The sequence below is a fragment of the Rissa tridactyla genome, chromosome 1 (genome assembly GCF_028500815.1).
Source record: "Rissa tridactyla isolate bRisTri1 chromosome 1, bRisTri1.patW.cur.20221130, whole genome shotgun sequence".
In the NCBI taxonomy this organism is placed as follows: domain Eukaryota; kingdom Metazoa; phylum Chordata; class Aves; order Charadriiformes; family Laridae; genus Rissa; species Rissa tridactyla.
Genome location: NC_071466.1, coordinates 204,621,386 through 204,887,920, shown reverse-complemented (window position 1 = coordinate 204,887,920; position 266,535 = coordinate 204,621,386). Strand labels below are relative to the sequence as shown.

At 42.8% G+C, this 266,535-nt stretch overlaps 1 protein-coding gene across 1 annotated transcript; it reads left to right on the top strand.

Moving 5' to 3' along the window:
* The first annotated feature begins 62,414 nt into the window (after nucleotides 1–62,414).
* Nucleotides 62,415–244,893, top strand: LHFPL3 (LHFPL tetraspan subfamily member 3). The gene is made up of 3 exons (XM_054203149.1): nucleotides 62,415–62,883; nucleotides 243,060–243,296; nucleotides 244,661–244,893. The coding sequence occupies exons 1-3, from the start codon at nucleotides 62,415–62,417 to the stop codon at nucleotides 244,891–244,893; spliced, it is 939 nt and encodes a 312-aa protein (XP_054059124.1).
* Nucleotides 244,894–266,535: the final 21,642 nt, after the last annotated feature.

Here is a 266,535-nt window from a genome sequence, read left to right as displayed (position 1 = left end):
ATGATTTCTTTTTAACAGTCAGGTTTTTATATATATACATGTGCATTCACAATCATCATAGCTTGGCTTGAACAGAATTTCAGATCTATAGTTATATATTGTAAATTAATGGACCAAAACCATCCTGAATGGAATTAGGAAAAGAGAAGCAGAAAAAGATGTAACCGATTCTGATTTATGGTTATATATACCAATTTGTGTACAGTCATATTTTTAAAATGGTTTGTTATTTATCACAGTTTTGCCAAAGCATAATAATAATATAAAATTATATTTAATGTTTACTGGGCTTGTATATATTTGGGCAAAACCTGTAGTTTTATTAATTCAGTCCACTTTTTTTGCTTGTTAAAAAATCTTAATTTGAAATAATAGGTATGTTTTAAAGTGTCGTGTCAATGCCTATGCTCCCAGCAGAGTGAAATACTTTTTTTCTAGCTGTTGAAACCATGGAATCTGTTGGGGCAGATTACTCTGCCTACAGATAGGCCGTGTTTCAGAAAAAAACAAATATAATAACTTCAAGGAGTCTCAGAAAGCCCACATTTGTATAGCCTATGTGGGAGTTGAAATGAAATACTTTGAAAGCAATTCTTAGAATTTGAATTCAGAATTTGCGCCTTCTATCTGAAATTTGGCTTTGAGTTGAGCAAGAATCCTAAAATGAGAGATTAGTCTTTTAACAAGTATTCGCTTTAGCGATTCTGTGGGAGCGTTGATGGTTCCAGCTGCAGTCCCTCCCAGGGTCACTTCAGCACAACGTAAATCCCTATTGCCTCAAAGAGGGGAGTCTCACTCTCCCTGTTCCGCCCCTACTTCCACTCATTTTCTGGCCGTAGGATTTGGGTGGTTATGAAGAGAGCTAGCTCAGTGAACCAGTCCAGCTGAAATTAAACCAAACCAAAAAATAGTTACATCAGTAATTGCAGCCTTGCTTCCAAAAGCCTGCTTATTAACTGGCTGGGACCACCACTACTGTCTCATTTAGCTCCTAGCCTGGAATTCAAACAAAATACCCGGTAATAATTCTGTTTATTAATCCAAAGTGGCACCGTTATTATCATGAGGTAGAAACCGAAAAAATGTATCTGCATAGCTTTTACAATTTAAAGTTATTAAGAATATCTGTATTGATTGGAACGGTGGGACTATAATGCTATGTTTTTGCGGGGCTGACCTGATGTGAGTAATACAGAATCCTGGACCCTTAAACCTGCAGATGAAAAACTGTTACAGAAGACTGTTGAACAGTTCTGTCCAGTTTGTCAGGCTTATCAGTGTCCATATATTCCTACAGGAAGCCTCTACTTCCCAGTAAAACGGCTTAAATTTAAGAAGCGTGATTTTTGATTTTTCATTCAGGAGGTCAAATCTCTTAAGTAGCAGTTGCTAGAGACAGGAGTCGTGGCTAGGTATCTAGCTGGTTACGTGTAGCATAATAATTTTGTTTTGGTTTACATCTCTCACTGACCACAATTTTCACTGATGTTACTGAATATGCATTTCTGCACAGCTTTAAATGATTTCTTAATTTATACTAAGCTGTCACATGTCTTTTTATCTTTTTCTGACTATGAGTTGCACACATATCAAATATATTCAAAATGAGAACGCAAACAGTAAACTGAGGTTTGAAACTTGCATATAACAGAGCAGGAGAGAATCCTTTCTCATTCTGTTTATGGTCAGATATCTTATATTAATACTTTTTTGTTTGTCAAACTGATTTTCAGTACAAGTAGTGATTAATTTTCATTTAAGTTTTCTTATCCATAGCTCCTGTTCAGCAACAATCTTTTAAGTATAGAATATGCACTCATTTCATTCAAATCACTGTGATTCCTCATTCCTTAAATTTACAAACGTGCCCAAGCGAGTTACAGGATTAGATTCTGTAATTTATGTATATAGTTCTAGATATACATATCTATATCTATAGAACTGTATAGAACACATACATATTCTATGTAGGTTCTGTATGTATGTAGAACTATAGAGAGAGAATTATGTATATAGAATATGTGCAGTATTTCATCTTCTATTTCTCTCAGTCTTTCCAAGATACATTTTACCAGAGATGCCATTGTGCAGGATGCTATTGCGACTGCATCTGGATTATTACTTCGCACTCTCTTCCTATTCAAAAAAGTCGATTCAAGCTGACAGAGGTGCAGAAAAGGGCTCTGACAAAGACCAGGGAGATAAGAAATTATTGCTCTGGAAAGATGTTGTCTTGAAAGCATCATTGAGGTGGTTTAAGAAATTACTGCAACCACGTTTCCTGCCTTGTTGGACGATACAGTTCTCTCGGCCGAGCCAGTGGAAAGGATGGTGTCATCATCTACCTCTACACAAGTCATCCATTTAACTTAAATTCCCAGGTAGACGTTATTTAAAATATAAACTGGGTGATTTTTCTTCAAAGTGGATGATGAGATCTCAAGTGCACACTGTGGTAGATGAACTAAGCTTAAATAATGAAAGAGAAAAGATACCTGCAATAACATCTAAACTGGTTTCAGCTTTATCTGCTAATGGCTGACACATCCTAAATACGGATGGGATTTGAGCCTTGTTGAAGAACAGACACCAAAGGGTTGAGGAGCTGCTTAATTTAAAGGACACCATTGTAACAGAGCAAATAAATATTTAAAGTACAATACTGCAGTAAGGAGGAACACAAACTTCAGTAAAATACACTAATAAAAGCAATCTCCTTAATGTTTATCCAGATGGAAACCTGCCGTTCCAATTAGTATTAAAAATGCATAATTAAATACATACTAAAAGAACATTTGAAGGGCAAAGGTATGTTAAACCAGACAACTTTGGTCTGTCTGAAGTACACCTACCTCGCTGCAGGCCATTCTGGGGAAAGTAGTTGTGTGCACCAGCCGTAGAACAGTGGTCAAGTGCATAATGAAGTGGTTTGAACACATTTTAAATGCCCACCAGAAGCCTAACGTTTTTTACTTAATGTCAATTGAAGTCATATAGATAAATCTCTGTGCAAGCCCACATTGCACGTGTAACCGCAAGAAGTTATTAGGTGTCTTCAGGGTATCAGCTCACCTCCTCATTCTCCTGATACCAAAACAAGGAAGATCAGGGGTAGTTAGGCTTTGTAAAGAGAAGACTTGGACCAAAGGATTCTGAGTTACATCAAGGAGAAAGACCCTGGAGACAGCTCTGTGGGCTGACAAGACAACTCTGCAAGAGTGCAATATATTCCCTTCATGTCTTTTGCTGTGTCCCACTCAGCCCCTGTGTCAGTGCCAGGGGGTAGCACCAGTGGTGGGCAGGGGTTCTCTTCCACGGGCACTTAGCAGTAGAATCAGAAACCAAGGCTCTGATCCATAATTTCTCATTAAGTTTGCTAAAGATAGACAAAGATGAATGTTTAACAATCTAATCGTTAGTGATTATAATCACCGACAGTGGATTTTCAAGCAATTAGTAGTAATTAAGCTCTCATTTGTAACTCATTAATATGAAAAACAGTAATTCTATGGATGAAATACTCCCATAGTGTCTAATGCAGAGGATTTTGCAGACAGAAATATATGATGAACCATCTAGAGTTTGAGATCTCCAAATGAGATTTGATAAATATATCACCATAACCAAATACTGCTAAAATTTCATCTGGTTGCTCAGACAGATCTGTTGCATAGTATCATAACAGTTTCCTTTTAGAGTTTAGGCTCCAAGGGGAGCAGTCTTTTAAAGGTGAAGGAGAGAAAATAAATATCTTTCCTCAAGCTGCCAATAAACAAAGTCAGTTCATACTGGGGATAGTTTAATTTTCATTTACATTTCCATTAATTCTAGGCACTGTTTATTTTCCAATTTATTTTGCTGGGAAAATGATGTCCTAGCACCAACATCCTCAGTTAAATCAGTGTATTAATTAGTATGTGTATTTCTCTAGGAAGGTATGCAGCAGATTGCAGTAATGTACATAGTCCTCATAGAGAACACTTTGCCAAGAACATATCATTCTTGCATACAAAACTGGTGAGGTTTTGTAAGTTACATTATAGTCGTTATAAATGTAAGGACTCCTTATAAATCAGGAGGACCAAGGGAGATGGATGTCACTATATGTACATAATCAAACCCTTTTATTTATCATTATATATTCAGATTGTGAAAGTCATACCAAAGTGATGCCACTTCTAGCCAAAGTTAGTTCTACTTGGAGATTCTTGGTTTACTTGCCTAGATACCTGAACATAGACTGAATTAATTAGGCATCTGAGTTTGGACTTAATGACTTTCCATAATAGGCATTTGTGTGTGCGCTACAGAAAAATGAGCTTTCGTTTGTGAGACCGCATCTGATGTGTTAGTAACTTATAATTGCTTTTTCAGAATTCAGTAAAAAGCATAGGTTTTAATAACATGCAAAATTTAAGCGAATCACCAGCAAGCATCTAGAGATTTCTCTAGTTGTGTGTTAAAAATCTTATATTCTTAATATTTATTCTCAGATGAATCGAGCTTTTATTTACATGTTTCAATATGCAAAACTACTTTCTGCTGGAATCAAACTGAAAATGAAATTGCTTGTGTACCTTTCTTTCTTGTCCCTGCAGGAGCCTGGATAGGGTCAGGACTGGGTGGAATTTTCAAATAGTGCTATTTGGTTTATCACAGGATAGTGACAGACTCAGAGGGAAGACACTGGAAAAAATACAGTCACTGTTAGCTGAAAAGACCTTTGCTATTCTGTGTCTGCCACTAAGCAGTGATGTGGCTACCTAAATATAGTATCTGTAGTTCAAAAAAGGAAATATTTGTCACAGCTAACCTGTGAAGGTGGAAGTCAGTCGTCTTGTTTCCGTATTTCCCCAATTCTGTTTTGTTATAATTTTCATTGCAAAGTTTCAAAAGACTAAGCATACTTCTGCATATTAACCAGTCATAAATTAAAGGGCTGTTCCATTTCATTACATTATTTGCAATGCTTTACTTTTCTTACTTCCTAAAATATCATAGTATGCAACTGCCCAGGGAAAATCACTGCACCAAAATCTGTGCTAGAGCACTTAGCAACACGCCCATTGGTGAAATGAGAGGTGAAGACACATTGCCCAGCAGTTTGGTGACAGGCTATACAATTTCCTAATACGGCTCGCCTCCTGATCCTGTTTTGTGTTGCATTACATGTGTGAGTGTCTCCGTCACCCCAGACATTCCCGCCAAATTCATTTTCATATCCACTTGCCAATTTCAAGTATATCTATAGGAGAATTTATGTCTATGGTACCAGCTATGTGGAAGTTTATTGAAAATAAGTAGGAGTGCCCCAGCTGAGGGAGACATTCCACTTTGAGTTTGTACACCATCATGCACCGGAGAAGCCTCAAAGCAAAACTGTATCTGAACTGATTGCCATGTTTGGAGGTAGTTCCCCTCTTAAGATGCTGAAATACCTTTTGCTCTGTGGCAGAAGTTAGAGTGGTAACCAGCATGAACAAGCCTTTCTGGTCTATGTAGCTCACTGATGGGACTTCCAAAGTTTCTGCTGTGAAATGCAGCAACGTTTGCCAGGTTTCTCTAAACATAGTCAACATGACTCCGTGCATGTTCTCCTACTAATCTGGTAGTGGAAACATTGATAAGGTACCACATCATTGTAAAGCAAAATCACCCATTCACAACTGATTAAGATCACTTCCACCATTGTTTTAATGTCTGAACTTGCTAGAAATGTAACATGTGAAAGCTGAACCACATGACAGAGGTGGGATCTGAGTATCATGTGAGGATATGCTTGATGTAGCCATAAAAAGGGGATGATGCAGCCAGTCAGTGTGATGCAGTTGAGTTCACAGTGCTGTTTTCTGGAACAGGAACAATGCCAGGGTGCTGTTTTATGTACAAAGGCAGGTTGTAAGCTGTTTGGTGGGGTCCTGAGCTCAGACAAAGCATTGGCCTACACCTGGGGGATGTGTGTTTTAACAGTGAAAACTTATTTTTCAGTTGTAGGCCAGTGTTTTCATTCTCCCTGTCATTCAACACAATGTAGCACTGTCTCATATATTAATCAAAGGCAATCATTATGCTACTCATATTTATACCATGAGCATATGAGTATATACATGTATGTGAGTATGTACACATATGTGTCTGTGTTAGGAGTGTGTTACAAAGGAATAGTTCTGCCCATTAATGCTTTTGATGATAGTGCAGAGTATTAAAATGGGATGCTGGCACTTCTAAAAAACATGTTTGGTAAAAATGTTTTATTTCATAAAGGAATTAACATTCTCTCACTCCTAAAACGTCCCATGGAAAAAGATGTGGCTATTCAGTGCACTGACAGCAGGGTAGGGCACCTTGATTAACAAGAAATTAAACTAAACATGCAGAACCAGGTTGGGAGAGTAGCTAATGACTAATGTTACTCTATATACGTTTCTGATGTGCAAAAATCTGTTACCCAGATTTCTCATGGCACATCTGAACCAAAACCATGACATCATCTGTGATGCAGGATTCATATTCCCAGGGAGCATAATCTGTTGGGAGAGTTTTCCTTTCCTTGAACTGGGCATATAACTGCTGAAACATTCAATGTGAGCCCGTTTTCTTTCATCTGGGCTTGGTATTATTTTAAAAGCAGTTGAGTCAGCTGCTGTTTCATAGTCACAGCAATATCATGCTCAGCTTCATTCCTGTGGGGTTTTCTTGCTAGCTTCTAGTAAATTATGAGACAGACCCCAATGCATTTTTGTCAATGTAGAATTGAAAATGAATTTAATCTTTAAATAGAAAATCAACTAAATATCGAGGCTGCTGCAGGAGGAAGCAGCAACTGAGTCATCACATTTGTGGACTAAACTTTAATATCACAATTTTAATCTATAAAAGTAAAAAAGCAGCTAAATTTCACCCTGGGCAGATAGACTGCTTACTAAGACTAGTAAGAAATCCTATCTACTTCTCAGCTTGAACTTTTTCTTCAGCTTATTTTCCAGGGCCCTGCAGCTGTTTCAGTCTTATGCCAACCTTTCAGCAAAATAAATTTGGCATTTAAATAAGTGCAGAGGAGAAAAATTCTGTGCTAACAATTTTTAATAATCCTAATTAATTATTGATTAGTGCTAATGACAGTAAGCAAAAAATTGATTTGCTGTTTGTACTGAGATGAAATAATTTACTAACACTAGCAGGGGTAATGTAATAATCTCCCATTTCTAGTTCACTATATTAATAAAAAGGTGTCTGTTTGTTAAGCTATAAGCAAAGGAATGCAAGGTAGTTTTAGGTAGTAGATCTTTCATTGCATTTATCACTAGTATGTTGTGGTTTCTTTCAACTGCAATAAATAATACATGATTTAGGGAAAAAACCTGTGCAAACCTTGGTAGATACAGATTTTTTTTCCTCACAATACCCTTTGGGTAGCAATAAATGACCATGTAGGGCTGACCTTGTTCTTCTTTGTGTCTTTCAGCTACTTTGTCAATATTTGTAACAATTTTAGTTTTTCTCAAAGCATTCTAGCACTTAACCTACACAAGCTATACTCAGCTTTTATCTAAAGAAAAACCTGTGCTGCCTTTGAGAATTTCTGTGCTTAGAAATGTTTTTTCTTATTTTTTACTTGCTACTATGGTCTTGTACTCAGGTATATCTTGTGCTTGTGAAATGCAGACAGGTGTTTTGGCTTGTTATTGGTTTAATAGTTAAAACTGAGTATTTAAAAATCGGTTCTGAAACTACATGCAATATTTCACTGATATCATACATTGAGCCTCATATTCCACCTTCAAGCTTCTGTTTGGTATTCCCCATCTGTAGCTCCAGCAGTTGTTTTGTCCTTAATTTACAGCTTTGTGTGAGAAGTTCATAATCAACAGGCTAGTTTTGATGACCCTCCCCTACCATTCCCCAGGATCTTCATATAATATTATTTCTTTCCAAAGTATGATCACATACTTCATTATTATGACCTATATATTTTGTTGCAGTCCGGGTTGCAGTCCAAAAGACTGGAGACAGACAGACTGGAGACAGATCAGGTTGATCACCAGAATAAGCCATAATCGGAGCATAGCAGAAGCCTAATTATTGGCATTTTTTTTTCCTTTTCCTTAGCATGTATCGTAGCAAAAGACAGTGTTAAGGAAGGAATTGGAAAGAGATGGCTCTACTGGTACTTAAGAAGATGTATAAAAACCTTTTTAAGTGTAGATTGTGTTGACTGGAAGGACAATGTTGGGTGACACCATGAGCTGATCAGAGGTGCAGGCAACATTTCCTGTTAAAGAGTGAGGGGAGGTGTGTGTGGTGATGGGCTATACATGCAAAAGTCCTGTGCTGAATAGAGACATCGTTTCAGAATCAAGAGATCCACAATGATGCTTGGGGTTACAAGTGATCAGCAGGATGCAGATGTTGCCCACAGAAAGTCAAGAAAGAGAGGGAGAGTCCAGGCACTTTAAGAACTCTGGTTTTAGACCCTTTCAGCTCAGCATGACTTTAGTCTCCAAGGACTGATGTGAGGGAGAAAGGCTGTGATTTTTACTTGTACAAAAGAGGACTGACTTGAAGAGGGAGAGAGAGTTAGTATTGCTGAGCTAAAATAGAGGTAGGAGCCAAATTTGCGTTCAGAAGAGAAGATGAGAAGATTTAAAAGAAAAATATGTCTGCTGATATGCTATCATGAAGAATTCTCTGAACTATGAGTAAAAACAGTTTTAATTTGAGGACATTTCAACTGATGAGTTGAAACTTCCAGAGTACAGTAACTGTTTTCTCTGTGAAACTAGTGAAGCTGCCAAACCCTGCCTTTGTGTCAATATGGATTCTGCTGATACCTCAGTTTTATTTGCTTACATGTCTCAAGACACTGCATGTGTTGAATTCTGTTTCATTCTGAAAAGATCAAAGGCAAAACGGTGTATCAGCTGCATCAATTATTTATGAATCAAGTCACGATATTGAATGTGTCTTGATCAAAATATGGCTATGGCTCAAAAGGGAATGCTGACCTCTACTCCAACTCAGCATAATTCAGAAACTGATATGTCAAAGCTGTTCATTTTTAAGTTGTCATTGTTACCAAGACTGCCATGGCATATAAAACCCAGCTGTATCAATGATTCTTGAATCCAGGCATGGAAGAAATGCCCAGCGCAGCAGACCTCAGGTATGCCCTGGTGGGTTGTCCTATATTCACAATACACTCCAGAAGCCTTATGTATTTCACACACTTGCTTAGTATGTTTTTGTTACTTCCAGTGGAAGTTAGTAATTAGAGATTTCATTGCAGCTTTTCCTGTCCCCATCCTCCTGATGTATAGCAGTGGCAGACATCCTACAGTCTGCTAAACCCATTACATATATTCTAATATGCAAATGACTGGCTGAATTAGGAATAGCACAACGGCCCAGAGATGAAGAGCATCTATGACAGCAGAGACCAGAGGGACTCTGGGAGTAGCAGCCAGGAATACTCTGAGGCAGAAAGTGGGAACTCACTGAGTGTGAATGCTGCGCAGAGTGCAGTGAAACAGGGCTGTGATGGAGAGTCCTGGAGGAGCAAGCATCAAATGAGAAATAAGAGCATGCAGGAGTTGCTGTGATAGGTATGGATATATCCCTGACATCTGGTAAAACAGTCTGTAACGCACTTTAACAAAAATATCTCCCAGAAACAGGGATGCTGGTTCTAGAGCAAAGGAGTGTCAAACCATCCAGCAAAATGCTGTTATTATATGATAAAGTATGCTAGTTTTCTTCTGGAGTTCAGGGAGAAATGAAACACGTAAGAATGGTCTAAATCTTGCCAACGTTTCCACAACAGGTATGAACAAAAGGTGTGATGTCCCATGTGTTTCTATAATTGAAGATATAACTCATTTTGGTGACAGCTCAGATAGTGGCAGTGAAACAGCCTTGACCTAGAAAATATTAAATCTGGAATAATCAAACAAGAGGTGCAAGTGTGATTCAGACAGATTTGGTGAGAGACATCTCAGTCATATTCACATGAGAAAGCTGTAGTATCTTTCTGAAAGGGGATAACATTGGGCCACGGGCTATCTGTCTCACCTTTATGGCCTGCAGTGTCAGATGTGGCCGGTGACTTGACGTCCCCAGCCCAAGGGTAGTACAGAGGATCGTCATCCCAGGTTGCTGTCTGTGCCCAGTGCCTGCATCTCTGGACTTGGTGAGCGCTGACACGTCTGAGAATCATCAAGGATTGAACCCTCACTGCAGAAGTTAGCTACCAAAGCCTTTGTACACCATCTGACAGGAGAAGGCTCACTTTCTGGGCTTCCTGAAGCAGATTTTCATGCTGTTACACCATCAGGCCAACAGGACATGAAATACACGGTAACTATTTTGCCAAAGCTTTAATTTTTCAAATTTACATCACAGTAAGTATCAATTCAGTTTATGAATAAGTCCAGCTCATCCATCTAAAGCGTAAACTAAAAAGCTGTAACTTAATAAAATGTTACTTTATATTTTTGATTAATTCTTTTAGCGTTTGAGAGCTGCCTTCAAACATTTAGTGAATTATGTTGAGTTTGATATAACTAATGTATACTTGCACATGGTAGCATTTATAAGAATAGATTTACAAATTTAATGGTAACCAAATCATATACGATTGCTTTTTCTAGCCTCCAGTGAGACTTGATCACATGGTCAATTATATGATTTTGGTTGTATTAGAATTTACAATATTCCTCTTTCTGAATCTCATTACAGTTATTTATACAGCACCTTTGATTTCAAGCACTGGCTTCTCAGAAAAGCAATAAAGCAAAATATGGAAGAAACCTTGGATTTTCATAACCACTTCCTTTAGGTGTTGTGTGAATCAGCAACAAATTATTTCCAGTAGGTATGTATTTGCTATAGATAAATTAACTCGATTAATGGAGTTTTAAAAGTTTCTATCATGCAGTTTCTTTTCAGATTTGCTACCCCCTCTCTGCTGATGGTCCTTCAAAATCTTTACACCTTCATGGCTAGTGCTGTGGTGTTACAGTCATGGTGATCATCCTGCCAGAACATGATCTGTCTACAAAGGAGGGAGCTTAAATCTTGATCTTGTTATACAGGATTTACAATTTTTTAATGAAAATTCAGAAGAATGCTGTGGCAATTTGCTAATCTTCTGTCAGTGATGTTGCTGTATTACATTGATTGAGGGGAGAAACAAACTCAGTTGTGCTAAATTACTGTGTGCTTTGGGATCACTAAATAATCATCATTGAATTAAAAAAAAAATTAAAATGGATTTGTAGCACTTTCCTGTGACATCCTAGAAGAACTGAATTCTGACAAATGTCTTAATACTCACCGGGTCCCTTAAATGTTTCACGTTGGGCACCTGAAATGTAAACATCCCAAGTGATCTCATCACTGTACCATATATGCAAAATGTGATTTACGATTTGATCTTTTGTGGCCTTTCTGATCTTAACCCAACATTTAAAAATAGTTGAAAGGCATGCCTGGCACATTTTGCCTACATTAGAGCCACTTCTCTATTTCTTACATTTAAAAAAGAACTGCCTTATATATTACTTGAATTACAAAACTGCATGCTGAGGCATTCCACCAAAAAATGGATAACTGGGGAGACCTTCTGGGAAGCACCAAGATGCAGATGACTCTTGTATTACAGCAATCAGTCCATTTCTTACCAGCCTTTTTCTTCAAAAACTGATTTTAAAACAAAGCTTTATCTCACAGCACTGAGAAGTCTGTGTTAAATACAAACAGCATGCAGACTGTAAATAAAGAGATTTCATAAGCCTGCACAGATTAGATGCTTGCAGCCACATAATGCTACCTGGCTTCATCATTTGCAATGCCACAAATGTATTAAAAGTAGCTGTTGAGTCCAGAAACTGCTTCTTTTTGCCCTTCCTGCCTGAGAACATGATGCTGTTATGGGGAAGGGAAGTTCCTACTAGTGCTGCAGCATCATGTAGAGCCGGACTGGTGCTGCAGCAGTGAAGATGAAGCTGCTTCGACTGCTGGCTCCATGGGCGACTGTGCTGAGGAGCCTGAGCCTTCTCCTGTCCTTCACAGTCACTGCATGAACAGCACTGGCTTAAAAGAACACACTTGACTCCAGGACAGTGAGAGATAAATCAGGAAATAAGAAAATTTGTTACAGATTGCAGGGATGATCCCACACTCTGCATGCAAAGTTATTGATGGAGGATGAACACATGCTGCAAGAAAGCCTCCTTGGAACATCTGGCACAATTATAAATAGCTGCGTATTCCCAGAAGATAGGAGAAGGTTAAAAAGAAAAAGAGGCTCTGCTTTGTGCCTGCTGCTGCTAGCCAAAATATACATTAGTATAGATCAGGAGGTAGGAGTGAAATTGTTAGCCAGCAGCTGGCCCAGGCGGAGTCCATTTCTTAGCAGTAGTTTTACCCTGAAACTCCCCAAGCATTGAGGAAGACATGGGGGAGCAAGCAGAAATAATTAGGCAATCTGTATGGCTAAGTAAAGATAAGTCCCAGCTGCTGACCCCTACTTCAGTGGTTTGCAGGACTTGGCAGTGCCTACGAGCTGCCAAAAATGTGTCAATGGAGAAGGAAAATGGGGTTATTCAAAACAGGTTTAAAGAGCATCCGAACATCCCTGTGCAGCACCCCCAGCTAAGCTGCATTTCAGGGCCCACAGACACACATTGCACATGGCCACCCGGAAACACCAGTCACAGAACAGGAAAATAAAATTTCCTCATGTTTGTAACATGTTTTCCCATTCTTCTGTGGTGGTGTCCTGTTTTTGGTTGGCCTGGCCACTGAATGAATGACAGATGCTCTCTTGAAACTCTCTCCCAAGTGAGAGAGGAATGAGAGAGAGAGAGGGACTTGTGAGTTGAAAAGAAACTAAACTACTTTAATGAAATATTAATAATAAAATAATAATAAGAGAAAGATAATAACATTAATAAGAAAATAATGAAGTATATACAATATATACAAAGCCATATCAAGCTCCCAGGATGATGATCACATCACTGGCAATGTCCCAGACTGGACTCGTCGATTGATGGGAACTGGATTCCAGATCTGGATTCAGGAACACACGTATCGGGGTCAAAGGCAGACAAACAGACAGAGTCCTCCTTGGTTGCCAGCCACCGAAGAAAGAGCCTCACCCTTTGATCCCTCAGCTTTTCTACTGAGCATGATGCCGATGGGATAGAATACCCCCTTGGTCAGTTTGTCCTGTCTGCTCCTCCCTGCAGATGCGACCCCTCTACACTTTTCCACTTCCGACCCTCCAACGGGGCAAATAACAAAGTTAGTGTCCTCGATTGTTACAGCAATAAGTATAAGAGGAGCCTCTCTGCTTACCATTCCTTGGCATTAACTATCAACATCAGGCCTTATCATGCTAGAAGCGGACACCGTATGAAAAATATCCCATTAATTTCAGAGAGTGCAGTTAGTTAGAAGAGACTTAACTGCAAAGTAAAATTACTTGACAGAAAATTGGTTCTGTTTTACCTCAAACCAGGACAGGTGGAGACTGGCAGTTTGGTCTTCGTGCCTTCCTTTGTAACCTCAGAGGCTTAAAAGCCTTTTGGAAACCAGCACATACTATTTCCTTAAGAACAATTCACAACTTCTAGGTGGTGTGGGATAGTGACTCCATCAAGCCTAACTGCTAACGCAAGGAACCTGTATCTACAGCTCCGGATCAGAAAAAGTGAAGGAACTTTGCTCAGCCTTTGTTAGACTGTTCTCCTAAATAAAGATGAATTTTATCACATAACTAGGCTTTCATTCAAGAAAGCATGTTTGCTTTCTAGTGCATCTCTAAAAAAATTCAGATGTATTGCTTTGGTATTAAATTCGTTTGGGTGCTCCCACTGTTACCCTGAAGCTATGATTCACCTCCAAAGCATTATATTGAAGCAGAAAGATATTTGCAAGTTGGTTCTCAGAATGGTAATATTTCACTTGAGTTGCATTTATGCAGGGAGAGGAAATAACCTCTCCAATGTTTTTATTGTATCATTTACATTGCAATCAGGTTCTCAGTAGCCTACCTAGCAGCTATTTGGCATTTCCAGGCCTGCACTGGAATGGGAGGCCACATGCCACATCTTTTGGTCATGACCAAAGCCCCACTCGCACCCAGCTCCCAAGCATTAAGCTCAGCCGGCTCATCCAAAGTGAGCTCACACTAACTGTAAGGACAGAAACAGATTTGGCTCCAGGCTCTGGGATGCTCTGCATCCTTTTTCTTCAAACTGCGGCTACGTTGCCTTCCAGTGGCCCCGTTCTGCTGACCGGAGCTCCAGCTGAGTGCAGGGGGTAACAATCTGCCTGCACTTTGAATGCTGCTCAGCCTGTTCAGGGGGCATAAGGGCTCTTTCTCGTTCCTTTTTCCTTGTCCTAAGGCTTCATCCTAGCAAAGCTGGCTACAGACTAGCAAACGAGCAAGTATATGCTTTATTTCAAGTAAATGGGTGTTACAGTGAAATGAACTAGATCTATTCACATACTTAAAGCGTATGCTTAAATGCCACCAGGATGCCTAAATCTTTGCAGAATTGAGCAACCTACACTAGAACAAACCTCTACTGGAAAAAAAATAAATCATCCTGAACTGATGTACATCACCCTGTATTTGAAGCACCGTGGTTTCAAATGCATTGTCAAAACCCCTGTGTAACTCTTATGCGTGTTTGATTTAATTACTGCAGGTGATAGCCTCAGGGAAAAACATCTGATTTTTCAATGTACTGTATCAGCTGCTAAACCTCGTGTGAAGGAAGCCAGCATGAAGTGTGTGCAGTACGAGAAAGACTAATGTTCACGCTTCTACCATATCACTTAGGCGGTAACTAATACCAGCCATTCCTGCAAAGGTAAGGGCTCTGAAAGAAGATCATACAGCTCCTTAATGATGGCAAAAACAGGAGCCTTAAATTTGGATTCCAGCCTATCTTCCTTAGAAATGCAGGTCTTTGTTAGAGTTGAAATGAGAGCTGGGGGGGCAGCCTGTTCTGGGGCAGACAAACAAGGGCTGTTTCACACTGCCTTTCCAAATCGTTGAACTCACCAGAGCTTGTTTTATTGTTTCCATTAGGTGTTAAAACTGTCTTTAAAAAGAATCTACTATCCTCTTTGGGTTTTGTAGTATGTATTCTATAAGAGACTAAAAACATTGATTAGCATCAGTGCCGTCTCCTCTCCTTCCATTCATCTGAGGACCTGCACTAGATTCCCCGTCTCCTCCTGTGTTTAGGCTGGAGGCTGCTCAGGGCTCCTGCCTTCCGCCTGGTTTGCCTCCTTTTACAATGGCTTAGAAGAAGAGGGGGCTATTTCCCAAGAGATCTGTTTAGCATTAATGTAAGAAGTATCTTTGAAAATTGTGTTGTTTTTATCATTCACAACAGTGCACTATGTGCCAAAATGGGTTTACTCATGTCCCCACATAGACTTGGACTGGCCACAGTCCAAGCAGGGTAATTAACAAAGCATTAGTTTGATGACAAAATACTTGCAGTTTTGTCCCTCTTCTTTGGGATTTCTCTGCCGCACAGGCATTTCTTTAGTTCCAGGATTTGTTGTCCGTGGCATGTCCAGCACATGCATTCCAGTCTCTGGAGAAACACACAAAGCACCGAGTGTCAGACACAATTAACATGAACTGAAAATGAGCAAGGTAAAAGGCAAGCCCAACCATTCTCATTTAATTACATGCCATGTTTCTTTCAGCAGCTGGTACGCCTGTCTCCTAGATTACATGGGCGTGCTGCTCACCAGGCATGGGGGAGGGAAACATATCTTGGAGCATACCTGGAAGCAAAATTTTTCATAGAATCATAGAATGGTTTAGGTTGGAGGGGACCTTAAAGATCATCTAGTTCCCACTCCCCTGCCATGGGCAGGGACACCTCCCACTAGACCAGGTTGCTCAAAGCCCCATCCAGCCTGGCCTTGAACACTTCCAGGGATGGGGAATCCACAACTTCTCTGGGCAACCTGTTCCAGTGTCTCACCACCCTCATAGTGAAATATTTCTTCCTAATATCTAATCTAAATCTACCCTCTTCTAGTTTGAAGCTATTACCCCTCGTCCTGTCACAGCACGCCCTTGTAAAAAGTCCCTCTTCGGCTTTCTTGTAGGCCCCTGTCAGATACAGGAAGGCTTCAAGTCTACCTTAAGAATGGGCAGTTATTAAAATAATATAAAGAGGTACTGGCGTCCCTTACAACCTGTGGACACCAAGTGCAGTTCTTTTCTCTTTGCTGAGAGCATGCTATTCCAGTGCACTGCATGGCCTTAAACGAGAGTGGGTCCTGGCCATGGGATGCCATAGCCTGGCTGCAACAGATTCCTAATTTCCTGCAGCTTCCTCCATTCCTACAGCTAATGGGCAAGCCATATGTATTAGTCAACATGCAGCGATTTAGCTGAGCTTCTGCATACGATAGCATGACTTGTCTGCTAAATAACTTCCCAAATTTTGTGTGATACGCTCAAATGGAGTAAGTTCCCTTGAAGGGTACCTGTGCTAAGGCAGCTGAAGGAGGGAGGATTTCTCCTATAGAACAAAGCTTGTGAAATCGACAGCGGTGTAAGAATGCCTCGCTAAGACATGCTATCAGATGGAAATGGGAGTAAAATAATTGAAGTATCCTGTACTTTCTAGATAGGCTCTCTAGCCATAAGTGCACTGACTGACTAATCCTTATTACAGCTTTAGCATTTCTTACTTTGAGTCTTCAATAAAGCACAAATGGCCAGGTGAGCTGCAGCAGAGCCAAGAATTGAGCACACGTGTTCCAGCTCTCAGGCTGTCTCGCTCAGCCACCGTCCTTGCCCACGTCAGCAGCAAAGGAGTTAACCAGGCGGTATCTGAGATGCATACTGGCCCGAAGGATCAAAACAAAGCTAATGGCAAGTGACAACCTGCTCTCCTGCAGCTCCAGCTGCAAAATCCCTATGGCAACTTAGCCGAAATGAAACTGTCTTCACCCACGCGTCTCTGCAATTGCGGGAAGCTCTCTCTGAGTGCCCAAAAAAGCAAGTGAGCCTGACAGCAGATAGGCTTTCATGTCACCACAGGGATAATATATATATCTTCAGCATTTTTTTACAGGGACCGTTGTATCCAGATCATCTCTGTAACAAAAACCGTGACCACTTTCCACTCCATTCCTAGCAAAAAAAAAAAAAAAATCCCCACAAAAAAACCCTGCAACGCTCAGCAGCATATAATTCCCCGATCTCTGCAACAGCCACAATTCAGCAATAACCTGGTCTTTTGAATACGTTGTTAGCACCATAGAGCAAAGAGCACTGAGAACATGAACAGAGTCTGAAACAGGTGAGTATAATGAGGACATGTTTATGGTCATTTTAAGTCCTCCTTAACCCAACCTCTATACTTGAATTTACAGAGAGTCCATGCTACAAGATTTTTGTTTCAACATTTGTGCATCATCAAATACTGCTGGAGGGGCCCTGACACACTTAGATTTTAAAAAGTCTAAAAAATCTGAAGAAACCTTCAGAAAACGTCAAAAAGCACTTAAGCAATTTAAGGTCCCCACTAGTAGCAGGGCTGCAGCAGTCTGGTTCATTGGTGCACCTGATGCAATAGCATTTTAACCTACAGTTGTTGATCCAGACAGTCTGGAACTAGATGTTTTGAGTCTCACCTTAATTTTCCGCTGAAGGACATACAAGAAACTCAGTACTTCCCCTATTTTATTTCACCTTACTGAACTTTCAGTCTAGTCAATGGGACAGGCAACTACTGGAGCGAGTCCGGCGTAGGGCAACCAAGATGATTGTGGGACTGGAGCACCTCCCTTATGAGGAAAGGCTGAAAGAGCTGGGACTCTTTAGCCTGGAGAAGAGAAGGTTGAGGGGGGACCTGATTAATGTTTACAAGTACCTAAAGGGTGGGTTTAAGGAGGACGGAGCCAGGCTCTTTTCAATGGTTCCCAGCGACAGGACAAGGGGCAATGGGCACAAGCTAGAACATAGGAAGTTCCGTTCAAATACACGGAAAAACTTCTTTACAGTGAGGGTGACAGAGCACTGGAACAGGCTGCCCAGGGAGGTTGTGGAGTCCCCTTCTCTGGAGATTTTCAAGACCCGCCTGGATGCAGCCCTGAGGGATGTGCTTTAGGCAACCCTGCTCTAGCAGGGGAGTTGGACTAGATGATCTCTAGAGGTCCCTTCCAACTCTGAAGATGCCGTGATTCTGTGATTCCGTAATGTCATCACACCCGTGTTTGCATGGCTCTTGGTGGCTTCGATTTGTATAGAGCTCTGGTTCACACTCACAGAGCACAGCCAGCAGCCAGGAAGGAAAAAACATTCTTGTATGTCAAAGAAGTAGGACCTTTGGGATCTTTTTTTCCTGTCTTGGATAGTAGGCCAGAATATGAAATTTGAGTTTCCCTGTAGCTCAGGCTGAAATATTCAGAAGTAACAGCTGCTGTTTTCTCTGTCTGAAGAAGAAAATGCTGTTCAGTCTTTCCTCAGTGCAGACATGCTGCTGACTGAATCTGCTTGTTTCTGAGACTGCTGAGAAGTTGAGACTCCATTGTCTAAGGCTTAAGAAAGCCTCTCTTGGGTTCAATAGACTTTGATTTGAAAAGGATTGTTTAAATGGGCGTCATATCTGTGATGATTTAAGAATATAAGCAAGACGGGCCTTTGAGAGGGTGGTGACATCTTATTAACCAGCAGAAAGTTGGGTAAAAAGGGTGTGCTTTTCCTCTTGCCTGAAGGACTTTCGTGCCTGAGAGCTCTTCTCTCTGTTTCCAGCGGCATCAGGCAGTCAAATGGAGAGGTAACCTCTCCGCACAAGCCTTGTCTCTATTGGTAAGAAATATCATCTCTCCCTGCATGTTCGTATGTGGAATTGCTATCACGGAATCACGGAATCACGGAATCTTCAGAGTTGGAAGGGACCTCTAGAGATCATCTAGTCCAACTCCCCTGCTAGAGCAGGATTGCCTAAAGCACATCTCTCAGGGCTGCATCCAGGCGGGTCTTGAAAATCTCCAGAGAAGGGGACTCCACAACCTCCCTGGGCAGCCTGTTCCAGTGCTCTGTCACCCTCACTGTAAAGAAGTTTTTCCGTGTATTTGAACGGAACTTCCTATGTTCTAGCTTGTGCCCATTGCCCCTTGTCCTGTCGCTGGGAACCATTGAAAAGAGCCTGGCTCCGTCCTCCTTAAACCCACCCTTTAGGTACTTGTAAGTTGTTTTTCTTCTCAGAACTCTTCTCACAGGGTGAGTCTCATTGTCTTGGAAAGCTTTAAATAGTAACACATTTCTTCATACTCAGGTTGCCTCCCTACAGATATTTACTACTTACAGGATGACGTACCCCAGAATTAAAGCAAACTGTCCTTCTTCTACAACCAATACTATAAAAACCAGGTATTTTTATTATTTTTCTCAGTGTGACCAAAGTCCTCGTAGAAGAAGCAGTGGGGTTTATCAGCTGGACTACGGACCCAGGTCAGGAAATCGGTCTCTGTTCCTTGCCTGCTGCTCAGTGGTTTTGCCATGTGTGGCAGGTGTGAATTTTGTAGTCCATCTCCAAGCAGAAGCTGCACAAGAGCACACAAAGAGGTGCCTGTGGATCCAGATCTCCTCTCACTTGTTGGCATGGGCATTTTAGGCTATCGGGAGATTGGAACAGGAATTTTTGCATCCAGCATCTTATTATAACAGCTCTTACAGTTAAACTGTGATCTTCTTTGGGGTGATCCTATGGAAATTATTAATTAGCATGCCACATTACTTAATATTTAAAAAACACTGTTGTCAGAGTCGTAGGGTACAAGTAGTCCAGGAAGTTCATTAGCATTCTTCACTGGATAAATCTGGAAATGCAGCGGTACATGCTAAATCATGAAAAGATGTTCAGGTGCCTTTCTCAGGGAAATGACTTCTCTTCCCCGGTGGGTTGTTGTGATTACTCGGAAACTGCATAATCTGAGATGGTGATGCCTGTCTCTTCTCCTGAATGATTAGAAACCTTTCCTGTCAGAAAATATTTAGAGTATAGTTTGTCTTCCATTGCTTTCAGTTCCCAAAGCAATTGCATCAGAAAGACTTAGAACTGGACCAGTGTGATTTTCTTTTAAACTGATGCAGTTTTATCACTATAAACCTACTATTGATGCATATTCTGGATGTGCGAGTACCTGTTCTGCCAGAATCATTATTTCCTCCATGATATTGAAAACTGTCTCCGCATGAAGAGGATGGTACTGCTGTACCTAAGTGAGTATGGACAACATCTTGTGAATTCCAGTTTTGGCAAGACCTAAGAAATAGATACAAGTTTAGTTTAGAGGCACCGCGGCTTCCCATTGTACTCTGCTCTTGGTTCTGATTTCTGTACCTGTTACTGCTTCAAGGGCAACAATTCTGGATTGTCTCCAACCCTCATACTCAGACGTTATGGAATATGCGTCCATAAAGTGAGAAATATTTTCTCCTTTAGTTATAGTGGTGGCTGGATTGGGTAACAGTGCGTGTTTGTAATTACATCATCTAAGTTTATTTGGCAAATTGTTTCCAAGGCATACATGCTCACACAGTACAGTACAATTCCCCTAAATATAAAGTGGAACACTAATTTATGAGCTAAATCATTGTATCTAGCAAAAGCATAAATATGCAACTAAAAGTCAAACAAAAACAATTCAAAGTCTTTCTTTTTAATTCCCCCTTATGTCCTCAGGGGAGAAAGCAGGAGACGGTAAAGCAAGAGCAGAGAACAGAAAGAGGGTATCTGGCAAGTGGGTCAGGCTCCTTAGAGAAAGACATGTTTTTAACAAATATCACCAGTGAATTTAAAAGACTTGAGGATGCAAGGGGAGAGTGAGAAAACCCGGAGTCTGGAGAGGAGGCTGCTGAATTGTCTAGTCTTGCCTCCTCTGGAACGGACCCATGGCAGTTTACTGGCATTGGACTTAGCCATGTTTCACAAAAACCTATCCTCTAGCAAGGCATCCAGCCCTGGTTCACGGTTTATAATTCACAGGGAAATAAGTTCACCTCTCCGGTAACAGAAATCAGAAGAGGGATTCTGGAAAGAACAGACTGAGATCAACAACTGGACTGGAGAGGCTGAATGGTTTTGTGAGATGGGTGCAGGACCGGGTGTGCCTGCCCCGCTCAGCTGTGACGCCTCTACAGTGCGGGGCTGGATTTTAATTTCCATTGAGTTTAGGAATCCAACTCCAAATTTCTAGTTTTTAGCAGTCAGTTTTAAAAAAAGAAAAAAGAAACTCAGTACCACCACTGGTTTCTTTTGGTTTTAGTGTGTTCAAGGGTATAAGCTACTCTTCTGTCTCAGGATATTGACATCATTTTGCACCTTTTTCCTTCTAATCTTATTACCTCTTACACAAGCAATACGCATTCCAGTGTAGAATACTGGGTTCTGTTGTGACTAGGACATAGAGACAAATAACTTTTAAAAATAATAAATACACATCCATAATCAATCTATTTCAGACAGCCGCAGCAAAGAAGTCAGTAACTATCTCTCTAGGAGTGGGAGACAGTCATTTGCTAGGCATTATGAATCATCTTAAGATAACTTTGAAACATAATAAAACTATAGTCCAGTTTTTAAGGCAATATACAGCATTCAGGTCTTTATTTCTTCCCATACATCAATGTCTTTCCCCTTCTCTCTCTTCTCTTTCAGGCCTCTGAAAAGATTAGTTGTGTTTCTATAGTAATCTGAAGAACTGAGTAACTCAAAAGGGGAACATCTTTCTGAAGTATTAAATGGCTTGTTCATCAGCAAGACACTATGCCCATGTTTTAAGACACAGCCCTAGTGTATCCTCAGCTATTCTCAAGCTTTCCCGTTGTTTCTCCAGTAACAACAGTTCAAGCTTTCAGGCCTCAGCACTTCGAGGAGCATTAGCCCCATGTTGCCCAGAAATACTTGCAAATATGCACAAAGACCTTGATATGTTCCCCCACAAGAAGAAGGAAGTCGTTTAGGAAAAAAAAAATATGTAATTTAGAAAGAAAAGGCTTGGCTTCTATTTAATCAGCTATTTGATACTGAAGGCAAGGGAGGATCATTTCCCCAGAGTGCAGAGGTCACCTGCCATTTGCTTCAATATTTGCAGGTATTTTGGTAGGGTTTGGGGAGGGTGATGGAGGTCTCTTTGATAAAAGGGTATTTCACGCGTGGCAAAGTCCGACCGACTGCTCTGAGCACGTCATTCTGAGCTTTCCATAGGGTCTCAGCCTCCCCTGCACTTGGCTGAATGCATTCAATTTGGGCTGATTTCAGCAGGTAGATGTCACAGATCGCTCATCAACATTGGGTACCGGGGGCACAAATGAAGGAGCTATGACAAAACCAGGCAGCACACTGCAGAAGCTGAGTTAATTGCTGATGGAGGTGGGGAAGACAGGAGAGTAATTTTGATATTTCCCTTCTAAATGTATATTTCAGAGCTACCTTTTGATAACTTTTGATTTCATTAAAGTGGCAAAAGAATAACAAAACAAAAAAAAGCAGGGGAAAGACTGAAAGTTAGAGCAAATTGAGACATCCTGAGGTATTTTGGGATAGCGATGGATGAGTACCCCGATAGCACTTCAGCTGTTGCAATTTTAGATGCTGGGTCAGTAACAAACACATGAAATGGATGCAACGTGCAGGGAGCATAAGTACATCACACAGACGGGAGGAGGGACCATGATTTTGCCTGCCCCTTCCCAGATCTCCAGTTTGTAGGTACCCCGGCTGCACTTCCAAGAAGCCAGCGGCACTTTTCAAGGCTGTTTCTGGTTTACAGGCTCGTGGCGCCAGGCTGGCAAGCCTTTCTTTGTCAGTATTTTTTCAGCAAACAGTTTCTTCTGTTTAGTAATTTCCCCCTTCTAACCAGGCTGCCTTCCTGGCTGCTCACATCAAGGTTGGTTTCTTGTTTTTTTCTCCTGGCATTTGTCTGCCAGGTTTGAGTCTCTGTCTGTTTGGTTTATGACTTCCCCCTTTTCCTTATCATCCCATTTGACAAGGTCCTGAATCTTACCAAAATGAAAATTATTATATCCACATATCCTTATCAGTCAGTGTAACTGATTCCCATCACTGCTTCCCATACTGGTTGTTGGTCAGGTTTGGGTCTCTGTGCCTTCCTGCTTGTGGCTTCCTCCTTTTCTTATCATGCCCTTTTGCATTGGGAAGATCCTTGACCAAACACCCTTCAGGGAGCAGACGCTCTCTCCTTCTGCATACCCTTACAGTAATAATTAGAATCTTGCTGAACAGTGAGGAGTGTGCTACCAGACAGCAAAGGGAACCGGTATAACGTCCAACATACTCTATACTAGTAGCAGAACTTTGAACTTGACACGAAATTTCACCAGAAGCCAGCACAGAGACTTTAAAATGGGAACATTATGTTGAAACAACTGAGTGCCCAAAAGGCTGTGAGCAGCTGCATCCTGTATCAGCTGCATTCGGGAGATAACACGGTTGGTAACTCCTGCAAACAAAGAATTGCAATAAGCCAGCCCTGAGAAGTCAAACCAATTCAAAATCCTCCCCTCTTAGGGAGGGACGCAGCCTGCTGATATTCCATAGGCAGCACAAAGATGGCCTGGTAATACAATGTGCACATATCTGTTGATCAGTCTGACAACAATACGAAAGCTTAACTCTGGGAGATGGATTTAAAAGTGCAAGAGGAGGTGAGTACCAGGATGGCAGTCGCATTCAGCGAATGCCTCCTACGTGAGTCTTGTCCAACTCAACAGTGATTGCTGTGTCCAAGGACTGACTTTCTTCTCTTATGTCTCCTTACAGCTTGGCCTAATACAGTTGCTGGCGTCTCTCTTGCCCTGTCCTGGGTTTGTCTCCCTGATGTTTGTGTCTTTTCTGTCTTTGTTACTCTTAACACAGAAAGCTCGAACGTGCCATCCACAGCCACTGGGACCCTGTCAGACGAGATATCCATTATGATTAAAAGTAAACCTAAACAGAAGCTGGTAGGGCATCCACAGCTGTAATCGTCAAACCAGATTTAACTGATAGTACTGAATGGTGCCAATATAGTCGAGAAAGTGAAGATTCAAACTCACCACTGTTTTCCCCCATGTACCGGTCAGTAGAGTTACAATAGCAAACATGGAGTGGGACAGGGAACAGTGAAGGAGAGGTTAAAACACCCTCTTCTCTTTGCATGAAAAAATGGAGACCCCGATCTGCCCAGCAGTGTCCCTACTCCCACAGACGCCTGTGTCCACCCCCACCATGAGCAACACAGGATGGCTTCTTCTCTCCACACTCCCTCCTTCAGAAAATCCTGCCTCTGTGGCATAAGGCAGCGTTAATTCTGTCTGCAGAAAGAGCAGAAATCCTGAACCTTTGCAGTTAACAGAGCAGTGTACAGCAAGGGCAAAGAGGCACCTGCTACCTTTGCACTAATCAACATTTCAAATATATCACATGCCTCAAATTAATTTCCAGCTAAAAAGCAATCATTTTTCAAGCACTTGATACAAACCATACATAAAAAACTAGACATAGCTTTGATTGATGATAATTTTTCTGATCAAAATTGTTATTTATGACAGTTTCAAATTTGATGAAATAAATTCATTTCAGTAAACTCCAATTTTTTTGTTGACAAAACTGAAGAGCATTCCCTTGGCAATTCCTCTGCCAAGTACCACAGAGATCCCACCTAACCTTGTGTTTGAGTATCGTCTCATCGGCACAGTCAGACCTAGGAAATGCCTCTGCTGCAGTCACCGAGGTGACTATATGGCACAGAAATGTTCACGTTAACTCGGCACTAGCGGGGATAGAGAGGACTGTGCAGTTGGTGGGACACCCCATAATAGGGTACAGTCAGGTAAGGTATCACGCAGCGCAGTGTAACTGTGCAGTTGGGCTCCTCCTTCCCTCAATCAAATCAAGCTTGATCCAGTCTTGGAACTAGCTCTGTCAGTCCTGTGACAGCCGCAGAGGGCTCAGAGAGGGCTAATTTAGGCTCATCAGTAGAAAATACTTGAGGTAAAGAGCTTCTCATTCCTCAGCCATTACCGCGAGAGAGCACGCACAGAACTGTTCATTTGAAATTGCCCTAAAAATGGGTGTTCATTACCTGAGAAAAGCCCTAATCTCAGCAAATGACCAAGAGACAGCACATGCGGTCGGTGTGTTCGGTCTGTTGTTGGCTGGCTCTAGATATGGTGCTCATGTGTTTGGAGCTCTTGCGGGTGGATCTACCAAAGAACCAGCCCAAGACCTCAAGTCAGCATCCAAGATCTGAGCATATCTCCTGGGCACTTAGGCGGGCTTCTTCAGTGGTCTGGTTGGACTTGAGCTTTCACCTTCCCATTGACCGCCTGGCAAGGAGGGAACACAAACTTGGGAATGGGATGCTTCTGCTTCCACCTTGAGATGCACTGCTGATCCTCTCTACGAGACCAGGGGGAAGGGTCCCATAGGAGCAGGCCAATAGAGGAGAGAGAATGGTCCTCTCAGACCTCCTGAAGGACACCTAAGTGACAGTCATTTAGTGAAGTGCCAGCTGCCTTCCTGGGCTGAGGAGCTGTCTGCAACCCAATACAACAGTCACAAACAGTTCACCATTAGATACAGGCATCCACCCCTCTGCCACGCTGCCTCTTCGGAGGCAATCCAAAGTAATTGCAAAGCTGTCTACCAGTCCCACGAAAGCAGGTAATAAGCAGTAAAAGACCTTTATGGGTTTAGGAGTCTGGCTGTGGTGTTACAGGAGGAATTCGCGTTGTTCCTCCAAGAGGAATAATCTCAAAATAGATTTGCTTAGCGCTAATGAGAAAGTACTGGTATTCAATCACATGTGGTTTCCATGCATGCTAAAAAGACATGCAGTCTCATTAATCCCCTTTAACTGTGAGCCCTTTTTCTTTCACTTTTAATGTTCTCAAGCCCAGGGAGTGCCAAGGGGAATACAGGACAGGCTGACTACAGAGGAGTTGTTTCCTCTGAAATCATGCTCATCTGTCTGTCAGGAATTCTTGAAACAACTGCAATAAATCCTGAATTTTTAATATGGTTCACAAGTTCAGAGACAGAAAAATCAGTGCTCAGACAGCTGGGATTGCGGTAGTTATCTACGATGTCAGGGTACACATGTTTCTGTAAAAGGAAATCAAACGGGAAACTGCATTGAAAAAAGAGTGATCAAATATGGTCAGAAGACAAAGAATGACTGCTGGAAAGCAAAAGAAGATGGGTCAGTAGAAATGGGTACGAAGGGGCCAGGAGAGAAAAATGAGCTCTGCCAGATTCCTTACTCTTCTACATTGTAGCCAAATATATGGGTCTATATTTGCCAACAGCACAAATGTAAAGTAATAGTACCCAAACAGTGTAACGTAGGCTGCTGCGTTAGCTCTCAAAAATCCAGACAGCCCAAATCCTTACAGAATTCTTGGTTGTAAACACAGCAAATGAGACATGTCTCCAGGGGAGCTACAGATTGCTTTGGATGTCCGTGCTGCCCACAGATCACTGCCTGGGAACCAGTGGTATGGGCTGAGATCTCCCTCACAGACCCCTCGGCCACAGGAGAGAGGCACGCAAGGTACGCGAGGAGGAATGGCTGCTGCACTGCACGCGTGTTTCTTGGCTGCAGTTGTGGCCCCGCGGAAGCTGGAGTGTCCAACACCACGCTTAGATCAACCTGGCAAAATATATGCAAGGATAAAGAGACAGAATTTGCATTAAGGGAAACGGATGAAGAGGCACTGACACGTGTGCACACTGAGAGATGCAGAAACGTCTTCAAGAGCTGCAGCAGGCTTGAGGCAGGAGTCACGTCAGGCTGGAGGGTGAAACATGAAAAGGAAGCACAAAGCTCAGCTGGAGTCTCCTTCTCTGGAGATATTCAAAACCCACCTGGACACATTCCTGTCCAACCTGCTCTAGGTGAACCGGCTTTGGCAGGGGGTTGGACTAGATGATCTCTGAAGGTCCCTTCCAACCCCTACCATTCTGTGATTCTGTGAAAATCGCAGGAAGAGGAAGGATATGGTTCACAAATGGCAACAGACCTTGTCTTGTCCTACCACAATGGGCAAGACACTGGGGTCTACCTTCGCCATGTCCAAGAGTGCCCAGTCCTGCAGCGAGAAGGCCAAAATGCTGTCAAGGAAAGATGGTCTGAAAATCAAGGAAAGACAAAAGACCACGCATTGCAAGCAGGTGAAATAGAGGTTCTCTCATGCCAACTTTGACAGTGTGGCCAGTAAAAGCCTGTGGTGAAAATACGGAAATCTCAGTAGGATTTATGTGTGTTCACATAGGGCTGATTGTCTATGGCCCCTCTAGAGCCAATGGCGGTCCAGTCAGTGTCATCAGTGGCAATTAATGTAGGGGGCTAATTAATCTGACAAGAAGTAAGCTTCTACTTTAGGATGAGATGAATCATTATGTCGACTTTATTGACTAGGTTTGTATTGACTGTAAAGGGACTCTGGGGTCATTTGCTGAGGTGTAGATGCCTGCAGTCTGGACATCTATATGAATCCAGCTGATTATCCCTAAATCAAAGAACAAGGAAAAGTCAGTGACAACAGCAAATTCTAGCCATTACATTCAACAGCATTCCAGGAAATAAATGTGATTTCCTGGATCAGTGAAAGTCAAATACACTCCTTCAGGTTTCCAGGAAATGTTTTCTGGGGTCTTTCTGAAGGCAACAGCATCGGTCAATTTTAGTGGTAAAAAGACCTTTTGAGATAGTCTTTCCACAAACAGCTGACAGTTTCAATTTCTGACCCAGTATGCTTGCTTATGTAAACAGCGTTTATGGATAGGCAGGGTTTTCTGATGCTTTTGGAGGACTCTAATGGGGTTAAGTATGTTGAGTTGGTCTACAGACGTTCTGCCTACAGGCAGCAACTTGAGACTAACTGGTGCCATGTTCTGGGCTGGCCAGCACAGACCTTTCTTGCTGTGTTGATGCATTGCCTAGTTGTTCTGCCTGGGCATGGTGACCTCTCTTCTTAGCTAACTCTGTAATTACACAATTTTGCAAACTTCTTGATATTGACCAAAACTCTGGTCTTACAGCTTGAGGGATCTCTTGAAAATGCAACATTGATTACTGCACTAAAAGGTTTCTCAGAAATGAGAGGTTGTGTACGGCGGAACAGCTTGGCCTTACGGAATAGAGGAAGATGCAAGATCATAAGACCTGCTAAGAGATCTTCAAAGCACAGAGGGGAAAACAGCTTCAGGCATTCAAATGCTGGTAACATGCATGCTACCGAGAGGGTCAAGATCTGAGCTGAGGTCACTTCCTTCCTCACATCAGAATATTTCTGCCAGTGAAGCCAGCTGGCTCTCTTCAGCTCTGGGCTAGAATAGGAGCTAGCAGTTTAGAGTTTTAAGGATGGTCAGGAAGCTTGGACTTTTGTTAGGTGATGAGTCCCAGGTAACACTGTGGGAATGTCTGGTTAACTGCTAACCCAAATATACACCAAGGCCAGACAGTGGTCAGAGAAGCCCAGACAGCCCAGCCCACGGGAATCAGCCCCTCCTAAGCCCATCACAGGTGAACGATTAAGCAATTGCCCCTGTTGCAGAACCCACTAAGGCTTTCAACAGAAGAATGTTGCTCTGAAGTGCCACGCAAACCAAAGGGGACTGTTGCTAAATGGACTTACTATGGGAAGTTGGAGTGCACTAGATATGATGGTCTTTAACAAACACCAACAATGCAAATGCATCTCCACAAGATCCTCACTCTGGAGAGGTGGTGCAGGGCACAGCTGCATCTTTGGCTGCCAGAGATTAATTAGGGCTTGGCTGGGTCAGCCTGAAGCTGGTGTGGGTGAGCTTGGTGAGCAAAACCTACATAAAACCTAGGAGAGATGGGGAGCCTAAGTCGGTTGTGTCTAGAAAGGGTAGGAGAGCTTGTTTTTTGTGGGTGCATGTAGACTTGACACTGTATTTAGACTTCTGTACATTGGGGATGTGGGTCCTTGATGTAATGTAGCAGATTGGTTAGCTGGTTTCACCCCACATGTGGGACATGTGAAGAGACAAAGACGGAAAATGAGGAAGAGGTATTGCCCCACTAACCATGGGGTGGAAGGCTGTAACCAGGTCTGCCTAGCAGTTTTCTCTTGGTGGGATCTACACTACTGTCTATGCCGTGCACACAGAAACCTGTCACGGGAAGGTCTCTCCGCCGTGTACAGACGCGCCGCCAACAACCGCCCCCCCCCAGCCCATTCATCTGCACACAGATCAATGCTCGCACTTTGCCTACAGATAGCTCACATCCATCACAGCAGTGACAGTACCTGTGGCATCAATAGCCCACGAAAAACAGAGGCAACTAGATGGCACAGGCTATTGCACAAAATAAAACATGAATGATGAGAAATACGGAATTGGTTGGTAGGGGCTAATATAGGGATGGCTTAAGTGATACTTTGTTTTTTGAGAGAAAGAAAAATGTATTATGCACATATAGAAATACGTTATGCACATATTAAGTTACTGTACAGAGCTCGTTGAGTGGTGCAGATAGAGCATCACTTCCAGAAGAACAACGGTCAAGGACTTACTACATTTTAAGAACAACAAAGCAATTCTTGCAATCCTTTTTGAATGTCATGGATTTTAGTGGGAGCTGAAACCAGTTTAGCTGTAAAAAAACAATTACCAACCCTCTCACAAGCATTGACTGTGGATCTGGGGAGAAGTCTTCTTCATGCCTGAAATGCCCATTTTTAATGTGAGAGGAGCTGGCAATGAGAGCTGTGAAGGAAGCTGTTTGGTGCTCCCAGCCAGGAGGATAGCTTGAGGATGGCTTCCATATGTAGTGTTGATTCACCCAGGATTTCCAGATGGCTGGTTGCCTGGAATGCCAGGTACCTGAAAACTGGTAGACTGCTGGTAAAATGGCAGATTTCTGTTGAAAACAGGAGTTTGACACCAAAGTGGAAGATGTGGCAAGTGTGTGTAAGGACAGGAATTTCTACAGCAGCAAAAGGACAGTTTATCTTTCTGAATAATTTCAGGAGAGTGGGAAAAGCTGGTTGCTTCACATAGAATATGTATGACCAAAGAATAATTAAAATATCAAACAAACAATCTTCTTTTATAAATCTCATGGCTTTCAAGGCCTATTTCTTGATTTTGGAGTTTTGAGTAGTGACTTCAGATCATCAGTGAAAATCTGGATCTTGACACTTGTCACCCTGAGGTAGAGCTCAGGTTGCGTTGAGCTCCCGTGCAATACACAGATGTCTCTCCCTGGTTGCAGGGGTCATTGAAACCATCAGCCCAAGAACAGCTTTCTTTGCAGCAGAGTGTACTTTATCTGTTTGTAAAAACACAAGGTGGACTTACAAAACCACTCCTCTACAACAACATCGGTGCACGTACAAGGAAGCAAACAGAATGGTGTAGAAGAAAAGCAATGGCTGGGCATTCAAAATGCAACCAACTTTTAACCGATTGCAAATGAATACAATTACGGCAACACTGTACAGGATGGGCTGTGGATTCTTTTTTGATTTGGTGGTCTTTCATTTAATAAGCTGAGAAACACTACTCTCAAACATGAATAAATGTCCATTGGTGCCACTTAATGCTGTTTTGATGGCTTCCACTCTCTATGAAGATGTCCAGCACGTACCTACCAAAGAAGTTCACCATGTTGGTTGCATGCAGAGAGCTCACGGCAAAGCACGTGCAGGGCACTAACTAAGCAAACCACTTGCCAGATGTGGCAAACTCCACAAGATTGTTGTGACTCATTTCTCTGCATCTGCTGGTCTGGAATCCCAACGGGTGAGAAAGTCACTGCTGTCACCACGAGTGAGTAAGGAACAAGTGTTATTGAGCTGCCTGACAGGAGACACAGGGAGGCAGCTGGAGGCTGCTCACAGCCAGCATCAGGGGTTTCAAAGCAGACTTGAACTGCAACCCATTTAGGCGGAGGTTTGACTAAGTATTATTATTTTATCAATTGGCTTTGTAAAATTTCTTTTATAGTCCTCCTCTCTTGAAGTTCTGTTTGTTTAAAATCAGTTTAAATTCAGCACTCAGAGGGGGTAAAGCCTCGGGTTTCCAGATGGAGGCTTGGATTGGAATTACTTTTGCTCATTTAAGAAAGAACCATGAAATGATGACACCCAGCTAACGTAGCCCTTTTTAATGCCAAATGCAGCTGGCAAAATGATTTTGTCTCTAAAAATACCATGGTTTTGTCCTTTGCCAGGCATTTGCAGTATTTTGCTGCCATTTACATAATACCTTTCTTTTTCTAACTAAGGCTATTAAAAATGACAAAAAAAAAATCTGTGAGACGTAGAATCTTAAGAGTCACCAAATCACCAAATAGTTGAGGTTGGCAAGGAGCCCTGGAGGCCATCCACTCCAACCTCCTATTCAAAGCAGGTTGCTCAGGGCTCTGTCCAGTCAGGTTTTGAATATCTCCAAGGTGGGAAACCCCACAACCTCTCTGGGCAACCTGTGCAAGTGCTCGGTTCACCTTCACCTATAAAATGGATATGGGGTTTTTCCAATATTGATATGTAATTTCCTGTGCCCATGGCCTTTTGTCCTGTCACTGGGCACCACTGAGAAGAGCGTGGCTCCATCTTCTTTGTTCTCCCCCATCAGTATTTAAACTCATTGATGAGATCGTCCTCAACCTCCTCTTCTCTAGGCTGAACAGTCCCAGCTCTCTCAGCCTTTCCTTGTAGGAGAGATACTCCAATCCCTTCATCATCTTTGTCTTCCTTCACCGGACTTGCTGCAGGATGTCGATGTCACTCTTGTACTGGGGAGGCCAGAACTGGACCCAGCACTCCAGCTGTGTCTCACCAACACTGAGCAGAGGAGAAGGACCACCTCCTGGACCTGCTGGCAATCTCTGCTTAATGCTGCCAGGAGGCTGGAGAGAATTGTGAGAGTCATAATGGGAAGATGAGGGTGCTTTGGGACACTGTGGCTCTGGATACACTAGTTTTGTTTATAAAACATTTTAACATCCACTATGGGGCACATTCATATAAACCTCAGAGCGCTCTCTCGTGATAACCCATATCCATGTCTAATCTTGAAGCGCAGTACTTGGACAGCTGATCGGGTTTGCTTATGCTGAAGTAATTTTACACACAATTAGCTGTCGGGAGACAGTAAGAGAGCTAGTTCTAATCCGGTTACTTCCTGTGGATAAGATCCAGGCATTTTCAGATGGTTCTTGACAGGGACATGGGGAAAATTTAAAAAAAAACTACGACAATTGATGTCAATGGCATAATAATTCTTGGTAGCAGCAGGAAACATTCAAATTGGTAAAAATAACTTTTTTTCCTTTTAAGACCACCGGTAGCAGGTATTTAGTGTGCTTTGGCTTTCCCTCAAAGGCTTCACAAATGCATCAAGCTGTTTCACCTACAGACTTGAAAGCAGGAAACAGACAGACTGTCATTAGCTGTTTGTATTTTTGAAGCTGTAGGCACTCAAGTGCCCCAGTGCCGGGGCCAGCGAGGCAGGTCCAGGTTGCTCTGCCACAAGCCAAAACTGGGTGAGCCCTCGTGTGCGTGGGATGGCTGCGTCCTCCCTCTTTCCCAAGTGGAGCAGGTGACTTGGATCTGCCTGAGCAAGCAGCATTACTTCGAGCCTAGGCTCCGAGATATAACCTTGGACACAGAGCACTGCCGTGGCAGGAGACCCAGCAGCGGCAGTCATGCTGATTTGGGTCCAGCTTATGAAAATGAAGAAAAGCAAGACCTCTTCTAGCACCGTTCATATTTCCAGTACAGCATCACAAACGGTGCCATCTGCCTTCTGTATCTGCGGTGTGATGGTGTCCCATGGGGAAGCTCTAGCAAGTACTTGGTTTCAGAGCATCTGAATTTGCTTCCAAGTTCGCTGAGTCCAGACTTCAGGTGCCCGATGCTGGAAGACTCTCAGTCTCGCCCAGAACATCAGCTGCATTACCTGGGCTGTTTTGCTAACTCACAGACATGAAACCGTCAAGTAACCCTATTGCAGTCACAACTTGCAGTCTCTTATGGCAATTAGCGTTGCTTTCAGTGTAAAATTCCTTCTAATTTTATATTTGGTTTCAAACTGTATGCATTTCCCATAGTGTCAGTGGTAGCCCAGTCTGATTGATTTCATATTTATGGTACAGAACAAATATCATAAACGTATGTGATAATTTTAGTAGAACCTGTGATAGGCTCTGTACTCATCTTCCATCTCCTCCCCACAATTTCTGAAACCCCATCCCAGCTCAAGCATCACATGAGCTTCCTTGCAGATTCCACGTTTGCCCTTTTCCACTAACTTTCTGCCTAATTTTATCCATGTGCAAACACCTTTCATTTGTGATCTCTCACCATTCTGGCTTGATCACTCTAACGTCACTCTGGAGAAAGTCTTTTCCCGGATCTGTATGGGCTTCTTGCTGGTCAGGGAGGTAGTTCTGAGAAGGTGCCAACACCTCTGCTCTCTGCCTCTTTGAGCCAAAAATTCCCACTGAGCACAGTTAATGTCCGTGTCTTTCTACAACTGCCAGATACACTCTGTCTGGATGTAAGTGGATTAGTCCGTGTCTACTCAGAGGAAATCTGCACATTGCCTTCCAACTTTTAACATCCAATTTTATTACTAATATTACAGAATTATCAATGTTGTTAATGATGTTTTTAGTATCTTTGCTCCCAGCACCGTGATTATCTCACACGCTGCAGTCACTCTCCTCAATATGACTATATGGGCCCTGTTTTGCACTTTAAAAAGGACATAACCGTCTTCCCCATGTTTCCAGTACTACTCTTAATGGATAATGAAGGGAGATGGGAATGAAGGAAAGAGAACAAAGGAGAAGAAATAAGACAGTAAGGAGTTAAAGACAGAGAGTCTGTTTGCTAGTTTGGAAAAGGGTTGAAGTCAGATGTTGAAGGAAGAATTAACAGAGAAATGGAGGTCACGAAGGGATGTGGTTTAGGCAATCCTGCTCTAGCAGGGGAGTTGGACTAGATGATCTCTAGAGGTCCCTTCCAACTCTGAAGATTCCGTGATTCCGTGATTCTGTGATTCCGTGAAGAGCAAAAGAAAGTAGTAAAAGTGGGTAAAGAGAGTGTTTGGTGGAACAAAAGATAAATTAGAGACCCGGCTACATCTTCCTTCTGGAGGAAGAAAGATACATCCCTAAGAAAGAGAGAGAGCAATAAAGCTTGCAGAAAGTCTGATGCCAAAAGGGGAAGGAGGGGCAGAACTCTTTGGGGGGGAAAAAGCAATCCAGAAGCCAGGGGTACCATCTGTGTTAGAGATGTAGCTGCTGTTAAAGGAGAGCTGTAGATTTTCTGTAACCTAAACATTTTTAGAAACACTATGGAAGAAAGGGGAAAAGCTACAGAAGAGAAGCAAAGGAGAAGTATTGGCCTGTTTGTCTTCAGTAAAACATCCTTCAATTAATTGTTTACAGGAAAGTTATTCATCCTCCTTGAGAAAAGGGCTGTGAAATATTTTGGAGGCTGTTCCTGACCTAGAGTCCATGTGTGTTGCTTTTGAACGCCAGGGACTGTGCTGGATCACATAGCCCCGTCCGCCTGTCCCCACGTCCTCTCTGCTCTGTGCTCCTGCTGACCTCCGCGCCGGGGGCTGCAGGTCACACTGCCCTCTCCACCTGGAAACACCAGTCGGCTCCTGGGTCTAAAGGTGAGGAAAAACATTTTAGGACACGTCTGGGTCATTTAATGCCAGGATCTGGTTAGTGAAATGATCAGGTGTGCAGACAGCTTACCTAATCCAATTGTACTGCTGACGTCCGCAGAGGTAATCCATCCGGAGTGCCACTTCCCTGGATAACGGCTGTAGCAGCCCGGCTCACCGAGACAAGTGTTTACAGGGAATCCCCCGGGACGAATGACTGTATCTTTGAGTCCCTGCCAGCTTTCACTCACATAAGGTAGAGCACATATGTCTCCTTAATTCAGAAGAAAATCTGATTTTGAAATTGCTGTGGCACCTGCCTCTCGAGCAAATGTGCACGTTGTGTACAAAGTGGTCTGTGCGTGCAGAATAAAAATCAGGGTCCACAGAAGCAGAACGCAACACCTGATCTCCCCATTTTGCAGCGGGTACCGACTTCATAAAGTATTGGCAGCTCGGAGGGAGCTCCTTGCTGCAGTTATAGCTGCAGTGTGTGGTACATAACCCTGCCATCTGCAGCTCATATATAGCATATAGTCACTTGTTTCAGTGCTGGAATAGGTTTTTGGTTTGGCTGCTTGCGGTCTTCTCCGAAGCAAAAGATGGAATGGAATTTCCAAAGATGAGCAAAATGCTTCAACTTACAGTGGATGGAAAAGCTTATCTAGGTGGTTGAGCTCAATGAATGCTACCAAAGATTCCTGGCACTGAGAGGTCTTCTGCTGCGGGAGCAGGTGCTATCGGCTGATAGGGGGATTGCAGCTGGAACACGGGCTTTATCTGCAGAAGCATGTTGACACTCAGTGGATCACACTGCCGTTTGTCTGTGTGCCCTGTCTCCGCTGTATCAGGGGATGAGGGACCAGCTCACCTGCCAAACAGAAGAGCTCCAAGAGGTGACCTGTGAAAACACCATCTCCAAGCAAGCCATCGTACTAGTGAGTTCAAGTTACCACTGCACCCTAACTAAATTATCCTGCACCTGCAGGACAGCAGGGGAAACCTTATATCCTTCCAGCTTCCTGATGTAGCACCGCATCCCGATGCATCCTATTCTGGGTACAAGAACTTCACTGTGAGACTTTTCTCAGGCTGGTCAAAGGACATTTCCACCAGTAAACAGGCATTCCTGGCACTATGTAATGCTCCAGATAGAAGTGCACCATTTTTCATCATTTATACAGTAATATGGTTGTTTTCCTATTACTCTGAAGTCCATACTAATGAGTCTAGTGCCACACTCAAATCTGCTTTTGTCCCTCAGGAAATTTTGGTCTTCTCTGAAAGTGACTGCTTCATCCAGTGGAGGTTTAAGTCTCCATTTCATTTGCATTAGCATGGTACAAAGCAGCTGCGGTGGATCAGAAAATTTAGTCTGTGTCTTAAAGTCTTTTTCTCATCTCCTCCCACCTGGACACATTGCTTATCGTAGTGTCTATTATCACCTCCACTTCTCATTACCACTTGCTGACACTGGCCAGTTTGAAATCTACAGGTGAGTCTGTTCCCTCTCCCGCAGTAACCTCACTGCGAGCTGGGATGGGTCCATTTCCCTGAGTTCAGCACCCAGAAAGGAACACTGTGTTTGGCAAGAGAAATCCCCACGGTCGCACCCTTGTCCCTTCCATCAACTTTCTAAATCATCTCTTCCCACATCTTAAGAAAAGTCTAACATTCTGGAGTCATCCTCATCCAGAAACTGGCCTTTGCCTTCCTCGTTTCTGCATTTTGCATGATTCCCCATTGATCTGCCTCCAAATAAACCACTTCTGCTGGTTCCTGGTTGGGCATCTGCACGTGCGCTCACTTTCTGCCTGGACTATTGCAAGCCCTATCGGTATAGTTTCAGGTCTATATTCCCCTCTTGAAAGACCTCTCTTGGCTTTCTCTCAGCTTCAGAAACCCCCTGATCATCCCAAAGTCCCTTAATGGGGCTAATGGGTGGTATCCGTGCCTATTGCTACACTTAGTCCCACTGATCCCCATGTTGTGGCTCTCCTTAGACCTCAGACCAGCCTGAGCCGTAACCTTGGACCTTCTTTCCCATCACAGGGTTCATTGCTGCTGTCACGCCAGCTACGAACGGGATCGTTTTGCAGGCTATTAGACACCTCCTTTATTGGCACATGACCTCTTTCAAAATTACAGCTCCAAAGTGCTCCAGTCCATTTTGCTTACAGCCTCGCAGGCTGTGCCCCACGCTGTGCCTTGCTCCTACCAAAGCGTTCCCTAGTTTATGGCCCCGTATCTCCTCTGATTTTATACTGCTACATTTTACAACGTTTTCCCTTGCTGCAATTATTGTGCTTCCTAAGGTTTTGTATGCAAGATGCCTTATAAAAATAAATCGAACCTCTGCTCTTTTTACTGTTTTCTAGCCACAGGGGAAAGTAATTCATTTGTTTGAGGAAAGGGGTGTGGAGAAGGCACCAGCACTAGGTCAAAACTCCTGAAACCTAAAACAGATTGTACTTCGCTGAAAGGCAGAGATCAAAATGTTTCTTCAAGCACTTTTCCAGACATATGGAGATTAAAGTTAGAAATAAAATTGGTTTGTATGTATTTCCCTTCAGCTTGTGCCACTTTATCAAAGACAGTAATTTTCAAAAATGTCTCAGTAATAAATCAGAAATAAAACTTTGGAGAAACCAATGAATCTTCACTTATTTTTCAAAGATGCTTTTAACTGCGTAGCATTCCACAGCTACGCATGATCTTTCTCTGCATGGTTATTTATTACTGCTTCACCTGCCTCACGTGCCTTTTAATAAACATATTAAAGTGTCAGCTAGATTCATTGCATCTCCAGTAAGAAGCAATCCTTCACTTAAAAACTGGTTTTGAAACATCCCAGAGCAATTATTCCTCAGTGAATCACAACAGACAGCTTGGTATTGTTAGAGAAAAAGTGCCTGAGGGTACTGCTCTTCCCTTTTCCCCAGGAAGCAGAACAGCAGCAAAGGCAGACGCATCCTCCCCACGCCGCACCTCTAACCCTTCTGCTCTGTATGTCTCCAGCCAAAGAAACTCTGCATTTACAGTGATGATCTCAAAACGTGTGAAAAAGCATTTCAAAGAGCAGTTGTATAAGAGTGCAGGAGACTACGAAGATAGTTAATAGCAAAAGCTACACAAATTTTTACTCCGAATCCTACAGCATTTATTTCTGGAAAAATAAATTATTTATGACATCTTTCCACACCAGTTCCTCATAATGTAATCCTTCTAGGAGGCATTACATCAGTGTTGCTCTCCTCTCTCACAGCAGGAATTGTGTGCAACTTCATTTGCAGTTTGTATTAATTACAGAAGATGGCAGTACTAAAAGTAATTATGATGCATGGCTGATTGGAAGACTACTTCATCTTTTCTTCCCTTCCCAGTTTGGCTTTGCAGAGGCCATAGCACACCAAAGCCAAACTGGGCTTCGAGGCAGAAAAATTACGACCTTTGGGACAAAGAGAAATTTCAATAACGATGGAAAAATTAAAAGGGTTGGGTTGTATTCAGTATGAATAGGAATGATTCCTTGTATTATTTAATTATGCTAAATATTATTAGAAATACTATTCCTAATAATGGAAAATACTATTTCTAATAGTTCTATATTTCCTTCAACTTTCTCCAGTGAAACATCGTGGGAGGGCTGCAGCATTCTGGAAATTACGAAGGTGAGATCGATCCGTAGACACTGGAGACTTTGTTCTACATGGAAAAGGTATGGGGGGATCATCCCACCATACCCAAAAGGTCTGGGATCATCCATGTTCATTTGAGGATCTGGGTACTCGGGAGGTGAAGTCCTCTCTTCCTCCCGCCACCTCATTCCCTTTTCTTTGTGGGGCACCGCGTACTTCAGACCAAGGGGCGGAGGAGAGGACATGTAAGTAGATGTCCTTGGGCTTCTGGGCGAACATCCCAGTAAGGATCCATGGACTCACCTTCATCTCCGCCCTTCTGGGAGCCGCTCAGGTGACTGGTGGATGCTGCAGAAGAGCACGCTGTGGCTGCGCTGGGTGGCTGCTCACTTCTGGGAACTAAAACTGGTTTTAAGGAGCCTTCCTAACCTGGAGCGTGGCCACAGCAGTGATGGGAATTCTTCAGAAGGGACAATTCTGAAGGTTACTGCCTGTAATATTACTAAATGCATTTTTCTTCTAATTATTTGCTTTCCTAAATCCACGTGAAATACAGGAGATGGTTTATTACTAGAGGATATTTTTCCTGTTAAATCATCTGTATAAAGGTAAACAAATAATTGACTTCTGGGGATCATAAGACCATTCTCGCAAGTAGCTGGAAAAATTGTTATCTGCATTTCTGTTCAGAACCTTTAAGATGCAAATTCTCCTGGAAGTGCACAAAGCTTCAGTAATGAGACTGATGCAAAACACTGTGAAAACCTGAACCACTAAAATCAGAGTTTAGACTCTTTTAATGTCCAAGGAATAAATTAGAGAGTTTGAACTGCTTATACAATTTCATTATTATTTGTGTCTGGACTTCATTATTTATTTTCTTCAATGCAGAGATCCCATTCTGAAGAGATAAAGACAAAAATCTAGTTTTACTACTCACTTCGGTGAGAGTTAATAACCTGGTGACTTCAAAAGGAACAGCACACAGCTCACCAAGCCTGAATTTGGTCCACATATTATAAAATGAAATATGCTTATGCAAAACAAAATCGCATAAAAGACTTAAAGGATGAAATCTAACAGTCCTGGAATCCGGAACAGAAGCAAAAAGCAAACAGAAAGAAAGTCAAACTCTGCTACCACAAGATTTCACTGGTTTTTTTTTAAAGTGTGTGTAAAATGATTTATTTCTTTATGTGGGTTGTTTCTTTACCTAAACCTCCCCAGTCTTCAGCGATAAGCCTGCTGCAAATAACACAACTGAGGGTGTGCAGATAATATTAAAAATGCTGGAGAAATGGAAAGGATTTACCTCTGAACAGATCTCAAGTTCTCCATTTAATTTTTGGTAATACTGCTTTTATTAAATTATTTCCCCTAACTTCAAAGTTAATTCCAAAAGGAATTGAGGATGGCAAAAACTACTTAAAGAACAAAGTGAGAAAGCCTACTTTACATTAACCTGCAAATGGAGACAGACAACAGAAGGAACAACCTTGAAGACCCACTTATGCGCATGCATTATACATAGACATAGCCCTCGCTTTGGCTCCATTCTCCCTATTGAATAACCTGGCTTCCAAGAACAAATATTATGAGAAATAAGTACAAAGAAGAGGAGAAGGGAGGGAATATGTCCACCGTTGGTGAGGCAGAGTCTCTTCTTTCTGAAATTGGCGCCTTTGTGCCATGTAGGTGCGAACTAGGAATTATAACTGGCTTAAAGTTAGTTTAATTAAATCCTGTGCCTGTCAATCTGTCTCCTCTTGAATAAATTAGATCATGATATTTTTAATCAAGGCAAAGCCAGAGCAGGTCAGCCCATGGGATCAGAAACCCCACTGTGCCGTGTACAACGTTGCCCGACTCTTGTCTCAACTAAGAATATTTGGAAAAGTATCTTGCCTGAGGGGCACCACAAAGCATCCAACCACCCTAACAGGATTCCAGATCTGCAAAATGAGGGTGAGATCATGATCAGTGAAGAGTAACTTGCAAGAAACTTTCCCTTTTCACCATCCCTTGCTCACAGCTGCCTTCAGTTGCAGTCCTCTTCTCTACCGCTGCCGGGCATGAATTCATGCTCCGTGATGCCGTGGGTCATTGCCATGATGCTGCAAAGGGCCTGCTTTATTAAGCACATCCTCCTCTTAGATTTCCACTGACGCAGCATTATTCTATCCTTCCAGCATAGAAGACACTTCTTTTTATACACCTACTGAGCATCAGATGAGTTCAAGGTACACCCTATGCATTTGTTCTAGCCGCCTGATTCTCTTACTAATACTGTTCAAACCAGGACCAGCTCTAGACCAGATCCTACCAGCCACTGCTTCTAGCTCTGTTAACTTTGGCCCCAAAGCTTCAGTGGCTGTTGGTCTCACACAGCCCTTGTACCCCTGACTATACTCGCACATGCCGTGTGCACCCCTGGCTAGGGTTTGGACTGGGAACTTGGCAGTGAATGATCAACAGGCCGTCAATCATTAATGCATCCAGTCTCCAGAGACACAGAGGAGGCGGGAGAAGTGAAGCTCCACAATGCGAGTTTAAAAAGCCTGATACAAAAGGTACGTGGGCTGCGGCAACACTTGGGGAGGTGCTGGTCTGCACACCTGGAGCGCTGATGTGGTGCAAGCACGCTGCCTGTCAGTCCTATTTCAACCAGTGGTAAAAGAAGAAAAAACTGTTAAGGAAAAAACTGTTGTGTTTCCTTATTAAAAAGTAGGTCACAGGTGTTACTCTGTGGATTGGGAAAATGTCATCAGCTCTGAATTTTTTGTATGATTTAGCCACTTTGAGGTGATATTCATCAAAGATGGTGACAGTAGTGGGAATATCACATATGAATGGTTTCCTTTATTATAGGCAGAAACAAGGACCTATAAAAAGTACATGGGAGTGATCAAGGATTTAACGGAGACATTAGGTAGCTCTCTCTTTCACTAGTAAGAGACCCAGCATGAAAAATAATTAACAGTGACATTCTTTTAGTGCCTTTTATTTAATTATCTCAGAGCACTTTGCGAAGCTGAGTCAAAAGCCAGAGAAGTTGAGCTGCTTCACGTTCAGCGTTACCGGGTCAGTCAGTCTGGGAAAATCAGGAACAGGCTCCCAGTAACTCTGATCCCTGAGGTCTGCTCCGAACCTATGGAGTTTGGATTCACAGGGTAAGTAGTGCAATATCAGTTAACAAAATCATTAACTATCAGGTGGACTTTTGCATATTCTGAGAAGAGAAAAAGGCCAGTCCTTCTTGCTTTTTCATAAACTGTTGATTATTCACAAGACCAGACAACTAATTCTACTTTGTTTGGATATGGTGATGTTACCATTCAGATACCAACAAGCCTCTCCTATAACTCATTTTGTACATTACCCTTTCATAATAATGCATTCCCTGTTTCATTCCTACTGAAAAATAGTCTTAACCCCAAACACCATCCACATTGACTTTATCGATCTAGTTCTTAACTTGAAAAAATTTCCACTATGTCCCCTTGAAGACTCTTTAATAAAAACAAACACAGCTCCTTTAACTTTTCGTTACAGGCTATTTTGCAGAGCCAGTGCAATCTTTGTTGACCTAGCCTGTACCCGCTCCAAGGTAATAATAACCCATTGATGTGTGCAGGGACTGATGTAGTGCTCAGTATTTGAAATAGTGCTTGACAAGTGTCTTGCACAGAAAAAGCATCGCCTTTTCGTAGTTTGCCTTTTATCGATACAACATTAGGTGTATTTTTCTTTCTGAGGCATTAGTTGGCATGAAAATTCCAGTTATGGTTTTCATACAAGCTCCCAATCTTATTTGATTGTTCCATTTACCACCTATTTCTTGGGCTGTTTCCTTGATCTTGCACTAATTATTTTACAGAATTCTGCACTGAATTTCCTTTACCATCTGCTGGTTTAATCAACCTAATGATCCGTGTCCTCTGGAAGCAGATTGCGTTATTCCTCATTATTTGCACTGCTTCTGACTTTACCACCATTTGCTCCATAGACTGAGGACTTGGCTCCAGTTCTTGGCTCTTGATGAGAGCAGTGACAGAACAACTTTAAGCAGATGTTAGATAAGGTTAGCTCCAGAGGTTTTAGTGTCACCTCCTAGCACAACTTACAGTAGCCTAAAAACTACCTGAAATGAGAGTGGGCACCATTGATCCCCACAGCTACAGTTACTTAAATCAAGGGATTCAACAAAATCGTGGGGGTTGGGGTTCCTTAGCCGTGCTCTAAATGGTGCCAGAGGAGACCATAACAGGGAGATAACACAAAAGCCCACTTAGTGCCTGTATGTTACCAAAGATTTCTCCTACCAAGACTGACTTAATGGCAATTTTATACTATCTTCAAAGTGTAAAGAAGCTGAAGTGCTGTCAAGATCAAGCCCTTGTTTTTAAATACTTCTTTTGACTGTTCTGATGTTGAGTGTATGAATGTAAGGGCCCTTAAACTGACTCAGAGTTACTCCAACTGTAACGCTGGTGAAGCACTAAATAATTGCTGAGGGTCAGAATGTCACTTTTTTTCCCCTGTTTTAAAAGTGTACAGCTCTAGATTAAACAGAAATAAGATGGAGTTTCAGCAATAACTGGTGTTTAAGCCCAGATCTGGGGTCTAACATAGCTACTCATCCTCACTACCACTTCTGTGGAGGCAGCTTCACCGAACACATTGACCGTCAGACTCCTGACTGAATTAGCAAACCTACTGAATAGGAAAAGTACTTTTTCTTACAAGCTGAAGGCTTCTCTGCTCAGGTACAGAAGTCACCAAAGGTATTCATAACGTCTTCAGAATCAAGAAAGTTTCTGGGGGGCTGATGTTACATCACTGGAATGAGTTGCTTTAGAAAAATACCTGGATATCCATCCAGAAAAAAAGATCAGAAAAGAGATACCTGCTTTAGTTTCTTTTGCAGCTACGAATATTAAAGGGTCTATATTCAGTTTCCTACAAATAGGTAGTGAAATACCCTAGAGTATTGGAAACATGGGGCCAAACACTAACCAAGACCTTTTATGGGAGACCCTCTGAGATGGCAGTTGGAGGTGAGACAATGTTCTCTAGGTGATATTAAATAGTGCAACTCATCCAAATGTAGGCAACTGAACTGAGCCCCTCAATACAGCTTCAGTGTATGTACCAAAGCCTTCCCCAGTGACCAGGAAGGGCAAAGCAACGGGGAGAAGGCACTCTGAACGGCAAATTGGTTATTTCTACAACAAATATGTCAGGTGTTATTTTTGCAAAAAGCTGGTCACGCTTCACGTACTGCCAGCCTATCCAGATATTATACAATTAATACTTTTTTATCAGCTGTGATTTATAAGATCTTTTAAAATGAAGAAAAATATATCCATTGCACATCCAACTGGCTGGGAGGGTAAAGCACAGATAAGAAATCAATGTTGCATAGAGGCTCTGCAGAGAGAGCACATCCTGGCCCCAGATGAGCCTGACGACGTTTGCATTCTCACGGTGAAGAAGAGCTAATCAAAGCTGTGACACGGTTAAGTTCCCCTAAATTAGAAGATAAGGAGGAAGGGGAACTGAAGTCCCCAGGAAATTATTTGATACTTCATTTGCGCTCAAGAGGCAACCCGACAACTGGCACTGTCACAGGGGGGACAGAAACGCAAGAGAGATGCTGATTCTTTAAGGTAATGCTGAAGGAGCAGAGCACTGCTGATTTGTTTCCTTGGCTTCTGTGCCCCAGAGAAATCTCACAATGACAAGTACACTGGAAGTTGCTTTTGTTATTTGTTGTTTCCTTTCCAGAACTTGGTTTGTAATCAGCAATTTAACCTTCGCTTTTCCACATAGCTTGTTTCATAACTGAACTTGCTGAGCTTCTGAAGTTGGGGTGAATCCAGCAAATTGGTAGCACATGAGAGTGAGAACCAAGGCACCACGGTGCTGAAGATTATTTAATACAAATAAATATAACAATATCATTCCAAATTCTCAGCTCCATATTAGCATGCATTCAAAATTAAAATGTGTTTGAAGGTGGCTGCATTCTTTGGGCACGAGTATGTGAACCCCAAGCCAGCCTCTTCTGCATTACAGAACAGGGTGGGAGCTGCCGGATCTACATAGTCCAGACCAGAAGATCTTAAATAAATTGCATTAGAGAGAACATTTGTCTAGAAAGACCTCTTCATTACCTGCAGGGATCCTGGCAGGCAGGAATCACAACAACAACTCTCAAATTCTGCCACTGCTTTTAAGAGCCTATATCTAGCTGGAATTTGTCTGAATTGGGTTTCGAGCCAATGAATCATCATCTGCTTTTGTCTAATGGTTAGAAGACATCTATTACCACGTTTCTGTTCTGAATGTATACGTGGGTTGATCGAGTTGTCTTGTCGCCTCATCTTTTCTAATCAAACAGATTTGGGATCCAGGGCTGTTCAAGTTAAAGTATGTCTTCTCCTTTCACTGCCGTTCCGACCTTTATGTGAACCATTTGTAATTAACTAATATCCTTCATTAACGAGGGTACCAGCATTACACATACCAGTTGCACCACTGCCAAATACTCTCACTTGATTTTCTTCTGCATGTGCATCCCAGAATCGCATCTATAGAGATGTTTTCCATCACTCATGTGATGTAGATTACGTATAACTTTAATTTGTAAAATAAAATGTTGTGTGGTACCAAATTAAGCATATGGAAATTAAGTAATACTGAGTAAATAGTATTAATAATATTTCTTTAAAAGCAAAGATGCAACTGCAAAATCTTCATTTTTTTCCTCAGATGTGTGTTGAAGGTTGGTCCAACTCCCATTAGAAGTTGTTATATGGACTTAATGCATTGTCTGTCTCAAGAACATCTAACCACTACATTATTATAATGTATAGTTCTCTGAGTGGGACTTTCAAAGACCATGGTCTCTGTAAAATTGATCTCTGGAAGTGATCCTAGGAAAATGGCTTTATGGAGAATTACTCTTTCTTTTGTTAGCATAATGCAGTTCATGCTGCTAGTCCTACAAATCTAATGTAGTGACATTACTCTTCATCTTTCATATTTAATACCCTCAAGGTTTTTATCCAGTTTTACCTTGGGTTGATATTTTGCATGGGTAAATAAAAAAAAAAAGAGCTCCTATTTCTTATTTGTCGGGACAGATATGAAATTTTATGGTGTCTATGGGAAGGAGATGCCACTCATTTAATTGTTGTCTCTGGTGTTAAGGCATATGACAAGAATAGGTAAGGAGTCAAATGCTCAGATGGTTTAGAGCTATAATGACTGAAACCACTCAAAAAATTGGTCCCATTCAAAATGCTAAATTAAAATACTAACCATTGTGTGTATATTTACCACACAGAAAGACAAAATGTTTAGAGACTGATCCAGCCTGTAAAAATGCATCCGTTGGACACTTTCAGTAGTATTTAAGAGACTGGTATTAATTATTATACTAAACAATTATTAGCCTGTTCAGTGATACAGTTGTCACATCCCACTCCCAGTAAAGAGGGAAGGTAAGTCACTTCAGATTTGTAAACTCTCGACGGCATGGACTAAGGTGAGCTAAATCTCAAGGTCCATAAAGAAACATTTATTAGCTTCCCAAAATGGTTAGTATAGGTCTTAACAAGTCCACGATAATTGGTTAGGTATATAACAAATTATGGCAAGTGGTGAGGTATGCATTGTGTTACTTAACAACAGGTATAGGACAACTTATGGCAAGCGGTACTTAAGGTCGTACTTAAGGTCGTTACTTAACAATTCTAACTGTTACTTAACAATTCTCAGAGAAAAGACAAACTGAGGGATAGAGAAAGGAAAAGATGGAGAAAAAGACAGAGATAAAGAGATCACCAATCCTGGTTCCAGCGTCTTTTTCCGGGAATCTTCCCAGGCATAATCTTCTTTCTTGGAAAAATCTTCCCAGGTACGGTCTTCTTTCTTGGGAAGAATCTTCCCAGGCACTATATTCTTCTATTGTTTCTTCTTTGTTCCCCCCTCGGGGCACTTATATTCCCCTTTTATGTTTGCTGAATTGGCATGGTCCACCCCCCTTGTCAAGGACAGCCTCGTCTCAGGTTTCTCCCTTCTCCCAGGTGATGTGTAGCATGATTTGGGTGGAGAGACGAGTGCCATAGTCATCCATGTTGAGCATGATCTCTATAATCTTCATTAGCATATGCAGGGTGTGCGCTTTCATATGCATTTCGTGGATAATGAAGCAAAGGTCACTTATCGGACACAATGGCCTTGAGAACTCAGAACTAGCAAGATCACCACACGAGTGGCAGAACTATCCTATCTTCACAAGACAGTTCTCCCACACTTTCAGGCGCCAGAAATGTTAGCCTTATCAGTTCTTTGAAGGCCAGGCCTCCATTATTTATTTCCTTGCGAGTGTTTGAGGCATTCCATTGAAGGCTTGGAGGGCCTTCTGCCCCTCGTCAGGGAATTTACAGCCCATCCCTTACAACAGTATCACGTTGAGATTGTGAAAAGCAGGTGGAAGGATTGAATGCGCAAGTCCTTCAGCAAGGAGAGGTAGTTCTGCGAGTGGTAGTGATGACAGCTCCTCCCCCCGCTCTCCCGGAGGGGTACCAACCCCTGGTGAGGTGCCAACTACCCCACGCTCATCTCAGGGCTTCCTGCACCCTCACAGGCTTGCAGACAGTCAAGGGAGGCACCTAAACACCACTCGCCAAGGATCAGAGTTACACCAGCTTCCCATGTCTGAGGGCTCTGGAAAAGCAGGGAAAATCCAAGCAGTGATGCACGTTTAAGGAGGCTGCAGAGAATGGACTGGTCTGCCTGGAAGCTGCTCCCTGCTTTTGCATCGATGAATCTTTTAAAACTTACAGTTGAGTTTGATCAAACATTTCAAAGTTCAGGGCAGTCACTGTGAATGTGACGGAATTGTACCTGAGTGGTCCTCAGAACCTAGTCTAATGTCCACGGTCATTTTGGCATTGGAAATTTGGTATTTGGCATTTGGCAATCAGAAGGAAATGTAGCCATTAAAGAAAAATTAAAAAAATCTCTTCCAGTCTATATTTGCTATAGTCTTGAATTTACTTCTGACTAGCAAACATGTTTATGTTTCACTTTCATGTAACATGTAAGAACTATGAACAGTCTCTTTATTTTGGTCATTCATCTAAGTATATCTTTGACCAGTTGAAGCAGGTATTTTCTCTTGGACTCTCACAAAGAAGGGATTTTTTTAGGTTTTACCTTGCTTTGATATGGTTATATATTAAAAATACAATAAAAAACCTACAACTTTTTTTCAGCAGTCACACTGCACAAAACACAAGTAAGGAGAAACAAGAGGAGGTTCAGCAACTTTCTCATGCAAGATGAAATATTTAAACATCATATCATTCAGGGAACAAGGACATACTTCACGCTGAGAACAGAGGATCTATCCCCTGCATTCCTGTAGGAAGTGTTTAAACCTTGGCTTGAGGGCCAAATAATATCGTACACCATCCATGTAAAAAAGCAAGGAAGAGACAGTTGACAAAAAGACTTTAAGGAAATCTCTCCGCAGGCAGATTTCTGTGTGAACTTCTCTGCTCTGCTCCTCCGGACAACAGCAAAAACAACAAGGGTGGGGAGAAAACTTTTTGCTCAGACACATTTTTCTTGGATTCGGGGATTCCTCTATGCAGAAGATCTATGTGCTCCTAAACCCAACTTCTGTGGGCATCACGAAATCTTTTTCCAGTCCTTTTTCTGTCCTGTGTACCTCTGTCATGGCCTTGAAGCTGACAGCACCTGAGCTGCTGAGTCCTGGAGCCACCAGAGCTCTGCAAGCACGAGCCACCCACATTTGGGCTTTTGGGTAAGGCAAATGACCAACATGCGATGTGGCAGCAGCTGTGTCTTAGGAGGCATAGGTAGGATGTTTAGCATGGTGAAGATTGGGATCCATCAGTGGAGGTTTGGGATTTCTGCTTTCTCCTGGAAGGTAAATGCTGGATAAATCACAACCCGATGAGGCCGGACTGTGGTCTGCTGATAACCACCAGACCATGGACTGTTTCTGAGGTGTCTGCAAAAAGTGACAGAGAAAAGTGAGTCTATTGTTGGTCTGTCAAAACTTGCTCTACCAGCTCTGTACCTTCCCTGGAAAATGTTTATGGGTCTGCAAGCTGGAAAAGTCCAGAGCTCTGTGCGTGGCTCTGCTCAGAGCAGGGTGGCTGTTCTGAGAAAACCTCCTCAGGAGTGTGCTTCATTCAGTGCAGGATTCCCCCAGCATGCGGCAATTCGAGAGCTGGAGGAGAAATGTGTGAAAGCAAGAAGGGAATCAGACTGTTCTCCAGGTGGCAAGGAAAACCTGACGTGTAACTACTGAGGAGTCAGGCAGGGTCAGAGGCACAGCTTGCTCCTTCTCCTGCGTACCGAAGGGATAGCTCAGGTTCTGCTTATCATGAGAAGCCTGCAGCCTCTCTGTCCTCCCCCAGTTTGCCAACTGCTCTTTCCCAGGATGGTGCCACTGTCACTTACTGGCTGCCACAAAGGCAGCACAGGATGTGCTGCGGTGACTCAGGGTGGGAAGTCACCAAGGTGCCTGTTGAGACCAACTGTGGCCCGAGGCGAGGACACCCACTCTTCAGGAAACAATTTTGCTGAGCATCCAGATGGTTGGGAGGAAGTTTGGTAGCAGGAAAAGGATACAGAGCAGAAAGTGCAGCCCTGGAAAAGAATAAAAATATCCTAGAAAAACGAGAAGCAAACATGCAGACAAGGCTACCAACCTAAAAAAAAACCCCAAAACCAGAAAAGCAAGCTCTGGCTCCCCTGCAGTGCACATCACTGAATACAGAAGAGAGGACAAAAGCTGCACGAAGGTGGTTGCAGCTTTGCAGCAGGTCTGACAGTCTGCCTGCAGCAATGGCCATCTCTGGTTGGCGGCTGCTGCCAGCCAGGCTCATCAGCCCCAAAGGCAGGGCCGGGGCTGAAAGCACAGCAGCCGCTCAGCACTGCTGCCCTTTGAACCAACTCAGAGGTGCCAGGATGTATTAGATAAACTTCTTCATCCAATTTAAGCAAAATAATTTATTCATAAATGTCTCACGAGAAAGGAAGGCATACCTTCTTCAATATTTTATGCAGCTGATGTGGTTTGCAAAGGATTTGTAACTTACGGGTTAGTAAACAACCTTTTTCAAACTCCTGCAGAAAAAGTGGGCAAATGGTTGTATTCAAACTCCTGCAGAGAAGATTGGGACCCCAGACACTGTCACATCTTCTCCTTTTAACAACCACACGGTATGTTTACAATTTTGCAGAAGGTACAGGAAAAGAATAAGAAGTTAGGAGATGTTTTTTCTAGAAATGCAATTATGCTGAAATGTGTTAAAAGATTATATCCATTTCAATTACATTTGAAAGAAAACATCCTAAAAATTCAAGGCTGATATGGAATTGTCCTGATCTTTAATTCCCTACAATTATATTTTCTATTGATATATTTAGATGTTCATATTATGTTTACTATTTTTCTTACTTCATTTTGTGCAAATGAGGCAGTTCAATAAGGTCATATCAGCAATTGTGAACTGTATTATTTTTGATTTCAAAATTTTCACTTTTGTTACCCCTAGGCACAAAAATCAATCCCATTGCCTATACTGGCCTTGGTGGTAGAGTAAACTGGGGATGCAGAGTGCAACACAAAGCATGGAAGGAGAACGTGGTAAGGTCAGGGGAAGATCATCCTGTGGGACTTCACAATTCCTTATTCCTTGTCGTGCTTCCAGCATCCCCGGGAGCAGGCTGAAGGAGACAAAAATCCAAGCGAGCTCTGTACAAAAGAAGCTGTCTACAAATAATTGTAAGTGATTTGTAGTGAGGTCTTTAATTCCAAGTCTGTCTGCTTTATAGAAGAGTTGGGATTTAATTATACTTGTTGCAAAGCTTTCCTGACATTCTTGAGATTACTGAGCACATACTTAAAGCAGTAAACTCTGGAAACCACTAATGTTAATTTTTCTTTATAGATCCTGGAAAAATGGAAATGCAATTTGAAACTGATGTGGCATTTTTTAATCATGCTAAGCGGATGGCCAGCAAATTGTGGGTCAGTCAATGTTACAATGATTCCTAGCACAAGAATGGGAAATGGGTTTTTGTCAGATTAGCGTGTCAGAGTGAGAATTCCACACAGCATTTAACCTCCTATTGTGTGACATTTTAATTTAAAAATTAACACTATCCAATATCAATATTGCAAGTACTAAGTGGATTAAAAAGTAACTGATATGTTTTATGGGGTATTTCTTAAAGAGAATGCTTAATGGAAGAAAGTATCTCAGAATAGCTCTGCAGTGATGAGTGCCTGGCCCAGTGCTGGTCTCTTTTTTCAGAAATAAAATAGGAACTGGCTAATAAAGTTTGTGAAAATTCACACACTGGCAGAATGGTAAATCACAATGAGAACTTACATAAAGAGATTCTGGTCCACTCTATAAACTGAACACATTGCAGGGGGGAAAAAACATCACCAACACAAAAAAAACAAACAAACAAAAAAAACCCCCTACTGCAGCCAATGACAAGATTCTCGCTGCCTTTGACAGAGATGGGGTTTTAACAGAGTCAGACAATGGTTAATGTGTCCACAAACACAGATTGCAGTTCTGCCTGCGAAGACTGGGCCATTGCATTAGGATAAACAGGATTGAAAATATTCATAGGTCACGACAGATGAGCCAGCTGAACAAAAGCGCCGATGATAACACTGCTGCTTGCAGGGCTGGCCCGGGCAGCAAGAACATTTTACACTCGCTGAAATGGAGTCCTTGGCCTGAGCAGGTCCAGGAGCATCGACCGTGTTACCAAACAGCTGAGTGGTCCTGGGCCAGATGCTTCACTTTATTTTTTGTTCATTCTCTACTTCCTAGTTAACGATGCTGTGGGCCAGCCTCTTCCATCTCAAAAGTCAAATGATTATTGATAAATTGGCAAAGGTTCAGAAATGAGATGGGGGAGTAATCCAAAAATCTGGGAAGTGCATATTACAGTGAAGCATCTCTGGCAACTTGGCTTTTTGAAAGAGTAAGAAGTAACTTGATCAAGGTCTTTTGTTATATATGTGTGAAGAAGATAGCATCTGATACGTTACAGTTCCGCCATCCATTAGACAAAGGTACAACAAAATCTAATACCTGAAAGCTGAATCTAGACAAGTAATTACCATTACATGATATCCTAAATCTTGTTTGGGGTCTTGTCACAGGCTGTTTCTGGACAAGTAAATCTGCAAAGCAGACCGAATATTTCCGTGCAGCATCTAGATTTCAAGACCCATGTTTAGCTTCTGACAAGTTACTGTCCTTAGCTCTGGAGCCCCCAGGCCAGGCACAGCAAGGAACGCTACAAAGGAAACAACCACTTTATTTTTCACTCAGAGTTGTTTTCATTTATGAGCTGCAACGCTTGAAATGGCCAGAGCCTGAAGGCAGCCTCCCTTTGCTGGGTCTTCCCACCCCAGGCACGCCAGACCTTTACATCTCCTTGGTCAGGGCATTTCCCATGACAGTGGCAGGGACAGAGATGCCGCAGGCTGAAAGCAAGGGCCACCTCTGGCTTCTGCCCACCGCAGACTTCTGCAAAGAGACATCCTGCGTGGCGCTGGGCTAAAAACCTCCATGGTACAGCAGGGAAGAGCTGCAAGATGCTCATGGCCCTTGACCGCTTCATCCTATCTTCTCCATCCCTGGTGGCTGGCAAGGACCAAGCCAGCACTGTCAGGTGGGGGCTTCAGCCCACGGTGACTTCTACAGGACTTTCGCAAGACCAAATGGGATTTGTAGTTTGACAAGGAGAGCTCCCAAACTGTGAGATGTTTTGCTAAATATATACCCTAAAGACCAACCACAAGTTTTTGTTGTGGAGTCAGGGCATTCTGGGTAAATTGTTACAACCTGTGTTTTGCAAATGAGTCTATCATATTCATTTCTCAAAGAGACACATAATGAATCAAAAATCAATTCACGTATTGAGACATCATTTTGAGCAATAGTACCAGGAAAAAAAAAAACCAAACCCAGAAGCGCTCTGTTTCAATATTTTCAAAATGAAATGGTCTTGGTTTTGTTATCTAACACTTCTTCATTCTAAAATTGATCTATGTTTAGCGTTAATAAATGGTAAAAATATGTGAAAAGCGAGTAATATATCTGACTGGATACTAGTTTTCCCTAATTTATTTTCAGTTTGGCCATCAAACTGAAAAATCAATTATTCTTACAACTCTATTTGGTATAAATAAGTGCCTCTCTTCCAACACATCTCTCTCCACAGTTTTCTCCTCTTTTATGGAGACTCTTACTTGGAATTGGGGTTTTCCCTATATGGTATCTTCTGACATGTTCATTCACAGAAATTCCTCTTAATTTTTTCTACTGTTACTGGTGATTATAAGTAGTTAGCCTCTACTGTAAGTTTCATTAACATGATGTTTATTGCCTCCTTCAGATAATGAAGCTATTAAATTAAAACTGTATCTAACAAGGATCCACTGGGTACGTGACTAAATATTGCTCCAATGTGGTTAAATGTTGGTTTTGATTATTTTCATTGTCTTTCAAAAGGTTTTCAGTACACATTGTAATGAGTCCATCCAAGCCACTTAGAGTATTTTGGGCAAGACACTACAAAATGCAGTATCATGTTCTTCAACAAAATCAGAATGCTACCGCCCTTCCCTCCTATTGCCATTTAACTGGCAAGAAATACGTTGGGTAAAACATATACTCTGTAAAATCCCATTGTTTACTGCTCATCGGTTTCATTAGCCTCTTCATTTTAGTGGCCATTTGCAGCTATTTTCCCCATTATTGTACGCACACTTATGCAAAGAGTGTGTAATATTGCCAATTTCCCACTGTGAAACTCCTGATACTTTTTTCAGAGCTATTAAAGTGTTGGCTCCACTCAACCGCTGTTTACCTCAGTACCACCATTAAGATGAAAAATTAGTTTAGAGACATTTTGGGGCCAAAGATCATTTTGGCAGTACACGTCAAGTAAACATTTATTCAAATTACAACCTGGGGCTAAAAACAAGGAGACATTCCAGAAATCTGTTAGCATCAGGAGAAAGACCAAGAGACTACAGAAAGTGTTATTTTACTTCTCAGTGGAAAGGGAAAATTTATAACAGATGACATAACAGACTGAAATTTGGTGGGGTTTGGTTTTTTGCTTCATCATGGATGTAAAATTTCATCATACGGTTAATGCCGCTAGCATCGTTATTAAGAGGTAGAACTGCAAGTGTGGAATAGGAATAGGAATAGGAATAGGAACAGGAACAGGAACACAAACAGGAACAGGAACACAAACAGGAACAGGAACAGGAATAGGAATAGGAATAGGAATAGGAATAGGAATAGGAATAGGAATAGGAATAGGTTAAAGACCATTTAGATGGGTTTGCTGATCAGGGGAGCCCTTGGAAATTACTGAGGGACCTGTAAATCTTACAGGCAAGAGGCTGAGCCAATATAATGGTAGGCATGGGGGATGAGAAGTTGTAGAATACTAGAAAGCCAAATATAGTGTCTGTGTTCAGAAAAGTATGAGGGAGGAGTATGAACATAGAGAACAGAACTGAAGGAGTTACAGATCAGTCTGCCAGCTTTAATTCCTAGAATAATATGGAAGTAAACAATGTTTTTTATGAATACATGGAAGATAAACCAGGGATGACTAACAGCTAAAATGGATTTATCAAGGAACAATCTTGTCAAATTTAATTTATTCTGTTCTATTACAGGATAACTCATCTTGTAGATAAAAACAAAGATATAGGTGTCCTATATCTTGACTTTTAAAGCTTTTAATGCCCTTTTCTGTATTATTTTCTTAGCTGGATGAGGAAAGGTTGTTAAGGTGAAGCTCCTGGAAGGTGAACGCATAGGTAGGTGGCAAGGAACACTTTAAAAGAGTGGCTACTCGTAGCTCACTGATGTATTGAATGTGTGTATCTTTAGCAGTTCCACAAGAGCCTGCCTTGGGTTTGGTGTTAGTCAATACTGTTATTAATGGCTTGAACGATGAAATAGGTTATATGCTTATTAAATCACTAGATTATGTTAACCTAAATGAGCTGCAAGCACTCTGGAGACTTAAGCAGTTAAGTAGATAAGCATGATGCTGTGCCCAGGTTAGTATAACCTGCTTGTCATCAGGGCTAATTAATCACATTAGCATCTTGCTAATGTGACCACACTGCTTGTGGTAGCTGTGATATCCCTGAACGGCACTGCATTATGCCACAGAGATACTCTGGAAGAGAGAAATTACATACTTTCTCCATTTAATCTCCTTCCCTAGTCTGCTCCAGGTCAAGATGCTGACTTACTGGCAGGTCACTTAGGTATGTTTAAACATTTTACCATAAATCCTCCTGGAAACACAGCAGACTTAGTTGTGCTGTGTTGTGTAATGCCAGGATGAATGCTCACTTTATGCTAGAATATCATCTTGTGCAGCATCAAAACCACTCTCTGCAGCCCCCAAGCTTCCCCTGCAGATTCCTCTAGCCAAGTATTGATCAGGCCCTGCGTGTTAGAAAGGTCTGCATAGTCCCTAATACCTACACTAGAACACTGGTAATTTTCCTGCTTTTCCTGAAAATATATGAGATTGCAGGAGGACTATGATTCTAGCAGATCAAGGCCAGAGGAGTTAATATCCCCTACTTTTGCCTTCCCGTAGTCTAGGTCTAAAATTAGAAACAAGCAGAAACACTATGCAGCATCCTAATTGGCTTGTCACTAGGGTAAAGTAACTGGCCAGCTTCTGACTTGCTGGAGATCGGAAGGTCCTTCCCTTGCTACATCCTCACTGGTTTGTTGTTTAACCACTGAGGAGGAAATATTTGGAAATAAGTGTAACATATTTAATTGGATTATAATGTTAATCTAATTAAAGTATCATTCTTTTATCCAGTGTGAGGTAAAATATTTTTAGTCACTCTCTACTGTGAAAAAAAATGCCTGCAAACATCGTAAGTCACATCCTGACTGCAGTAATATTACCTTGTTAAGGGCAGAGAAGGGACTTCAGCACTGGCAGGTACAATTTTTGAAAGCCTCATTAATGTTATGTTTAGCATCATATAGTCCTTATTCAATTGGCTGAATGTTGATGGTAGTAAAGCTGCAGCCACCTACATGATGCTTAGGGGTCTGGAAAGAAAATCTAAAATGCATCTTGTTGGCAGAAGAGTTTATGTACTTATCGTAAACTAGGCTGGTGTAGAGAAATACAAGTCCTTCTCCATGTGAATTCCAGTCTAGGAGACATATCTTAACTAAGCTTTTATTATATGAAAAGCATGTCTAGACACCAGCCTTAACTGTACAGCTATCTTTGAAGAGGTACAGTATATAGCCTGCAGCATGGTATTTCACAGAGACTTTTGTATTGAATCTACTGACCCTCTGGCAAACAGCTGCCACAGCAAGAGAGGTGAAATTTCCATCATTTCAGGAGGAGTCTCTGATGGTGTGTCTGAACGGCACAACACAGCAAGCCACCTGAAAGCTCTGTCTGGGTTAATTAGCAGCACTGACAAGCAGGCTATGCCAGTGAGGCAGAGCGCTGCACTGTGCGGTTGCTGTTGGGAGCGAGATGACTTGCTCAGAGAAGCCCTAGATAGCAAGACGCTGCACTGGGCCATGCAGAATGCCCTCGGCATGCTAAGATACCTTAGCAGGCCCTGGCAGCAAGCTTTTCTTGGTGGGCAGGGACAGGAAAGTTTAGAATCCAAGTTCCCAAGTGGCCCCTAAATTGTTTTATTTCAGACAGGGTATTTCAGAGTAGTTTTGCAAGTCCTCCAAGTTATATAGGCTGAGGGAAGGAAGCTGAAGCAGGTCTAAGCTGAGTTGTTTGTCAGAGCACACAAGATCTTTTCTTCTTCGCCATGGATCTCGATAACTATGTTCCCACTTTCCCTGTATTTACTTCATGTTTGTGTGCACTCCCCCCTGCTTTCCCCTTCAACAGCCACTGTTCATCCTGCTTTTTCGCAGATAAACATATCCTGGGTTATGAAGTCCAATCTTCTGCTGTCACTAGGAACCCGGCTACTTAGCCCATTTTCCATGTTTTTCTTTCTTTTAAAAGGTGGTGAGATCTTTTCTTCCTTTCAATCTTTGTTTCCACACACAACCCAGGTATTTCTCCCCTTCCTCAGATCCTTTCCCCCTTGCTACAGCCACTGCTCCTTGCCTGACCACCCCTCTCTCACCAGCTCCCTCTCTTGTCTACTGACGTGGACTTCTGTGATTTGCAGCCGACTACCTTGGTTGAGGGTAGACTTTGGAATATGTGACTTTTTCCTGATCATTGCACCCCATTCCCCAGTTCCTTGGGATATCTAGTCCTGCAGCCTGCTTGGGATGTGGCTCCAGCAGGGCCACGCTGTGCTTCCCGGCTCTGCCCTGCTTTGTGGGTGCCCTACAGGACACCCCCTCTGCTATCACCAACGAGAGCAGGACTAAGTTCAAGAGAAGTAGAGCAAACCTACTAAGTTACCCGCTTTCTAATTTTTAAGGTAGGCCTTAATTGGACCATTTCTGACTGAAACAGTGACAGCAACAGCAGTTTCACTGACACCGGTAACAGTAGTTCTAGCCAGCCCTTTGCTGTGCCTCTCCCACCGTTGTAAACACTGCAGAAATAGAAAGAAATGCCATTTCCCACTCCCTGGGAAGGAACATTTCACTAGTGCAGCCAGGCCCCTGGGGGAAAGGAAGCCAAAATGTGCAGAAACTCTAATAAAAAAGACATAATGTAAAAGTTAATGCTTTTTGATAGACAGCAAGAGCTCATCAGTGGCGAGGCTGTGGGTTGCCATGGCGACGGGGCTGCGCAGTGGGGCTGCCTGGGCTCCCTGCGCTCCCTCCATCGCCCAGGTGTCAGGCTGAAAGGGAATCACTCTGCTGCTCCGGGTAAACACAGCAGTGACTGTTTGCAGCCAGCTTCAGACACTGGGGGACAAGGGAAAAATTGATCCGGAGTGACGTATGTGTTAAGGTGTACCAGTGCTGGCACCCAGTTAAGCTGCAATCAAGCCCGAAGCACGCTTAGGTTATCTCAGTCATCAATGAAACGGCACAAAAATTCCTGCTTGTCCTTTAGTGTTGTTCCAGCTTCAGCTCCCACTGCGTGCAGGAAAGGGGGGAGCGCAGCAGAGACCTTCTGCTGTTTCAGCTTCTGCTTTGGGTGCCCCGCGCATCCTCGCACAGGGCTGGACACAAGATGGAGAGCCTCAAGATTACTACAACTTGCATTCCTCCTCTTCCAGCCTTAGGATTTAGGCCAGTCCAAATTAGATGGAGTTTGTTCTTTGGGCATATCCCTATCAGTTGTGTTAAAAAGGTTGTAATAGTTATATGTAGCTATTTAAGGGGGCTCAGAGTGAAGTTACCAGTTGTTGACAGGCATTGGTGAACATAGAATCATAGAATCATCTAGGTTGGAAGGGACCTTTCAGATCATCGAGTCCAACCATCAACCTAACACTGCCGAAACCATCACTAAACCATGTCCCTCAGCACCATGTCTACCTGTCTTTTAAATACCTCCAGGGATGGTGACTCAACCACTTCCCTGGGCAGCCTGTTCCGGTGTTTGATAACCCTTTTGGTGAAGAATTTTTCCTAATATCCATCCTAAACCCCTCTTGGTGTAACTTGAGACCATTTCCAATGAGTGATACCAAAGAAATCTGGGAGGAAAGTCCCAGAGAAGTGGAGCAGTTCATGTACTCTTATATGTAGCTACAGATATGAAAAGCCATCTGGCAGCTAGATCCAGCTGTGAAGGGGAAAGAAAAGCCTCTAAGGCAGAGCTGCATTTTAAGAGGGCTGGATAGAGGAAACTGGGAGGAGCAGGCGAGATGCCATCCTGCGCCTGAATGTGGGCATGTGTCTGGGTGGGCACGTTCTCCTGTGCGCAACAGCTTTTCCCAGTTCCTTCAGCTGCCACCCTAGCAGGATCCAGCCCCACAAAACTGATCATTTATTGTCAGACACCTTTACTGCTATTTATTCATTAACACAGAACTTCCTACTACCCCATTCCCTCCTCACAGGCTTCTTTCTTTTCTGTGTAAGTCCCCTCTCTTGCTAACTCTTCTCCAACCATGCATCCACTCCTTCTCCCTACTATCTTTCTCTTAGTTTCATACCACGTGAATGTCAATGAATTCCCAGATGTGCATTTCTTGCCAGGCGTCGCCCACAGCCCAGCAACTGCATTCATCTGTTGTTCTTACCCACCATAGCCAAGGGTTTCCCCGGCACAACACACAGCCCTTTTCCACAGCACTCCAAACAAAATGCGTAAGCAGTTCTCCACCACTGCAAATAACTGACTAGTTTCAGAGATAAATGCTGTGATTAGAAACATTGACCAAATAATAAGCTTTTGCTTTGAATGTTGTATAATGATCTATATATACAAAAAATGAGCACATTTGTGGTTAGAGAAAATGATCAATAGTGTGGTCCAGGCCAATTTGGGGCACAAGGTATACTTTTTAAGATTATATAAATTCTCTTTAAACTTGTCTATTTTTAACCACAGAGGCATACAAAAATGGTTTTAAAAACAGTATTATGGTTGTACAATTCAGTGCTGAACAGGATGTGCCAAAAAAGAGCTGCCTATGCCACTTGATTTACATCCCCTCTCTTCAGTGTCGCATGCTGACATGCTAATTGGTAAACAGGATCCTGCCTTATCAGGTGCGTGAGGCAGGATCTGCTGTCCAGAGAGATCAGGATGATGAGAATCCTGTTTCACTTGTTGAAGAAGCTTTTGCTGAAAATCCTGGCTTCAGACTCCAACTTTTCAGATGAGACTAGATGGCAGCCACAGGGCTGGGACCCAGTTAATTCCTAGGGAGAAAAATAGTGGAGGTACAACAGGTTGTTGGAGAGAAAGGGTAATCTTCTGAGGATTAAGATAATGAAAGCTGTGCTGAAGAGCTGGACACTATCCCTGCTCCTGCCACAGAGTTCTTGTGTGATGCCAGGCAAGATGCTTAAAACTTTTAATAGGTGAGCAGCAACTCAGCATGGCTCCTTCTGAGGCTTCATTTGCAGAACTGCTGCAACCAAAATCCATGGGATCTCTGCTTTGACAAATGAGGTCCCAGCTGCCTTTTAACTGTTCTGCCCAGAATATACCAACCTTCTAGCTCATAAAGACATGACATTTTCTAAGACCAGGAAGCACACAAATAATTGTGGTAAGAACAATAAAAAAGACTCCTAAGCCTGTCGTTGGGTATTCTGAAGAAAGTTCTGATACCAAAGAGTGAGACTAGAGGATTCAAAGCTCTAGACAGGGGCACAACCAGCGTGATTCAGGTGCTCCAAAAAATAGACATGTAGTACTACCTTCCCATTTTCGATGCACTAAAGGACTAGTGGGCATCACTTAAAGTCCATGTGAAACCTGTGCCCTTTTGGCGCCAGAGGCCAGAGAGGACATCCTAGGACAAGCAAACCAGCCATGCCTGGACACAGGCAATCGTCTCCTTTCCCACACTCTTGTACTCAGCTTGTCAGCAGAATCCTAGTTTCTTCCCCTGCTTCTGGCCTCTCCTTTTCTTGCCCAGACTGGTTCCCTCCTCCTCCATTTCCCTCCTACCCCAGTCTGACTCTCCTCCCGCAGCTTCTCCTCCAATCTCAGTATTTCTGCCTTCCCATTGCCCTTGGCCCATCTCTTCTGCAGAGCACCTCATCTCTCCTCTGGTGGCTTCTTCCCAGGTCCAAATCTCTTCCTCCTGCCATATCAATTCCAGGTTTCATCTTTCTTCTGTCCACATTCACAGGCCGTCTATTCCTAAACCTCCCATTTGGCCCCGACCCCTTCCCTATTACCTCCGTTCCTTTTGAGCTCTCAGAACTTCTTGCCCAACCCTCTCTTCAACCTCCATCCCTAAAATTGTTTGTCTCAGGCCACTTCAGGCCTCCTGCTGACTTCTAGGTCTGGCTTGTATTGTCATCACCTCCATACTCGATGGCCCCTTGGAGGACAGGAAAGGCAGATGACCTATGTTGAGCCCTGGGGTTCCAGCCTGGAGAAAACAGAGCCCACAAGGGAAAGACCATCACTCCTCCCACTGCTCAAGGCTGGAACAAGTTCAGTTCCTCTCTGAAGGTGGCATCTGAGCAGCCTGGTCAAGTGCAGCAACTGCAGTAGGTGCAAGATGAGGCAGCGGACCATATGTGGGCACCTCCATCAGCATTGGACAAAGCACCCTTGGTGGGAAGTGAATCTCCAGGAATTTTAGCTGTAGTTTGCACGCTTGGACCCACCCGCCTAAGAAAGTGAGGTAAGCGTGAGTATTTGGGGTCCACGCTGCCACTGCCACATGTGCCACCCCTCGCCCTCCCACAAGGGGAGTGCTCCGGCGTGCAGGGCAGTAACCATGTGACTGCACTGAGGCGGCTGCCCTTGTGCTCCCACCCCGCGGCAACAGCTTTCAAAACTCTCTGGCCCCGATGCGAGCACGGGGGCCTGAAAACCTGTTAGCCGGTGCTGCCCCTTCCCAGCCCCTCTGCGGCAAACTTGGGAAGGGCTGGCATGCTCGCTCCATCGCGCTGTGCCTGCTTTTTGGCAGTCCCAGGGCAGAGATCAAAACTTCGTCTGCAAGCAGATGAAAAATTCCTACCGAATGCCAGCAGTAATTTCCACGCGGGTCTCCCTCCTCCCAGGCGCTGATGAGCACTAATATTTAATTGAGTGCGGCCCTCTGCCGGCACAGAGCAGCAGCCTGCCGCGGCCGCTTGCTCTGTCGAGCATCCCTCTGCTCTGGCTGCGAGCGCATCCCGGGAGAGGACAACCCTCAGAGCGCTCTATATATGCGCCATCAATTACTGTTATTAACTCAGGCTCAACGCATAGGTCGGGGACTGCAAATCCAAGTGTCACTGCCATAGGAATGATTATTACCAGGTGCTAATTGCTCATTAATATATGCTAATCACTGCTGCACGCCAACATGACCAATGCACTGAGTGCCAGGCCAAAGTCACTGGACTGGAGCGGAGCTGCTCTTCCTCACCGGTGCCACCTCATTCACCATGGCCCCACGGGTGCTCTGTGTTCATGGGGCTAATCTCCTCCACTGTGGTGAGGAGCAGCCCCTCATTTCCCAGGTCCCCAGCCCCAAGACCTCGCCTGGCAGAGGTTTGATTTAGGTGGGAGACAAGCAGTGTCTCTGGGCTCCACCTGTGCCAGGGCAGGGGGCTGCTCCTCACCCCGCCACAGGGGATGTGGCAGTTACAGCCTCCGCCTGCAGACAGACGCGTTTTGTGAGGGAACGGATCACACAGGTTTTTAAAAGAAACCTGCACACAGGCTTTCAACTTTAAAATGCCTGAACATGTATCCCAGGGCAGGCAGCATAAGCAGCGCTGGCAGCAGCCCGGCCGGGAGCAGCGCCCCGGGCGAAAGGGCTGAGGGGAGGCCCCAGCTTCAGCGGCCCCGCCACTACCCACGGGGCTCGCCCTTCCCGCCCGCCGAAAGGCCGCCAGCGGCCCCTCGCCCGCTGCCCCGCCGCCGCCTCTCCTGAGGAACGGCGCCTCAGCCGTGCCCCCCCCTGCCCCCCCACCGGCGGGGCGCCGTGGCGCTTATTGGGCGTTGTGGCGGTTGGCGGGCGCTGTGGCGGTTATTGAGCGTTGTGAGGGTTATTGGGTATTGTGGCGGCTGGCGCCCGGCGCGGCGAGGAACCGCGGGCGGCGGGAGGGCGGTCTGCGGGGCGGGCGGTGCGCTGAGCCCCGATAGGCGGCGGCGGGCCATGTTGGTGCTGCCGCCGCCGCCGCCGCCGACACCGCTGCTGCTTCTGCTGGCGCGGGGCCGCTGAAGCCCGGCGGAGGGGCTCGCCGGCTCTCGCACGCAGCGGCGGCGGTGGAGCGCGTCGCGTCGAGCGGAGCGAGCGGGGAGGAGGAGGAGGAGAAGGAGGAGGAGAGGAGGAGGAGGAGGAGGAGGAGGAAGGGGAGGGGGGATCTTCTCGGCGAGGATGCCCGGAGCGGCTGCAGGGACGGCGGCGACAGGAGCAGGCTCGTCAGGAGCGGCAGCAGCGGGGATGCTCCCAGCTCAGGAGGCGGCCAAGATCTACCACACCAACTACGTGCGGAACTCGCGGGCCATCGGCGTGCTCTGGGCCATCTTCACCATCTGCTTTGCCATCGTCAACGTGGTGTGCTTCATCCAGCCGTACTGGATCGGGGACGGCGTGGACACCCCGCAGGCGGGCTACTTCGGGCTCTTCCACTACTGCATCGGCAACGGCTTCAGCCGGGAACTCACCTGCCGGGGCAGCTTCACGGACTTCTCCAGCCTGCCCTCGGGAGCCTTCAAAGCTGCCTCCTTCTTCATCGGGCTCTCGATGATGCTCATCATCGCCTGCATCGTCTGCTTCATCCTCTTCTTCTTCTGCAACACAGCCACCGTCTACAAGATCTGTGCCTGGATGCAGCTGACCTCGGGTGAGTGGGGGCAGCGGCCCCGGCCGTGGGGGGGCTCCGCGCCGCCCTGCCCGTCCCTACCCTCCCCGGCCCCGCGGAGGGGAACGGGCGGCTCTGGAGAAACTTGCGGCCGCCCGGGCCGGGAGGGGCTAAGGAGAGCGGCGGGGGCCCGGGGTGTCCCGCCGGGGGTGGTGGGGCTCGGGGGAGGGGGGGCCGGGACGCCTCAGTTGCGCTGCAGAGCGGTGCCGGTGTCTGCCCCGGGCCGCACCCCCCCGCCCACCTTGGTACCGGGCCCAGCCCTCAGCCCCTCGCACCCCTCCCGAGGAGCGGGGGTGCCCGGAGAAATTGTCCGGTTTCGGGCCGTCAACCGACCCATGAGCATCAAACAGCCCTAGGGAGGGTGGCGGGTGATGGCAGCTCCAGGCTGTCCTCCAGCGCTTAGTCTGTAGCTAAAGGTCAGCAGAAAATGGCAGTGGGGGCAGTGGGGATGCCTCGAGCAGGTGACTGTGGGTGAAGTCAACAGCCGGCCTGTTGAAGGTTAGTCCTGAGCTCAGGTTTCCACCTGGTCAAGACAGAGCCCACTTCAGTTTCGCGGGAGGGGATGGTGGGGTCTTCTGCTGGCCAACTGGAAGGGCAGCTGAGGTCATTGGATGTTAGATGCATGAGTTTTGGTTGGGGTCTGCTCCCCCTGTTCTCAAGGTTTATTTTCGTCTCTATGTTGGGAGTGTAAAGAAAAAAAAATCATTTCAGTTGCTGGTTTTGATTCAGAAGGTCTCCTGACTTCATTTGACTTTCCCCATCACATCCAGTGTCTCCCTGGGGAAAGCGTATGGTAAGAAGGAGGGAGAACACCAGGACATCCCTTCTTGCATTTCCAACACAGCTTTCCCTCGGAGTTAGTAGAGAACTGGTGATTTGCGTGCAGCTGGGAGGCAGAGGAGGAGAAAAGAATGGTCTCTAGAGTTGAGATAGTAATAAAATCAGTTTTAGTGAGATAGAAAAGATCAATTCTTCAATCTTTTGGAAAAAAAAAGAAGTCTAAAATCAAACCATACCTTTAATTTGTCCTCCTGATAAAACCCTGAAATTGTGACGTTTTGGCTTTGCAGGAATAAGCTGTTAGGGAAGCAGAGCAAATGTCCCCAAAATGGGCTCACAATCACTTTTTCAGTCCCCTTAATTGACCTACATTCATTTCATTTTCCAAGTAATAATTCTTCTGAGTTGTTTGCTGAGCAGCTCCAGCATTATTCGATTTGCCACCTAAACCATGAGGCTTAGTGGAAATTTCTGGTTTGTATGAAACAGCTTTATCCATTTCTCTTTGCGATGCTGTATTTATGTGTGTTATATATATTTTTATGCTGTTTCTGTCACTTAAGATTCTGTATGGTTTCTTTCTTTATCACCTGGGGACTGATCTGCAGTCGCTTGAGGTTGGTAGATTTTTCCCCAATTCCAGTGAAACAAGGTTTGCATTCATTATCTCTGCATTGATGCTGGTGGCTACTTTGTCTATTCGGTAACACGCATTCTGATATGGTGTTATTAATTGTACATAGTCATGTCACTTGGCTCCAGGCAGAGCAAACTGTTTCATCTTTGCATCACTGATGTTTCCTCTGCTCCATTAAGGACTTTTGCTTTCAGCTATCTCCTCTCCTTATGGCTCTGCTGGTAAAAGGTGGCATGAATATTCACTGGTTTGGTGCATCCTCAGCCTGTTTTGTTCATGTCTGGTATGCAGTAGGACAGCACAATTTCCAAATCCTTTACACTTTCCAACATCAGAGATAACAGTGTTTTATTTATATGGTTCCACTGCTTTATGCCAACGGAAGCTAGTCCAAGGTAGATAAAAATGAATCTGATTCCTTTACTGCATTTCTGCACAGGTGAATAGTAATGTTTAGAAACCACTGCATGCAGCTGATTTACAGGAGGCCAATCAGTCTATACCATGCTGCACGTGTGCAGGTGTGACACTGAAGACAGGTTTTCAGGCAAAATAACACAGAATTTTTGTTATCTCCAGTGCTGGTAGATACACTGTTGTCATTAAAAGGCAACAAAAGGAGTTCTATACCAGCAGAAGAATCACTTTTCAGACTGCTTACCTCCAAAATTAAAATAATAGGGGAATACATGTATAGCCAAATGCTTATCTGCCATCTCTCCCAGTTTTTATGTGGATGCCCTGGAAGAACTGGAACAATATGTTGGGTGTTGAAAGAGCCTGACTTTGTTGTTTGCTGAATGTTGTACCTTAATTCAGCATTTACCTGACTGTTCATTTCTGTATTACCTCAAAAAAGTTTCCCCAAAGGGGGAGAAAACTACCAGAAAACCTGTATTGGTTTGGGTTGCATCCTTTGAAGAAGGAAGCAATGGTGGTGGGACAGGAAGATAACTTAGAATAAAATGTGCAGGAGGAGAGTTATAATGAGTTCTGATAGGTTTTCTATGAACTATATGACCTGCTTCTGTTATTAGTTTACTGTTTTGAGGAGAGTATAAGTAATAGGCAATAATAAGCTTAAGATGCTTATCTCACAAATAACAATGTAGTAATGTCATCTACATATGCATATAGTTCTGCATAGTACAGGAACAAAATTGAACCTGAAGTAGTAAAAGAAAAAAGTATGTGAGTATAGCTTTGATTTTGCTTTCTATTATGTACCTTAGCAGTGTTAGCATTCAGTTAGATCATATAATGATACTTAAAATTGAAGTAATTTAAATCTTCGTAGAAGCAGTTTTTTCAACATGGGATCATGCTTGATTTAGGGTTGTGAAATAAAAGCTTAGGAACTTATTTCTTTAAAAGAAAGATTTTTATCACATTCTGTCCTGCATGAGTCATTATAAATTGTCAGCGTGATATAGCTCTTGTTTTGAAGAGGTGTTTGTTAAATAAGGAAAAGATAAACAATATCTTTGAAAACATGCATTTTCAACCCTTGTTACTGTCTAATCATGTCTATGACATGATTAAGCAGAAAAATCCTAGGAAAAGCTATTTCCTTTGTGTACGTGATGACAACATACTCCCTTACGATTTTGCCATGGCTTAGACTGCTTCTTTTGTTCCATGTACATAATGCTGTCAGGGAGTCTTGAGAGCCAGTGTTGGCAGCCTCATTCTCCAGCCCCTAGCCTCCCCTTACGCAGTTTCAAAATTAGATGTACAAACCCTTGCACGAGTTAATTTGAGCAGCTATTCACTTAGTGAAAGTGTTAGAAGTGAGGTATTACTGCTCTTTACTACCTTGCATCTAAAGTGTGCAAGGAGCCTCACAAATAGAGACATTTCTTGAGATGTATTCCTTTATAAGTTAAATAAATTAAACGCTTCAGTTCTGTCGTGATTTTTTTCATGACTGGACATTTGTCATTACTTTTTTTTTCTCTACTAGGACAAGTTACAGGAAGTAACTGCAAGTTACAGGAAAGAGAAAAGTAAACAAAGCAAAACAAGGGCATAGAGATGTCCCATGGACGAGTAGGATAAAACCAATATATATGTTTTTCAGGAGATGCTTAAGCCCATGCCCACAATAACAGGACAGCTGAACAAAACAACATCACGTTTACAGTGCCCCAAAACAAGGAGTTCCACTGCTTAATACATGTTGTGTGAAGATTCATTCGGGCGTTTTTGTGTTTGAAACCTTTTATCTCCCAATTCATTTGATCATCCCAGCTCATGTACTGGAAGAGGCTGTGAAGCAGGGGACCCCCAAACACCTTCCCTGTGCTGGTCCAGATTACACCTTTGCTGTATCCCCTCAGTTATGTGTTTCTGAGAGCTGATTAATCTCTGGCTTCTTAGTCATTCCTTAGTCGTTAGGTTGCACCAAGCCTGTGATCATCCTTACTGCCCTGCCCTCAGCCATTTCCAGTCTACCATATCCTTTCAGAGGCAGTGGGACCAGAACTGCAGGCAATATTCAAGACAGACAAACCAGCCATTTATACAGTGGCATAATAATATTCTCTCTTTCATTCTTTGTTCCTTTCCTAGTAATTCCTAATGCTCACTTTTCCAGTGTTAGTGAGCAGTGGGCTGATGTTTTCACAGAAGTACCCATTATAACCCCAAGATCTCAGTCCTGAAGCGGTAATAGTCACCTTGGAGCACATCATTTTGTGCAGTTAGGTTTTTTCCCCTCAAAGAAACAACTTCATATTTGTTTATCTACATTGACGTTAATTTGCCTTTTTATTGCCTAGTCACTCAGTATTGTAAAGTCTTTCTTCATAGTCGGCCCTTATCTTAGCTACCCTGAATGAATATCAGCAGCAAACTTTGTCATCTCACCATTTACCCTTTTTTCCAGCTCATTTATAAATAAGCAAGCAGCTCCCAAGTTCCAGCACAGATCCCTGCAGGACTCCACCATTGACCTCTCTCCGCTTGGAAAACCGACAGTATTCTCCTACCATCTGTTTCTAATTATTTATCCTTGCAAGGACATTTATTTTTATCCTCTGGGAGTTTAGGTTTTTTTAAGACTTATGAATGACAGATTTATCAAATGTCTTTTGGAAATCCAAGTGGACTTTGTTAATGAAAATTTCCATGGTACGCATTATTTTTTTACTTCTTTGGAGAACTCTAGTAGTTTTGTGAAAAATGATGTAATGTGTTGGTCCTACCTTACTTGCTTTCATCACACAAATATGCCGGGTTTGTGCACGTGCTGACATACTCTGTTGTCTTTCATAGTTCTCACCGATCTATGCGGCGTAGATAGCAGTCTTTCTGTGGTTTCGCAGGTTTTCCCAGTTTTTAAAACTGGTTTCATGTTACTCAATTGCCAGTTCTTTGGGGCCAAAGCACCAGTAAGAGAGAGGTTATTACATGCCTCAGTTAAAAGCTCATTTAAAAAAGGGAATTGTTTCAAAATGAAAAGGTGAAATTCTTCATTGCAGCTGTGTTGTTGTTTGCCTTTATACTTGAAATCAGTCTGCAGGACCAGGTGACTTTTATATAAGAGTCTTAAAAGGCTTGACCTTGATGCTCTTGGAGCCTTTGTTACTGCTGTTAGTCAGATCTTGGTATAGGGGTAAATTCCAGAAGGCTAGAAAAAATCCCAGTCTTGCACCAGTGAGTGTTTGAGCAGGGTGTCTAGTGGAGTCAGACATGGATCTTGTTTGTAGCTTCAGTATCCTTAACAATTAATTGGAAGATTCATATAGAGTTATGGCCGCTGAACTTTGCAGGTGCACAAAAATTATTTGTTTAATAAATTATAGTAAGGATACCTAATTCCATAGACTGATTTGGATGTCGCAATAACCTGGGCTTGCTTCAATAGCCTGTATTTTAATACACCAAATGCAGTGTAAGACTTCTGGGGATCAGAATGTAGGAGGTGTCCTACTGATGGGAGAATTATGGAAATTATATGTTATGGAAAACGGTTATTTAGAAGAGAAATCAGAGGCTGTGGTAGATGGGCATCAGCATGTGAGGTCTCACTGCAGTGCTGCACTTAAGAAGTCCAATGTGGTCCCTAAATGTGTATGCAAAAAATGGGACAGCTGTTGCCCACAGTGGTTCCCGTGCCCACTCTTTCCAGGTCAAACATCTGTCAGGACTCCCTTTCAAGTATAAAGTGGAAAGGGTTTCAGGACTGATTTAAATAAATGACAGAAGAAGAGCTAAAAGGATGAATTTTCTTGCTACTCAAAAGAAGATTAAAAATTGACAGATTATGGTGTATGTGGACCTACAGGGGGGGATTTCAATTCGTGCAGTGCTCCTTAACTTGACAAATGCTGTTTTTGGAAGCTGAAGTTACACAAATTTGCATTAGCCATGAGGGATATACATTTCTAACCTGTTAAGTTGCATTTGCTAATTATCTTTACAGTGGTTTCTTCTTCAGTTAAAGTCTTTACGTAAGATTGCGTGCCTCTTTGTAAGAGGCATGGCCTAATTCACCAGAAGCAAAGAACCTTAACCAACACTGCTGCCAGCTTTTGTTCCCACCATGTACCCCAGTGGTAAAGCAAGAGGCACATGGGAGGCCAAAGGGAGAGAGGAAAGCAAGTCCAGGAACATCGAGCAGGTTTTTGAACTGAGTTTCAGCATTGTTGCTGACTTTAATAAAAGCAATAACACCCACCACCCCACCCGCAGGGTGAGGCCACTGAGGTTATTTAGTGGTCTGTAAGTAGTAGTGGATGTCAGACCTTCGGGGAGAAAATTCTGAAAAATCAGGGACGCTGAGGGCTCTGACCATGGTAACATGAGGATTGCCTCTGTGGCTTGGGGAAATGAGGTGCTGGAGCTGTGCAGGCTGGCAGGGAGCAGGGAAAGAGCCGAGTGCTCTGCTTGCCAACAAATGGACTGTCTCATCAAGCCTATGAGGACATCTCCTAACTCAAGTGGGCCTGATGCATGTGTATCTTTTTCCCAGAGGAGAAGTCATGCTGCCAATCTGATTTTCTGTTCATTCAGCTCCAGAGGAAAGTTTCCCATTGGGCTTGATAGAGAACCTCAGTGCCTCCCACAGCCTTGGGCTGCGAGTGCCCCATGGTAGCCCCCACTCTGCTACTGTCAGCCTGGCTGTGATGAGTATTGCCTTACTGTCTTGGGAAGTGCTTGTGCCCCAGTGTGAGTTGGAAGGTTATAGGGTAGGTTGGAAAGATGAAGAGCTGAAGGTTTTATTGTGAATTGTGGGTGAAATCGGTGATGGGTTGTGCAGCCTTTTCAGTTTCATTACTTTGTTTGAAGTAAACATTTTCGTGTATTTCATTCTTTGGCTATAAAAACAAAGGTAAAAGGTGTATCCTATGAACAGTGAAAATGAGGGAGGAATGCTGTGCCCCAGTGTCCACTCTACAAGTAATTTCTTTCCCCAAATACCTGTGCCCACAACATCACAGGTTCTCTCCTGCATCCCGTCATCCCTTGCCTTCAGTAGCTAAACTGTCTGACTCCCCACAAGCTCTTCGTTTGTGTGGTTGGCAAGGACAGAGCACTTGTTATAGCTGGCAGAAAGCTATTTGTGTGTTGATTTGATGTCCTCAAGTTGCCACCTAGATTTGTTAAAGGATAAACTATCCCTGTCTTTCCACTGGTGGGAATTCGGGATCCTTTCTACTCTGCCCAGGGACCAGCTTTTTTTTTTAGTATCTTGAAAGCCTGTAGATCAGTCAAATTTGGTTGAAATTGGTCATCAGGCTCAAAATCACACAGACACGTCACCTGGCTAAATGTAGCACGTAAGAAGTGTATATCATTTATTTATGTGAGTGATTTGAGATTTTGATAGCAAAACTTGTTTTTTGAAGGATAAAGGTGTTTGGGGAATGGAGAAGAGACATTTTCTTTTGTTTTAGAGTGTAATAAAAATTTCAGCATCTTATAACTCTCCCAATTGCCTTTTATGAACATCCTGGGGGCTGTGGTCCACTGTTTGAAAAACACTACGATAACAGAATAGTAAGATATAAAAGGAAATGCATGAAGTTATCCAGGCAATTCCATTTCACTGAAGAAAAAAATGTATGGAAGGGAAAAAAGGAGGGGAGAAAGAAAATGGGAGAGAATTTAAAAGAGGAGACTATCAGCTATTGAAATGTGGGGAGCTGAGAACTTGAATACCATTGGGAAAGAGAAATGGGAGTGGGGTTTCAGAAAGCAGCCGGTGTTGGCGCAGCTCTATTTTCTTGCACCTGAAGGGGCTTCACTGGCATAGGATACAGCTGCTGCCGAGTTCTTTCAAAAAATCCTTCTAAAAGTTTTATCAAGAAAATGGCTATATGGGAAGATGAAACCAAGAAAGGGAGAAACACATGGGTATTATCAGCAGTAGAAGGCATGGAATAAAAGAAGGCTAGATTTCAAATACTAAGGTTATTTTACCTTTTGAGAAGTGAACCTTTTTAGTACTGTGGTATAAAAAGCATTAGCTTTGATCTTGCAAACATAAAGACAGCAAACATATCAGAACAGAAAATCTGTGGTGTGATCAGACAGTGTGGACTCAATATTTGAAAACTAACAAGATCCAGCTGTGAGGAATGGCAGGGTCATAGTAGTGAGGCATCACAAAGGACAAAATAAAAACATTTTTGCTCCGAAATGGTGAAATGAAAAAAAAGACATGAACAAGCCCAGAGCCTGAAAAGTCTGCAGAATTCGATAACATCGGTTGCTATCAGCATTGTTAAAAATGCAGTGGCAGCATGACAGAGTGAATAACTAGAATATGCATTACTGTGTGGAACAGTGTGCAAATCCCAATTACTAAGAGAGAATTATGGCTAGAATCCTTAAGAAGGGGAATATAATAGACTTGAAGATCTATCTGTTCTAAGAAAGATATTATCTGTCTTCACGTTGGCATTCAGAGATGCGGAAGACTTGAAACAAGCTGGCCTTAGAATGAGAAGGTCATATGTACTGGGGGAAAAGGTTCCTTTATTTTCTCCTTGAGCAGCCAAATGCAAATTTATGAATTTCATTGATTTTAAAAGGTAGCTGATGGCCTCTGTGGAGAGCCTCTTTGACACAAGCACATCATGTGCTATTTCAGAGAATATTATTCAATCAAGTAATTGAGACTGCATCAGAAGGAAAGAGCTACCGAATAAATGGTTTGAAATAAATTATTACAAACAGTTGATGAGTTGTCACACATTCCACTTTATTTTTCTGGTTAACTTTCAGAACAGAAAGGTTTATAGAGAAGAAAGCTAGACGTGCTGTACTTGCAAGGTTAAAGACAAATATTCTGAGTTGAGAGGTTTAGAAAACACTACTTGTGAAACCTTGGGAGGTTCTTTTGTTTACTGCTAGAAGTCAGAAGTCATGTGCCTTGCTTGTAGAAGTTCAGTGAATAAGGTGAATGGTCTCATGTGATTAACATGACCAGAATGTGTCTTGTGCTGCCATGCTGGACTGTACCTCTGCAACCTCCACCCTACAATACTTTATTTGTCGTTGTGAACTTTGTGTGCTGCAGAAGCGTGAATAAAATAGGACAAGGTCTCTTAAGATCAGGGAACATTTTAGCAGGGAGGGGGGGAGAACACACTAGCAGCAGCGTATTTTCCTGCTGTCTGACCTCCTGCCTCTTCCTCTGCAATAACAGGTTTCCTGAGTGATTGCAGAAAAGCGAATGCTCTTCAGCTCTTTGTAACATGGAGTCTCTTGGTGCGGGCAAGAGGAGTCTTGGAGAGGGTTGTTTTGCAACAGCCCAGGTGACAGTGTGTAGCTGTGAAACACCTACATAAATGATCCTGGGCTTCCTGGAGATTAACAGTCTTCAAAGTTAGGCTCAGACATTTCCATATCAAGTCATTTCCTCAGCTTGCTAGGGCTCAACAGAGAGATGCAGTGGCTGTGCCTGTACCTGCAAAATAAGCATGTCCAGAACCATCCTCTGGTGTAGTCAGCTGGCACACTGGCCAGTGTCCATACTATTACATTTTTTTACCTCCTAAAACTGGGTCACTGGACTCATACTGCCTGTTGGGAACCATTCCTGGCATGTCCTATCTTGCAAACTGTGCCCTGGCAATATTTTGGAAGATTGTTAGTTGGAACAGACTAATAACACTCCTGTGACACATGCTGTGGGACAATTCTAACAATTTAATAGTGTAGACAGTAGAAATGCTCCCTGGCACTGCTTAATTTATCCGTGTAGATATAAACAATATGTAGCAGAGTCTCAATATGTGGAGCTCAAGAATAATCTGTGCAGGAAAGTTAACGTGACATGGGATTTAGTCCTTTAATTTCAACCAATTTATAACCGCAACTCGGTGCCATAGTATTAATTTATGATTTTTTCTTTTAAAATTAACAATAAAAAAATCTGTGGATAAAAAATTTGCATGAAGTGTAGTTAGCTTCGAAACTAGACGTATTAGTGACTTTGAAAAAGAAAGATGTTTGCAACCTTTGTTAAGAGGAGGAAGCAATCAAAAATGTAGAACAAGCCACAAAAAAGTTTTTCGCCTAGGGATAGTGGGAGAATGTTACCTATGAGTCTAAAAATCATAAATGAATCTTCTCTCTGATGTAGGCTGCATTTCAAAATCAGATTTTCGCCAGGTATCTTCAGCTTGGCTAATACATCTTTGAACACTAAAAATTGAGTCTTTGCTTGAGAGACATTCAGTGTAGAGTTAATTCAAAGTTTTAAGATTAATTCAATGAAAGAATTATTATACTTTCCATGAAAATAAAATTATTCATCCTTATAGCTTTATGTTCCTCTAAAGACAGTTAATTATTATTTGGTTGCTGTGTCTTAGTATTTAGCCTTCCTATTACGGTGAAGTTATATTCGAACATCAGTAAAATAAAAAGCTTGAAATTGTAATCCATGGTCATTATACTAGAAAAATATAGTCCAAAATAGTCCAAACATGCTGATGGCTTACCAGCCACAATCGCTTGCGTTTAGTTCACGTCAGGCATTTGTATTTGATCAGATTCCTCAGTTATTATGGCATCATCAGCTGGCTCACCAACAGTCATTTCCAAGCTGACACTTTGCTGTTCGTCAGCCTTGAGGAGCGAGGCAATAGTGGTGGCACGGACTCAGTGGTGCAGAATGAAAGGCCCTGCAGCTGAGGACGGATAACAATGAGCGAAGGGAGGACCTGAGTGTATCTGTTCACCAGAGGATGGCAATGGCTTGTCAATGTAATGTGGCTGTGAAGAGGGCATACGTGATCCTGGTGTGTATTTCATGAAGTATTTCTAGCTGATTTAGGGCAATGTTGACATCATTACGTGATGCACTGTGATATTTCATGTGGGATTCTGGACACTAATGTCCAATTCTGACGGAGACAGCAATATCTGCAAAATGGAAAACCAGTGACCGGTGACTTTTTTTTTGCAGGGAGAAAACTAGGAAAGCTTGGTTAGTTTAATGTACAAAGAGGAAGGTTGAAAAGATGTCCATGACTGCTGTCTGAAAACACATGGAAGAGCTAAAAAACAAGAGGAAGGGAAAAGAACTGTTTAAGCCAGTGTTTTTCACTTTTATTTTATTTGATTTCCTAAACTTTTTCCAAAAATGATGCTACATGCCCTGCAGCATTGTTAGAGCAAATTACAGCCTGTTAGACCTACTTTGCTTCATGACACTTTAAAAAGCTTGGAAGTAGTTTATGAACTCCTCCTGAGTCCATGGACCGTAGAGTGAAAACTAATGGTTTTAAACTTGTGGCTAATGGTGGGACAAGAACAAATGGATATTATGTGGTTATAAATCACTTCAGTCTGGAAATTAAAAGAAGGTTTCTAACTGTTAGAACAGCAAGGTTCTGCAACAACTTTCTAAAGGGAAGAGATTTGGTAAAATACTGAGCTGTACACTGGAAACAGATATCTGAGTGTCAGAAAGAGATTACAGAATGCGGTGTTTGTAACAGCATGTTTTGTTCCGCTCTCTCTCATTCTTCAGAACTAGGTGAATGCTCTTTTCTATTCTACTCCCATTTGTTCTGTTTTTTAAACAGTATCCCTCCTATCATGGTGCCTCCCAGGATTAAAAATAGACAGTGACCAAGATCTGTAGATCTGTCATGTGGGGCTTCGTTCCTGCCTGGCATTCTGACCAAACAAGCATGGGTTTTCCTTAAATTCCCAGCAAAACTGTAAAACAGTGTCAACAACAGCTGCTGCAGTTATTTGCTTCACATTTTCTCTTTGCATTCAACATTTTTGTGTGACTTGGATATTTAATTTCCTTTAAGAAAATTTAATTTATGTCAGCTAAATACTGATGTTTAAAAGTGAAAGTAGTTGAAAAACAAATCTTTAAAATATTCTAAAATACCAAGGTTTCAGGAAAAAGTTTACAAATTATCAGTTCTGTGACTAACCTGAGATCTAATTTTTCTAAGGACAGCTCCTTGAGAAGTTGTCCCTCATTATCTCTCCATGACCTAATTATTTTGTGATGCCAAGCTGCTACGTAAACAATGTTCCTAAATCTTCCTTCCATGTAAAATCTCTTCATCTTGTTGTTATGCTACTGGATGCTTCATCTTTTGCATGAACAGGTTTGTGTCAAATGCGTTGGGTGTTGTAGCAAGAATGGGCTCATCAGGTGGTCTTTGCTCACGCAGGATGGGAAGCGGAGCAACACCAAGTTCCTTGTTCCGTCCTTGCTGCCTCCTTTCCTGCCTCCTGTGGCCATTTGAGAGGGAGAGAGAGGAGGGAGCACTTTGTCAATGGGATAAACAAGTGTTCAGTGCATCAAACAACTGTGCATAAAGGCACACCCTGAACTTCAAATGAAACACTTTTGATCTTGTACATTTCTGGGAAACCTATCGCATGCAGTATGCATACTTAAAAAGTCTGTTCGGGATTTTACAGCCTTAGGGACAGATCTGCAGATACAAGTTTCTGGATTTAAATTTAGCCTCACTGAATTCATCAAGTTTCTATGTGAACCTAAGACGGTATATTTTATAGCTGAGTGTTAAAACATATAACATAACATTTCATTTAGTTTTAATTATATGGTATGCTGGAGGAATTATGCTGAGCAAAAGTGAGGTTGTCTGGGAAATTGTAACTGCATTTTTGTTTCTTCCCAAGAGGCGTAATTTTTTTCCAAATCAAGTCTGAACCAAATATAAAGCACACTTCCACAGACAGCTCCATTTCGCTTCGCACTACCTCAGGTGGTGGGTAAGCATGGATACAACATCAGGGACATGCCAGAGAATGTGCAGTGGGATACCTGACTACAAACATCTGGCTTAGCCTGTCGGACTGCAGTAGGGTGGTATCACCATCGGCCTTGGCACACCTAGCCTGGCCCTGGCAAGGCCAGTTAAGTGTTTCTGGAGTGAATCCAGGAGTGTTCAGGGTCTTAGGATGTGATATCAGTCTGTGGAGGCCAAGCCATCAGGCAGTTGCCTACATCCAGGTGTCTGTGCTTAAAATGCCTCAAGGATCCTGTCTGAACTCTGCTTGCTTTTCCAGAAGGACACAGGTCTTATATAGGTTCTCTGTCATCTACACACAGATGTCTCAGAAATGGTAGAACAGCTCAAGTGGCATTAGGCACCAACATGCTGGCAATTGAACCAAATGCTAGCTTCTACTCTTAACCCCACTTTGATTTAGGTTTCTCAGTCTGGAGCTGAATCCCAGCCTCTGTGGTTATGAAGTTATGTGCCTGTTCTCAGGCACCTCATTAGCCCCAGATATGAGCTGTTCTGAACGGAGACACCATGCACGGCATCGCTGTTCTGTCATCTGGATAAGCCTTCAGAGATCCTGGAGTTGACTGAGTGCCTTTGCAGCCAGCTGAAACTGCTTGCTTTGGACAGTGGTCTGCAAGGAGGCCATTCATGGGGTTGACTGTAAGAGTGTTTTAGTTTTGGTCAGGAATGCATTTTTAAAGTTCGTCTTCTAGTTGTTCCAACTTGCTACAATTTGATTCACGTTGTGGAGCAGTCTTGGGATACGCAAACTGTGTTTCTTTCTGAATAAACTGAACCAGATGTCCTCCAAGAGTAGACCTGATCCATTTCTACCACTAACGTGTGTGCCTTCCACCAGACCAGACTAGGGCCATTCCAAAGTGAAACCTCTGAAACACACGCGTTGTAGATATTAGGTCCTAAGCGCTGTTTCACTTTTTAGATCCACTCAGTTGCAATACACAGCTTGCTAATGTAGACATAAGCTGTGCTTTCCTACATAGGATTTTATTAAATTAGGCTTGCTTGTGTCTTGGATTTGTAAAGCTGAGTTTAGGGATGATTAATCCAGTATTTTGTTCTAAATTTGCAAGATTCCGTCAATCACAGTTCCTTCTTAATGTGCCTTTGCCTGGGATTAAAATAAAGCTGCAGTGTCATAAATGCAGGTATCAGAAATATGATAAAGGAATTTGAATTACCTGATGCTGAAGGAGATTAGTGGGTAGTGTATGAAGAGCGGCAAAAATGGTATTGGCAATTGCTAAACAAAGCTGTTGTTACTTATTGCTTTCATTTATCATAGTACTAAAAGTCAGGTTCTAATCATTTAAGTAAATACCTCAGTTATGCTGAGCTTCAGTGATGCTTGTCAGAGAGGATTAAATGCAGGTAGTAACATGTACCTAACACAATTTTCTGAAAAGTTTTAATAGCCTAAAATGAAATTGCATTAGTATTTTTTATGTAAGTTCTGCAATGCCTTAGTTTTTGATGCTGCATCCTCAACAGACATTGTGATGGGTCATTAATTTGTATGTGGATTTAGCCAATTGAGAATAAGACCAAGGAAATTCATTGTAAATGAATGCTCATTATTTCGTTGTGTAAAAGAATGTATTTAACTTGTGGTTTCTCTTGAGTATGTTATGGTATTATTGTGCTGATCTAGAATCTGTTAGCGTCAGTGAAAAGCTGCCCGTTTGTTTCAACAGGCTCCATCAGCTGAGTAAAGGATTTAAGCTTTGGTGGATTGGAAGCACGTTTTAAATGCTTGGCTTCATTGAAATATGGAAAAAATAACCACCCATCTGAGGTTACTGATATCAATAAAATATTTCCTGTATACTGTTTTTTATTATTTGTACAAATACATATGTTATAATAATGGGGTAGCAATCCATACCAGAAAAGTAATGGGTTAACTTCAAAGGACCATTCAGCAATCCTGACTCGGACTGAGCAACCTTACTTTTGCAAATAATCCCATTGCGTCGATGCCATTCAGTATTAGAGGAGCTTTTAATTCTTATATTGTATGACATCATTATATTGAAATCTCACTGCACACGTGTAATGTGTTCAATGTCCTGCTGTACCATCAGATGAAACATAGTGTGACTCCACAAGAAGAGAAAATTTTTCTTTGTGATGTAAGCATAAAGCAAGCCTCGTGCAGTCAATTTTATACCAAGTTAAGTCTTTTAAAGAGGAATGGCTATAGGGTCATTTGGTACTTAACATACTGCTAGCATGGAGCCACATTAGGATGCAGTGACGGGCGGTAAGGTGGGAGTTAGTACATATTGTACTACTGCAGAGCTTAGTAAAAGTTAGCATGAGTGCAATGATTTCATTAGCTTATATCTAGTACACAAAATTGTCATGTGCTGTAAAATGTATGAACATATCATATAAAAAGGTCTACAGCAAGGATCGCGCTAGCAGCAGATTAGAGAGAGAGTTGTAATATTAAGTATAATATCACTCTTTAGAAAGTACAGTGTAAGTAAGTATGGGGTTAGTGCAGTGTGAGTCAGTCCCTCGAAGAACGACTAGCAGGATCCCTGTCTGTCAGTGTAACCAAAGACCATAGGAGTTGAAAGTAAAGTGTTTGCACAATTAAGATTATGAAGATAAACTGCCACCTAAGTAACAGACAGGTGGCTATTGGTAACATGCTTATATTTCTTACCCACCTAAATAATTTAAGTAATAATAAGCTTCCAGACTTCACAGTTGGACTTCACACACAAAACAATGTGAAACCTTACATTCACGTTACTGCCTTCTGTCCCTCCCTCCCTCCTTCCCTCCCTTTCCATCACTTTTTGTGTTCCCACAGAATTATGTCCCTACTGAGACTGCAAGCCCCCTGGAGCAGGGACTGGATTTGATTTGATGTTTGAACAGAGCCCAACATAAGCTGAATTCAGATTGTGGCCTCCAGCCTTGACTGCCGTGCAAATTGCAGTAAAAATAATAATTATTGTTTGAATTTTATTTGAGTGGTGCGAGTAGCATGAGCTTGAGAGCTGCCCAGTTGGCAACAATAGAAACTATGTACTGAACAGAGCCTGCTGTGCGACCTTGGGTAAGTCATTTCACCTTTCAGAGTTTTCCCAGCTGTAAAATGAGAGTGAGATAATTCTTTAAAAAATGCTATATGGGCATGGGCTGTTATTGCTGCAAAGAACTGATTGCATGCAGATTCTGGGTCTGCTTTGTGCAACGTGACCCCTTGCCCTTAGAAAAACTCAGAGATCTCTAGGCCATCTTAGTAGTAGTCAGTGTTAAAAAGGGAAAATGGTAATTACCTAGAATAGAAAAAAGCAAAATTAAACATATTTGTGGATGTACATCACTGTGAGCAACCATCTGTAGGATGATAAATAGTGGCAAACATATATAAACACCCTGGGTTGCCATTCCAAACAACATATTCTGTGTGTTTATCTCTGCATTAATGAGGTGCTCAGCTCGGTTTTGACATCTGTCACTCTGCAGTCATCGCAGTGCAGTTCTGAATTTGCAGAACAAAATTCATGGGTATTATTTTAGCCTTTCATTCCGTGCACTGGAAGTACGTGTGCTGCAATACATTTGGCCAAACCAGGGTTTTCCCTTGGATGACAAGACCAAAATGACTGGATAACGTAAGCAGATGGCACAGCTTGAAATGAATCAATTCAGGAACCCAAGCAAGTACTGAGGCCATGATCATCATGGGCAGGCTTGAGAAGACTGCTTTCATACAGGGAGGAATGACTGACAGATAAGCAAGGTTTAGCTGATCCTATTTATTTGGTCACTTCAGCATTCAGCAGAGTGTTACACTTCAGTTTTGACTTGCTTTTTCTTTCAGAAAAGAACTGCAGCATATCCAGATAGATAGTTCAAGGCTCATTTACTCACAGTGCCAGTGAGTGCCACCACAGTGATTCTCTTTTGAACTTACATGAGTGACAGATTGTTCAGACCACTGGTTTTCGGCATCCCCAGCATATTGGCATGCAGCAGGGTTTTCTGTTGGCAAGAATTGCTGCAGGGAACAGAAGTTGATACCCAAGGAGTTACCAAAGATATTCAAGCTGCATCCTGGGACCATGCAGATGAGTGCTCTTGCTTTAAGTTTCCACAAGATTTAGCATTCCACTTTTTCCTTCTTCCTATTTTCTGGTTGTTCAACTATCACTGCTTTGAGTGGATAGATGGTGGCATGCAGGAAAGACGTCATACAGAGAGAAAGGGATCTGTTTACGGAGTGACTTAGAGGAACAGCAGCCAACACTGATTTTCTGCAACTGGGTGGAGAGAGGCAACCTCACCTGGACCAGAAGGACCAAATTCTGGAGACTTTCAGTGCTCTCCGCTATTAATCAGAATTTAGTTTAAGTCTAGATAAAGAAGGAGGACTTTCTCCTTCTTCACTATTGGCTCCACTTGCTCAGTATTTTTCTTAGAAATATATTTGCCGTTTTTGAAAAACCTGTGCAACTGGGCTAATTCTGACGTAAGGCATGCTCATGAGAAAATGCAGGTAGAACAGAGTTACAGGAATGGGTAATTAAGCACCCTTTGCGCAGTCATGGTTGATGGCTGCCTAAGTGGCTTCCACTGTAACATTTTAAAAGCAAACAGGTAGTCATTTATGGTGCATTTCTGCAAGCTAGATTCCTGGTGCATGAAGAATAGAGAAAAACCTCCAAATTGTCTCTTAGAAATTCTCAAAGGCTGTTCATGCCACGTATGCTCTGGTTGTCACTTTACTTGCAGTTCTGACAGAAAAACTGATGTGAGCCTGGAAGTAAAGGGATAATAGTGAAACTCCAGGTAAATAATCCTTGCTATTGTACAAGTATATCTATTTCTTCTCTAATGCTAATACCCATCTGGGAAGAGTTTCCTTCCAAAAAGCACAAAAGCAATAAGCAGATAACAGTTTATACCCAAGGCTAGTAATCTGGCAAAGATCTGGATACTATTCCTGAGCTGTGAGTTTTAGTGCTACCTGCAGAGATGGTGGATGGATAATTTCAATCACAAACACTTAGAGAAGTCTGACGTGGGGCACTGTTCCAGGAAAGCAGTGCCAAGAAGGATAATTCTATTCTTCAATGAGTTTTTGGGTGGGACTTACCTTATGCACTGAGAACCCTTTATAGGTTATTTCTTGAACCACATTTTGTCGATGAAACTTCTGCTCCACAGCCAGGGAATGCTTCTGGCTGGGGAGGGAGAAATCCATATTTTTGGCAGCAAATTTTATGACATATTGGGTGATGTCATTAAGGGAACTGTTAGCAATCTGTCATTTAAGGAACAGCTTCGGCTAGTCCAACGTAAGGGAAGTGATTTAATTCTGTGTCTGCTTGGATTTCTCCTATATAATCACTAGAGGCCCAGGAGAATTAGGAGGCACAGCATGATGCTGTCCTGATTACTTTGCTGTCATCTCTAATTTATGGCCTAAAATGCATGAGAATAAAGTGTTCATGCCCAGAGGAGCTCACAAGGGCTTGTTATAGGGTGCTCCCCTGATTAATTTAGCTATGGTGACTGTACAGGGTACGCGCACATGCACAAGGAGTAACTGGGATGACTGTAGCATCTAGCTCAGGTGATGCAAACGTGGTTGCTGACAAATGGCAGGGGGAACAGAACTCTGCAGGAGTGTCCACGAAAGAGGTACATGAGGAAGTGCTCTTCCTGGTGGAGGTCTGCACATCTTGTAACCATCCCCTGAAGTTTATTGTGACTGTTACAGCTTTCTGTCAGCCTTCATTTCACCTCCAGGTGACTTGATCTTGTCTTCTGTGAGTTTTCCCGTGAGGCAGGGAGGTGAAGGTATGGACGTCCCACAGACAGGACAGCTTACTAGAAATGGAAGGAGAGCATGTTGCCTCTTGGAAAGCTCCTCAGCTCTTCAGTGCACTGTTCTGTTTCTGTTGATTATTTGTGTTTTATGTCAAACAACAGAACCACAGAAAATTGTCCCAAATTGTGGTTTGGACATGCTGCATAGCACGTTCAGCCTCCTGCTTTTACTATGAGACGCAGAAAGCTCGTTTGGGAGTACCACCATCAAGAACCGAGCTGGTCCTTCTCCCGATCCCTGCAGGGTGCAGAGCATGGTGCTGTGATGCTGGTGTGGGGACACAGGGTGATAGCTCCAGTTTGTTGCCAAAGGATGTGGAAAGCAGAAGTACAGGTTGCTTCAGAAAAGGATTAGGCAATTAAGAGAGAAGAGATCCAGTAATGGCTGTTGAATTTACTGGTCTGCATGTTAGTCTCTGATTCACCCTCTGGGGAGCAGACTGATGGGAGTAAGGAGAGTATGATGGGGGAAGAACACTTCATATTTGTCTTGCTTCTAAGTGTCTGATATTGTCTGCTGTCGGGAACGTCATTCCAGGCTAGATGAACCTTTAGCCCACCAAGTATATCCATGGTTGTGTATTAATTCCTCCTTTGCAAGTAGGTTTTACAGAGATTATTTGTTCTTTCTGTGAGCCATGGCATATTCCAGCATGAAGTGCCAGTCAGGATTGCCAGGCCATTAGCAACCTGGTTTGAATCTTGAAAGTGCTTCGAGAGACTTTTTCTTTTGATAAAATGAATTCACAGATCTACAGACTTTAAGGCCGGACAGGTCCATTAGTCACCTTTACTGGATAACACACACCATAGCGTTTTACCAAACTATTGCTGTACAGAGCCCAAGTATGCTAATATTTGTTCCTTTACTCGACTTGAAACTGTAATGAGATGCAGTGAGTGTTTGCTGCCAGAGTCAGGATCATTCTTTTCCCTTCCCGGGAGATGGCTACTGAGTTTATCTTCTTCAGATATCCTATGATTTAAAAAATACAATTGTGGCTGATTTAGTAAATGGTTTGTGCATAACATCTGTGAATGAAAAAGTGCCCTAAAGTAGGAACAGTATCTAATAATATGTAGTTAGCATTTATGTAGTGGCTTTCAACCGTTTCAAAATATTTTGTTCATACGGATAGGCATGGTTGTCACTCTCACAGTTTTCCCGGTCTCAGCAACTGAGGACAAAACGCTTTGCTGTCTGCCCATTCTCGTGTTGTACATCAGTAGCAGAGCCCAGAATAGAATCCAGCCTCCTCCTCTGCTCTGTCGTCATCTGGATCTAATCAAATTGGTACGATGCAGGCACAGCCTTTTATAGGGCCAGTGGTTCTAGTGGTTGAGCTTGAAAGGAGTGGAGGACCACAGCCTCAGCAACTCAACTTCTGAAATGCAACTGTTGTCCTCATAGTCTCTGGGAGGTGGTGGGAATGGTGTGGTGAGGATGAGAGGTCAGAGGTGGGAGTGGAGCACGCTGCAGTCATGAGAGCTGAAGATGTATTACATAGCAGGAAGCCGAATTGGCAACGATGTGAACTTGGATGCGACCGTTGATGATACTTGAATTCTTAGATCTGATTGTAAACTAACCATGAGTCAACTAACCATGAGTCAAGACCCTCTAAAATCAAAAGTCTGCATAAAAATACAACATCACAAAACCCAAACACTTTTGATAAGGACTAATTGTCATATAGAGTCATACACTTTCAGCTTCTCATTTCCAGAGTTTGGTCTACAAGTCTGAAGGTTAATGTGACATTCTTGTGTACTCCTAGATCTCCAAGAACCAGTTCTTTGATAAATCACAAGATACCTGAGATACTTGGTGAAATTCTGAGGATGAGCAGCACTGGGGACAAAGTGACAATTACCCTAGAAACTTCAGCTTGCGCTTCAGTGGTTAACAATTCCAAATGTACTTTTTTAGTGGGGAAGAGTTGTTTTTAACCTAAGTAGGAAAACTACTTACTGGAGGAAAAAATTGGAAATCTAGGTAAAATGACAGGGCTGGATGATGATCCTATTTAAAAAAAAAAAGGGGGGGTTATGTGGAGGACAGAAAAATGGCGGAAAGGGTAAACGTGTCTGCAAGAAAATTTATGACAGTGAAGTGCTAGCATGTAGGGGAGTGTTAGAAATTGGAAAAATACCTGCCTAGAAGAGATAAATTTGCCTGTGCAATGATTGTCTGTAAAAACAAAGTTTAGTACAAAAAATCAACTCTTGTAGGTTTTTTAAATAAATCTTAATTGTATAATTTCTAATAAGCTGCAAGGCTTACATCCTTATCATAAAATTCCTCTAAGCAGGAATTAAAAAAAAAGGCAGAATGAGATTTTCAGTTTCCAAATATAGTTTGCCAAGAGTGGAGGCTTTTTTTCTCCTCCTGATTGCAAGAGAAATCACTCTGCAGTGTTTTATTGAAGAACAAGTGGTATTGAGTAAAAGAATAATTGATAAGTGATTTTTCTCCCTTTCTATTCTCTAAGCTGGATTTTGTTGTGCTGTCTAGATGAAATATTCACGATGGCACTGACCCCTTTCTTGTGCAATTTGTCCAATGTTTGCTTGGAGATGTTCAGAAGTAGTGGAGCAGAAAATCCCTTGCTACAGCCAGCATTTGCTGGGGGTTACTCTTCACACTGGTGTTTGTTGAAGGAGATTCACTGGACAAAGTGATGAAATGGCTGTATGGTTTCAAGACTAGAAATCTTTCGTGAGTGTGATCCAGCCACACACCCTGCCCAAAGATGAAAAGCTGTGTTCTATTTTTATGAAAGCGGTAAAAATACAGTTGATGTTGAACAGTTCTTTGAAGCGTGCACATTTGAGCTTCAGGTTAATGAGAGACGTGAAGCTAGTGCTGCCCCTTTGCTTCTTTTTGATTCCTTGGAAGAGTATTTTTGGGGTCGACCAGGGCTCCCCATTTCCTGAAGCAGGCACGAGTATTTGCTGATGTGTCTATACTTGACCGTACTGACTTCGCGGTATTGCCGCTGTGAAGGGCATTCTTGAGCATGGGGCTTAAGTCTCAGTTAACTGAACTATCAAGATAAGTGTATATAGAAATATATATGTCTTGCAGAGTGACCAAGGGCTTTGTGTTCTCTCTTTTGATAATTGGCCAATTGTTCTAGAACTCAGACTTGGGAGCTCATCAGAGCAGTGACTCCTCCTGGTTTCTGAGAAACACATGCTTCTCTTTGGGTACTCAAGAGTCGTACTGCAAGGGAAACTGCAACCAGAACACTTAATTACTTATTAACTTCTCCTGCCTCCATAGCCTGTCTCCATTATCGTATTGTTGCCTTCTGCTCATTACAAACAGCTAACGATGGCTGACAGCAGAATAGGTGCAACCTCCAGCATGGACACACCCCTTGCCTGCTCTCTTCTGTGTGTTGGACGTGTTGCAATGGCCACCTGGCTCTAGCGCTGGTATTTTGGGAGATGGAAACAATGGCATTATCCATTCCAGGCTAAGCAGCTGTGTCAGAGACACAGGGAGGACAGCATCTCATGTCCTGCTTCCTTCCTGAACTACTCTTGTGTTCCCTAGATGCTCTCATGTTCTCCTGCTATTTTTATTTCTCTGTAAAATCATTCCCAAAAAGTCTCTTCACTCTTTTGACTCTCTTCTGACAATTGGCCAAAAGGATCTGTGGCAAATGCCTGAGAGGGTAGGTCTTGCTGAATTCAGCACCTGTTACAGGAACTTACTGCCTGTCAGGATAAAGAATGTTTCCTGAGGGGAAGGGTACCGCTTTGGTGATGGTGGAGGTCAGGGAAGCTTTCGTTCATAGCCTTGCATCTGCCGTGCGCTCCTCCTAGGACTGTAGGCAAGTAACATTCTGAATTTTATTTCTTGCAGTCAGCTGAGCAAAGGGGGTTTTATTCTGGCAATCTCTCAGTTGTGCCAGGTAGTGGGGAGGTTGTTGAGATAACCTGGATTAAGCAAAAATATGGATGGTATCAAACATGCAGATAAGGTGATATGAACACGTGCATGGAGGAAAAGTTGTTGGTTGCATGGTGGACCTAGTACACCATGTCCTAGGTGGACCTAGGACTAAGTACCTAGAGTGTGGTGCTGTGTGAACATAGCTGTACTGTTCCCTGTATGGGATGTTCATGGTGTGCAGCACAGAAGGTGTCCAGCTGGGGTCTGACGCCTGTTGTGCTTAGCCCTGTCCAGAAGGAGGTACAAAGAGACCACTGTGCCCAAAAGTTCCATGTTCAGAACAGGCAAGGCAGGAAGGGAAGCAGTGACAGAAAAAAGAAAGATGGCTTAAGTACGGTGTCCCAGACATCCAGGAGCACAGTCTCCATCTCTTGACTCGTGGTCCAGTCCCAGCCACTAAGCTCCGCTGCCCAAAAGTGGTCTTGGGAGGGCTCTTGGGGCTAATGTCCATGAATTGAGCTGAAGTGTTTCTAAAGAATGTCCTACCAGACTTCGCTGGGAGATATTACTGGTAATTACATATCATCTTGCTCCATGGTCCCCATTTCTAATTGCTTGGTCTCTTTCTCTACATCACTCTAGCACAGTTTGGCTCTGCGTCCAGTCCATCTCTGCTCCACTGTACTCATGCCCGCTAAAAGTTTGTATACAGAATAGCTGCCATAAATGTACAGTATCAGCTTTCCTAACCTGATTAACTTAGTATTTTTTTCATTATTTGATGATTACTATATCAAAAGGTCTGAGTGCCTTTATGGATGGATGACTAGAGAATATATTTTTGTGAAAAGAATGTCTTTTTTTAGTTAGGAAGCAATTCTGAAAATGCCTGAAAAATCCTTAATGATATTTATTCTACTCATCTGACCTAAAAATAGCTAAAGCAATTTGAGTAGGAATGAAAAATTGCTTGCATGTGGAGTTTCAGCTCTGAGTGGAAGGCAACCTACTCTCAGATCAAACAGTGAGGTAAAAGTCAGGATTTCCTAGTTTAGAATCACACTTCTGCAAAAGTACTCATGGCTTTCAGCACATCATACGGTTTCTCCTTCATTAGGTCAGTTATGCAGACTTACTACCAAAGTCTGCTGTAGAAACATGATACCTAACATTTCTAACAGTGCTTAGTAAATCGTGTTGTACTACTTTGTGGTTGGGATGCATTTGGATATAATCTGTAGCTTCATTTCATGTAGATCATGGCAGGTTGGTTGGACTTCCTTGGGAATTATTGTTGGAGAACAAGAGGTTAATATGTAACCTGCTAAAAGCCTCTTTGGGCCTCAGGAAGGAAAGCGTTTCTCACCACTGCTTTGCTTTCTGATCTGAGAGTGTTGGAGCACTTTGCAAATGTCCATGAGCTGAACCTCTTAACCCCAGCAGGAGAAGGGCAACTCTGCTGCTACTTAATGAGGAGAAAATTGAGATTCAGAGAAACGTACATGAACAGTTTAGATCAAGAGTCTAAGGCGGAAGATGCTGAGTTTCTGAGACTGGGTCAAGGTCACTTGGGAAAGATGTGATATGTCCAGGTCCGTAGCCTGTAGCTCTAGTGTCTTAATAACCAGATTACCCCTGCTATGACTGCCAAACATTCCTCTAAATGGAAAAGTTATAACTGCTTGAACCTGGGAAGTTTGACACTGCTAGGACACAGCAGTGATGCTCACATGAAAACGTGGCTTAGACGAACCAAAAATTCAAGTGCTGTATTTTCAATGAGATATTATTTAGTATTGGATGTCCTTTTCCATCAATTTGTTTCCATGACTTGTAAATGGAGATGAATCCAGATTTGTCTAAGGTCACAGCGCTGTGGTGCAGCTGATGATAATCTTAGTGTAAAACTACATAATGAAAAACCTGTTACTGTGAAATCTTTCAAATGACAGTGCTCTCGTGTGATGCAGGGCATCAGGGACCGCTGTGTGGTGGGGTCTGTAGGAGCCTGATGCCTGGGGGCTAAAAAAGCAGCACACTACCTGTCTGCAATGCCAGATGGACCTTACCTTTGCGTAGTGTAAGAGCCTGGAGAATAGCACAACATTGCAGTAATAAGGGAGAAGTACTACCTTCTTTTTGTGGCTAAGACACTGGGCACCGGTCTTCAAACTGCTCTGTGTGCTAGAATCTGGTCCAGAGAGTGAAGTGCCTTTTCTTTCATCTGGAAATTCCATCTTCATTGATTTTCACAGACTATAAGGACAAAGGGGACCACTTTGAACACCTAGTCTGACCTTCTGGTTAATGTGGCCCACAGGACTTCCCTGAATTAATTCAGGTTTGAATTAAAGAAGAAAAAGAAAAAAAAATAGAAACTGGATTCTCCTGACAGTCCATCAGATTCCTAACAAACTCATATTTCAGAACTTTAATTGTACTACATCCTCTGCAGTTACTATTTCTTTTCCAGTCTCTTTCTAGTTCAGGTCTGGATTGGAGAACACCATGAGTGTATGGTTTTTCCATTCCTACCAAAGGCTTCGCGTAGGCAGGGGGGCTGTAAGGAAGGACTTGTTGCAGAAACACTGGAGGACTGAGTAGGGGCAGGATGAATCTAGTTCATGCTGCTGCCATGTAGCTGAGAGGGTGTAAGGGAGCAAAGACATCCTGCACAACAGCCTGGGAGCAAAGGGCTGTGAGAAGAGAGAGGCTGGATGTGCTTACAGCAATATGAGCTGGAATTCCCATCCCTAAGACCTGGAGATGAAGAAGGAAGCTTGTCATCTTAAGATTATTTTGATAAGCTTTGAAGCTAGACAACAGATGAGATGGGTTAGGAAAAAGATACTCTGTGGTGCAGCACCTGCCAGACTTCTGACCAGAAAAGCCAAAACTCAGACCTCAGAACCTACCTACGGCTTCTGCCCTCTTGCTTTGTAGGAGGAATAAGCCAACAGCATCTGGACTGTCTGCAAAGTCGGAGGTCTGTTTCCCATTTCTGCTCTTCTCCATCCCTTCTTGGGGAAGCATGACTTAGCAGCCCTTCAGGGTCAGGGCTGCACTCAAGCCTGAAGCATGAAGTCAGGATGCCTGGCTTGGCTTGGCTTGGCTGCTGAAAGCAGAACATGCCTCTTGACAAGAAGCAGCAAGGATCAGACTGCACAAAAATCAGTGTGGTCTGGTCACTATGTGAAATAACTGTCTAGGGTAAGTATCTCAACGTCTGACTGTTGTTTGCAGTATGAACATACTTTAACTGCTATATGTGGGACAGGCGTTTTCCACTGATGTGTGCTTCCCAGCAGGAAAGGGGAATGGAAACCAAAGTTTTCATAGATGGAAGGATGCTGGGAGCTCCTGCTCTGCCATATCAGTCGTAACAAACTTTTCTCCTCTTATAGTTCTTATCCTGAAAACACAGCCTTTTTCTGCACCCTGTTCAGCTGCCAGAATTCTCCAGTCATCGCCCTGGTGCCAAGGCACTCACTCATCCTGCCCATGTATCAGATTCATCCTGCTTTCAGTGATGATGATCCGTGTCCTCATTCCTTTTTCCACCGTGGTCAGTGAGCTACCTCGCTGTCAGGTCTGTCCAGCTGAGATGCCAAAGAATGACTCCAACATTAATTGCTGGTATTTTATAAAAGTATCTTACTGTTCAGTGAGTAAGTGTTTTTCTGCAGTTAGCAGCATTTAAAAGTGATGCATAAAATGCTGTCTTCTAAGGAAGACCTGATTTCCAAGCAAAAAATTTGTTGTTTTTCCTGACTCCGTTTCCAATATATTAATTTCCTGTAAATCCCTAAAACGATGATAGGTCACGCAAAAAAGGCCACAGAATATTTACGTTAGGACATGCATATTATTTTCTTCCTGTTAAATTTTAGAAGTCTGTTTAAAGAAAAAGATGAATTTATTTAAAAAACACAGAGAGGCTCGTGGCTACCCAACTTCGCTGCAGTAGATAACAGAGCACTTGCAAATGGCACTGACACCTCGGGGCAGATGGCCAGGGGTTAGCAGTGTTGTGACAGAGCACATCTAACCTCTTAACTGACTATGCTCTCCGGTCTCCAGCCCTGCTAATTACCATGTAGCACAACTAAATAAATAATGCATGCTGAAGCCCTCCAAACTTGTAAATATGCGTGTTACACTATCATACAGACCTTCCGATTAATGGTGCTCTATAGAGTCCTATCTGCTTGAGTAGGCAAGTTGTTAGGGCATCTGTCCTGCTATTTGGTGAGAGACTCAGTAAGAGGTGATGCCTTTCAGCTTTTCTGCATTTCTAGATGCTTGCTAGTAATGCTGTGTGTCGCATCCCTAATCCATAATGATATGGCTGGGAGCTGTTGATTTACATGAATCGCTCACATTCTGGCTTTGGCCACTATCAGTTCACATTGTAAAAGGTTTGCAATTGCTTTATCCAATGATGAACAGCAATAAGGAGACATTTCTAGTGTCTGTTTATAGGATTTAGTGACAAGATTGGTTCAGAAGTAATGTGTGCAAAGGCATTTCCAAATCCATCAGAGGAAACATCCTGGGAAAAATTGGTTGTTTTCTGAGCTAACCTTATGGTGTAATTCCAAGATAATCCTTATAGTTGATTGGAAATTTTAACAAAAAGGTTTTACATTCAAAAATGCTGATTTGCAAAAACCAAAGCCACATATAGCACTGTGCCAGTTACAGCAACACTGAAGGTAATGGGAAAGGTGTCTCCCATCTAGAGCAGGAATTACCGAGGAGAATAGTCCAGAGTAGCCCTTGTCTGAGATGCCGAACACCCACTATCAAATCTTTACCTTGAACTGGAAAGCCTAGATGCCTGAGTCTTAGAAATTCCTCCCTGGCCAGGAGGATGCCCTGACAGTCATCCTGTTTGCTGTCCCAGGATGTCTCTCCCTTGTATGGAAACCTTCAGAAAGTTTTTGGTTGCATCGTGATGAGGAGTTTTGCAGAAAAGCCATTCCCTCTTCAGGGTAATAGCGCACACGCAAGACCATCCTGCAGCGCTAGAAGCTTGTGCAAACCATTGCTTCCCCCTGCGCCTGCAAAACAGAGTCACTCATGGCACCGCACAGGAGTCTGAGATGTTGTTTGCTGAACCACGGCGTGTGCTGTGCTGCTGGGGAGGCTGAGCCCAGTGCGGCAGGGCAGGGTCTGGGGCAGATCTCTGCCCCTCGGCTGTGCTCCCCCCGGCTGGGCTGCTGCCCCTGCACTGCAGGCAGGGAGCAATCCTGCCTCTCACTCACTGGTAAATTGGGAAAGGAGGAGAAATTTTCTTGCATGCACTTTCCCACTGTGCAGCTCGACAGAACCAGGTCTTAAGGCTATTGTTGTGTTTGCCCCTTATGGAGGGAATAACTAGGCCAAATAAATAAATGAAAAAGGCCAAAGGCTTTTTGTCAATGGTTGTTCTTTAATTGTGTTTGGATCCTTTTCCCTCCTGCCTTGTAACTTACAGGAAGCCCTTTAGTACCAGTTCTCATTAATAAATGAATGAGCCCTTATTAAAGACCATGCATTCCCATACACTTTTCCCAAATTTAATATCTGTCCTTCCTGGCCTCTCTAAGAATTCAAAATATTTCTTGGGGTGTTATTGTGGTGTATTACACTGCCTTTTTCTGTATGGGTATAATAATGAAAGCTTGCTATAACCCATATTTTGTCTGTCTAAAATCTCATTACCATCGCCTTCTGAAGGAAAAAAAGTTTGTAATGTGAGTACTTTCCTCACTGAAAATTAATTTCCTTGATCACAGAGAGAGTGTAACATTACCTGTAATTATATGACTAAGAGCTATAGCCTTTAGCCATTTTTGGAAGCTTTTCCATATCATAACATAGATGGTAATGTAATCAGATTAACTGTAAAGAGGAATGTTTTATCCTTTATCCTTTTGTGGCTGTGGATGTGTCATAAGGTCACATCCTTACTATTAGCATGTTTGGCCTGCATTTTTACGTAATTAATTCAGTCTTTATTACTCAAATTTGTATAGGTGATATTTTTGGTTTCAGTCAATGCTTTCCCATTTACATTAATACCTGTTATATTCCAGATAAAAATACTAGAATGAGTTTGCTGATATAATAGATGCAGTAAGGGTGGCTCTAAGGAGCTCCAAAGTGACAGCAACCCATTGGTGCATGAGTGCCTATGTTTGGGTTTAGGAATTTTTCTATTTTTTTTAATTTGTTACTACTGCATATGCTCGATAAATAGACCAGATGAATCACAGAATCACAGAATCACACAGAATCTTCATGGTTGGAAAGGACCCTTAAGATCATCGAGTCCAACCAAACAACCTACAATCTCTGCCGCTAGAGCATGCCCTGAAGTGCCACATCTAGACGTTTCTTAAACACCTCTAGGGATGGTGACTCAACCACCTCCCTGGGCAGGCTTTTCCAGTGCCTGACCACTCAGCAAAGTAATTCCTCCTAATATCTAATCTAAACCTCCCCTGCCACAACTTCAGACCATTTCCTCTGGTCCTGTCATTATTCACCTGTGAGAAGAGGCCAACACCCACCTCTCTACAACCTCCTTTCAGGTAGTTGTAGAGGGCAATGAGGTCTCCCCTCAGCCTCCTCTTCTCCAAGCTAAACATGCCCAGCTCCCTCAGCCTCTCCTCATATGACCTGGTCTCCAGACCCCTCACCAGCCTGGTAGCTCTCTTCTGGACACGCTCCAGCACTTCCATGTCCCTCTTGTACAGAGGGGCCCAGAAATGAACACAGCACTCGAGGTGAGGCCTCACCAGTGCCGAGTACAGAGGCACCATCACTTCCCTGCTCCTGCTGGCCACGCTATTCCTGATGCAAGCCAGAATGCTGTTGGCCCTTTTGGCCACCTGGGCACACTGCTGGCTCATGTTAAGCTGGCCGTCCACCAGCATCCCCAGGTCCTTTTCCACCAGGCAGCTCTCCAGCCACTCTTCCCCAAGCCTGTAGCGCTGCTTGGGGTTGTTGTGACCGAAATGCAGGACCCGGCACTTGGCCTTATTAAACCTCATACAGCTGGCCTTGGTCCATCGATCCAGCCTGTCCAGGTCCCTCTGGAGAGCCTTCCTACCGTCAAGCAGATCAATGCTCCCATCTAGTTTGGTGTCATCTGCAAACTTACTGAGGGTGCACTCAATCCCCTCATCCAGATCATTGATAAAGTTATTAAACAAAACCAGCCCCAAAACTGAGCCCTGAGGGACACCACTGGTGACCGACCGCCAAGAGGATTTCACCCCATTAATCACAACTCTCTGGGCACGGCCATCCAGCCAGTTTTTAACCCAGCGAAGAGTACACTTGTCTATGCCATGATTCACCAGCTTCTCCAGGAGAATGCTGTGGGGGACGGTGTCAAAGGCCTTACCAATGTCCAGATAGACAATGTCCACAGCCTTCCCTGCATCCAGAAGGCGGGTCACATGGTCATAGAAAGAGATCAGGTTGGTTAAGCAGGACCTCCCCTTCCTAAACCCATGCTGACTGGCCCTGATCCCTTGGCTGCCCTGCACTTGCCGTGAGAGCTCACTCAGGATGATCCTCTCCATGATCTTTCCTGGTACCGAGGTCAGGCTGACAGGCCTGTAGTTCCCCGGATCCTCCTTCCGATCCTTCTTGTAGATGGGCGTCACATTAGCCACCCTGCAGTCATCTGGCACCTGCCCTGTTGATCAGGATTGTTGATAAATGATGGAGAGAGGCTTGGTGAGCTCTCCCGCCGGCTCCCTGAGTGCTCTTGGGTGAATCCCATCTGGCCCCATAGACTTATGTATGTCTAGGTGCAGAAGCAGATCATTGACTACTTCCTCCTGGATTATGGGTGGGCTGTTCTGCTCTCCATCCTTATCTTCCAGCTCAGGAGGCTGAGCACCCTGGGGATAGCTGGTCTGACTATTGAAGATGGAGGCAAAAAAGGCATTAAGTATCTCAGCCTTCTCCTCATCATTGGTTGCAACATGCAGATGGAAGGCTTTAAAAGATGTACGGGAGCCTAACAATCCTTAGCAGTTCAGATCATTCTGTTTGGCTGAATACTGATACAGGAAATTGAACTGGAATACTCTCCCATTTCCCAGGCCATTTGAAAATGTGGTGAATTTGGTGTTCCTATGAGTGCTGGCCTGATTATGTGGCCCACATATTAAGCTAACTTTGATGCCGCTCAACCGGTAACTGTAGCACATCATCTGTCCCTGTGAAGGCAAGTCCTGAGCTTCTTAATGCAGTTCATCAATTCAGCTGACTAGTGACGACCTGTTGGGTTGTACCCTGCAGACCTTGCGAGGTTTGTCACGAGGCAGTGTTATAAAACCCAACCTGGCTGGTTCATTTCTTCTGTTTCAGTAACGCCAACAGTGTGCTAGGTACTGTCCGGGCAGTACCTACCCCAAGTAGTTTGCTTTCTTAAGTCAGCAGGCGGCAGATAAGGGAGAGGGATAGAATATATTTTCAAGTGTGTCTCTTTTAAAAATATTTTAATGGTTTCTTTATTTCATCGTCATTGCTCGACTATGTTTCTTGTATATGTTAGTGTAGAAATGAGTCTAAGGGGGGTTTCAAAGAGGAGATTGCACCCTTACAGAGCGTGCAGATAATCTGCTATATAGCCAAAGGATGGTACCTTAATCACAAGCATTATGCATAGGATTATTTTTAACTTTCCATAAAAATTTAGGACAGCATACCTCTAAGCCATTTGTATTGATGGAATAGGGCTAGCCATAACAGCAAAAACCATGTTACAGAAATGAATCACAAAAGTTTGCTTTTGCAAGTTTCTTTGCTGTCACTGATCCAGATCCAACAATCTGTCCGTGGGCCTCCATGTGCAGGGTGGGATTCTCTTTACAAGGTGGTCACGTTTATAACGTCTGTCCTCCATTGATTTCCTCTTTGTCTCACTATTAGTAAACGTTTATCAAGGGAAATAGTATCTGCAGTGAAAAATGATGAGATCCGACTTCATCTGTGTATGGAAAACCCTAAATCCAGCCTTTCTGGCGAACACAACCATTGTGAGTCTTTGCTTTGTGAGGGAAGAAGTATCACACTGAAGAGAAGACCTCATCGACTGCAAAACTCCTAGTGCTTAATTGAGCTCAGCTTTCCAGTGTCTTGCATTCACTCTTGGCCACAGTGTATTGCAAAACTTTTACCGTTGGGTTGAAATCTTTGACTAGTTTTGCATCTGGCTGTCTTAGAGGCTCTCTCTGCCATTAGCCTGCACTGCCTCTGCTGCAGGGAGTTGTTGAGAGCACGCAGGCAAAGGATGCTTGGTCCCAGCTTTGCTCATGAGCTGCTACTGCCTGTTGATAAGAAGCGTTGCCTCCCCAAGCCTTCACTTCTCTCTTGCCCTTTTCTGTCTTCTTCAGGCTGGGGGTCTGTTTGCTGTTTGGCTAAGCAACATCTAAGTCTATGAGACCAAAGTCTCAACAGGGACATTTGAATGTCACATATGTGACCATAAAAAGCCAAAATGCGCCAGTTTATTAATGTGTACATTTCTCTTGTAAATGCTGCAACTTTGTACTTCCTTGCTTGTAACTGTTCTTTTCCCCTTTTAATTATTTGTATCTTTTTATATCAAAACAATTTGAATCTATTTCTGTTGCAAGATGGTGCAGGGTAATGATAGGCATTTATGGGTTTCTTTGTTGAGCTGCAGAAAGTGTTTTAAAAGCCTTGTAGCTTTATTTTTCTCTTGGAATGTCATGCTACTTACAAACTAACATCTTCATCAAGGCTCACTTATGAAAGGACAATGCAACTTCCTGTGCTCATTGACAGTCCTTGGAGCTTATTTCACTCCCTGTTTTTTCTGGAGACTATTTGAAGTAGGTAAGATCACTGAAACCATGGTGAGACGTGAGAAGCTCCATATAAATTAGATGGCTGAAATAACAGTGATTGCTTTTAACTTGATTTCTCTTTTTCTCTGTTTGCAGGCAGATGGGAGGAAAGGTCTGTACTTGCAGTCATTTACATGATTGCCTACTTTATCCCTTGACCCGAGAACCTGAGTAGTGGTAGGTAGCATAAGTTCTAGTCAGGCAATGAGATGCCAAAGCGAACAAAAGATTTCTTAGTTTAACCCTTCCCTACTGCTTTTACTGAATACAGCTAATTTCTGTCACTTCCGTACAGAGACACTTTAAAGTTGAATAGTGATTAAAGGGGGCATTTTAATCTATCCAGCTTTCTTTGTGTGAAAGACCGGCATTTAACAGTTGATTTTATTAACAATTCAAATGTAACTGATGAGTTTTCTGTATATTGCGTCAGTCTTTGTGGCAAATAAACATTTCTGCAAACACTAAAGAGCTCAGAAGTTACACATGGTGTATGTTTATTACTCATCTGAAGTAATCTTTTCCACCTGTAAATGGTGGTGGGTGAGAGTCTTAGAAATGAAAACAAAAGTATTTGGTAAGATAAATTTGAGATGACAGAAACATTCTGGATTAAAAAATAAGATACAGAAGCAGAAAAATTCAGTGAAGAAAACTTGGAACAGGCTCTTCGGGAACAAGGAAGCTGGAAGAGAATTGGACAGGAAAATTCACAGGAAAATATCTATTTCCCAGAAATTTATGACAGGTGACGAAGTTGCTTATGCAAACAAGTGTGTTTGATTTCATGCCTAATGCATGAACAGAGCAAGGAATGATGGAAGCAGACTGAGTGACATCAGCCATAGCATCACCAAGCTGCTGCTCGAAGATGCTGATGACTGCAGAGATCACGCCAGTGAAACAAGGAGCCTGCAAGTCAGAAGGGAGCCCACCTGAGGACAGCCACACAACCCTACGGGCCACGGAGGGAGAAGTTCACTGATAAACATGCTTTCGGGTGTGTCCCAGATTGACTCTAACGCATGCCAGATCTGTGTGTAGGAGTAAAGGAGATTAGCTTTTCAGCTATAGAAAAGTAATTCAATGGTGGTTATCTTTTCCAGAAAGGTTTTTCAACAGGATTTGTTTTTCTAGCTGAGAAGCTAAAGGGCAGGTGTTTGGGGTTTTTTTTTGCCCCGGAGCTAGTGATTTGTTGACTGTCTTAAAGTAAGTTATCTAATAAAGGAAGCCACAGTTTAATTACTTGCTGCTTTTGAGGTATAAGATGTGATCTAATATTAGAAAGAAAAATACCATTCTAATACTTCATTACAGCCTTTAAAATTGCAACCGTAATTTCTGCTGCTAGGGCCAAATAACTTTCAGCTGCTGGGGTGAGATAACTTAATTACACACAGTTCATGACTTAGGTAATTTTATATAAAAACTATATACACAGATATGCTTGAGTTTTAAAAAATAATTAGAATAATCTGGAAGACAACAAACAAACTCGATGAATGTTTTAGATAATGAGTGCCTGTTATTTTCAATCTGAACATAATTCTAAAAGTCCTGGACCAAGTAAGTGTTAGACACATGGAACAGATACATATTTATGTAAATCATAATCTTTGTCGTGACCTTTTCAGTGTTCAGGTAAAGGTAAGTATCTTTGGTTTCATATCCAGGTACGTGTAACTATTTTTGGAAAACTTGTAGACATCTTGAGAATTTTTGTTAGGTACAATTTTCTGAAACCACACAAAAGGTCTTCAGAATTGACCATCTCTGGATACATAAGTACTCCGATGTTTGAGTAAAATGTTTGGAAGCAGAATTGACACCTCTCCCTCTTAAAGCCCGTGTTCTTTCGCTCATCAGAGTGGTCCATGAAGACATGGTGCAGTTTGCCACATTGCTAATTCCATTTATACAGTTACAAACACAATTAATTTCTAAAGATTTTGAAATACCTTGCAAACTGAATGTTCTCTTGCTGACACAGTAGATCTGAAACCCGGAACAGCAGAATCCATACAATGAGTGAAGTGGGGATAACCAGGGTCAGACGACCATCAGCAACCGCCAGACACTTGTGTGGTGAGGAGGCAGCTCCAAGGTCAGGCAGGGAAGTCTGACTGAGGATTGACATGGCACATGGACAGGCTCTCCGATCCCTTTAGCATAGCCCAGCAAGGGCCAAGAGGAGAGGTCTAAGCCCAAACAAAGCTCCTGAGGCAAGCCTTCTCGGATTCTTGACCAGCCCTTTCCAACAGCCGAGCTGTTTTCCCAGGAGTCGTACCCGCGGTCACATTGCTAGGCTGTGCGAGGGTGGACCTTAACAGAGCAGCTAAATGCCTGGGAGGAGGAGGGGGTGCTACAGAGTCCATTGGTGCACACAGGGCACCAACGCACAGAGCAGATCGTGCGGGTCTGCACGTCCCTATTCCTAAATCAATCAAACACAGCTGCAGCTTGCAAGCTAGGCTCCTCAGATAGCTCTCCTATCAGGTGACATCAAGTCTTGGGAGCCTTCAGGGTTGTGGTGGGGTTCTGGGATTAGGTTACCCTGCTTTCCTCTCTCCAAACCCGCACCAGTGCCCCCCCATTACAGCAGAGCAGCAGCTCTCCACTGGCCTGGCCCCGAGGCTGCGGCTCAAGGGGCATTTGCTGGTGCTCCCCGTCCCCAGAGGAGGCTCCTGCTAGCTGCACCACCTGGATCGCGATTTAAAAAAAAAAAAGGCAATTGATATTTATGATTGCTGCTGGTTTCCATTGAGAAAACTAGTGTAACCTTCAAATTCCTGCTGGTGTTTTTTGGGAAACTAATTGTTTCCAAAGTGCATTGTGTGCTGGTTGTTATTCACGTCAGATCGCCGTTCAGAGAGGTGTTACCTGTGTCTTCTCTGGAGCACGTTTGCTGAAATTCATCTGAGCTGATGCCTATCTCAAGGTACATGCTGGTCAGGAAGATAAAACTTCTCGGTTTGTGGATACATATTTCACAGTGGATTTGATCATGATTGTGAATACAGTTGCCACCCTTGTACTGAAAAGATCTAGCTGTCTGTCCAGCTGGCAGAAATGCTAAACCAGAAATCATATCCTTGGAAAATAACCTTGACTGTCATGGCTGAAAACTTACATTTAAGAAGCTGATGAATTCAATTGACGAGGACTTCTTTAAAGAGCATATATGCAGAACAGAGATTTTGTTCTTTTTTTTTCCAGGACATTGCAGTGGTAAAAGGTGAGTTTTCTCAGAAAATGAACAGACTGATTCAGGGTTCAGCAAAGAGCCAAGTGAATAACGAGGCATAACTCCTTCCCACTACTTTTCTAAGATGCTCTTCTTTATTAATTTGAAGGGAATCCAGGAACAAGGCCTGCTGATGGGCACTGAACACAGACACACCAGGGAAAGACTGGATCCTTGCATTTTTGTGAAGTTAAACCTTTTTTTTTTTTCCCCAAACAGGTGGACATAAGATATTGTGTTTAAGAATTCAAATTTTAAATATAAATAAAACTAAATTGTGTTGACTTAACAAGTCCTGGGTGAACTAGGGGAAGATGTAGTGAGATTTGAACACTGTAAAAATAACAAAACAAAAATTCCACGTCTTGGAGCAGTTCTTCAGAACCGGGAAAGAAAGGATGCTGACGAAATTACTAATATAAAAATGCTAGCCCTTGAGATCTGAGTACACAGGGAAAATCCAGGATCAAGTAGGTAATTTGCTGCAGTCTGTTTTGGAATGTCTCGCTGTTTCTCCACCTGAGCTCTCACTTTCATATTTCCTTATCACACACGTCCCAGTCAAGAGCAGGTCATCCAAATCCCTGTGTACACCCTTGCAGATAAGCTCATCTGGACACCCTTGCAGATAAGCACATCTGGGCTAGTTCTAGCCACTCTCTGCCCTCTGTCTGAAAGGCAAAACAGTGGCTAATTTTGCCACTTCCTGCAAAGTTTAATGCAGGCATCATAATTAAGGCTCTTCCTTTACTTTCCCTCATTGCCCATTGGGCCTAGAAAGGTGATACCATGAGTAACTTGCTGAACAGAAAGCAGAGAAATAGTTGAAAACACGAGAGGTGGAATTAATATGCTGACAGGTTCTGTCTGCCAGATGATTTCTTGTAGTGAACCCAAAACAGCCCAAACCACTGAAACCTCTGTAGGTACTTTCACTCCCTGCTTATTTCTCTTTGAGCGTCCAGAGAAGTGAGAGTTTCCTTTTCTGGATCTGACTGCAGGGCCAGGGGACGGCGTGGTTGTCACGCCGACCGTGGTACTTACTGGAAAAACTGAACCTAGCTAATACAGCTAACGGTGGGCATGGAGACAAAGCCTTGCTTTCAGCTAACGGCCTTTGTCCTTTGCAAAACCCTCTTGAATCACCATCTGAGCGTCCGTTGTTTGGTTTCTTTCATCAGAGGCTGTCCTCTCATAAAATTCCCTCTAGAAATCTTTAGTGGTTTTAGAATTATGAAATACATTCCTAGTGTTGAGAGAAGAGAGGAAGGGGTTGCACTTGTATTTTTTCTATTTCATATGCAGTCCTGAAATTGAAGCCCTTATGCATAGGAAGCATCTACCTACTCTGGCATCCATTCTTCCAGTCCCACTTCATCACCAGCGGATAAATCAGTAACATTTCCCTTTCTGCAGATTACAGGATGAGAGAAGACAGTAATATTTTTCCTGAGTAAGCTTGCTCCTCTGAGAAATCAGGTTTTGGGTTCGTACTTAGGGCAGCATTTGCAATCTGTCACTTCAACATGACTATCTTGACAAGGCATCAGCATTGCTTTCCGGTGCCTCTGTGAAGCTGCACCATTGCAGTGGTACAGTTTTTCAAACTATGCAGCAAATCACTCTTCAGGTTTGCAGAGTCTGTTGGAGGCGGTGTTGGGGTGGATGTTCTGTCTTGGTCAAAAACTGCCTCCTCTGCAGGTCAAGTGCAAACAATCTATGACTGTCACCGCTGTCAGGGGTTTGTTGCAGGTTGTACAATGATTTTCCTCCACAGAATGATTCGTTTGCCATAATCAGTTGCCATCCACTTCAACTTGGCACATTTCCCTGTCAATACTTTTCTGAATTGTTGCTAGTTCCCAAACTAATACTAGTTCATTCCATCCACTATGAGGAGAATAGGAAATATGAGTAAGCCACGACAGGGACAATCACAGGAGTCTTTGTAACTCCAAAAGTGGCAAATTAGCAGTCTGCTGATGCAGAATCTATTTCTTACCCAAACCAGAGAGTGTTTCACAATAATGATTATTTTTTTTTAAATCTATTAGAATAATAGAGAATTAGAGAAAAACTCTACATATCTGTGAACATTTGGAGAGCTGGGCAGTCCAGTGCACAGGCTTCTTTATGCTGATGGACATTTTTGTTTTGCTGATAACATAGACTGGTTTTAAATATTTCAATTCTTCCATAAACCTTTTTTAGCTGGCCTTAGGATATCATTTACAGATAACATAGGAGCTGAGAGGGGTGGACTATGTAGCGCTGCTTCTTTAAGACTGTCATACGGAGCAGATATGCTGCCCGAGCCAGGAGTGTCACTGAACGTTGCTGCAGTCTGTGTTCAGCTCTGAAAACCCTGTTTCCTCTATCCTTTCTGTCCACTTCACCTTGCCAAGACCCGTTTTTATATTTCACTGGGTTGAACCTGCTGCAGAGTTAGATTATCATCTGTCTATAATAACAGTTAAGAATAATTTCAAATTACTTTGATTTTCATAGTCTTATAGAATACTCCATGTTGGAAGGGACCTCAAAAGATTGTCTGTCTGACCTTTTGTAAGGTATCTTTTTTTTCCACTTCTGATCTAATTTTACCATATTTTTTCTTAAACAGAACTCCAGATGAGCGCAGAGACTGGTTAAACTCAGTTACGCATTTCCTCAGTGGACTAGCAATGCTTTTCCCTCTTGGGTATTGCTGTGTGGCAAGCTGGAAGGGGAATGGGTTGATATCCTCCAGTCATTCCCTTGCTGCCCTTCCACAGGCAAACTGAATGGGATTGGGAGAGGGATTCCTGGTTATTAACCAGAAGCATCTTAGACCTCTATGCTGGAAGAAGCCCTGTAGGTTATGTCTTAAGTGACATAGAGAAAGAGCTCTCAGCTCTTGGTGCATATCCTGGCTACATCTTAAACCCGTGCTGGGGTAGGACTCAACTGCCTTGCTTTCCAAGGGAAGGAAATAATGGCATGTAAGCCCTATAGTCTAGTCAGGCCCCTTATCTAGAAAGCTGATGGACCAGGACCTTTGGACATCACGTACGTTCTTTACGGTCAATATTTAGTCATAAAATCTCTTGAAGCTTAAGCTTCTCCTCTTTATTCCCCATGGTATTCCTTTACACCAGTCAGGGTGACTGGCTTGGGTTTTTTTCAGCTTTTCTTCCAGCTTTCATGATCTTGCATCATCTTCTTCACAGTAAAAATATTTCCCTGTCCTGTTGACCTAAAAGGCAGTAGCACCCCCAGACTCCCCAGCAGCCTATGTCCCAAAGCTGCTCTATCCCATCTTTTTTCCTCTGGAAGCTATCCTAGTACTGAATAACTACTACATGGGTTTTTCCCTTGAATGAAGAACAATTTGTTTGCTACCATCCAATTGTGTATAATTTGTTTCATCTGACCCACATCTCCTTTCTTTTTTCTCTTTTATACTTACAATACAAAATAACAACAATCTAGCTTATTCTCATATATATCAACTTTGGTGCCCTGTCTTCCTCCATTTAACCATCTGCTTCCTGAACAGAGTAGGGATTTTGGCCGTAAGCACATCTCTTTTCTTATGCTTAAACTATTCTTATTTTTCTAGCTATTTTTCCACTGTGTAGGCATTAGCTAAATGAGTTGCTATAATTCTTCTACTAGGTACCTGTTCCCTTTGTCTTAGAAACCACTTTTAGCTTGATTTTTTGTCTGCTAAATACCATGAATCTTTCTTTAACCTCAGGCAGACTAAACACAGAGCTGTGCTTACAGGGCTTGTAGCAGTGGTCTTTCTCACTAGTGCTGCCTTCCTGTTATGGGATGCTATTACAAGGAAATTTTGAATGTCCTCTCAAAGGCCTCTGTTTCCTGGTACTCACCAGTAAGTCCAAGCCCAGTTGGCAAAGTATGTGCTGATTCACTGGCACTTCAGCCTGTAAATTCTCAATAGTACTGGGCAAGTTTTCTGCATCCTTTAGCTTTCTTGGTTCTCCCTAGACCGTTCTGGTTTAGAGCATTTCTCCCTGTACTTAAAACAGTCTGGCTGGACCCTGCTCCTCTCACATATGGGAACTGGATCCGTAACTAACAGAAAGGGCAGGATCCCAGTCTGCGTCATTCAGTCTCTTCATAAGGCATAAATCCTTTGAGTAGCCCAAATGGGCATCCAGTGGCTCTCTTCCATTCTCCTCCCTTTCTCTATCCTTTGATTTCTTCCCAGAGCTGATGTTTGTGATGTATTTTCTAATGTTCTTGCTATAGCTCATGTCTGTGAGCAAATTCTAGATCAACCAAAGTCTTTTTCTGTATACAGGAGGAACTTCTAGTCTGCAGTAGATATACACAGATGCCTTTGGTTTGCTTACTATTCCAGTTGGGAATTTTTACCAGAGCTTTGCTCTTACTTGCATTGTCCAATGCAGCCATACCCTGAGGTTTTTTCTGTGGGATGTCCTCCCGCTTCTTCACCTTTATGGTTTCCCTTAAAGCATGGCCGTGCAGTCCCATCTACACACACACATGTGCGTGTGTGCACACACACATACCCCCCGTATATCCCTGCACCCCAAAATACTCAGCATTGTTGTTTCTTTCAGAACATTTGAATACTTGCTATGCACTGTGCCTAGATTTTAACTGGAACCTCTGTCATCTTTAATGATATGAATGGTAGTAGCTCTCTCTACTGATTTTAATGAATTTTAACATGATTTGAAAATACTTTTTTCTTTAATTTACTTGAGAGAGTCAAACCACATCCTGTTGTGACAGCTGCATTTGAAGCCTAAGTGTGAGTTTACAGGTGGTCAAAACATCCTCTCCCCAGGTCAAAGGGAAGAAGTATTTTACACTGAGAGTTGCAGTGAAAGTGGTAGAGTACCAAGGAGGTGGATGAAGGAGAGGTAAAGGTGTCTAAAGACACCATATTAGGCTCTGTAGATAATTTTTTCAGGAAGCAAAATAAGGCAGTGACTTGTCTACTGATTCAAAGATGATGAATATAAAGAAGTGGGTGGATAGATTTGTTTTAAAATGCAGAGGAAAAGTCAGTTTTACATCAGGATATAAATGAGAAGGTTTGGATATAAATGAGAAGGTTTGAATATAAATGAGATGGCACAGAAAATGACAAGATATAAGAAGAGGAAGCTTTTTGCCAACGAAGGTAGCGTGTTTTGTTCTCTTAGTCTGGAGACTTGAGATTCTGAAAGAACAAAAATGTAAATGAGCGCTTGGGGTTTAGTGATGGGTACAAACCACAGGCTGGAGTCTTGCTCAGGCTGGTGTAAAAACAGAGGTACTGAACTGAAATTAGAAAAGCTGCATTAATACAAAGCTGATGAAAGTGATAATCAGGCTCTGTATGAACAATCCGGCATTCATTGTGACAATCCGGGTTCATCCTGACAGCTGAAGGGTTTGTACTAGACAGGGATATTTCAGGTGGCAATGGAAGCAGTTCAGAAGAGACTGGTTTAGACTAGGAGATAATTTATCTAAACATTGTCATACATTTTCTGGCTTACACTAATTGCTGTAAACATTCCAGTAGTGAGTCAGTAAGTGACTGCCATGGCCAAGTTCATTATACAGAGATCTGGAACATCTGCTTGCACAGGCAAATTAGCACACACACACACACACATCCCCCCTGTTGGTCCTGCTGAGCTCCACAGAAGTGTTTGTCTGAAGAAGAGGCTGGGAAAAGCAATTTATTTTTTCCCCTCAAGTGTGATTTACCTTGTAGGATTTTCTATTTAAAAAAAACTGTTCTTTGAAATTCTTTGCCATCTTTTTTCTTTCAAATGTAGCTTATGTGGAAAGACTGGTGGTGGAAGGAAGATGGTATCAGGCATGATATGACAATGTGACTCATGCAAAATTCTGTTACACAAATAATCTATAATTAGGAATTCTGTTATTTCAAAGATTGTACTGAAAAATTGCAGCTTTTCTAAGGGAGGATTCTAATTCTTAGAACGTTTTATAGATTTTTTTGATTGCCAGAGAAATTCTGGACAGAAGCAAAAAGCAAACAGCATAAAGTATGTGAGGTCTTGATGTCTTGATTTCTGTGTTTGTGTTGGAAGTGTGGCTATGGACAGGATGAGTGGAGGTAAAAGTTATTCTCTCCAGCAAGAGAATATTCATTTTCCTTTGTTCCTGAAAAGGTTCTGTTGAGGAAATGGGAATAGAGCAGCCACTCATGAAATCTCTTGACCTTTTTTTTAATCTTTTCCTCGTCAGTGATGTTCCTTCTCAGTTGAAGGAGAAATAAGTATTGTACTGTTGTGTACAGATGTGACAGAGCAACCTGGAAGTCTACTTTTTGGGTAGGTTTACAGTCTACTGCAGCGTGGGTTAGTGAGACTTTAATGCACATGCATGAGATTGTCTTTGTATTTCCGTAGACATCAAGAGTTACTGCTCCACACGGAAATTATTTACCGCAGGTTGCTTTGGTAAATATTTACCCTGAGGTCAATAAATCCTGATATTCATCTCAGCAGAAGTCAATATCTACTTATTAGTATTCTTTTATAAAGAAAGATTATTTATAAGAATACAAAATAGCCAGGTGCAGGTGACAGACTGCTGATAAACATCTTGAAGATGTTAAATCAGAATTGTCATGCAATAGAGTGGTAAACTACTAATATCTAGAAGATAAAGTCTAGTTTTTAAAATATATCAACTACATTGAAAATGTATCAGAACACGGAACACACGTGCTTGCACCTCAGGCATCCGTGAAAAGAGGGAATTACTTAACCATTTATGTTTAACAAATAGAAAAAATGGAATAGATTTTGAAATTCAGCAAAATAGTAATATTTTGGATGGTCCATACATTCAGTGGTATTTATTACTGTGCATGCTTCATATAAAGTAACAGCTAGAGTAGCAAAGAGTCATAAGATCATTAAATATCTCAAATATGTGCTGTTTTCCCTCATAATGTGGCAAATACTGTGTCCACGGATAGTCAAGACTATTGTGCTTACAGCCAAGAGAAAAAAAGCCTAGAGAACTAAAAATGTCACCTAATGGAGCTTGATAGCATTTCTAGTAGACCTTTCATTGTTGAAGCTTTCTCAGAAGCAGGATAGAATTTCTAGTCAAAGCAAGGAGAAATAAAAAGGGGAGAAATAAAGAAAATAACCCTACATTTTGCTTTCTTTTCATCAATGGAGATCAATAAAATGCTTGGTTGTATGAATTTACACTCTCCCTCTCACTGTCCTTCAAAAAAATTACAGAAAATAAGGCAAATTTTATTTTGATGATTCTTATTTCTCCTTAATTCTACAGCACAATAGAAACGAGAAATATTTACAAAGCATCCAGATCCATCCTGGACAAACGGCTGCATGTTGTTTGAATTGGTAATGGTTGTATCCCAGGATACCTTTTATGTTTGTAGAGCACAAACATCTATAAAGGAAGTAATAATAGTATTTCATTGTATTATATCCATTTGTTGACTTTTTTGCAAGTCACAAGGGAAGAAAAATAAAGAAAATACCAGATTTTTAATGGTGCTATGCTTACTGAAGATAGGAATTCTCAAGAGAAGGGTCCAAAGTGGTAACCAAAGGAAACTACCTCATGATACCTTTAATAATGTAGGAAGGAGGAAAAAATCAGGTGGAAATAATTATTTACCTTTAAAAAGACCCATAAAGGTAGAAGATTCTTCACAAGAATAGAGGAATTGAAAGCAGTTCAAGTCACATAAATAAATGCAAAGGAAAAGCCTACTATATATTGACTGAAAAATGCAGCAAATAAAACTAACTGAGCCACATGTTGTGCAAAGAGTATCAAAGCTGATAAAATTCTAGCTTATCTACCGGGAAGAAGAAATCATGATGAAAAAAATTGTTAAATAATAACTGAAAGGAATGTGATAAGGCATTCTAGATCTATTTAAATCTGCCTTTTAGGGTTTCTTACAAATGTGTATCATGAAACAGAAAATCTACTGGAGGATTTAAAAACTAAAAGTTTTGAGTTCTATCCACCTCAAGAAAGTTGCAGTTGCATTAGAGAAGTCAGTACTTAAACAGAGACTGAAAGGGTTGTAAACAGTTTAAAATACGGGAAGAGCGCAGGACTTCTTCTATACAGTAACATTCTGTAAAAGTACAGACCTAATTACACCAGGTCTTTGTTAAAATTATGATAAAGATGCTCACCTAGAAACATGCACTGACTTACTATCAGATGACTCACAGGAAAATAATGCCACAGATGATAGGAATGTTTTTGTTATTACCAGTTTCTCAAAAATAATTTTTAAAACAAAAGAATTACGCTATGTGCTGGAGAGAATGGCCACTGGCCTTGTGACCGCAATGAGGCAACTTGGGTCTTAAGACACCTTCAAGGTAGACATCTACATCTGAAGCTTCCTTTATAGCTAAGTAAGAGAGAGAAGTTGCTTTTTTCTATTTTCAGGTGAGATAAATATCTACTCGGACACCTCAGAAGTGTCTGGTTTTTTCCATTGCTTCCTTTTGTTAATGTCTTTAAACAAAGTCTAGACAGCAAACTCAGAATGTACCTATTCACCACACTGAAGTTTACATTTGAGCAGGTGAATCCCCATCCGAATGCTTTAGACTGCAAACAGTTATTTCTTGTATACTGCAAACAGTTATTATCTTTTTAGATAATCTTTAATACATACTGACCTGTAACCCTATAACCGGATCATAAAAACCAGATCAGCCTACGCCTTATTCTTTTGATGCGGGGAGGGCCTTTGTCTTAGTTGATAGGCTGTTTTTAAACTTTAAATATTTCTGTCTGTGGCCCCTGATGTAACAGTACCTAAATGTTTTATACTCAGTTTGAGACCTAATTTTTCTAGCAAAGGACTAGTTTAAAGGGAAAAAGAGTAAAGGCTGTCTTTTAAAAACTTTTATTTGCCTAGTTAATAGAGTAACTAGTGTGGGGAAAAAAAAAAAGAGATCTTGCGTGTCTGCTAATGATCTGAAACTGAAGAGTATCACAAAATAACCTTATCCTTATACTGACATTTTACTTCATTTTAAGTAAGTTGTATCTTCTGTATCATCTCCTTTCTGGGACAATATTAGTTTTAGCCAAGTATTGATCTAAAAAGTATATATTTCTTAGAAATGTTATCGCTTATACTGATGAAGGAGAAAGTCAAAGTTTGAAAGTTTCATCTCATAGTACATAAGCCACTACAAAAACGGTCTTTTAAGTATATATGCATCTCATTTAACGACTGCTTACTGAGTATTCCTCCTTTTCTGAAGTGATCACAGGAGGGAAACCTACTGTCTAGAATAAAATATATATACCTTGGCTAGGCAGGTAACATACACTACATATGAATTATTTGCTTCATGTCTTACTCTTTTCTACGTGGCTTTGACAGCTCAACAATTTCTACCTGGAAAGTAGAAAAGAAGGTTGTGAGAAGGAGACTGCAAACTGAATTTAGGATTAATATCTTCTATTTTAAGAGTCATGGTTTCTGAAATAGAGTTTGAAGAATGCTTGTCTGTTTCCAAGAAAATAATTCTCCTTTTGCTAGCATTTAGCCAGGATTCATTTAAGACCGATCATCCTTTAAGGGTAGAGAAAATACACCACCTGGGGAGGAGAGAGCAGGCAGCTGGTTGGTGGTAAAACTTTTCCAGTCTCCCCATTCTGGCTCCTCAGTTTTTAGAAAACATCTTTTTGAGTCCTTGAGTTTTCACCGTAATTGGCTCACAGGGGTTGGGTTACAAAATGACTGGATAGATGGCAGGATGATAGGTGTGATTTACATGCCACAGCCTTTGTTTGAAGTAAATGGCCATATAAATTATGGCACCTGTATTCATCTCCGGTTAAAGGAGATAATACTGTTGTTTGTTGAGCTTATTATATTTGCTGTGTTGCTTTAATACAGGCGTATGCTGCAACAATCTGCTTAAACATTGCTTTTGAGTAGGTAGGAGCCTAAGGAAAGCTTTTTCTATGTTAAGAACCAAAATAGATGTGCTTATGCTGAGGCCTGAGGTGCTTGGGCACGGCGGCCACTGGAGAGGCTGTGGTGCCTTCAGTTAATGAGTAAATCAAGACACCTAACAATGTGTGAGGTTTCCAATTCTGCTTTTCTCTTATGGGTTTCCTGTGGATGGTTTTGGTCAAAATCCAGAATAAGTGGGGTTTATTTGGAATTGGACTTGAAATTTCATCCTGAAAAATTAAGAGGATCAGCCTCACAAAGCTTCTTCCTTGAGTTTGCTTCTGGTGGAGGTTTTGTGGGTTTGTGTCTGTGCACGCTGTGGAGCAAAATGAACTGCTGGCTGCACGATGGCCTCTGTTCACGCTGCAGCAGGCTTTCACACAACATTTTGGTTTATTCCCAGCTCAGTTCCTCCATGTTTCTAAATGTGTTTTTTACAGCTATTACAGCTGATTAAGCACTCTGCTAAGAACGTCAGCTCGGTTACCAATGAGAAACATTCAGCCATGAAGAACAGTGCGAGCACTTTCTTTTGGTAGTTTTTTCTACACCCAAGATCAGCCACAGCCATAAAAAAAGGAACAAACTTCTCAGACAAGCTCTTTCTGCAGTTGTGCAGCTTGTTGTCCTATTCTGATTAACACGGTACAACATTTAGGCTTGTACTTTGCTTAGTAAAAGTTGGTATATACCTCTGATGATCATGTGTCTCTGAAGTTTCTGGCGGAGGAAATGCAAACTGTTGCTTTCACTCTTTCAAGACTGACATTTGTGACGAGTTGAGCTACATCGGTCCCTGTTGACCTCCGCAGGAATGGAGGGTGCTGGGCTTCTGCCCATCTTGCACCCTGTGGGCAGGGTTGAGCTGAGCTGACGGGTCCGCGCTCACCCACCGGCCTCAAGCAGGACGAGTGAGTCCCCGTGGACTTCAGAGGCAACGCTGCAAACAGCAAATTTAGGTGGGATTAATTACCCTTTTTATAAGGAATACTTGATAGCATCCTGATCTGTACAGCTAGATGCAGGACTGTTGCTGAATATATTTTACTGTTGATGGACATTTAATATATTATTATGTTTAATGACTGCCATTATTTCTGTTAAAATGGTGCCGAGAAGCTCAAATTGAGCATCTATGCCTATCTTAGTTTTGGCATTTCCTATCTATGGTGTGCCTGACTTTGCAAGCCTAAATGTCTGTCTTGTATCTTGGGATAGTTAGCATTATACTTCAAAAGGGAATACACAAGAAAAAAGGATTCAACAGAAACTATTATCTTTAATTAAAGTAACAATTTAACTAATGAATAATTTTCCTGTAGCTTTGCTTGCATTAGTAATGCTGGTGGGCAAGGTTATTGGAGCATAATAGCAATATATGCATTGGAATTGCTAAAGAAAAATAGATGAGTCAGTTTCAGTAAAATGAAACAACTCTAGTAAAATAATTAGCATTTGTTGAAGGAAAAAGGAGAAAAATCAATATGGAAGAAAAATATTTACACCACCTATAAGGGACTGAAAAATGAAAGGAAAAGAAAAATCTTTAGAAAAATGCACTTTCAAGTGTCTTTGAGAAATGAATAAGAAACAAAGTAAACAGCCACTGAATGTTCAGAAATTCAATGTGGTGAAAGTGAAAATCTTTAGGAGTAATTAAGGTGGGTAAAATCTCCTTGCATTGCGAACAGTAGAAACAAAACCTTAATCACAGTAGGCGTCAAGCTTGGTAAGACAAAGACATCACTAACAGTGTCACAAGTAAATCAGTACTGGGCTGTGATCTTACTGTCACTTCACAGATCAAATTCGTAATTTTTTTAACTGAGAAATTTGTTTGCTTGGGGGCTGCACAATTCTGCTGAGTGTTTTTAGAGTGTTTTTACTCATGCAAAATAAGGAACATCTAGAAGCCTGGATGTAAAATAAAACTCAGTGGCATACATGAAAATATATCGGAGATACCTTAATAGGAATTTATCTTCACCCCCACAATGACCATTTTGATAAATTTGGGTATGCTGAAGTCAGGGATGGTCTTGAAAAACTCAGCTGATAATTGTGGGAATTTGGTTTTGGTTTTTGGTTGCTTTGTTTTTTTTTTAAGAGAGATATTGGGAAAAAAAATGTTTCATAGCAAATGTAATGCGTACAGCTCAGGGAATATGTTCCAAAGAAAATCTATTCAAGCGAGAAGCATCAAAGCGTTCAAGCAAGACCTTGAATGAGTTATTAAACAGTAAATAGTCTGGGAATGAAGGTAGAAAAATAGATATGAAAGGGAAGGCAGTGGATGTGATGAGCCTTCTGCAGAAGCTGTTTTTTCCCCTGGCCTGTAATTTAGTTGTGAATTTATTCTGCACTGCACATATTATTTATATCTTTTCTTTTCTCACCACCTTTTTATCTCATGATTTTGGGTTTGGAGTGACTTTAACGGGAGCAAGGAACAAGACTTAGCATAAAATAAAGATGTGATCCTGAAAGGCAGGCCAGGGTTTGGCCCCTGTGAGGATCAAGTCCTGAAATATTAAGGGTCGTAACAGTTACTGATTGCCTGCTGGAATTTCACCTAAATTATTGCCTTAAAATCCTCCACCTTTAAATGGAAAGTGTCATTTTCCCCCAAGTAAGCTATTTCTCTTTAGCCATTAATTGGAGAAAGAATACTGTGAGCCATCTGTTATTCTGCTCTATTTCTGCAGGTTACGGAGAAAATTTTAGTGATTTTTTTTTTCCCCAGTTCACTGATTTCTCTAGTGATACCATGTTTTGGGGTAATTATTTCAGCTGCTAAAGATCACTTAAAGTATAGGTTTGCTATAAATATACACATGCACAAAAAGCATAGCTTGCTTAGAGGGCAAGTAGAAAGTCTATTGATAAAAAGCATTTCATCCCCAGTTTATCAATATAAATCTGGCCAAGCCCTGTAATAACTCAAAGCTTTAAGATGGGCATTTATCAGCCTATTCAGCCTTGTTTAGGAGAGCAGTCTTTTTTCAAACAGCCTGGGAGCAGGGGTCAGAACTGAAGTCTCTTGTCTACAGCATCCCTTTCTATCCTTTCTCTCTTTGTGAATCTTGCAGGTTTTGTTCTTGGTAGCCCCTTTTCATCAGGACTTTGCAGCCTTTTGGACTTTGGGATTTGGAATCGTGTGTCTACAACAGGCGTCTTAAAACTTTGGGCATGGGTGAAAAAGACAGATGTTGGTTGAAAATCCTTTTCAACCGGAGAAAGAAACTTTTCCAGGAGAAAGAAAACAGAAAAAAAAAACCTTTTTTAAAGGAAATTTGTATCACCGTTAACATTTTTGCCTGATAAATAGATACATCCATAGAATGGTATGTTTTCAGGCTCCAAGAACGGCTAATCTAAACCCCTGGGTAACAGAGGCCACATGTTTTTCTGAAATGAGTTTAGGTTGAAATAGGAAATACCTTTCAGAGAAAAGTCCTGTAAAGTGTTTAGTTCCCAGTGATGTGACATTTATCACAGAATTGAAACGGTGTTCCAGTGGTAAATCATCCTCCCTATACAAAGTATACACCGTATACCTGAACAGATGGTCCTGTTGGAGCGAGTCCAGAGGAGGGCCATGAAGATGATCAGAGGGCTGGAGCACCTCTCCAATGAGGACAGTCTGAGAGAGTTGGGGTTGTTCAGCCTGGAGGAGAGAAGGATCCAGGGAGACCTTATTACAACCTTTCAGTACCTGAAGGGGGCCTACAGCAAAGACGGGGAGGGACTCTTCATCAGGGAGTGTAGCAATAGGATGAAGTGTAATGATTTTAAACTGAAAGAAGGTAGATTTAGATGAGATATCAGGAAGAAATTCTTTACTGTCAGGTGGTGAGACGCTGGAACAGGTTAACCAGAGGTTGTGGATGCCCCAGGCCTGGAAGTGTTCAAGACCAGGCTGGATGGGGCTTTGAGCAACCTGGTCTAGTGGGAGGTGTCCCTGCCCATGGCAGGGGGGTTGGAACTAGGTGATCTTTAAGGTCTCTTCCAACTCTAACCATTTTATGATTCTGTGATTCTATGACTCATTTTCCAGTTCTTGGGTCTGTTTTCCAGACTGGGGAACTGCAGAATTTGTGTTCAACATGGTGCATCTTGGGCTGTGAGCAGATACTTTTTGTACTTAAATATCTTGAACGCTTTGAGCCTTTTCACATGAACCATGTTTTCCAACTCTTTCATCATTCTTTTGGCTCTTTTCTGAACTCCCTCTGACTGCTTAACATTTGTCTTGAACTGTGAGCATCGAAGCTGGATGTGGTGTTGTAGGATTGAATGCTAAGGTAAAAGCCTGCTACCCCATTCAACATCTACATATTCAGGGATCCCATTTATTCCTTTAGCAGTACATCTTACTCAAATGCCTGTTCAGTTGAAAACCTCTCAGTACCCCCCAGCTCTTTTCAGATTTGTTTTTTCCAAGAATAGAGCCCCTTCTGTTAACAGCATGGTCTCCGTCTGGCTCTATGGGAGCTGATGTTGGTTATTCGTGCTGGTTCCCAAAGCAATCCAATCCCCTCTGTACGGCTGGCTCTGTCTCCTCATTATTCAGCCACTCCTCCAATCTCTGTCCCATGTGACAACTTTATTAGTAATGATTTTATGATTTCTTGCAGATCAGTGATAAAACATAAAGAAGAGTAGGGCTAAGAACTAATGGCTTTAGGATCCCACTGGAAACACACGTTCAAGAATGAATGATCAATTACTCAGGCTTTAATCCTTTTAATGTATGTCATGTTGATTTTTATATCATTCAGGTTAATCAAAACATCATGTGGTAAGCACCATCTAAAGTAGCTTTTAGAAGTCTATTATACCATCATGGTTACTTTCAGCAACTTGAAACTCCATAAAAAATCAAATTAGTTTGACAAAATCTGCTTGCTATAAGCCCGTGTTGATTGGCAGTAATTATATTAGCCATCTTTATTTCCTTATTAATCAAGTCCCTCTCAGCCATTTCATTATTTTCACTGGGATCGCTGTCAGACTGACAAGCCTTTAATTACCTGAGCTGCCTGTATACAACCTAGTGAAAATACTGGCACAACAGGATTTTTCTTATAGCTGTCTGTAAGTTTATGTCCTCCTGTATGAAGAACAATATTAAGGGCACAAGCCCCTCTTCTAAAATTCTTGGTCACATGTGGAGGAAATTATTTAAAATGTTGAAAAGACTAAGAAGGCGAACATATGGCTTTGTTGCTTACAGGATATATGCTCAGAGGATAGTAGAAATACATAGCAGAGTTCATATTGGATGAGCAAGTGAAAGTAATTAATAGATGTTAGCAATCGGCACTTTACAGGCAGGCAGAAAGATAGCTTGTGTCTTATATGGAAAACAATTTTCTGATTGCAGAGGGTTTTAACATTACCTCATTCATTTGGAAACAGGAGAGACGAAAAGTGGGAAAATGTTACATGAAAGTAGCATTTATAAGTTATTACTTTCTGAGCATTTCTCCACTTATCTCTGGGCCTGTCAATCAATATTTTTTTCTCAGTCAGTCAAAAATATAAAAAAAATTAGAAAATTGCCGAAGTTTTCTAGTAGAGAAACTTTACTAGAAGTCTTTGGTTATATATTCAATTTTTCAAATATCGAAGTCTCGCTCCAAATTAGAAGCTCTTTTTGCTCTCTGATAGAAGTAAAAAATGCAGCTTTAGTTACATTTATTCATAATTAATAGATACAGATTTCCAAACCTAATATCCTCAAGGAGATATCCCACTTTCTTCCCTTCCTACTCTCCTGACCGCACTGTCCTCCTCAGCTGGATGTTGTTAGCAGGGCTGTTGGAGTGGGGCACCCATCAGGATGGCGCAGGGCTTCAAAAGTCAGCATCCCATCTCTGTTCATGCTGGTTTGCTCTGGCAGGGGTACCAGGCAGTAGGCAGGTCCCAGACCAGCGCAGGGTGGCAGTTGCTTCATCTGAGCAGATGCAAATGCCAGCTCAAAGCTAGGAGCTCACCTGCTTTGCTGGAGACTACGACCCTACAGGAAAAATAGACAAAGGAGGGCAGGACCTTGGGGGATGTGTGCTGATCTTCTTGCAGACCCACAGAAATGAGGTTAAGAAGACGAAAAAGCTCTGCTGTTCTTCCCCCCGAGCTGTATAGCCCTTTACTGAAGACCTTCTCCATGGAAGTGCCCCTGCCAGGGCTGTCCTCGCCTGGCTGCCCAGTGCTCTGGCCAGGGGCAAGGACTGCAGCCACCTTCAACCTGCTGACACAGCACGAAGGGGAGGCCAGAGCAGAGCCAATGTAGGAAATCGGGGTTTTTTTCAGAGTCTTTGGTGAAATGTGTCCACCTGTGGGCTGGGGCCTGAACCCATGCAACATGAAAGCAAAGCTGGCTCTACTGATGGGGAGGAGACACAGAAGCAAACTACTGTGAGGCATTTTTCCCTCCTTTTGCTATTTCTGCAGGTTCTCCTTTGCAGATAGAGGGGTTAATCTTGGCCTTGATTCGTTTCCAAAAGAAACTGAATATCAATAAAACAGTTACCTGATTCCACTTTAAATGCCCATGGGAACACCACTGTTTCTGCTGCGTCTGGAAGCCCCGCTGCTGCCACAGGACATCTGCACGGTGGGACTACACGACCCAACGTTTTGCTGGGGGTGCCAAGCAGTTGGAAACCAGGTGGTGGAAAGGAAATCGGTTTTCTGAGACTGATCCACCTTTTACAATACCACCTGCTGCAATTAATGCAGTATTTTCTTAATACCCACAGTCTCGTGCAGTTTTAGGATGTTTGAGCCGGAGGAAGGTGCTGCTGAGGAGGTGGCTGCCTTCATGTTGCATGTTTGCATGTTGTTTTCCTTAGCTGATAGCAGGAATTTTGTTGTGCAACAATCTGCCAACCCATGTTGAATTTAGGGATTCATCGTGCCACCCTGTTCCGTGGTTGCACCGAGGTCTGCAGGTCTCCCAGCAGAAAAAAAAAATTACTCAGCCAAAGCCTGGGAGCGGACTAGTGTTAATTAATGGATCGATTATAATCTATGTGATAAGTGTGGCTTAATGCTCTGGCACTTACGGATGTGAAAATATTCATCATTTGATCCGTACCAGCAATAAAGATATTGAGCTATAAAAACCAAAGAAGGTGTGGTATTTTTTACTCTCAGGTTACTAAAACCTTATAGTATCCTTACTAAAAAGACGTCATTTTAAAACATCAGTCCTTGGTCTTGACCTTGCAGTTTATGTAAGCAGATTGCGGTGCTCCCCTCGAACGTCACCTTGCCCTGTGTTAGCTGTTGTGTGAACAAACTGTTGGTCAAAGTCAGAGGGGAAAAAAACCCTCTGAAAATCATATATTGAAAGTCTTATCTTGGCCTCAGGACATGGTGTTATCTTTGGGATGGGGGATCTTATTGGCGCTTCCTGGCCTGTATCACTGCCATTCACCTGCAGCAACTGTGACTTAACCATGACATTGAAGACTCCTTCTTGCTTAGGAAGAGGTTTTATCATGAGGATGCTGATTTACAGTGCAAGATCGTTGTGCTTTTCCTTGTGCTAAACATGGACATATGTATATTTTTAGATAATTTTATTTTAAAATGTTCATTCCTATATATAACCAAGTTTTAATCCCTAATTATTTCTTATGTTTTCTCATATAATGCCCATTATTTTTATCTTATAAATAAAATGTGCTCAGGGACAGACGTTTGCACAGATGGTATATTTTAATGGGCTTTGTACCAGTCTGGTAGTAGATACTGTTGCCCATGATAGTTAACTTTCAGTTTTGAAATTCAGAGGTAGTAGCATTTTACCACGGCTGGTCAGATACAGTGACATTGGAATCCTGTAAAGTTTATTATTATATTCACTGTTCTTTAAATTAGATTTATTGGTTATGCCATTTGGGGTTTTAGGTTACCTACTTGACATTTCCTTGTGAATAGCACAAAATGTGCTAATTTTTGTATTCATACAGTAAAATGTGCTGAGAATGTGGCAGGTTCTGTATAGCTGTATCTGAACACAGCATTTTTCTTTGTATTTCAAGTGAAGTCAGTGCTCGTGCAAAATACTATGTTAAGATCCATTGGTTGGGATTTCTAGTGCCATTCCCTGTATCCCCTGTTCTCCTCTGGCTCACAGGCTGGTACAGCTGGAGGAGTCAGTCGTGCACATCTAGAGTTTGCCCAGGGCTAAAGGAGGAGGGGAATGTTGCTGCTGTGTTCATATCCTCATTCCCCATAGGGTGTCAAGCAAGTATTTCTTCCACTCCATAAATATTCAAAAACAGAGGGAAACTCCTTATCTTTGAAATTATTTGTCAAGCTATCAAAATTCATATAGAGTGTATGAAGGATTTTTTACAGAAATTGTCTTCTGCATAATATATCCATCTAATTTCTTATCAGATCAGCCTTACCAGATCTTTCTACTGACTCAGGTTGTGGTGATCATGTAATCCTATGAAATGTTTACAAAAAACACAGTTTCAGTTTCTTGCAGAAAAATGTACAAAGTATATTATGTTTGATATAGGGACTGATCACTGTTCTAATAGAAGGAAATCAAATGTTGTCTTAATTGCCTATGACAATGGTTTATTTGACTTGATCAAATACTCTCTAGAACCAAATCCAGTCCATTTTACTGAATGCTTATTGCAAACGACTCCAATGAGGTTACCTGTGTAAACGATAGAACATGAAGGACTTGGCCCTAGATACCAGGAAGACCCAGCATAGTTCGATAGCCCTGAGTAATATCCATCTGACCCTCCATTTTTATTTCTTGTTTTATTTGATGTGTTTGGGGAGTGGGTGGCTTGTCATGGAGAGCAAAATTTCCCCGGCAGCGAGTGGGGTCTGACACCAGCCTCCAGGTCTGCAATGATTTCTTGCATTCATACATAAAAATGTCTGTTCCCACAAATGAAGTCAGAGCAATGGCTCCAGTGTCCTCACATTCGCTGGTGTGGAAACTGGGCTCATCATAGCATTCTCCAACTAATTTTTGTTGAAGAGCCCACACTTTTTTACCAAGATACCCAATAGTGTTAACACATTGTGAGGTCAGATGATCAATAAATTATTAATTTTTGCTTTCTTACCAACTTCTATAGGAGCCAACAGAATACTTTCCTGTAGGCCAGGTCTTGACAAGCTGTCTTTGATTCTGTTAAGAAAGGATGTTGGTCCTACCCACGGGAGACAGTTCTCCATTAACTTCTCCAACATGAGTCCTTCCCATGGGCTGCAGTTCTTAATGAACTGCTCCAGTGTGGGTCCCTTCCACAGGGTGCAGTCTTTCAGGAACAGACTGCTACAGCCTGGGTCCCCCATAGGGTCACAAGTCCTGCCAGCAAACCTGCTCCAGCATGAGCTCCTCTCTTGATGGGTCCACAGGTCCTGCCAGGAGCCTGCTCCAACACGAGCTCCTCTCTTGACGGGTCCACAGGTCCTTCCAGGGGCCTCTTCCAACACGGGCTCTCCACGGGGTCACAGCCTCCTTCAGGCATCCACCTGCTCCAGTGTGGGGTCCTCCATGGGCTGCAGGTGGATATCCGCTCCACCGTGGACCTCCATGGGCTGCAGGGGGACAGCCTGCCTCACCATGGTCTTCACCATGATCTGTGGGGGAATCTCTGCTCCGGCCTGGAGCACCTCCTCCCCCTCCTTCTTCACTGACCCTGGTGCCTGCAGGGCTGTTTCTCTCACATATTCTCACTCCTCTCTTCAGCTGCTGTTGAGCAGGTTCCCCCACCCCACCCCGGCCCCTTCCTTCTTGGATATGTTATCCCAGAGGTGTTACCACTGTCACTGATGGGCTCAACCTTGGCCAGTGGTGTGTCCATCTTGGAGCCGGTTGGCATTGGCTCTGTCAGACACTGGGTACGCTTCTAGCAGCTTCTCACAGAAGCCACCCCTGTAGTCCCCACCACTACCAAAACCACAGCAAACCCAATACAGTTGTGTATACCCATCATTGGCTCCAATGAGATCCTTTTTTGTCTTGTTTTTCCTTTGTTTCTTTGCCCTTTTTTCTGTTTCTTCTTGGACATACCTTCCACGATGCCCAGGGAGCCGATGTACTGGCCTGGTTTGTCAGGTCCAGTAAGTATTTAATCAGTGATCACCTTGGCTTGAAAAGGTTTATTTTTCCCGCGCAGGCTCTGTCTAGAGCTTTGTTTAGTTTTATTGATGAATTTCTATCCAATCTGAGTTTTTTTACCTGCTTTTGATATAGGATGGGGGGAGTCAGCAGTTGTATATTTGGAGTTATTTGGCCGGAGGGTAAAATCCTGTTAGTTTTTCTCAGCTGGTGAAGTTCAGGTGGATGAACTGCACGTGGATGAGGAGCAAGATTTCACTGTGAGCTTGCATATAGTATCGAAAATAACAAAAGTCCATCAGAGAAATCAGTCTTGATTATGTGAATGTTAAAACCTTACATGTGTTCCAGCAAATACTATTTAAAATTTAGGGACACCCTTGCCTAAATTGTGTCCTGTGGTCAGCCATCAAAAAGTGAATTACAGATACTTCGCAGCAGGATCACTCCTTTTTGGTGTACTATTGTTGACTTTAGAGCTTTTATGATAAAGAAAATTTTTCTCCCTTTTGATAAGTCTCCAGCTTTGTCTAACGGCCAGGCTCAGAAAATCACAAACTTGCCATTTCAGCTGCAGCATCACCCTGTAGAAATGTCTGGCAAAGCAAATGAAACCAGGATATGTTTTGTTTTCTTTGGTCAGAGCAGTGGGGCAGGGGGTCTCTCCCACTCTCCGGACGTGACCCCTCTGCCCTGGGGTCCTGGCATCCCCTGTGACTCTCGGCTTGCCTGGGTGGGACACGCAACTGCGCTCTTTCCCGCAGCATCTATCTAAATTTGGTTTGATTTATGACAGCAAGGAGTCCAGTATGATTAGTCCTGGTAGCATTAAGAAGAACTGAATCTATCATTTGGAAAACTATTGTCAATCTGTTGTGCAGAGAAGGTGTGTCTGTAGCAAACATTGTATTTCCAGCAAAGAAAAACCTTTGTGCTCCAGTGATGGTTGCCAAACTTCAGCTCCTCAGCAATCAAAGGGCATGGAAAAAAAAGTTCACTCTAATTTGTTAAGAAACTCTCTTCACTTTGTGGTTGCCACTACAAGCCAGAGGCTGCCTGTGTTCTCCATGGGCTGCCCTGGAGGGGGTTGTGTGTCAGAGGAGAAAGGGATGGAGAGGTACGACTTAGTGACCAGAGTCCTCAGGCATCTTCAAGCAAGCTGGTGGCACTGCACACCAGCTTCACTTCATGATGGACCCTGAAACACGGAGCGGTGCACCTCAGTGTGGCACACGGGACTGGTTCCTCCCTTTGCTACTGCTCACGGTATCAGCCATAGTTGCATCTAAGCTATGTGTAAAAGTAACGAAGGACTAAAGTCTGCTGTATTAACGTTGTGTTATGAGAGATGGGCATAGATGTTGAGGTTCTGGAAAACACCGCATAGGCAATTAGTATTTTTTTTTAACCTCCGGTTCACCTTCCTCCTTCTAAGCATTTAAGTCGTGCTGCCAATAGATCTAATTGAATGGAAACATGTGATGGAAATTAAACATTCAAAACACATGCTGGTCACAGCAAAATAACCATTATCCTTAATGGGAATTGTGTGTGCATATTAAGTGAGGGATTCACCGCTTTGCTTTTAATTCCATGTCATTTAGAATTACCAAATGAATAGGAGTGTGTGTATCTAGGCTTGTTTTCATCCCCCTGATGTACAAAAGATCAAATCCTAATTAAGGAGAAATAATTATCAGTCCATCCTCTCGCAGTTCTCCTTTCCGTGTTCCACTGAAATGGTTCTGAATACCTACAGATGGAGTCAAAGATTGGCGGTGGTTTATGGCCAAATTCTGATTTTTGTTCTTGCAGCAGGTCTGTGTCGTTCACTGGCGAGCTCGTAAAACAGTAAATATGATGGCTTCATAATTAGCCTGGTTTGTAAACAAGCACCACTATTTAGCTGATAGTGCAAAATGCTCCTCAACAGTGTTCATCAAACAAACACTTATTTGGGAATATCTTTTGAAAAACGTGTATTATTTATCTAGTGAGCTGAGATTTCTCATCAGACGGCAGCATGGAGCTAATTTGCTATTGTCTGGCTAGCTTGTGCCTTCAAACCACTGCTGGTGGTGAGGGGAAAACGGGGTCCCCGAGGGACAGCAGGTCGTTGGAGGGTGCACCTACAAGTACCGCATCCTCGTTAGGGCACCCCATTTGCACAGTGCAATGCTCCTGTCTATCCTGGAGCTTATCAGGCATGTCTGTCTGTACTGCAGTCCTTCCATCATTCAGTCCTCTTGCTTCTTGTCAGCATATGCCAATCCCACCCTGAAGCAAAGCCAAGAGATGCGGGTGCTTCTCCCTCCTCCAGGAATCTACTCACCTGTCTGGTGATCATGGAAGCAACCGTGGCATCTCATTCTGCCCTTGTTCACGTCCACGCCGTGGCACTGACATCAGTTGCCTGTACCACAGCATGTGCTGGAATCGATGATGCTTTACAGCAACTGCTCTGTCTCGCAGCTTTAGGAAGATCATGCCATAACAGGAGCTACAATGCACGAAGCGTCCCTTGTCTTGCAGTCACCGTACTGGACGGATACAAATTGTTCTGAAAAATAGCTTTAAAAATTGGATCCTCACTGTCAATGGTGTATGCCAGTTTTAACAAATGTTTGTGAGTGAGCTGGAAAGGATTTGGAAGATGTGTGCAACATGGGCACCTTTAAAGCATCAGGAGGGGTGCAGATGCCCCCTAATGCAGTCAGGATGACTGACTTTTTTCAGCTTGGACTGTGGCAGTGACATTTTGTTTACAAGATGCACGTCATTTATTGTTTTAAGAGAAAGGAGTGGGTCAGTTTACCTGGAAGAAGAGAGAAGTCAGAGCCGTGGGGGTGTTCTCAGAGCAACCGGCAGTTCGCTGTTTCAGACATACTTTCTCAAGAATATTTAGTACCAGTTGAGACTGTGCTGTATTTAAGAAGGGAGCCCACAGTGACCTGAAACCAGGGTAATTCAAGAGCGGCAGAGGGGGAGAAAGCTCTCATTGACCCAATGGCAGTTCATGGGAGAGAGGGTTCGGCTCCATTCGCACGTTGCAGTGGGAGGCGCAGGATTAGGAAAGGAGGTTTGGTTTTGTGCTTTATGAAATAAGCATATTTAAAATGGAAAGAAAAACTTGAAATGCCACAGACCATGAAATGAAAATTTCAGATGGTATTTCAGGGCAGAATTACGCATAGGATGCTGTGCAGGCTGGGGATCGTGCTGCAGTCCCAGGTCCTGCAGCCGGACACCTGCAGTGGTCACAGGCACTTCTGGGCTTCTCCAGCTAGCAAAGACATTTCTGCTTGTGCCGCTGGTTTAGTGATCAAGCCAAAGAATCCTATGAGCCTATCACCATGAAAGCAGGGGAGCACTACAATGCTTCTGAGTTGTGATTATTTAGGAAACTCTGAGAAGGCTGGAAACATGGCAACGGTGGGCACAGAAAAGCAGAGTCTGGAGCCAGCAGGTTAACGTGGTGCTGCCCGCTGCATTGGCTGACGTGGGGAGGTGAGCAGTGTGGGGCCCAGCAGGATTTCAGTCCTCATACCTGTTGACGGTTTTCTCTAGCTGTGCGTACGGCATGTTTTTGTGTTCAGTTAGCTAGCCAGGGCAAAGAGAGCATCTTACACCCATACACTTCAGCTGCCTTTAACTTATCTACTGTTGGAATGAGAGCAACTAAACAAGGTCTTTTAAAAAAAAGACTGTTGTCTGAAGGTTGTTCTTTTCTTGTGGGATCCCTTCAGCCTCAGTTTTCTTGTGCATTGTAATTAAAAGAGCCCTCTGGGAAAATTTGAAAGAGGTGGGGGCAAAATCTTACCAGAGCACATCGAAGGGTTTCCTCACAGCGAGAGTCATGCAAAGGCCGATCCCTAATGTCATGGAGCAGGGTACACATTTGCCACTGCACTAAAAGCTATCGCTAAAAGATTTTTTATAGCTTCATCTCCATAATATCCAACTGCCTCACAATCCTTATTCATCTTCATCCCCAGTTAGTGAAGAACAGAGCAGAGCAGATTCTATGTGGATGTAGTTGGAAAGATGTAGTAGACTGGAAGACTACTGTAGACTAAAGGTAGACTGCTGAAGGTATGATTTCTTTCGTTCTTTCTGCACATCATTTCTTTAGCCTGAGACCTCTATAAGGTCATCCGGAATGATCAGGCCATAGCAGGGAGTTGAATCCAGGCATACGGAGTCCTCAGTCAACCTCCAGATTATCATGCTGCCAAAGCAGGGCAGTTTAGAAATGCAAAGATAAATGGATGTTTGTGTGATCCTCCTTATCCCAGCTTGATACAGTGAATTTAGAAAAGATGGGGTTTGGGTGCAACCTTTGATTTCATAATGTTGTGATCAGCATATTCAGTACTTCTGATCCATGCTGGTAAGACAAGAGTGGTATTTCAGAGATGCAGAATGGCAGGCAAAGTTTGTTATTTTCAAGCTGTGTTTTATTCTTAATCAAAGCAAGGACAAATAGTCCATCAAAATTCCTGCCCTGCATCATCTGAGCAGAGGAACTGGAATGAATGATGTGCCAATGATGAATAGGCCTATTACCTTGTAAATTGTACTGCATAGTAGCTCTCATAACAACACGAGATGCTGATGCATTTTTTTGATTTGATGATTTAATGCCTATTATGTTATTCCAGTTCTCATTCTGGAGGCAATATGGACAGGAAGACATGTATCTGATAGATATATATTGAAGTTAAAGTTGAAAAGTTTGTTTCATATAACAGTGTGAAAAAGAACCATGCTTTATATTAGTAATAATAATAATAATAATAATAATATAATACAGTCTATGAGTTACACTTTTCTGGTACCAAATTTGGAAAATTTCAAATAAAGCTACTTGCTTCTATCACTGTAGGATATTGCCTAGTTACAGAGAGTGGAGAATTTTCAGTGTTATGAAGTCAGGATAAAAGTTGACAACTTAAGCTAAAGTTTTGCCATCCCTACGATGTTTAGATACCTTCAGTTTTGGGATTCCATTGTTGCAAACAGTTCTGGAAAGGAATGCTAAGTAATCCTTTCTATAGATAAATTAGTGACATTTCAGTCCACTTAGGTCACTTGGGTGTGAGGTGGAACCAGCTAATTTTCTGCATTTGACTAAATTGCCTAAAACAACTAAATTTGATTGTGTTCTTTCATCAGAAAGCCAAGGTTTCCACTCATACAGGAAAAAAACAACTATAAAACAATTTATTTATGCGATTCTTTTGGGTGCAAGTGATGTCTGCAAGAGGTAACATGGGAAAAGTCCCAGCAGATGCCAGGGCTTTTGGTTCAAGCACCAAAAGATGCTCCAAAGGGGCCTCCAGCCCCCATGGCTGCAGGCAGTTGTCACATGCAACTTCTTCCATATATGTGTCACCACCTGTCTTAAAAGTAGTTACCTTAGTGGCCTCACTGCTCGGTTCTTACGTTGATTAGAAGTGCCCTTCCTACTTCTGGTATAAATGTTAGCCATACACCTATACCTATTCATTTTCTTAGTGTCCTCTAGCTTAACCAGCTCTTTTTCCTCCCTGGTAATAAATATGCAAATTCTTACCCCACTACTATATTTATTCTGAATAATCATAATCTGCCCTCTATTGCCCTTTGCTATCCAAACAAACCATGTTCTTTTAGTCACTGCTTGTAAGTTAAACACGTAATCTTCCATAGCATCATGAATGCCACGTCTCTGTTCCCGCTCCACTTTGAGATCACCTTTCTTAAACATGGAAGCATGCCATATTTTCATATACAATACTAGGAAGGACATTCCACCATTTCTTTGTGCAAGGCTGTTACTGCTTTCCCATCTCTGTGGAAATGCTTCTGATATATTCTAGGATCTTTTGTGCCATTTCTGCCTCACGTTGGTGGTTTTCAGTGATTCTGTGACCAGCCGGTGGTTCTGAATGTCTAGAAGTGTCTGACTAGATATCAAGGTGTCTGTCCTCTACGATTTACAACCAATGACCTCTCTGCTTATACCAGAAATGCTCATTATTAGTCCCTAGGTGTATGGTCTTGCACTTTGCACAATTGATTTCCATCCATTTCTGTTAGTTCAGACCTCAAGGTCATCTGGTTGTTACTGTGTGCAATCCCAGTTCTCTTCTGAATTGCCAGAACTCCTCCTAAGTAGGTATCATCAGCAAATTATTACCACCTCTTGCTTTTGTTTACAGTCTTTAATGAGATTGATCCCCAAAATGAATCTTTGAGGAAATCCCCTGGTAACCCAGAAGTTCGCTCTCAGGTTTCATTGTGAAGGCACAACCGCGGTCTGCTTCAATTTATCTGCACCTTTTCAGACGTTGCCGGCTGGTTTGTGGTAGTGCCTGGTGAAGACCGGCTGCCCCTGCGTGGCTCCCCTCTCCATCCCTATCCATTTTTACACTGAGAGGGTTATCAAGCATTGGAACAGGCTGCCCAGGGAAGTGGTGGAACCATCATCCCTAGAGGTATTTAAAAGACAGGTAGACATGGTGCTGAGGGACGTGGTTTAGTGGTGGTTTTGGCAGTGTTAGGTTGATGGTTGGACTCAATGCTCTTAAAGATCCCTTCCAACCTAGACAATTCTATGATTCTATGGTGCTATGTTGGCATTCACAAAGTGATTTGGGAGGAGGCAATGGGGTACTCCACTCCAACCTGTCCACCTCCAGCTGGGGTTTGCAGGCACCTCCTTCTCTCTTCTGTTTTCCCCTCCAGACAATTTGTCCTTAGCATAAATACTTACACTCTGTGGTAATTTCAAATTCACTGTAAATATCAAGATTGACTTAAAGTCAACACATTTTGCCATAAATAGAGTGCATTTCGTGACAAGTACATAATTAACTTTTTCCTACTCGGAAATTCCTAGTTGGCTGCTTGCCAAATTAATTCAGTCACAATATGTGTTATTATTTAGGATGATACCAAGCAAATTACTAGTGTGTCAACTAATTGAAAGTGTTCAAATGTCAAAACTTCAGCAGCCTGCAGTTTCCATTTGGAGGCAGGTTAGAGTGGTGCTGCAGTAAATAAAAACAGGTCCTTTTTTCCCATAGTTTTTGTGTGAGGACCATTTATTACCTAGGATTGATGCCATCCTCAGAAGTTAGTACCTAAGTTTGTGACTGGGTAAAGCTCTTTGTTGGAGTAGCTGGTTTTGATGAAATTAGCTTCCGGGTGAGTTTAGCCTTTTTTTTACATACGTAGAGTGCTTTCAGCATGATGTGGTAAGCCACATGCTTTTGTGCAATAATGAATGCTATTACCAGGTGGCAAACGATTGACTTTTAGTTAATATACAAATACTAATTAAATTGGTATATCTTAATTTCATTATTTGAAAAGAATAGTTTGATCAGGCTAAACAGGCCCCATTCAGTGCTCGGCTGGGAACTACAGGGCTTTCCTTTCCCTGATTCCCTCCTGTACTTTGAACTCTGGCCCTGGCATTCCCAGCTCATGCAGCCATTCCAGCAGGGAAGCAAGGGCATGGAGGAGGCATCCAGCTGTATCGTCTTGCGTTTAGCGACTGGTGACCTTCAGCTACTGGAGAGATCCTGCTGTGTTGTGTTTTCCATGTAATCTCATCGGCAGCACGGCTGGTGCCTGGCGTGCTGCGGCATCCCTCCCCAGCAAGGCTCGGTGCCGTCTCATGCGCTGCTCGGGCAGGGTGGTGTCACCTTGGAGAAAAGGCTTGTTTCTCTCTCACCCCCTGGACGCAGGGGCTGCTGGCAGCGTGCTGCCCCACCACAACCTGCTTTTGGCACGGTGCAGGGAGGGATTTCACGTGTAAAGAAAACCTTTTAATGCTTAGACTTTCTGCAAGTGGGGCTTGCAGCAATCACTGTCCTTTAGTTTTCTCATCATCCTGGAGCATTAAAAGAAGGTAGTGATGAAAGTGGATTAAGATGGGTAATGCATTGTTGGTGTTGATGGGGCAGTTGCGGTGATCATTTTTTTGACTTTTGCACACGTTAAATCAGAGGGCAACAGAGAAGAAGTGTTATGCTCCAGTTACGCACCTGTATTTTCCGCCATTTCCCTCCTTCGCACTTCACCAGCCTGGGGTGTATTGACGTGGCCACGCTAACAGCCGGCACAGGAGACACCTTTCCTTCTCCTTCAGCTTCTGCTTCATAATTCTCCGTGTGCAGTGGCACCCGGAGTGCCTGGACTGTCTTCATGTGGGCTTGCTCTGTGCAGGCTGAGCCGCATCTCTGCCAGGCTGGAGGGGAGAAAGGTGCTCTGGGCCATACTACAAATAAGTGTCCCCCTGTCCCCCAACCCAGCCATTACCTGCCTGGGAACTGGAGGAAGGCAGGCGTTAGATAGCCATTAAACCCAGCGGGCAGCAAGAAATGAAGTTCATAGCCACAACGCGTATTATTTGCCAGTAGTCGTCACTTCGTGCAAACACCAGCAAATCAGCCAGAGAGCTCACATCATTTTCTTAGGAGCTTTGCTGTGTAGTTAGGAAGTCAGTAACGGCAAGACGTAGCAGAAATACTCTGGAAGACCTTAGAAAATGGGCAGAATCCAGGTTGGAGGGAGGAGTCTGAAGAGAGGTCTGATGAGTTGAGTGTCACTTACAAACCCACACCTTTAATGTGGGAGGGTGGTAAGTTCTGAGCAAAGTCTGGCACCACAAGGTATCCAGAGGAATCAGAAGTTGCTTAGACAAAGCAGCCTGAGCCTCGTCGCTGACATGGGGGCTGCACCCCGGCAGTGCAGGAGATGTCCCTGCAGGTTATCAGCTGGCTCTCGAGGAGAGGACCTGGCGTGCACTGGGGCTTTAGGTTTTCCTTGACCAGGAGGTATTTTCATGTGATATATCATCTGATTTTATATTTTAGGACCAGGAGGTATTTTCATGTGACATACTGTCTAACTTTATATTTTATCTGTAATACCACATGGGCATTATCTTTGGTTGAGTTAATCTAAATCTAAATAAACAGACTAAACAACTGAGACCATTATTTGACTGCAGTAATCTCTGCGTGCAGCAGCCGCCCATCAGAGTTGCAGTGCTGAACCTGGAGGCTTTGCGCTGTTCTGGAGGTATTTAAAAGACAGGTAGACATAGTGCTTAGAGATACATTTTAGTGATGGTTTTGTCAGAGTTACGTTAATGGTTGGACTAGATGATCTGAAAGGTCCCTTCCAGCCTCAGCAATTCTATGATTCTGTATTGCAAAGACGAACTGTTTAAAATCTCATCGGTTTAGATGAAGGAAAGAGCATCCCAAAGGGCTGGATGTTGGTCTCTGCTGCCTCAGTGAGGTTTCATGATTGCTCACTGTTCAACAGACCTGCTGTCTCTGGGCTCTGGATTTCACCCCAGAGCGAACCCATTGATTTCCACTAGCACAGGTGAGACTCGTGTCTACATCTGGGGTGAGTGACCACACAGGTGAGCGGAGCCTGTGCTGACGGGGGACGGCACTCCCCTCACCTTGAGTGCCCATGCACGGCGGGTTGTGCACCGCTGGGAAGACAGCAGGTCTGGCTGTTAGGGTTGGCAAAAGTAGGTGACACTGTATTTTCTACTAAAGAAGATGGCTTTCTGCAAAGCAGAGATCAGATGAACTGCATCCTCAACATGCGTATTTCTCCCCATTTACTGTATGGAGTCCTAGAGTGATTTACTCAGGTATGGAGTTGGGTGAGGTGAAAATATCACTGCTTGGTAACAGCGTTGTGGCTATGATAGAAATACCGTAACTGCCTTACGTCTCTCTTTTCAAGTATAAATGATGAATTTTTCAGGACAGAGTCCTTCTGTCAGGACCCCATGTACAACACCTTGCACAATGGGCCCCTGAGCTTATCTGAGGTCTCAAAAGGTCTCTGTACTATAGCTTCACCTGTTTTATCACTTCTCTATGAAAACTAATAGAAGTAAACTCGATGGTCAGTAGAAGCAATGATACATTACACATTTGCATTCTGTTAATGAACGTGTCAGTGTTTAGTCATAAAGAAGTTAGTTTAAAATGTTTAGCAAATGCTTTTTAAGCTAATGTACTGTAGTGGTCCCTTTTTAAGTTAGCCACCGTAGTATACATTAAATGTCAAGGTGCTCTGGACTGAACAAAACAATATGTCAACATTATGCAGCAGCTGAATGCTAGATGCATTTTAGATGCCCAGTGAAGGGAGAGAGATGCTGCATCACTGGGAATTCTTCCTGACTTTCAATCAAATAGCTGATCTGAAATGCCAAACACAAACTGCATTTCATTTAAAAATGCTGCTAGGTAGTCCTTGATTGAACACTTTGAACCTGATCAGAATCTAATTTGTTTTCGTATTACAAGAGACACTTATATTAGCACCTCTAGGAGATCAATAACAGATTTTAATGCATACTAATAAAAAAGGTCCTAATTCCAAATACAGATTTAAGTTTCACAAGAGCAACATAGTTCTTGCTAATCAAATATCTTTGTTGAACAAGAAGCAGTGAAATGGAGACAAACAGCTCGGAATTATACTAAAAAATGCCACAAAAGGAAACCACACTAATCTGTTTTTCACAGTTGTAAGTGCAATTAAATGGCAAATTTTAGGGGAAAACGCTTCCTCATGGGGGAATCCTGACTTCTTCCTGACAGTTAGTGTTGCTGCTCAGTGCACGCTGCAGTAAAAAGTTTCCCTTTATGACAATAAAAGCTGTCATCATCTGTAAAATTAAGAAAATAGGGAAGAAATAATGTCCATACATGATTGTTCATACTAGCAAGTAGAGTATTGACTGGCAGAATGATTTTGCTCAAAGGATTTGCCATGGCTGTATAAACTCCGTATTCAGCTAATTGATAATGAAGACAACCCTTCGTCTCGCTCTTCCATCGTACCCCAGCCAACGCTTCCTTGGCAGACTGGAGCCCTAGGAGTGCTGCTGCAATAATAACTGTACGTCAATTTAGTAATAATATGTTCATTCAAAATTCTATATGGATAGGATGCAATTTGATTTTTTAGGATTTATTCTTATTTTCTCCATTGCTCTGTTAATTACATTACTGGATTTGGTGAGCAAAAACTCAGCGTGTCTCCCAGATTTCAGCAGCCGATGCACAACTCAAGAAATTGATCTTGGCGGTTTTGTGTAGCACTGCGGGCGATTCATTGTGTGGGAGGTGAAGGAAGACTTTATTGATCCTGTAATGTCATTCCCCATACTTCTGTCCTCCCCCTGAACTGACCATTTCTTCTCCACTGCAGTCATCCACATGTTGCAGAGCCACACTCCTCTCACTGGTGTAGCACCGACCTCTCAAAGAAAGATGCTTCTGACCCCACTTACTGACCCACATCTGTTCTTTGGGACTTGTGTTCTGACTCCATGTTGTGGCCGGTTGAGGGTTTGGGGTTTTTTTTGCGTGCATACAGTCATACTCATTCGAAGTATCCAAGATTATTTTTGCTGGGCCTGCAGGACAAATTACACCTGTATAGTTTATCATAAAAAATATCAGACGTTAAGTTCTGAATCTGTTCACCAAAGCAAACAAAATATCCAGAATGCCTGGGATTATATTCATAATATGGCAAGGAGGAGACAGACTGTGTGAATATAAATCGGTATTTATATGTTGGAGCCCCTGCTTCTATAGTTCAGGCTTTTTCATTCTAGAGAAAGCTATAGTGATTTTCAATTAACAAGGCAAAATTGTTTTTGCAGTTACGTAATTGAAGCTCACAGCATGGTCATGTTTCCGTAGACCGGGGCGGTGGCGAGTGGAGCGCTTGTGTCTGAGCTGCACCAGGGAACTGGGGAGGGACAGTCGGCAGTAATTCAGAGATGCCCTCCAGGGCCTCCCTCCCACCGCTTGGAATTTGCTGCTGCAAACAAGGAGATGGGATGTGGGATGCCTTGGGTTTAAAATGCCCAATCATTTCCATTCAGAAGTAACAAAACGCCCTACCTAATGTTGTACCTAGAAAGCGAGTGTCCAGCATCATTGTTGTTATAACAAGGTCCTTATGTGAACACTCTCCTTCCCTAAGTAGACAACACCCTTTCCCTCTGCAGCTGGTACTGGAGGAAGGGGTGCTACCACCATTTTCAGGCGAAAGCTTGCTGCTCAACTCTTGGCTAGCTTTTGCATGGCATCACCATTGGTGGCCTGGACTCCACTGGCAGAGATGGCCGTGCTATCGCCAGAAATGGTCTTTGCAGCTGATAGCACCAAAATGAGCATAAGGTCCTCCAGGAAGGGAAGCTGCTTACACCTGAAAAAGAGAAAGAAAGGGTCCCTGGAGAAGATGTTCCTCGGGTCTAATTTGGTCTCTCTCCCCTCCATCTCTCTGTGCCCAACCTACCAGGCTGAAGTTACAGTCACCAGGGCTGAGCACAGCTCTTGCTCCTAGGCTGGATTGGCAGGCATGCCGGAGGATCTAACAAACCCATCCCTACTCCGGGGACAGCTGCTCCGGGGACAGGGTGGGCTACAGGCTGGGACTACCGCATGCAGCGCATCCAGCAGTAAAATGCATCAGGAAGTGGTTGTGGTTTGGTTGGCTCGTAGATTCATGGACATTTTATATCATCAAACATCTCACGTTTTGGTGTAACTGAAATGTGGGCTGCTTTTTTCATAGGATGAGTAGACATAGCAATGGACGGATTTCCCTAACCGCGGGTCATTGGCAGTGCTGCACTACAGTCACCCCTAAAGTTTCCACTTATCTCAAAAGAAGTTTGCTTGCCAAACTGTGTGTGGTATTTGCTACCGTGGGATTTGTTCTCCGTACAGGCACTTTTTGTCACTCTATCTCAAAAAGCAAAATAAACCAAAACAAGAACAGTAAACAAGCTAACCATGAAGCCTGCACACGCAACGGGATAGTCAGGATTTTGCTTGAGATAAGAGGCTGCTACAAATGGTTACTAAATCTGATAAGGAAGTGTTGCTGGTGGAGTGATATATTACTTAAGGCTAATTTTGCTTTGATTGAGGACTTCTTAACGTATTTACGGTATTTAAAATTATTTCTCTGCTGATTTTTTGTTGTTCAGGAATGCAGTGTCTTTTTTGCATCCATAGTTCACATGCATGAGCATTTCTCACTTAAACTCTTTTTCTTTACTGTTATTTGTTATATTGGAAATTCTCTTCTTTGACAAAAATAGATTTTGGTTATTGTTCATTCTGTAATAGCAAGGTTACTAATGCAAAAAGAAATCTAGATACAGTCCAGAAGTTTTTATTAACATTTTATTTGCTGACTTTAAATCTAGAAAGGTTATATCAAGTTTAAAGCATATTAGCATTTGTATTGAGCCCTAACTATTCCCTGATGACTTAAGAATTACAGTTTACTGCCTGTGAATACTTAATCTTGCTTACTAGGTTTTAAATTAGTAGAATAAATGCTGCTAAAAAGAAAAAAAAAATAATTCAAGCCATGTACATGGTGGAGGTTTTTCAAAACTATACTTTATGATTAAACCTGCCATAGTATTTGAAATAGATTTAGGACTCAAAGGACATACTTATGTTTCATGGAGAACTAAATATGGAATATAAATAATTCTAAATACAGTTCAGCCAAATATAAATCAGTAAGAGGGAGAAGAGGACAGCCCTAAATTATATCTCATTGCTTTTTGCTATATCCTCTACACAAAAAGAAGCCTCAAATTCTTAAATCTTCAATTATTTCAGGCATACGTGCTGTCTCAGTACCCTTAAACTAGGGTTGTCCATGTCCATTTCCAGCTTGGGAGCCTGAATTAATGGAAGACAGTGCCTGTCTTTCCCCGAGAGAGCATAGCTGTGGTGTTAGAGGTGCGTGTTTCACTCTGCTAGCAGTGTATCCTCGGGATGACTGTTACCATCTTGCTTCATCCAAGCTACCAAATAGGTTGCTTGAAACCCTACCAGCCTGTTACACACAAAGTCTTGCTAATGCTTTACATCACTTGATGTAAGGCCAAGAATTTAGTCTACTTAAACTCTTAAGAGCCTGATGAAATAATTATTATTACTCCAGTTACAATGACTGCAGTGAACACAAGTTCAAATTGTTGAAATTATATATACATAAAACTTTCTAATACCCATCCATTTCTCTGGTGTAATGCTCATCCTTCCATTGCTGTCCTGGATCCCACTGTTGATGACTTCAGTCTTGGGGTATAGAGTATCCTCAGCATCCCAAGTTGCATGATGTTGATGATTTCCTCCTAGAAGATTTCCTCCGACCCTCTTGGCGTCATTTTTGTCTTTATTAACACGTGCTGCAACTTGCCATTTCTTCACTGGCTTGCAAGTCCACAAATTCACTGTATCTTTTACATAGGGTGGATATTTGGCCTTTATTCTTCTTGTTACTCCTAAACCACGTTTTACTCAGCTCCCAGGCTGCAGCCCTTTGAAGACCAGTAATGCTCCACCGGTGAGCTCCTTACAGCCCTGGAGCCACTGGTATCCTTGCTGTTATGAATTTGTGATCATTTAGAGGGAATTTTAAAGAATGTTCTTACTTTTTTAGTGAGTTTTACTGAGGGTCTGCTGAGAAAAGTGATGAGGCTGCTTTGTTAGGCTGAGAGGGAGAAGTCCTAAAACCTGTACATTGTGAAACTTTAATTGTAAGTAATTCTTCTTGCAGTGCTTATCGGGTGAACTGTACATATTATATAATGTGGAACACCGCTCTAATCATAGCAGTGATTATTATGCAAAGCCTTTTTCCAAGGTAGGTCTTGAAATGCCCTAAGGACACAGCAGGGAAGCGTTGGGAAATTCAGGATGCATTTTCACACTTTTATTTTATTTTATTCCCTCACATTTCACACCACCCCATGCCAATCATTTGTTAATGAAGAACAGGGACAATGAATCTGAAACATCCAGAACTTTCTTCTTGTCATTTGTTCTTGAAATTGTACCTTACCTCTGAGATATACACTGAGGGAAGAACTCGCCATTCAGATGTTGCTCTGCTTTCAGTCAACCTTAGTAGATCAGATACAAAAAGAAGGTGACCCTGAAATGCAATGACCTTCTTGGCACTGCAATCTCAAATCAACAAACAGAGACGAAAATAATTAGGAACTCTTTTCAATACCATAAGACTGTAGTACGCAGTTTGCTTTTTTTTTTTTCCCAGGGAAAACATTGAAAATTATACAGCGATGCTCACACAGAAAAAGTAAGACTAACAAGGTGCAGGATAAGAACACCATTGCTTTCTATGACTAGGCTAGCATCTAAGTTTCACATAAATTGGACTGTTCCCCAGCATTGTCACTCTAAGTAGACTATTAACCCTGTACCAGAAGTGGAAGCCTCCGTCACGCCAGTGTGCAGTGAAACCCAGCACTGGTCACTGCAGACAGGCTGCAACTCAGGACAACACAGGTTCTGCTTCCAGCTGCCTCTGGGTACCCAGGAGGACCCCAGTTTATCCCCTCCACTCCCCGTTGCGTGCATTTAATTTTGCTGACTGCAGCAATTCCCAAATTTATACTTATTCTGAATTCTTCCATGGCGAGTGACTGTACCTTCGTACTGTAAGCGGGCCATTTATTCACTTGCCCAGTAATGCCACTGGCATAGCAATGGAGTTGGTTCTCTGGCCAGTTATTTATAGGAGTGGAAAGTTAGGTACGTGGGGAATGGACTGTCAGCCATTAACTCAATGTATTTCTTAGGGCACACGGTTGGTCAAAGTTCAAAATGTGTGACTTTTTTAATACTGGGGATTTTTTTAAAGCTTATCTCTACTTGTAGGATTGTTTTTCTCTTTTGTTTAGTTGCTGAGCTGTTGAAATGGTAGTATTCAGTCCTAAGGTGTTTCTCCAAATCACAGCTGTTGCGGCTTTCTGTTAAGTGAGGTCTTTGCCTGGAAGTGGTAAGTAAACGTTCATCTAAGCATGCAGTGGTTTATGGGTGAGTGTTGGAGAGCAGTGTAGATATCCAGTCTGCCTGAAGGTCCAGTCAGCCTGTGGTGCAGTCAAACTCCCACTTCTCATCTCCCAGGAAAGCTTTGCACCTCCTTCACGGTGGTTATGGTGATATAAAGCCTTAGCCCTCATGGGAAGGTGACAACTCAGGTCTCCTCCTCCTGGGCAAGCAGCTTAATCAGAGAGACAGGTTTTGTTTTGCTCCCTGTCTTTGCTCCATTTGGTTTCTGGGCACCTCCTGCCAAGTACTGGTATTTCCCCAGGGCAGAGCACCTCCTGCCTGTGGTCAGAGGAGGGAAAGAGCTGAGGACTTGAGTGCCATCACCCACACAGGTGGGTCTTCTGAATCCTGCATGGCCTGGAGTACTGTTGTCACCCCCATGATGCTTCAGGATGGGGAGGAGGTCAGGGATGTCCATAGCCCCACCAACATCAGCCACATTCATGGGGAGGTGTCTGAACGCCGAAGCTATACAGGGATCTCTCCATGCAGGGTGGGTCAGGTGCATCCAGAGAAGTTGTTTGCAGCCATCTTCTCCCAGGACTGGCATGGAAGGGTCGGGCTGTGGCTTCTGGTCACACTTAGGTCCAGAAGAGGCACCAAGCTGTGCAAATCTACCAGAAGAGCACTCACTGCAGGGAACAACTCCAAATTCAGACACCTCTCAGGGTTTGGCCTGATGTTGAGTATTGCATCCATGGGCCAAGGCACATAACTTCAACCAAAATCATCTGTACCCACCAAGTCTTTTATTGCTGTGGGCCCAATCCATAACAGGGCTTGAGCTTCCAGCTCTCACTGTAAACCCTGATGTCCCACTAACCCCTGTGAGGAAGGCAGGCTGCCCAGGCTGGCATTAGGAACCTGAATACTGTTGTGGTTTGTGGCCCTGGGGAGTTAGCTTCCTACTGGTAAAACAGCAACAGTTGTCCTCCCCTTCCCAGGCACACGTTGACACTGGCTGATTTCTGGAGCATGAACGTGGATCATGTTTCATCCACCTTCCCAATTCTAGATAGGGCAAAAATCCACTCCAATATTTAAAACCTAACTAAGCACATTTATCAACAAGACCATGGGCATATCCTTCTTCCTTTGTCATCATGGAAAATAAGTCTTTTAGGTTCCTCAACTCGTACTTTTGTATGTTTTAGTAGGTTGGGATTCTCCTTTTGTTTTAGCGTGGACATTTATTTTTGTGCTGTTTCTTTTAGCTGTGCATGCAGGGATGCTGTGGGATGGTAACCATAGTAACTGCAGAGCATAGAGGACGTAATTTCACCCCAAAAATGCATATTACCAGGTTTGTGTTTGCTGGAAGTGAATCGTCTCGTTCCCTGAACAATAAAAAGAAGTGAAAAGAACTTATTTATTTCACCGTGATTAAAAGAGAAACTCAGACAGTTAGCATACGGTGGGAGAAATATGCATTAGGTGCTGTTCTGGTATGTCCAAGAAGCCAGTATAGAGAGATAAGATCAAACATAAGTCTAAGCGTTATTTCCATACAATATTTAATAACAATAAAATAATGTAGTCTGAGGCTTTCTTGCCCACACTGGGTATTTCACCATCTTTGTGAATATTGTCAGGTGATCTCAGGGGTCTGGTGCAGGGGGTTTCACTGATACGATGCCAAAGCTGTGGTTCTTTGTACCTGTAACATCTACCATTACAGGTGATGAGCAACTTGCCCCTTACTCCAAAGCAGAAGCCCCAAATACAGCAGCGATGCAGTGTGGGGCTCAGCCCCTCATCTTTGGTGTCCAGCTTTGAACGCTCACCTATAGTAGGGGAGTGGGGGTCTCCCAGGGGTTGCCCCCAGGGGATGGAGCTCAGCACCTCAGGAAATCCTCCTGGGCACCGAGGCCCCAGGAAGTGGAAGATGAGGTTGGAGAGTTGGAGCTGGAGTTTATTTCACGTGATTTAAAACTGCTTGGGAGGACATAAGAGTATGAAGTAGTACTGGAAAAGCCACGAAGTGATTTTGCTGTAATGACATCCCCAGCCTGATAAAGTTGGCCTGTTGTGTCACAGGTCGGATGCGACGTTCTGCACACAGCCAAAACCTTTTTACTTACTTGACAGAGGTCCCAGTTTGACCCAGGATGTTACAGGATATTGCTGCAGAATGCTTTTTGCAAGAAATCTAGTGCTCTCCCTCCCACCCCCTTACTCCATGTGAACAGTCCTATTTCCCCTGTGCAGAAGTGTCCCAGAAGAGGCAATACGGACCCTATGACTGCAGTGGCTTCTGTTTCCAGCTACACACCACACTTGTGTATTTTAAGGACCAAACCAAAATCGTGACAGTATGTAGTAATGTGAATTACTGTCTTCCCCTTGATAGCACTTAGACAGATAGCTGCATTTATTGTTGAATAAAATCACATATTATAAAAGCACTTCAGTACTAAATAGTTCTAGGGATTTATTTTTATGTGCATTTGAAAAATTAATGCCTTGATGAATCACGCACCAATAAATAGTTTCTTTTCCTAGAAATACCTTTATTCAGGGGACTGCTAAGCCCAACCCTGAGGAACTTAAAAAATTACTACACTGCTTACAGTAATGAGATTATATTCATAATGCCAAATTTGTAATAACTTAAAAAATAAATTAGCCTTTGCTTTTGAACTGATATTTACTTTTCCTTCCTCTCAAAGGGAAACAAACTTTAAAATGAGAGAAGCTGAGTTTTACAGAGTAATGAGACTCCACAAGTCAGATATTAATGAAAAACAATAATGGCGAGAAGTGTTGACTTAATAAGAAAAGAAAAATGAAGCAGCTTAGTACTCCTTAGCTGGTCTAACACTGAAATTGGATTTACGTATTTATCTTTTTAGGAACTCCTCCCAGTATGACTTTCCACAGACTTTAGTATTAGAATTTTCATCATGTGGAAAGACTTGTTTCTCTCCATTATGCCCAAAAAATGTTACTTGGGCACAAACAAGCATTTTTGCCACAGTGGAGAAGAGGAACAAGCAAAGCAACAGACGTATAACAACAGGGGCCCTTCATGGCCACAGTTTTTTGCACTTCCACGTAGATAAGCAAGGACACCTACAACTCCCCAGTGAATCTTTCAGGGTTTTGCATGCTGCATTTCTTGCCTGCTTTGATCTCTGGTACACACTCCTCATGAAAATACTGGTATTTCCTCAGGTTTTGAGATAATTCTCTGTCATCCAACAGAAAAAGTGGGAGAATACTGCAACAGCTGCTGCAAATCAATAATAATAATAACAACAACAATATGAGTGGTTATTCACTTCATAAAACAATGACAATGAAAGTACTAAAATGAGCCTTTTGTCTTAAAGAAAAAGAAAAAAAAATCCCTTAGAAGACTTCCAGTGTACAGTAGAGAGTGAACAATGCAACAAAAATATTTAAGTGTAGCAATAGTTGATGAATAAATTGATTACAAGAAAAAATATGCTTTAAAGATTCATGAATAAATGCAGTTAACTGAATCACCATCACAATTAGCAAACCATGTCTGTGTGAAAAATATATTGTCAATTATATGTTTTGTAAGTGAAATCAGTACATGAGGCTGGCTCTTCTACAAAAAGGAAAGAGAATTAATTGGTGTTTGTAACTGAATTGAAGAATATACTTTGTTCTCTAGAAGAATTTGATTTCTTACCTCAAGCTTCAGACCTGTTCCCTTTCGAAAGGTTGAGAAAATATTTTTTCCAGCATTCACAGGATGCCTTTCCATGTCCCTTCCTCCCAGCAAAAAAAAAAAATAACAAAAACATCTAAAGTTCAAATGTTTAGAAAAATATTGCCCCAAGGTCTGAAACTAAATACAAGGAATTTCCTGCTGAAAGTGTTTATTCTCCCTACAAGACAGAGGCATTGACAAGTGTATTTATTTTAAAGGGAAGGTGCCCTAGCCTGTCTGCAACACAGCTTGGAAGAAAACGCTGATAACTCCAACGTCAGTAGCTGTGGACAGGGAGGCTTGTCAGTTAAAGCAGTTCCCATCTGAGGAGTAACACCACAGGAGTGACATCATAGGCATCCACCGTAGGTGGATGAGCAGGAGCATACCGGGTTGGATGTCAGATCTACTGCTGGGTTATGTGCTCCTCTTTCTCCAAGCCTGGCAATCAATGAGCAGGACCAACTCTAGCTTTGAAATCTCTGAGGAAGCTACTAAATAATCTGCTGATCTAGTTAATGGTGGCATTGGTTTCAGCAGCATTTGTCTCTTCCTAGATGGCATTGACCTGACGTGACCAAAACAGGAGCTGGCAGCTGGCTTGTATTTGTGTTGATTACCTTGACTGTCTACTGTACACACCTGCAATTTCTTGTACACATATGCGATTTCTCCTGGTAATTAGAAATATCCCAAAAGCTCCTTGATTTCCTGAGCTCTCCAAGCTCGCCCTCCCTGCCGGTTTAAGGCTTCATGTTCAATTTATTTTGGTTTGCAGTGTATCATTTGTGCTGATATGGTTTGACTTGGTTTTGACACTGTATTATTGTCTTCCCAGCCTTGCACTGCTGGCTGTATGAGTGCCTGATGATACTCAGTGGCATGCAAATAAACAGACAATTGCAGTTGGTACAAACATCCATTGTATTTCACAATGTGCAGGCTCCGTAGCTGATTTCCAAACCTAAACATGTGTAAGTGGTTTCAATAAGCTGTTTTCTGAAAATACCCATTACTGTCAATCCAGGCTACCTCATGGAAAATTTCCTGTTTAAATGTCTTTATCCTGTAGTTAGTGCTTGACTGGCCCACAGGTCTGAGCAGAGTCCTGCTTACCTGCTGGGGTCCTGCGTTGCTTTTTCAGCATTGCTCTCTCGTTTGGGTGCTTCCCCACAGCCCTAGCTCCCATCCCAACAGACGGAAAGCTCAAAAAACTTTCCATGTTATGTTTCATATGTTTCGACCCATTTATACTGCGAGAATAATCCCAGGTATCCTTCCTCCTATGTCCCAACTGTGTATTAGATGATAAGGACATCTGGTCAGTATTCAAGGATCACCTTCTCCGTGTCCAGGAGCAAAGTATACCGACAAAGAGGAAGGCAGGAAAGAATGCTAGGGGACCTGCCTGGATGAACAGGGAGCTCCTGGACACGCTGTCACACAAAAAGAATCTTTACAAGGAGTGGAAGAAAGGACAGCTGGAATGGGGGGCATATAAGGAAGTTGCCTGAGCAGCAAGAGACCTGGTTAGAAAAGCTAAAGCTCAGTTAGAATTACATCTAGCCAGGGAGATCAAGGGAAACAGCAAAAATTTCTCTGCCTCTGTGCAGTGTTGCCTTCAGGCTTAATGAAGGCTCTCCAGAAGGGCTAACCCAGCCCAAACCTTAGTCTGGCTGTCCCTGGAGGGAACTTTCTTCTACATGTCAGTTTTAGTTCCTCCAGCAATCTGCAGTTTGTTTGGGGGTTTCATACACTAAGTTAAAAAAAAAAAGAAAGCAGTGATGACAGAGCTGAGAGAACCGCGGAGTCAAGCGTGAGTGACCATTTAACACCAGTGGCCTTTCTCTACTCACTGCAAGTAGTTTTCACTCCCACAGCTACTCTTGTCCATGTTAACAGTATGTTGTGTAGATTAGAAGAAAGTCACTTTATTTCATGGTTGCTTTTGGGTCTTCATCAGATTATCTCCTTGATTATAAAGAAGTTCCAGGCATCTGGAAACAGGAGAGTTCCTACAGTGCTTCCCAGTCCCTCTCAGCATGACCAGGTGCTGGGTCAGTTGCAGGCGCCAGCAGGGAACAGGTCTCCAGAAATAGCAGCTAGATCAATCTGAAGGACGCCTCCATCCAAAGAGGAGTACCTTTGCAGTCTCTCTACAAGCTGCATTTAAATGAAAAGAACAGTGAAACCACAGTGTGGTAGTGTTAAAATGAAGGATAGTCGTGTACAGGCACACCACACTCCTGCACGCAGACATTCGTGTTTTCTGTTGACCTAAGTTGCAAACATGTCATGGTTTAGGCTGGGCTGGCCACTAAATGAACAACAGATGCTCTCTTCTGGATTACTTGAAAAGAAAATTGGTTCTGTTCTACCTCAAACCAGGACAAAACAGGAGAAGCAGGATTCACTTCCACTAGCTGTTTGTGTGGTCTTCACGGCAGGTTGGCAGAGGATGCTGTGTAGAGCGATCACATCCTGGGATATGAAATAACATAACATAATAACGGTGCTGTTTTCTAGTAGATTCCAGGAGTTTTTCCATGGCAAAAAGGGTAGAAGAGAATCTGACTCTTCTCCATGGAGGGTCCAGTTGTTTTAGAGAGCACTGCCAGAAAGCTGTAGTGTTTGGTGATAAGATTGAGGAAGCAAACTGTATGAAATTTCTGTGCTATCCACCAGAGCTACACGGTACAGCCCATCTTTACGCTAGTTTTATTCCTGGGTTTGGTGGCATTTAGCTAAATCTACTAATAAAACTTAATGGATCAAATTATCTATCGAAGTTTTACGTGCTGAGAGAGGTAGAAATAAGGCAGTTAAAAAACACAGTGACTGAAAGGTGGAGTCAAGTGGTTAAAGAGTTTTACAAACACCGAAGTTTCATTTTTCTGGAACACGTCATGAGAAAGTTCATCGTACAGGTCCTCTGGCCTGCAAATCCTGCAGCACTCCCTCTTCTCCCTCTACTCTTCTCTATTACGAGTATCTTTTTCATCTGCTCTAAGTAGGATCTTGGCCCGTGAAGCTCAGCTTATTGACCGCTTTCCTCCTTAGCTATCTATCCTGCGCTGTCTGCTCACGTGCAGGAGCTGATCTGCTCATCTGGTGATCAGTTCGAAGCAAATAAGACAGCTGACTGACACGTATGGCACTGATTGACTACCAATTGCCTATTTCTCAATAAGTCAAGGTGGAGAATGCATGGAGACAGGACAAAGAGATTTAACATAAAGACAAAATTCACCTTGAAGAAGCAATTAAACAAAACTGAAGAAGACTGAGGTTGGCCAGTTAGAGAGAAAGCACTCAGCTAAGAGAAAAACAGTCACAAGGAAAAATAAAAACTGGCATTGGCAACTGAAAGAATGATGAAAAATGGAATTGAAGTTTTGAATCCAAAGATGACAGTGGGAAGAAAAAAATGGCAGAACCACTGCCAGGTAGTCAAAAACATAAAAGAAGGATGGAGGAGAAAAAAGAAATTCTGGTTGCACAGAAGAAAACTGTAGCCTGGTTGAAAGCCTAAGCTACACCTAATTAATGTCCTAAATTAATTCACATGTAAAATAAACCGATGGGAACCAGAGTAACATATCCTTACACAGCAATTTGCATCAGCTTGCGTAAACTGATTTCAATATACAGCCAGTTAGGCTGTCTGATCAGTTTGAGCATTGAAGAGGACCAAGAGACCAGAAAGCAACAGATGAAATTGTCCTTAAACCTTCCTTCTGGTTCTGGACGTGATACTGAATCCACTTGTGCAGTTCAGAAGTGCAGTGAGACTGACAGTTTGCAGTGTGAAAGCAATCTTTCAACCAAATAGTTAATTTTAATATTTGCATTTTGAGGTAGTATGTTAAAATCTCCACTATGCTTCACCTTAAATTCCCATCTATGTGATAGAGTAGCAGAAAATGGGAAAACTCTTCTGCAGAAATCTCCAAGACTTGAATTTGAACACATTTCCATGCTCCTGCAGCCTATTCCCTCCCCTTCCAGGTGTTCCAGTCCCTCGCAGAAAATTTCAATAGTAATTACTGTCCTTATATCATTAACCACACTAAAGAAATACAGTTTAATACTCATCAAAGAAATACAGTTTAATATTAAATAGGTGTTAGTTCTAGAGAGGTCACCTTGAATAATGAAATCCCAAGCACAGTGGCAGTAACGCTAATCTTTGTTTTACAAATATTCCCCAAGGCCTTTTTCAGTAAAGGAGCAAAATGCTCTTCTGCAAACATCAGGTCTTCTTTAATTTCTTCCTTCATTTTCCCTTCCCTTTTTATAGCTACCATCTATTTTTTCTTTCCTAACTATGTGCTTAACCTAGTGGTGTTGGTTCGAACTCGTTATGATGGGCTTTCGGGGTTAAATTCAGCAATTACAGACCCTGCAGTGCCAGTAATGTCAGTTTGGCTATCTGAGCATACGTTTGTGTTTGTTTATGCTGAAAAGGTTAGGTTTTGAGGAAGGAAAATCACTGTTCGACTGCTCAGCAGCTCATTGATTCACTGAGAAACACAAAAGGTCATTTGATTTGTCCTTATGTGGGTGCAACTCTGCCCCTGCTTCTTGGGGAAGTGTTCTGCAGGGATCTTGGAAGAGGCAAGATCTTTCCTTCCCCATCCATGTGGAGTGTAGTGCTGGCTTTACGGAGATGCATTTTTTTGCAAAGGAGTATGGCTGTATAATACTGTTTGTATGCTAGAAAATCCGGAATGGCCTCCAGGACTGCATGGAAATGTGTTGCCTAAAACTTGGGACAGTATCCAAATCTTAAACTTCTTTTGAACATATTCATAGTCAGAAGGAATATCAAAAATGTAATGTGAGATTGCAGCCTCTGTTGCTAGGTCAGTTTTAAATATTGTCATCTAGAAAAGTAGGCATAATGGTTTGGGTACTTCAATTAGTATTCATATTGGATGGACTTTCTTACTTGATCATAAAGTCACAAATCAAAGCTTATGCATCGTTGCCTTTTGGGATATTGATCCATGTCCATGCAGGCAGCCTGGCAAAGCTTCTGTTAAATTAATGCAGGTCTCAAGAGTGACTGAGCAAAGGATTAATGTAGAAGACTGTTAATCAAATTAAGTGTTTCCTAAAATTCTGTAATACATTTTATGCACAAAGGAAACTTTGGTAAGAACTCGTTATTATAACAGAAATTATTTATTCTATTGTATTTCATAATACCAAATGGAAATTTGTTCTCTTCAGTGAAATCTGGTATTTAAACATTATAGCATGAAACCTGGAAAAAAGCTTGTATGAATAGTGACTTGCACAGGAAAAGAGGAGAAAATACGGAGAAAATGGTGAAATGGAGGTTCATGTCTTGTTTGGTCACTTGTATGTCATAAAGAGAAATTTATGGGCATGTGTCTTTATAGATTCTATAAAGCTGTCTTTTACCTTAATTTCCCAGCACTTTGAACAACTTCAGTGGTTGCTTTGTGCAAGGCAAGCAGGTTCTTGGCCTAAAAGAGTGGACTCTGGTCCGCATAAGTAGGGACAAGAGGGCTGAACCAGCAGCGCTCACCTGCGTGCAAAGCCCTTGCTACTGCTCCACGCGAGCACCTGAGCTGGGCAGGCGTGTGGAGGGGGCTGAAGCCACATTACAACACAGCTGTTCTGCACAGGCTTGAGTCCATGTGGTAGCCTCCATGATCCTGAATTGCACAGGTCATACCAAACAATGTCACCTAATCTGGTGAACCACGTTAGTCACATTTGGGAGAGTCAGTTCCACACTGCCACACTGGCAATAACCACAGGAGAGTTTGTCCATGGACCACAGGCTCAGCTGTAGCCCACCCCTACTAGTGGTCTGCCGTCTCCTGCTTATGAATCATTGGGATGCCCTTGTAGTGACAAATAGGACATCGTTCCTGGGCTGCAAAAGCAAAGGGACCCAATTATCACCCTGTGCTCAGTGTTCATGAGGCCCCATTTGTTATGCTGTGTCCAAGGTGGAGCTCCCCAGTGCAAGAAAGAGACGCTACAGTTGACAAACTGGAGTAAGTCCAGTGAAGGGCTGGCAAGGTGGTTAGGGGGCTGGAGCACATGCCATGTGAGGAGAGACTAAGGGAGCTGTGTTTCTTCAGGCTGGAGAAGAAAAGGCTAAGGGAGGTTGTAATTCCTGTCTTCAGCTACCTTCAGGAGGCTGTAGAAAGGGCTAGGTTTTTCTGAGGCACACAGAAAAAAGGAAGAACAGCAGTGGACACAATGTGCAGGAAGGGGAAATCCAAGAAGATGTAAGGAATTAATTCTTGACAGTCAGAGTGGTCAGATATTGGAGCAGGAGCCCAGAAAAGTTGTGGAGTCTCCGTCCATGGAGATGTATAAGATTTGGCTGTTCAAGGCCCTGAACAGTTTAATAAAGCTTCCAAGTGGTCCTGCTTTGAGTAGGTGATTGGACCAGATGACCTTCAGAGGTCCATCCCAACCTAAATTATCCTGTGATTCTATATTCCTGTTCCTCTTCAACTCTCCTGCTATGCTAGATGGAGAACTCTCCTGAACAGAGGCATGGACCAACTTCTGTCTTCCTTCACACAGGGATTTGCTATTTTTTCTGCCCCCCAAAAAATTATTTTGTATAACCACAAAGAAAAGGGCTGAATTTTTCTTTTAATGTGCGGGGTTGTGGAACAAAGGAGAGGTCCCTGTTGGTAGCATGTATCTGTAAATAAGCGAATAGCAATGTTATTGACCACTATACTCCTTAAGGTTTTCCACCAAAAATATACCCTTTCTGGTGCCAACTTATTAGCAAATAGTATCTTTTTAAGCCACTGAACAACATTAAAAAGGGCAAACTAGTTCTCATGGAGGCTGAATTTCATAGTGACTTCTTATGGCACATTTAGAAATCCTTTCTGTAATACCAGCAGCGTACAGTGAGACTGCCCTGTTGGGAAAGGGGTGATCCACATAGAGATTATCACATTTCTTACAGGAGACACACACCTGGCTCCCACTCTCACGCCCACCTCATGCCCAACCTGAATGCAAGCATCAAATGAGTGATGCCAAGGGCTTTGGCACCATCACAACTCTCTCTCATTAACAGCGGAGTCACACTCACCCCTGAGACGTGGGTCTCCAGAGTTGTCCTCTGGCTGTCTGACACCCTCACATGTTCTTGAGAGCACTCTGGATCACCTGGATCCCAATGAGATCTTCCAGTTCTGCCTCTCGCCTCTTGTATAATGTTAATGGACTATCGCTGATAATTACGTCCGGATTAACAGAGCTAATACTGCTCATCTGGTCTCGTTGGTGGGTGGATTAATTAAGTAGTGCCTGTAAAGAAATGCAAACATGAACGTACTGTTCAAGTTCTAAACATCTATGTTACCAAAATCCTAGGAGGAGTATAATGTTGCAGTGGGTCTGTGTGGGCAGAGGCTACCCTCACTGGCCAAAGGGACGTCTCAGATTTAGCACCACTTCTGACCTTACTGGGAGTTACGGATGTTCACTGCATACATGGGTGAGCTTCTCATGTGCGGCTCAACGTGTCACAACAGGTTCATCTGGTTTTTTTCTTTCTTCGCTCCTAATTTAAAACACTTACTCCAAGCCCTGCTTTGATCACTTGTATTCCCTGACTGTGCAAAATTACATTAGAGTTTAAGAAAAAAAATCAGATACGTGGAATCAGTATGCTCTTTGCATATAGGAAACCACTTATTAATTTTAAAGGCAGCCATTTGATATATGAAGAGTTCATAATATACGTGGTGAAGTTTACGTAATTTAACAATTACGTATATCTGGGTCTGCAGTTGACAAGCCTGATTTATTTGGGCTGATGAATTACAGGCTGCATTAAGTAATTGGAATGATTTAAGACTATTCTGCAGAAACACAGCTGAGAGACATTACAGTGGGTCTTTTTATTTTTAAAGCGTATATTTTAAGAGCTTAAATTGCTACCATAAACACTGTTTTAAACTTTAACCATACAAGTAGGTCCGTTTTCAAAGACAGTCGTTTATTTGTCTAGCAATAAACAATAATTTTTAATACTCAGTGTTGGTTTTCATTGACTCCCCAGCTCTTTGGCAGTGACATAATGCTGTTTAGTTGCTTTTGCTAAAAGACTACGTCGTTATCATTTGTGTTATTATGTGAGACAAAAATACTTCCTGTGTTTAAGAAAATAATGGTTTGAAGGTTGGAGAGAAGCCTGGGATTTATTTCAGTTTGAAAGTCCCTGTTTGTGGCAGAAGTCTATTGGGAGACTTTCCCCTTCCTGCGGGCTCCGGGTGGTTATGTGGAGGGATGGCGATCCTTCCGCTCCTGCAGCATCCCTAGGGAGATCGGGTTAAGTCTCCCCAGTTCTTGGGGCAGGTCTTCTCCCAGTCCCACACAAGAAGCCTCCAGGGGACAGCGTATGTCTGGATGTGGTTTCTGAGCACTATTTTAATGTCTGAGTGCTAGCATGAGATGTTTTTCTTTGATAAGTAAACCACCTAATAAATTGCATCCTGAATGTATGCAGTATTTCTTAAGGTCAAGTTACGCCACTCCCTAATAAAATACAATCAATAACCATTGCGAGAAGCCTGTAGGGTAGTGTATCATTTGTCTTGAAAACTTCTGCTCTGAATAAGAATTCTGACTTCACTTTTCAGTATAAATCGTGATCTCTCCTAGCTTCTGCCAGGGATACCATAAAATATGTCATTATATTAATCAAAGTTCCAGCATCCTAGCATCCAAACTATGAGTTACTGCTGTACTACAAATGCTCAAGAAAGAGTACCACATCTTATCCTAGCCTTGCTGAAAAGCGTAACATTTACCGTGTGATGGCAGAGAGGGCAGCAGACTTTGTAGAATGCTAATTAAGCCCTGTCTTTGGAGATTAGATTGATTTGATAAATACACTTTAACACTTATTTATGTCTTTATTACATGCCTATAAACTACCTATGACCCTTTTTAATGCTTTATAAATAAATTAATGGATTAATTGAATATTTCCCCTGTACTTTCCAAATAAAGTCATGAAACTATTGGAGTTCACCAAAAAGATTTACGGATCTTGCTGCATAATCTGGTACTTGATGTTATTATTTAAACTTTTTTTCAACACTTGAATAAATGTTCAAAGGAGTTTGGGGGCAAAATCAGAGTTGCAACTTTTGGAGCCAAAGCCTCCTCAGCCTTTGGAATAGACTGCTCCAGGATTTTCTGTGAGTGACTGACCTCACAAATTAAGTCTCAGCTTTTTACTTCATTTGCAGGGAATTATCTTATTTAATTTGTGCAAGGAGCAGCTGTGTTAAGCGTTTACATGGAAAGGATCAGAAAAACACAATAATGTGTCTCTGCATAAATATTTTTATGAACTGTGAGTAGACTACAGTAAAGATTAGGTAGGAAATATTTGGTTAATTCATTTATGTATTTATAAAGTTCTTTCAAGTGTTTGGAATGGATTACAGAGGGGTAATACAGTGTCAGGAAAAAGCCAACATCAATTTGACCAGAACAAATCATGTCAAAACAAAATAATTCCCTCCTAGGACAAAGGCAGGAGACTTTGTGGACAGAGGGAGAGCAAAGGATGTCACGTAAGACTTTCAGTGCCGTCTCGCACGGAGGTCTCAGAAGCAAGCTGGAGAAGGAAGTCTCCTCTAGGTGAAACTGTGGTAGGGCAGGTGAGCACTGGCTTCCACAGCCTCATTCACAGAATGAAATCCAAGGTTTAATTTCCAACAAGGAGCTCCACAAGGCTCTGACCTGAGCCTAAAACTGCCCAGTGCTTAACATCAGTTACATGAATGGGAAACTAAGGAGGGTGTTTATTAAATCTACATGTGACAAAGACTGCAGGGAGCTGGAGGGCAGGTTTAAAATTCAAAATGATCTTTCAGATTGGGAAAAAAGTTTGAAATATGTAGCATGCAACTCAGCAAGTTTTGGTTACTTTTTTCCCAGCCTCCCTCTCCTGTTGGCCACCGGCTCTAGCACTCACCATTGCCTGTGCGGCAAGTGCTGCACGGCCCGTTTCTCACCCTCCGGGCACAGTTGCCTCTTCAGGTCCACTTTCTAATTCAGTTCTCCCTGGTAGGGGGCCTGTCTGCTCAGACAAAAACTGCCTTGGCACTGGACCTGTCACTTGGCATTTGGTATCCAGACAGCGTGGCAAGTGTTGAGCTTGACTCTACAGGAGACTGACCAGAACAGGCTGAGCCCAAACGTTCAGCAGTCTGAAACAAAACCAACCCCAGCCACAGCTTCCCTTCCCGTACGTCTAATGTATGTCATATTGTATGTCATATTGTGCATTTCTCTCATGCACTTTTTAACTGGGTAACTGTGTTATCTACATGTAATGCATCCTGTTTCTTACCAATAGTCACACTAGCTGTTTGGCTCGTCCAGTTTGTCTTCATGTTTGAACATTCCTCAAAGTGCATGTCCCTCCATACTGTGCTATATGTTTCTGTGTAAACCTCTGCCAGTCTTGTCATAAGCTACACACATCCAGCTTGTCAGCACCTGATCTAGCTGCTCATCAGCTGCACTTGTGTGTTCCTCGCTACTCCGCTTGCACAACTACAGTAGTCTGCCTGCACATCATTCAAGCTCCATCGCATTTCTGTACACAGTGGCAGCCGCTCTTGCAAAGCTCTGAACATAGGTAGGATCCTGCCTTAACTGTGACTTCGTTGCACAAATACTCCAAAAATGCAGCAGCAGAGTCCTCTGGGTGGCAGAAAGTGATGCAAGAGATGCAGTGGTTGTCAAGCAGAACACAAGTCAGCAGTGTCATAGTTCTCCAAAGAAAAGCAACGAGCCGTGTGGGATGGAGAGCCATTATATGTATTAGACATTAAATAAATAAGGAAAGAAATGTTCCATTGAGAACTAGTGACAACTTAGCTGGAGTAATCAGTCCTGATTTGGGCACTGCACTTCCAGAAACAAGCGGATTAGGCTGGAGACCACAAAGGCAAACAATAAGAATAATCAGAGATTTAGAAAATGTGGCATAATAGAAAAGCTTGAGAGAAAACTAGTGTTTAGTCCAGAGAAGAGACACGTGATGGAAGCCATGTGTTGCTTCACACCAAAACTCTCCTGTCCACTTTTCTGCTGCCTCTCCTGGAAACGAGACTCTCCGTATCCCCTGTAAGCCAGAAAAGAAGCAATACACTTCCATGGAAAGGCATGGAGAATTAGTTTTCATTTTAAAATACTGAAGCTCTGGTAGAGTCTCCTGAGGAAGATTGTAGCATCTACATCACTGGACAATCCTGAGAACAAGTCAAGGATATCTGCATCTCAGGAATGGTTTTAAGTGTCATTGAGCCTAACTTGGATCAGGCAGAGATCAGCCCATCTCTCAAAGGCCTTTCCTTACACTCCACAGGAAAACAGGCCTTTATCCCAAGCAAAACACTGGCTGTGTTACCAACACTTAAGTTGTTGTCATATTTCTCCTTAGGCTCCTTTTCTTGGAGGAATGGTCCATCACAAAACTAACTTGCAGTTTTTAAAAAATGAACATTTTGTCATTTTTATTTTCAAGGTGGTGCTTAAAAAGTGAATGTAAGAAGTGCAATTATCAGTAGAAAATTAACATATTCAAATCTCATAATTTTCAACTTGATGTTATTATTTTTCATGGGACTTACTCATATTTTGAAATGTTTGGTGTTGGCAGGCTAGTAATAGTTCCCATTCACGCAAAAAATCCCTGCTCCCATTGAAAATTAGGGAGAGATCGGTGAGTAAGAACTGCTTGTGCGACTCGGGTCTTTGCGGAGTTAAATTCTTCTTTGCCAATTCATAAGAACTGTCATCCGTGGACCCCAAAGCAATTTAGAAACATTATTTAATGTTAAAAATCAACTTGGCTCAGGCCATAATTGAGTTCAAGCAGCTTTGTGGAGCTGGCTGCTTTTCAGTGGAGAAAAATAATCCCTTTGGAAAGCAATTGGGCTGAGTGTTTGTAGTATTTGGAGTGCTAAAAAAAACTTAGGGCAGATATTCTTAGATCCACACTGGCAACCATCTAAGCCAATTCACTGATTCAATGAACGCCGGGTAACCTTGTCAGGGCTTATTCCTACACTGAGAAGGAAAGGCTGGGGACAAACAAACTGTAGATGGTGTAAAATTTTCACTCACTTTTCTGGCTGTAGCTCTGGTGCAAAGTGCCCTGTGTTTCCATGTGTAGGAAGCACTCAGCAGTCCAGACAAAGTGGGCCCTAACACACTTCCCCTTGTTGCCACCTTCCTGCACCATCCAAACTACCCATGTTTGAATCTTTCCAATCCCATCATAAAGATTCATATGTTCAGACGTGGAGATATTCAATAGCAATTCGTCCAAGAGGATGGGTCATAGGATCGTTCAGGCTGGAAGGGACCTCAGGAGGTGTTTTATCCAACCTCCTGCTCCAAGCAGGATCACCTGTGGGGTCAGATGAGGTTGCTTAGAGCTTTATCCATTCAGGTCTGGAAAGCCTCCCACAGACTGTGTAGTTTCCCTGGGCGGCCTGCCCCACTGCTTGACATCCTCATGGCGAAAAAGCTTCTCTTTATATCCAGTCTGAACCTCTAATGTTTCATCTTATGCCTGTTGTCTCTTGTCCTCCTGCTTGTCCTTGTCCACTGTACGGAGTGGCTCTGTCTCATCAACAACCTCCTCATAGGTACTGGGTGGCTACTGTCAGGTCTGCGGGCAATGCTGTCTCTTCTCCAGCTGAACAAGCAAGGCCCAGATCCTCAGCTTCTCCTCACAGAGCATCTGCTCCGGTGTCAGCCCCTGCTGAATTCCAGTTTGTCTATGCTGTTCTTCTGTTGGGGAGCCTCAAACTGGACATTGTATTCCGGATGTGATCTGATAAGTGCTGAGTAGAGGGAGATAAACATTTGTTTTACCGGCTGTGCTCCTGTTAATTCAGCTCAGGATGCCGTTTGCCTTCTCTGCTGCCACTGGCTCGTGTGCAGCTTTCTGTCTGCCAGGACCTCACGGCCTTTCCCACAGAGATGCTCCCTGGCCAGTCAGTCCTCAACTTGTATCACTGCAAGTTTTTCTTCCTAGGTTCAGGACTTTGCATTTGTCCACGTTGAATTTGATAGGATTCATCTTAGCCCCTTTCTCTAGGCAGTTTGGGTCCCTCTGAGTGGCAGTTCTCCTTTTGACCATATTAACTGGTCCCCCAGTTTAGTGTCTGGAGCAAACCTGACCAAAGGGCACCCTGTTGCCTCCTTCAGGTCATTGGCAAAGATGTGAAACAGGTTATGTTCCAGGATAGACCCCTGTGGTGCCTCTCTTGTCACAGGTGTCCAGGTAGAGTGCAACCCATTAACCACTACCCTCTGAACCCCACCACCCAACCATTTAGTTTCCTATACAGTTGTCCATCCATCTTGTATCTATTTGGATACAAGAATATTGTGGGAGATGGTGTTGAAAGCCTTGCTGCAGTCAAGGTAAATGGCATCCATTGCTCTCTCCTTGTCCACAAGCCCAGTTATTTTGTCATAGATGGCCATCAGGTTGGTCAGGCATGATTTACCCTGGGTAAATCCATGCTGGTTGTTCCTAGTCACCACCTTTTTCTTCATGTGCACACAAATATGTTCCCAGAGGACCCACTTCATGATTTTCCAAAGGGGAGCTGACTGGCCTGTAGATCCCCACAATGACCTTTGCCTTTTTGAAAATGCGTGCAATCTGCTTTTCCCCAGTTGTTGGGAACCTCTGCTGATCTCTGCAGCCTTCCAAAGATGCATTACAAGGCATTGGCCAGCTGTGAGCTTCCTTGGGGGCAGCCCATAAAGTCCCAATGCAGTTGTGTGGGTCAAGTTTTTGAAGTAATCCTGGTTTCAACCCTCACCTACTGCTGATAGCAGCTCTCCTTCTTGAACCCTTTCACTATGCACAGACCTGGGAGACCTTATTGTTGAAGACTGAGGCACTGACTACCTCAGCCTTACCTCTGTTCACAGTCAGTTTATCATCAGAATTTGTATCAGAAATAGTTTCCCTCCATCAGCCTCTTGGTTTAGGAACTGAAGATGCTTCTGAGTATGGCTAGGTTGCTGGAATGCGTTACTGTCTCTCAGCAGATTATGGCTATTACAGGGGTTAGGAGGAAGCCTGACCGAGACCAGGAGCAGTCAGAGAAATTCATAGGCACTGCTGCATGTTCTAAAGATTTGGATGCTTTGGATCCAAATTTAAGAGGGCTGATGTGAATTATCCAAAGAATTTCAGAAGTTTGTCCTTCACTAGTGCTGTGGATTTTTATGATTTAGAAGCTGATGGGAAGGAGGAATGTTTGGTTGGTTGGTTTTTTCAATGCAAAATGATATATGAGGCTACGGTTCATGCATTTTGCTTCACCCCTCTGTAGAAGGAGAGGTTGACTCAAGCTTAGTAACAGAGAAATGGAGATAATTCAAACTCAGCAAGGAAGAATCTGTGGCTTGCATTAGTGTAACCATATAAAGCATATGAACTTGAGTATGTCACAAGTGTGCACATGGAGTCTGTATTGAGTATGCTGTGTAGTCCATACTCCTTTATCTGAGCTCTTAAACAGATCCAGAAGTTGCAGCATTTTTGTTTATGCATGGATAAAAAAATAGAGGCAGGAAAAATTGGAAGTAGGTGTTATCCCAAAATTTACTGTGCCAACATTACCTGGCATGTGCTGTCATGAAACAAATTGAATACAGAAAATGAACAAAGGGTCTGGAGGTGACTGACATGAAGCACAAGCAGGGCATCAAGCACTTGAAGACTGAGAAGAGCATTCCTGGGGAAAACCATGTGAAGAAATTATCTAATTCTTCTATAAGAAGAATTTACAAAGGAAAACGAGTTACACAGACAGGTGCAGATAACAAAGTGCTCTGGGAAGAGGGCGGTGTGAGCGCTGACACCCCACCAGAAAAATACCTAAACCAGGAGAATAGGTACAGCATGCCTTCTGACAGTGTCCTTTGCACTGACCAACAGTAAAATGATCCAGGAATATATACAAACTCAGCCCAAAATCCTACAAAATTACTAATAGCAGAAAGTCCCTAAATCAAAACAGCTAAAAGATGCTTTTGAAAATGCATTTACTACCTTCTGGGAGATAAAAGTAGCCAGGAATGTATTCTGAATGTCATTGCAAAAGCATGGGTATTTGGATTTCTGTATTACACCCATCACTGTTATGAGCTATCAGAAAAACAGGAAAGTCATCAGGGCTTCACGACAGTGCTTCTTTGAAATAAAATTATAGCGGTGCTTTTATAAGCCCTTCTGATTCTTGTGAAGCCTTTTGAGGCATAAATCTTGGCCCAGGGTTTAGTTGCCAGAAAGTCAGCACGCCTGGTCATGAGTGTTGTGTGGGTGTTGATGTGGGGGACATAACCCCAGAGCTTAGTAAGGCACCTTCACCCTGGTACCTCTTTGCATGTCAGGATTCAGCTTTTCCTATAAAAAACAGCTGTTTGCCAAAACCCTGGCTTAACTGTAGTCAAATGGCAAAACCCTCACTGATAATTATGAATCCATGATTTCATCCTCCAGTCCTCCCAAACTGAGTGACTGTCTGCCACACTGAAAATTTCCCCCCAAACATCCATCCCAGGCTGCCTTTTTTAGATTTCTTAAGCTATTATAAATGTTCTCTGCCTTTCCTGACATGCCTTCTGGCATTGAGTTGTTGTGGTCTGTGATTCCCATCATGCAGAAGTCGGAGAGTTTATTCTGACTACCTCAAAGATACATTTCTGCTTCAAGATCTGAAAAAAAACCTGTGTGAAACAGACATGTCACAGTTAGACCTGCTACAGTCCTCCCATTAGAAGCTCTTATGGGTCCAGGATTAAGCTCACCACAAACCTGACTTACTCTTACTTTTGTTCTGCAAAAAGCTACTTCCTTGCTGTGTTTAACCTTCTCGTATCTTTGTCAACTGTTCTCTCAGATCTATTAAAAGTGAAAGAACATTCCATAGCAGATTTTATTTGTTTGTCATTTAGCAGCAAGGAAACACTGCAGAGAGTAATCCTACCAGGGATTACAGAGTATTTTGACAAGTAGTAAGCGCTCAGATTCATCTAAAGCCTGTTCCTTCCCAGGCTGCTCAGTAATCCTGGTTTAGACAAGCTGAGTAATTAAGATGTTGCAGGAAAACAGAGTCCTCAAAAGGAAAGATACAGATGAATTTGTAAAGTTCAAGAGCAACTGGACCATGAGAGGCAGCAGAAACTGCGAAGAACAGTACAAGGCTTGAAGGAATACCATTTGAGGCAGACATTTCAAATGATTTGTTCTGAAAGAATTCAGAAATCCTAAACTTTTTATTAAAGCAACTAATCCTCCTCCACCCCAGCACTAAAATTCCGGGTGTTATATATGATAGCTTTTAAAGAAGAAACTACAGTTTATTCTCTACAAAATGCATGTTGTATAAAGGCTGGATAAAGAAACAGGTACCAGCAAAGTTGTTCTAAGAAAGTTATGTTGCGTTTATGTAGAAATTTGACAGTGGAAAACATGTATTTGAAGCTCTTTATCCCCAAGTTCTGGTTATGGTATTCAACCATTCTTGACACGTTTTGTAGTGGTTATTCCTCTACCCTTATTCTTCTTTTTACTGCCCTTCCCTATTTTTCAAAGAATCAGTGTAGTGCGTCATTATTGGTGTTGGGAATAAAAATGATGAAAATGGTAAAAATATTTCCAGAAATGTCTTTCTCTCTTAACATTTAAAAACTCCCAACAAACAAACTGAAAACACCAGATAACACTTAAAAGCTACCAATAGCTTCCACAGGCTTTCATTTGAGGACAGATCTTTTTTTCCTTTTTCCATTGCTGCCTATTGATAGTGTTTGATAACACAACACCAGTCGTCACTGATAGTGTATAACATACTGAAGAGCTGCCAGATACCTAGTACTGAGGTCCTGAGACCTAGTACTGAGGTTTGCTTTCCTACGAAGAATCACATTGTTTTTCCAGAGGGCATATGAAGTGGCATGCTAGTGCTCGGATTAATTCATCCGAAAACCATGGATATACCCCTGTTCCTAGTGAACTCTAGTATGATGTGGGTTCAGGAAACGGGCTGTGGTTCTGGGGGACAAACCCTCTGATAGGGATGGTGGTACACCTTGCCAGACCATTGGGTGGTCACTGCATGACCCAAGTGTAAGTGGCTCCAGTAGAAGTTGTCCTTGACAACCTTTGGGAGATCTGCTTGTCAAAGACAATTGGAGGAAAACCTCATGTGAAGGTACTAAAAATTATAAGGGTTATTTATTTTACAATAGGAGTCACAATAAAAAGGCATAAAATAGGAATAAGATCAATGAGTTGAAATGGCAAGTAGAAGGGCATAGTCAATGAACCTGAAGGAAGGGGATTCAAAAGAGAAACTAGGAAATATGTTATTGCACTGTAAGTAGTGAGAATTGACATTCCCATGCCATTAAGAATTACTGAAGCAAAGAATTTAGTAGGATCCAAAACCAGATTGTATGTTTATATGGATGAAACTTGGAATAGAAGGGCTTTACAAGTTAAGGCTAACAACAAACTTTTGGGAAACTGTAAATCCTCAAGATTCAGGACTTGTTTTCAGTGCCAAGAGGAAGGTTTCCCAGGAGAAAGATCACCTCATCACTATTTAATGTCAGGCCTTCTTGTAGGTCATCCCTAAACATCTGGTATTTAGCATTACTGGCAACAAGATTTAGATGAAGTGGGCAATAGTGTGATGTAATCCAGCAATTCGCATGAGGGGAAGGAGGCCCAAAAAGTATTTGGTCTTAGGCACATGATTTCATTTTCAGTTTCAAATTCCCCATGTGACTCACCTTGTCTAGCTAGAGGGATAGGCAAAAAAAAAAAATCCCACCAAAAAACCAAACCTCAATAGAGATAAGCAGAGGTTTTATTCAGTCTAACTTTATTCTTTAAAAATGCTTTGCAGCAGTGTAGCCATACCAACTTTACAAGCCAAACTGTGTTCACATAAAGCAGAAGGAAACTGTAATGGAAATAATGGTTTGCAGACAAATTCAGAACCATGGGAGAGGCAGAGCAAGCATTTATTGGGAAAACTATTCTGATCTTTGCATTATAATATTTTGCATCTTTGGCAAATGTGGCGGTGTGGACTATATGCAGTGCTGGTTTCTACAAAGGCCTCAGTCCTTGCCAGTCATCAAAGCCATTTTTAGTTTATATTCCAAATAACCGTGTACCTACCGTTTTCTAGTTGATGCATGTTAGGGCAAAGCTTTCTTTGTGAGTAAACCAGTTTTATCTGATCTACTTTTTACCTTTGCCTTTACCCTCTGCCTGAGCTAACATAAGAGATCTGGACATAATACAGTTTATTAACGTCTGCACCCACCATTTCCTTAATGCATCCTTTTAGCATAGGCTGGTGTCCTCTATAATTACCGGGTCTCACTTGTACAGCTTCTTCAGATCACTGGAGTCTCTCTCATATGCACATCATCTCCACGAGCTGGTTCCTTGTCGTCTCCCTTTGCTCTCTGTGGCCACTGCCCCTTCCCTGTCTGGCAAAAGCTGCTTTTCTCTTGCTTTGTGAGTGTCTTAAAGTAATAAGCTTTGCTACATGTAGATCCACAGTCGCATAAAACTCAGAAGCAGTTTACGGAGTTTAGGCAGAGTATCAGTACCTTGGTCCAAGAGCGTGAATGTCCTTGTCCCATCTCATCTTTTTGTGTGGGTCTGTCTGTTGACAGATGAATTCTTAATGCACAGGTTCCCTGGAGCCAGGAACATGCCCAAAATGGCTCCAGCCTTGGCAGCATTGAGTGATTTGGTGTGCATCTCATGAACAAAATGGGAGATACACAAAATCCGTGTGACTGAAGTGACTGCAGGGCTGTATCATACCTTCATGCGTACATCTGCTTCTACAGTTTCCCACGGGTCCCATTTGTCGTGGCTGTTTTTCTTCTGCGATAAGAGATGATGCTGCCATCCTTGAATCCAAACACTCAAACACTCAAGAATTTGCCAGAATTCGTAGCGTAGATTACTTAGTCCCAGATTTCTTATCAACAGGAGGGCAGGAGTGAGCCACCAACCACAGTCACTGCTGAAGCCATGTTGCTTTTCAGCAGTGAAATGAGAGTGGATTTGACCTAAGGGAGACCCACCACAGCCTGAAGGAGGGGATGCCTGCAATGCTCTCCGCAGGCTGCCGCTATGAAGCAATCCCTGGAAAAACAGCAGATTTCTGATGTGCTCAACCACCCAGGTCATATCGCTGGCTGAGAGCTGCTCGTGGTTGTCCCTTTCGAAGGCATGTTTAAGGACCCCACCTCCCTGCTCCTCAGCGTGAGGATCATGAAGGGCAAGTCTTCTAGACCTTTGAAACAGCATCCACACTGACCTGTGGGCAGGCCTAACACTTATTTCAAAATCTATTTTTATTTTAAGCTTTTAATTGGGTATTTCTGGCACAGTGAAGGCATATTCTTTACAGGGCTGATAACAGAAAATTCAGTCTCCCACCTTTCACACAAGAACATAATTCATCTTTGAAATTGTCTAGATTGGTTGCCAAAACTCAGAGGCCTGCCACTCATTAATTACTCTTGCAACATGAAAAAAGCACACGGCATTACAGTAATGCACATCACCACTCTTTAAAGGCTGAACTTTTGCAAGTGATAAATTTTAATCTTGGAAGAAACTTTTCCAATACCGAAAGAAGCAACTGTAATGAAGGATTTGGACCGGATCCAGAAAAGAAGGAGGTATCTAGCAATTAAGTGCTGCAGTGCCTACCATTTAGGGTTCCTGATCCTGGCAACTGGGTCCAAAACCCAGAGTCACGTATCTCCAGTTCCTCTGCAATGCCTTGCAGGAGACAGGAGGCACAAGGACATACATGCTTAACACTGTACAGTCTCAAAACATATTTCATCTGTCCCAAGGAGCCACTTCTCTGTGGAAAATGTCTTTGCTCTAAAGAGAAGAGGTTGAAAGGACCGTAATGTGGAACAGAGAACAATTTCTCTGCGAGAGGTGGAAATCAGGAAAGACAATGCTGCTTTCCCTCAAGCTCAGCACTACATTAATGGAGAAACCAATTTTTGATCCATTGTTTCAGATACTACCGTCAAATTTCCATGTAATGGCCTTGTCCTTTACCAGCTTCTTTGCGGGGACTTTGTTATATTAAGTCTCTATACAAAAAATCGCCCTGAATTCAGATCCAATTTAACGAGCGACGGCAACTCTGTGCAAGAGGTTTATTCTCCTCCTGGCAGGTATGATCTGTGCTCACAGGGCAGAGGATCATAGCTGGTACCTACTCCCTCTATTTTTTTAGAAACCTTTTTTGCTTTTATGAGGTTTTCTGCAGGTCTCAATCAATCCAGAATTTATCCCATCAAAACCAGTCTGAAATGTATATTTCTTCTAAGTGAATAGAAACCGAAGTTCCCGTGGGACTGTGAGGAGAGGTACACAGGAGTCAGGAAGAAAATGAAAGGGTGAAAAAAGGGCATAGCAGCAAATGGAAAATGTTAAGAAAATAAGGGGAACTGGGTAAATTGAAGAAGGACCTTGCAAAGGCAAAGGTACAAAGTCAATTTTGTAGGCACATTTAAGTTCCACATCACTGAATTACAATGAGACTTAGATGAAACTTTCCTCTTGATTTCCATCTTGCCGAGTGCCCCTAATGAAATGGTGTTCAGGCTTTGGGGGCCATTTGATCCTTGCAGGGAGTTTCTTGCTGTTTCCTGTAGCCACTCCGTCGGCTGTAGCATTACTGCCTGGAAACAGCCTGGGCTGTCTCTCCAGGAGAAATATGAAAAGGCTGTAACTTTGCGGGTAACTTTTCTATGTAGGCAAAGCATCCCAACAGCTGAAGCAAAACTAGAGACAGGTAGCTTTTTATCTTCGACGATGACTGTGGCATGGCACTACAGCAGTATTTAAGCCACCTGGCTGCCCACTGCACAAACCTGCTGGGCACTTGCTGCCATGGGGAGGCAAATAATTGAGGTTTAACACTAAAGGCAAGAGCTGGGAAAGAGTGAGCTGGCAGGGAGCACAGGACAGAAAAAGAGACAAGGTGGTGCTCCCCAAATAGTGATGGTATTTATGTTGGAGTATGCGGGTGATGTTAAGGGCCAGGTGAAGGAAGCCCGTGCCTTACAATTATTCTTTAATCTTGTTTTTTAAGGTTTGTCTGGTATTTCTGCAATATGAAACACCCTTTTGAATCTCTGTGTATGTGTTTGCTGCAGGAGTATGACAAAAAGACGGTGAAATTGGCAGCCCAGCGGGATCAGAAATATTCCAGGGTAAATCTAACACTTGAACAGCCCAGCTGCAATAAATTGATTTGTGCAGGTTGGAAATGGAAGGAAAACATTGTCCTCTTCAAGGCTTTTGGTAGGGGTTTTTTTCCATCTGTTCACTCATTCCTGTGACTTACACTTGTAGCTTAAGATATTTTTCCTTCCCAGAACTCTTTTTTTCACTTTTACTTTATATTTAACTGTGGTCAGGCTTTACCTCTGACCACAGACTTCAATATCGAAGCATTTTTCCAACAATAAAGCACTTTACAGGGTCGTTCTGAGGCTCAAATAATGTTCAGCTTTCTGGTAACATCCAGCTTAGTAGCTGCTACTGCGTTAGTACAGAAAAAAGAGTGGTATATTCTTAGAGGTGAAAAATGAAGTTTATCTGTCTAAAAAAAACTGAATAATACAGATATGGCCAACTGACATGTCGACAAAAAATGGACTTGAAAGCATACATAATTTCTCTTTAATACAAATGGATATAGCATACTTTGCAAGATTTTAGCTCCCAGTTGACTTTAGAAGTGCAAAGATCAGTTGCGTAACTTCAGAGATGCATTTAAGCCCGAAGGATGACAAGTATATTACAGCGTCTTAAATCACGAGAAAAGCTCTAGGCTGGCCTGGGACTTCTAAGTGCTTAGTCAGAAATTAAAGCTGTAAAGAGAAGCATCAAAATCCTCCTGCAGTCTCCAGAGGTCTGCTTTGCTCTCGCGCTGCCGTCCAGCCCAGGCGGGAGGGTTCCCAGCGGTGGGGGCAGCGAAGACAGCCCCACGGACATGCTTCAACAGTGAAATCTGTCCCCTTTGTGCCTAGCAAGGGTGAACGTGCCTCTTGCTGTCCTGTACCTTGGAGCTTTTGAAAGGTGGTTTTAAGGCCTCTGAGCTGTCTGCAGAGAATTAATCATGCTGTGGTTCTGGAGAGGACAAAAGTCAGCAACAGGGAGGTTTGTACTTAATGTAGGGTCATTCCCACCCTGCAGAGAGCTCAGCTTTGTAACATACCTAAAAAGATGCTCCCAGTGACCGGTAATTTCTACCCTAGTAAAACACTGTGTTTCTGCCACAGCTTATTATTATTTACTGGGTTTTCTGTTGTCCACAGGAGCCCTAATCACACGGTAGGACTGGACACTGCACAAACACCGAGCATAAAGGCAGCCAGGTATAATACAAGACAAGACAGCGGATGAATGCATTTAGAGGGGTACAAAAAGCAGTGAGATAATATAGTTCATCAAATGCCTTACTGCTGTCAAGTTAGATTTTTTTAAGACATCCCAATAAAAGCAAAGATTTGTCTTGCCTGGCTTGGGCTGAACTGGAGGTAGTTGTCTGAATTACCTGCTCCCTGTAATCCACGGAGAGAAATGGGCCAAATAACAGAATTATCTCTCTCTGGCTGGTGCTAAGCTGCTGTCCTGGTTCCGGTGGGGATAGGGTTAACTTTTCCTGGTATTCCATGCCATGTGAGCCACGCCCACCCTGAGCTGCCGGGGGAGGGGGCAGGAAGTTGCTGCTTAAAAGCGGGCTGGGGCGGCCCCGGTCCGGCTGGCGAGCGGCGAGCGGCGGGGGGAGCGGCGGTTCCGTAATCGCGTTTGTATATTCCCCTATCCGTGTTGTTGTTGTTGTTGTTGTTGTTGTTGTTGTTGTTGTTGTTGTTGTTTGCCTGTTCCCTTTGCTGTTCTGTTAAACTGCCTTTGTCTCAACCCAAGAGTCTTGCCTTTTCTTACGATTCTTCCTGTGTTTGGAAGGCACGAGCGAGCGACACGTGGTTCTTTGTTGCCATCTGAGGCTAAACCACGGCAGTCCTTTTGGCGCCCAACGTGGGGCTCGAAGGGTTGAGATAACGACAGAATCCAACTAGAACGTGGAAAAAACGGTTTTGGTTTTTTTTTGTATGCATTTATTTTATTAGGTAAGTAGTCACTGGTCATCATGTTGCTTGGTTTGTTCTCATGGCTGTGTTACATAAATTCCTATATGGCTTATGTACTCCCTGCGATGCTGTTTACCATGTCTGGAACAGGGATGAGGATTATCATTCTGCTGTCCTGTGCGATATCTGTTTATGATATGATAACATCACTGTTCAGACGGCTATTTTGGGGTGTTTATGCGGTTTTGCTGTCCTGTCTGTACATTGGACACCGTCTCTCAGAATTTGTTAATAATTTCCCCAGCCCTTTTGCCTCCCTTTTCTCCTTCGGGTCAGGTATGACAGCTTTTGAGAATTTTGAATATCCTTGGGATACTCAAACTAGCGTGTTCGTAGTGCTATGTCTCCTGAATACGTTCCAGGTCTTGTTTTGGGTTAAGCGACTATTTAAGACTACCACCCGGAGATCTGCTCCGAGGCTGGATAGTCAGGGGTGGCATGGCATGTGGGAGAGCATGGGCAGGTACCTAGAGAACTACTCACCTCCAATGGTCTGGGACTTCACCCCTGAACAATTACAGGACCCTAATAAAGTGGTAGAATATTTGACGGGAAAATGCTGTGGCTATTCTAGAGAGGCACAACTCACCGCGCTGTGCTGGGCCCTGGCCAGTATCTACCAGGCACTGCTCAGAATTATGCAGCACCCTCAAGGGGAAGAGATGGAAACCAGACCTGCGGCGGCCCCTGCGGCTGCTGCAGCCCCTGCTGCAGCCCCTGCGGCGGCCCCTGCGGCTGCTGCAGCCCCTGCGGCAGCCCCTGCGGCGGCCCCTGTGGCTGCTGCAGCCCCTGCGGCGGCCCCTGCGGCGGCCCCTGCGGCTGCTGCAGCCCCTGCGGCGGCCCCTGCGGCTACTGCAATCCTTGCGACAGACACTGCGGCTACTGCAACCCCCGTGGTAGCCACTGCCACTGAACCAGGGAACCAACCCATGCCAGTATCAGTTGCCCCCATACAGAAGAAGAAGTACACAAAGAAATCAGTTCGCTTAGTAAGAGATGATGATGAACCAGGGCCATCACGAGAGCAGGAGGAAGAGGCAGAACCAGAGATAATTACTCGATCCCTATCCTTGAGTGAGCTGCGGGATATGCGAAAAGATTTTAGCCGACTTTCAGGCGAGCACATTGTCACCTGGCTGCTCCGGTGCTGGGATAATGGGGCCAGTAGCCTGGAATTAGAGGGTAGGGAGGCCAGGCAGCTGGGATCCCTGTCTAGGGAAGGCGGCATTGACAAGGCGATCGGGAAAAAGACCCAAGCCCTCAGCCTCTGGAAACGACTCCTGTTAGGCGTGAGGGAGAGGTACCCCTTCAGCGAGGATGTTGTATGTCAGCCAAGCAAGTGGACTACCATGGAAAGAGGTATCCAGTACCTGAGAGAATTAGCCGTGCGGGAGATGATTTATTATGACTTGGACAATGCAGACTTACCCACAGACCCTGATGAGGTGCGATGCACAAGGCCCATGTGGCGGAAGTTTGTACGGAGCGCACCATCATCATATGCCAACTCCCTGGCAGTAATGGAATGGAAAGGTGAAGAGGGACCAACGGTGGATGAGGTAGCTGGCCGGCTCCGGCGATATGAAGAAAGTCTCTCTTCCCCCCTTGTCTCAGCTGTGGAGAAACTGTCGCGGAAGGTCCAGCAACTTGAAGAGAATATGTCCTACTCCCCACCTGCACGGGCCAGCATCTCAGCTATTAGAAGCAGGCATTTCCCCACTCAAGAGAGAGAGTACAGAGGGTACACACCACGAGGCACCCTGTGGTTCTACCTGCGGGACCACGGAGAGGATATGAGGAAGTGGGACGGACAACCTACTTCGATCCTGCGGACACGGGTACAGGAGTTGCAAGGAAGGACAACCACAAAAGGGGATCCCTCCAGGAAAAGTGCCGCCCCAGTTTCCAGTGGGCCGTTCCCCAGACAAAGCAGAAGGCTTGATCTTGCTTCTGATCCTCTTGAAGGAACTTCCAAGTCATTTATGCAAGAAGTGAGTAATGGATACTATGACCAGTATTAGGGGGGCCCTGCCTCCGGCCAGGTGGAGGAAAGGGATAACCGGGTTTATTGGACGGTGTGGATTCGATGGCCTGGCACATCAGACCCACAGGAGTATAAGGCTCTAGTGGACACGGGTGCGCAGTGTACTTTAATACCATCAAGCTATAGAGGGGCAGAACCCATTTGTATTTCTGGGGTGACAGGGGGATCCCAAGAGTTGACTGTACTGGAGGCAGAAGTGAGCCTAACTGGGAATGAGTGGCAAAAGCATCCCATTGTGACTGGCCCAGAGGCTCCATGCATCCTTGGTATAGATTACCTCAGGAGAGGGTATTTTAAGGACCCAAAAGGGTACCGCTGGGCCTTTGGCATAGCTGCTTTGGAGACAGAGGAAGTTAAACAGTTGTCTGCCTTGCCTGGTCTCTTGGAGGATTCTTCTGTTGTGGGGTTGTTGAGGGTCAAAGAACAACAGGTGCCGATTGCTACCACAACGGTGCATCGGCGGCAGTATCGCACTAACCGAGACTCTCTGATTCCCATCCATGAGCTGATTCGTCAACTAGAGGTTCAAGGAGTGATCAGCAAGACTCGCTCACCCTTTAACAGTCCCATATGGCCGGTGCGAAAATCTAATGGAGAGTGGAGGCTAACTGTAGACTATCGTGGTCTGAATGAAGTCACGCCACCGCTGAGTGCTGCTGTGCCGGACATGCTAGAACTCCAGTACGAACTGGAGTCCAAGGCAGCCAAGTGGTATGCCACGATTGATATAGCGAATGCATTTTTCTCAATCCCTTTGGCAGCAGAGTGCAGGCCACAGTTTGCTTTCACTTGGAGGGGCATCCAATACACCTGGAATCGACTGCCCCAGGGGTGGAAACACAGCCCCACCATTTGCCATGGACTGATCCAGACTGCACTGGAACAGGGTGAAGCTCCAGAACATCTGCAGTACATTGATGACATCATTGTATGGGGAAACACAGCAGAAGAAGTTTTTGAGAAAGGGAGTAAAATAGTCCAAATCCTTCTGAACGCTGGTTTTGCTATAAAGCGAAGTAAGGTCAAGGGACCTGCGCAGGAGATCCAGTTTTTAGGAATAAAATGGCAAGATGGACGCCGTCAGATTCCAATGGATGTGATCAACAAAATAGCAGCTATGTCTCCACCAACTAGTAAAAAGGAAACACAGGCTTTCTTAGGTATTGTGGGTTTTTGGAGAACGCATATCCCAGATTACAGTCAAATTGTAAGCCCTCTGTATCAAGTAACCCGGAAGAAGAATGATTTTAAATGGGGTCCTGAGCAACGACAAGCTTTTGAACAAATCAAACAGGAAATAGTCCATGCAGTGGCCCTGGGGCCAGTCCGGGCAGGACAAGATGTTAAAAATGTGCTCTACACCGCAGCCGGGGAGAACGGCCCTACCTGGAGCCTCTGGCAGAAAGCACCAGGGGAGACTCGAGGTCGACCCCTAGGGTTTTGGAGTCGTGGATACAGAGGATCCGAAGCCCGCTACACTCCAACAGAAAAAGAGATATTGGCAGCATATGAAGGGGTTCGAGCTGCTTCGGAAGTGGTTGGTACAGAAGCACAGCTCCTCTTAGCACCTCGACTGCCGGTGCTGGGTTGGATGTTCAAAGAAAGGGTCCCCACCACACATCATGCAACCGATGCTACATGGAGTAAGTGGATTGCACTGATCACGCAGCGAACTCGAATGGGAAACCCCAGTCGCCCGGGAATTCTGGAAGTGATCATGGACTGGCCAGAAGGCAAGGATTTCGGAATGTCACCAGAGGAGGAGGTGACGCGTGCAGAAGAGGCCCCACCATATAATAAACTGCCAGAAAATGAGAAGAAATATGCCCTGTTCACTGATGGGTCCTGCCGTATTGTGGGAAAGCATCGAAAGTGGAAGGCTGCTGTGTGGAGTCCTACACGACGGGTTGCAGAAGCCAGTGAGGGACAGGGTGAATCGAGCCAGTTTGCAGAGGTGAAGGCTATTCAGCTGGCTTTGGACATTGCTGAGCGAGAAAAATGGCCAGTACTTTATCTCTACACTGACTCATGGATGGTGGCAAATGCTCTGTGGGGATGGTTACAGCAGTGGAAGCAGGGCAACTGGCAGCGCAGAGGCAAACCCATCTGGGCTGCTGACCTATGGCAAGATATTGCTGCCCGGATAGAGAATCTGGTTGTGAAAGTACGCCATGTAGATGCCCACGTACCAAAGAATCGGGCCACGGAGGAACATCAGAACAACCAGCAGGTGGATCGGGCCGCTAGGATTAAAGTGGCTCAGGTGGATCTGGACTGGCAACATAAGGGTGAACTATTCATAGCTCGGTGGGCCCATGACTCCTCAGGCCATCAAGGGAGAGATGCGACATATAGATGGGCTCGTGACCGAGGGGTGGACTTGACCATGGACACTATTGCACAGGTCATCCATGAATGTGAGACATGCGCTGCGATCAAACAAGCCAAGCGTTTGAAGCCTCTTTGGTATGGAGGGCGATGGCTGAAATACAAATATGGGGAGGCCTGGCAGATTGATTATATCACGCTGCCACAAACCCGTCAAGGCAAGCGCTATGTGCTCACAATGGTGGAAGCAACCACTGGATGGCTGGAAACATACCCTGTGCCCCATGCCACTGCCCGGAACACTATCCTGGGCCTTGAAAAGCAAGTCCTGTGGCGACATGGTACCCCAGAGAGAATTGAGTCGGACAATGGGACTCATTTCCGAAACAGCCTCATAGACACCTGGGCCAAAGAGCATGGTATCGAGTGGGTGTATCACATCCCCTATCACGCCCCAGCCTCTGGGAAGATAGAACGATACAATGGACTGTTAAAAACTACACTGAGAGCAATGGGTGGTGGGACTTTCAAACACTGGGATACGCATTTAGCAAAAGCTACCTGGCTAGTTAACACCAGGGGATCTAACAATCGGGCTGGCCCTGCCCAATCAAAACTTCCACGTACTGTAGAAGGGGATAAAGTCCCCGTAGTGCACATGAAGAATATGCTAGGGAAGACAGTCTGGGTTAGTCCTGCCTCAGGCAAAGGCAAACCCATCCGTGGGATTGCTTTTGCCCAAGGACCTGGGTGCACTTGGTGGGTGATGCGGAAGGATGGGGAAGTCCGATGTGTACCTCATGGAGATCTGATTTTGGGCGAGAATAGCCAATGAATCAGATTGTGTGCTGTTATAGCAGTTTCCTCAAGATCTACATCTTCAGCCTACAGACTGCGTGCATGAGCCACACCAGGTGCACCAGTCACAAGCTCCGAAAAATACAGCATGCAACAGACCAGCACCACCCAGCATCTCACCTGCCCTGAGAGACTGTTCTAACAGATGGAGCCCAAAGCCGTGGATTAAAAGAACTCAACGGACACTTTGGAGGGATGACCCATAAACTAAGGGTATTATATGTGTGTATATATATATATATAACAGGGGAAAGTGGTGGCAATTCATTGGAACCTGCTGGGCATGGCATAGATGGTATGGAATAAGGGGTGGATAATGTCCTGGTTCCGGTGGGGATAGGGTTAACTTTTCCTGGTATTCCATGCCATGTGAGCCACGCCCACCCTGAGCTGCCGGGGGAGGGGGCAGGAAGTTGCTGCTTAAAAGCGGGCTGGGGCGGCCCCGGTCCGGCCGGCGAGCGGCGAGCGGCGGGGGGAGCGGCGGTTCCGTAATCGCGTTTGTATATTCCCCTATCCGTGTTGTTGTTGTTGTTGTTGTTGTTGTTGTTGTTGTTGTTGTTGTTGTTGTTGTTGTTGTTTGCCTGTTCCCTTTGCTGTTCTGTTAAACTGCCTTTGTCTCAACCCAAGAGTCTTGCCTTTTCTTACGATTCTTCCTGTGTTTGGAAGGCACGAGCGAGCGACACGTGGTTCTTTGTTGCCATCTGAGGCTAAACCACGGCAGCTGCTCAGGACATGTCTTGGCCAGGACGAATCCTTGCCAAAGACTCTATCTTGGGATTGGAGACAGGATTCAGCAGGTTTAATTCCCAGCTGAAGTTAAAAGGTGATCTCATACCAGTGGGAAAAATGCAGAGCATCAGTGTAGCTCTGGGCACTGCTGGTATCAACACCCTAAAATGTGTCGACTGTCATGTTCTGCAGTCCTATTCAGTCCTGTCCATCTGCACTACCCTCTTGGAGCTGCCCAGAGAAGATTTTGCAGCCATCCTGCAAAATCTGGATCTGCATCCTGCCTTCACACCTTCTGGCTGAAGCAGATCTCCTCCCTGAAGGACCTCGCTCTCTGTGTTTTCATGCTGTGGATACCAAGTTGATGGTGTGTGCTCCAAATCAACTTCCTAACCATGTTCACTAAATTTAGTTGTGTCTTCTGGTTAGAAGTGCTTTGATCTGTCACCATTCGTGTCTACAGGGCAGGAGGGTCGTCACTCAGCAGTGGCATTTTGGTATCAGTCTCAGGTGCAGAAATCCCAGGACGATTTCAGTTCCCCCGAAGTTTCCCTTTCCATGGGATTCCCACAGATACAGTGATAAACTCCCAGGTGGTGCAGCAGAAACTACTCCCAACTCATTTTTTAATGAAAGACATGGCAAAGGCACCCTTGCAAAGAGGAAAGGATAGGAGATAATTAGCTCAGAGCTGAAAGCAAAGAAAGATTGCAGCATTATTCTTCTGAACACAGGCACTCTATGCTGAAAAAACGATGGTTCTTGGCTTTTATCCCTCAAAGACAGTTGAAAAGCCACAAGCCTCTTTCGTTATCGCTTCTTCAGCTTTGTCCCAGGGAGTGTAATAGCACGTCCCCAGAGGCTGCCTGGCAGTGTTTGCTGGCCGGTGGCTCCTGGCGTGGCGGAGCACACCTGGGCTCCCCTCCCTGTGCAAAGAGATAACGTGGTCCTGGGTGCAACAGCCTCACACCACAGCGAGCTCCACCACCCCTCTCCAGCTGTCTTGCATCTAAAGCAGCAAGAAACCAAATGTCACTGGATCCAAGCGTGTGTCTATTAAATTCTCCCTTAAGCTGTAAATTTTTGCTCTCTTCAGCTGACTGACCTCCAGTCCCAGTGCTTGCTGAAGCAGGTGGGCTTTGGGGTTGTTGAAGGGATCCATCCAGCTTTTTCTATTAGCAGCTGAATACACAAACCTGTTCCTTTGCTATCAGGAAATCGGTGGGTTGACCTCTCCTGAGTTGGTGTGAGGCTTTCCTCAGCCCTGCACCACTCCCTGGTGGCACTTTCCCCTGGGAACATGAAAAGTTGCTTTTAGAAGCCTTCAAAATGCTCGAGTGCCATCTGGACTGCTTTAGCATATTAGCAGAAGCTGTTTAGATCAGTCAGGAAGAAAATTCAGATTACGGTCAGTCTTTCTGAATAGGTAATCAGAGTATAAAGAAATATTTCAACGCCGTCAAAGTGCCATTCCCAGTGAAGATCCCATGCATGATTTATAGTGTTGACGGCGCTCTCTCCTCAGCAGACATATACTGCTAATATTATTTTTACATTAAAAGATAAAGTCTACCCTTACTGCACTGTGGACAGAGCTGGTCTCTGCTATGCTGAGAAGGCAGCTGAAGCTGTGGTGGACAACAGGTGTAGGAAAGGCATGGCCCTTCAAGAGTGGCATTGACACCCTCTTACAGGAGGTTTTCCACTGTTTTTTGAGGACAGCTTGGAGCAAGAGGAGAAGATTTAATAAGCAAGGGGGAAACCCACCAGCGAGCCAGCCGGGCACTGCCACTGGTGCATGCCCAGCGAAGGTGAGCTGGGTACCACCGTGCAATTCCCTGCCTGCTTTCCAGCCACTGGCAATGAATATCTCCAGGCAGACCCCAGGCAGGGTTCAGGGGACGGCATGTCCCAGGGCCGAAGCAGCATCCCTGGCCTGGGCTGTCGAGCTGGCATGGGCTGAGTGTCTGGGGCAGGATGGTTTCAGCACAGCTTTTGTGCCTTTCCCTCTGCCTGGTTCAGAGAGGAAACCATGCAGGTTGGGCAGGCTGCGCTCCCCTCCAGCGCATCGAGCATCCCTGAGGATGCATTTAGTGCCTCTGTACCAGGCTTGAGTGTGGATGGACAGCAGAAGGGACACAGATGGGACAGAGGTGTCCCTTGCCCTGGCTGAGGTAGATTTTCAGGGCTGTAGAAGGCCATTTTGCAGCGTGGCTTCTCTTGCAGTGAAAAGTGTTTTTTCTCTGTTATCTCCTGTAACTGTAACTGTAACTGAGATGCTGATGATCCCCTACAAGTAAATGAGACATCTGTATGAGTAACCCTGTGGCACATGGGACAAGATTGCTGTGGGAGCAGTTTCCCACCAAGGCCAACTACTCCATTTATCTGCACTCACAACTTGTCAGCTTCGGTGAACGCCTCTCCCACACAGAATTGCTGAATATCCAGGCTGTTTTCTGTGGTTTCTAGCTCTGATAAGTTCTTGTGAGGCTGTGATTTTACTTTTTTCTGCTCAGTAGCATTTCACTGTGGCATCTCAAGTGTGAAAAGGTAAATGTAAGAAATGCCATCCTAGGCAGAAGAAGGGTCCTTGTCACCCCATCCTCCTAACCCTGTGGTGGCAAAAGGACTTGGGAAGAGCATGCGAGTCTGGCCGCTTTCTCCAGCCACTGTCTTGCACTCCTCCAGCGTTCCCTGTCTACTCCCCCATCTGCTAATGGCCCTGCCTAATCCCCTTTAAAATTGCACAAAGAGTGCTTGCTCTTACCTCCCACTGACTGTAGTGAATGTCTTCTGCTGTGGTGGGCTTCAGTAAACAGCAGCTCTGCTTTCACCTTCCCTGCCGCCATCCCAGTGCTGTGCCACCGGCCTGGGCACAAGAACATATGCCAACACCCTCAGTCCTTCCCCAGGCAACACCTTCACCAACACCTACCTCATTTCTGCAGCTGCCTTAATGGCAACTGAGAATGCCCTCAGTGGGAGGCCTCTCCAAGGAATTCCCGATTTGGTCCCACTTTCAGAAGGTGTTGTGATAAATTCCTTTACCTAACTTTGTGCTTAAATATCTAAGATACCTGAAAGTGCTACCTATGTGAGCCTCTTTATTTTTACAAAAGGTTGATCCTATGGCAAGAATATTCAACCAACACTGACTAACGTCTGTAGGAAGTTTTAGCTAGAATGCAAAATCCAGCTACTTTTCCATAGAGTGATCTTCCAAAGAGGACGTATTTAAAATTCTGCTTCTCTTGCAAAAACATCAGGATAACAAAGATTACATGACTTTTAACGCAAGCTGCTCATGTTCTGTATCTGATCTACGGTATCCATTCAATCTTTAGCTTTGTCAAACTTTGCCAGTCAAGAAAACATTTGTGAGAAATCTGAAATAATCTATTGACTGGAGGAAAGAGCTGTTCTCTATGTTGTTTCCTGGTTTATAAGCTCTTTTGTGGAGCAGCTCACCTGTGCAAGGTTTACAGCAAAGATGAAAGGAGATAAATCCTATAAATTAATCAGGGAGCTTTTTTAAATTATTGAAATATTCTGTGCTTTCAATTAAATTCTTAAAGTGATTTAAGAGCTGCAAAACATATAAATTAGGAATGCATTTAAATTAAGGCATGATTTCTTTATTTATGCACTCATTTGCAGTCTCCCCGATATTGAAGCTTACAATATTTTCTAGGTTCTTGAATGACTTGCCAATGCTATAAATATTTTATTTTGTTAGTAATAAATGCTTACTTATATAATGGGAATTCACCTATGTATTTAAATGCTGTCATAAAGATACAACTAATAAAAATACGACTTTTGTGCTTTCCTTTATTGTCAGGAGACTCAGCAAGCTGTTTTGCGTTTCCTACTTCTGAATACTGATTTCCATCCTGGCAAAGACTTTGTTAAGGAAAATAAGTTTGGTGTCAGTGCATTGAAAAACTGGCAAAATGCTGACAAAGTAGAATGCATTGATCTTTTAAAAGCTACAGATTTTTAGATAATGCCATTATCCTCTGAAGCCCAAAGATCTGAAATCAGGGAGCTGTACCTTTGCTATCCTCCTTCCAAGTAAGAATGAAGGGACAACAGTTATTAGATTTAGCCATTAGATTAAGAAATAGCAATATACAACTTGTAACCACAATAGAAGATGACAAGATGCAGAACAAAACCAAAGGCAATCTTTTTCTGCAGTTTCTAGAAAAAAATGCTTGCTCTCAAGCAATAAAGTGCCCTATTTGGTAAAGCACAATATCATTCAAAGCAACAAAAAAATGAAGAGATAGGTGCAACAGCATGGGACACCCCCACGTCTACCATCACATGTCTTCTCCAACACCTTCACTCCCTCTTTTTCCACTAGCTGGTTTATGTTTGGAACAAACTTTCTCTGTGGTCATCGTATTTTCTTCATTTTCCTTGTATTTTTGCCCATTTGTGTATATTTCTAATGTTCAGAAAAGGCAGGTTAAGCTTGATAGCATTCTTTACTATACTATGGTATAGATTAAGAGCTTTTAGTGCTTGTTGGAGCAGTCTGTGGCCCATCAGAATCTCCCTTTATAGTCAAGATGAAAAAGCTTATGAGCATTCGAGTGGAACAGAGAGAATCAGCCATCCTGGCAGAGGTAAATGAAGCCACTTATGTTTTACATTAGATGATGTCTAAATCCAGGCATCCTTTAATGCACCCAAATCCTTACCTGAGGGAACTTGCTGCATGTATTTCCACAGGGTTTGTGTGAGGGTTAGGTCAGGGATAAAAATATTTTGGGATCTAGTCATTGCAACAACTCCCTTAATCAGGCCTCTCTTACAAATATCTTGTTTTCTGAATGTGTAATGCTGAAGGTGTTTGTATCCATACCTTACTTTCACAGACTCGTAGTGAAATGCAACAAATATCTCCTTCCCTCTTACAGTAGAAGAGCTTTCAAAACCAACAGGATGAAAACCAGATCTTAATTAACAGCATGTTCAGAATATTTCAGTTATTTGTAAATAATTTCACAGATTTTAAAGTGTTGGTCATGGATGAAGATGTTTTGCTAGTTAAGACCTGGGCTTGTTTCACGGCATGATGCGCTTGCTGCATAAACACTTCATTACCACCGTTTTGCTCATTTTCCTGCTTCTGGCTCTCACAGCAGTTACATGCATCTCCTTGGTGCCCAAACCCACTTAAGAACTCCTAAATACTTTAGGTGAGATTGCTTCCACTTTCGAGGAAAGTAGGGAGGGTATTGTACCTCAGGAACCTGGTTTAGTTTCCTCTCCCATCTGGACACAAATTTTTTGAAGGAATTTTTAGTGGCAATTTTGTATCCCTTAAGTATGTGTTAGCCTGGATTTTGGTGTTGTCTGCAAAGTGGTCACAAAATACATTAAAAAACATTATGGGTTGTGTGATACTTCATTGCCCGGTCCTTCCCATACAGATATTCAACACATAATATTAAAATCCGGTCTCGCTCATTTATCTTCCATTACAAAAAGCCATCTGTTGTGAATTCCACATTCAAATGTTTTAAAGCTCTATAAATACAGTATTGCAACACCTATAACTCACAGTACAACATTACCAAAAAAAAAAATAACACTCAAAGAGATTTTAAGGGAAGGATTCATTGCCAGCCAGCTGATGCCAAGGCTGTGGAGAGAATTATAAAGTGCCTTTTCTAATGTGCACTATGTGGTGACTGGGGGTAACCGATGCGTGGTTAATTTACGTGATGTGCGTTGAAGTAACCCAGTGAGTAGTAAGGGCTTTAGAAATGCCAAAAGTGATAACAGGTGAATTGGAAGGTCTCTGTTCTGATTTGCTGGAAAGCAAAGAGATGAAGAGGTGAATATAAGAGCAGGGGCATATGCTGTGAGAGGGGAGTAGCCGTGGGGTGGGCTCTGCAATGTCCCTCTGGGTCCCACCAGCCCCGTGACAGCAGGACACCGCTGCTGTGGCATCTTCTGCAGGCTGCCTTTCTTCTCTGGCCTTCTGCTGTCAGGCTCCAGGCCACTCATAATGCAAACCCTTATGAAACGTATAATGCAACCAGCATTTTGAACTTACATTTTTTTTCCCTCCACGTTTAAGGGAAATCATTGTTTCACAGTAATTTGAGTGCCATTGCAGCTGAAGCTTGCAAAAAATGTATATACGCATAAACGCAGTTGAACTGGCAAAAAAAAGGAGACTGATTGGCAGTGGAAATAAGAGCTTATTGTTTCCTCTCATGAATATATTTATCAATAAATCAGATCTTGTGAATATCATCCGAAGTTTTTCAGGAGAACTCATGAGCACCGTGTTTCTATATAAACTGTATATCCAGTGGGAATGCTACATGCCTCACAGTGTGTAAATTTTAAAAAATTAGAAATTTCAAATAACACTGAAGTTTAATTAAGATAACGATGTTCTGTTTTGCAAATCTGCTGTAGATATTTTTGTTTGTGTACGTCTGACCCATTGCTGTTTCCAAAACTTGATTGATATAGGGATATGTTACAGAATAATAGAAATGCGGGCCTGGAAAAGACCTAGGTCCGTTTCACTGCACTGACACAGAAAATTAATGACTTAAAACATATTAACTAAAAACATATTTTATCAAACAAATTAGTATTATTTATCCAAAAACCTGTTTCTGAAGTGTTTTTGTGCATTATCTATAATTTCACTATTTAAACTCATCCAGTCAGGAAGCAGAAATAACACCATGTAGCTTAGACAGTGAGGTACACACAATAAATGCAGTATGAGTATGCATTTTAATACACTGCTTTATGGCAACTGACATGTCTATACCTTTAAGTGACTACTGAGCACAGTTTGAAGCAGACAGGCTCTTTTTTGGAATAGGGGAGAACAAACTGTCTCCGAGCTGAGAACAAAGCCAGGCTGACCGGTGAGAAATCCTGACTTATTTCTGTAGATCAATTTCTCTGCATTGATGTAACAATAGGGCTCATTAGAAGACACTTAATTAGCTCTATGACTTGTAGAGATAGCAACTACAAGAGTACTTTGAACATGCACAGACCATAACTAAGGGTGCAGTTGAAGGTGTTTCTGGTGGCCAGCTAATGAGTGCAGGGAAAGCTCTGAACGTTATTGAACTTGCACCATCAAAGCTTTTTGTGTGGGTCCCATTTGCTGGAGTGGGTCCTTCACGTTGCAGACCCACAGGGCAAGCATCCCAGCATTTAATCGGCCCCATTACTTGTGCTCTGGTGGGTGATCAGCACTTGCTCCTACAGCACTTTTTCCTAGATAAACCTCAGCACCAGACAACATCATAGGCAACCGTGTTAGTTTTATAGGAACAAATTATACTCATTATCCCCAAAAGCTAAAATGATAAATTGCGTCCATGAATCCCTGTTATTACTGAATAATTGTTCAACAACCAGATTTTGGCCTGACTTCCTCCTCCCATGAAAATTGTAAAAAGCCCGTAGAACAGAATTGACCAGAATAGACTAGACTAGACTGGACTAGACTAGACTAGAAAAGTTGGAAGGGACCTACAATGATCACCTAATCCACATGTAAATTGATTTGTATAGTCCCTTTTCTAATGAATGCATTTGTTTTTTACAGCATTCTGCAGTGTTGCATTCACAGTTCAGTTACTCAGTTTGTAGGGGAAAAAAAAATCATTCCTTTTATTCGCTATAAACCTCCTGCTCAACAATTTCACTGTATTCGTCACAGTTGTTGGGTTACTAGAAACAACAAAAATGCATTCCCTATGCGCATTTTTCATGCCCTTCAGGACCCCATTGCCATCAGTGTCAGCACAGGAGCATTCCCACCGTTGCAGCATTGCAGCGTGGCGTCCCGCCTTCCTGCAGCGTAGCTCAGAGAGAGACCACGGGTGGGAGCCTCCGATGAAATGCGTCTCCTGAGCAAAGCGGAGGGACCCGTGCTAAGGCTTCCCGCAGCTGTCATCAAGGCTGGACACCTACAGCCTCTCCAACCTGGCTCTGCGCCCAAGCAACCAAACCTCAGGGAAAAAGGTCCCTCAGGGCCCTGATATGGAGAGAAAGGGAGATCAACCCCCACTACAGCCCTCTGAAAACTCAGTGTCTTGTGTGTTTAAGAGTCGCACTGCCTTTGATAGTATCATGGTCCTTTTCTGTTACCTGTACCATGAAAGACTCAAATATGAACTTATTACTAGACCTCAAACAAACCATTTAATTTCTCCGGGTCTTTTGGTTTTTTTCCAGTTTTCTCTGCAGTCCTAGTTTGGGCCTCCAGCATGTAGTTCAAGTGCAACTACAGATGTGGTATTTAGAGCTGCCTAATAATTCTTTCCTAGGATTTTAATTCCATGAAGTATACTGCAGTTCACTGACAAAACTACAAATTCTGCTAGGCCAAACAAGCAAGTTTTGGGAAGAAGGAAAGCAGTGGTGTTCTTCCAGAGACAGCCCAATAAAATAAATTCGATTCATATGAGATACCAGATGGCAAAATCATGAAGTGGAGACTGGGAAGGTCTTGCTGATTTTGTCCCTTTTTGCCTTTTTTGCATCCTCCAATCATTGGATCTGTCCCGGTAACTAAAACGAGCCAAGGACTGTTCTGTGGCCGTGCAGCCAACTGGCTGGACGTGGCTCCCAAACATATAGCTAATCTACCTGACCACATCCAACAGCCTACTAGAACTGGCGTTGGCCTGCTAAGCCCTGAGCCATTCCTAAACATTGTATGGGAGAAAAACAGATGGTCAGGCCAAAACCATGCCAGAAATTGAACTAACAGTGAAAAATGATGGACAATAACAGGCCAGTGCGTGTGCTCATGCCCTGGCACTTTGGTTTACTTGTATTGATGTATCTTAAAGTATTGTTTCCTTGACTCGCATTAATTAGATGTTTCAGTAATTGTAGTTAGTAGCCAGAGACTTCATATCATATAAATACAGCAGCAAGCTCCTCAGAGAGTTGTCTTCCAGCCTACTGGCCGTGTGCTTGTTACAACTGCCTGACATACTGAAGAGCATGTTTGCACCTGCAAGATCTACAGCCTTAAAAAACAAACTCAAATTCTGAAGAATTCTGTAGAGTAAAAAGAACAAAAAAACCATAGCCTTCATAAGCAGCTGCATGCCAAGAAAGATCTACAGACATTCAATGGTCTGCTCTGTGCCACCCTGCTGGAAGAAAGGGAGAGGTGTGGGAGCATGGCAAGGGTGCACCTTCCAGCCCTTGCAGAAATCCTTCTACGCATGCACACTTACCGAGATTTTTCTGGGGGCTGAGCAGACCCTTCTGCTCCTGCGGTGGCCACTGCCACTGCCCAGCACCACCTCACCCTGCTTGTAAGTCTCCTCATTAGCATCTGTCACAATAGTGAATGGGTTTTTTCGCTCCTATTCGATGGAAATTGGGATAAATGTACTTCCCTGTGGAGCAGCCATCCCTTCAACTTGTCCTTTCTCCAGCAGCTCTGCCTCACTGGGTTAGCAGTGTGTCCTTGGAGCTGATGTGTTCTGGCATGGGGCAGGACGGTTTCTACAGATGCTGCCTCTCCTTTAACGCCTGTTCCTTGTGGCATTTCTATTTGTGCTGCCCTTCAATATATGCCATGCAAAAAAGCATGTAGCCCTAATTCCCTTCTCTAATCTGTAAATTGAACTTTTATTAACATTTATGAAATTTTAATGAATATTGCTTTCTGCTACCCTTGAAGTAATACGCACAGAAAAGGGCTAGTTGCCAGCAGAGCCATCAGACATGCCTGCGGACGAGACACTGGAAATCTCTGCTAGGGAATTTTTATCTGCAGTTCCTTGCACTGGATCATGAGTGCAACACGTTGCTGCTCAGTCAGACTATGCGCCATCTTTTACACCATTACCGTCCTCCAGCATTTTTATGTAAACATGCTGGCATCAGCTAGAGATGACACCAGTCACTGAAAACTGCATTAGCATGCCTCTTTGGTCTCCAAGAAGTTTTGAAGTTAGGTGAGGTCTTTACATGTTGACTATTTTGGCAGGCGATATTGTTCTACAATTTATCAGTTGATAACTTTTGCTGCCTCGCAGTCATTGTGTTTTCCCAAGTGAAGAACCTTTGGCTGAGCTCTGGAAATATATGCGTTTCACAGAAATGAAAAGTTATTAAATCAGTACTGCAGGGGAATGCAGAGGAATGATCTGTTTGTAATTCTGGGAAAAACAATTTAGAACACTGTTTTTAAAGCTTAACGAAATTACTTAAAATCTTTCACAAAAACAACCAACCTTTTTCATCTGGTCTCCAAGGATTTCGTTTATCTTTCAGATCTAGTTGCTGCAAAATACTGATAATGCAGAAATTCCATGAGGCGTTAAATCTCCATCTACCACTGGCTTGCAGAATTAATCAAATTACCTTTTAAAGTTAATGCAGTCGGTGAGAAGAGTTTAATGATATTCAAAACCTTCATGGTAATAATTACAGATGAAGAGGGTCAGTCAGTTGAGAATTAATGCAAAAAGTGCACAGAATGATGATCTGAATTAATGTATCAGACCATGCAGAAGGCATTGGGAGAGTGAGCCATGAAAATAAAATTTGTTTGCTTCCATTCAGAAGAGAGAAATAAACTCAAATGTGTGAGAATTTGAAAGGATGAATTTGAGACTTGAGCTAGAGAGGAGGTGGCGGGTTGAGAGAGGTGAAGGAAGGGAAGAAAAGGAAGAGAGAACAGGGATTAATCTGGATTATCTCACAAAGTTTCAAGCTGTCAGTCTTTCTATGCTGACTCAAAGACAGGAGCTTTTCCACAAATTTCTCTCACCCTGAGGCTCTCTCACCTTTTTCATTTTCTCTATTCTGCACATGTATTTTTCCCACAGCTATAGAAGTGATGCAATACTCGATGAGGCCAGGGTTTTAACTGTCCTTTCCCACACAGGTCATCGTTCTTTCACTAACAAACAAATGGAACAATCCTGAAAGGACTTTATTAAAAATTAATATAATGCGCCCCCCCTTAAGTTGAGTGTGGGTAATCTCAGGCTGCACTCAGGTCACACTGAAATGGGCAGAAGAGCAGTCTGTGTCCAGCGAACCTGGAGCTGGAAGCGTTAGCAGAGACCACTGCCTCTGAGCACTTCATCCTTCTGGTGACTGGCATCCAAAACTGCTGTCATTGAGGATGTCACAGTTCCTGGGTGCCCAGTTTGAGATACCACACAGTGACATTGCTGTCAGAGGAAGGCTACTCAGTGTATTCGGAAAAACAGGCCTCTGTTACGACTTGACTACCCCTAATATGTTCAAAATTATAGCCAATTTTTGAAAACCATGACCATCTTGATCATTTATTGCCCACTTACCAGTTTTGTCATATGTCTGTGACTTAAATATACTCGTGTTTGTTCTCTTCCTCTGAGAGACTTTGTCAGTTGCTGTCTTTTCCATACTATTAAATCAGCTCAGGCATTATATTGTAAATGCTCCTAAAAACTGAGGCAGTGTTGCTTTTATGGTTAATTGCATATTGAACTTTCTGTGTGCTGTTTTCACATTTCAAGCTTCACTGCGTATCGGCAGTTCAGATTATTATATTGCATGTATGAAGGGATTATCAAGTGTGCCTGCCAAGCCTCCTGCAGAGACCCTCTTCACATAGCAATGCGATTGTGTAATTGGACCACGAGGTTGTAAATGTTGTTTCTGCATAACTATGTACTGCGCTCTTCAGAACAGCAGTACTCAACTTAGATCAGACGGAGAATTGCATTGACATTGGGGATTTCCAGACACCCAAGTTGATTACGGGTGGATCCTTCATCGCAGTGGTGAAGCCATATCAACTTTTGATGATGTGCCATTGTTGTAACTTACGTTCATCGCTTGGGGCTGCTTTGCTGTCCACCTGCCTCCGAATGGGACCACTCTTCTGCTGCTACTGGTTTTGTCCTCCAAGTGTATTCCCAAGAGAAAACTCAGGAGCTTCTCCCAAGTCTTCCATGAATCTCATGGTGTGGCTATGGCTTCCTGGGGCTGTTCTCGCTGCGGTATGAAGCAACCAAAGGACAAATTGAGCACATGGTACACTGTCTTTGTGCTGCAGTAGTCCCAAGTAGTGACATAAGGACATACATTGCTGCAAAATCAGAGGTTGAATATGGTTCAGCTTCATTCAGCAGAGCTGAATTTGCAATAACATCTGACGTATTGTCCCATTGAGAGTTATAACTTCTAATCAAAGCACTTAAAAATACTGCAACCCTTGTTTTTCTGTTGCATTACAAAGAAATTTGGCACTTTCCTTGCTTTGCTGCAAATATTTTTGTTTGCGTGTTTGTCGTTTGAGAGTTGTAGATAATTGTTTTGGCTGTGTTTGATCTCACAATCTGGAAAAAAAAAAAAAAAAGTAAAATTCCTGTGGTGTAAGGGGTTTTTTATAAACTGCTGAGACGCAAAAATGATGTAATTAAAAAATGTTACAGTTAATCTCTTAGTGATCTTGACATTTGCAAAAGGAAAAAGCGTGCAAATACTCTTGGAAGTCCTGTGATTAGAGAGCATATTTGGCATAGGTAGATAGTTGTTTTAAAAATAAGTGTCAGTGTTTTGTGGGACACATGGGTTATATGGGTAGAGGTTAACTCCCTCTTCTGTACTGATTTCATCTGTAAGACACAATAAGATTTTCCAAATAAGAATTTGTTGTTACATCTATCAAATCTAAGGACTTGCTTTGAAGGATGCTCTGTAAGACTGGTCAAGACCTTCCTTCAAAGCATTTTCCGGTAGCTTTTTACCTAGGCTGAGACTCTGGTGAAAAGTGGCTGTAGACAGTATAAAATTTTCTTCTAAAAACTGACCATGGAAATAGTTTTAGCCAAAAAGAAAAACAAATCCAGATTTGAGATGTTTCATCCCCACATATGCTTCAAACCAGTTATAAGTGCCTCCCTCCCCTCTCCCCACTCCCATCACCTCCTTCCCAGCACTATTTTGCAGCAGTTAAGCCATGGAGGAGACTGGGCTGCAGGGTAGGTGCAGGCTAGTTTGGTCTTCTGGTCTAGATGTTATCACAGGGTGTGAGGTGGCCGAATATGAACATCTCCTGTTGTGTCATTGTGTCCTGGTTTGAGGCAAAACAGAACCAATTTTCTGATTTGTAATTTTACTTTTTAGCTGGGCCTCTTCTAACTGACTGAAGTCTGAAATTAACAGCGTATTGTTCAGAAACTGTTCACTCTGAGTGATAAGACCTGGTTATACCAAGGAATGGTGTGCACAGAGGCTCTTGCTTATCCTTATTGCTATAACAACCAAGGGCAGCTCACTTCGCTGCTTGCCCCGTTAGAGGGTCGGAAGCGGAGAAGCGTAGAGGGGTCCCACCTGCAGGGAGGAGCAGACGGGACAGGAGACCCAAAACTGACCAACAGGGTATTCCATCCCATCTGCATCACGCTCAGTATAAAAGCTGAGGGATCAAAGGGGCAAGGCTGCTCTGGCTCGCTTTTTCTTCAATGGCCGACGTCTGAGGAGGACCCTGTCTGTTCGTCTGCCTTTGATCGCAATCCAAGCATTCCTGACTCCAGTTCTGGAATTCAGCTCCTGTCTGTCGCTGACTCCAGTCTGGGACTTTCCCTGTGTCTGCTGATGACGCGATCGTCATCCTGGGAGCTGGATACAGTTTTGTATCTATTGTATACTTTTTTCTTTAATTTTTATTATTCTATTCTATTATTATTTACTATTTTCTTATTTATTATTATTTTCATTAAAGTAGTTCTGTTCTTTTTCTAAACTCGTAAATCTCCTTATCTCTTCCACTCCTCTCTGAGGAGAAGGGGGGGGAGGGCCATCTGTCGTTCTGATCGGCCAATCTGGCCAAAACCACGACACATTGGCAATAAAGAATTGACCCACGAGACATTAGATCTGGGCAGATAGTGCCCATCTTTTATTTACTGCTGCCCAGTCGGTGCTTTTCCTGGATCAAAGCGCTTCGTGGTGGCGGTGAAGTAACTCACACAGAGAAGTCACAGCAGCTGCCACGCAGCCAATAGACTTCCCCCATTTCATATGTGTGTCGTAAAACCAAGGTCAGATTTACCAGCTTTAAAGTAGGTTTCAGAGTTCAGTGTTCTTTAATAAACATCCTCAACAGAACACCTTTCGTGCCTCACCAATTGTGATAGCAATACATTAAAGTCAGCCTTCTATCTTTGTCGAGGAAATTGACCAGCCCACACACAAATTCTTCTCGATAGCCCTTTGCTCTATCATGGGAAAGAAGAAAACTAACAGTAATTTATTTCCTCCTTAGAAAATGATGTTACTGATTTGGGTAATAAATGAGCAAAGCTTTCTGAGATCGCTTTATGGCTTTAACTGCTGACATCGCATGAGATTTTTAGAAAATGCCAAAGGTAATGATGCCTTTGGCCCCGTGTTTCCTACTTGTGCCTTCTCCATCTCTCAGGGGAGAGTTCCTGTGCATTCCAGGCGTGTTACAGGGTGGCAAATAGCAGTCCTGGAACTCCAGACAGATCCGTGCAGGCAGCACGCCCCAGGGCTCACAAGTCCCTGGGGGTACTCGGCTAATCCCCGCCTTGAACTGGGACTGGAAAAGGACAGTCAACATCTGTCCTGAGAAGAACTGTCCAACTCAAGCCTTAACGGAGTTTCATGGTTAGCTAGGATTTTTCTAGCATGGTAGAAAGTCACTGCCACAGCTGAAAGCCTGTGCTCGGAAGAACATTGCAGTGTTATTAAAGTTCAGGTGTGCTGGTAGGGCCCAAAGGTGAGTTTGTCTGTGCAGACATGGAGCAGGTGCGCTCACATTTATTAGTTTCTCAGTTTCACTTCTAACTTGTGTATGGCTGTGACAGCATGTACACTTTGTATAACACGGTGAAAGTTCTTTTAACACTTACCAATGCATGTCAGCCTTGCCCAGGGCTGGGTCTGTAATGAAAGCAAAACCCATAAGCATTATATCTTCCCATTTCTCATTTTCAGTGGGTGTTTGATCCCAGCCCTGCGCTTCCCCAGTGCCATCTGAAGTCCATGAGCAGCTGCTTCTGCTGCCTTTCTCTTTGCTGAACCCAGAAAGTCAGTTTTCATGGCATGTAATACATGTACCTTCTGGTATCAATCATAGAATCATAGACTCATAGAATTGTTTGGGTTGAAAGGGACCTTTAAAGGTCATCTAGTCCAACCCCCCTGCAACGAGCAGGGACATCTTCAACTAGATCAGGTTGCTCAGAGCCCCATCCAACCTGACCTTGAATGTTTCCAGGGATGGGGCATCTATCACCTCTCTGGGAAACCTGTGCCAGTGTTTCACCACCCTCATTGTAAAAAAATTCTTCCTTATACGTAGTCTGAATCTACCCTCTTTTAGTTTGAGACCATTACCCCTTGTTCTGTCACAACAGGCCCTACTGAAAACTGTGTCTCCTTCTTTCTTATAAGCCCCTTTAAGTGCTGAAAGGCTGCAATAAGGTCTCCCCAGAGCCTTCTCTTCTCCAAGCTAAGCAACCCCAACTATCTCAACCTTTCCTTATAGGGGAGGTGTTCTATCCCTCTGATCATTTATGTGGCCCCTTTCTGGACCCGCTCCAACAGGTGCTGAGGGCCCCAGAGCTGGAGACAGTACTCCAGGTGGTGTCTCACCAGAGTGCAGTAGAGGGGCAGAATTCACACAGACACAATTCTCGAGCTTGTCTAGGTCCCTCTGGATGGCATCCCATCCCTAAGGCATGTCAGCCACACCAGTCAGCATGGTGTCGTCCACAAACTTTCTGAGGGTCTACTCACTCCCACTGTCTATGTCATTGATGAAGATATTAAACGGTACTTGTCCCAGTATCAACCCCTGAGAGTTCATCACTGATCTCCATCTGAACATTGAGCTATTGACCACTACCCTCTGGATGCAACCATCCAACCAATTCCTCATCCACCGAACAGTTCATTTATCAAATCCAATTTAGCAAGAAGGATGTTATGGGGGACTGTGTTAAAGGCCTTACAGAAGTCTAGATAGGTAACTTCTGGACCTCTTCCTTTGTCCACTGATGTAGTCACTCCATCATAGAAGGCCACTATGTTGGCCAGGCAAGATTTGCCCTTGATGAAGACATGCTGGCTGTCTCAAATCACCTCTCTGTCCTCCACATGCCTTAGCATACCCTCTAGAAGAATCTGTTCCATGATCTTCTCAGGCATGGATGTGAGGCTGATAGGTCTGTAGTTCCCAGGGTCCTCCTTTCTTCCGCTTTTTAAAAATGGGTGCAATGTTTCCCTTTTTCCATTCACTGGGGACTTCACCTGACTCACGTGACTTTTCAAATCTCATGGAGAGTAGTTTGGCAACTACATCAGCCAATTCCCTCAGGACTCTGGGATGCATTTCATCAGGTGCCATAGACTTCTGTATGTTCAGGTTCCTTAGGTGGTCATGAACCTGATCTTCTCTTCCAGTGGGTGGGGCTTTGCTCCCCCAGTCCCTGTCTTGTGGCCCATCCACTCAACAGGTGCAGGAAGAGAGGTTGCCAGTGAAGACTGAGGCAAAAAAGTTGTTGAATACCTCAGCCTTCTCCTTGTCCGTTGTCGCTAGTTTGCCATTCTTGCTCATCAGGGAGCATACGCTTTCTTTGACTTTCCTCTTCTGGCTGACATACCTGTAGAAGCCCTTCTTATTATTCTTTGTGTCCCTTGCCAAGTTCAGCTCCAGCTGCGCCTTGGCCTTCCTAATCCCATCCCTACACAACTGGGCAACATCCCTATACTCTTCCCAGGATGCCTGTGCCTGCTCCCACTGCCTGTGGAGTTCCTTCTTGCCCTTTAGTTTGCCCATCAGGTCTCGACTCAGCTGTGCTGATCTCTTGCCTTCCTTTCCTGATTTCTTGGGGACTGAGAGCTCTTGCGCCCTGTAGAAAGTGTCCTTAAAGATCTGCCAGCACTGCTCTACTCCCTTGTCCCTGAGGGCAGTTTCTCAGAGGGTCCTACTGACTAACTTCTTGAAGAGCTGGAAGTTTGCTTTCCTAAAATTCATGGTCCTGACTTTATTCTTCACCTGGCCCATATCCCTCAGGAAGACTCCACCAGTTCATGATCATTGCAGCCCAGGCTGCCTCCAGTCTTGATGTTGCCAGTTAGCTCATTTGCGTTGGTGACCATCCTATCCAGTATCGCATCCCCTCTGGTAGGGCTGTCTATTACCTGGCGTAAGGAGTTATCCTCAATGCACTCCAGGAGTCTCCTGGATTGCCTACAGCTTGCCATGCTACTTTTCCAGCAGATGTTGGGGTGATTGAAGTCCCCCAGCAGGACAAGAGCCTGCGAGTGTGATGCCTCCTGTAGCTGGAGTAAGAAGGCTTTGTTAATAGGCTCCCCTTGATCAGACAGCCTGTAGTAGACACCAACCACAAGACTTGGTGTCTATTTCTTACCCGTAAACTTTCAACCTGCTCGTGGCTATTCTTCAGAGACAGCTCTTTATAATCCGTCCATTTCTTGATGTAGAGGACAACTCCTCTGCCCCTCTTTCCTCACCTGTTCCTTCTTTCTTAAAAAAAATAAATCTAATAGAAAACATTAGCTTTCCATGCTTCTCAGTTTCTCATGCCACCTGAGGTTAAAATCCAAAACTACGGTCAAGTATTCATATCTAACTTTGGTGTTTGAGATATAAGCTTCAAGGACTCTTGAATAAAATACTTGATCTATGGAAAATAATACTAAAAAACACTTATTCACACAAAATATGAACTGAAAAATAGCTTTTGAAGGGAAAAATTAAGGTGTTTTTAGGCAGTAGTTAACGAACAAATTGTCCAAGCCTGCCAAAGGAATGATCTGTGGGTATGAGGGATAATTAATTTATACTGGTTCAAAAATTCCTCCTGAGATGTCAGCTGGTACGCTGCATTACAGCATGAAATATTTAAACCGTATAGTTTCAAGAAGAATCCTAGAAAGTCGCAAAGAGTCCAAAGGGTAAGAGAGCTGCTCACTGGGCAGTGCTGTATTTCACTTCATGTCCCAGTTTCTACAGCAGGAAGAAGATTGTGTTTCTGTGGGGAAGGTGTGGCTGGACTTCCCCAGCCATGAGACCTGCCAAACCAGGCTTGGAGACCTGAGCATGGGGAACACTTGATGGTGCCCAAGGATATGAATGTTTCTGCATTAGTCTGAGCTCTGGTGAGGAGGTTCTGGGTCTTCCACTGCTGCCCATGTGCCACCACGGGATGTCTTTGGGGCAGTGAGTGGTGGTGGTGGGCTTCCAAGTGGTATGGCACTTGCCCAAATGTTTTTTGCATTTCCAAGGAGCCCAGCAGAGCTGCAAACAGATTTTTTGTGTGGCAGATTGGACAGCCTGGAGAGAAACACAGTACAGGGTTGAATGTCTGCGTGTTGTGGGTTCCTCAGCTCCTCAGCTGTAAATGGAGGAGAGTATATCTCCCTCACGTAGGCAGTTTAAAAAGCTGTAACTTATTATAGAAAATCCTTGAATGGATGCATGCATCCTATGGAAGTGTGCAAAGTACACTTTCCGTGTGTTAATGTCCTTGAGTTGTGCCTTTCTTGACATTAATGCAGGGGGAGTTTGTGGTAGGGAAGTCTTTGTAAGTATTTAGAGCTTTGCGTTGCCTGTCCATGTCCCAGCTAGCACCTGCTCCCAGCTTCAGCAGGCAGCTCACAGTCCTCAGGCCTTCAGAAGTAGCTTGTTTTTAAAGTTTTCATTCCTATTCCAAATAAGTGTCACCTCTTTCATTCTCCATGCATATCCAGTGTCTCTTAGTGGAATAACAGCAGCTCTGTGCTTGGGACATCCCAACCTTATCTACACTGGCTGCTACCCCTCCACTTCAGCACTGGTTGCCTGAGCTGTGCAGCATTGTGTGCTTCGTCTCTAAAATGAAGGAACATCACCACCCTCCTCAACTTGTGCATTCCCAGATCTCTACATCTCTATACAAAAATATCGGTATTAATGGGGTTTTTTTTAAGCATCAGCCTTGCCTGTATTACACTAAAAAAAAGGTTGCTCTTTGCAGTGTTGCAGCTGCTGGAGTGCAAATCCCAAGAGAAGCTTTGGTGTTACAGGTGATTGTGCTCCAAAGCTCCCTTCGGGCTTGAGCCGAGACTGTCCCCAGAAGAAGAGGTAGTGGCACTCCACCACATCTGTGCCAGCAGATGATGACCATGCATGTCACTGGGCTGGACATGAGGCTGCAGCGAGAGGACTATCTGAGCAATGCCATTGTCTGAAACCAGGGAACACAGACTCTGGGGTCACCATTTTTGCTAGATAATCGCTTGCTAAGAAAAGGCAAGTTAGATTTTGGAGCCTTTTCAGTGTCCCCAAAGACTGGTGTGACTAGTGAGCCAATTACATGGTTGGGCTATTGCATTTCCTAAGGGTGCAGGGCAGGGTTTAATTAGTTAGCTGTACCAAAAACTGAGAATGTGTGATATTCTGGACATGATACTTGGTACTGATAGTTATAGAAAACAGCTATATCAATAGGAAAACTTTAAAATCAAGTCAAGAGTGTGAGCTCAAATTTATATATTTTTTGCTTAAATCAAGAATAATTTAGCTCTTTGTTGGGCATGCTACAAAAATAAGCAGAATAAAAATGTATGCTTGCATAGTACTGAGCTTTTATCCTCATCTTTGCATATTGAAATTATGGATTGATTAATTCTCCATAGTCTGTTTTTTAATTTATTTTTTGTGAACAATGTATTGCTCTGGAGACAGACACCTTTTTGAAGCAGAGAACAGGCAAGGTTTAGCAACGACTGTATGGATTTCCCCAAAAATGAATTTTAGCTCCAGTATTTTTTATTAACAGGTTATTTAGCATTCGTGCTCTTTTGATCTTTGACTCTTCACTAAGATTGTCAACACAGCTGCAGGAAAACATCACTTACAGCAGTGTGTTGTCAGGGGACCATTGTATTGGTCGTAAATCATGTCTTAAATAAAACCCACCTGAATGTAAATTCTCAAATACTTGGTACGTTTGCTAAAACAGGATATAGACCATATAACAGACTAAAGAAAAAACACTAATTACAGTTCATGAAAAAAAAAAAGCAATTGAAATTTGGCTTTGTTCAGGAAAGGAGCTCTCTGTTCAGGGTGGAGATGTACACAGAAGAAGAGGAATGTGGCGGAAATGCTTCCATCCCTCCCTGAACCCATTCTAATTGACCGTAAGCCAAAGTGCCACCATCCTGGCAACTGAAATAGCCATAGCTACGCTGTGGTGAGGTTAAGTGATAACGGCAAAGATAAAATAATGAATTTAATCAAGGTAACTGCAGTTCCCCTCCAGGGATGAGCACCCAAACCTCAATGCTGTTGAGGCGCTCATTTTTCATGTCCCTGTGAGTTGCATTTTCACATGTGCACCCTCCACCTTAGGTAACCAGCGTGCCTTTGAAGGATCTCTTTCTTCAGGATTAACAAGAAGGAGCCAGCTGTGGGGAAGCAGAAAAAAAAGCAGGGGAGATATTGGGTGGAAAAAGTGTTCACAGTAAACCTTCTCTTGTGAGCCTACACGTATAACCCCTTTTTTTCTGTGAAACTGTAGAGAATCAGTTTTCTCTGCAGATCACTTGTGGTTTGTATGCATGAAAACGCAATATTTCTGCTGCAGTGAGGAGCTTTCCCACGTAGTTTTACAAATTGCTTTGTTGTATTCATGCCTTTTTTATCACTTTATTCTCTTCTTAGGAAGAGAAATAAGGCAAGTATAACTCCTATAAGCTGCCCACAGATCACAACCTGCAATTCATAGAATTATCTCCCTTTGGGTCCTTCATGAATCTCAGTAACTTTGGACTCATGAAGCAGTACATCTTTTGTATGCAACCCATTTATAAAAATGCCATGCGATAGTCTACCACATCCATTGATCACGTGTTCCTGGGCTATACTGCTCTCCCCATTACAAATGCGTGAGTTATTTCTAGTTCTGTTTTTACCAAAGATTCATTTTAAGGAAGGGAGACCATTTTTTTAGAGGAAACCCCCTAGAACTGAAGTATTTGCCTCAAAAAAAAAAAATGGGTGGTACAAACAGCTACACATTGTGTGTGTGCCTGGTAGCATTGATCAGAAAACTCTTGTGACCCAGGACACCAACAGGAACAACCAGTGCACCCATCTGCTCCTCCCCGGAGGAATGTACTTACGTACGGTGTGGAGAGCATTGCTCCATCAGGGCCTCCTCACGGGCACGTTTTCTGTGGCTTGTCAGCTCCCAGTGGCAGACATCCAACTTTTAGGGTAGAATCTGAATTTTGCAGCAAATACATAAATAATATCCAAGCCCTGAAAACATCACCTTTCCTGCCTTTGTTATGTAGTTAAATCCATGTTTGTTGGAATCTGCAGTTGTCGAAGTACATTGGTTTATCCAAAAATCCTGACATCCCAGAAACATGCACCGAAATGCATGAACACAGCTGTTATTTGTCTAGACTGACTAATTGCTTGTAAGCTACCTGACAAACTCCCCTCCCTGCTGAATTCAGGGAAACACATTATTTAGTATAACTAATCCTTTCTCTTTCACAAAAATAGATCAAATAAATTTATACTCTCTCTGTTCAAACATCCCAGTCTCTCTTTGGCCTGGAGGAGGTTGAGTCGTTCTTTGCTGTTAAATGAGGTATTGATTTCCTATTTCTGCTGGCTGACATCCTGTCATATGAAAGACTTTAATCAATAGATCATATGTCAGCTGTAGTTATTTCACATATCATATTATTATTAACATCATCATCATTTTTATTAGTTTGCATTTCTGCCTGGGCTGCTCTGGAGCATTAGCATGTCTTTCCCTTTGCTCCTTCCTCTGGTTCCTTTTCAACGTAGGAAACCTCGCAACATAAACTGCCAGACAATAAACTTTTGCCACCTTATGCCAAAACCAGGCAGTAAAATGAGGGATTAAAGGGAAAACTGACGTTACCCAAAAACCTGCCGCTGCCCTTCCCTTTCCATATCATCCCAAGTGAACTGTTCCATCTTTCCTTGCCTGGTTTTTGCTGTGCCAAAGAAGAAACGAGCTTCTCTCCTTCACATTTGTGATTGCAGAACAACTTCTGACAGGGTAAGAGCATCGGCCCCGTCCTGTGTGGGAAACGAGTTGGTTCCCTGCTTCCAGCAGCGGCTGGTGCCCACTTTTTTTTTGCCCATGTTTGCTGCCCAGGGGCCAGCTGAAGCCCCAGACCTCAATGGACCACAGCATCGTTGTATTGGAGCAACCACACCAACGTGGGTTGTCTGTATATCCTGTAAAGTGTGGTCATTAACAAAAGGACATTGGCCCTTTTATTCTGATCTCATTCCTGCTAGTTTTTTACACAACTATTTGCCTCAGTAAAACGCTCCTGCGTTACATAAAAGTGGTTGAGAGCTGGATCGAGTCTTCATTTCTGGAGACAGACATTCTGCTGCCTGTATTGTCAGTCCACACGCCTCATTTTTCACAGGATCCGCTGGGACTCCAGGCTGCTCAGAATTAGCCCGTGTAATTTGTCGTATCTCCTTTTCCCAGGCTTTTCTATAATGATGCGTTTCTGTTGTGTCTAACGCATTTCTGTCATCTTTCAGGTTCATTATTGGCAAAAGGTACAGCTGGAATCTCTAACAGAGGAATAGCACACAAAAATGCATTTCTTTCATAGTTGCGTCCTTTTTTAGCTATGGTGTCCCTTTGCCCGTCTAGCACATAGTTAATGGTAAGCTATTCTTTTAGAAAGAAGTTAATGGCTGGGTTTGAGGATTTTCAGAAGACGTGGATATACAGTGAAATTTATTCACCTTGTTTAGGAATGTATTTTTTTTCATGTACAGATATGTAATCTTTATTTTGTTCAAAAAGACAGCGAAGGCATATACTAGAGAAGTAATTTATGAGATTTACTTAACTTGTTTAATTAGGACTATCTTATGAAAACTTGCATTTTGATTTTAAACGTTTTTTGTGGCTTACATTCAAAATATATTAGATGCATAATGAATATATTTTGGGACATCTACTAATGAGTTTTATGAGTCTCTTTCCTATAGAGCTGTAAACGTTTCGGCTTCTAATTGATAGCAATTCTACTTTCTTATGATTCCAAGAGGGCAAAGCATAGTTCTCTGAAATACAGAGAAGTGCTGTACAACATCTGACCTTCAGGTCTTGAGAGACACCATTATCCAAAACATAAAGCTTTGCACTAGAACCCAGAGCAAGTCTTGTGATGCAGAGGCAGATTCTTTCATTCCACTGTTGGCAGCTGATAGTCTAATGTTTAAAATTCCCATTTAAATGACAGAGAACGTAAGGAGTTTAAATTCTTTGATTCAGGAAGAAAATAGGAGCTAGCAAGATCCTAAGCTGTATCCCAAGAAACTTTAAGTGTGCATATGCATAATTTAAATTTTACTTTATATGTGAAACTGTACATTATGTACACATCCTACATCTTCATGGTTTGTTTTCAAGTCAGCACACCAGACTTTTCTTTCAATGCAATCATGAAAAAACCCTGTACCTGTAATTGTATTTAATTGGGCCACGATGGGAGCTAGTGGACAGACAAAATACCTTTTGACAGCTTTTCAAAACTCGTGGGGAAGGGAAAATACCCCTTCTTTTTACGTTTCATCTGTGACTAACAATTGTGATTATGATACCTATAACTGAGAGAAACACTACCTTATACCAGGATTACTCTACTGAGCTGAGTGAGACTACACAAGGAATTCGTCCCCCAGTCTGAAAAAGGGGTTATCTGCCATTTTACCTTCCCTGCTTTCACTTGACCATCAAAATCATACCCTCATGATTTTTCCTTCTGACTTTGCAATGAACCTCTCCTAATTTCCCTGAAATTCTTCAAATTCTTCCTTTTTCTCCACAAACTGTTTATTTGTGAACATGAAACCTTTAATTTCTGTCCTTTCAGAAGGCAGCAGTAGTCAGCCAGCGATCAACAGCAATATCACTGATTATTGACACGAAGCAGTTAGAATTGTTGACTTTCTGAAGTCAGTAGGAATTTTATCTTCATTACACTTTTAGGATTCATCCTCAAATAAGTTATGTGCTGTCACAGGGAAGGAATGTCCTTTCAGATAAATCCAAGCCCAGTGACAAGTAATACAAGTTATGCTTTATAAAGTAAGGTCTAAACCTTAATTGTTAATTCAGCCCAAACTTGCCATAACTGAGTAAATTGGGGGTGGGGTGTAGGTTTAACTATTTGAGTAGCAACTGTTTCAGGTTATAATTCTATATTGTAACCTAGTTTATCAAAACTCTTAAGCAAACATTAAAGAACACTCTCATGGGTTTTGATAACTTAAACTCAGGACTACAGTGCCCTGCACAGTTGCAGAGCTACTAATGCTTTCACTGGTGATTAGTATTAACTCCTCAGAGGTGAAACTTCCATTTGGGCCAGCATGGGAAGAAAAGCTGGCTGGGATACACTGACTAAAGAGTTTACTCTTCAGTACACCATCAGGAGGAATGTGCGATGCTGACGTTATCACTTTATCCTGTGCATTTTCAGTTACTGTTTTGGTCTGTAGATTCAGGCAGAAAATAAACATTCACAGGGAGATTATTAACAACACGTAGAGAACGGCTAGAAAACTTAATTTGCTAACAAGCAGTTTTGCAAGCACCTGTTCTAACAAAGCGTAGTTTCCCACAGATTTATGTCTCTTGCTTGATTGGCTTTATGACTGAATTACAGTAAAATTTTCTGTTGGCCCTGCATATATGTACAGTTTCCTCCTGCAGAGTAATTTGGCAGCAATGTGCAGGCAGCAATGTGCAGGCAGCCATGTGACTGCACGTCTCAGCCGAGACTCAGCAGTGCCTGGGGTGAGCTTGTGGGTATCTGAGCCGTAGTGTCTCCTCTGCATAGCTTACAGCTTCGTATGGAGTCTGTAGGATCTCGATTCTCTTTGAGACCTTTGCTCCTTTGTCCAATACGGTTGAAACTGGCCAATGGATTAGGAAGTTATTGGCAGCAGAGGGAAGATGGGGTCCCATGGAAGTGTGCTGTTTAGTGCAGTCCAGAGTGATGTGAGAATAACCAGGAGCTGGTCTCCAAAAGGAGTATTTCCTAGGTCTGCTGGAAGGTGGAGATATATAAATAAGATACTCAGGATCACTTAAGATGTAGAAAACCATGGCACATTTTACCAGGCCTCCCAGGACAGAGCTGTGTAGCTCCAGCTGAGCCCAACCATGCTTCCTCCTCCAGAGGCTGCTGCTGCTGACCTGGAGGATGGTGCTCTGTGGTGGGTGGAGACCCATCTGGCTTTTCTAAGTGATTTGCAGCCAGACCCTTTGGAAGCTGTACCTCTACGTACTTTTTTAGCACAGAGGAGGTGAGTGACAGGAGGCAGCACTTCACTCAAGCTTGCCCTTCCTTCATATCTCTAAATGTTTTCCATCCCCATCACCCTTTTCCAGGCTGAGGACTTTGAAGGTGTCTCTCCCTACTGTGAATCTGATGATGTCTTACACAATTAGCACCTCAGCTCACCTGCGAGACATGTTCTCAGTCTTGCTTTCATTCCTCGATGTCAGGGAAGATGAGACTGCAGCTGATAAGCTTCGCCTTAAGATTAATCATCCTTGCTGGAGGGTGGCGTTTCTTTTCTTAGTCTAAGCCTGGCTGCCCCAGCAGTCCCACAGCTCCTAATTGCGGAGGTACAACTTTATTCATCTGAAGGTTTCTCTCCCCTAATGTAGTCAAGGTCTTTTTTTCTTCTGGATCACATGGGAGGCCCAATGTAATATTCAATTCAATTTAACAAATGAATCTAGATACTTTAAAACGTCATTTAAGAGATTAATCAGTGTAAGCTTTGGATTTTCTTACCTGTGTGCTTGCAGTAAACCAAGAAGCAGTTTAGATTTTAATTTATTTGTCTCTCCCGGTCGTCCATCACTTCACAGGTTTCACAGTCAGGATGGGTTTCAGAATTATGTCTGCCATTATTTCAGTGTTGTCTCTGACACTGAATCATACAGGGTATGTGGGATTGTAACTGAACTGTGTGTTGCTTTTAAAGGTTCCCTTTATGACTGTGCTTCAACAGTCTTGCTGCAAAGAAGCAGAAATCTTTCCCGGTTAAGATTATAAGGGTTTTTTTATTGTCATGCCAGTTATGACAAATCTACCTCAACATACATCAAAATCAAACTAATTCATTGTAAATTTTTCTGCTAGCCAGGGAAGCTGTGGAGGAATGTCAGGGCTACTCAACATCTGTTTTCATCATTCACAATCCCTAACACATACCTGAGTTTTCCACCTTTGGAAAATGCATCGTAAACCTTCATCTTTCTATGTTGCTACTAATAGCTGGAGGAAAGGCAACAGAAATCTTATCTCAAAGCTAGCCACAGCTAATAACTATGGTTTGTTATATTAGCTCAGACTGGAGCCTGTTACTATTTTAAAGTGAGATTGTTGGGCTAATTTCAGGTAGGTACTCCCATACGAAGTCCCCTATACCTCCCGATTCATAGAAACCTACTTCCTATGCAAAGAAGGTTGTAAGAATTGCAGATTTGTTGGTCTATGTCTCTGGAATTTCAATGGTTTCTGGAAGATTTCAGAGGTCCTCACTCCCTGGCTGGCACTGCTGCAAAGCTTGTAAACACTATGAGAGCAGAGACCTTCTGGTCCAGGTAGAATACAGAGTTTATAAATTTTATAGCAACAGGGAGTGCAGGAGGCAAAAGTCTCTCTGGTAATCCAGCTTCATAAATGCCACAGGTGTCATTAAGCTGTTGGGTATTTTTGATCCTAGCCAAAATGAGATCAAAAAGGCATACCTTTTGATACTTCAATATGAATACGTTTTACACTCTTCTTGGTTTCTCAGCCCTGAACTGTAAAATAAGCGTCAGCTACATTGCAAAAAAGTTCTGTCTTTCTGATTCTCTACACAAAGAGAAGAGATTTCTTGTGAAATCAAAGTAACGCATTAAGAAAGCAGCCATTTTTGTAAGAAAATGGTTGTGTACTGTGTGTGAATACGAATGTGTGTTTTCATAAAGCTGCTAAGCAAAGTGGTATGTTTCTATTTTAAGAAGAGAGACAAAAATAAACAAATGATAGAAGATATCCCCCCAAATTGCCAAACTTGTGCAATGCATTTCATTCTGAGTAGCTCAGAGATTCTTCTCCAACATCCTTTTTCTTCAGGTATACTGATACCATTGTCCCAGTGGCAGATGGGACCCCTTGGGACGCACCTGAGCTTGGTCCAACCTACCAGGGGTATTGATGGCAGGGTAGCCACAGAAGCACAAAGGGGAGTGCAGGATTGAGTATTTTGAGCAAGCTTTGCTCAAATTGGAATTGAATATTCATGTCAGCCAGTAAAGCCACCTTGGGTATGCCTGCAGTAGGGCAGATGGACCCCGCCACGCAGCTGCAGGGCTGAGGGTCCGTTTGATACAGGTAAGTATATGCACAGCAGGCACCTGTGGCTTAAGCAAATCAGAGCATCAAGGAACCACGGCAGGGAAATTATTGAGGTAGAGACTAACTGCTTAATTTCACATCCATTAATTTCTCAGGCAATAATCAACCAAAACAGATTCACATTTAACAGAATCCATTCAAATGGAGGTTACACATGTTTTGCGGAGCTGAAAGCATTTCATTAGTACTGTTTAGAAAGCAGGATACTATGCTATATAATTTATCAATTTAAAAGGAAGTCATGCTCTCTGCAGTGATCCAATACATTTTTTTGGCTTCAATAAGGCTGTTAAGAGGAGGAAGCATAGAGATTTTAACCAAACCAGTTGTAACAGTGAATATGATTTTTGGTGAGATGGATCCCAAGAAATATAAATAAATGTTTCTGGAGATGGATTCATTGCATATGGTGCCATCACCTTCATCTTTCAGACTTCACATTACTTTCTGTTAACACTTTACCTCTCTGGACCATGGTACTTCCTTATCAGTCACACATTGGATTCACTTACTCTCATTGCTACATTGCTCTGCTCTGTCGTACCTGTCATTTCAAGCTTTTAAGTAAAATTTCAGGTCTTTCTTACTGTAATGTGGCTGCTGGAATCTTAAAAAAATACTGATATTCTTGAAACTTCAATTAGAGGTTCATAACCAATTCTTAGTCCCACACTAACCTGAGCTCCAGCTTCACTGGAGCTAATTCCTACATATGCCATTGTACCGAAAGAAAATGAATTGCTCGTTGCATTAACAGTCCCAGAACGAAGATTTGCTTCAGTCTTGTGTCTGCCTATATCCGAGCATTGCATTTGCTGTAGGAGACAATTTTCCCATCATTTTTTTTTCACCTGATGTGCATGCAACATAAGGAACCAGGCAAAATCAAAAGGAGGGGTCTTGCTTCATCTTCATATGATGTGCCTTTCTGGAGAGCTCACAGGAAAATTTTGTGGTCAGCACATCCTTCCTGGCAAACAGCTCCCCCGCTGTGTCCACAGCACAATGGATGTCAAGTCCACCCATGCCTTGGACCCATGCATCAGCTGGGAAATGATGTGATTCTGTCATCTGCCACTCTTCACCCATCAAGGCCTCTGGGAACATGCCTACCACCAGGGACCTCAGACCACCTGTATTCCACACCACGACCTGGCACCTTGAGTGAAGAGACATACACTTCCAGCTGGTGTAGCTGCCCTAGAAGCCTCTGGCCACATCTCCATGCATTCTTTGTGCATGGAGGGTTTTGGAGCGACTCGCCGGGGCACCAATCTCCAGGGACTGGAAGGGGAGCACGGGATGACAAACCAACGCACGCCGTCACCTCGTGATGTAGGTGGCTGAGCTCTGCTGCAGGCTTAGCATCTGCCTCCAGTCTCCAGTAGCCAGCTAAAGGTTATCCCACTGGTTATACAGGTGCACAAGTGCAGACTCCTGCAGGTAAGCATCCAGGTGTGAGAGGGTCAGTGCTCCTCTCTGGGTACAATTTATCTGTTGCACAAGTAGATAAATATCACGTCAGCTCTCTGCTATGGACAAGAATGGACTCAGACAGCATCAGTCCCATAATATGCAATGAATCAAATCAAATAAATAATGAGACTAAATGATGATGTGTCACATCCTCCACTGCTTTCACAGACAACACTATCAGGTCCCACTCGAGCTGGAAAAGCCACAGCTGAGGGGCATCTGCCAGGAAGAAAGAGAGAGAAACAGAAGAGTTTCTGGCAGATACTTCATGGCTGGTACCACATGCTCAGTTATATGTGTTACATATATACACAGATGTGTTACAGAAAGCTGCGCTTTTTGTACACAACAAACATATAGAAAATGAGTGTGCAAGCCTATCAGGAAAGCAGTCTCATGTTCTGGCTCCTGCATGACTCTGATACAAGCAATTGAACATACTGGTTTGTAACTGGTGGCTCTAACAGGTGGAGGAGAGGTGAGGCTGGAGGTCTCAGAGAAACTGTACAACTTGCAACCCTGCCCTGGCAGGGGCCTATCTCTTTCTGCTAGGAGATGGCTCCATAGATTTATTTGGAGAAAGAAATCCGTATCTGATGTCGTACAAAAATTGCAGGCAAGCTTTCTGGTCACAGGAAGATAGGGCAGCATATGAATGTAATTCCATACTGTCTCCTTCAGATCAAAGTAACGTAACCTGTTCCTCATCCCCATGGAGTCAGGATCAAACGGATCAAGCCTTCACCTGAACCTCTAACAGGTTCCCTAATGGGCATCACCAGAAGATAGAATTCAATAAAAACAGTTCTTCACTAAACTGAAAAGCAGATGTGAACACTTCCAGGAGATACGTATTTTTCAAGCCGAAGGGTAAAGGTTCTATATTCCTGTGTTCTCCACAGGTCCAAAAAAGGGATGTTTTGAACTTCAGCCTTTGACAGTGTCTCATGCACTGGCAAAAATCTCTTAATTTCAGGAGGGAAAGGGCAGGATGAGCTGTAGCCTGGTTTTGAACAGTGCTGCCGGGGGCTGATGACCATGGGAGCGCCACATCCTGCTCTCCCCAGGCATGATGCCAGAGGGTAGCCATGGCACCAAGGTCAGCACGGCTCCTCCAGTGCAAGGAGCTACCAAGAGGGGGAAATCAGCTACAACATGTGATAACTGAAGAAAAAGACTAAAAGTTCTGTCAGGACTCCCTTGCTGTTCCTGCCAGGGTTCAGGTGGCAGAGCTGGTGGTCCCCATCTGGGCACCAGGTCTCCCCAGCCATGGCACAGGTGGGACTCCAGCCCCAGCCCTGGCCTTGCTTCAGCCACGTGGAATTGGGGTCCTTGTGCTGCAAAGGCTTTTGATCCATTTCCAGCTGCGGCCAGATCTCTCCGGGGTTTTTCTCAAATCCGCCTTGTTACGAGGTTGCAAACAAAGCCTTGCTCGCTTTTTCTCCCCAAAGTCCTTCAGTCTTTTTCAAGCTTCTTTGAATGAAGGACTTTGCTGTGCACAGAGGGGTTTCTGGGTCAACTTTATCAAATAGTCCTGGTACTGGAGGCTCATTTTACACCAGTAAGATAACTTACATCAGTTTCCCGAATGAAATAAGTTTTAGTGGCAAAGGACTTTTTTAGTATAACTATTTCTGACCTTATTTTGTTAACTGTGGGAATACTTTTCTTTTGTACTACCAGTTGGGTCATAGAAATAATGATCTGAGCCCAAGTGAGGTGAATAGTCTTTCTGTGCTGTTTCTTATGGGAAAGGGCTGCCCTTTGGTTATTTGTCAGCAAATATCACCTACATATGAAAAAAGAAAATACAGACCATGCTTTATAACACATTTCCCAAAACCAGGCTTGGTTATCACAGGTTAATCACACCCTTTTGTCATCACGATCCTTAAGCTTTCCATAAACGCAGCTTTTAAATGCACTTATTTGCTCTGTGTGTATTCTGAAAGCAGGGGCTTTTTTTCCTTTCTGCTCTCACCCTCGGGAGCAGAGAGCACGGCACTTGCAGGCATATCCCAGAGATACACGTGGCTTGGGACGCGGCAGCCGCCGCAGCTCAGAAACCTAAAAACTTCCAGACTGGTTAAAGGCCAAAAGGGTCCGTGGGTGGCTGGTGGACGCTGAGGGGTTGCTGTGTCACTGAAGTCCTGAGGATAAAGCCTTTGAGGTACCTCTCAGAAGGTTTAACTCATTTCTCCAGACCCATATAGCAGTTTAGCAGCCACGCGTCCCATCAATATGCTTGCAGCGTTACTGGTGCACCTACACCGTGCCGTAAAAGAGATGGGAACCTTCTCCAGTCCCAGACAGCATTTTCAGACTGCTCCAATGATTGTGTAAAAGTGGGATTTTACATAATTTCCCCATCTGACAGTGAAACAGTACCTGGAGAATCATTTTGCAGGCGTAGCCTTAGACAGAAAAAACTAAAAAGATTTGCTTTAAAAAGTAAGGGGGTAACATTCATCAGAGTGCAGGTTCCCCCAGAAATTTAGGCTCGATTTCTGAATCACAAATGTTCTCCAAAATCCATGTTCACTCCAAATGAAGCCATATCTCCAGCTTAATACATTTTTTGTGGTGAGCTCAACTGCCCATCTCAAAAGTTGAATGCTCTAATTCAGAGCATTCAAGATTTACTAATGTAGCTCTCAAATTGTCATGCAGATAACAGTGCCTCTCTGTGAAAGCATTCAATTTAGAGATAAAATAGAAAAGGACTCTATTCTGCATTTCAGTATTGATATAATTTAAATGCCGCAACAGTGCAATTCATTCTTGCATGCCTTTGGCTAACTGCCAGCACAGAAATGGTTTGTGGGGAGAGGGAGGAAAAGAGAAGACATTATAGAAAAATAAAGTATACTGGGAAAAGGGTGATTTTAATGGTAGGAACTGTACCTGTGCTGTTATTTGTATTGCACAACTCCGGTAAAATTCTACCTATAAATTGTCCATGGACACGCTTGACCCATAAAGTGCATCATTTTTCAAGGTCTGCCAACTATTTTCCTATTATCAATCCTAGTAATTATTGTATTTGCAAAGAAACAGTAGAATTGGCACGGAGATTTCTCTGGATGGATTGTTTTAGAATAGTTTGTTCACATTACAGTTAGGGCAAATAAATTATTTTTAACTAACTCTTAACTATTGTGACTCATACAATAAAGAGAGATGTGTGCTTGCACTTTAGCAAACCTGGGAACAGTCTCATAAATACTAAAGAGCGGTACACTTCGTGCAAAGTTCCATTTTGCCTGCCCATTTCCATAGGGCAACCATGTCTCACGTCTGTTTAAATGAAAATTGGCAATCATGTTTCCTTTAAAATAAAAGATGGATTAAAAAATTCTGTAAGAGCTCATTTCCAATATAAGTCACCCATTCTCAAGCCAATACTACAGACCAAACCAAATGTTCAGGTCATCCACAAGGTATTTCTGTCAAAACAATGAAACAGCTGTCAGTCTTCACCATCTGTTTTCATACAGTAATTCTTCTTTTCACTTGAATTCCCATCTTACGAGTCCTTTGGGTTGTCCAGAGACAAACTGGTTTCTGCAGTCTACAAATTCTGCGTGGTTCGCTAGAGGAACCCCCAAGTGTGATCTTTTGAAGTCGGTGAATTTTTAGAACACGGAATTAAATAGCAAAATACTTTGGCTGCATTACAGTGAGCATTGCAGCAATGAGGAGTGCTGTTTATTTTTGATTAGGAAAATAAACAGTAAAGTGGCAAAATAGAAGAAGAATGGAGCTAGGGAGTTGGACTTGTTCTAATTGTGGCCTCAGTACAGTCTGACTGCTGTCTCTGTGTGCAGTGGTAGGGTTACAGTCAACATAGTGTTGATTTCTATTTGGAAACCCAGGAAGCATCATATGAAATAAGGCTAGATGTCCACCTGGTCCAACAGGTATCCCCAAGCACCTGTGCCTACAGTGAGGTGGAGCACAGCAGAGACTTGGTGTGGAGAGGGTGGTGGAGCAGTGCTCGGTGGTCTTCAGTGCCCGCAACCGGATTCAGCGTGGCTGTGTGAAGCTGGCATTAGAACTGTTTGGTTTAGGCAAAGCACTGCACTGGTGTGGCTGGACCATCAAAGACGGTGAAGTCCAGGGAGTGCTGCTTTGTGCTGCAGAAGCACAAGTCTCTGCTCATTCAGTCGTGTCTCCATCACATGCCGTTTTGCTGCACATGCTTCTAGCAGCCCCTGAAACTGTAAAAATCTGACAGCAGTCAAGCTAATGGCTAGCTTGGAAAGATAGGTAGAAGTTTAAATCTTTGACTTCTATTCTACCTAATGTCAGTGTGTGCTACTAGATCTATAAATGCTTGATCCTCTTGTTAAGTCTGTAAGGCTCTTGGTTACTTGATACCTTGAAATAATGACATCCATGGGTTATTTAGCCATTCTGAAAAAGAGGACATTTCCATGTCTCAGCTTTAGATAAATGCTGCTTTCCAAACACTTGACATGTTACTTTGCTTTTGATTTATGACAGGATAGAGAACAGGAAGACCCTTATACAATATTCTTCAGTATATCCTTTTTGTTCACTTGCTTTCTAAACAGTTGCAGGCTTTTCAGTTTCTCTCTGATGCAGTAATTATTTTCTACCTTTATTACACTGTGGCCATTAGTATTTGTGCTATCCCTTTTGGAACTCTTTCTATTTAAACTCTATTCTTTTGAGATATGAGGCACAGAACGGATACAGTGTTAAAGGCAAGGGTGAGCATCTTGCTTACCTTGGGACCTCCTCAGTTAAGAATTGTCTGTCTGTCTTATTCCTTGTGCAGCCCAACATTTTGACTGTTTCTGTAAGCAGGAGTTCACACTGATCACATCACACACATGGGTCTTTTACCTTTGTGGCTGCATTAAGTTTCCAAGCTTGTAGTGCAGAGGAATCGTTCAGACCATTTTCTTCACATTTGCCTGTGTCCTAGATCTCACACCACTTCTTCAGGGCTGGCTTGAGGAGTTCCTCCTGGTTTTTTTCTAGTTTTGATTAATCTAAATATGTTTTTTTCTATTTGTTTGTTCTCTAGTTCTCTCAGGTCATATATAAATATAATTAGCCCCAGTAGTTTCCACCTGGGGCTTCAGCACGCTCAAGTGTAACCTTCTATCATACTGAGACGTGACCCTTTATTGATGCATCTCTTCCCACTGTTTGCAGGCCGCGTCACTGCTTATCTTTCACACTGTGATTTACTTATCTTCTTGTACAGAACTCTGCCACTGGTTTTTTGAACCACATCAGCTCCTTCTGTTGCCATCCACTATCTTGTAGGGTGGTGAAAAATGAAGCGATCCCTCCGAGTCCCTCTGAGCAGCAGTTTAAGGAGGAGTGCAAGAACCACAGTTGTGACCAATCCATTTGCCTTTTCTTCCTGTTACTCAAGAAAAGGACAGCTGAAAAAAAATCTTGCCTGCTACAACATTTGACTTATGCCTTTCTTGTTGACTGATTCTCACTTTTACAGCCTTGTCTTTCTCTATCTTAAATTAAATCAACGTTAGATATCATGGAAGTCAGACATCCTTTAAAACTTCATGCTGATAGGCAGAGGCAGATATCAGCTAAGCAGCAGGTATTAAAATACCAAGATCAACTTTAAGAAAGGAAGATAGAGCTACTTTACAAATGCATTTACTTTTTTTTTCTTTCCTGTGCTCCTAAAAGGAAAGTAGCAGCACTCTTCGATCATAGGAGGATGCAGCACATTGATGAGTGTAACAAAACTGTTTCCTTGCTTATTATAAGAGCCAAAATGTTTTATTCTTTCCCGTCATTTTAGTATTAGATTGCCCTGAAAATTGCAGAATAAAGCAGCTGACATTAGAAAGAAAGAATTCATCTCTTCTCATCAGATGATCCAAAAAGGGACTGGAGAAATGAAAAAAGCATGAAAAAGCCATTGTAGCCATTGAACACTGCGTCTGGCTCAAGACATGCCTGACCTGCAACACGCTGCCAAGTGGGGAAATATCCCTGTATATTTTCCCTGTCTGTGTAGTCTTTCTTTCTTTCCATGCCACCTGCTATTGGCAGCTGTTCAAGAAAAGGTACTGGGTGGAATGGAGACCCTCTGCGGGGTCCCGCTCTCCCAGGGGACAGAGGAAGGACAGTTATGGAGTGGTGGCACCTGCCTGGATGTGCATGGAAAGCCAGGATTGTCCCAGAGGGACGAGGGTGAGTCAGTACGCCTCGTTGTAAGGCAGTCGGGTCTTCTCTCTTCCCTTACGCAGAGAACGGGAACTGGAGCTGCTGGACAATTATCTGATTGTTTCCTCCTGAGCAAAAGCAAAAGCTTCCCTAAGAAGGCAGGTGCTTCAATACAAACAGAGGATATTGTTGCTTTGTGAAATTCTTTAACGAAGATTATAGAGACTATATTCAGCAGCTTTGAAATATGACGTCTTTGATCAGCACGTGTGCAAAGATGGGCTGAGGTAAAAGACAGGGAGAGAATGCACGGTTCCTTTTAATTAAAGTGATTGATTACTACAGCGTGTGATAGTCCAAAACTGATTAATGTTCTTAATGAATTACTTTAATCTATTTGTGGCTTTCTTTTTAAGTCTCTTGTGGGTATATATTATCAATACCTTCCTTTGCTAAAGCAAATTATTTTTCCGCTCTTTTTTAGGATGGTTTATCCAGATAGCCACATTCAGAATTACAGACATTAGACATCTGAGGTTGCTTATTCATAGGCAGGAGATTTAACTAATTATTATCTAAAACATACGACCTTCTAATAACCTTCCCCAGAAAAGCAAGATGCAGAATGAGACAGTAGTAATTAGAGAAGTCCCGAATGTCAAATTACAGCTTCTGAGTAACAGTTTAATCACTGATTAGTTAATGTTGGTCAGTGTCTTGCCTTTTAGGAGGACAAGGTATAAATCCCAGTTGATGATTGACCTTACCATCCCCCTGCATGATGGGCCAGGGCTCCTTGCCACAGCATGGTCCTGATGGAGCATCCTCTGCCTCCCGTGGTGCTGCCCAGGTGGTGACAGTCCTGCATTCCCCCTAGGACTCAGCAGTCCTTCTCAGGGGGGGAATGTGGGGGGATATGGAGGGACCGGGGGCTTTTCAGGGACTGCTGCTCTCAGCTGAATCAAGAAGAGGGGGTATGTCCACACCTAGGATTTGGCAGAGGTGATGGCAAATTGGTCACCTGGTTGTGACCAGCAGAAGGAGGGAGGTGATTGTCCCCCTGTACTCAGCACTGGTGAGGCCACACCTTGAGTATTGTGTCCAGTTCTGGGCACCTCAATACCAGAGAGATATCGAGGTGCTGGAGCGAGTGCAGAGGAGGGCAACGAAGCTGGTGAAGGGCCTGGAGAATAAATCTTATGAGGAGCGATTGAAGGAGCTGGGACTGTTTAGGTTGAGGAAGAGGAGGCTGAGGGGAGACCTCATCACTCTCTACAACTACTTGAAAGGACATTGTAGAGAGGCTGGTGCTGGTCTCTTCTCACAGGTAATTAGCGATAGAACAAGAGGGAATGGCTTCAAGCTGCAGCAGGGTAGGTTTAGGCTGGACATTAGGAGAAAATTCTTCACAGAAAGAGTGGTTAGACACTGGAATAGGCCGCCCAGGGAGGTGGTGGAGTCACCATCCCTGAATGTGTTTAAGACTCGTTTAGATGTGGTGTTAAGGGATATGGTGTAAGGGAGAACTTTGTAGAGTGGAGTTGATGGTTGGACTCAATGATCCCAAGGGTCTTTTCCAACCTAAATGATTCTATGATTCTATGATTCTATTGCTTCTGCTTAATTAGGAAAGCATGAAGACAGCTTGTCTTCACTGCAGTCTCTGGTCCCATCGTGCATCCTGTGCACAGTGGCCACACTGTGCTGTCAGACTGAAGGCCCAGGTCTCTCCAGGATTTCTGTCTCTGCTCTTTAATGGAAGTTACGGGAAGAAAATATCTCTTAAGCCTCAAATTTTGTAGAATCATAGAATGGTGAGAGTTGGAAGAGACCTTAAAGATCATCTAGCAGCCTTCCAGTATTTAAAGGGGGCCTACATGGAATATGGGGAGGGACTCTTTATCAGGGACTGTAGTGATAGGACAAGGGGTAATGGTTTTAAACTGAAAGAGGGTGGATCTAGATTAGATATTAGGAAGAAATTATTCACTGTGAGGGTGATGAGACACTGGAACAGGTTACCCAGAGAAGTTGTGGATGCCCCATCCCTTGAGCCATTTGTTGATTTGCCAGATTCAACTGGCCCTATCACCCCCTTCCCTTGACGGGGAGGATTGGTGAATCAACCCCACTGCTTCCCGGGCTCTATAAGCCTTCTTGATATTCCTCAGGCTGCTCCTGGCAGTATCACTGGTGCCCACATGAAGCAACAGGTTTAGTAACTCTGAAACAAGATCTTTGCATCACCCAGATGCTTAACACCTGGTTAAACACCACTCAACTACTTGACAATAGTTAAATTCACGTTCATTAGGTAGCCTTGATGCCAGTGCCACACTCCCTAAGCTGCAGTCATCACCAGTCCCTTGAAAAGACCCCAGACCATGTCTCACTGAAGTGGCTGCCTCGGGCCAGTCATTCCAGGGAGACAGAGGATCCTCTACTTTTTCATTTATCACTCATCTTTCCTTCCTAAAGCCAAGGCGTCTTCTCCCATGTGGTACAGAAGCTCATCTGCTTCCTGTAGGTCTTCTCTCTCGTTTCTTTTTAAACATGCGTCTGTGCGTGCAGGAGCCTTTCACAATACAAATGTGTGGTGTCCGCATACCCAGTATAACACTGGGATGCTGTGGAGACTTGGCTTTGGAGAGAAATTCTCATGCTTCCCAGTGCAGGGTTCTCTGCTGCTTCCTCATGCCAGCCCATCGAGCAGCAGGAGTTGTTAGATACAGCCACCACTGTTAGAGCTACCCATGACTTTGGGTGTCTCATTTAACCTGGAGTACTGTGTCCAGCTCTGGAGCCCTCAGCACAGGAAAGACTTGGACCAGGTCCAGAGAAGGGCCACAAAAGTGATCAGAGGGCTGGAGCATCTCTGCTGTGAGAACAGGCTGAGAGCGTTGGGGTTGTTCTGCCTGGAGAAGAGAAGGCTCTGGGGAGACCTTATTGCTGCCTTTCAGTACTTTAAGGGTACTTCTAAGAAAGGTGGAGTCAGACTTTTTAGCAGGGCCTGTTGCGGTAGGACAAGGGGTAATGGTTTTAAAGTAAAGGAGGGCAGATTCAGACTACATATAAGGAAGAATTTTTTTACAATGAGGGTGGTGAAACACTGGAACAGGTTTCCCAGAGAGGTGATAGATGCCCCATCCCTGGAAACATTCAAGGTCAGGTTGGATGGGGCTCTGAGCAATCTGATCTAGTTGAAGATGTCCTTGCTCATTGCAGGGGGGTCGGACTAGGTGATCTTTAAGGTCCCTTCCAACCAAAACTATTCTATGATTGCCTTTGTGCCTCTGACACAGAGCCTGCAGGCAGGTATTTGGTGTTTTGAATGCTGGAGGAGGAAATGGATCAACTCCACCCATCCAGAAGCCTTCAGCCTTAAATATATGTCTTCTACTTTAAAGCCAGCCCGTGAAGGTAGTACCCCTACCTAACAAGGGTAGTGCCCATGGCGTGATGAGTGCTCATGTCTGGGGCTGGCACATCCCCGCTGCGGTTGCTCATGCTGTGAGACAGTTGAGGAATATTATACAGCGAGGAAGCAGGCCGCCTTTTTTTTTTTATTTATTTACCCCTAAGTTCTCCATGCTCATCAAGTTTGAAAGCCTAGGGCAAGATTAATTAAAATCAATGAAGCAAAGCAAATTAAGGACTTAAAAGTGCTCTTTGGGGGCTATCAAAACCAAAATACTTCAAAATAAATATTCAAATGTCTGGGGCTTGATATGAGACTATTTTATCGTTCAGCCCATTCTTCCTCTCTCTCTCTCCCTTGTTTCTTTATCTGCTTTTCACAGGGCCCAGCAGATGCTCTTTCCTCAGCATTTCACACCAGCGTGTCTCTGTGCAGTCTCAGGACTCTGCTCCCACGCACCTAAAATAAAAATCACACTCCAAACACACAGCCTAATCCAGCAACTCTTACACACACTAGTAAGCCTTGCAGAGATATAAATAGCACTGTTCAGGTTAATGAGATGGTTTGACGGTAGGCTCACAATTCTTAGAAATCATGGGAAGAAAATCTGCATTTGTCTTGACTAGAAGCATCGTGATTTTGTTTCGTGTATATGTGATTATGAGGAAAAATCCTATCACTTAGGGGTATCTCTGAATGCCTTAAGCTATCTCCCCAGTTGCCTTCCAGATTGAAGCGCAGACTAGAGTCAGCATCCTCCGTACAGGGGGAGTTGTAGGGTATAGATATTCGCTCTATGAAATCTCAGCTCTGTTTGATTTGGTTTTTTAATTCAGGCTGTGCTTCTGTGCCACCCGAGTGCTCCTATGTGACCCTGACCAGTAGGAAAATCTGCCGATTAATACATGCCTGCTTCTGCTTGAGGTCTTAGTGACTCTGTTAAAGTCATTCCAGCCGTAGAGTCCATCACTTGTGGATGGACTTAGGCGATACTTCCTAGTATAACTCCAGATGTTATAGGGGCACTATGAAGGTGATCACTGAAATCTCCAGCAAAATAGTCGTTGCCTACTTAGACTGTATTGAGCCCAATTACACAAGGTGAGCATTCAGAACTTCATTGCATATTTAGCAAACCTTATATTGAACTTATCACTTGAAGGAATAGGAATCTGGAGATAATCCTGCAGAGTACACTGTGTCTTTTGCTCCATGTGGTAGGAAGAAGACTCGGAGTCCCCAGAGTCATGGCCGCTTGTCTGTAAACCATGTGCTGCATTGGGCTGTGTATATTCCGAGTCACCAGGCTTCTCTCAGTGCTAAAGCAGTGGTATTGCATGATGCGTAGGAAACATTTACGGTTAACTGCAGCCCAAACTATGCTCTTGTTATTCTTGTGGTATCAGAAAACAGATCAACACGCATTTCAAGCTACCACACAGAGTTGTTACTTCAGCTCTTCCCCCCCGCCCCCCACCCCGCTTAAACCATTTTCTGAGTTCTCTCCATTTAGCTGGGTGATTGGAGTGACACGGAAGGGTGCTGCAATTGTGCCAGCCACAATGAAAGATCGCTTTCAGAAGACTCTTTTGCATCCTGAGCGTGAGAGATATTGCTACCCATAAAGGACCTACTGGTCCTCTGGCTCCTGTAATAATCTTGTAGCCTCTGAATACAATTTTTATTCTGGAAAAAAAAAATTATTCTTTTTCTCTGCTAAAGTTAAATGCATGGCAGTTTACTCAAATAAATGTGAAGACATTATAAAAGCTGTGTGATGTGAGCCACTGCGCAGAGAGACTTCACTATGGGGACAGTGCAGCATTGACCCAGGACTTTGTTATGAGGATACTATAGTTTTGATCCTTACTGAATTTCTCTTTGTCACGTGCAGACATCTAAAAGCACAAAGTGCAATTTTGTATGTGAAGCTTGAACAGAAAATAACCTGAGGGCTAACGTGTGGCCTGGGTGAATGCATACATCCATTAAATTCTCCTAGAGACGCACCAGTCTAAAAGGTTCTGTTCAGTAATCCACAGTTAACAGTTTCTGGATGAATAAATAAAGACCCTGATGGAAGGCTAGCAAAGGTAGTGCAAGGGCTTCCAGAGAGTTAGCAGCTCTGATCGGTTGGTGGATTTTGTAGGTGTACTAGCACATGAGAAATGAAGGAAAAAGGAACTAATCCAGGTAAAAAAACTTTTCAGTGGCAAATTGCACAGCTGTTATTTACTTTTAGGACATTTTGATAGAAAAATTAACAACTTGATAAAAAAGTGGATACGTTCAAGGTTTCAGTTGTTGAAAATCTGGAGAACACTGAATCTAAGTCTTCAGAGACATTTTCCTCTAAGTACTTCTACAAATCATTTCAAGAGGTACTGCTAGCAAAGAATACCCCTGTTAGCTGCATGAGAGAGAAGAAGACTTTTTGCCTCTCCTCACTGCTTTTAAAACACAGGAAGCTAAAAATTAGCAATTTATCTAGATGTTATTTCCACATTAGAGACTAACAAACTTTCGTATTTCTAAAGCTGGATAGGGAAGGTCATACTGAGAATTTGCCTTCCTGAGGAAAGTTAGACTTATTCCAGTTAGTAAAAATTAGTCAAATATTACAGAAAAATTCTTTCTGATCAATCTATGCTTTCAAATAACTAATTCAGTCCGGGCTGATTGGCACCCAGTGTTTGCTTTTCATAAACATTTGAGTGATGAAGTGTTACTGGCATGGATGCTCACGGTAACTGTATACATACCCTAACTATTCAATCAATATTACTTGCTTTCACATAGTGATTAAAGGCTCTCACCGGGACTGGAGCCCCCAGAGCCAGTTTACATGAGGAAATGTCCAAGACCCCATCCTATAATTCATGGCTTCCTTCTAAAGGCCAGGGTCTCTGCCCTTCCTTTCTAATTCTTTCTCCCCTCTCTGGTCCCGCATTTAAAAAAGATCATGGATAAAGTGACCTTTTTTAACTAAGCTAAGGCCTAAAGCCATCTCACCAGGCTTTGCTTTAAGAAAGTTAATCTCGTATAAATTGGTTTTCTGGGCTTCCTCAACAGTTAGTGAAGACTGTGAAGGTCTGTACCTGCATGGAGTGAATCTTGCCTTGCTGAGATTAGTGCCCGAGCTGCATGGGATAAGTCAGTCACCAGACTTGCTTCTTCTTTTCACAAAGTTGCAGACAACAGGCTTAGATGAGAAGCTCAGCTCCTCGTTGCTTCATGTGGGGCAGGACAGATGCCACCGAGCAGGTGAATCCTCAATGGAGTTCTCCGTAGTTCCAGGAACCCCACCAGAAGCTCTGGTTTCTGCCAAACAGCATCAGTTGCTGGCAAAAGGCCAGTGCTGAGCCCCAGCAGGACATGGAGTCATCATGCCCAGGTTCAGGTGCCTGCCACGAGCCGATGATTGGGAAGTGAGAAAAGGGTGACAGGCAGCCTGTAGTGGGAGGAGAGCAGACATGGACCCCTGGGTCAGCCCTCAGAGAGGCAGAAACTGCTGGGAGGGGTCCATCTCCCTGTCCTGACGTCAGCAGATCACTGTGGGAGAACCTGCTTTGTTTGGCAAGAGAAGGTTGAACTAATATCCAAGCACTATTCTCTATTTTTCCTAATCTTGCTTTTCTGGTTGCCGAGTTGCTGCCGGTGTTGTTGCCTGTGTGCATGTTTGTCACAGGAGAGCACTGCTAGCTATGGGCAACGCTCTCGAAATTGCTGTCGGAGCAGGGCTCCCGCCCTTCCCTGCGTTACCAGCTGTAAAAGTGGCTACCAAGAACATTTTAAATATATTCTCATGATTCCGTTGCAGTTGAGGGTTGCAGACAGGAAGGAAAAGGGCTTGTGGTGTTAATCCTGCCCCCGGCCCAGCTCCTGTGTCTGTTAGCAGGGGACTCTGCTGTGAGCATCATCCCCTCGCACTTGCCAGACAAGAATATCTTACCCATCACGGTCTGTGACAAAGGCGTTTGCACCTAGAACAAATCTGATCCATTTAGAAACTCTCTACAGCCCTTGCCAAAATTCTTGCTTTTGAATACTTCTCCCTAGACACAGAATTCTTCCTCATCACCAAAATAAAAATAATTTTGGAGTTACAATGAACTACTATTGATCAAAGGCCAGTATCCTGTAATAATTGTATTAATTCTCCCCCCATCTACGCTTAAATGAAAACCTGTCCATGCCACTGTTCGGTTTCCCTGGTTACAGTGACTCTCTGTTATTCAGGTGTGAATTTCTGATGTTAAACATGGTGTCTTACTGCGTTTTTGCTGTGGTAAAGGTTAGAGGGGATGGGTGAGCTTTTGTCTGAGTAAAACCAACACATTCTTATTAACTTACATTCAAATGGTAACATTTACATGATATGCATGTTTGTATTTTTTAAACAATTAGAGGAGTATTCTTTAATCAACAGGAGTGAAATTGTGAAAACATTATTGTGCTTGATTACCAAAGATACGGTTTTTGTATAAAATTTGATGAATATTTGATTTACATCTTTGTAATCTTAAGCAAAGGCAAATGGATATTCTGGATACATAGGAAAATTTTGCTTTTAGTGGTCATAAGGTACATTCCGTATTGCTGCTTCGGCTTCAGCAATGAGTGAAGGGTGGCAGCTTTCTTGCCTGTAGTACAGTGGGCTGGGGTGCTTAGGGAACACTTTCAGAATCCCCTTTGCCAGCCATGTGAAAGCAAGGGGGGGGCAGCTTTCTCACATTTGTACTTCCACCCCACTATCTCTTCCAGTGCTGGTGTGGATGCAATAATTTCTTTTGCCCAGAGGCCCATTTTAGAAGGTTACAGCTGAAAATATTGCAAATCTCATTCCTCCTCCCCTCTCATAATGTATGCTTAACATACATTGCCTTTCATTCCACTTGGACGATGAAAATTGGTTACACAGAGGGTTTTGCAACATCTACTCCGGCTCTCGAGGGGAATGGTTGGAAGAAAGCATCCTTAAATGTTTGCACTGCGTGGTTCTTTCCGTGATACTTCCATGATAGCATTGCTTTGTCTAGCAACTTCTTTTGTACTTAGAGATTGTTGGTGGATTTGCTTATTTTACAAATATTCCTAATGTGTAAAAGGGAAAAGGCAGTTTATTATGAGTTTCACCCAGTTATATTACATAATTCCACAAAAGACAGAAATTAGTCAACTTTTGTCAACTACTAAATGTTGTTCTGACACCAGCACTACCTAACATGTTCTGTCCTGGCCTATGTCTGTTAAAGAAGCATAGAAAGAGCCATTTTAGATCAAATCATAATTTCCTTGTGCCTGGTATCCTGTCTTTGACAGCTGGGTGCAGAAAAAGTATAAATGTAGATTAATAGGCCTTCAAAGAATTAAGTTGTGGGTTTTTTCTTACCTGAAAGACAGGGTGCAAGGTAAGCTTTATGGATCAGGGAACGCTTTTGGTTTTCCAAAATCCAAACCTGGCATGGGGTTATTGACTAATGATTGTTTATTTTTAGGTTTAAATAAAAATGTTCCATCCAGAAATAGTAAGGAAAATTTCCATGTGATGGATCAGGAGTTGATAATCTTTACCAATAGATAGCTCCTGTCTCCTAAGCAAAGGGCTGATTTCTCAGAAGATGCCACAGTGACAAGTCAATTGCCCGTCCTAGCAGCAAAAGTGAAGCCCCTGCTCTGAAGGAGGTCATGGTGTACTGTCCTTGTCAAAGGGTATGGACATAGTGTGCAAGCACTTCCATCTTACGGACACCTAAGATAACTACGCAGGCTGTACAACACAGCGTGGTACTACACAAAGGTAGCGGCTGGCTCCGTAAGTTATGGCCATGTTAGGGAAGTGCCATGCCCAGGCTCATCATCTCTGCTCCTCAGCAGAGCAAATACCTCTGGGCATAGCACTACACTGACGAGCTGTCTCACTTCCCGTCTCAGAGCTTTCTACGTCAGCATGGGAAGATCAAGAAGACGGTAGTAGAAACAGTAGTAGTCTGTGAGAGCAATCTAGCAGTCTCTTATGTCAGTAAGTCATAGTCTTTGAGAGGAATCCAATGAGTTGCACACACCTAGTTGGCAGGGTCGGAGCCTTACTGGTAAAAATAAGCTGAAAAGTAGTATAACAAAAGCTTGCACCAAATAGAAGTGGACAATGTAGTTTCATTCTTAACACTTACACAGCCTTCTATACATTAAAGACACTTTCTGAATATTTGAAATCCAGTCACATGGGTCAATTTGGATGAGATTCCTTTTACCTAACTGTAGCTGCCTAGAAGCTGACTCTCCCCAGTAATTACTGGAGGGAGAAAGGTTTTGCAGCGTGATTCATTCAGACAATCTCTGACCTGGGTTCCCCTACAAGTGCCCAGCTAGGCTGTCACATTCAGTTTGTCAACATCATCCGACCCTGCAAGAAACACATGAAAATCAGTTAGACAAGCCACATAAAGCAAGAGATACAGAGAGCTTTCAGTTTAGCTTTGTGTAATATTTAACAAAAATACCCTATGGACTCTTCTGTATAACAAGATTTTTAGCCTGGTTTCCCCTTGAAATGAGGCGTGTGCAATCATGCTGTCTTACGACCTGTCACTTCCTTCACATAAATTTTATTATCCATGGGCATACTTCAGTCAGATCTAACAGAAGAGGAGGGACTCAAATGTCAGAACTCCCTGAGAGGTTTTACACTGACTAGTTTGACAAAAGAGTCCCAAATTAGTGTATTCACTGGATGAAAAACAGCAACGAGAGCTCGGTGGTTATCGGTTTGACCTCGTGGTCGGCTGATGACAGCCTATGTACTGACAAGTCAATAAGCGCACATGGAGCTGAGAACCGGTTACAGCGTCTGCTGCTTTTTATCTGGTCAGCACTTAACGGGATAAGGGAGTAAGGAGAAACCTTTATGCTTAGGGAGTTTGAAGAGGAAGAGGAAGAGAACTGGAGATAGTGAGGTGCTGCATCTGAGAGCTAGCGATACAGAACACAAAGCCATAAAAAGATTGCCTAGTTCTGCTGCTCCCCAAAAAACCTTTTAGCCTGTGTTTTTAATGTCACCGGATTAAATACTAACCAACGTTTTCACTTCACAGCACTTACCTTAGAACTGACACACAAAACAACAATGAATCCGCACAGCTGTTATAGAGTATTCTCAAATTATCCTCTCGCGTATCTGTGAGCACATTGTTCATGATGAATTCTCTGAATTCAACATCCTTTCAGGACATGATTACTTAAAGCACTGCCCATATACCAATTTCTCAGTATAACCTCAATGTTAATATTTTGCAACTTTGAAATGGTTGAACGTCAACACAATTTACAGAGTCTATTTTAATTATCTTGAACAAACAGTTATCATTTCAATTCTGTAACTATGGGAATGAAAAGAATAAGACCGGATGGAAAAATAAATGACAGAATCACCTGCGCAGAAATGATAATACATGGGTTAAATACAGGCCAAGAGAGCAGAACGGTGGAAAGTGCTGCATGGTGACCCAGCTTCCAGAAATATCAATAGTATTTTGCTTTTCAGTTTGAAATGGGATTCTACATTGACTTAAAAATTGAGCCATTATATTCCCAGGGTATTCCCATTACTGTTTTACTTATCTTTTGCTGTTCTTGAGGAGTACCCTATTGTTGGCATAATATTTTTTACTGTTTTTTATTTCTTTCCTCCCATATGCCTCTTCCTGGCTACACTTTCTGAGTTTCTTCTAACAGTCATCTCTCCGTCTCTCCAGCAGAGCCTTTTCCGTCAAAACAGCTTCTCATTCCTCCGCCTCCTCACCCTACCCAGTCCAGCCTCTTCCAGCAGCCCACTCACTCTTCGCGCTCTCAAAGGCCAAAGGGTTTGTCAGCAGTTCAGCTTTTCCCTTCCTCACTCAGTGTCCTCCTGAGCATTCATTTCTGTCATCTTCCCTATGTAAAGTGAGAGAAATTTAAGCAAACAAATGTGATAATATCTTCATGCCCCGCTGAACTATCCCATCATTTTCTTGTTGCCACCCTTATTTTTATTAGCTTTCCCTTCTACCATCTATCTCCCTTGGGTAGTACCTGCAGTCTTAGGCAGCAAACTCTTGGAATCAGCGAAAGTATCTTTCCATTTCAGTGCTCTATGACAAGTAATGTAAGTGAGAGTATATTCCATACTGCTAACTACTACATATTTCACAAGCTCTGAATTTGATGAATCAACACCAGGGAAACCCACTATTTTTCTATTCCCTGCACACTGTGTTTAGATTTTGCTGTTTAATCAAGTGACGCTTAGCTCATTTGAACTGACTTATGTACAATTCTCAATCGTCAATTCCCGCAGTCTAATCAAAAGCTTAATAACACACAGTAAACAGTCATCACACTCGATCCTTGCAGCACGCTGCACATTGAGGCAGCGATCTTGAATTCAAGGACAAAACTCATCCTGGATCCATCCATGTTGGGTCAGAGACTGATTTTCATTTTCCTTGGCAGCCAGGAGGAAAGCTAGTCTTGCAGCGCAGTAGATGTCTAAAATTTGCTTTTGAGTTGTTTTTTTTTTAGTAGAAGAGCAAATTTGGCACAGGTTTGTATTTTCTGTACAAAAAAATAGTACTTGGAGGTAGTTCTATGAATGCTAGAGAAAACAACGCTAGCTCGGTAAGCTTTATGGGTTGTAGAATGTTTGGGCAAAAGCCTGTTTGAAACGCGCTCATGGAAGTAAATTTAAGAGTGACTCCTGAAGCTGAGTTCATCAGTTATTCCTGTTAGACGGCACAAATTGGAAATATATACCATCCCCCTGAAAACACACTGTGTAGATGTTTCTTTCCACTACAGCATTAACTGAAACATCTATATGAAAATATTTCAGATTATTTGTAAGGAATTCACAGCTCTCATTTGTTCAGAGTTCTCATAATCTCACATTATAAAACTAGGATGTCTTGAAGAATAAATTCACCAGCTGTAATGCTGTAATGATGTCAGTGCCAGTAATATCTCACTAAATAACATTTTTAGTTAAGAAACACTAAATACGGAAATCTACAGGTTAAATTTACCATTTCAGTAAACATATATCACAGGCAGATGTGGGTGTGGGTATGCGGGTGCTATAGGCAAAACACTGCCTGTAGCAACCTGCCTTTAGTAGCTCAGCATCTCTGTGTGTTATGGATGGTGAGTTAGAGATGTTGCTTAAATTCTGTCTTTAATTTTCTAGTTCTGAATTACAGTCAAAATCATAATGTTGCGGTTAATAACTGGCAACAGTGTGACAAACTGGATGACACAATTTGTTGCCGAGATAAATAGTTTCTTCCAACTGGAAAACAGAGCATCACTCATAATCTAAAAGAATTGTACGGAAAGTGTATCTTTTAATGGGAAAGTGGCACTGATGTAATGAGTGTGTAATTACATTTTTTAAAATTATTTCCCAAACTACTCTCAGCAGGGGGACATCTGTTCGGATCGGCATTCATATGCTTTTCGTTGTTTAGATCCTGTTGCTGGGGGTTACCTATGCATTGCTCACAGACAAAAATAATTTTCTGTTCATAATTTTCCATTCAAAGATAATAAAATGTTTATCAGGGGAAAGTTATACTTTTTGAGAATGTGAACTGAAAAAGTGTTAGGATATTTGGTTATGGTCCCCACAGCTGGTGTGACTTACCCCCCTTGCAGCTTCAATGTATTGTGCTTTATTGTTTAATTTTGCTTCAACGTTTGCGTGTGGGTGTGTCTAAAATACCATGAGTGTCTTGGTACCAATTAAAGAGTTAACACAGTTATATGGATTACTCTAGGATATGGGGGTAAAGACAAAAAGAAGGAAAATCCAAAGTTCACAAAATTTTTCACTCCAATTTTGATGATATTTGGAATTATCAAACAGAGCGCATTGACATTTTAAATGTTTGGACACGCCTTATCCAGAAGCTAATAGTCTTTTGGGGGCCAGATTGAGCATTTTAACAGGGCTGAAGAATAATAAAATAAATCTCACACTAACCTAGGTCTTATATAACTCCATCAGGGACAAAAAAGTTACAAAAACATGGGGCCAATGCCTGCAGTAATGTTTTTCTTTTGCTGTAACAAAACAATGTTTCTATATCAGAAATGTTGGCTGAATCAAGTCAAATATTAAAATCTGGTTAAATTGATACCGCTTCCCATGAGCACAACATGTAAACCTACCTAACACATGAGTACAAGCATGCAGCTTATTACACAGGAGATGATCATGCAGTTTGTGACGGAAAGCTGTGTGTTGCCTAAATCCTGCTGAGGCGTCTACCTGTAGCTGGAGACGACTTTGACCAGAAAAAGAGAAACAATTTTTGAGTAAAATTATCTGAAATATGCCTCGGCTGAATAAGATGAACTGCCATCCTCTATCTCTAAAGCTATCTGTCTTGTAATTCCTTCCAGCCAGATCATTTTTCTGTGGCCCGGATTCTGTTAACATTATATTAAATTTATTGCACGTTCATTATTCTATTTAAAATATGAGACTAACTCCAGTGTAACTGCACTGGGTGAGATCAGAATTTGTCTATGGTTGGTGTATAAATGGAAACTCTCATACTTTGGAAATAAACGTGCTGAGGGAGCTGAAAATTCTAACGATATAGAGTTGTATTTAAGAAGGCTTAAGTAGGCTTTACTTTTAATCCTTTTTTTAAAAATAGACGTGCTGAACAATTATTCATTCAGAAATGGTAAACCATCCAAAAAAACAATGCTATGAGGTAAGAGCTACAAATGAAGTAAGGCCAAAATCCCTTCTAATATGATTATAGTTACACATTAGGATATTCATGATCTATCAAGAGCATAAGAGCGTCCAAACCTTGGCTCGTCTGCACACAGTTTGTTTAACAGAGCAGAAACAGTATATTTAACACAGCTGGAGCCAAAGTATTTATTTTCTTTTACAGTAGTAAATGTCTACCTTTGCTGTCTGGCTTATTATTTCTACAGCAAAGGAAAATAAATCCCTAGACCGTGGAGTGGGAGACAGAAAAGAGGCATGGCAAAACCTCTTAGGGTGATGAATAAATTTCCAATTAAAGACAGAGCTGTTGGTAGTGCATGGGTACGCTGGACTTCCTCACCTCCAGTTAGCACTTTATGGCTTTCTTCATGGTACTTCACGCAGTTTGGATTTACACTGCAGAAACATTATGTGAGACAGACCAGAAGAAAGACTTCAGAAACTCTAGCTCAGAGAAAAATGTGTAATATACCCTAGAAAAAAATGAAAGTATCTTCCAATTTGCTGGCATGTATTTAGTATCTCAAAAAGTTTCTGTAATTAAAAATCACTTGTGACTTGTTTCAGATAATGTGCAGGAATGTATTCCAGTTTATCATCTTTTTCTTGACCAAAATTTAATTCTGTCCAGACGTTGTCAGAGCTATGTTATTCCCTCATTTGCTCAAGTGCCAGTGTTAATAAAACTAAGGGAGATCCACAGGGCAGGATTCAGCTTGCAAACTAATACTTCAATTTAGACGTCTATATATGGAGGGCTACATGCGGACTCAGTGTCCAGTAACTCCCAGTATAGTTACTGGAGATGTAGTCAGTACAGTCAGTGGGACCTGGAGAGCTATTCAGCTCACCTGGAAGCAGGCACATACAATTGATGAGTGAATTGCCACCTAGACTCCTCTGACTCTATTGACCACATCTCCATGGACAACAGCTGAAGTGCAAACAGTTCAATTTAGCTGTCTTAATCGCTGTGTACATTGCCGACTTGAGTGCTGGCTGTTCCTACTCATGTCAGCATGAATTACTGAATGGATCTAAAAAAATCCTGAATTATGTCAATGTTATTTGGTAATATTATGAGCAAGAACCTCTTAGGTAACTACAGAGTTTGGCTGCTTAACCAGACCTCCCTGAGTGTTTGAAGCACCCAAAGACTGATGTGCTTAAAATCACTAGTCGCAACTTTACCTCCTTCCATACCTAATTTCCCATAAGTTCTACGTTTTTAAAGAGACAAAGGACCATAGCAATCATCTGCATTGAATCTCTCCTGAATACCAGTAATTACCGTGTCAGTAGATCAAGGGCAAAGATTTAAAGGCATCGTTCCCCTGGTTGCTACCCTTAGTGCTACTAAGTACGGATCCACTCCAGGTCATGGACTGAGGAGGACTCACGCAGCTGTGTGGCCGCGTACCTCCCACCATAGGCTGTGGCAATGGCCAACCCTCCACATAGGGAACAAATCATCTTGGACGTTTTCACTGTCCCTGCCCTGGTGTGGGGAGAGCACGAGGTGGGAATGGATACGCTCATGTTAGAGCCGTCGAAGCTCTATTGTTCGAGATAAGGATTGTATTTCTGCAGCTTGAACCTGGATGCTGAAATACCAAAAATGTCCTACGCCCCCAAGAATAACTCCTCACTTTGAATATTTTTGAGTCAAGGCACCTAAAAAAAATGTATCTTGTAACAATTTTAATATGAAATTGATGAAAAAAACTCCCTGTTTCTTCATAATGGGTACAGAGGGACTGACCCTGGTGCCATTTAATCAGTTTTGTGTTTGATCAGTAGAAGCAAAGATGGGCCCACAGTGAATGCTTTTCAATGTGCTTTTCAATGAAATGTGCGTCCAATTTAAAAGAAACTCCTCGTTTCTTTATTTTGACAGACAGTAATCTCAGTACTTCAGGCTGGTTTATACATGTTGCCTTTCTCTACAATGTATTGATGGAGAAAAATCTAAGCTCAGCTGCAAACTTTGATGTTGAAGGAGGTGTTTATACATGGCATTACATGGTAAATTCCTTCCCAGCCAAATGTACTGAAGTACTGGAGCGTCACACTGTGAAGCACAGTCCAAGTAGTTAATATTACCTGGAGCACACAGCGGAAAAAGTGCTTTGACGATATTCATGCTCGCAGCTTTCCAGGTCTTGTGCATATGTATTTATAAACCTTAGATACTTTGCATGCATTTCTTCACTGTTGGCCATAATATAAATCTTCCCTGAGCAAATTATGCAATATTATCTACACAGTAAGTAAAATGTACGGATACATCTGAAAGTGTTGCCTGGAGTTTGAAGCTGTTACAAGCGTTATGATCCTAGACACTATTATTAACCTATCAAGGTGTTTAAATATGTCAAATTAGAAGTCTGACAGCAGAAGGCTGGTTAACATAGCAGAAAGGAGAAAAGCATGTGTTCAAACATTTCTCCTTACATAAAAGCTTTAGAAACAGTGTTATGTATGGGGCCTGTATATTAGTCTGCTCGGGTCTGCTGTGTTTTAAAAGAACAATGAGAGAATTTCATGGGTTTGAAGTGAAGCCCTGATAATGCTGTTCTTGATTCCTCTCTCGCGAACCAGCCCTAGGTGTGCTGACACCAGCAGGTCACCATGGCAGTGCAAGGAGGGTCTGCCCACCTCCAGAAGACGCTATGTCTCCAGGGCTGGTTTTTCCAGGGCAGGGCTGAAGTGAGGTTTTCACATGATGTGTCTGTGCTGGATCCAGAAAGTTTCCTACCATAAGTGTCAGGGTCTGGGGTGCAAAAAAAATGGTGCCCTGAAGGTTTCCCTTTCTACACAGGGTTGGGATTTAGGAACAAGAAGTAGTACGTAGAGCAGACCCTGCAATGTGATTGCCAGGTCCTACTGGCTGAAGAAGGATTGATGCTAACAGTGTCAGAAGTGCTCTGCTGCTTGTGGTGGGCATCTGGGTTGAGCATCTTGTTCACAGGTCCCTGTGGGTGTGGGAGACCAAGCTGGGCACAGGTTCCTCTGGGCACTGGCCCTGCTGTGGGTCCCAGCAGAAGGCTGAAGTGGTGGATTTCTTTTAATTTATTTTGAATTATTTTATCTGCACACCACTCTTACTTTCAATACTTCTTTTTAGGAAAATGTCAAAATCTTTCCCATGAGGTAACTATTTTAAAATACTGTGGGATTCAGGGTGAAATTGTGAGAGCTGACAACACTGATACATAGCATGCTTGAAATGAAGGCTGCTATCAGGCCCTGAAGTGCTATCACACAACATTCCCAAGCATTAGGGGTGGTCAGCTAGAGGCAACATTGAAGATGCTGTGATTTTTGTCCAGCGAGAACAAATACATAGTTTCTCTCATGCTCTAAGATAAACATTTCACTTAGTAACGTGTCTCGCAGAATTTACGAGTGCTGCATCAGCAGAGATAAAATGCAGCAATTGTGGTCTAAAATATTGCATCTCCTGTAACAGGGTTTGGGATAGCAAATGTACTAATTTTTCTTTTCCATGTGTCTTGAGAAATGCAAATACTCAACAGCATCTGAGTTTGAAAACCTTTACTATGACTGTTCATAAGAGTAAATGGAGCACTAGGCCCTTACCAAGTTCAAATATTTCCTTCAAAATTAGGCCTCCAGCTGTAATCTGTGAAGGCTGGAGCTAGGGAGAAAGAGAAGACTTTAAATCCTGGCAATTTGACTTTGAATTCAAGCATAATGAGGCAGAACAAAAAAAAAAAAAACAGATTTGAGGAACAGCTAGTAAAAGGCATAAAAACTACTAATCCTTCTGGAAAAAAACATCAGAAGGAGGAAATCTGCCACAAGTCCAGGAAGATGATCAAAGTATAAAGTCTCTGAGAAGTCTCTGATAAAAGTTTCAGAAAAGACAGGGATATTCTAGGAAAAAAACCCCTGAAATAAATCTCTGTACACACAGTTATTTGGAGGAGTTTGGGGAGGTTCCTGCACTGAAAATCTTCCTTCCAGGAGACTTATCAGATGCTCTTTTTCAAACTGAAATGGAGATAGCAAAGTTCATGGAATAAATAGACAAAATGAATGATAACAATGTATCAGAAGGATCAGCAGGAACAGGTATGCCAAAGAGTTTTAAAGGAATTCAAGGATGAGGTATTTTATGTTTCAACAGCGGTGTCTAACCTCTTGTTTAAAATTGCCTTGGTACCAGAGACCTGGGAGATAGTTAAGTTTGATACCAGTTTTCATAGGGTTTAGAGGAGACAGAAGGAACTGCAGAACAGTACTGGGCAAAGTGGTAGAAACTTTGAATTAGCGGCCACATTGGAAAATATTACATAAATATTGGGAACAGTCAGCGTGGAATTTAGAAACAGAAATTATCATTCAGTAGAGTTGCTCTGAAAACGCTTGGACAGGGGAAGCAGAGATGAGCAGAGGTGGGAAACCTCTTCTGTACCAGGACAGACTGAAGAGACCAAGACTACCCATAACTGCAAAGACATGATTCAGCAGAGGTATGGTAAGGATCTCTCTAGAAGCAGAAGGTACGTGGGTAAGTCTAGTGTAAGAATATTGTCCTCTGTAATTTCCAACACAGGAATTAAGAACCATTAACTGAAGCTAGCAGGTGAAAATTTTGAAAGCCTTTTATTTTATTTATTTATTTTTTTTGTCATCTGATGAATAACTAAGCTGTGGAACTCTTTGCCTTAGTACATTGTGGACGCCAACAGCTTACAAAGATCAGCTGGACAAACTGAGGAAGGAAAAATTCATGAAATCCCACTAAGTATAAAGACGCCTCCACTGAACTGCAAATTGTTTGAGACTGGCAGAATACCGCGGGGAAATGCTGCTGCGTGTTTGTGCCGTGCTTGCTCTCTTCTGCTGCCCGCTGCTGGGGACAGGGTCTGGAGTGGTGGGAATGAGGACAATGATATGGGGAGAAACAGCTGACCTACTGCACCTGGATAATGTTATGTTCTTCTGAGCTTTTCGATCACCCTGTCTCCCTCAGTTATCCACACACAGGTACGTGGAGGAGCAGATCAGTAAAGGTATTTGAGTTGCCCACTCCAGCTGATTTTCAGAGGAGTTAAAACAGTCAAATAGTGGTAGGCATCTAAATAAAATATATTCATTTACTGTCAAAAGAAATTCTTTTCCTTTAAAAAATAGCATCAGCAGTGGCATTTATTCAAATGGAAGCTTACAGACCTTATCTCCAAGTGATATAGAGTCTATTACTAAGAAGTTACGTATCAGCAAAGGGCTGTTTCTTCGTAGAGGTTAGATGCTTTATTGCAAGTGACAGGGCTGTGACAAAGCAGCGCTCCTGCCTACCGGTGCTGGATGAGGGATGTCCCTGCGGGACCCCTTCTCACCATCGAGGTGAGTGAGCCAGTGAGGTGCCCCTTGGCTCATGCAGCAATATTTTGAAACAAAAAGAATGAAAATGCGGTGTCTCATAGCTCAATTTTGGATTAAAATCAAGGTACTCTTGCAATGGTCTGTGGGATACCAACACTCCTCACAGGAAATTTCTGGAGAAATTTCCACGGTTGAGACGGGGACAGTCATTCTCAGCCATCTGGACACTACTCAGGTGAATGCTTATCTACCAGTCTTATGATTAAATCGATGGTTATCCACAGATAGGAGTTTTTTGGTACCGCTGAACCTGTACAGGGAGGGGACATAAGAGGATCCTGACTTGTTGAGTTTAAAGCTGGGTGACACCCGTGAGACACAAATTAACTGAGTCTTCAGCAGGCATTCATTCACACTGGAGGCTGCATGGGTGTCTTCACCTTCATAGATAAGCTAAAAAAATATTTAATAGTGGCACACATCTCGGAGGGAGATGTTTTCCCACTTCCCCAGTTCAGTTAAATATGTTGGAAAATGTTGAATCTTAGCTATAATCTGTCTGTTGTGTTGTAGTCAATGTATAAACCCCATCCATTGTACGCTGTGTGGAAAGAGGGTAGGCAGACAGAAAAAATACTCTGAGCAACAGGTGGTAGGTGACATGATAACTGTCTAAGAAGTGATAACCTTAATCTAATTAGTTTCCTAATCAAGATTAAGAAGACACCAAAGGTGTAAGAGAAGGTGAAGAAGAAACCCGTAATCTATAAAACAAATATAAGGGGGTGAAAGACATGCTGATGTATAAAATGCAGGAGAGGAGGGAAATCACAAGAAAAATGACTGTGTGTCTTGTCAATATGAAAACAAAGTAGTCAGACCTTGCATCAGCAAACGTGCACAGAACAAGCAAAAGCAAGCTATGTGACAGCATGATAAACCAAGTGGTTTATCATGGATATGATATGGATATGATATGGATAACCAAGTGACCAGGAAGGGTCAGCAAGTTAAGCAAAAGTGGTAAGAATAATTTTGAAAGTATATAGGTGTTTGATAAGCATGAATGGAGTTACCATTCAAACACAGTTAGAGGTCACCAAGTTTCTGCTGGATCTATGAGAAACAGAAAGATAAGTGAAAGGAGAGGCTGATGGACATCTGAATGAAATTTTTGCCCTAAGCTGCGTCTGCGTTAGAAACTGTTAAGAGGACCATTTCCAGCCTTGCCCTTCCCTTAGGAGCCGCGTACATTTAGCTGCCCTTGCCATGCTGGGTTCTTTACACCGAAAGCTGTCTCAGCAAAACTGCTCCAGCGGCACCCTGTGAAACCAATGCTACTGATTAGCTTAAATCTCTGCAGTTGCATCAGCTGAGCTCCCCTCTCTCTTATCTATATGGGACAGATGAGCGGGTTTATGCAGCTCTTGTAACTGCTACAGCATCTGCTTCTGCAGCAGTGAGAAGGGGTACAAGCAAAAGGCGCAGAGCACGGACATTGCCAACTTGCTACAGGCGTTTGCTTCCCAGCTGCAAGTGCTGGAGTGGAGCACATGTTTATGGACCAAGCCTCGACAGACGGGACCAGGCCAGGGGGCACATCTGAAGACTCAGGGGCTGCAGAGCATTTCTGTGTGGAAAGTGGCGTTTCTATAGCTGTGCGCTGGCAAACTTGGCAATAAAAACCAATTGCAGATAAACCTCAAATTACATCCTTTCTACCTCTGATGAAAATGCACTTTATTTTTGAAGGCTTTCAATAAAAACAAAGCACTTACTTAGAGTTTTTCTTAGAAATGTTTCTGGGTTGTATTCAGTCGGTAGAGCTCACAATGATCAGCCTGAATATTTGAAATGTTCTCACTGACCTGCTGCACTCTTTATTGGCAAAAATAAAAGTTTCAGACAAAATGTTTCACTCAATACTGCCAAAAATGAGAGGTACTTTGACACTGGTAAGAGGAAAGGCATTCGCTGGCAGCCCTGGCTCACAAAGGATGTAGGGTCAGCAAATCCATATTGAGAGAAGCTGAAATCCAAGTAAGTGAGGCCATTAGAGGGTCTTTCTGCATGAGACTGTGAGTATGGGTTTGTGTAGGATCTACCAGAAAGATCTGCTAGCTATCAGATCAGATTGGTTAGATTCAGTAGGATCTAATTAAATTACTACATTTTTTAGGTTTGCTTCTGACTAGCCACAAGGACATTATTACAGAAATAATGGTTTGCTTAAGGAGAAAGAAAACACTGGTTTTTTTATTGGTAAAATAAGGATAATTATTTGCCCTGCTTATCATAGCCCTGGTAGGCAGAAGTAAGGTACCCCCAAGCTGGTACAGGGACATCACAGGAGTCTCAACATCACGCAAGGGAAAGCTCCAAAGAATCAGTCTGTAATTCATAGAATCTTAGAAACATAAAATGGTTTGGTTTGGAAGGGACCTTGAAGATCCTCTAGTTGCAACACCCCTGCCATAGGCAGGGACACCTTCCACTAACACCAGGTTACTCAAAGCCCCATCCAACCTGACCTTGAACACCTCCAAGTATGGGGCATCCACAGCTTCTCTAGGCAACCTGTTCCAGTGCCTCACCACCCACACGGTAAAGGATTTCTTCCTAATATCTAATCTAAATCTAGTTTCTTCCAGTTTAAACCCATTACCCCTTGTCCTATCACTCCAATCCCTCATAAAGAGTCCCTCCCCATCTTTCCTGTACTTCCGGTACTGGAAGGGGCTATAAGATCTCCCTGGAGCCTTTGCTTCTCTAGACTGAACAACCTCAACTCTCTCAGCCTGTCCTCATAGAAGAGGTGCTCCAGCCCCCTGATTATCTTCATGGCCCTCCTCTGGACCCACTTCAACAGGTCCACGTCCTTATTATGTTAGAGGCTTCAGAGCTGGACACAGTACTCCAGGTGGCATCTGTGTCTTTTAACTAATTGATGCATTCATTTTCAAAAGTACATAAGTTAACACATGACAACATAATTCTTGGATACACAAATTACTTCCACCAAATTTATATCAGCATTTTATTATCTCGTTCCCATGGTTACACTATTAGTACAATTTAACATGACATTTTCTTTCTAACCAAAAATAATTCTACTAATGAACCCAAATAAAAATACTTCATTGTTATTGTCAAGTTTAACCACTGGGCAAGGTCAGTGCAACTTCTGTGGTCAGTGAGGTAGCCCTTATATATTGGTATACCTACAGCTGAGTTTACTTACATCTGGCACTGTTAGATGTCCATTTCTCTCGTCTTGGGTTTCTGCTAAGCTGGAAAGAGTCCCACCTGCACAGACGCAAGAAACCTGATGCAATGGACTTCTTGAATTGTAGTATGTCATTAGATACCATTCAAACTGGGATTCCACTCCACATGCACAGACAGGTCAACAGGAAACTTTCTTGTTCGTGGATGCATTTGTGAACCAGCATGGATGTTGCATAGGCATGAGTGTGCCTCTCCAGAGTGGTCTGAGGAGATTAATTTTTAAAAAGGCGGCATTGCAAACAATAATGTTTCTTTGGAGCAGCATGTTTGGAGGGCGAGGGGTGAGTAGCCCTACCAGTTGTCCTCCGAGGAGCCTAAGATGCTCTTTGCATCTTTGGGTCAGTCTGCCTTTCAGACTTGAATAAGAATAAAATTCACTGTTGTCTGAGCAGTTGCATGGATGAATACTAAATGTTGTTGTCATTAGACGTACTGAGGTGGTAATGTTTCGATGGATGTGAATCAAGTATTTACATTGTTAAGGCTGTATGGTGTATTTGTGTTGTACTTGTGAACCAAGAGGGGAAACATTATTCTCATAGTAGAAAGGCTAAGAGGAAATACTGTCTGATTTTGAGTGGCTCAACACCAAGGTAGGTGAGGTGGTCAACAACCGCATGCCTCACCAGCAGCCCTCTCCATACACTTTGAGTCAATTTATTCTATTCCTGAATAGACCATATGTGCCTTGCCTGGGTATTGTAAGCAAGCTGTTAGCACATTTTTGTGAACCTGATGGACTTATTCAGGGACCGTGAGACGTCAAATGCCAGTTTTCAAGGGCAAACATTATACAACATTGTAAACCATGCAAAAATAATAGTGCAAACTGTTGGCTGCTATCCCTGCATGAATTACAGGTTGTCTCTGCAATCTTTATTTTTCTCTTGGGCTTAATGAGAGGCAAATTGTGACATGGTGTTGTGTCTTCAATCCCAAAAAGACAGATTCCATGAAGACTGCTACTGTACAGGTTTTAAGGAATTTTGAACCATAAATTTTACAGTTGCTTTATTTGATGTCTAAGGAGTTGCGTAGTATCTTGATGCACTTTCTTGTGCATTTCTGGTGTCCTCATGTTTCCCCTGAACCAGGCACCCCAGCCTCACCTTTCCTTCATACAGCCTGAACTTGGACTTCTGGAGAGAATTACAGAACTGTTTTCCATATACCCATGTCTTCGTCATCATGGTCAGGGAGTTTCTCAGCAGATTGAAGAAGGTGCCTCCCAAAACTATTTTCCAAAGAAACTGTCATGAACTCTGAAGTAAATTGCATTTACTTCCAATACACTTGTATGGAATAGGTCAGAAGCTTTCAGCCCTGTCACTTTGCAGTACCACTTTCCAATGGAAATAGTCCTGTGAGACTGAGAAATGAATTCACAATGTCACTGGTAATAGATGTAAGAATTATGCATTAAAGTTTGCTAACTTACTGCAGCAGTGGTGGTTCTAATGGGCCGAGGTCTTAAAGTTTATGTTTCCTCTAAACATTTATTTATAAAAATCAAATAGTCTGAATCACAAGATACTGGGTTACTTGCTATGTGGACATTTTGTTTTCTGTACATTTATTCAAATGCTCAAATATCTCTTACACTTTATTTCAACTGCTTGAAATGTAGTGATAGAAACACTTTCTGCCTGGTGCATTCAGGAATATTTTCAGTTGCTTTTGGAATTTCTTCTCTTTTTTGCTGGTGCCCACCAACAAAGTGAAACTAAACCAACTATTTCAGAAAACAATTCTATTGTACATGTTTTCGGCCATTATTTGTTTATAAAGAGAGTACTGGAAAAAGGACATGGGGCTCCAGGACCTATGAACATTTTTGGAAGAAGACAGAGTTAATGTAATCTCAGTTAAACTCTTTCCTCTGACTCCATCTCTGGATACAGTTGGGTTAAAGTCCTCTTACTGCCTTTGGAAACACCGCATCTCCTGGTTCATCCTTAGTGAGCTGGTGGGCAGCATGCACTTCTGGGGCTTCAGAAGTCACCTAGCAAGACCTCAAGTTTCATACCCAACTTTGCAGGTACTCAGCTTTTCCAGCAGCCCATGTCAGTCACATTGGTTTTGGTGGGACTTTGCCTCCCATTGCTGCATTGCCTCCCATTATTCCAGTCCATATTTCAATGTCTGAACAAACATCTTAATTTCTAAGACAGAAGTCACCAGCAGTGGTATATTAATAGGCCTATGCCAGAAATTTTAAATGGAGGGAGACCCACTTTCTATGACTTCTGGGCATCAGTGCTGAAAATCGGTACCAGAGTGGTTGTTTGCTGTGTTGGAAGTACTGGGGATTTCTTTACCTCAGAGGCATTGCAGCGCTAGAACAGTACACATGCAGGACTCACAAAAAATGTTCAAAAAGGTATTACAACTTGATATCATAAACCTAGACAGGACTTGAAATTGCATGTGCATGCACACAAGGATTTGCTGCCAACTATAGTGGTAGACTTTGCTGTATAGTGCAGATCTCGGGGTTAACCAGCAAGAAAAAGAATAAAGGCACAGAAATGTAATTCTGCAGAAGTGAAAAGAAATTCCAAAATTAACCCTTCCAGTTAGGAACCAGTAGAAGAATCAGGATTACCAAAGCACCAAGGCAAGGACTAATGCAGTTGTACTGAAATAAATAGGACACGTTATTGATCAGACAGACTTGATAGGAAATGGAAGATGAGATGTGCTTATATATATTATATATATTATAATAAAATATTCACAAAATTAATGCATATTTCTTCTACATTTTTGTGAAGATTTTCAATTTTCTCAACTCCGACATGTCAAAAGTGATGAGTTCAGGAGGCTCAGCAATCTCATAGACTTAGCCCCGGGTAAAAGGGTAGTCTCGCCTTTAACAGGAAAAGGCAAAAGAGAAAAACATCACCAGTGTCACTGGTCTCATTCTCCAGGGCTCCCTCCCACCATCGAAAGCTCAGATGCTCAGTGGGAGAGACATTGTCACCCCTGATACCTCTGCTGCTGTTAGCTTCAATGAGACACCAGCTCCTGAAAAGCAGGAAAGTCTCTCTGCCAAATGTCAACTTTAATGAAGAAGCAATGCAGCCAAGCGGTCTCGGGGCCTATTGTCCGTTTCTCTTTTCTTCCGAGCAAAGCTGTTAGGAGATCAGGAAGAGCTGTAGCAGAGATAAGTGAAGAATAGCACATGACAAGCTGTGCAGGCATAAAGACGTATGTGTGCACCTCAGGGGCATTGAAAGGCACTATACAAAAGTCGATGCCTTTATCATCCATTTGGAACTTGTCTTGCCTCTGTGCCAGTCCATTTGCAATATCAGCTATCACTGCTTTGGAAATCAGATTTAAATGATTGTAATGACTTTAGTTAAACCTTAACATTTCCAGCTCAAGAACAAGGCTGCCTCCTTCTGCGCCCACCTCTCTCTCTTCGGAGGAGACTGCCCCATGTTGCTGCCTTCCAGCTGCCTGTCTCCTCCACATATTAAGTTCCTCCCCCTTGCAGGCCTTTAGCTTTGCGTTACCCACTTCCACTTGCCTGCAGCATAAAGATGCTTCAAACCCTGTCTTTTTTCCTATGCCACAAACCACCCTGAGATACAAGTGTGGGTACCCTCATTCAGAGGAGGTGGGGAGCAGGCTGCAAGCCAGCTTTAGGGAGGCTCCTGATTTTAAAAAGGGGAATGGAACCAGGCTGGAGCTAGATCTTCCCATGGAGAGCAAGCTGAAGTCCTCCTGCCCAAATCTCCCTTCTGGCAGAGTACATTGAGGGATCCCCAGCCCTGAGGAAATGAGTGAATCCTGAACAGATTTCCATACTTGGAGTATGAGCTAGTGTTTCAAAAAGGGCAAGGGCAAAAAGTTCCCACTTGTCAAGGAAAGTATAGCATTTAGTCAACTGCAGGTAATTTCTAGCAAAATATTAATGCTTTACAAAAGACAAGACAGACAAGAGCCTTCCCCTTTCTCCTCCAGTGCATTCAGTTACTTCTTTTTTCCTTGCTCATGACAAAGTGTTTCCTTTTCCATCATGTTACCTTTCTACTTGCCTTCAGTCACTTCCTCTTTCTCCACTAAACTTCACTTTCTCCACTAAAGTACATGGGGAACACAAAGCTCCAAGTGAGGGCAAAGGCAATGTGACTGTCATACCCACAAACAGAGGATTGAATCCCTATAAACTGTAGCTCTTAAAACACTTCTTATTTTAACATTAAATCACATTTCCTTATCATGATGCATTATACTCTGGGAATCATAGCCATGCTTTGGCAGAGAACCTAGAGTGACCATGAACCTGCATCTCAGCTTACAGCAGAGAAGTCTCACCAGTGGCTATTTATCTTATCCACTGCCAAACAACTTCTTGAACCTCTCAATCAGCTTCCATAGGAGAGATTTCTCCGTCTGGCCAGTGACCAAGAGCAGGCGCAGGCATCTGCCCGGCAGCTGTTTGTGCTGCAGGTGTTTCGCCGCTCCCCCTCTGCCAACCCGTCTGCTGAGCCAGCGTTCTGCGGGGGGCTGCGGAGGAGGAGGAGAGGCTCGCAACATTTAAGAAAACTTCCCCTACCACCCCTCTCCTTCTATTTCATTTCCTCTTGCAAGCATTTTGAGTTCGTGTTCCTTTCATGGCACGACAGCCAGCGAAATGGAGGTCAGATTGGTTGAGTTCTTGGTGGCTATTTTGAAACCACTCACTCGGTTGTTGGCCACTGACCCATGCTATTTCATGTGCTGGATGGGTGGGTTACTCCATTTTCCAATCATTTCCAATGACAACTGTCAAATACCCTTAAGTGGTCATGTAAATGAAACCGAACACCACCGCGACATCTTACCAGATGTTTCTCTGAAGCAGTAGTCCGTGGGGGCTGATTCTTCAATCCATTAGTAATATAGTATTGCTGTTAGTGTGGTCCATGGCACATACCAGCTGAGACACAGAGAAACCCCTGCTGTCGAGGGTTGCAGTCGTGTGGATGGAGTTCGGTAACAGCGCAGGGAAGCCTTGCTGGTTGCACGGGGTAAGCTGGGCTGGTTTCACAGGGTGTAACCGTAGCAGGAAAAAAAAGTCAGGAAGAGGCTTTGCTGACTACAATACAGAGCAGGGTTTATCGAGGTACGGAGTGTTGCTAATTTTATGGTCAAAGGAAAATAAATCTGAAGCTTTTCAGCAAAATGGCCATAGTGCTCAAACCTGGAGTCTCCCTTCAATCCTGCTTCTGCCCTAAGGCTCAAAGGGATGCTGCATTGTCCTTGTGTCCAGCTCTGCAGCTACTGCAAAGCTCACGTGCTGAGAAAGGTGACGATCCCAGGTTTCTGATGTCTGAACATACATCATATAAGACCTTAAGGTTCTTGCAGTTATCTTAGAGGCCCAAAGTAGCTGAATTTAACCCTCAGAGAAACACATCCCAATAATTTTTTAATGCAGTGATCAAACTCCATCTTTAATAACTATTTAACAACATCAGCTTGGACAACTTAAAACTTTTCAGCCTGGCTACAGCTACTGAGTTTGTGCCAGAACGTCTCCCCTGACAATTCAAAACTGCCTTCTACTTTACAGCTTACATATATTCCTGGATGGTTTATAACTATTTGTTCAGGTGCCAAGACTGCCCTTCCAGTTAAACAGCTCTTTCCCCTCTCTGAGATCCATTCTCTTGTGTTTATACAGAGTAATCATAAAATTCTCCAGTGCACCAGCACCATAAGGCATGCAGACCTGTTTTCTAGGCAATGCTACATGGTTTTTAGAGGTTTTCATTTTTTTTGCGAGTACTTACTGGCTGTGAATTTGTTAGTTTTCAGGAGCAAAAGACTGAAACAGTGTTATTTGTTATGGACTCTACTATAAACTTATTTGTAGAAATTCCCTTTTTCTATCAATATCTCTTGCTTCTGAATCTTGCTTCTGCCTCAGAAGCTGCAGAACTTTCCGATGTTTATCCTGAAAATGATGGCTGGTGCATTCGCAGACTTCCCCACTTCCCAGCAAGTTTAGATTTCCTTGCAATTGCAGTAGCTTTGGAAACAAGCTGGAGCCATGCTCTTCCCAAGTACACAACCAGGCTGTTGCAGTTGCTTGATGTTTGGCAGAGAAGTCAGGACAGCTTGGATGAGGACTGTCAAAAAAAAGAAAATAACTTCATGCCTCTCCTCTTTCTTTTTCATCACATTTTCAAAGCTTTAATAAAGAGAGGAAGGGGCAAATTTCTGTAAAGACCACAGTGAGAGAGCCCAATAGTGAGCTCCTTCTTTGCATCTTTACCCTCATTTATTCTGCTAGATTTTTCTTCTCAGTTTGATATAGACAATACTATTTTTGGTCTTAGCTTTCTGTAGTTCCATCTAGCTCCTAATTCTTTGGCTGCAATTCCCCTCAGATACCTGTCTTTCTTCATTTCAAAGATGTTTATTTCTCAGCCTCCTAGTAAGAACACAGGCCTGGAAAAGACCTACTAAATCATCAGATCTAGTCTACTTATTATGGGCAGTTACAGCATCATGCAATACCTTTCCTATAGTAACACATTACATTTTAAAATAATCTTGTTCTGATTAACTGGTTGTTCCAAACATCATTCTTCCAAAGACCAGAAATCACTCTAGTGCTTACATTGTGCTGAAAAAACTTACCCTGGTACTGCTAACATTCATATTTTCCTTTTTCATGGGTGCATTTTACTGGTGACTTTTAGTCCTCCAAGGGCTGATCAACATACTCGTATGGTTTTTTTACCGTTTGTCCCAATAGTCTTCTTCATTGATAGTGCCTCCCATCAGTGGATTTTACTACCAAACCTCTACTCTTGCCAAAGCTTCTAATGAAAACACTAAATGATTGACACCCAGTCTGATTCTTGAGATGCCCAACATGTATGTTCACAATAGCTTGAGACACCCTTCAAGCAAAAAATGCCAGCTGCCCATGAACAAGTATCAAAAGTGCCTTAAATTCTCATGATAAACTCTGTCTTCTCCAGGTTAATAAATGTTTCTGTATGACACAGTATCAAATGCTTTCTGTAGAGCATGTTACTTAGCTTTTTTTTATAAAGTTACTGCTTGCTAGATGTCAGGTAGAACCACGCTAATGTCACACCCCACTTTGTATTTCTTTCCAAGTCTTTAATTATTCTTTCCTTCAATAATTATTCAAAGACCTGAGATCAAACTGGTGACTGTTTGCTCCAATTACTTTAAAAATCTCAATTTTCTTTTGTTTTTCTAAAGTGTAGGTAATACCTGTGCTGTTCTCCAGTATGTCACCAATAAATTTAGTTTTAAAAACCTTCCTACCAGCTTTGCAGTTCAATGTATTGATTATTTCAATATTTGGCGTTGGAGGGTCCATTCCTCCAGCTTGAGCACATTATGATCATTTTAGGTTTGCTATAGGCTTGGAGGCAGGAGTTGTCATTTCCAAATGCTCATGTCCATCAGCTGTCAGGGCATTGTCCTCCTGTTCTGTCTTCCTCTTCATTGAAAACTGAGGCAAAGAATTAGTTCCCAGCCCCAGCCTCGCTCCATTTCTGCATTTCTTCTTCTTTCTTTGTTAGCCTAATTGAAGACTATTTGAGCTTTTGTTTCAATTTCTCTTGAAAGATTTAGCACAGCTTGACTTTTGGCAAGCTGTTTTTTAGACCTGCATTATCTAACCTCCAAAATGTGTCTGTCTTTGCTCATTAGTCCCCTTTCCTTTCATTTCTAAGGTTTGGCCCCACATCTTTTCTTCTTTCCTTTTTCCAAGGATTTTTTGGGGGATGAGTAATGAGGGTAGAAGGAAACAGAGTTTGCTGCTCATTTAGATAGAAAGTACTCCTGGAATTTTATTCAACTTCTTAAGATACTTCAGAAAATTTATATCTTTATCTGAAAGAAATTCAAAGCATTTCCTGCAACTAAGTATGGACCTCTTCCATCTACTTAACTTGTTAACTAGTTTCTTTAGCTTATCAAAGTTCGTCTCTCTGAAATACCCATTTTTTAAACCCAGTTTCAGGGTCAATTTTATTCATATTCTCATTTTGTTTAAACTAAATTGACTCATGGTCACTGAAGGTAAAATTATTTTCAGCTCTTCCTTCTCTTGACTAAAACCATGTTTAAAGTAGCTTCACTACTTGGACCAGTAACTTGTGATGCAACGGCAGCCGTATAAATCTCAAGCAATGTCTAGCCTATGCCATTCATAATAGAACCCATTCTCCAGTCTGCCTGCTGTAGCCTACACTGCATTTGTACCGAGTTTACTCATTAATTAAATCTGGTACGTTTCAGTATGCGATGGTTTGATATGGTTTGGCTAAAGACCAGGCTCTACAAAAAGAAGTTAACATTACATTAGAAAGCTGTAACGCTCCACTGTGACAGCATTCAAAATGAACACTTTCAATAGTAAGTTTTGTTACCAAGCAAAGCCAAGCCAAGCCAAAATTATATTAGATGGCTGTGATCTGACAAAAAAAAAAAAAAAAAAAAAAGTTGCAATATAAACAAGTAGTTCCTTCATTGCTTATACAGTTCTTTTTCAGGAGACTCTAGCATGTGAGAAAAGTGTCTTTTGGATATCCCCACACTGTCAGACAACCTGGTTTGATGGCAGTCGACTCCCAGGTTGTGGCCCTCTGAGCACATGCATTTGCGAGCACCTTTGTCCTTCCTGTGGGTCTCTGGGCACGAACCTTCAGCTGACACACAGAGTTCGTAACACACCTTCTGTGATACAAAGACATGGTAGAAAAACTCTGTTGGGCTCTGACACAGTTTTCATGCTATTTTAGGCACTTTAAATGGAAAAATCAGAAGAAAAAAATTATTAGATTCCAGGGCCGGTGGACACCGCAGGAGGTGAAACAGTGTAAGTGCAACTTTTGACACTTACCTTCCTCTGGCCTTCTAGCTATACCACCTCTTGTACCTGCTTCGTTGTAAAGAAGTATTTTTATCTCTTTTTTTATATTATTTCAGTTTACCCATTTTTCATCAGTTAGTCATCTGCCTGGGCTATAGCTGTTAGCAATTCATTGTCATGACATTTCTAGGGATTTTTTGCCCACATGGTCATTAGACCTGCATCCATTATAGTCCCCACTTTCCATTTTTTATCTGGACAAAACACTATAAATACCTATGGGATATAACCGTGGTTGGAACACCAGAAGTTGTGATCTTTTGCAAGGAGTCATTGGGATACACCTTGTGAGTCACCTGCCACATATCATAAAAATCTATGATACTCTTACATTATCTATATGCTTAAGCAAAGATAGTTGTTGTACTAACTAAATTATTCATAGAAGTGCATTAGTCTCAAAGTTTAATTATCATGGCTAATGATCAAAACTTGGAAGTTAAATCCTCCCATGATGATACAACCCCTCACAGAATTTCTGTCTCTATCATATCAAAGGAATCTGTACCCATACATAAATCCAACGCTTGAGGTCTAAAACAGGCTTCGTTAGTGCAGTAAAATTTATCTTACAGTTCTTCACCCAAGTGATCTTAACTGAAGTAGATTGCACTATCTTTGTTGTTCTTTCCTACATATTTACAGCTTAACACGTTCCTCACATATAACATTACTTCACTTTCCCAGTTGTTTCCATCTTTCTGAACAGCTCATGCTCTTTAGTGCTGGTCTTTGGGAATGGCTGTTGGTCAACCATACCTCTGTTATCCAACTTCACATCCTGCAACAGCTGATCAAATTCTTCCATTTTACTGTCTAAGCCTAACTAGCAGGAATCAAAATATCTCAGTTATCTGTCAACTCAGCCAAGTTACGGTGAGTCTTCTCTCCCTGACTGTAGCACCTACCTCACTACCACTTTCCCCAGTATTATTTCTTTCTCTTTGTTGTCCAGTCACCGAATATTTGGTCTTCTTTGTTCCTTTGCTTAAAATCAGCATGGGAAATACACATCTCTTGATATTTGTATATATATATGTTCTTATCGGACTTGGCACCAAAAAGTCAGTGCCCTAATAAGTCAAGTCAATAATGGCCCTAATTTTGCTGGGTCTTTTATTTTATGACAGGAATGCAGTGGGATGTTCTCCTCCTTTTTCTCCCTCTTAGCACTATAAATGCTATAAATGTTCTTAATCCTGTGGAGGGGTTCGGGTTTGTCTACATTACCAAGTAAGATGCTGTGAAACAAGAGAATGGGCAGATTAAAGCAATTACTGATGAACCCTCTCGCATCCTCATCATATCTGGTTCTAGGGTTTTACTTCAAATGAGAACTAGTCTTGCCTCCTGGACTAAATTCCCACATTGTACATGTTGTTTGAAGCCTTCTGAAGGAAGATTAACCCACAAACCTTTGCTCCTTTACTTGGGGTGGGGGTGGGTGGGGGAGCATCTTTGAGCCTCTCAGGGAAGGTCCATGTCACTTAGATGAAAGTGGCACATCAGTGTCCTGGAGTAATTCCACAGGGCACCTCCCTTGCCTCACATGGGAGTCCAGGGCACAGAAGTCCAGATATTATTTTATCATTCCAGCTCTCCAAGAACACTGCCCTTGAATCTTGAATTTTGTGCCACTTTTGTCACTGGCTGTCTCATACCCAATGTCAATCATGTGGTTAGCAACCCTGTATGAGCACCACCAAGATATCCTGCTGCCAGAGGAAATTTCAGTCTGCTTATGGCACAAATTAACAGGCTGTGTCATCTCCTTGGGGAGCCAATTGGCACCTCTCTAAAGAACCTCTCCAAAGCTGAAGGCTGGATCTGATGGTCTTCAAACAAAGCAGGAAATAAGAAGTCTTATATGGCGTTTGCCTCTTTGTATTGCACGAGAGCCATTTCAGGTGTTAAGGAAGCTCTGCATGATTCGAGAGTTTTGTGGTGATGAAGCCCACATATTGAGTCAGAATTTTAAGGTCCCCATCCAGCATTGAAGAACTTTTGAAAAGGAACTTCAAAACTCCTCCAAAAGCAATCTGGTTTACATGCACCCGAACTGTTTCTGAATCATTATCCAACTCATTAGTACAGTCCATATCACTCCAATCTCAGCTGCATGGATGTGCAGCCTCTGTGTTCACTCAGGACTGTATTTGACTCTGTGTCTTCAGCCACCTCCCCTCACCCTTTCTTTCTTTCTTTCCCAGGTACAGGCTCCTGAAAGACTGTAGTCCTAATGAATGTCCCCTGCCAGAGCCCTCAGCTTTCATTTCGCGCTGTCCTAGAAGTTCGATCCACCAACATGTTTGGCAAAAGCTCTATTCAATTTATTGGAGTTTAGTGGGTCGCTGTTTTTGTAAATACCATTTAGAAAAAAAAATCTGAAAACAAAGAACCTCTCAGTTTTTGGAGCCTTGGAGGCTCTTGCATGTGAGGGTATGGAAAGAAAATAGCTGGTCAGTGTAATTCCCATTCCATTTTTTTGACTCAGGAAACTTGCCATCGTCATACTCTACATGCAAGCAAATTGGATATGTTGTCAGGAAAAGAATGAAGATGAGAGAGGAGTCCTGCCAGCAGGAATTTCTTGGCACTGGTTTCCTGTATAACAGTCAGCCTTTTTATAAATAGAACCTAATTCCATGCAATGATATAATATTAATCTGTCACCATATTTGGCACAACCATAGGACCATGAACCACTTGCTTGTTAATTACCATTTGAGCTCATGCACAGAGCACAGGCTGTGATAATATTAGCTTGGTCAGAGTCACAAGTCTGTCAGTGCCAGCAACGATTCAGTGTCTGTTTCCAGTCTCTGAAAGTGCCGTATCTGCATCCTTTTGTCCCAGGAGGTAAAATCCTGGACTCCCTCTCTCAGTATGAATAATTTGTTTTGTCACTCAAAGCCCTAAAGCAAAACCATGTGACAGTTTCTGTTAGCTGTTCATATGAGAAAAAAGTGCTCTTAAGAGAAGTAAATGTATATCAGGCATGTTTAACTACTATTTATTAATTATCTTTTAAAAGCTTGAAAAGCTTCACCAGACTCCAATATGGAGGAGAAACAATTTGTTACTCCACGTCATGTAAGAAAATTAGAAGGACCGGAGGAAGCCCAGGGCCATCATTACAAAGGCGCTATTCCTGCCAGGAGCTTTCTCAAGCAACCGAAGGGAAAACGATGTGGGTATGATTCTTGTAAGTTTTACAGTTGCCCAAATAGTTCTGAATGGTGTCAGTGGCACTAATCAGTCATTTATCAATTTCCCCCTGCAGCTTCCCATGAAAGCTCTTGATTAGCTATGGAGGTCGTAGGCTGGGCTGTCTGCAGGCTCAGGGAGATGGTGCCAATCTGATGTATTCAGCTCACACACACAAAACTGCCTTCAACCAACGTAGATTTAACTTTTTCCTTACTTGAATCAAAAGGTCTGTGGGAACTGATGATTTCAGTCTTTTCGTTCAATAGGCGAGCTTTCCAAATCCAAAAGTTTCTGAATTTATTAGAACTGGATAGTAGTAAAACTGTAGTAGCCTTTGTGACATTTCCATTTCAGTCACATTGCCGTTAGAGACAGTGGAAGGTCAGACAAAGATATGGGACCCATGTCTGTGTTATAAAATCATCTTCTAGCAGTTTCACTGAAATTGCGTAAAATAGTTTCCATTTTTCAAATTTGTCTAAAACTCAATTTCCTTCTAGAGAAAAAAATCCTCTAATCCTCTTCACAAGGATTAAAATGTAAAAATTTCTAGCAATACCAAGTAGATCTGTAGGTGGATTTTCTACCTGTCTTTTCAGTCTTGTCGTTGATAAATGAATCATTACCTGTTTCGTATTATTGAGCAAGTCTGTATTCTTAAAGGCATTCAGTGCAAAATATTCCCTCAGCAAGTGAAGGCTCAAGGTTGACTAATCTTGCTTATGCTAACTTCTGCAGGTAAGGTATGATTCCTGCATCTGAAGATGATGGCCAAGCAGTCATCTAGTAGAAAGCATCTAAACTGTGTAAGCAAAGGAAATAATAACAATATCCCCTTTTTGATATCCACCTTTACGCAAAGGGATCTAGTTCAGCCACTGTTTGCTTGTGTGTCTTATTACCAAGAGAAGTCCAACTGCAATCAACAGAATGACTCCAGAAAGTTAAGCAAGTATATCAAGGCGTGCAGGAACCGAACTCAGGAAAAATGAGTTCATTGGAAATCTGAGGAACACAGCTGGGAAGCTGTGCACTGAGTTCCTGAGATAAGGGCCCATATTTTTAATTACCTAGGTGGAAAAGAACAAAGTTAAATTATTTTTAGGAAGTACTAAGAACATATGTCTGATGTGGTAAGTAATAAAAAACCACAGAGATGTCAGTGTTTGCTAATTACTCTTGCACAATTAGCAGAAAAATCCCACGTCTATTGATCGTTAACTGAGCATTAAGCTTCCTCTCATCTTGAGGACGATTAATAAAGGTAAACTGCCTTTGGTAGTTGCTGTTATGTAGTAAATCAAACTTTCGTCAACGGTTACCTGGGTAAATGTGGGCATTTTCGTGAACACCAGAAGTACGCAGATTTGCAGCATCATTTCAATGGAGTGCCTTGCAAGCGTGAGGGCGATGCTTATGTGTTGACTGTGAGAAATAATCTTTCTGGAAGCGTGTGTAACCAGCTAAAGAAAGCATACTATTGTACAGTTTGTCTCTAAAATCTCTGGAAGATCTTATGAAATCTTGTAAATGAGTTAAGGCAGGCAATAGGCAACTTACAATTTGTCCAACCTGCATGTTCTGAGTAAATCAGTCCTTATCTAGTTGTCCTTATTTCTAAGCCTAATTGTCCTTGAAAGTATTATAAGCTGTTATATTTTCACACAAATTAACTGCTCAGGAAGAATTTGTGGAATGCCTTAGGCACAGGTTTTATTCTACGTGAGATGCTTTCTGCAGACATGCTTTCAAGACTTTGTCTACAGCAATTGCGTAGCTGTCAAAAGGAAAATACCATTCCTGAGCTCTGTTTTCATGTCTCTCTTCCAGTATTTCATCATATTGATTCACTGCAGGTATGTTTGTGTTTTGTGGGCATTAGACCTATGTAAAATGACAGTGTTTATGTTTGTCCAGAAAAGACAAGAACTGCAATTCCAAAAGCGGCGGCAGCTGTTGGTTGCACAACCTACTCTCTGTATAAGCTGTTTTCCAGACAGAGGACTGGTTTAGCAACCGTTTAAAAGCCCAAAAGCCACACGACATATTCTTTTAAATTAGCACATATACCTGCAATTTAGAGCTCAGTGCACCAATATAATATTAAGACTTTTGAAATATGGTTTAGGATCTGTTGTATCTCATCAGCCATACTAAGGAAGAAGGACTAAAACTGGAAATACACTCGTTTCCAAGTTAGAAAAGACAGTATAGACAATTATGGAAAGTATATGGATTTTCTGATTCTCCTAAATGCAATAAAAACTGAGGAATGAACCCATTCAACATAACCTTTAGGGTTTTATTTTTCTTATTTTACTTTTTTATATTTTATATTTTTACATAGGATTTTTATATCCTATCCTCCTATCCTATCTGACTGACGATGCCCCTATGCCATTGCCCTAGCTAGTGCTGCACTTGTGTTTGCTTCAGTGAAGCCAATGAGTCCGTCAGCGTGACCAAGGGCTGCAGTTGAGCGTATCTGTGCACTGTTCCCATTGCCCTCATAGGAAATGTGCCACGAGTGCCATGAGTACCCAACTGCTCTGGCCCCTGTTACGAACGTACTGCCTCCCTGCCACAGACCCAAGGGTGGATGGGATCTCTGAAGAGCACCTGGTCCATTGCCCTGCTCACAGCACGGCCAACCTGGAGTTTCCCACAGAAAACCGTTCTCAAAAGCCACCTCAGGGTATCAGCCATGCCTTCCCTGCGCTCCTTCAGCTGTGCCCGGTGACAGTCCCCGCAGGCAGTGGGAGGCCTCGTCCCACGCAGGTGTTATGTTTATAAGTACATTCGGTCCACTCCTATGAGACTGACATATTGGCATGTTTTCCCAGCCCGTGGTTTTTCGCAGCTAGTGACTCAGTGAGGAGAGACCACATTAATGATGATTCAGCATATAGGTTTGCTTTTTTGTGTGTGTTTCTGCATTGATGTATCACCACCTTGGGGACAGCGTATCCTCTCAGGGCAGAAGCCCCCCTGCTGCATCCCTGTCACGGTACCCACCACCACAAGGTGCACGGTCCAGTAAGAAGAGGAGCAAAAACCTCCAAGGAGGCTGCTCCCCAGTGACCACGGGACACGTGTCTGTGGTAGTAATTCCTGTGCCAGTCCAAGGCTGTCGCCAAACCCAAACATACTTCATAGTCAGGCTGGTAAGACACTGGAACAAGGGCTGTGACTGTGCTCCAGAACCCAGTGGGGGCCTGTTGCATGAAAAGGGGCCAAGCGGTTTTGGCAGAAGATAAACCCCCTTGCATTCTAACATCCCTCACCGAGGTGGGAGGCTAGGTGCGGCTAGGTTTAAATTCTGAGTGATGCCCAATTCAGCACTATCAGCCCAATCGCGTTTAATATGTATTAAACTATCACGATTTGGATACACTAATAGTGGACTGCACCTTCAGTCTAGTCATGCTCATGAACTAGCACAGCCACTCTCGAGTCTTTGGTCGCGTTCAGTGAGAAACTGAAACGACTAGCTACTTAAACAGTGCGGTTTATTTAAACAACAGATATACAGGTTCTTAGGATTGCCGGTGATAAATACACTGTCTGCAAAGCACGTGCAAATAAAGATATTGTTAAGTATACAAAACGCACGACAAAATTATAAACAATACAGCCTGGCTATAAATGTAGGGTAGAGAGTCTCTAGAGAAATTTCTAAGTCCCTGAGAAAGTGCTCGGTGTAATCAAAGTCTTACCCAAAGGCGTCCCTATGGGGGGGAAGAAAGGCTCAGCCCATCAACTGATCCCAGAAACCAGCGTTGGATTCTTCGCAATGGTGTCTTCCCTGGCATCCCCTCTCTCTTGGGCTATTTTTATACTATTTTATATCTTCAAAGTGGAGTTTGAGTGACTTTAGTCATACGTACTTTTATTATGATTAATGTACTCAAGGAGGAGTGTTTGCACCTCGGGGGTGGATAGTCTCCAGGATGGAGGTGTGTTTTGGTACATTGTAGTGAGCAAAGTTCGCACAAAGGACAGCATTTCATCAACATTTGACGAAATGTTGGCTCGGGTAGTGTGTAGGCTGCTTATCTGTTCCGTAGTACCATCTCGTCCCCATATCTGCTATTCGTCACAAGGGAAGGCCACGGAACGAGCGCGTTCCGTTCCATCCCTCGTGTAGTTTCGCAAACAACCTTGTACAGGGAATCGCAGATGTTGCATTCTTCGCGTGCCAGTTGCAGCTGTATTCTACCTCAGAAGCCTCTTGATTTTATGGCTTTCCTTAATGTGTGAACAATGCTGTATTTTTTATTCTTGGCCAATTTAGTAATTATTCCACAGGTCCACCCTTGAGGTCTCTTTGCCCAAGAGCACGCATGTCCTACCCAAGATGTGAGTGGCCAGGCACAGGTAGCCATGTGTGCTCATCCCTCGCTCTGACGCCATCCAGGCAGGGGACATCACAGCAGCTGCTAGCCAGTGGGCAAGATTGACTGTGCTTCAGGTGATGGAGTACATGGCTTTTGAAAAAACCAAACTTGTCACACCATTTTGCTGGCTCCACAAGAGCCACTGTGGCCCAAGACACTACCCGCTGTCCCACAGCAGGGCAGTTTCCCTGGGAACCAAGGGTCAAAGCAAATTTCTGCTACTTAAAAATTCAGTTCAGCCTCTTAGCAGTGACACAGGCTGATGGGTGAACACCCACCCTTTGCATCTGTCTGCCCCGCAGTACGGCTGCCCCTACCTGGAGCACCTGGTAGTCCATGTCAACTAGCTTTCCATGTGGGTAGAAGCTTTGCATTTTTCTTGGTGTTAAAAAGATCAGTGTTTTTTCGTGTTTGAGGTGTCACGTGGTGATTCCTCCGGTAAACCAGATCAGAAGTTGACAGCAATACTGACAACTTATTTTTCCTTGCAGAACAATGGCATTACTTGTGTTTTTGAGGACTACAGACCTTATGCATAAAACATACTTCAGTTAAAGGGCTACTGCCACCTGACAAAAAAAAACCACAACCTTGCTACTACCTATGTGTGTTACAAGCACTTAGATTACCAGAAATTATAGGTAGTCTTTTTCCTCTATTTTTCTCTGGTTTGTTTGCCTGACCATTTGACAGTAATGTGGTATTTCCTTTGAATATCCAGGTTATTAATAATTTTCCCTTTTGTTTTCTGTGAGCCTTTCATATTACAATGAAGAAATCAGTCTCATCAGGAAAATGTGATTGTACTGGTGCAAAAACTGGCCAGGGATTTAGGATGTAACTTTTTTTTTTTTTAATACAAACTGCACGATTGATGTTGTATCTTTAGTTTTTATATTAAATACTTAATCACAGCATAAAATTCTGTGACTTGTTTTTAAGTAACCTAGCTTTGAAGCTCAGGATGAAAAAGTGTGTTGCTTTAATGATAACTGTGTAGGTTCTCATCAAAACGAAAGTTTGGTCTCATTATCCCATTGTTCTCCTTTTCTTTTTTCTCCAAGCTGCCTGTCTCGTCCTGGGTTGTATGATTTTTCCTGATGGCTGGGACTCAGATGAGGTAAAACGGATGTGTGGTGAAAAGACAGACAAGTACACGCTGGGGGCTTGTTCAGTCCGCTGGGCATATATCCTGGCGATTATTGGAATCTTGGATGCCCTGATCCTCTCATTTCTGGCATTTGTGCTTGGCAACAGACAAGACAGCTTGCTAGCAGAGGAGCTCAAGTTGGAAAACAAAGGTAGGACTGCTTTAGAAACACTATTATTGGGTGGCCTCGAGGGCAATTGCTTAAAACCAATGCTGGGTTTCATTTTATTTTATGCTTAAAAGTTGGCATGCTGGCTTACTTCCTAAGTTGCTGGGAAAGAAGAAACGCGAGGGGCAGAGGAAGTTTTGCTTTTCAGCCCCCCAAATTGAAGAAAGATCAAAATTGCCATAATTGCTCAACTATGTATGACTTACCCTTAACAGTTTTTTAGAGCTGTAGATGGGATGGTTTTGTGTTACCCACTTGTACATTATTTCATTAGCATTTAAGTTTCACTATCTCCATCTTTTTCTGTACCCCATGGAAAATGTCTTCATTTGATTCCTTGAAGGTTTTGCATTGTAATATGAATGGCTGCAATATGGCATCCCAGTATGTGTGTTAGCACAGTAAGGAGGGAGCATTGGCTTGGCAGATTGGTGATGCGCTGTGTAATGGGACCTTCAATACAACGCAGCATTAGTGGGCTCAGAGCCAGGAATGAAGAAGAACCCTAGTTCTTGTTTGATTGTGTTGCTTTGAGCTCATTAGTCCACTCACAGGAATCTAGGATGCTGTAATAACTGAATATTCATGCGGTGGGTTGGGTATAAAACATATTTCTAGATGAAGAACATGAAACTGGCTCGGCGCAGTAGTTTGTCACGCAGTTATAAGAGGAGAGATGCTGTTCGGCGAGTGTGTGCAAGCCTGGCCGATGTCTGCAGCCCCTTCCCCTCATGCTCCCCCAGCACCCACAGCTGTGTATCTGATGTGACAGATACCACAGAGGGCACGTCCCTGCCCTGTCTTTTTAATGGGCCTATTGTCCCTGGATCTGTCTAATCCCTTCTGAACCTGATGATACTGTCAGCTTCTGCAGCACCGCATGGCAGCGAGTTCCTGAAGCTCACTACTGACTGCTAAAGAAGTACTTTCTTTTATCTGTTTCACATTGATCCTCTACTATTTTCACCAAATGTCCCTTAGTGCAGATTTTGCATTCAGCTCATCCACCACCTTTGTAATTTTGTAGGTTGCTTCTAATAATAGCAAAGATATTAGGAGCCCTTCATCACTGCATTGGAAATCAAAAGCTGTTTGGCAGCCTGTGTTGCGCAAAAATAGCTGGTCTCAGTCCTGCTCCAGAAGGACCATTATCCATGTATCTGAAAGCACCAGCACACTGGCCCTGGCTTGCTGAGTTGCAGATAGTCAGCACACTCAGCCCAAAGATAAATGGACTTGAAGACTGAACTTCACATGTGATTCCAGACCTGGTTAAAGCCTACTGATGTTGCAGATTAAGGAAACTGTAAGTCGCTTGTGATTGCATGTGTATTTCTGTTCTGCAGTTAAACTGAGGGCATCAGTTTCAAGGACTGTCCCTGTGGCCCTTTTCTGTAAGGATAATATTCATCTGCATTTGAAAATCGAAATACTTATCAAAGTAGCGTTCACAGCTATGCCACGAGTGCTTTTGGCATCAGCACCGTGTCTGATTTGTCTATACCATACAGAGCTCACGAACCCTATCTGCAACTACTTGTACGAAAGAACCTCATCTGTGTTGGCACCTTATGAGTAAAATACAGCTTCTAGAGGCTCATCACCTCTCACGCTGCTGGCACAAGCTCCTGCCAGAACATTTGGTCCTCAGCATGTCGGACAAAATCATTTGCTCATTTTCCTTGGATTAGGCACAGAAATGAACCACACCACCAGCTTCAAAGCAAACCAGAACTCAGCAAAAAGGAACCCGCCCCACTTTATCCTTCACAGTCAAGACTAATGTCCACCAGTTCTTAAACTGTCTTTCAAATGAAAAGAAAAAAGGCAACTTGTCTTTTAAAAAGGACATCCTCTCCCTCCTCGTCACAAAAAGCTTCTGCTAAGCAAAAACAGGGCAAGTCTAAATCCCCCTGCAGCCCTCCAGCATTTCCCTATCTGCGTGTGTTGCCCCTGGGCACAGTTGCAGCCCTGGAGGAGTCCCAGGAGAGCATGGCGAAGGCATGGGTGGACGCCACCACCCACATCAGTGGTGGGGATACGGCAGGTACCAGTACCAGCAGAGCACCAGCTCTCTGCTTTGCTGACCAGAGATCTGGCCTTTTGGACGCCAAGAAAGCCTGCCTGCATCCTAGTGAGCAAATATCCAACTGAAACAAGGCACAAGCACTTATTTCCCTCCAGTGGTCTCTGATCTCTGTACAAGATGGGCTGCAGCTTGCTGTCCCCGCAGCTGTGCAGGGCCCTGGGCCACGGTCCCCGCAGACCAAGGAGGGATTTCTTCCAAAAAGGCTGCACTCCCCAACTGGCGCTAGGGTGTGTAGGTAGTTCTCATACATTTTTGGAGTTAGAAGTTGTTTCACTACGGATGCTGCCCACAGTGTTTAGGAGACAGATTTGGGGCTCATATGCCCAGGGTTGTGAGGCAGGTTTCATAATCCTGGCAGTCATTGCATGCTCAGGTGACCAGTCTGGGGCAGTGGTCTGTGGTTAGTCAGGGTGTTGATTACAAGAGGCTGGTAGATTAGGTCTAACACTTGTCCTTGAGTTGGCTCCAAACAACCTCCTGTCTGTACCTCTGGCACTCACTGCACGTGCATGAAGGCTTTGACATTTACCCCATAAATTACATCCCTTTGGTCCCTTTTGTGTTAGGAGATACTGGAGAAATACTCGCCAGCATTACTTCACATCCAGAGTATCCATGTGCCTCTTAGAAACGATCAAGGTGCCAAAATACTGAAATATGCACATATCTCTAGCATGCCTGCCTTGTAGACAAGAAGATGAGACTAAGGGTATAAGTAATCCCACCCTCATCCTTCCAAGCTACTGTTACAATGTGAAGTCAAAGCCCTCATAACAAGTAACCATGAATATTAAACACACTCCATCCCTTTTTCCCCCCCCTCACCTACATGAGTTATGCCTCCAGGCTTGTGCTGGCCCCTGCTTCTGGGTTAGCAGGTATGGATGAGGAGCATCCTCAAGGAGGAGTCCCTGGGCTGCTGCTGTCTTCCAAGGGGCCAAAGATGTGGCCAAATGGTATGGGCTGTCCATTGGGTGGGAGCTCAGGGTCTCCTTCTCCTTGGTGGTGGTGATGTCCTCTGGTCACAGGCCTGGACATCCTATAGCCTGTAATAAGCAAGGTGTCCCCTTAAGGGATACTCATCGCTCCATCATGGCTTTTCAGGAGAATGCCCCTGGGGAGCAACCAACACTGTACCAAAAGGAACCTCTGCTTGCCCTGTCAGCTCTTCTCTGCTGCTGGGGCTTTGCCCCATGCATGTAGATACCATTAGGTGGTAGCTCAGCAGAGGGGAAGAGACAGTAAATTAAGTCTAACAGTCACAACAGTGTTCATTTATGCGGAAAAACGTTCAAGAACAAGAAATGATTAGGCAATGATCAGACAGCTGGGCAGCTATTTTCTTAATCAGGTAATAGTTCTGTCTGGAGGCTTCATTGCAGATCGGGTCCCACGGGCTCATTAATGAGAGTCTGCGGTGGCTGTGTGAGTACCTGGCACCACAGCTGCTTCTGAGCATTGGTGAAAAGGAAACAGTTAAAAGTATATGAAACGCAACAAAATGGTAAAAAGGTGAGAAGATGACACAAAAAGAGCAAGCTGTACTTCTCTGTAGACTCACCATGCAGTATTGTCCCCCTGCTCTGTGCTTTTGATGACTTCAGTTCTGTTTATTTATATAGGTTAATGAATGCTCATAAGTAAGGAGTTTGACCATTAAAATTATTCATGGGAGAAGACGGCTGTATTTTTGCCATACAAGAAAGTTTTCATTTTCACTACATGATAAAAATAGTGCTTATTCATTTGTTGTTTGCGTAGGTGTGAGAGTAACCTACCAGGTGGGTATCACGTCTGAGAAATATAACTCAAGTTTAGCAGACTTTCTTCAGGTTATACTCTATTTAATGCCGTTTCCTAATCATGCAAATTTTACACAACAATCCATACCTTTTTCATTTAAAAAACTGCCTTCTGAGGAAAAAAGATGTATTTCTAAAAAGATTTTCACATTATGTTTATGCCATTAGCAAAAGGAGGGGAGAGCACAGAATTACATGGTTTTCTTTAATTTATAGGAACTAGCGGTAATGACTTAAAGGCCTGTATGTTATTAAACTAATGACATGCCGGATGATAACAAAAATAGTCAGAATTCATCTTAGCTTTAAGCTTCATCAACACCATTTTGAGTGAGCCATCAACAGCAGGCATAAACCTTGATGTGTTGTGTAATGACATAATTTAACATTTTGGACAGTAATGCCTTAATGACATAAAATTAAAGTTCTGGCCAAAGGGATAAGACACCAAATGAGAAGTTTCCAAAAGAAATTGAGAGTGCAAGGCAATTACTTTTATGGTAGAAAGTGGTAATTTGGTCTGCATTATGAGTGATAAATACAAGAGCATTCAGAAGAAACTCTCCTGTTAAGTAATATCAGTCAGAGCAGGTGGATGATGCGCTTTGTGGACAGCTGTGTCTTTTCTGATGGATAGGACAGCTTCACAAGGTGTTTACGTTTAACATTTCACTCATCTTTGGGGCCCATATGGTCACAGATAAGCAATTTGCACTGTAGATTTCCCGGAGTTAGAAGCCTAGGGCTGAAATAGATAAAAGGACCAGGGAACTAGACAGGAGATTTGCAAGATTCATCTACTTTGCAGTGATTGCAACTCACACGGACTCCAACTACACCACATCGCTCCCAGCAGCCGTGTTGCAGAGAGCTTGGCACAGAGCTCCATGCAGGATGCCCAACCCAGGACTTGGCAGTTGGTTGACACTTACACCCTTATTATTCTCCATGCCGGTGCTGTCAGGGCCTGATCCAGGTTGTTGAAGGCTGGCTCCATACATCTGCCGGAGCTGCAGTCACTGCAGAATAAACACGCTTACAGACAGAAGCTAAGGGGAAGTTGTTTCTTGGTGATAAAGCAGTTTTGTGTAAAAGACAAAAAAATAGTCTTGCACGGAGATTTGTGCACCTTTGGCTAGAGGATCATCTTCTGTAAACAGGAATAGTCTACCCACGTGATTGCTGCTGCAACAGAAAGCCATCTGCAAAAGCCCTAGTATCTGCAGCTGAGTGACAGGAGGCTAGCGGTGCACTTGTCCCGTTGAGGGACTACATGACAGAGTGCACATCAGCTGTCGTTCTTCAAAAGGGAAATAGCTCAGGTCACAACGCATGTGCAGACTGCGGTGAAATTGCAAAGCCCTGCTTATCAGCATGTACTTGTTGTGGCATACACTCACAAACATTCAGGCTGACTCGTTCAAAATTAGATTAATAAACATATGAATACTGATGCCCGATTTAAGTTTTCATATATAGCTACAATGCATAGAAGAATTGCCAACAGCTCCAGTAGTAATAAAGAGTACAGATCCAGTCAGAACACCATGTATACCCCTGTGTATCCATGTTCTCTATCCAGTAAAATTATATAGTTCCTTTTTTGTAAAGTTGTGTACTCCTAACCCCTCCTGATACACAGAATGTCATTGTATGCACCTTTTCATTTCAGTTAGCATGTACTTTTTAAAAATAAAAATACCTTCAAAGATAAAATGCAGGATTTCTGTTACTCTCTTCCCTTTTTCACACTGGTATTTCTCTTCATGTCTGCTAGTCTCCTCCCATCCTCCCTTTCTAAAGAGTTCAAGAGTGATCCAATTCAGCCTCTTGCTGCTTCGGTGTGTGGCTCCATGTTCAAAGCACTTAAGGTGACTTTGAACTCAAAACCAACTTGGCCACTTGAATTTCCATTTGAGAAGGGAAATGTGGAAGAAACTCACCGGGGAGTGAGCTGTGATGGATTGCTATAGACAGGCCATCACACGCACTTGCCAGGCTGCAGCTAGCCAGAGGAAGCTGGAACTGTGTCAAAAGGTTTATGCTCTTGCCTCAAAGGAGAACTATTTAGGTACCCTGCTTTTCAAAGGCAAAATCAGCCTCCTCTTTGAAGCCCAGAGCCATACGTTCCAGGTTGGGAATTCTTGGCCCTCATTTCTAGCTTCAAAACAGGATTCTCTGCCCTGTCAGCCAAGAACAAAGTCTTGTCACAGCTGTGAAGAGCTCACATGTTCTCTTTCAGCTGCAACTGAGAAGTGGCTCATCTATCATAGCATCACTGCCATTAACTCCAGTTGCTAATTTCTCTGTTTAATTACAACCTGTTTTCCTTCAGGTATCACTTCCACAATAAGCTACAAGGAGCTCTGAGTATAAGAACAGTAGGCAAGTAGTACAAGACATAATTCATCTAGAAACCTGCCATTAGAAGCCAAACTAACAGATTTTTTTTAAATGAAGTTTTTTTCCCAAAAATGTCCTGCTTTAGATAATGGCAACCATTTGCCTGTGATTGCAACTGTATGAATAACATTTTTAAAAGAGAATCTATAAAGGTGAACATGGAGATTTCATTGTGGTGGCATCAAGGGAATTTCATCTCTCCAGGAAGAAGATTCTCATAGCACTGCTGTAGGATCTATGCCCAAAGTATGAACTTCCATCCAAGGACTGTATGAACAGCTGTTGGATCCAGATCCAGGACTTTCCTTCTCAGTGCCTTAGTGCCATGCACTCTTTTCTCCAGTGTGTATTGAATTCCAACACACAAAGCAGAAAAGTTCCAGCCTGAGGATTTTTGAGCCCCCTCCTCCACAGCAGCCTACAGTATTTCATGTAGGATACTGTTGTTGGAAATCAGATGGAAGTCTGAGAACCTCAAATTTGAGGAAAGAATCTCCCCAAACTAAGGCAGGCAGAAAATCAAAGTATTTTCAAGGTTTTAGTAGAAACTGAGGGGAAGAAACTGGGAGTGAGACCAGAAGTCAAGGTTCTTCAATACAGACTTAGAAGACTCTTCCAGGTCTTCCTTCTGAAAATGTCTACTTTTGTGTTTATGGGCATGTGAGAATCATTTGATTTCTCAATTTCTCTGTCTTTTAAATGGGGGGGAGGAGCGGGGGGAATGAGACCGACTTTGTTGATAAGGTATGTTGTGGTCCAGCATCGACAGTTGAATTAAAAAAGCTAAATAGTGGTGGAATTATTATTAAAGTATATATTCCAAGACTAAGCCTTGATAAAAGTATTTTATTTCATCAGGGAACTACTTTACCAGTGTGCTAAATGATGATACTCTTAAGGGGAGACAAATGAGGCACCAAAACTAAAAGTTGAAAGCTGATTAAAATACCTTATTAAATAAAGGTCAATGTCGCAGTAGTGCTGATTGATATATCAGCTGATCCAATGGTTCTTTTCCAGCTCTATTTTCTATAATGAGAAAGTAAAATTAGTCCTAAACATATGCATTAATTACTTAACTGAAGAAGTTGGAGACCATGAATAAAGAGTCCTAGTTCCCCACTGATTAAGGAAGGAAAAACGTAGAATCATAGAACGGCTACAGTTGGAAGGGACCTTGAAGATCATCTAGTTCCAACCCCCCTGCCATGGGCAGGGACACAACATGGTGAACTGCGTTCTGCCTCATAGAAACATGGATCCCACTTGCTGTTACACTCCATAAGGAGTCTCATACAATTGCTCAGTGACAGAAATTATAATTCCATTTAATGAGCTCATGACACGAGGGACCAAATATGGGGACTTAAAGGCAGACTGGCAGCAAAAACCCAGGCAGCCTCAAAAATAAAGCTTCTTGAACTGTATAGGGGTCATATGCATCATATGGGATCTATGCTCAGTTGAAAAATTCTGTAGGGCAGCAAGGCACAGAGGTATTGAGCTTTACAAAGTGGGGTGACATGGTGCATGGGGATGCGGGATGAACTCATTAGAAAGTGCTGTCACAAGCTAAAATAAATCTCTGGGCTGGTCAAGACAAGTCCATACGAAGCCTGGACAGATCTGGAGATCTGTGTTGTTAACTTAAGGTGAAGCCTATGGCCTGTTAGAAGCACTACCATATTTACTGAGCTAAAAACTGACGAGTCCGACTGTGCCATCACTAGTAGTTGCATTAGAAATAATGTTTTGAAGCTTGGACAAAAAAATCAGAGGTATTTCACAATACATAGATATATAAAAGGGAAGCAGCTGGCACACATTTCATTCTGGGTAGGGCTAGTCATGCACAAAGATTATCATACCCCACCATCCACACCTTCTTCCCTACTGATAGAGAGATCATGACTCATCTGTTCTTGCATTGATGTTTTTGGTCAAAGTGTAGACTAAAAAAATCAAGGAGGGTTTGTGCCAAGAATCCGGACTGTGACTGAGAACAGCTGATCTGTGAGGACTTTTCTGCTGCCCAGTCCAGCCTGCCATTTCGGAGAGATGCCTGGGCTGTCCATATGTTCACACCAGCCCTAATGCCTTGTCCTCACACACAGAGGAAGCCCGTAGAACTGAGCTGTAATTGTTCCTTCCTGAAGCAAGTTCCAGAAATTTTTTTTGAAATCTTTCTCATGATTTAGAAAGTCATTAGTTTAATTATCTCATTTCCACTGTGAATTTGTTTTGACTCTTCTTCAGCAGTTTCATAAAGCCAGGATCATTTTCTGTCTGCAAAAAAAACATTTGTGTCGTTCTTCTGAATGACAAGCCTGGTGGGCTCCAGTTTGTTGTTCCCGCTGACCTCTGCCTGGATTCCTGGGAAGCCTGGCCCTGGGACAGGCCCAGACGAGGGCACACATGTATTTTGGTCTCTGAGATGACACTACCAGGGCCAAGTTTGCTGCAGCTGAAAGTTAGGGTTCTGCTCTTCGCTGCCAACATCTTTGTCTGTTGACTTTGATGTGTTTGCACAGTTTTACTTGATACAATACCAGAAAACAGCAGTGGAAGAGAAAACAGAAACGTGATACTCATGAGTAATATTGCATTCAAGATCGCTGTAGGTGTGGAATAACTTCATTTGCTAAAAAGGAACACAATATGTAAGTGAAATTGTAATCCAAGGATATTCTATCAAGGTTTTGCATATCTCTGTGTCTGGAGGATTTTTTTTCTTAATTTATGTTTTTAAATGAAATAAATGAATTGGCTTGTAGCACACGGTCCACGTTATTATGTTGTCTTTCAGGCATTCGGCATGCAAGCACGCCAACTGTCAGAAATATTTTTATGCACCTCCTTCAAGTGCATTTAGCATGAAATGTACTCTATAGACATGGCAAAACTGAAAATAGAGGTTTAGTTGCAATCCCATTTGACTAAATGTATTTACAACACCACACCGCACTTGATTTTACCAACTGCCTTCACCTTGGTTTCGTAAATCTAAAACTTTTCAGGATCGTAATGAGCTGGCATGAGGATGTCATTGCACAAGTCATTCATCTCAAAGCGCTCTTTCATCTCAGAGCACTGGCACCCTTCTACGTGGCAGCTTTTGACACAACCTGACCATTGCTCAGGTTCGTGCAGGCTATTTCCCTCAGTTCCTGCTTTCTGATGTTCCCAAATGATTCTCTCCTAATCACTAAGTGTATTGTTCCTGTCCAGTATGTACGTACTGAAACCAAAACTCACCGCTCTTTGTATAACTCTGTGTCTGATAAGAGGCTGAAAGGATCAGCGTGATCATTTTAACTACTCTCCAATATCACACAGGCTGTAGAATGGCCTGAATCCCCTCCAGTTAGTCAGCACTGCGTGAACTGTGGAACCAGAGCTGGACACTGTTCCCGGAGTGGTTCTGACCTTGCCGTACCCAGAGGTGTTACAGCCCCTCAACTTCTGCTCAGCATTTCCTTGTCTGCAGCCGAGATGCTCGTAGCCCCTCTGGCTGCCAGCAGCTCTCCAGCTCCTGTTCTTTCCACGTGCTCTCTGTCAGTGTGTGGCTATGTTTCTTGCTCCTTGACATGTCTTTTTGCATCAGGCTGTGCTTATAGAATCAGCCATTTGGTAGCACACACAAAGACTTCTTTGGTCCGCTTCATCACAGCAGTTGAGAGGAAGAGAAAATGGGCATTGCCACTGGCTCCCAGCAGTCTGGAGAAAATCTGGATGTTGTAGGTCTGTCTCCTCCTTCTTCCTCACTGGAAGGATATTAAAAGATGTGAAGAAGGAGAGTCGGAGCCACCTTCTTTCTTTTCTACATGTGCACTGAATTCATCCCAACGTAAGCCCTGTTGTCTGAACTAACAGTGTTGGGGCACTTTGTGCCTCCCTATGACTTTCTTTGCTTTCCATCTTCACTCTTCCAAGGGTTTCATAACCTCTCACTGCATATGAGCAGCTCAGTCAATAAAGAGAAATCTTTGCGATATTAATGCTCCCCGTTGTCTGGTACAGCTGGAGACCCTGAATGCCCACTGTAGGGTCTAATAGATGGACAGCAATCTGGAAATACTGAGTAAATCCACCAGTGTTACTGTCAGCGATGACTGTAAAGGTAGATAATTTCTTGCTTCCTGAACACAAAAGCTGTACTTTTTACATTTCTGCCATAATAATACATGTTGATGATAAGTGCACATTGGATAAGAATTGAGAAAAATAGCAGTGTTATGTAAATGCCTGCCAAAATGGATGCATCTGGAATATGTGCAATAGTTCAGTTATTTAATGGTTACTTCAAAAAAAGCACATTCAAAAACCAAATTAGATTGGCATAGCTAAAATGGACTAATTTTATACGAAATGTTTACTAGTATTCTTTTTCTTTTTAAGTAGATTATTGAACCAAAATCTTCAAAGCTTTTCCACTGGGCATGTTGAACATGATTATTCAGTGGGGGTTTTTTCATCCTGTGAAATCAGTAGGAATTTTAGAGGGTAGGAGTAAATTTAATCCATTAGAGCAATTCATACACTTTTTAAGTGGCCCTCAATAATAATCCTAGAGCACAGAGTTTCAAACAATGATTTTCAGGTGGCTTAATGTTTGATATGTATCAAATACCTTCACATTTCCTTTGGAAAACTGTCATACCACTCTGACAATAACAACTGCCTGACCCCTTGCAAATAAAACTCTGATAAAACAATAAAGGTCAGACATCATATATCCTACAGAGACAAAATACTGGTCTACTAGAGAAAGTGGAAGTGCACTAGAAATCATTCAGTGTGTTTCAAATATTAAGGAGAAGAAAAAGTTGACAAAGAGCTGTTTGGAAATACAGTATAGAAGCCATGCTGGCAAAGTATAAAGGCGCCGTCCATAGGAGAACAGCTACAAAACACAGCACTTGCATCCTTAATGGCAATGCTGGATTTGGCAACGTGGAAGGAAGTAATGCCAAATGGTTAAAGAGCAACTTGCTTGGGAAAATAAAAATTTGTATCGGCGTTAAGGCGGCATTTCTGTGCCCTTTCAGAACTAGCCTGCAGCATCTAATTGTTGAATTTAAAAGGATAGCTGAAAACCTCTGAGCATTCACTGGCATGTGGCTTCAGCATTTCCAAGCAGAGGCGGCAGCTTTCTGAAGAGCAAAACTACCCTCCATTGTTCTGCCTCAGTTTTATAAGTATTCTCCCTGCTGCTCTGTAGATGTTAATTCTTATCCCATATGGGCAAAGATGACATGTTATTAAGTACAATAAATCCTCCCATATAACCATCAGCCCAACTATTTTCCTGAAGAGGACTGACAAGCTTATCTTAAATAAATCCCTAAAAGGGCTCTGTGAAATGATTAGAAGTTGTATGTTTACAATGAAGCCAGAAGATCAGCAGGTTTATACACTGATCAATCATTTATACACTAGTGAACAGCTGGCAAACGAGGCTGCGTCTGCTCATCTATCAAGCAGTTCTCACAAAGGTTAGAGGTAGTAAAGTTGTACTCAAACACAAATATAGGTATAAAAATGTTCTCAAAATGTTAAGTATTGAGGTTTACAGCATGAACTGATAGGATTTCGAATTTCAAAAAAATATCTATGTAAGATCCTAATCACAAACAATTTGCCAAGGCATCACCTTCTTCCATAAGTCCAGCTGAAACCCGTCCATTGCTTTTCAGTGCAGTTAATGTCCTTGGCAGACAGATACAGGGTATGCGCTCACCCAACATCAGTCTCAAAAAACCTTTGTGGATAGGGTAATTTTGATCTTTGCCCTCTGTACTATGGCAAGTGGTTTTGAAAGAGCAACCTGGGAACCTCTGGAAAAGCTGGAGCTGAATGTGAAGGGGAAGTCCAAAGGCCACTGCTTGGGTCTTTGGCTCTGATAGGGTGTCCAGTTTGCAAGGGACCAATTCTCCCTGTTTCTAGGCAAAGAGTAGGTATGACTTAGTGAAGAAATATGAAGAGAAATCCAGGATGGGAAGTTCATGGTGCTGTGAAGTCCAGCAGGAAAACAGAACAACCAACAGTCTGTGTCCTGTTGGTTCACCTGAAAGGATTAGTGGCATAGAATCATCGTATCATAGAGTGGTTTGGGTTGGAAGGGACCTTAAAGACCATCTAGTTCCCACCCCCTGCCATGGGCAGGGACACCTCCCACTAGACCAGGCTGCTCAAAGCCCCATCCAGCCTGGCCTTGAACACCTCCAGGGGTGGGGCATCTTCATATTCTTTCCCTTTCCACCCAAATCCTTACCTTATGCCTATGGATGTGAGCGCACATGCTTTCAATGGTGCCATCCCCTCAGCTTCTGTGCTTATCAGTTCACAGAGGGCCTTCTTTAGTGTGGTCTTAGAAGCCTTGAAGCATATATACTTGTACATGTATGACTACCGAGACCCTTCAGAGCACTGGAAGCACAGGGACCATGGCAAGGAAATGGGGTAAGGACTGCGAGAGGTCCTGGTGGCCGGTGATGTTGGTCCCCACCATAGCACACCATGTGCTACTTAGATTCTTTTTTAATACTCTAGAGTGACACCTAAAACCTGTCAGGTTAGTTCAGCACCCGCTAAACCTGCATTACCTTTTGTCCCATTATTCTTCAGAATATTCTCTGAAGCTCTGCATAGCATTGAAATCACAGTTATCAGCCTATGTTTGTCTAGACCTATAGCTAGGTTGTCTTCTGCCATAAATTAAGGCCCTCATTGAAAAAGTTGCAGAGAGGGAAAGTATAATGTCTTTCGAACTAGGCATTTTAATAAATAATTTTAATTGTTCCGTTTTCTTTTCTGGTCAGATTTCCTGGGCTGTGCCTCAGTTCCACCGTGGTTCTCCTTTCTTCTTTCTTTTCCCTGCCTTTTTTGCCTCTCTTTTCATAGAGCGTGTATTTGTATCCCATTTGCTTTGCAAATCTCTTTATTTCACTTTTATTTCAGACCTTCAACATTCATAATCCCAGGAGTAGGTGTTTTCTCAATTTATATTTTCATAATTATAGAAAAAAGATTATATCATCATTTAAGCAGACAAAAAACAAAAGCAAAAGGGAATTTTTCTAATTTTTAATGTATATTTAGTATTACTTTCTAAACTCTAACAGTAAAAGCATTATAAATGGTATTTTCATTCTTAGTCTGCTTGGGAATGGGAGGTGAATGTTATCATATAATAAGTATACATGGGGTGTTATAGCTATCACTCAGATCAAAGACCACTGCATTGACCAATTCCATTTTTTTAACAGGAAAAGAATGCAGCAATTCATCACTTGTCCAGTCTAGTTAATGTTTTGTGCCTTTTTTCTAAGAGTGGAATTTGTGAACTGGCTTGCTTTGACAGCTTGAGGTACTTGGTACTTTTCATTTCTAGATCATTGTCTCAAGTATAGCACATATTTGATGAAAACTGACTGAAAATTGAATCTGGAGGATGACTGATGGCTGAAGTATGTAAAAAAGGGTTGGTTTCTGCTCAGCTGATAGTAGACAGCTGCCAACAACAAAAAATCCCCGTATATCTTAACCCTGTACTAACAAACATTCTAACTAGGAAGACTCAGAAATGAATGGAGAACATATCTGCCTTTGGATGCCATCATCATTGGATTCTTAACTTTAGCTAATACCTATTTCCAGAATTGTAATTTACCTAGACATGCCTCTCAAATCTCTGAAAATCAGATTGTCAGTATTGAATATCATGCACCCAAAAGGCGAGGTCTCTTCTGAAGAACGGCAACTGCTTGCTCCTGACAGGACTGTCCTTGCAGATTGGGCAGGTGATGGAGATGGGTGCAGTGTGCGTGTTAGGCAAGAGCTGATGCATTTTGGCAGGGCTACGTGGAAGAGCCAAAGGTCACCTTTCACTGGCTTGTGTCTGCCTTGGAAAGTACAGCAGTGTCTTTTCATTCCCACTCCACCTCAGCATTTGAATCCTATTGAATTAGTAAAGTGAATTAACCTAGTATTTGACACTTCTTTCTCTAAGTTTCCAAGAAATTTAGTCTTCAGGGATTACAATTTTGCTTTGTCTGCCGTTTTCTAGTGACAGATGAGTTCCCAATTCCCAATGAACATCATAATGAGGTATTTAAGATAAAAATAGTCCTCCTTCTATGCTCTGCTCTCCCATTTGGATAATCTGATTTTTAACTTGCATTCTCATTTAAAGGAAGAATTTGTGCCTTATAGCAATGAATGGCTGGCCCTCCCATCCTTCCAGGTCTGCATTAATAATTGTTGCTTTTAAAAAGACACTAACAGGCAAATCAACCTTGGCACTACAATGGCAGGTCATACGCTTGAATGCTGCACTGTGCAGTTGGATAACACAAGTAGAGGAACTGTAGCTCCCTGTTTAGATTTGCAACATGTCCAAGTTCTGAAGTTAAATTCACATACCTTCAGAGCTGGTAGCAGGGATGACATTCCTGATTGTTATATTTCCCTGTCCTCTGAGAGATAGAAGGATTTTTTCAAAGACAATCAACATATAGTCAGAAATTAAACTTTGGTTTCAACAATTTCACCATGATTCCTCGTGGCATGATGTGTACCAGCTAGTTCTCAAACCAACACAAACCCAGTTATGGACCCTTTTTGACAAACTGTAATTTCAATGAGCAATAGTATTTCAACAAACAAAGCCTTTTAATGGATGGCTATTGAACTTAATGCTTTGCTTTAGTTGGATTTTTTTTTATGCTAATACACTTCATTTTGATATCTGAAGGCAAAAATATCTTATTTTCCAATCAAAATAATTTTCTTATGAAATTACACTGGTTACCTGCCCACCTGTTTACCAGTCCCCCCCCAATAACTGTTACATCCATTGTCCAATTTCAACAAAATTTAACAAAAGGCTAACATCTCAAAAAAATATCAAACTTCCAGAATCGTTCTGAAGATCAATGACTGGATAAAAACAAAGGGAGCATTAGCTAGTGATCCCACTAAGGGAAAGCCGGGAGATTCAGCCCTTAACAGCACTTGGCTGACCAAGTCAGCACAAATCTCATTTCAGACATGCTGCACTGCCTGCCATTTCTTCATCATCTGTCATGCTAAATAAAGTTATGCGGAGTACATGGGAAACATTGCAAGTATGTCTGTATGTGTGTAGGTATGAACTGAAAGAGGGTAGATTTAGATTGGATATTAGGAAGAAATTATTCACTTTGAGGGTGGTGAGACACAGGAACAGGCTGCCCAGGGAAGCTGTGGATGCCCCATCCCTGGAAGCGTTCAAGGCCAGGCTGGATGGGGCTTTGGGCAACCTGGTCTAGTGGGAGGTGTCCCTGCCCATGGCAGGGGGGTGGGAACTAGATGATCTTTAAGGTCCCTTCCAACCCAAACCATTCTGTGATTCTACAATATATATATATTTATTTATTTTTTTAAAGTAGGGAAAGTAGAATAAGGACAAAAGTCCTGTAGGAGAGAGACATCTGGGACATGTGGGCCTTGGGAGTTTGGAAAGAGCCGGGGTATGAAGGGAGCTGGAAGTACTAGTGAAGGATCTGAGGACATGAGAAAGATGGGTATCATAGACAGAAGGTTGCATGGGTGCAAGAGGAAACAGGGTATTGCTATGGAGGTGTCATGGGATGGTGGCAAAGGAGCTGGGTCATTGTACTCTGGCCATGTAGAAGGAGGAGGACACATGCTGTTCGTTGAAAGCCAGGCTTCACTGATTCCTTGTACCATTCATGCAACATTAGGCTTATTTAAAACTGACAAATAAAAAGGTTATTCAAGTACCTAAATAACTCGCAAAGTATTTAGTGGAATGTTTTGGTTTAACTTTAAAGAAAATGATACAATAGGAAGTAGTGGAAACCCCGTTTTTCAAAAGAAACTGTAAAAATTCTGTTTCGGTTCAGTCACAAACTATTTTTCCACTGCTTGCTTCAGCCATTGAACTGAAAAATTGGTTATTTACCTAACAGTTATACTTAAAAACATTTGCAACACAGGAATGGCCAGTACCTTTCACTCAGAGCTTTGCTGTGGGGGCAGCTCACAAAACATGCTGGGGAACGGGCAATGCCTATTAAGTTCTGTCCGATAAGATCTCAGGCTGTGCTTCAGAGAATTTGTTCCCTTGTTCAGCCAAAGATAAACAAGGTAGAACCAACTGACCTGCCTCCGCCGATGATAATCTTCCTAGGAGATACTATCATGTCAGCAGCTGCTGTAAGAAACTTTTCTGAAGGTCGGTGCATACGAAATAATCAATTCTCATCTACAGATAACAATTCAAATGTGCCAAATGCTACCAGGGCTTATGCTACTGGGTTCGTGAGATGAAGTCCACAATACTGATTGAAGACATGATGTTTGCTGCAGCTGATGAACTGAATGGGCCATGGGCCATGCCTGGGGAACTTGTTTTAGATCCCAGAAAATAGATACTAACTATTTCTAATGAGCAGTAGGCAAGCAGTGCCGGCAGTATAAGTGGTTTGTAGATAGGTAAAAAGCTATATTCACAAATACTGTCAATCAACACTTTGCAGCAATTCCCTTTAAAGAGAAAAAGCTAGAGAAGCACTGGTCTAGGAAACGCAGCATTTTGAAGATGCAGCATTTCTCTTGTTATGGCTGGGGATAAAACGTGGGATAAAAGCAAGTGTTGTTAGCGTGCAGCCTCACCAGCACTGCGCCAGGCTGTGCTGTGTCTGGCAGCTTCATCCAGGTTTCGGTCACCTTTTAGGCTGAACCCACACCCAGCACCTCCACAGAGAGCATGGGGAGTGAGTGGTTTTTGGTGGCGGAGTGGGCATCCAGAATAAACCTCCATCACCTGATTTCTGCTGCAGCTGCAAAAAGCTACTTCAGCCCTCACAGCGGTGTGAGCAAGATCTGAATTGAACCTGTAATCTTTGTTCTAACAAAACTGTGAGGACAGTTTTTTTCTGAAACAAAAACCTCATTATCCTCTGTCCAGCTGACTAAACCTAGAGACTGACCTGGAGTCGGATTGTAACTCCTGGTTCAAAGCATCTAAAAAAAAGGATGGGCAAAATGCACAGTTGTTGGTACCCAATGGAAAAATGTTCTTAATTCAATTACTTCGCTTGCTGAGACATTTTTAGGCAAGCATTAGGTATAGTGTAACTTAGCCCGTGGCAGCATATTCTTCCATGCATGTGCCTCCCTGAGCTTGGGAGGGAAGGAGGTTGCGGCAGGGCTGTGGTGGCACAGCAGGGTTTGGAGCAGATGGCCCTTGAGGGACACTGCTCGCCCCAGGCCTGGAGGCAGCTGCAGCAGCATGGCTCCGTACCAGCACCAAGCCCAGAGGCGACGCGCCTCAGCACAGCGCGGAGCTGACACAGCCGTATTGGGTTTAGGACTCGGCTTATATCCTCACAGCACCTTGTGCCAAGTGAATGTGCTGGTTTGGTCTCTGTATTTCAATTTCTGTGTCTCGATTACCTCCTCCGGATGTTGCTGAGATGCTGTTTCCATCTGGAAAGGAGCGTTTCGGGTATTTTTGTCTTTGGCAATGTGTATATCACCTAACGGAGCACAGTGCGCAGATCCCCTAAGCTCACAGCAGCCCACGCAGGCACCAGGCAGAGCCTCAGGTCTTCACAGCCTCATAGCTTTGTTCAAATTTGTTCAAATACTGCCTGAGTGAAGAAACCCTGTTGACGTGCAAGATCTATGGGCTTGAGCTGCGTTCCCCCTTTCAGACGCAGGCGGCCGCGCAGGGTCCTCTGAGTTGTTTGTGTGATGAACAAACACCAAGTGTCCCCCAGCATCGCTGCCCGGTCCGTCTCACCAAAAGCTTGTCTAGCCCTCTGCAATCAGAAGAAATGCAGTTAGGTGCAGGAAAAGGAGACATAATTCAGTGCTGGAATAACTACAGTTATCTGGGTTCAAAATGAATACTGTATTTTTGCTCAAAAGCACCCAAAAAGCAGAACAGGAGGAGGCTGGAATCAGTCCTCGCCTTGAGGCCAGAGCAGAAGAGTGGGCAGTCGAAAGACTATTTCCAATTCTGTATGACTTTGGGCAAAGCACGTAACTGCTCCGTGCCTCAGTTTCCCTGAGGCTCCAGCACTATTTGCTTGCCTCCAGCATCTTCTGTAAGGAATTTTTCAATTAACACTTCCGAAATGGTTGGAGTTCCTCATGAGGAAGATATCATAAAAGTGCATATTACTGAAAAAAAAACAATTTGCTGTAAATAACTCTCATGAAGCGTTAGTCAAACAGAGAAAGTTGAAAGGAGGTGCTGATTTGTTCAAATAGCGTAAGGCAGAGCCAAAGAGGGAACGGCACAAATCTCATCCTGTGCAGAGGGACGAGGCCGAGCAGCGTCGCAGGCGTCATGTCTGCAAAGCGGGGCTGTATGTCCCAAACCGACCTGTTTCTCCAGCAAACGCAGGGTGTGAGGTGTGTCTGTATACAGGAAGCAGGGCGGGATGAGATGGGAGGATGGCAGTGCCGGGGAGGGGGGGGACAAGGTGACATCCTTTCCCGGCGGTGCTGGGTGGCTTGGCAGGTGGCTGCCGCGCTCCGGCTGCCAGGTGGGATCCAGTCAGGGCTGAGCACTGCTCTCATTAACACCGCGCTCTCATTAATGCCGCACCAGGCTCCTCTGCGCTCCGGTCTGCTCAGGGCTTTTGCTTTTTCACTTATGCAAGCAGCAACCCCCGAATCTGCACTGTACAGAGAAAAAAACTGTGTCTCATTGATCAGCGGGTTCAGCAGGACCCGTGCACCTTGAGTGATTGCCAGGAGAAACTTCAGCTGCTGTAGCAACTGCTCTGGCCAAGCTGCTGGAGATCGGCAGTAAGAAGCGTTCGCCAAGATACATACAAATAAAACTCATGCAGTTGCTTTGATATCTCAGTCTTTGTTTGCTACAAACATTCGTATCAGCGATCAGCTAACTCACAGCAAATTCCAAGGAAGAGAAAGTCCAACCAGAAAAGTTGCACGTCGTGCAGAGGTTTTCTCTGTGTGGCTTCATCTCATTAGTTAGAAATCTCTGATTTCTTTTTTTCTCCTTTCTCCAAAAGTTTCAGATATTTGTTCAGGAAGAAGAAAAACACGCCACATGAAGTTAGGAACCATCCTCCCGGAACAAATAAGAGTAGCGGGCAGAAGATGGAGCGGCTCAGAATAGCAGAAGCAGAACAAACAGATTGAGCTGTGAACAGCAAACATGTGGAAATCAAACCCCGTTACCGCAGAAATCACACCCCGTTACCACAGAAATCACCAGCAGAAATCATGGAGCTAAATTTAATGAATAAAACATTTGCTCGGAGAAGTTTTCCCTGCTCTGCCAATTGAATATAGAGCGGTTTCCGTGCAGTTTTCCAGCAGGTGTTTGGTCCAAGACAGCAGGAGGTCAGCTTGTCAGGCAAAGAAACGAGCAGCCGCTTCTGCCCCCAGATTGGTTAGGGATGGAGTTCCAATGTGCTGTTGTGCACCAACACCTACTGTTGCCCTGCTACTGCCCACACCGCTTTGGCCAGAGCTGGAAAAGCCATCTCTGTCTTCAGTTTATTTATCTTTCCGTGATTATGAGGCTGTCACAATAAAGGAAGTGAATTGACCATTTTAAGGCACATTCTAAACAAAATGGTGCCCTGTCCATTTTGGGGGTGCCTCCTGCCCTGGGGGCTCTCATGCTCCATGGGCGGACAGACACACGTCTCTCGCTAATAGAGTTCCCTCCAAAGATCATAGAATCACAGAATGGTTTGGGTTGGAAGGGACCTTAAAGATCATCTAGTTCCGACACCCCTGGATTTCACTGCAGGCTGTCTGCATGGCTAACATTTTAGTAGCACTGGAAAACGCAATCCTTAAGAGGCTGAAAGAGCATTATAATATATATCATTCAATCCACATTTTCTTAAGTACCAAAAAAGTATGAATTGGTTAGAAACCGCTTATTTTCCATGTGTGTCGGTGTGACTTTTCATCTGAACCACTATTATTTTCACTTTGGGGAGAGGAGAAGCAGCTTTTTCCTAACAGAGTAGCAACACAAAAGTAAGATTTTGACACTAGTAAGTGAACTAAAATAAGGATATTAGATTGTAAGTCTATTTATCTTTTGTATACACACCTTTAGTCTCCATTAGAATATATAGTCTCCATTAGCAATGAATGTCTTGTGGCACAGTAGGGTGCTTTGGATGCTCTCCTGGATGCTCGTACTAACAATGTGCATTGTATAGGAGCTGATCCAACAGCTCCTCACCACCAAATGAAGGAGGTCCAGTTGCCTTCCCCACCTCGACCCTCTTCCCTCGGGTGCACGCCCCATCCTCCTGCCTCGTGGCTACTGGCCTGCATGTTGGAGATCACAGAGCAAAAAAAAAAAGTGAATACATTCTTCTTGTGTTGATGATCAGATGAGATCGCAGAAACGTCCTGCAAGCTCCAGCAGCACCCGGACTGTTGTTGCCCAGCACACAGTCTGTGGGTTCGGGAGGAAGAGGAGGGAGGGAGACTCAAACCTCCTCTTGGTGGCAATAAGCTGTTAGATTGACGTGGCTTCTTGCAGACCCTTTGGAAAGACTGGTGAATCCTGAAGTGATCAGTACATATTGCAAAGGAGGTATTAGCCAGCTGTGCGATTTCATCGGAGGCACCATTAGGAGGGGTTTTCCACTCAGGTAACTGCACAGAAGCCTTCCAGCATTGGCACCTGTTTGCATTTAATGCTGTATTCACTGTAGTTAATTGCAATGCCAATGCGTGAATGAAACTGGGTCATGCTTCTGCAAAATCTAAATAAGGCATTATTAACATGTCCTTCAGCTATCAAGGATGTGATACATTTTGCAAACTGTTCATTAATTCTGTACAAAACCAGTGGCAGGTACAGTATTGTTTCCACAGCTGGGGGTGAAGGATGTCACATATGCAAACCTGCAACATCTGTCTGGTTTGGGGATTTACCATCCTTTTCTTAGAATGAGTAAAATGTAGCTGAACGTTGGAGGCATTCATCTGAACTCTTCAAAGCAAGTCAGTAATTACTAACTATTAATCCCATTGTAGTTTAATTCTATGAATTGTAAAACACTTTTCAGCGTCGTGGGATAGATTGCCTGATCCACTTGGGAGCTGATGAAACTTAACAGTGATGAACTCTTTCTTTTCAAGACACATTGCCCTGTCTCAGAAAAGTAGGTGAATCCAAGTGCTTACATCCCTGAAATTAAGGCTGACTTTACCAGTGCAGGGAAAGGGGGAGCAGCTTAAGGCACCCATTTCCCACAGGTACAAGGAACCTTAAAGCCTTTCACGGAGTGAGATCAGCCTGGAGCCTGGCAGGGAGTGTGAACCCACCCTGCCGAAGACACTGGAAGCTTTTTCACTGACCTCAAGGAGAGCTGGGTCAGGCCAGCATCCATTTCCACTGTAAGAAAAGGAGAGTTAGGCCATGTAGTAAAAGCACCGTTATCCTTTGCAGTGAGGACATCCATGCAGGAATTAAGTGCGCTTTAGAATCATGTCTTCAGCTAAATTCCCTCTTCTTTCCTCAACATCTGCCTTTAGACATGCCCCACCTGAACACCAGCATTTCATGTTGGCATCACACAATTTAATGGAGCTGATTTCCAAAAGTATTCAGTGTCTCCCTGGCAGCCTTACAATGGCATATATTCCTGTACTCAAACTTCCATGATCACACAAGGAAAACTGGAATATATGTAAGGAAATATTTAGAGATACTCTGGGATTCATGTTTATGTTTTGGAGTTGTATGCATGCTTTTTTTTTCCTCTGTGTTTAAAAAAGGTGTGTATAACAGCACTACAATATTATTACACATTGTAATTACACAGCCTAATTACATGATTATATGTATTTACACTAATTACACAATTAAAAACCATTACAGAAATGATGTGAATGTATTTGAATCAATTAAAATATTTTTAAACCCACCGAGGCAACTGACTAACAAAAAACCATCGAGGGGCAGCAGGCAAACCTGCCAAATACATGGTCTGATACCCCACTGGGTCCTATGAGAAGCTCCTTGGTGCTCTTTTACTCTTGGATGAATAGGAATGTGGAACATCACAGGTAAATGTTAAAAAAAAAAAAAAAAAATTTATACTCTGTGTGCCTGGAGCAGAACTTTGTAACACCTTCTAGCATGGTTGCTCTATAGCAAAAGCTTTATAGCCAAGATCTGGTGTCGGTGCCTTGAGAACCTGGAAAAGGCGTGCTGTTAATGGTGAGTCAAGCTGCGGATTCACTGGGTTGAATCCAGGCCTGTCTCTCACGGGCTTGAACCAAACAGGATGGTTGAGAACACGTACAGAGAGCAGGGAAACTATAGAGCAGGGCTATACCAAGAGATCTGGACAGAAAACAGCCAGCCTGTGGGGTTCGGTGCTACCAGGGAAGATGGGGAAGACAGAGACAAGGCAGGGCTGTGGTGTCAGGGGCAGCTCCGGTGCCATCAGGTTTACCAGGGTAAGATGCTGGAGGCCATCGCCTGGGCAGCAGAGCACGAGCACGGGTATGGACGTACCCCCGTCCTGGGTGCCCTACAGTGAGCAGCACGGCTGCCACCTCGCTCCGTTGAGGAGGGTCTGCAGAAGACCCTTCTGCTCTTAACAAGAGACACAGGAGCTGCGTCTCTCGCATGGAAAATCCCATTTTCCAGAGGAGATCTGGCAGCCTATTTACGGTAAATTGTGGAGAAATCTGTTTCTACTGAGCATTCTTCTGTTTTTTGGAAACAAAGACTTAATTTTTCAGGGCTGTCAGTATAATATTTTCTGTAAGCAGTAAATTCACCTGAGAACGTTCGAAGCCCTGGGACATTTCCAGAGTGAAAGGGAATGTGATCAGCTCATTTATCCCAAACTTTGCCAAGGAATAGTCTCATTATGATCACTAGCATAGA

Bases quoted from the DNA above. Each gene is read 5' to 3' on its own strand.
- LHFPL3 (XM_054203149.1), top strand. From the start codon at position 62,415: ATGCCCGGAGCGGCTGCAGGGACGGCGGCGACAGGAGCAGGCTCGTCA. The intron at 62,884-243,059 runs GTGAGTGGGGGC...TTTTTCTCCAAG, and splicing joins CTGGATGCAGCTGACCTCGG to CTGCCTGTCTCGTCCTGGGT. The intron at 243,297-244,660 runs GTAGGACTGCTT...TCTGTTCTGCAG, and splicing joins GCTCAAGTTGGAAAACAAAG to TTAAACTGAGGGCATCAGTT.